Raw genomic sequence first — 288358 nt, 5'->3', positions numbered from 1 at the left:
CCGTTACTAAAGCATGGCCCCTCTGAGGTCTCTGTTGAATGTGCAGGTGCTTCAGTGATCTCCCCACTTTGGCTCATTGGAACTTGGATGTCTCCCAGTTCTGTGTGAGTATGGAAAATTATATAGCTTACACCTTTCAGTTTATCTGACTCAAGAGGATGCTGTAGCAGGTTTCTTGAGTTCTTCCTTGGTGTAGAACCTTTCTCTCAAGTGTTCTGCCCTGCAAATTTCAGGGGTTTCCATGACTCTGATCTTTGTCTTTTCTAGTTAGCAAGACCACTGTGGTTTGTCGAGGGTCCCTATTTCTGTGCTACTATCTGGAAAGTGACTCTGGGCAGAAAAAGAGGGAAACATACTGTTCATCTTATTTGTTTACCTTCCCTTAGGGTCCACTGTCTGGGCTTCCTGTTTTTCCGTGTCTATAAGTACTTATTTGTGTTGCTTAGTTTCCTGATTGAGCTGAAAGGACGGGCGACAAGTCAGGTGCTGTTTGAAGGAGTCTTTTAGGCCTAGAAAAGAAAACAACAGTTTCAAAGGCCCTTGCTGAATCATCTAACTGCAGAGAAAACAAAACAGAACTTTAGGTCCCGCCCTGATGCTCCAGGCCGGTTGCATCTATCTGAGACTTATCACCCCCTGTCCAGAAACCTTCCACCCCCTACACCTGCCCAGAAGACTTATCACCCCCTGCCCAACTACAAATGACATCTCAACTAAAGAAAACCCAAAACGTCCTGCCTGATTAACGTTTCCCTTATCGCTTACACAAACCTCCCTATAAATATGGAGCCTCCCTGATCCCTCTCTGAACTCAGCCTGGTCCTTAGGCTGACTGTCACCCCTCCTTGCCTGAATAAAGGTAACCTACTTCTGTTGAGGTTGTCTTTCCTGTTTCTGCCTCAGCCTGAACTATACCTTACACTGTTTAATCCATCATTGCTGAAAGCAAAGGTCAAACCCACTAATCTAATTAAGAAAAAATTTAGTATGTTAGATTCCTACAAGAACATAGATTTTTAAAAATTTTTATTGTTTACTGATTTGGGCCAAGTGCTAAAAATGCCTGTTATTATGTAGTTGCTCAATAAGTATTTCTTAAATACATAAATAAATCAACAAAATCTATTTTTTAAACTAACATGATCTTTTCTATTAACCAGAAAGCAAGATTGATGATATGATATATATGCTTATCTGTGGAATGTGGGCTTTTGATTAGTACTTTTAAATACAAGTTATTATTAATAGTAATAGTTACCATTAGTAATTATTTAAGTATGTATTCTTGATTAAGATACTTCAAATATTAACTAACCTCCCAGGGTATAGGAATAAGTGTAAAATATTGAATGTGCACATACATACCACACTATCTATGTTAAAATCTTTTAGAGAAAACTACAGACAAACTACAGACAACTCAGAAAAGGGAAAAATTCTTTCTGCCTCTAATTCCTCCTGTCTCTCAATCCTTTTCTGCATGATTATTATTTTTTAATATCAACTTATACAAGTTATATCTACATATCTAGTCCTCATTTGTCCCACTAAACTGCACCTTTCTAATTTCATATAACTAGATCTGTTAAGAAGAATTTCATAAATCACTGCATTATTTTAATACTTGTCTAGATTTCATTAAGCAGATATGTCATAATTTATTTAAAATATTTCCTGTTGACAGATATTTAATTTTTCCCCAATTAGGTACAGTTCCAAACAGTGCTGTAATCAAAAGCCTTGCATATATGTCGCTGTGCTTTCATGTGCCACAGATTCCATCATACGATTATACAAAGCAGCAATAAAAACATACCGCGAAGTAATGAACAAGTAAGCATTCAATATAATAGTCCTTTACTGCTGCATAACAATTGTATCTCCATAGTTCAAATTATTATAGTAGGAAACTTCAGACATATAAATTTCCACAAAATATAAACTCTACCTTGTAACACCACCCTAACTCTTCTCAATGGATTCTGTGTCATAATATGAGGTATTATTGGATTTCCCTGGTGGTTCAGATGGTAAAGCATCTGTTTACACTGTGGGAGACCTGGGTTTGATCCCTGGGTTGCGAAGATCCCCTGGAGAAGGAAATGGCAATCCACTCCAGCACTCTTGCCTGGAAAATCCCATGGACGGAGGGGCCTGATAGGCTACAGTCCATGAGGTCGAAAGAGTCGGACATGACTTCACTTTCACTTTCATGAGGTATTATTACGGTAAAATTTCCTTTTACTAAGAAAAGAAACTACATCCTTACCCTTGTTTGGTCTTTGGATTAGAAAAAAAAAAAAAACTTGAAATGTGAGACTTTTGCGTGTAATGTGCAAAAGAGAGAGAAATGGCTTCACATACATTAAGAGTCAGAATCTTATTTGGATTTGCATTTTTTGTCCACTGTGTAATTTATTAAATTAGCTATTTGCAGTCACAAGAGAACTGTGTTTTTCTTGCTTTATTTTCATATCATGTTGTCTTGGGATGCTACCTGTGATAAAGGAAGTTCTTTTTTGCAATTCCAAAACACATGATACTCTTGTGCAGATAGAATTATGGCTACAGCAAGTTATCCCCGAGAAGATGAGGCACAACTATTCTTTCATATGTTAAAAAAATCCAATTCTCCCCCAAAATAATTGTAGGGCATGAAGTCCTTCAAATACTTTTCTTGTTCGCCAATTAACATCTTTGTGTATTGAAGAAATTCCCACTGGAAGACTAAAGACGTTATTAAGATAAAGCAGAAGGCTGGATTTTGTAATGTAAAGATTCTAGATACACACACGAGAGCCTGGACGTGGAATAATTCTTAACTATTCACAATTAAAGGTTATTTGGTATGACATTGGAAATGTAATTTTCTTAAGGCTTTGATCCTTAATTGTTTTTTTCCTTATCAACATCTGGAGGGCTCCCTAGACCTTGCATACTTGAGTGTTCCTTCTATAACAGCTGTCCCAAATGTTCAGAGCAGGTGATCCTAGAGATGTTAGGAGGGAGAAGAGCCAGAGGCCATTTCTCTGGGAGACAGTTTGCTGGGTTAGGGGTTCAGTTAACAGCACATGTTAGCTATGGGGAGGGATAGAGGGTGGCTGCAAGATGAGAGAGACCCAGATTTTCTGGAAAGCTAATGGAGCCATGCAGCTGTGGGAAAAATCAGGTGAAGCTGCAGGAACTACTTCCGTTGACTTTCCACTTGTACCTTCACTACCCTGGGGTCCATGGTAAACTCTGATTTGACTAGTGCTGTGATGTCCAAATGATTGGAACTTGCTGAACAAAGCCTCTCCCCTAATACCCAGCTCTATAGTAATAGCTATTAAAATAACCTGACAGCAAGCCATTGTTATTATTTAGCATTTATAGGACGTCAACAGCTGGTGCTCTGAAAAATGAGGACTACACTACTGAGATAGCTTGATGAGTTTATGTTGTCAAGTGAATAGCGGCAACTAGAGCACTTAGCTTATCCCCGTGAAAGGGACAGGACAAATTTGCTGAATTCAGTGACTTGTTTTCCTTTACCTCTTTGCACCTTCTTTGCTGGATGTCTTGTATCTCACAGCTGAGAGTTTCTGACTTGGCTACTTATAGGTATCATTCAGAGAGCTTTTAAAAATATATTGGTTCTTGCTTCTCATGCTTAAAGACACTGAGTTAATAGATTAAGGTATGTTCTGGGCAACAGAATTTTTAAAAGCCCTCTACCTAATTCCAATCTGCAGCTAAGGATGTGTGCCACTTTTGTGGTTTTGTTATTGTTATGGTAGCTTGCTCATTTTTAAATCAACTGTCCCCAATAACACTTCAATTAAAATCATCCCTTGGTCCTTATTATCCTTTCTGTCTCTTTTCTTTGTGCCTTTAGCAAAAGAAAGAAAGAAAGAAAATTAACCTCAGTAACTCCCCAATTTGTTCTATAATCTTAATGGAAGAGATTTTTGCTCCTCTTCCACGTGGCATGTGCATTTTAACTGGGGTCTTTGGAGACAATGTCTTATCTCTATGCAAAGCTGTAGGTCTAAGGTTATACATTTTAAATGAATTATTTGTTAATATCTCTCCTTAACTTGTGAATTGTATTCCAGCCCTTAGACTGCTTGGAACAAATATGTAAGTAAGATATCTGTTGGAATCTCTGTGTCTCACCAGCTTTAGGTACTTGTTCTGAATCAGAAGGATGTCTCTCCTTTGCTAAGATCCTTTACACAGACCCAACGAGTTGAAATCAAGTTACATCTGTGCCTTTGCACACCCCACATCCTTCCTTTAATTCTATCATCCAAGGAGCATATTGGATCATTTGTAGGCTCTGGGATGCCATCCTAGAAGTAGCTCTTATGTTGGGGTGTGGATATCCTAAGACCCCGTACATAGGAAATATTGTTCAGTCACTAAATTGTGTCCAACTCTGGGACCCCATGGACTGCAGCGTGCCAGGTTGCCCTGTTCTTCACTATCTCCTGGAGTTTGCTCAAATTCATGTTCATTGAGTCAGTGATGCTATCTAACCATCTCATCTTCTGCCACACCCTACCCCTTTTGTACTCAATCTTTCCCAGCATCAAGGTCTTTCCAAAGAGTCAGCTTTTCACATCAGGTGGTCAAAGTATTGAAGCTTCAGCTTTTAATATGCTCTCTAGGTTTCTCATAGCTTTTCTTCCAAGGAGCAAGAATCTTTTAATTTTGTGGCTGCAGTCGCCGTGCACAGTGATTTTGGAGGCCAACAAAATAAAGTCTGCCCATATTTTCCTCACCTATTTGCCATGAAGTGATAGGACCAGATGCCATGATCTTAGTTTTTTGAATGTGTAAGCCAGGTTTTTCCCTTTCCCCTTTCACCTTCATCAAAATATTCTTTAGTTCCTTCTCGCTTTCTGCCATTAGAGTGGTATCATCTGCATATCTGAGGTCATTGATATTTCTCCCAGAAATCTTGATTTCATATTGAAATTCATCTAGCCCAGTATTTCACAGAATGTACTATGCATAGAAGTTAAATATGCAGGGTGACAATATATAGCCTTGTAGTATTCCTTTCCCAATTTCAAACCTGTCAGTTTTTCCATGTCCAGTTCTAACTGTTGCTTCTTGACCTGCATACAGGTTTCTTAGGAGTCAGATAAGGTGTCTGATATTCCCTTCTCTTTAATAATTTTCCACTGTTTGTTGTGATCCACATAGTCTAAGGCTTTAGCATAGTCAAAGAAGTAGACGTAAATTCTTTTTAGGAACTGCTGTCCTTTCTCCATGATCTAACTCATGTTGGCAATTTGCTCTCTGGTTCCTCTGCCTCTTCAAAACTCTGCTTTTACACCCAGAAGTTCTCCATTCATGTACCGCTGAAGCCTAGCTTGAAGGATTTTGAGCATAACCTTACTAGTGTATGAAATGAACACAATTGTATGATAGTCTGAACATTCTTTGGCATTGCCCTTCTTTGGGATTAGAATGAAAACTGACCTCTTCCAGTCCTGTGGCCACTTCTGAGTTTTCCAAATTTGCTGACATACTGAGTACAGCACTTTCACAGCATCATCTTTTAGGGTTTGAAATAGCTCAACTGGAATTCCATCACCTTCACTAGCTTTGTTCTTCCTAAAGCCCACTTGACTTCACACTCTAGGATGTCTGGCTCTAGATGAGTGACTACACCATCATGGCTATCCAAGTCATTAAATCCTTTCTTGTAAAGTTCTGTGTATTCTTGCCAACTCTTCTTAATATCTCCTACATCTGTTAAGTCTTTATCACTTCTGTCTTTTCATGCCCATTCTTGCATGAAATGTTACCTTGATATCTCCAATTTTCTTGAAGAGATCTCCAGTCTTTCCCATTCTATTATTTTCCTCTATTTCTTTGCATTGTTCATCTAAGATGTCTTTCTTATCTTTGCTATTCTCTGGAACTCTGCATTCAGTTGAGCATATCTTTCCTCTTTCATTTGCTTTATGCTTCTGTTCTTTCCTCAGCTGTTTGTAAAGCCTCCTTATACAACCATTTTGCCTTTTTGCAATTCTTTTTCTTTGGGATTGTTTTGCTCACTGCCTCCTGTACAATGTTATGAACCTCTGTCCATAGTTCTTCTGGTACTCTGTCTACAAGATCTAGTCCCTTGAATCTACTCATCACCTTCACTGTATAATCATGAGGGATTTGATTTAGGTCATATCTGAATAGCCTAGTGGTTTTCTCTACTTTCTTCAATTTAAGCCTGAATTTTGCAATAAGGAGCTCATGATCTGAGTCTTTTTCTTTTTCTTTTTTCTCCAGGTCCTTTTCTTTTTTCTGACTATATAGAGCTTCTCCATTTTTGGCTGCAAAGAACATAGTCAGCCTGATTTTGGTATTGATCATCTGGTGATGTCCATGTGTACAGTTTTTTCTTGGGTTGCTAGAAAACTGTTTGCTATCACCAGAGTGTTTTCTTGACAAAACTCTGTTAGCCTTTGTTCTTCTTCATTTTGTACCTTAAAGCCAAACTTGTCTGTTATTTCAGATATCTCTTGACTCCCTACTTTTGCATTCCAGTCTCCTGTGATGAAAAGAAATCTTTTTTTGGTGTTAGTTCTAGAAAGTCTTGTAGGTCTTTATAGAACCATTCAACTTCAGCTTCTTTGGCATCAGTGGTTGGGACATAGTCTTGGTTACTTTGATGTTGACTGATTTGCCTTGGAAACGAACTGAGATCATAATGTCATTCTTGAGATTGCACCCAAGCACTGAATTTTGGACTCTTGTTGACTATGAGAGTTATTCCTTTCTTCTAAGGGATTCTTGCCCACAGTAGTAGATAAAATGGTCATCTGAATTAAATCCGCCCATTCCCCTTCATTTTATTTCACTGATTCCTAAGATGTCGATGTTCCATCTTGCCATCTCCTGCCTGACCATGTCCAATTTATCTTGATTCATGGATCTAACATTCCAGGTTCCTAGCCAATATTGTTCTTTATAGCATCAGACTTTATCACCAGACATATCCACTGCTGAGCATAGTTCCCAGTTTGGCTCAGTCATTTCATTCTTACTGGAGGTATTAGTAATTCCCCTTTGTTCTTCCCCAATAGCATATTGGATACCTTATGACCTAAGGGCCTCACTTTCTAGTGTCACGTCTTTTTGCCTTTTCATACTGTCCATTGGGTTCTCCAGGCAAGAGTACTGGAGGGTGGTTGCTATTTCCTTTACCAGTGGATCAGATTTTGTCAGTACTATTCACTATGACCTATTTATCTTGGATGGTCCTGCATGGCATTTCTCTTGTTAAGTTATACAAGCCCCTTCCCCACAACAAGGCTGTGATCCATGAAGGGGATAAGAAACATAGGCAATATCTAGCTCCCAATATTTCAGGAGTAGGTTGGTATACTAGATACCTATTGCTATGTAACAAATTATCCCATAACTTAGCAGCCTAAAGCAACATACATTAATTATCATCTCACTCAATTTCTGAGGGTCAAAAATTCAGAACTGACTTAGCTGAGTGATTGTTGTTCAAGATCTTTTATGAGGTTGCAGATAAGCTGTCCCCTTATTTCAAAATTCAGACTTATCTTGAAGAAAGTAGGGAAAACCACTAGACCATTCAGGTATGACCTGAATCAAATCTCTTACAATTATAGAGTGAAAGTGACAAACAGATTCAAGGGATTAGATCTGATAGACAGAGTGCCTGAAGAACTATGAACAGAGGTTTGTGACCTTGTACAGGAGGCAATGAACAAGAGCATCCCCAAGAAAAAAGAAATGCAAAAAGGCAAATGGTTGTCTGAGGAGGCCTTACAAATAGGTGAGAAAAGAGAAACTAAAGGCAGAGAAGAAAAGGAAAGATATAGCCATCTGAATGCAGAGTTCCAAAGAATAGCAAAGAGAGATAAGAAAGCCTTCCTCAGTGAATGCAAAGAAATAGAAGAAAACAATAGAATGGGAAAGAGTAGAGATCTCTTCAAGAAAATTAGAGATACCAAGGGAACATTTCATGCAAAGATGGAGACAATAAAGGACAGAAATAGTATAGACCTAACAGAAGCAGAAGATATTAAGAGGTGGCAAGAATGCATAGAACTATACAAAAAAGAACTTAATGACCCAGATAACCTCTGTGGTGTGATCACTCACCTAGAGCCAGACATATATGATATCTGGGTTGGTCATAGCTTTTCTTCCAAGGAGCAAGTGTCTTTTATTTTCATGGCTGCAGTCACCATCTACAGTGATTTCAGAACACAAGAAAATAAAGTCTATCACTGTTTCCATTGTTTCCCCATCTGTTTGGCATGAAGTGAAGGGACCAGATGCCATGATCTTAGTTTTTTGAATGTTGCATTTCAAGCCAGCTTTTTCATTCTCCTCTTTCACTTTCATCAAGAGGCTCTTTAGTTCCTCTTCATTTTCTGCCTTAAGGGTGGTATCATCTGCACATCTGAGGTTATTGATATTTCTCTCAGCAGTCTTGATTCCAGCTTGCGCTTCATCCAGCCTGGTATTTCGCATGATGTACTCTACATAGATGTTAAATAATCAGGGTGACAATATACAGCCTTGACGTACTCCTTTACCAAATTGGAACCAGTCTGTTCCATGTCTGGTTCTAACTATTGCTTCTTGACCTTCATACAGATTTCTCAGGAGACAGGTAAGATAGTCTGGTATTCCCACATCTTGAAGAATTTTCCACAGTTTGTTGTGATATACACACTCAAAGGCTTTGGTGTCAATAAAGTGGAAGTAGATATTTTTCTGGAACTCTCTTGCTTTTTTGATGATCCAACCAATGTTGGCAATTTGATCTCTGTCTCCTCTGCCTTTTCCAAATACAGCTTGAACATCCAAAAGTTCATATCTCAACTGATATTCCATCACCTCCGCCTGCTTTGTTCGTAGTGATACTTCAAGCTGATCTATGTCAAATGCTAAAAGAGGATGCTGTTAAAGTGTTGCACTCAATATGCCAGCAAATTTGGAAAAATTAGCAGTGGCCACAGGACTGGAAAAGTCAGTTGTCATTCCAGTCCCAATGAAAGACAATGCCAAAGAATGTTCAAACTACCACACAGTTGCACACACTAGCAAAGCAATGCTCAAAATTCTCCAAGCCAGGCTTCAACAGTACATGAACCAAGAACTTCCAGATGTTCAAGCTGAATTTAGAAAAAGAAGAGGAACCAGAGATCAAATTACCAACATCCATTAAATCATAGAAAAAGTAAGAGAGTTCCAAAAAAACATGTATTTCTGTGTTATTGACTATACCAAAGCCTTTGACTCTGTGGATCACAAAAAAATATGGAAAATTCTGAAAGAGATGGGACTACCAGTCCACCTTACCTGCCTCCTGAGAAATCTGTATGCAGGTCAGGAAGCAACATTAGAACTGGACATGGAACAAACTGGTTCCTAATAGAGAAAAGAGTGTATCAAGGCTGTATATTGTCACCCTGCTTATTTAATTTATATGCAGAGTACATCATGCAAAATGTTTGGCTGGATGAAGCACAACCTGGAATCCAGATTGCTGGGAGAAATATGAATAAGCTCAGATATGCAGATGACTCTCACCTAATGGTAGAAAGCAAAGAGGAACTGAAAAGCCTCTTGATAAAAGTGCAAGAGGAGAGTGAGAAACTTGGCTTAAAATGCAACATTCACAAAACTAAGATTATGGCATCCAGTCCAATCACATCATGCCAAATAGATGGGCAAACAATGGAAACCATGAGATATTTTATTTTCCTAGGCTCCAAAATCATTTTAGATGGTGACTGCAGCCATGAAATTAAAAGACACTTGCTCCTTGGAAGAAAAAGCTATGACCAACCTAGACATCATATTAAAAAGCAGAGACATTACTTTGCCAACAAAGGTCTGTTTAGTCAAAGCTATAGTTTTTCCAGCAGTCATATATGGATGTGAGATTTGGACTCTAATGAAAGCTGAGCACTGAAGAATTTACTCTTTTGAACTGTGGTGTTTGAGAGAGTCCCTTGGACTGCAAGGAGATCAAACCGGTCCATCCTAAAGGAAATCAGTCCTCAGTATTCATTGGAAGGACTGATGTTGAAGCTGAATTACTTTGGCCACCTGATGTAAAGAGCTAACTCTTTTTAAAAGACCCTGATGCTGGCAAATATTGAAGGCAGGAGGAGAAGGGGATGACAGAAGATGAGATGGCTAGATGGCATCACCGATTTGATGGGCATGAGTCTGAGCAAGCTTTTGGAGTTGGTGATGGACAAGGAAGCCTGGTGTGCTGTAGTCCATGGGTAAACAAAGTGTCAGACATGACTGAGCAACTGAACTAAACCAAAGTCTTGACAGGCTGGAGGGGTCCCACTCACATGGCTGTTGGCAGGTCTCAGTTTCTTGCTGGTTGTTATCAGATGTCTCATTTTCTTACCACATTCGCTTCTCCATAGGCTGGTCGTAATGTAGCAGCAGGCTTATTCTGGAGTGCCTGTCAGAGAGAGAGGGAAGGAAACCAAGTTGTAAATGGAAGTGCCGTGTATAGTCAATGTTGGAAATCGCATCTGTAATTCCTGCTGTACAACACTGATTAAATATGTGAGAAGACTGTATAAGGAGAAGATTGTATGAGAAGACTATCAATACAAAGGTTTGAGGGGTTATTGGGGTCTGACTACCACATATCAGCTGGACCAAATACAAGAGAATTGCATGAAGTTTGGTGAGGTTTACCATCTTACTTATGCATTCTACCCAGCTGTCTAACTGTTCCGGTCCTGGCCAATTAAAGGGTGCAGATGAAATTCAGTACTCTCACATATGGACATTTCTTGGAAGTAGCTCTCTAGGACCCAGAAAACCCATTCACACTGATTGATAGGCACTTACAAGGTCCTTCTAAGTTTGAACAGTAGGCTTTTCTTCCAATGACAGATGGGCAAAACTTATTTTCCTCATCTCTGTACTGCTTTGGTTTGTTTGATATATAAAGAAACACCTTGTGCCTTATATCAAACCCGCAGAACTTGGGCTCTGAATCTTCCATCTAATTCTACTAGATTATTTTCCACCTAAAATGGTGGTCAATACATGCCTGGGATTATGCTTGGAAAGGAAATGTTGATTATCAGAGAGATCATGATGATATCTGAAAGCTATATTATAGTCCCTCTCGTGAATATGATATTTTTGAGTAAGAGAGGATTGTGAAGACCTTTGTCTCATATCATAGGGACCTTTTTTCATTGTCATTTGTCATCATCATTCTATGTGTACTGTTTCATTTAATCACAATGTCTTCTGGGCTTTTTGGGAACAAACTAACTTTTGTGTCATAGTACACAGAACACTCTCTAGATGCAAGGATTCTATAAAAAAATATAAGTTACATGACATGCTTTGGATTGTTTGATAAACATGTACTGTGTATTGTCATAGACTGTGCAAAATGAATGCAAATACTAGTACTTTAATGTTTTATAGACTCGACCTTGATGATAATCTTCCAAAGTGAACTAGATAAATATTTTCATGTCAGTGAGGGAACAGCCAGTGAATGAAAATGCTAAATTTAGAAAAGGCTTTTGACCCATGCATTGTATAATATTCTATATACTATCTACTTTGACAATAAGACATTCATTCTCAGAAAATCTTCTGATTAGATATACTGATAAAAAAGATCCCTGTGGGATAAATCTCAAAATAATTATGCTGAGGGAAAGAAGCTAAGCAATAAAGAGTATGTATTTACATACCATATGATTTTATTTATATACCATTCTAAGATAGTGGTTCTCAATCAGAGCCAGTTTAGCCCCTAGGGGACATTAGGCAATATTTGGTTACATTGCCTGGTGGTTGTAACTGGGGCAGGGGACTATATACACATCTGATGGGTAGAGACCAGGGATGGTGATTAACTCCCTGCGATGCAGATAACAGCCCTCTACTACAAAGAATTATCTGGCCCAAAATGTCTATAGTGCTGAGGATGAGAAACTCTGCTATAGAAAAATGCAATTGAATCTATAGTGACAGAAAGGAAATTAACGGTTGCTTAGGGTTGGGGATGCCAAGGAGAGATGGGAAGAAGGAATTACAAAAGACCACCAGGAAACTCTGGGCTTCCCTGATAGCTCAGTTGGTAAAGAATCCACCTACAATGCTGGAGACCTGGGTTTGATCCCTGGGTTGGGAAGATCGCCTGGAGAAGGGAAAGACTACCCACTCCAGTATTCTGGCCTGGAGAATTCCATGGACTGTATAGCCCATGGGGTCACAAAGAGTTCACATGACTAAGTGACTGTCACTTTCACCAGGAAACTCTAAAGGGTGATGGAGCATTCACAGTCTTGATTTTAGTCATCAGTTCATGGGCATAAACATATGTCAAGGATTATCAACTTATAAATTTAAATATGTGCAATTCATTATTTGTCTGTTATGTCTCAATAAAGCAGTTCCTTTAAGTAGTTGAAAAATTAAATGATTATATTTGGAGACTATAAATAGTTTAGAATTGATGTAGCATGAAACAAGAGATTGAATCCACATGGTAGGATGTGAGCAAAAAGAGTCAACTAGGAAGGAAATATTTTATCTTACTAATGAGCTTGTACTTTGTTTTATACATCATGGGAAGTTAGTAAAGTATTTTAAGCAAGAAACTCAAGCTGGTTAGTATTTTGGAAAGATTGCTTTGGTGCTAGTGTGGAGAATTGATTTAATGCCTGTTCTCATTACTGAAGTCTAGGGATTTTTATTTCGTCAAAAGTTTATCGTTTCATTGTCATAAATTAACATTGATTTGTCTAATTATGTTTCATTACTAAGTGGCAAAAAATGACTCCTTAAAAAAGAAAAGTAATTCCTTAACATAGTTTCAATGTAAAGAGCCAGAAAGGGAAAACTTTCTTTTTTTTATTGAGGTTTTAGTTCAGTAATAACAGTGTGGGACTACTCTTTGCCCATATGATGACATTAAAAGTCCCCTGTGGCTGAAGAGCGAGTGGGATGGGGAATCAGGATGAGCAAAACAGCTCCTGACCTAGGGAGCAGCAGGAAGCCTCCTTTCAGGAGAGAGAAAGGGACAAGCTGCCCTTTAGAAAAATTGAGACTTTCAGCCTATTCTGTACTGAAGAGGAAAGCGGGATTCACAAGCCACAAAACTGTCAGTTTCAGGAAGAAAAATTCTCAACTAACAGAGACCATTAATATTTTGTCCTCCTGCACGGATATTGAAGCCGCTTTATATATCTGCATTGTCCTCTACTCCTGGACAAACATGGTGACACTTTATAGATCCTAAGTGTCCTCTCCTACAATTCTGTGACCTCCCTTTGATGTATATTATTGGTACCCCTTTCATAAAGTCTTTGTGCTCTGTGCTAACTTGTAAGTACACACTGCATCCTTTCCTGTTGAATGCCATGGCTTCGCATCTTTTTTTTTTTTTTTTTTAAAGATGAATGTCATGTCACCCCTGGCCCTTCTAACCACAAAGCAAACCTTGAGAGTCTTAGTCTGTGGCCATGTACCAACCAAAGCCTGTCATATAGCTGCGTTAGGAAACTGGTTATGTTCGTTCATTCTTTCAGAGCTCTTTTCTTCCTGTGAAACAGTTCTTATAAATAGCAAAGTGCTGTTTTTATATTCTGAGCCTGAATTAATTTTTTTCTACAACAGTATTGATTTAGCATATCGTGTGGGGGCCATTCTTTATCCTGAAATGGAAAACTGCGTACTGGAAAACTTAAGACCAGAGGAAGGAAATTAGAATGTGAGAAAAAAAAATTGGGGGATATAGGAATGAAATTTAGTTAAGCTTGAATCTTAGGCTTGCTGGGGCATGTTCCTGGAAACTTGAGTTTTTAAAAGTGTCTCGCAGTAAGCGCTTAGTAAACACAGTAAACAGGTTCATGATGCATTATTTGTTTGCACTTGTTGAGTATATAAACAAAGATTCCATCATAGGCAGGTTGAGAAGAGGCTGTGAGAATAGAAAATTTCCCAAGAAGATGCAGAAGTGAGCTCAATATGTCTGGCAGAATCCTCACTCTGAGAAGAAAGGTGAGTGGTATTCACATCTATTACTCTCACGGGAAACTTTGGAGACCTGGAAAGCTCTATCTCCTTTCAGAAGCATATAATTTTGTCTCTATAAATATTAAAATATGTGATGTTAAGGGACTTCTTAAGCCTCTAACTACAATTGTCATGTCACAGTTCTGTTGAAACATATATGCTAATGCAATATGAAATCTATAGAAAAAAGTGGTACTCTAGGAAAATAGAAAAGATAGGTGAACAAAAACATGATTAATATCATCAAATATTTTATGTGTATCATGAGCTAGAAGGATTAGACTGTTCTATGTGGTTTCCAGTATAGAACTAGGACCAAAAAGTAGATACTGGGTCAAGATAGGAAATATTTTTGTATGTTTAGCAATTTAAGCTGGTCATACGCAGTTATTTACGATTGGAGGTGTTCAAATGGAAGTCTCCTGACATCCGGTTAGGTCACCAGAAAGTGAAAGTTGCTCAGTCACTGTTTGAGACCCCATGGACTATATAGTCCATGGAATTCTCCAGGCTAGAATACTGGAGTGGGTAGTCTTTCCCTTCTTCACGGGGTCTTCCCAACCCAGAGATCAAACCTAGGTTTCCCACATTGCAGGAGGATTCTTTACCAGCTGAGCCACAAGGGAAGCCCAAGAATCCTGGAATGGGTACCCTATCCCTTCTCTAGGAGGTCTTCCCAACCTAGGAATTGAACCAGGGTCTCTTGCATTGCAGGTGGATTCTTTACCAACTGAGCTATCAGGGAAGCCCTAGATCACCAGCAGGGCTTTCAAAATTGAGTCACACTAGATATCTTCTATGTGTCCTGAAAGTGGAATATTCTAGAACTCAAACAATATGATATGCTCAATGTCAAGATCATGAACTATGATCATATAATTTTGCATCATTGGACAGAATAATTTTTCTTTGCATCATGAGATGTCCTCCTTTCTCTTCTATGACTTATTTTTATGTTCAATAGCTACTTTAGTTATTTCATTTGTTTATTTGTTCATTCAATCACTTATTCAACAAACACTGTTGAGTTCCTCACCTATAGTATTAGATGTGCTAAGGACCAAAAGATGAAAGAAACAGTGTACCTGCTTTGTCCCTATGAGGTTGAGTCTATGCTCAGCTGCTATCAATGTTGGAGCTTTACCCTTAAATGTATGTGGTGCTTTTAATTTTTTTTTTTTTTTACTGGTTGTTTAGACTCTCAAAATATGGTGTTATCCATTCAGTCTGATGGATCCAAGAAAACAAATGTTCCAGGAGTTAAGTGAGAAGACATTTGAGAGACATGATTCGATGTCATATTTTAATACTTCCTCCTTGATTATGATTGGGTGATTGAGCTTGTTGATGGTCAGGTCAGTTCAGTTCAGTTGCTCAGCTGTGTCAGCTCTTTGCAACCCCATGGACCACAGCATGCAGACCTCCCTGTCCATCACCAACTCCTGGAGTCTACTCAAACTCATCTCCATTGAGTCGGTGATACCATCCAACCATCTCTTCCTCTGTCATCCCCTTCTTCTCCTGCCTTCAATCTTTCTCAGGGTCTTTTCAAATGAGTCAGATCTTTGCCTCAGGGGGACAAAGTATTGGAGTTTCACCTTCAACATCAGTCCTTGCAATGAACATCCAGGATTGATTTCCTTTAGGATGGACTTGTTGGATCTCCATGCTGTCCAAGGGACTCTCAAGAGTCTTCTCCAACACCGCAGTTTAACACCATCAATTCTTCGGTGCTCAGCTTTCTTCACAGTCCAACTCTCACATCCATGCATGACCACTGGAAAAACCATTGCCTTGACCAGATGGACCTTCGTTGGCAAAGTAATGTATCTTCCTTTTAATATGCTGTCTAGGTTGGTCATAACTTTCCTTCGAAGGAGTAAGTGTCCTATAATTTCATGGCTGCAATCACCATCTGCAGTGATTTTGGAGCCACAAAAATAAATTCAGCCTTTGTTTCCACTGTTTCCCCATCTATTTTTCATGATGTGATGGGATCAGATGCCATGATCTTAGTTTTTTGAATGTTGAGCTTTAAGCCAACTTTTTCACTCTCTTCTTTCACTTTCTTCAAGAGGCTTTTAGTTCTTCTTCACTTTCTGCCATAAGGGTGGTGTCATCTGCATATCTGAGGTTATTGAAATTTCTTTCAGCAATCTTGATTCCAGCTTGTGCTTCATCTAGCCCGGCATTTCTCTTGATGTACTCTGCATATGAATTAAATAAGCAGGGTGACAATATACAGCCTTGACATACTCCTTTTCCTATTTGGAACCAGTCTGTTGTTCCATGTCCAGTTCTAACTGTTGCTCCCTGACTTGCATACAGATTTCTCAAGAGGCAGGTCAAGTGGTCTGGTCTTCAGTCTTTCAGAATTTTCCACAGTTTATTGTGATCCACACAGTCAAAGGCTTTGGCATAGTCAATAAAGCAGAAGTAGATGTTTTTCTGGAACTCTCTTGCTTTTTCGATGATCCAGCGGATGTTGGCAATTTGATCTCTGGTTCCTCTGCTTTTTCTAAAACCAGCTTCAACATCTGGAAATTCACGGTTCATGCATTGCTGAAGCCTGACTTGGAGAATTTTGAGCATTACTTTACTAGCCTGTGAGATGAGTGCAATTGTGCAGTAGTTTGAGCATTCTTTTGCATTGCCTTTCTTTGGGATTGGAAGGAAAACTGACCTTTTCCAGTCCTGTGTCCACTGCTGAGTTTTCCAAATTTGCTGGCATATTGAGTGCAACACTTTCATAGCATCATCTTTCAGGACTTGAAATAGCTCAACTGAAATTCCATTACCTCCACTATTTTTGTTTGTAGTGATGCTCCTAAGGCCCACTTGACTTCACATTCCAGGATGTCTGGCTCTAGGTGAGTGATCACACCATCGTGATTATCCAGGTCATGAAGATCTTTTTTGTACAGTTCTTCCATGAATTCTTGCCACCTCTTCTTAAAATCTTCTGCTTCTGTTAGGTTCATACCATTTCTGTCCTTTATCAAGCCCATCTTTGCATGAAATGTTCCCTTGGTATCTCTAATTTTCTTGAAGAGATCTCTAGTCTTTCCCATCCTATTGTTTTCCTTTGTTTGCACTGATCACTGAGGAAGGCTATCTTATCTCTCTGTGCTGTTCTTTTTTTTTTGTTTTTTTTTTTCTTGCTCATTAACTTTATTTTTTTTAATTTATTTTTATTTTTTTTTAAATTTTAAAATCTTTAATTCTTACATGCATTCCCAAACATGAACTCCCCTCCCACCTCCCTCCCCATAACATCTTTCTGGGTCATCCCCATGCACCAGCCCCAAGCATGCTGCATCCTGCGTCAGACATAGACTGGCGATTCAATTCACATGATAGTATACATGTTAGAATGTCATTCTCTGTGCTGTTCTTTGGAACTCTGCATTCAAATGGGTATATCTTTCCTGTTCTTTGGTTTTAGATTCTCTTCTTTTCACAGCTATTTGTAAGGCCTCCTCAGACAGCCATTTTACTTTTTTGCATTTCTTTTTCTTGGGGATAATCTTGATCCCTGTCTCCTGTACAATGTCATGAACCTCCATCCATAGTTCATCAGGTATTCTATCAGATCTAGTCCCTTAAATCTATTTCTCACTTCCACTGTATAATCATAAGGGATTTGATTTAGGTCATACCTGAATGGTCTAGTGGTTTTCCCTACTTTCTTCAAATTAAGTCTGAATTTCACAATAAAGAGTCAAGGTCTGAGCCACAGTCAGTCCCAGTGTTGTTTTTCCTGACTGCATAGAGCTTCTCCATCTTTGACTGCAAAGAACATAATCAATCTGATTTCAGTGTTGGCCATCTCGTGATGTCCATGTGTAGTCTTCTCTTGTGTTGCTGGAAGAAGGTGTTTGCTATGACCAGTGCATTCTCCTGGCAAAACTCTATATTTGCCTGTTACTCCAGGTGTTTCTTGACTTGCTACTTTTGCATTCCAGTCCCCTATAATGAAAAGGACATCTTTTTTGGGTGTTAGTTCTAAAAGGTCTTGTAGGTCTTCATAGAACTGTTCAACTTCAGCTTCTTCAGCATTACTGGTTGGGGCATAGACTTGGATAACTGTGATATTGAATGGTTTGTCTTGGAAATGAACAGAGATTATTCTGTCATTTTTGAGATTGCATCCAAGTCCTGCATTTCAGACTCTTTTGTTGACTATGATGGTTATTCCATTTCTTCTAAGGGATTCTTTCTCACAGTAGTAGATATAATGGTCATCTGAGTTAAATTCACCCATTCCAGTCCATTTTAGTTCACTGATTCCTAAAATGTCGATGTTCACTCTTGCCATCTCCTGTCTGACCACTTCCAATTTGCCTTGATTCATGGACCTGACATTCCAGGTTCCTATGCAATATTGCTCTTTACAGCATCAGACCTTGCTTCTATCACCAGACACATCCACAACTGGGTACTGTCTTTTCTTTGACTCCATCTCTTCATTCTGTCTGGAGTTGTTTCTCCTCTGATCTCCAATAGCATATTGAGCACCTACTGACCTGGGGAGTTCATCTTTCAGTGTCCTATCTATTTGCCTTTTCATACTGTTCATGGGGTTCTCAAGGCAAGAATACTGAAGTGGTTTGCCATTCCCTTCTCCAGTGGACCACATTCTGTCAGACCTCTCCACCAAGACCCGTCCATCTTGGGTGGCCCTACATGGCATGGCTTAGTTTCACTGAGTTAGACAAGGCTGCAGTCCATGTGATTAGATTGGTTAGAGTCTGTGATTGTGGTTTCAGTCTGTCTGCCCTCTGATGCCCTCTCTCAGTGCCTACCGTCTTACTAGTGTTTCTCTTACCTTGGATGTGGGTTGTCTCTTCATGGCTGCCGCTACTGACCTTGGACACAGGGTGTCTCCTCTCGGCCACTCACCGCTCCCTGTTGATGGTCAGCTGAGGGCAAAGGCAGGATTCAAATAGCAGAGTTCAAATTCTGCTGCTTCCTCTGTTGATTAGCTGTGAAACTCAGCTACCTAAACCTTCTGTGTCTTGATCTTTTCATCTGGCAAAGGGAATTATAATCGACCTGACCAACAAGGATTCTTATGCATTGTAGAAATAATTGTAAACCACATACCACAAGACTTTACAGGTAGCAAATAATTAATGACAATAAGCTATGATTATGTCCATGGGATTGCAAAAAGTCAGACATGACTGAGTGACTAATACTCAGGTATATAAATTATATCTCAAAAAAGTTGTTAGAAACAAAAATGTTCACATATATAGTATGGTACACACACTGGCATCTTGTTTTTTGTTTGTTTTTTTTTCCTCATGTAACACAGTATGATTTTTTTCATATAAAATCATATAAAGATGCCTATGTTTTTAAATGATTATATAATATTCCAAATTATGGGACATTTTATTGTTTTCTATAATTTACATCAGAGAGTTTTCTGAAGTTAAAAGTCTTGTTCTTGGCCTAGAAATGACCACAATGAGGGGATAAGAAGCATTTAGGACCAGGACAGCAGAATATTAGGGTCAAGAAGTGATGAGGTCTTGTTGCTATTGATGAGGTCAGGAGTCCTGGAGAAGAGGCAGAATAGCTGCAGGACACTCATTTCTTTCTGAGAATTCTTCCTTGTCTGACCCCATAGTTTTCCAGATATTGAAAATGGACCACCATTACCGCCCCTAATATACGGAACTTCATCAGAGTAAACTCAGTGCACCTGTGTGGTTGATGATTTTGCTTTTTGATTATACCTGCTTTGCGGAGAAGGCAATGGCACCCCACTCCAGTACTCTTGCCTGGAAAATCCCATGGACAGAGGAGCCTGGTAGGCTGCAGTCCATGGGGTCGCTAAGAGTCGGACACGACTGAGCAACTTCACTTTCATTTTTCATTCTTATGCATTGGAGAAGGAAATGGCAACCCACTCCAGTGTTCTTGCCTGGAGAATCCCAGGGACGGGGGAGCCTGGTGGGCTGCCGTCTAGGGGGTCGCACAGAGTCGGACACGACTGAAGCGACTTAGCAGCAGCAGCAGCAGCAGCAGCAGCAGCAGCAGCAGCAGCAGCAGCAGCAGCAGCAGCAGCAGCAGCAGCTTTGCATTTCTTTGTGGTAGTCTATAGATTTTAAATATTTTATTGATTATGTTAATATTTTTGCCTTCTTTCTCAGCTCAGTCCACAAGTTAATTTTTATTCATAATTGAGTCCTTGGAGTTAGTAATTTCTTTTCTAAATATTTAGAAACATATTTTGCTGTTAGTTTCTGATAAGTCCTTTTATCAGGTTAATGATGTTTTCTTCTACTTCTTGATGAATAATTTTTCTTCAAAGTCAGGGATGGATTTGGAGTTTTACCCAATTTGGGGGGATATCTATCATAATGATTGTATATGTATTTATTTTTTTCTCCTTTAATCCGTTTATGTGATGAATTACATTAGTGCATTTCATAATCTATTTTCAATCATCCATTTGGCATTCATTTCACACATATTTATTTAGTGCCTTCTGCATGGCAGATGCTGTGCTTAGCACCAGTGATACAGTAATAAGCAAAACAGACATTTTTCTTTAAACACATTGCTAAATGCAATCTGCTAGCATTTCACTTTTCTTGCATTTAGATTTTAGAATATATCTCAAGAAATATTCAAATGTACACACAAAGATATATTATAAAAGATGGTTATGATGACATTGTTTTTAAATGTTAGCATGACCATTTATAGGAGAATATTGAAATATATTTTAGCTTCTTCATGGTATAGAATAATATATGGTAATTCTAAAGAACTAGGTAGCTTAGTACACACAAATATGGAAAGATTTTTTAAAAATCAAGTCTTAAGGTTTATGTATATATGATGTCATATCATTTTTGTAAAAATGAAAAAAAAAAAACCCTGTGTGTTCATAGTTTCTACAGACATGAAAAACAAGTGGAAGAATGTGAAACAGCAAACTATCAGACATGGATTCCTTTAGGATCTAGGTTGAGAAGGTAGGGGGCATAGACTTAAAATTTTCAATGAGCAACTTCTGTATTGCTCTATTTTTATTTATTTATTTTTTACAACAAGCAAGTATTATTGTTGTAAGTACTAAAGGAGAAAAATTAATAGTGGAGCTTAAGGAATGGAAGGAGGGCAAATGGAAACACTTTGAACAGGACTCCATGGTAGGGCCCAACTGTAAGCAACAGAATCATCGGAGCTAGTTTTAAGCAGAATGTATAAGATGGCTTACAATATTATTGGAAAAGTTGAAAGAAGGTGGTAGATGAAATTTCCAGGAACACCTCTAGAATCATCCTGTCTCCCTAGCAAGCTGGGCAAGTTACCATCCCTGTGGCAAGAAGCTAGAGAGTCAGGAAGCTAGGAAGTGGGGATCAGAGCCATGGAATTCCTGCTGTGATCTGCTTTAGTGTGTACCCTACAGCCTGCCTCCTTTCCCAATCAACTGACTTTCAACTTCTAGTCTCATCTGATCATGTCTGACTGGCAGAACCTAAGTCTCATCTGGAGCCCTCGCTGCAAATGAAGCTAAGAATTATAATTTTCAGCTTTCCAATGCAGTGTAGGAAGGTGTACTAGAAAGAGGCTGGAATGGATATTAAACAGGCAAGCCACACAGTATCTGCCAGAATGAGCAAATAGCACACTGCTTTTCGAATTTAATAAATGGCTATTTCCCTACAAAGGCTGGGAAGATCATTGATTCACTGGCAGAATCTTTTAATTTTTTTGTATTATATAAAATATAATTGCATGTTGACATATATACATAAATAAATAAATAAATAAATAAATATATATAGTAAAAAAATGAGAAAATAAGTAAGCACAGATCAGAAAAAGGTAAATACAACACCTGAAATCTCACCATTGTTTTTCAGTTGCTAAGTTGTGTCCGACTCTTTGCAACTCCATGAACTGCAGCACACCAGGCTTCCCTGTCCTTCATTATATCCCAGAGATTGCTCAAACTCATGTCCATTTAGTCAGTGATGCCATCCAACCATTTCATCCTTTGTGGTCCCCTTCTCCTCTTGCCCTCAGTCTTTCCAAGCATCGGGTCTTTTCTAGTGAGTCAGCTCTTCGCATGGGTGGTCAAAGTATTGGAGCATTAGCTTCAGCATTAGTCCTTCCAATGAATGTTCAGTATTGATTTCCTTTAGGATTGACTGGTTTGATTTCCTTGCTGTCCAAGGGGCTCTCGAGAGTCTTCTCCAGCACCACAGTTTGAAAGCATCAATTCTTTGGCACTCAGCTTTCCTTACTGTCCAACTCTCAAATCCATACATGACTACTGGAAAAACCATAGCTTTGACTAGATGGACCTTTGTTGGCAAACTGATGTCTCTGCTTTTCAACACACTGCCTAGGTTTGTCATAGCTTTTCTTCCAAGGGGCAAGTGTCTTAATTTCATAGTTGCAGTCACTGTCCACAATGATTTTGGGACCCAAGAAAGTGAAATCTGACACCATTTCTACTTTTTCCCCATCTATTTGCCATGAAGTGATGGGACTGGATGCCGTGATCTTTGTTTTTCTGAATGTTGAATTTTAAGCCAGCTTTTTCACTCTCCTCTTTCATCTTCATCAAGAAGCTCTTAGTTCCTCTTCACTTTCTGCCACTAGAGTGTTATCATCTGCATATCTGAGATAGAATGTTAATATTTTAATGTATGACCTTTCAAACACCTACATCCATTACCCTCTCCAACATATACACTTAAAAAAATAGCATATCACACATGGATAGAATCTGTTTTAAATGTGTAGCAGAGCTTAATGCAATGTTTAAAAAGTAAAGTTAATTAAAAATCATAAAGCATGCCTAATAACTTAATTAGAAAACTCATTCAAGTAATAGTCACTGAGCTTTCTTTATAGACACTGAGTATTTTAAAACATGAAATTCACTTTTAACTCACTTTTATCAAGTCAAAAATTGGCTACCTTCATTTTAATGACCTCTAATTTTCAACTTAATCAGGGTTTGTTTTTAATTAACTTTTTTTTTTAACTTGAAAAACAGCTCCCTTAATTCCTTGTCTGCCCCAGGACTGAGGGAAATTCTATACTCTACCTAATTTTAAAACAATGGGAAAAATACCTAGATCAGTTGTTAACCATCCACATGACCCACATAAGCCATAAAACCTCTCTGCATCTTGGTTTCAATGTTTGTAAAGTGAAGAGGTTGAACTGTACTCTCAGGTTCAGATCTAAGAGACTGAACATTCTATAAAGAAATTTCCATCCTTGGGTAGAGGTTTCAGTCTGCAGAATCTTGACTTTGATTTCCAGGCCTGCTTTCTATGGACCAGGTGACCTTGAGCTCATTATGAACTGCTCAATGCCTGAGTTTATGTATCTGAGCCCTAAGATTAAAAGCAGTTCCTATTTACTTCCTGGAGTTTGACAAGAGTTGCCAGCTCACTTGTAGAGACTGTCCTATTTACATATTATAACCAATTAAAGTAAGGACAGTAATGTGGTCCAAGAGATAACTAAACAGAGTTCTTTAATTTTGGTGTAGATTTTAATTTTGAGGTGGCTCTGTGAGATGTAAAAGCAACAATGTCAAGACTTTAAGAAAGCAAAAGAAATTTATTTCAGATAATGAATGGATTAAATCATCACCCCAAAGGAAGAGTTTACCTCCAATGTATATTACTCTACCTGCATCTACCAATCTACTGACTTACGTTCCATAAATCTACGTTAAGACTTTTACTAATTAAATGTGTTTATTTCTGGGATGAAATTGAAAGTGATTTTCTGAATTTTCCAACTAAATTATTTACATTTAGTGAGCAGATGTCATTTTTGTATAGCTAGAAAAAATATAATCAAGTATATTTTTGAATGTATGTTTTAATGAAAAAAGTTGTGCTTTGTTGCATGTATTCTGAGATTGCAGCAAGTGGTAATAAGGAAGGAAAGAGTGTATACCTGTTGAGCTGTTCTTCCTGTTATGAGAAGAGAGTGAAAGAGAGCTGTTGGGTAGAGTTCCAAGGTCCTTTCAGTCATTTGTGACCCTAACTTCTCATCTGTCAGATGAGCTTAACCTTTCACTTAGTTTTAGATTTATCTGTTAGAATCAATGTTATCCTCTCAAAACTCATTTGTCTTCCCCAAGTTATATTTTTCAGTCTTTTACCACAACTGAACTCATTCACTGTCTCTCTCTCTCTCTCTCTCTCTCGTTTCTTCATTCAGCGATCATTTAATCCCATCCTTTTTGCCCTTGAAGAGGTAAGTTCTGGGATTCCTAAGGAGCAGGATGACATGGGCCCAGAGGAGACTTTCTGCGGTCAACCAGGACTATTTCAATAGACCCCTGATTCTTACTCTAGTCCCTCCTCTAACCATTTGACAGTCTCTCTTCATTGTTTTCTGAAGCACAAGTTCTCATGGTTGTGCTCTATTGCTCAATAATCACAAGTGCATCCCTAGAGTAGGCAAAAAAAACCAAAAACAAAACAAAACAAAACCATGAAACAACAACAACAAAAACCCAAGTACACTCATACAAGACACACATAAAAATTCCAAAACAACAAACAAACAACCAACCAAATAAAAAAGCACAAAAAAAATCCTCCAAAATCTTTAGGTGGACTTTCAAGGCCTTCTTATCTGGGCTGTGACCTATCTTTCCAAGTTATTATTTCTTCCCTCTATGCTCCCTCCCTTTCCTGCTGTTTGCCTCTGCTCTGGCCAGCTCTTTGGACTGCCCTTCTCCATCAGCTCCACACATCCACCTCTCTGTTATTTAGAATGCAGCTCAACCCCCTAGGAAGCGGTCCTCAGTTCCCTTCCTTGAAATTCTCTGAACTTGCCTCTCTCCTCTCCTGTAGCCGTCCACCTTTTCTTCTGAGCACTTGCAACCTTCCACCACTTATTGTGGTTGTTTGGGCTTTCTGGGAGCCTAGCCATAAACACTCTGTCTCTGATCTGAGTTGGTATTTTCTCTTGAAGGCTTGTAATAAATCTATTCTATTAAAGAATTAGATCCAACATTGTTTCTGGGTTAGATCCCACCAGGGTAGCTATTAAGTGAATGCCTATAGGGCTTTGAGGGGAGAAATGAACTTCCCCAGGCCACAGAAGCACCATTTAGTACACAGGGGCTGCACTTTATTAAATGACTTAAACTTAATTATTTTCTTGACAGTGAATTGCCCAGAGTTCACACTACACTGTCTTTGGGGCAGGGGTGGGGCGGCGTTGTGAGCTCTTTCTTGGTACTAACCCCTAAATCTGCATGAGTTCTCTGAAACTAGAAAATGAAAAAAATCATTTATTGTGGCTTTTCTAAATCACAGGCAATGGAATAAATTTTAAACTTTTTATCACATTTTGTCCACTTTTCCTGCTTTGCTTCTTGCCCTTCTGATTTATTTGTTTGTGCTTTTCTTTCACATGCAGGTTGGCTCTAGGCTGTTTTTTATAGTGATTCCATTGGGGTAGGTGCCAACCTCTATTAATGACAACCTGTGAGTGCTTGAGGAGGTGGATGGTAATTTGGTGAGACAGAGGCAAAGAAGGCTTTTTTTTTTTTTTTTCCTGGGAAAAGGGGTATTTCGTCAAGGATAGTGGAAGATCAGACCACACCCACCTCAGGTTATGTAAGCCATCCTCCCATGTTGTGCGGATACTCACAATCCATGAAGGTGATCCAAAATCAAGAGATGATCATGAAATGACCAGGATTAAGTTTCTTCACTCAGCAGCATGGTGTTTCAGAATAGAAAATAATCTGGATGAGAACATAAAGTAAAGTTTCTTGGACAGCTAGGTTTATGATCTGAAATTTGATCACTACATATAAGTCATGCATGCCACTTTCAGATGATTTTGTTTGGTTATCCTGGAGTCTGATAAATTCTGGAGTCCCTGATCAAATTGATTTTCTAGAATGTGAAGAGCTGTGATTAAGTCCTAGATAATAGTCATTTCGCCATAGATGTTCTGTTCTTAAAGTCTTCCCTTTGTAAGCCTTTGAGCTTAACACTGTGACTCTTTAAATTACTGCAGGAAATATTAATAGGGAGAGCAAAGGAGTGACATTGATGTGGGCATGGAGACATGTTGTAGAGGTTATTTTTTCTGGTTATATATATGGCAGAATTCTAAAAGAAACTCGCAAATATTTTTATAACATAAAGGAATTGATTCTATCTTTCAGTTAAAAATAATATTTAAAATATGTGTTGAACAAATATATGTAACTTCTGCCAAACTGTTTTGACAAAATTTGTCCTGTATACTCTTTAAAAAATACTCATTTTTCCTCTGATAGTTGACTGATTCATATGAATGTAAGAAAATTAAAAGAGAAAAACATACAGAAGAAGATAATGAAGCAATGTGGTTACAATATGGGGCTACCCAGGTGGCACTAGTGGTTAAGTGACCCGCCTGCCAATGCAGAGATGCAAGTTTGATCCCTGGGTCAGGAAGATACCCTGGAGGAGGCATGGCAACCCATTCCAGTATTATTCTTTTTTTAACATTTATTTATTTTTAATTGATTAATGATTGGTTTACAATATTGGGCTGATTTCTTCGTATATCAACATGAATTAATTATACATTATACATATGTCTCCTTCCTCTTGAATCTCCCTCCCACCTGCTGCCTATTCGCACCACTCTAGCTTATTACAGAGCCCTAGTTTGAGTTCTCTGAGTCATACAGAAAATTCTCATTGACTGTCTAGTTATATATGTAGTCATGAACAGAGGAGCCTGGCAGGCTATGGTCCATAGGGTTGCAAAGAGTCAGACACAACTGAAGTAGCTTAGCACAGCACATGGTTAAAATGGTCCTTTAAAAAATAATCATGGAGTTTCAGCAGAAGTAATACAATAATACAATAGGTTTCAGATACCCCACATTAAAAAGTGAGAAGTGAACCACCTGTGCTGAATGCATGACATGATACAGAAACGGGTCAGTGTGATCACACCTGGTGAGCACTGGAGAGATGAGAACATTGAAAAGGTGAGTTGCTTCTCACCTACTAAAGTGAGACAAGGAATTTCAGAAGATCTACTTGGAGGACTTGATATTCATCCCCTGGAGTCTGCTGAACTCAGAGTGGAGGCCTGTTTCTTTCCAGGAGAAATCCTGAGGTAAGGACTGACTGTGGGTGCTGGGAATAAGCGGTTCTTCCTTTGAAGGTGGGACAAAGGATTTTTTCTTTCTTTCTTTCTTTTTTACTCCATTGGAAGGAGCAGACTGGGATTATATTAAAATAGACTCTGTCCCAAATACTACATGGAAAGATAATAGGACCCTAGCTTGGATGTGGAGTGGTGGAATTCCAAGGGCCCAGGGGTGTCAGAAGTGAGTTAAAGGCAAGGCATTGAGGGGGTGAGAGCCAACCATAATCAGAGGAATCCAGGGATGAATGGATGAATGGATGAATGAATGGAGAGTCTACAAATGATCTCTATGAAAGAAGCAGTCAGCTCTGGGCTACCATTTCCCAGGCACCAACACCAGACTATGAGTGAGCCATTTTGGAAAGCCCTTTCCTGCACCTCTGCCTCTTCTCATCCTTTACCCTCAACCAACCCCCAAGAGGCACACAGTTCAGATAGCAAGCTTTGGAGGATGCAAAGAGAGAAGAACCCTAGCTGTCATCCCTTTCCCCCTGTGCCATCTTTGTCCAAAAAGGGGCCAAACATGACTGCTCATTATATGTAAAGAGCCACATTGGGTACAAATTTGGAGTTTCAGTGTACCCGATTGGAATTGTGTGATTCTTAGATGAGACTAGACTTTGTATTACCCAGAAAAAGATGATTCCTTTATTATTTGAGTCACCATAAACAATATGGAAACTCTGTGAAATTTTATCCAAGGGCAGGTCTTAGCAAATTTGTAGAGTGGCTTTGTAGAAGCAGCACTGAGAAAATGTGTTTGGTTTCTGCTTGCTCTTTGAGTACCTATCTCCTGAGATAACAACCATCCACAGCTAACCAGTACATCTTCCCAGCTTATTTGCCTATAATACATTTTGTAAAAAACAATATTGGGATCATATTCTATATCATAAAAGTTACAGTTTTTTTTCCTTCTATTTTGCATAGTCTTTTACTAAAATCTTAAAGTTAGACAACAATAATAAAATCTTTTAAAAAATGAATTGGGGTGAATCTGGAAGAGGTAAGGCACTTTAATGTTATCAATTTTCTGTAAAAGTCAAGGCAGTATTGTGTAATTATAATGACTATCATTAAGGACTATTATACTGCTTTGCAAATAAGTTAGCTTTACTGGCTGAATTTTGTTGGCAGAAGTGAGGCATCAGTGCATCTGACAGATTTACACTCCATTTCTGTCCTGTATCAAATCCAAAGCGTGTGTGTACCTGGTGTGCCCCCTTCATAAGTCATCAGTCTCTATTGAAGTATTGGAAACACCTGGTAATTGCAGAGAGACAATAATCTTGGCACTATTTCATTAATTACGTCTTCTTCCCAGCTGGTGTTTTTATGCCCAGAATGTTTTTTTTCTTGCTTGTATAGACTTCATGCCCCCAGGCAGGTACCACATTTTCCATTTTGTCTTGTCTTCTGCTGTTGCCTAACAAACACTGGAATATAATTTTTAAAATGGCTTTGATTCACTTAATTAGGATTCATCTACAGAGATTGGCAATGCCACAGGTGCTTTTCAGCCTTGTGTCTTGCGAAGATAATATGCTCCAAAGTTTTAGCTTGCCCAGCATCTCTTCTTGTTAGAGGCATGTGGACAAAGGATTCATGACTTTTTTTTGTAAATGAGGATGCCAGATATGAAGGCAGAAGGAGAAGAGGGTGACAGAGGATGGGATGGTTGGATGGCATCACTAATTCAATGGACACAAACTTGAACAAACTCCAGGAGAGGATGAAGGGCAGGAAGCCTGATGTACTACAGTCCTTTGGGTCACAAGGAGTCGGACATAGTGACTGAATAATTTCAACATGCCAGATATCAGGGATAGTCATAATCGGAAAGGACTGCCCCTTTCAGATAGGGTTTCTCAGGTGGCACTAGTGGTAAAGAACCAGATGTGAGTTCCATCCCTAGGTTGGGAAAATACTTTCAACACCTAAGTTGTGACAAATGTTGGTGAAGTTGCTTGTTTTTTCTCTCTCATAGTTGCAAATTGACAGCCTAGGATAGGTTTGTTTCATTTGGTATATACGTTTATAAGTTGAATTAACTGATTACATATACAAATCAAGGGGCTCACATAAATTGTTTAAGATAAAACAAAAACTGTTGGCAACTCAAGGCTCGTATTCCTGCATGACAACAATCAACTGAGTAGCTATTTTGCTTTTGGATAGGGTGTGCACACTCCATAATGCTACAGTCTCTGTTACTCCATAGTCTGTTATCAACTCTGTGGAAATATGATATTTATCACTTAACATTGTTTGCATTTTTTTCCCTAGGCTCAGCCTGCTTCAATCATTCAGATAGCTTGCTTTGTCCCTGTAAACATTCTACCTCCTTTTTTTTTTTTTTTTTTTGGCTGTGCCTCGGGGCATGCAGGATCTTAATTTCTCCAAGTGGGCATCACTCCCTGCAGTGGAAGCACAAAGTCTTAATCACTGAATCTCCAGGGAAGTCCCTTTGTATGCATTTTAACTTTCTAAGTCCTGCTGTCCAAACTATCATCCTTTCTAGAAACCTCTCCTAACTTGTCCCCTAGAAGGTCTCTTGCCCTTCTCCAATTTCCACAAGACAATCTTCCCATTATCTTCAGAACAAAAATCCACTAACATCCGTTATCATCTCTCCAAGACCCTCCACCTTCCATTCCAGCTGGCATCTCCATCGTCTTTCCAGAATCCTTGTCTTTACTTCGCACCTCCAGACTTCCTCTCTGAGGACATCATGCATGCTCCTTGCTCATCCTGGAATACCCTTACCACCATTACACCCCTCACTTTACTCCATGTTTACTTTTCATGTTAAACTTTCTTTCTCAGCCAGTTCTTCATACTTGTGGGTGCTCTCCTGATATCTCATGGTTTCCATTCTGAAGCAACTATAACCTTTTAACTTATTTGTTCAATGTCTTGAGTTCCACTGGGCTGTAAGGTTATAAATCTATTTTTTAATTCACAATTATAACTCTAGTGCTTAACTTATGTTCTAAACCCTGTTTTTAGTGCTCAAATGCATAAAAGGAATCAAACAGGTCATAAATTCTGTCAACATAAGAAATATGCATGAAAGGTGAAAAACCTGAGTGAATTGGTTATTTAGCATTAGAAAATTGTGCAGTTTTGTTTCAGAAGTCAAATATAAAAATCATGAAATGCAGAAAAGTGAAGAAAATAAAAATCACTTCAAATCCTCCCTTCAAGATAAGTGAAAACTGTAAATATTTATGTATGAATCAACCCTGTTTATTCTGTGCACGTATAGGAATAGGTTGGTAATTTTTTTCTTGAAAATATGATGAAACCACCCCCATGCCATTTAAATATTCTTTCAAATGCCATTTCATGCCCATGGTATGTATATTTCACAATTGATACCCATGCTCTTACCTATTACAGACATTTTCGATTGCTCATATTTTGATTTTTACTTTTGTTTATGCCTTAAGTGGGCTTCCTGGATGGCTCAGCAGGTAAAGAATTCACCTGCAATGCAGGAGACACAGGAGGTTTGGGTTCAATCCCTGGGTTGGGAAGATTCTCTGGAGGAGGAAAATGGCAACCCACTCCAGGATTCTCGCCTGAAAAATCCCATGGACAGAGGAGTCTGGTGGGTTACAATCCAAAGGGTTGCAAAGAGTCAGATAAGACCAAGCGACTAAGCACATTCATACGCACATTTCTTAAGTATTTGTTTATTGAATGTCATGTCATGGCTATACTTTTTGCTTTAGGATTACTGGCAAGGACAATATATTTTTGAAAAGTCTTAATATTGAGAATTCCTATAGCAGAATAGTTAAGAGACTAGACTCTGGAACTAGACTTTCCAGACTTGAATCATGGCTCCGTTGCTAACCAGTTCTGTGACTTTGACTATGTTACTCAACTTCTGGGTGCTTTAGTTTCCTTACCGATAAAATGTGACATGATGCCAAATCAGGCTTTCTGTAAACCTCACTAGGGCTTCCCTTGTGGCTCAGCTGGTAAAGAATCTGCCTGTAATGCGGGAGACCTGGGTTTGATCCCTGGGTTGGGCAGATCCTCTGGAGAAGGAAAAGGCTACCCACTCCAGTATTTTGGCCTGGAGAATTCCATGGATAGTCTATGGGATCACAAAGAGTCAGACACAACTGAGTGACTCACTTCAAACATCACTTGGACACTTTCCATCAACTTTTTCCTACCTTCCTTCAATCTTCCCTTCCCTTCCATTGCAATTTGTAATCTGTTCCCTATGGACCCTGGAAGCACTGCTCTGATATTTTTATTCTATTGTTCACAAATCACCAATACTTTTTATGTGGAAAAAATCTGTAGTCCCCTTAGCTGGCATTCAAGTTTCTCCAAGTCTATGCTCCCACTCTCCCTCTTCAGTCTTATTTTTTGTTTCTTGCTTTTCACCTTTTCATCGGTGCCTTGGCTTGGCATGCTATTCCTTGACTCTACTCATCCCTATGCTTATAATTAAGGACTCAGCTAAAACTTCTAGGAAGCTCAAAGTTCTTATTTCCTGCATTTGAAGTGCTGTCTTTCCTCCTCCACATGCTTATTACACTTTATCTTTCCTTCTCTTTGGTCCCTTAACTTTATTATTATTTTTTCTTCAGTTGAATTTTGGTTATTTGTAATTTGGGGAGCTAAGCATGTAGTGACATGTGTACCATCTGTCTCTGATCTAGCTTGATTTTTGCTACACGACTATGCCTTAGCAATAAATATGTGCTAAATTAACAAATGGATTCCAACGGGCTTGGGGACTAGATCCCACTATGCTTTAGGAAAAAAATAACTTTTCCAGCCTAAAGTCTTTAAATCATGTGGTTAAAACAAGAATGAAAGCAATTATACACACAAAGCACTTTCATCTCATTTAGTTCTGCTTGATGCAGCTTTTTCTACACCTCCTACATTTTTCTCACATTCTATACCAATGGATTAAAAAAAGCATTTTTCATCAAGGATTTATAGCAGCTTTTGTCCTTTTTTATTACCTCCAGGTATAGCATTTATCTTGTAAATAAGTGTGATGGCTATTTCCATGGCTCTCTTCTTTACACCTTTACCATCACATTTGCTGTGGCCTGGATGCATTCTGGAATATACTATTTGTCAACTCATGGTAAAATATGAGGGTGAGGACAGAGTCATGAGTATAGTGTTTTGTTTGTCTTGGAAAGCAGTGCTCTCATGCAGTGGATAGGTGGTTGCCCAGGGTTTTGGTTGGCACCAACTATAGACCTTTAGACTCAGGGAATAGATATTAGAGGAAATCAACATGTCTTCTTACTTTAATTCATGCTGCCTGTGTTTCATGAAGCATAGCCTGGGTCAATTTTCTGAAGTTCAGCATCATCAGCAGCATCTCAGTCCACCTGCCTTGGAGTTAGGGCAGAGACCACCCAGATTCTGGCATTGGGCTATCTAAAAGCCTTAATTGTAAGTGTTGCTTGTAGACACTGAGTTTAAGGGAGAAGTGGGAAAGGTGTGCTTCAGGTGTTTCTTGGCAGATATCTTTGTCAATAGGAAATCATGCAAGATAATTTTTTTAAGTGTAAAATTTTTATAATTGAAGGTATATGTATGTAGCTGGTGTAGTCCATCATATATTTGTTCTACACATTGTTTAAATTAAATGCCAAAGTCACAGCAACAGTCTGTGAAACTCCCTGTACAGATGGCATCCCACTTACCCGATGGTATTTGGATAAATATCCAAATAATTTCCACATGGCATAGCTTTGATCAGGATGACAATGAGCCTTGTTGGTTGCATTTGGGAGGGAGAGTTCCTCTTCAGTTTGATGTCAGTTATGAAAAGCCAGAGGAAACGGGAGGAAAGAGAAAGGTTTGGGCCCAGTAGCTTAGGACAAATTCACCAAGTTTTCAGTGGCTCTGCTGGTGGAAGTCAAAGGATTGATGCAGAAACTAGGATTTTTCTTAGAAGTCAAACACAGAACTCCAAGTATCTATGCCTTTATTTTTATCAAGACCCCATTTGTCTACACAAAGGGAATGAAAGGAGTACATACATTGGTTTTTGAATTCAGAAGTCTGGATTTATTTTCTGTTAATGATTATAAGCCCTGAAACTTGCTTCTTGCTACATTGTAGTATCATAAATATGCAGAGACATCACTTTGCTGACAAAGGTCTCTATAGCCAAAGCTATGGTTTTTCCAGTAGTCATGTACGGATGTGAGAGTTGGGCCATAAAAAAAGCTGAGCACTGAAGAATTGATGCTGTTGAACTGTGGTGCTAGAGAAGATTCTTGAGAGTCCATTGGACAGTGAGATCAAATTAGTCAATCCTAAAGGAAATCACTGACTCAATGGACATGAGTTTGAGAAAACTCTGGGAGATGGTGAAGAACAGGGAAGCCTGGCATGCTGCAGTCCATGGGGTGGCAAACAGTTGAACACAATGGACTGACTGAACAAGAGCAACAAAACACACCTAAATTTATCCTTGCATAAATATTTCTTAAATATTAGCATATGGACTACATGATGGTACTGAGCTAAAATTTTTAAAATCAAGCAATCAAGAAAAATAAGGTAATTGACATTATCACTTTATAATGAAGATTTGAAACTAGTAATTTAGTCATTAGCTGGTTCATGATTGCCGAGCAGTCAGAAAGAGGAAAGTTCCATGAAAATTTCCATGTGAGGTCAGACAGTGTGTTTTAAGTATATTATAAAGCAAATGCAAAATGTGGTTTGGAATTTTTCTTTTAATAAAGTAATAATTTTGGAAACTCTTAAAATATTGCCCATTCAGTCAAGAGCTTTATCTTTTGTGTCCCCTGGCCTCCCCATCCAGGCATGTTCTTGAAACTAGTGAACAGTGATGAGTGGCAGCCCAGCAGTCACAGTGCCAGTCCACTTGAGGTGTGAGAGGCGTCTACATGGTGCTATGTCACAAGGATTCGGAAGCCTTTCCTTCCACACTCACCCAGGGCTAAAACAACCAGCTACTCCTGATGCTGGGGCATGTTCTCCAACAAGCAAGCCCCAGCATCAGGCTGTGATCTGCAAATCCTGTTTGGCTACCATTTAGGATTCTTTGCCAGTGCCTCCAGTTTGTGTCTGAGTTTCCCTGGATTTGTTGGCATTCACCTAAGTTTGCTGTGGTGCCATATGCCCCCTTGTCCTCTGTGGAGCTACTGAAAACAAAGCTTCCTAGTCTCCACTCCAGACCCAGAGAATCAGGATCACTGGCAGGGAGGCCCAGAAGTCAGCATAAGCAATTCCTTTGAAAAGATTTTAAAAACCCAACAGTAATATCAACGTTTATCAGATATACATATATCCCCCCCCACTGCCAGAACTAACAGACTTAGTGTTTTGATTTTGGTTTTGAATTTCTCAAAGTGAGAATGCATTTCAGATACAATTTAAGCTCCTTTTATTTCTTTCTCACTACTTAACCCCTTGCCCCTTTCAGCTGTAATCACAGTCATGAATATGGTGACTCTTGAGTCTAGGCTTTATATACATATTATGGTTTCCACATGGGAATTCCTGTTCAGCATTACCTTCACTACACTTCATTGTTCTTTCTTTCTTTATGTAGATATGAGTTACTGACAATTCTAGATTAGAAGTGGGGTGTTTGTCTCAACACAAAATGTTTATTTCTACTCTTATCTTTGGTCTTCCATAGGTAAGGAATTTTTTCCTTCTGGCTTCTTGCAAGTTTTTCTTTATTCTCCTGTGTAGTTTGAAAATGATATGGCCAGCTATGGGTTTGTTTGGCATCTATCTTGTTCTCTGAACTTCCTGGATCTCTGGTTTGGCATCTAACACATTTTGGGGGAAATTCTCAGTCATTATTGTGTCAAATATTTGCACTGTCCCTTTCTTTCTTCTTCTGGTATTCTCATTACATGTATGTTACACCTTTTCTAGCTGTCCCACTGTCTTTGGATAGTCTATGTAATTTTTTGTAATCTTTGTTGCCTTTGCTTTTCAGTTTTCAAGGATTCTATTGATACATCCTCTAGCTCAGAGATTCTTTTCTCAGCTGTGTCCAGTCTGCTGCTGAGTCCATCAAAGGGATTCTTTCGTTTTATTAGTGTTGTTGTTGTTTTTTTAAATCTCATTCCTTTTTGGTTCTTTCTTAGGATTTCCCTCTGCTTACATTGTTCATTTGTTTTTGCATCGCTGTCCATTTGAGTTGTCTAATGCTGTACATTAGAGTTCTTCGCATATTAGTGATAGTTGTTTTAAATTCCTTGTCTGGTAATTCCAACATCCCTGCCGGGCCTAGTTTTTGGTGCTTGCTTGACTTCTTTACATTGTGGTTTTTGCTTTTGGTATGCCTTTTTACATTTCTTCCTGATGGCTAGACACGATGTACTGGGTAAATCATCCTTGAGGAATATGGTGGTGAGCTGTCGAGGGAGGAAGCATTCTATAGTTTTATGATCAGGTCTCAGTGTTTTAGTTAAGCTTGTGCCTCTGGAGTGTGTGTTTCATAAGTGTTTCTATTTTTTTCTATCTGCTTAGGTGGGAATGGAGGGCTAGGGCCAGCTGCAGTTGGGTATTTCTCTTCCCCCAGGTTAGTTAGGCTGTAATATCATCTCAACAGATTCAGCTCAGTTCAGTCGCTCAGTCATATCTGACTCTTTGCAACCCATGAACCACAGCACGCCAGGGCTCACTGTCCATCACCAACTCCTAGAGTCCACCCAAACCCATGTTCATTGAGTCAGTGATGCCATCCAACCATCTCATCCTCTGTTGTCCCCTTCTCCTCCTGCCCTCAATCTTTCCCAGCATCGGGGTCTTTTCAAATGAGTCAGTTCTTTGCATCAGGTGGCCAAAGTATTGGAGTTTCAGCTTCAACATCAGTCCTTGGAAAAAGCATAGCCTTGATCAGATGGACCTTTGTTGGCAAAGTTATGTCTCTGCTTTTGAATATGCTATCTAGGTTGGTCATAACTTTCCTTCCAAGGAGTAAGCGTCTTTTAATTTCATGGCTGCAGTCACCATCTGCAGTGATTTTGGAGCCCAGAAAATAAAGTCTGACACTGTTTCCACTGTTTCCCCATCTGCTTGCCATGAAGTGACAGGACCGGATGCCATGATCTTCATTTTCTGAATGTTGAGTTTCAAGCCAACTTTTTCACTCTCCTCTTTCAGTTTCATCAAGAGGCTCTTTAGTATTTCTTCTCTTTCTGCCATAAGGGTGGTGTCATCTGCATACCTGAGGTTATTGATATTTCTCCCAGCAATCTTGATTCTAGCTTGTGCTTCCTCCAGCCCAGCGTTTCTCATGATGTACTCTGCGTAGAAGTTAAATAAGCAGGGTGACAATATACAGCCTTGACGTACTCCTTTTCCTATTTGGAACCAGTCTGTTGTGCAGCTTAAATTATGTCAATTAGTTTCTCCTGAAGGCAGGGCTTATTAAGAGGAACAGAGGACACTGATGAATTTCAAAATGGTTCCCTTCTTTTCCCCGGCTGAATGCTCAAGGGGATTTTTCTCCAGTATTTACTGGATCTACTTGAGTTTCTGGAGGTAACTCTCATAGTGTTGTGGGAGCCCCCTGTGACTGAGCTCCCCTACAACTTGTCTGTGCTGAACCTCCATCAATTTGTCAAGTGCAGTTCAGAGTCTCCTTTCTGGAGCTGGTTCTCAGTGGACTTCCTCTCCTTGAGTGTCTACTCTGGTAAGGCACAACTCCCTGTGTTTGCCTGTTTGTCTCTTCATTCTTGAGGGCTTGGATTTGCTCTGTGTACTCCCCTCCCACATTTATTTATGAATGTAAAAAGGGTTGTTTATTTTTTCAACGTGTTCAGCTTTTTGCTTGTTGTTTGTATGGAATGGGGACCTTCCAAGCTCCTTAAACTGGCAACTGGAAATCCACCATTGCCTTCCCTCTGTTGATGGGCATCTTTTTCCAGTTTTCCACTTTAAGAAATAAGCTACCAAGAGAAAGAGAAGTCACTCAGTTGTATCTGACTCTTTGGACCCCATGGACTGTGGCCTGCCTGGCTCCTTCATCTATGGGATTTTCCAAGCAAGAATACTGGAGTGGGTTGCCATGTCCTTTTCCAGAGGATCTCCCTGACCCAGGGATCAAATCTGGGTCTCCCACACTGCAGGCAGACTCTACCATCTGAGCCACTAGGGAATCCTAAGCTTCCGAGCACATACTCTCCTGTCAGTGGTCCCCAAACTTTTTAGCACCAGGGATCGGTTTTGTGAAGACAGTTTTTCCATGGACAGTCGTGAGGGGTGGAGATAGGTTCAGGATGACTTCAAGCACATTACATTTACTGTGTACTTCATTTCTAATCTAATGGCACCCCTAATCGGATTGGGGATACAGGTTCATGGCCGGGCTGGGAACCTCTGTTCTACTTAGGTTCACATAACTAGAAGTAGTATCTCTGGTTTATATACAAGGTGCTATACTGTCAAATCTACTATGCTTTCCCAAACTGTTTTCCAAGGTTAAACCAAATTACCCTCCCATGAGCAGTATTTGAGTGTTCTTACTCTTTATTTTCTAAAAAATACCTGAAATCAGACCAAGAATTTCATCCTTGATCTGATAGATGTGGAATAATATCTTATTGTTGTTTTAATATGCTGCTGCTACTACTGCTGCTGCTGCTAAGTCACTTCAGTCATGTCCGACTCTGTGCGACCCCATAAATAGCAGCCCACCAGGCTCCCCTGTCCCTGGGATTCTCCAGGCAAGAACACTGGAGTGGGTTGCCATTTCCTTTAATATGCTGATATCACATTATTCTTATTTTAAAAATGGATGTTAATACATAAAAAATTTAGTAACTTAAATTCATAGATGTAAAAAAGATTCCTGGACCATAGAAAAGGAAAGTTTGAACACTGAAATAAAGTCTTTCCCTGTTGATAATTCTTTCCAAGCCTGACTTGACTCATATTCAACAAGTTATGAGAAGAAAGTTCACCGAAAGCAATCTGATTTTTGGTAACTTTCAATCCAAAGTGGCCTCTTGATAATTTTTCTTTTTTTTTTTTTTTTTAAGACAAAAGCTGCTGGGCCCTGTAAAATGTTTGGATAGGATGGTAAAGAATCCACCTCCAATGAAAGAGACCCAAGGTCAATCCCTGGGTCAGGAAGATGCTTTGGAGAAGGGAATGCTACCCCCTCCAGTATTCTTGTCTGGAGAAAACCATGGACAGAGGATCCTGGTGGGCTACAGACCATGGAGTTGCAAAGAGTTGGACACAACTCAGTGACGAACAGTCACTTTTCAGCTGCAGAGTTGGGTGAACACTTAATCCATCTGTACTTAGTTTTCTCACCTATAAACTGGAAGAGTAGGACCAAAGAATTTTCTCATTTCAAAAATGAAATTTTAGGTGCCTCCCCCCCCCCCCCATTTATACAACATTTAAAAGCTGAGTGAGTGAGTGAAGTTGCTCAGTCGCATCCAACTCTTTGCAACCCTGTGGACTATAGCCTACCATGCTTCTCCATCCATGGGGTCCTCCAGGCAAGAGTACTGGAGTGGGTTGCCATTTCCTTCTCCAGAGGATTTCCCAACCCAGGGATCAAACCCAGGTCTCCTCCATTGTAGGCAGCCGCTTTACCATCTGAGCCACTGGGTTTGGTTAAAAGGGTCAGGGAGGCCTGCTTAGCCTTCCCCTCTTTCTCTATGTCATTCATGCCAACTCTCTGGAAGTTTACCAGGATGCTGGGAAATACAGGTTAAAAACTACCAGTCGAAACGGTCTCTTGAGTCCTATTCCCAGCACTAATACCCAGCAAAAGTGCATATAGGTATTCTCAAAAGTGGCTCAGTTGTCAAACACAAATGTTTCTTCAACTTGTGACCACTTTTATCTATGGTCTATGCCGTGACTCAATTCGCATCCTTTAAATATATGCCTGTGTGCTTAGTCTCTCAGTCAAGCCTGACTTATTGGGACTTCATGGACTATAGCCCGCCGAGCTCCTCTGTCTGTGGGAATTTTCAGAATACTGGAATGGTTTGCCATTTTCTCCTCCAGGGGATCCAGGATTGAACTTGCGCCTCTAGCACTGCAGGCAAAATCTTTACCCCTGAGCAATGGGGTGTTTCCTGTTACATCCAACCCCAAAATATAGTAGATGGAATCGCAGAAGCAGTTTTAGTACCAAGCATGATGGTTGGTTCTACTCTTTCTGTACTAACTATTTGAAATTGTTCTTTCTTTAACTCTTTAGGAAGGGGAGAAAAAAACTGATTTAAGGAAGACAATTAGAATATATTTTGCCTTCTTTTGCAGATTTTCTTTCAGCTTTCATACTGTCTTTTCTTGTGGGAATAAATCAGTTTACATTATGCATAGAGAAAGATCTTTGGCATTTTTAAATATTTAATTCCCAGCAAAATACTCTTCGATGTGGTAGAAAGCTTATAATAATTGGTCTCTTGGATCTGAAAAACATTCATGCAATTAAACCTAGCGATCGACACACAGGCACACATATTTATTAACTGGTATTTGAAGTATTATGGAACAGGAAAAAGTATATGTGAAACTGATAGAAAAAATTACCCAGGGTTTTAAGACTAAGCAACATGCTGAATAATTTATTGCCTTTGGATAATTTTATTTTATTTTTTTTAAAATTCAATTCATGAAAGCATGAAAAATTAAGCCACTGAACTATTTCTGCTAAGGGAAAGAAAACCACCAAAGCTATTAATATCACATCACTGTAAAAGAATTGAATCAGCTGAAAGTGCTTGGATTTTTAAGCCGTACCTTGAAATTTTATTGAGTGATGGTGGACTCTCAGACTAGGCAACTGAATGCAGAATAGTGCTGTGTAAGTCTGGTTGTGTTAATTGGAAAACAAGAGATGGTAAAACAATGAGGAAGAAGTGAGTTGCCTTTCTGAGAAAATTGAGACCCTCACACAGGAAAAATAAATATACGTAAAAAACAATATATTGAAAAAGGAGATTTAAAGAAGAAAATGAAGTATTTACTTTGTACAAGGATAAAAAGTAAAGAGATACTATTTAGGCATAAAGGCATATTTTGGAGATAATTTGGGGATTCAGAGAACTTCATCATTAAGTTTTCATCCTTTTCTTGCCTTGAATAATTGAAAAAGTTGAAGTATTTTACTTTTGCTCTAGGACCTGCCTAAGGTTTATTAAAAATATTGTTTTCTATTATGAAAAAGTTAGCATAAACATTAGGCAGTTGGGGAATAATTAAAATATTTTATAGCTCAACCATATGCGAGAATGTGCTCATTAAAATTACATCCAAAGAGCTACTAGGAATTTTTTTTTAAATAATATTTAAGGACATGGGAAATGCTCATCTACAATGTTATGTAATAAAGAAACAAACTTACAGAATGGAGTAAGAAGTATATTCCCAGTTCAGTACATATTTACATATTGCATATGTAGAAAAAGGACAGGCAAGAAATAAACAAAAATTCATTTTCCAAAAGCAAATACAAATATTACAGAAGTAGACAAGCGGTTTTCTTTTGGTCGTGACTTTACTCTTTTATGATACAATCTTAGACAAACTTTTTTTTTCTTGTTTCTCCTTAATTCTTTGCCCCATAACACAGTGCCTTATATCTGGTAGATTCTTAATAATTATTTACTGAATATGGAAGTATATTGTCATGAGTTTAAGACCTTAGAGATTTAAATGAAAATCCCAGGTGGTACTGTAAAGAACCCTCCTGCCAAGACTCAAGAGACACAAGTTCGATTCCTGGGTTGGGAAGATCCCCTGGAGTAGGAAGTGGCAACCCACTCCAGTTTTCTTGCCTAGAAAATTCCATGGACAAAGGAGCCTGGTGGTCTACAGTCCATGGAACTGCAAAGAGTTAGACACAACTGAGCCCACAGAAAGTGACTAATTGATTGGTCTTGGTACTGACTTATCTTAATCAGAGATTTATTAATTTTGTATGGATTAGTGCTTAGGACTGCAAGCTCTGGAATACAAATATCTGGGTTCAGATCCAGTGCAGTACTTAGCTGTGTGAATTGGGACAAGTGGCTTAACCTCTCTATTCAGACTCATTTTTTAATGGGTGTATTGGAAGTACTGAATGAGATGGCCTTTGTAAAGTGCTTAGCATCAGCTCACATACTGTGAATGTTTACTATATATTACCATTGTTTTATTATAAAAGACATTATAAACTCGGGAGTGATTTAATTTAAAATGAAACTGGAAAAAGGCTAGGTCACAGGAAAAAGCACAGGAAAAGGGGCTAGAAGATTACTGTTACAAATATTTTAAGAATCTGACATATAATCATTACTCTTTAAGAAACATTTGTAGTATGTACATGTAATTCCATTTATATGAATTTTAAAAGTTATCTTTCCTATCACCCTTCACCTAAACATCCAGTCATCCATTCACCCATCCACTTATCCATCTATACTGAGAGGTATCTAGAGTGATGTTTATACTGGTTATTTCTGAGTGGTTTCATTAAAGTGATTAATTTTCTTATTCTTTATGCTTTCCTGTAATTGAACATTTTATGAATATGTATAATTTTTTGTAAAACTGTAAAAAAAATCATAGAATAAAAATCAACACCAACCTCTCCTCTGTAACAATAATTGTAGGTCAAACTTGGTGGAACAAAATTAACAATTTTTACTGTGTCTGTACCCTATAGGAGAAGAAGTGATGGAATTGAATATATACTGTTCTTTGCATGGTACAGAGTAGAAGCAGAATAAATTTAGCAGAATTTGTAATTAGAAAAGATGGAACTTTCACACATTTTTAAGGCTTCATTTTGCATCAGAAGAGGAACATGCTCTGGAGGGTTTGAGTAAATATGTCCTACTTACACATGAATGTAGAGAGAGCCTATTACAAGAAGATATTCATGTTGGCAAGAATTATTTGAAGTTATTTCTATGCCATTTGCAACACTAATAATATTTTTATTACAAATGAGAAAGAACCACCTCATAATTACTGAGTATCCTAGGAAATAACTATACAACAAAGCCCCAATGATTGAGTCCCATAATATGTAAATAACAAAGCCCTTAGAAACTGCATATATGCATATATGCACTAGGAACGTGTGGCTTCTGAAATGGCTTAGCAGTAAAGAGTCTGCCTGCCAATGCAGGAGACCCGGGTTTGATCCCTGGGTCTGGAAGATTCCCTGGAGAAGGAAATAGTAGCCCACTCCAGTATTCTTGCCTGGAGAATCCTGTGGATAGAGAAGCCTGGTGGTCTACAGCCCGTGGGGTCGCAAAGAGTCCAACACGACTGAGCATGTAGTAATGCATATGAGCTCTGAGGTATTAAGGACAACCACAGCTGCTCACTGTAGTGGATACTGTGGTGTAGCCCACATACACCCACTCCAGGAGTGAAGTTCTCAGTCCCCAGCTACTGAATAAGGATTTGTCGATCCAAAAGGGCCCTACCCGTTCTTGGGAGGGTGGTGGGCGGCAATAGGGTGGATGTTTCTTAGCCTCCCATCCCATTCCTACCTCCAAAAATTGATTACCTCAGTAACGCTATATGGCATACATCTAAACATATTTTTGATTTAACGACTTGAAGTAACCTCTGTATAACCAGCACGAGAAAAACTGAGGAATTTAGTATCTGTGTTAGCAACTAATCACTTATGGGTTTTGAACTATGTTATTTCTTTCAGCTCTTCTAATTATTACTCTAGAACTATAAATTATGTACCTAAACCTCTGGCTTTTGAGTCATTAATTTTAAGCAGTATCTAATTTTGCAAAATTAGAGAATTAACAAAATACATTGTCTGCTACTTTTTCACTCCTCTGGTCTGCTATTCTATTTTCTTGTTTGTTTTATAGAGGATATGTTTTTCTTATAAAATGTGTTTTCTAAGAATACACAGATACATACATGTATGAGTTTGTGTCATTTGTGCAGACATAGACATATATGGAAAATGTGTGTATATCTATACATGTATATATATGTAATTTAAGAGAGATTTATTCTAGACTTTTATAATTACCTATAGGTTAATGATAAAAATTAAAACAATGAACATTACATACTACATTATAATTATGTAAGATGTATTTATTGCAAAGCTAAACCAAGAAGTTTGTGATTAGATCCCAAGAGAAGGAAATATAATATCAGATTTCCCACTCCTGGACAATTTTAGAGCTTTCTCTCTAATTTCAGACCTTCAAAATTTCACCCCAAACCACTAAGTGTGAGCCTTTTGTCACTCAATCTTCTTGACATGAGGTGACTTTTCCATCTGAAAATGCTGTTTGTCTTTTCTTTTTAGTAACTTTTTCATGTTTTCCTTTAGATTCTCTGTATTTTCCTTATGGAATGCCTAGTAGACAGATGTTGTGCCTTCTGGATTGAGCTTCTGTATGCTTTAATTTTTCTCTGCTTCATCATTTTGCCTTTTAGCTTTAAATTCCAAGTGATTTATTTTCTGTTCACTTTCAAATGTCTAACTTGGTCTTCAGTCATATCCGTTTTAAGATTCAGTCTCTCTAGTGAATTTCATGTTTTAGTAATTACATATATATAATTTCTAGGGATCAGTTCTTACTCTCAGATTCCTTAAAAATATGCTTATTTTATAGATATAATATCCTTATTATCTTTGGGGTAAATACAAAATAATCGGGCTTCCCTCATAGCTCAGATGGCAAAGAATCTGCCTGCAATACCGGAGACTCAGGTTTGATCCCTGGGTTGGGAAGGTCCCCTGGAGAAGGAAATGGCTACTCACTGTAGTATTCTCACCTGGAGGATTCCATGGACAGAGGAGCCTAGTGGGCTGTAGTCCATGGGGTTTCAAAGATTTGGACATGACTGAGGGACTAATTTTCACTTTCCCTCTAGAGGTGAAGGTCCATGTTCTTTCTCTCTTTGATTCTGAGTAAATTCTGTTACTGCTTCACTAATAGGAAGCAGCAGAAGTGATGTGCCAGTTTCTGAGACCAGGCCTTAAAAGATCAACTACTTCTACTTTCTGTCTCTTAAAGGAGAAAAAAGAAAACAGAAACTAGTTCTTGGAATCCAGCCACCATGCTGAGAGGAAGCCTGAGCAGCCGTGTGGAGAGGAACTAAGGTCCCTGACTGAGAGCCCCGGGCAAGCTCTCAGCTGGAAGCCAGCATTAGTTGACCTGCTATGTTAGTGAGTCATCTGGGAAGTGAATACCACCAGTCCACTGATGCCATGTGGAGCATAGATAAGCTGTTCCCATCAAGTTTGGTCATTTGACTGACTCTTAAGAATAATAGGTGCTTATTGCCATTCAGAATTAAGTAAGTTTTGGGGTGGTTTGTTACACAGCAATAGGTAACTGTAACAGAGACTGTGAAGGGGCGCAAATTCTGTTGATGGAGGAGTTTCCTTTCAAGGTACATGGCAAGGAGCAGCAAGGCAAAATCAAGCTCAAGAAATTGAGTCAATTGAGCTAGAAGCAAAAGGATAAATACTGTAGAACTCCATTTACATAAATTTGCAGAACAGACAAGATGTATCTATAGTGACAGAAATCAATAGTTGCCTGGGTAGGCAGTGGAGGAACTAACTGGGAAAAGTCCAGTTATGAGGGAACTTTTGAGGTGATGGAAATATTCTGTTTCTTGATGAGGATGGTGGTTTCACAGTGTATACATATGTCAGAATTCATCACGCTCTTAAAAAAAACAGGTACATGGAATCCATGCTGTATAACTATAGTAAATATATCCGGATTGCTTTCTTTGGGATTCCAGGCTTCCATAATCTGGCAAATGCATTCTCCATGGCCCTTCTGATTCATCCTATGCCCGTTCTTTGTAATCTTCTCACCATTCCTGAGTATGAATGTTCTTTCCTAGCACATATGCTTTCAGTTCTGTTCAGGTGCTTAGTTGTGTCAGACTCCTTTTGACCCCGTGGACTGCAGCACGCCAGGCTTCCCTGTCCATCACCAACTCTCAGAGCTTGCTCAGACTCATGTCCATTGATTTGGTGACACATGCTTTAGCTCTCCATAGTCTCTCCTCACAAAGGGCTTTCTCACTATCATTTCTTAATTTTCAAATCCTAAGGATAAAGGCTAATAACGTCTTTCTGCATTCTATTAAAATCTGAATTGTCTTTCTCTTTTTGGGCTACCACAAGTTACTAGGGGCTTCCCAGGCGGCTCAGTGGTAAAGAATCTGCTTGCCAATGCAGGAAACCCAGGTTTAATCTCTGGTTTGGGAAGATTCCCTGGAGAAGGAAATGGCAACTTACTCAGTATTCTTTCTGGAAAATTCCATGGACAGAGAAGCCTGGTGAAGCTACAGTCCATGGAACTGCAAAAAGAGTCACACACGACTTAGTGACTAAACAACAAATTACTTGCCTCATTCCCTTAGAATGCATGTGAGGATACCTTAAATTATAATCAGATCTTCTATATGTTTGACATGCTGGTCATCTCGCCCATCAGACTTAAACTCCTGGAGAACAAGAATGTCTTCTTGTTCAGCTTCTAACTTCAAGAATTCTTTGTCCACAGTAAATGCTCAATAGATCTTGTTAAGTTGAAGTATCTCACCAATTCTAAAATATCTGGTTTTAGGATAGGTCTGACTGCTAATTAAGATTATATTCTTACTTTGTACAGCAGTTGTTTGTCCTGACATTTCAAGTTAGCTTTGTTTTCATCTTGGCATATGACTCTCTTGTCATATACATCCCTATCCACCCTGTAGGCTGCCTCATTTCTAATTTTCTTTGCTGTTATGGATTTATATTTAAAAATACTGATACTTTAATGGTATAAAAAGGAGATAAACATGAGTGTTCAATCTACTATTTTAAACAAAATTCTGTTATAATACTCTAGCTATCTCAATTCTGTACAATTATATACTGTGTTCTCTTACTATGTTACCTGTGCAAACCATCTCTCTCTATGGGGCTTTGCTTTCTCATCTGTAGAATGATTGGAGCAGACATCATAAACTTTTAAACATTTCAGGCTTAAAATTTTTGTGCATCGGGGTTCTAGGCAGATATTTTTCCAATACTGAAAGTTATTTGTGTACACCTGCCATAAGATGCAGTTACTGGGGAGAAGGAAAGAATGATGTAGATTTAAGTGAATTTACAATGATTGTTGTTCTAGCAATGATCCTTGTTAGCAGCTTTTGAATGAGATAGGAGAACATCCTGTATTTTTACACAGAAAATCTTTGTGTCTATTTTGCACAGAGATCTGGTCATCTTTCAAGAACCCAAAACAGATGCTAAGAAACTGATTCAGTCTCTTGTAATCCCCAAATGACCCTACGTATGCTGTGGCAATGCTCATGTGTAGGAGTAGCTTTTTAGAATGATTTATTTACAGTGTATGAAATGGGGTCATCTTAACTGTGGTTCATTGAAATGCTTTACAAAGAAACAGAAGTTGTAACACATAAGGTCTACCATTCTGAACAAGCTGTCTCATATTCAGTTCAATTCAGTTCAGTTCAGTCACTCAGTAGTGTCCGACTCTTTGTGACCCCATGAATCACAGCACGCCAGGCCTCCCTATTCATCACCAACTCCCGGAGTTCACTCAGATTCATGTTCATCAAGTCAGTGATGCCATCCAGCCATCTCATCCTCTATCATCCCCTTCTCCTCCTGCCCCCAATCCCTCCCAGCATCAAAGTCTTTTCCAATGAGTCAGCTCTTCGCATGAGGTGGTCAAAGTACTGGAGTTTCAGCTTTAGCATCATTCCTTCCAAAGAAATCCCAGGGTTGATCTCCTTCAGAATGGACTGGTTGGATCTCCTTGCAGTCCAAGTGACCCTCAAGAGTCTTCTCCAACACCACAGTTCAAAAGCATCAATTCTTTGGTGCTCAGCCTTCTTCACAGTCCAACTCTCACATCCATACATGACCACTGGGAAAACCATAGCCTTGACTAGATGGACCTTTGTTGGCAAAGTAATGTCTCTGCTTTTGAATATGCTGTCTAGGTTGATCATAACTCTTCTTCCAAGGAGTAAGTGTCTTTTAATTTCATGGCTGCAGTCACCATCTGCAGTGATTTTGGAGCCCTCAAAAATAAAGTCTGACACTGTTTCCATTGTTTCCCCATGTATTTTCCATGAATTGATGGGACCGGATGCCATGATTTTCGTTTTCTGAATGTTGAGCTTTAAGCCAACTTTTTCACTCTCTTCTTTTACTCTCATCAAAAGTCTTTATTTATCGTAATTATAATATTTGCTCACATATTTTTTCCAAATTTTAAAAGATGTGTACTACTAAAACAGAAGTGGGAGGTATGAAACTGTGCTCATGAAAGAGAAAATAGATCATGGCAAGTAGAATACAGGTGTTTTTTCTGGTGGATTGCATTTTTCTGGGAACTTCGTGTGTGCACTTAAAATACTATGTTTTAGTTAACATTTAATTAAACCTAGCTCCCATAATTCAAGGATCTAGGATTGTTACTATTGGAAATTATATAATTCAGCATAATACAAGGATGGGAGAAATAGAAGGAAAAGAACCTTTTATAGAAGGAGGATGGAGGAAGGCAAATTGTTGTGTAACCATGAAATAATGTATTTCAATATAGGCTGAGTCTGGGCTCCTTCTGACCTATGAGAAAAAGAGGAATCTGCAAGAAAATGCTAACAGATTTCAAAGTCAGGAAACAGAAGCAGAACCAGGGGGTACTGTCAGTGCCGCGAGAACACTCTGGGGAGAAGGGTTGCTTGCTAAGCAAGTACACTGAACTCACTATTAACATTAATACTTTGGCTATACAGAAACAAGATCACGTTTCTGCACCTTGGAATCCCCTCGAGGTGTGTGGTAGCTTGCCTTTTATTTTCCATACAGACTCATGTTATTCATTTAGTATGTAAACTATTCTGGTTGACTTGTGGCTCAGCTGGTAAAGAATCTGCATGCAATGTGGGACACCTGAGTTCAATCCCTGAACTGGGAAGATCCCTTGGAGAAGGGAAAGGCTGCCTACTCTAGTGTTCTGCCCTGGAGAATTTCACGTACTGTATAGTTCATGGGGTCACAAAGAGTCTGACACGACTAAGTGACTTTCACTTTCACTCTGGTTGAGGACCTCCTCATGCAAGAGGTAAAATGTTAGCAATTTCCCCATTTAGAATGGGAAACTTGAAAGCTACTGTTTGATTTTAATTTTCTTTAAAATGACACAATAAACAACAAAGTCAAAATGAATCCATCAAACACATTCACGTCTGTAATTTACTGTGTGTACAGTAGTGGCGTGAGGCACATGCATTCTGAAAACTCGCTCTGACTACTGGAGCTGCAGTGGAAAAAAAAAAAATCATCGCAGGCACCTGACATCTATAACAGATGTTTTGAGCGTGGTGAAGTAAAACCAGCATCTTCTTCAGTATCATTTCAACCTGAATCCTTTACTTTTCTCAGATGCTACTCAAGTATTACATGACACATACAGCAAATTATCAATGTACTCCCTAAATAGAGCAAACCCTTCCTTTTCTTCTCAGGTCTAATGGGAACCTTGTAGCAGTGGCTACCTCCTTTGTTCTTCCAGATTTCTAAATATGAATTTTTGAGTACAGTACCATTCAGTTTTCAGAGTGCAAAACCTACTTTCAAAGTTTGTTTCAAACCTCAACAGTAAGGTCATTGTGTGGGTGACTAAGACATGTGTGTTCCCAGGACACACAGGTTTTATTTCTGAATGTCCTCATGAGTTTCATGCTTTCAGAAGCAGAGGTGCTTTTTTAGTGATTATAAAGTCAGGCAACCCTACTCTTCCACAATGAGACTTATGATACTTCTGCTTATCAGAGTTTCCAAGGTTGACTATAATCAACCTTCAGTTTCCCTACATAAAACAAGAGAACTCAGGACCCATTTACACAGGTGAACAGAAAGGAGCAGCATGGTGAGGATAACTTAATAGCAAAGGGCAAGCTGAAAGCTCTTCTCAGTGCTTAGAGATCAATTGCCTTTCCACATAAAATCAAGTGGTCATATTTCTAAGCATCTCCTCAACAGCTTCACTGCACTTTTATTTCCACCTTGACTGCAACATGCCCTATTGGGTTTCATGGGATGATGGCATAATTTCCAAAAGAGCCTTACAAGTCAAGATGTAGGTGACTCAAGGTTTTAGAGGAAATCTGCTTTCAAGAGGGATGAAGTGATTATGAGGGCCCATTTCCTTCCCAAATTTATCACTGCCTGGATAGCTTACTATATTAATTTTATGCATGAGTGCCTTATTTGTTTCATATGAGATACAGCATGAGGCTGCTGGAGCGAAATATCATTAGGTCTGGAAAAGGATTGGGTCATGAATGCTTTGTCATCAAGGATCACTGGACAAAGATTTTGTGTAACCTTTCATGTATTAAGTCGTAAATATAAAATGAAGCATATTGGTATGTATGTACAAAGGAAAGACACTTGAAATCTGTTAGTGAAGTGATGGTCTACTTAAAAGCAAGACATGAGTGCAGCCATGTTTGTTACTAGTCTACTCCAGGGAACCTGTAGCAGAGGGTTTCCCTCTTCTAGTTTTGACTCTGGAATTGGTAGAAAAGGTCCAAGTTCACTGGGACATTTTATCATGGGTCCTTATGGCCTAATTACTGCTTTGAAGAAAAAGGAAGGGACAGGGACTTCTTTGATGGTCCAGTGGTTAAGACTTCGTGCTTTCCCAGCAGGGGGCACAGGTTTGATCCCTAGTCAGGGAACTAAGATCCTGCATGCTGTGTAGCACAACAACAACAGAAAAGACAAGGTGTGAGGGATAGTTATAGGTGGTTCTGGATGTCTCTGCCTATCATAGAGATAAGTATTTTCATATATAATATGTGTATTATAAATTTGTGTGTAAAGTTGCTTTAGTTGTGTTTGACTCTGTGTGACCCTATGGACTGCAGCCTGCCAGGCTCCTCTGTCCATGGGATTCTCCAGGCAAGAATACAGGAGTGGGTTGCCTGTTCACTCTTGCAGGGGATCTTCCCAACCCAGGGACTGAACCCGCATCTCTTAGGTTTACCTGAATTGGCAGGAGGGTTCTTTACCCCCAGCCTTACATAGTGGTTAATAGCAGATTCAGGTTGCCTGGGTTTGGTTTCTAGCCCTGCAGGTTTAAAAGATTGGATAGGTATTCAATATCTGTTTGTCAGTGACCTACTCACCATGCAACTGTACCTTATCTCCATTTGATTAATGGAGAAACTCAGGTACAGAGAACTTACTAGTTTTCCTGACCTCACACTTTTAATAAATGGTAAACCTAAAAGTTAGGGCCATGAATCAAGGCAAATTGGAAGTGGTCAAACAAAAGATGGCAAGAATGAACGTTGACATTCTAGGAATCAGCGAACTAAAATGGACTGGAATGGGTGAATTTAACTCATATCACCATTATATCTACTACTGCGGGCAGGAATCCCTCAGAAGAAATGGAGTAGCCATCACGGTCAACAAAAGAGTCCGAAATGCAGTACTTGGATGCAATCTCAAAAATGACAGAATGATCTCTGTTCATTTCCAAGGCAAACCATTCAATATCACAGTAATCCAAGTCTATGCCCAACCAGTAATGCTGAAGAAGCTGAAGTTGAACAGTTCTATGAAGACCTACAAGACCTTTTAGAACTAACACCCCCAAAGATGTCCTTTTTATTATAGGAGACTGGAATGCAAAAGTAGGAAGTCAAGAAACACCTGGAGTAACAGGCAAATTTGGCCTTGGAATGCGGAATGAAGCAGGGCAAAGACTAATAGAGTTTTGCCAAGAAAATGCACTAGTCATAGAAAACACCCTCTTCCAACAACAGAAGAGAAGACTCTACACATGGACATCACCAGATGGTCACCACTGAAATCAGATTGATTATATACTTTGCAGCCAAAGATGGAGAAGCTCTATATAGTCAACAAAAACAAGACCAGGAGCTGACTGTGGCTCAGATCATGAACTCCTTATTGCCAAATTCAGACTGAAATTGAAGAAAGTAGGGAAAACCACTAGACCATTCAGGTATGACCTAAATCAAATCCCTTATGATTATACAGTGCAAGTGAGAAATAGATTTAAGGGCCTAGATCTGATAGATAGACTGCCTGATGAACTATGGACTGAGGTTCGTGACATTGTACAGCAGACAGGGATCAAGAACGTCTCCACGGAAAAGAAATGCAAAAAAGCAAAATGGCTGTCTGAGGAGTCCTTACAAATAGCTGTGAAAAGAAGAGAAGTGAAAAGCAAAGGAGGAAAGGAAAGATATAAGCATCTGAATGCAGAGTTCTAAAGAATAGCAAGAAGAGATAAGAAAGCCTTCCTCAGCGATCAGTGCAAAGAAATAAAGGAAAACAAGAGAATGGGAAAGACTAGAGATCTCTTCAAGAAAATTAGAGATACTAAGGGAACATTTCATGCAAAGATGGGCTCGATAAAGGACAGAAATGGTCTGGACCTAACAGAAGCAGAAGATATTAAGGAGAGGAGGCAAGACAGAACTGTACAAAAAAGATCTTCACGACCCAGATAATCACGATGGTGTGATCACTCACCTAGAGCAATCCTGGAATGTGAAGTAAAGTGGGCCTTAGAAAGCATCACTACAAACTAAGATAGTGGTGGTGATGGAATTTCAGTTGAGCTATTTCAAATCCTGAAAGATGATGCTGTGAAAGTGCTGCACTCAATATGCCAGCAAATTTGGAAAACTCAGCAGTGGCCACAGGACTGGAAAAGGTCCGTTTTCATTCCAATCCCAAAGAAAGGGCAATGCCAAAGAATGCTCAAACTATTGCACAATTGCACTCATCTCACACGCTAGTAAAGTAATGCTCAAAGTTCTCCAAGCCAGGCTTCAGCAATACGTGAACTGCGAACTCCCTGATGTTCAAGCTGGTTTTAGAGAAGGCAGAGGAACCAGAGATCAAATTGCCAACATCTTCTGGATCATCGGAAAAGCAAGAGAGTTCCAGGAGAACATCTATTTCTGCTTTATTGACTATGCCAAAGCCTTTGACTCTGTGGATCACAATAAACTGTGGATAATTCTTCAAGAGATGGGAATACCAGACCACCTGACCTGCCTCTTGAGAAACCTGTATGCAGGTCAGGAAGCAACCATTAGAACTGGACATGGAACAACAGACTGGTTCCAAATAGGAAAAGGAGTATGTTAAGGCTGTATATTATCACCCTGCTTATTTAACTTAGATGCAGAGTACATCATGAGAAATGCTGGGCTGGAAGAAGCACAAGCTGGAATCAAGATTGCCGGGAGAAATATCAATAACCTCAGATATGCAGATGATACCACCCTTATGGCAGAAAGTAGAGAGGAACTAAAAAGCCTCTTGATGAAAGTGAAAGCAGTGAGTGAAAAAGTTAGCTTAAAGCTTAACATTTAGAAAACGAAGATCATGGTTATCTGGTCACATCACTTCATGGGAAATACATGGGGGAACAGTGGAAACCATGTCAGATTTTATTGTGTTGGGCTCCAAAATCACTGCAGATGGTGACTCTAGCCATGAAATTAAAAGATGTTTACCCCTTGGTAGAAAAGTTATGACCAAACTACATAGCATATTGAAAGGCAGAGACATTACTTTGCCAACAAAGGTCCATCTAGTCAAGGCTATGGTTTTTCCAGTGGTCATGTATGGATGTGAGAGTTGGACTGTGAAGAAAGCTGAGTGCCGAAGTATTGATGCTTTGAACTGTGGTGTTGGAGAAGACTCTTGAGAGTCCCTTGGACTGCAAGGAGATCCAACCAGTCCATTCTGAAGGAGATCAGCCCTGGGATTTCTTTGGAGGGAATGATGCTAAAGCTGAAACTCCAGTACTTTGGCCACCTCATGCAAAGAGTTGACTCTTTGGAAAAGACTCTGATGCTGGGAGGGACTGGGGGCAGGAGGAGAAGGGGACAACCGAGGATGAGATGGCTGGATGGCATCACTGACTTGATGGACGTTAGTCTGAGTGAACTCCGGGAGTTGGTGATGGACAGGGAGGCCTGGCATGCTGCAATCCATGGGGTCACAAGGAGTCGGACACGACTGAGTGACTGTACTGAACTGAACTGAACTGAAAGCTGAGGTTTGAACCCAGGTTGCCAGTTTCCAAATCCATGTGTTTTACACTACATTGTATTGCCTTCGGCCCATGCAAGTGTTTAAACAATATCTGGGACTTAGAAAATGTATATTATATGTGTGAGAAAGTTAGGAGCTGCTGCTATTTAAAAAATTTTTGCATAGCATTGCTATAGGCCAGTCACTCAGCTAGATGTTGGGAGTATAAAAGTGAACCAAAGCTGACACTATCCACATGGAGATGATGGTTAATTTGCAAAGAAGGATAATTAAAATGAAACAAAATTCTAATTATAAACTATAATAAAGGCTACAAAGTGAAGATACTGGAAACTCTAATAGTTATAACAGGAGAATCTAATACAAACTATGGAGAAGCGAAAACCTTCCCCAAAGAAATGATGTTTGAACTGAGATAGAAGAAGGAACATACATTGACTAGAAAGAGCCAGTAGGTGGGGCAACAAAGTGGAGGTTGAAGCCCTTTCAATCACAAAGAGAAATAAGGAAAACTATTCAGTTAGAGGAAACTGAAAATGGCTGGTGGGTTAGGCAGGTCAGTGGTTGGAGGAGATGGAGACATAACATGGGACAGGAGAGGTATTGGCAGTGAAAGATACTGCTGGACCATGTAGGCAATGTTAAGGGGTTTGGATTTTTCCTAGGTATAACAGGAAGTCATTTTAAACTGTTTAACAGGGACCGTTTTAAACTGTGGAACAACAGGTTTGACTTATTAAAAAAAAAATGACTCTAATGTCAAGATTTTCATACATCCCACTTTCCCAGAAGACTTAATCTTCCGTATCCTTTTCTAAATAATAACTTTAGAAGTTGGTGCTTTTTTTTTTTTAAGTTGCTTTTTTTTTCTTGCTCCTGGGACCACAAATATCCTACGAACAAATTCTTTCTTATTTTCCAGCAACCTGTAAGCTTATGTGTTATAACCTGCTTATGCTAAGTGTTAGACATTTTTCTATATCCTACATAGTAGTAATGCCACTGGTTTTAGATGGTTTTCTTCCTCTTGCAAAGTATAATTTGCGTTATTTAAGATTCTGAGGCTATGGTTTTTCCAGTAGTCATGTATGGAAGTGAGAGTTGGACTATAACGAAAGCTGAGCACTGAAGAATTGATGCTTTTGAACTGTGGTGTTGGAGAAGACTCTTGAGAGTCCCTTGGACTGCAAGGAGATCCAACCAGTCCATCCAAAAGGAGATCAGTCCTGGGTGTTCATTGGCGGACTGATGCTGAAGCTGAAACTCCAATACTTTGGCCACCTGATCCGAAGAGCTGACTCATTGGAAAGACTCTGATCCTGGGAAAGATTGAGGGCAGGAGGAGGATTGAGGATGACAGAGGATGAGATGATTGGATGGCATCGCTGACTCAATGGACATGAGTTTGGGTAAACTCCAGGAGTTGGTGATGGACAGGGAAGCCTGGAGTGCTGCGGTTCATGAGGTCGCAAAGAGTTGGACATGATTGAGCAACTGAACTGAACTGAAGATTCTGTATTTGATCCCTAATTTTGACATCATTATACTTTGCTATCCTAACCTTTCCTTTGGTTCAGCTATAATCTTCATTCTTTTATCCAACAAAAATTTTCCCTATTATGGTCAAATTTTACATCATTTACCCTCACATGCTTTGTTAGTTCAAAAACTAAAAGAAGGGGAGTTTAAGTATAATTCTCCCCATCAGATTTTACAACATGCTCTCTTTGTAATACAAAATGCAAAGCTGTTGGTAAAATGGAAGGACCTCCTCTCCGGACAATGGAAAGGTCCTGAGCCATTGTTAACTAGCGGTCGAGGATGTGCTCCTATTTTTCCACAGGACGCAGATTCACCAGTTTGGATCCCAGACAGACTGATTCGCCATTGCTTAGAAGGGCACTCCTCTGCCCCTTCCGCCTCCGATGCACAGAACAGCCAGCCGCGCGCCGGAGCCATGGGCAGGGCCAGCCTGGTTGCCAGGGGCCCAGTGCGCCACGCTTGCAGCCGGTAGCCCCGCCAGTGTCTGTGCTTGCTTGGCCGCAGGCAGGAGAGGCAAGATAAACATCGAGGTTCCGGCAGGACTGACAGCTGCTGCAGCGTGAACTCTGACCAGAAAATGATTTTACTTATTCTATTTTGGCTTGTCTACTCTCTCCTTATGCTTTTCTCTTTGTTAACGATTCTGGGAAACTTAATGTTCATATGAATTACACAGGTGGACTTAATGCCCTATGCTGATTAAGATTTTCAAAATACTCCAAACTCTCTGTGCTGTTTATGGTTGAGAGGTAGTCACACAAGCTAGTCTGCCATCAGAGAGGTTTGACCTGAGACACCCTTGTCATGCCCAGGAATTTTGATTGACTGGAGCTGCAAGTTTACTCCTTCTCTGAGAGAACTGGTGGGGAACAACCCCCCATAAAGTCAGAGGTGTAGGTGAGAGCATAAAACAGTAAAGTAGGTAGACTCTGGTTTTGGGGGTAGATGCTCGGGAACAGGGGGTTTCCTGAGGTTCGATCCTGCCTTTGCGTATGCGGAAGCCTCCTTCCTCATGACCTTTGCCATGGGCAGAGTTCCTCACGCTGGCTCCTGGCATTTCCCCAGATTTATTAAGATGTAATTGACTTATGACATTGTGTAAGTTTGAGGTGTACAATGTGTTAATCTGATACAGTTGCATATGCAAGATGATAGCCACTTAACACCTGAATCACATGACATTACCATTTCTTTTTTGTGTGTGGTGAGAAAATTTAAGGCCTAGTCTCATAATAATTTTCAAGTATGTAATATAGTATTGTTATCACAGTCACTATACTGTACATTAGAGCCCTAGAACTCATTCTTCCTGCAGTTGGAAGTTTGTATTCTCTGGCCGACATCTCCGCTTTCCCCACCCAAATATTTCTTCAGTCAATATTCTTAATAGTTACCAGGTTTTATATTAAGTATTCAGCAGTGAGGAAAACAGACACAGCTTGTCTTCATAGAACACAGGCTTAGGTTTGTAGGTGACTTCAAAGTCCAGACCTGTTCATCCAGTGGTCTATTGGGCCAGTCTCCAGGATCAACACTTGGAAATTATGTAGTATATTTTCAATAAGTTTCACTACAATGATTCCAAATTTCAAACTTCACAGCTTTCTTGGGCAACTCTTCCCCATCCCTACTCTCCCGTTGTCCCCTGATCACAGATTCTCTCCCTTGAGACTTTTGGCAAAAGCTTCCTCTACCTTGTTCTTCAAATTCATTCCCTCTTTATTTCCAGAGCTGCTGTCCTAATGAAGGTTTGTTCCTTTGCACTTGGATCATTGCTTTAATAAACTACCAGACCTCATGGATCTGTGGTCACTCTTTCCTACATCATGATACTCCTTTGGCAGATTCATTTTCTAGATGTTCAGTTCTGATATAGCACTCTCCTCCTCACACCTTTCTGTGGGGCCACATTCCTACTAAAAGAAACCCCAATTCTCCAGATGGACCCTCCAGATCCAAAGTTTAAGCACATTTCCTCCCCACCCCAGGCTTCCTACACTGCAGTTAAACTGTACTACTGCTCTTCTCCAAACACACCTCATGCTTTCCTATTTCTGTGTCTTCTGCTAATGAGGCTCCCTCCATCTGAAATATCCTCCTGAAATATGTCATCTGTCAAATTCGTTCAAGACCCATCCAGAATGCCATCCACTTCATTAAGCTGTTCTTGACTTCCCCAACCAGATATGTTCACTTTTCTTTTTAGCCTGTCAGCAGATGAATACTTATAAGAGACAGCTTGTAAACAGGTGTTCATTTTGGCAGCTACTTATTAAATATCAGCTTAAAAGAAAACTCTGTACCAAGTACATACTTTCTTGTTTCTCATGTATGTACTTATCACATACTATCTTATCCTGTAAAATAGTAGCTAAGCCATCCATCCATTCATCCTACAAATATTTGTCAGGCATCTGCTGTGTGTTCTGTTTTCTGCTCCTGACTGGATTGAGATGGAAAACCCCCAAGTGCATAGAACAAATACGTGTAAGGAGAGATGTCTCAGCGCTGGCCCAGCAGGAGTTTTAAGAACTGGAACTGGACATATGTTCCTTTAAGTGGCAGACTTGTTTTTTTATATAGCAAATAGGTGTGTTTGGGTGCTAAAATGGGAGAGGGTGTAAGAGACTGCAAGCCCACACACAGTTTGAGCTCCTTTGAAGCGGTAGTTAGTTGACTGTGTCTCAGCTGGTAGCACCCTGGGGGAGGGGGAAGTGGTGACAAAGGAAGCCATGCTATTCCTTTGTATCAGTGTTTGTATCTTTGTCCCCTGTCCATCCCATGTCCTGTTCATCTGAGAGTAAGTTCAGTTCAGTAGCTCAGTTGTGTCCAACTCTTTGTGACCCTGTGAACTGGAGCACGCCAGGCCTCCCTGTCCATCACCAACTCCCAGAGTTCACTCAAACCCATGTCCATTGAGTCGGTGATGCCATCCAAGCATCTCATTCTCTGTCGTCCCTTTCTCCTCCTGCCCCCAATCCCTCCCAGCATCAGGGTCTTTTCAAATGAGTCAGTTCTTCACATCAGGTGGCCAAAGTATTGGAGTTTCAGCTTCAGCATCAGTCCACCAATGAACACCCAGGACTGATCTCCTTTAGGATGGACCAGTTGGATCCCATTGCAGTCCAAGGGACTCTCCAACACCATAGTTCAAAAGCATCAATTCTTTGGCACTCAGCTTTCTTTAGAGTCCAACTCTCACTTCCATACATGACCACTGGAAAAACCATGTGGTCTTTAACTAGACAGAACTTTGTTGGCAAAGTAATGTCTCTGCTTTAGAATATACTGTCTAGATTGGTAATAACTTTTCTTCCAAGGAGCAAGCATCTTTTAATTTCATGGCTGCAGTCACCATCTGCAGTGATATTAGAGCCAAAAAACAAAAAAAAATCTGTCACTATTTCCACTGTTTCTCCATCTATTTGCCATGAAGTGATGGGACCAGATGCCATGATCTTAGTTTTCTGAATGTTGAGCTTTAAGTCAACTTTTTCACTCTCCTCTTTCACTTCCATCAAGAGGCTTTTAGTTCCTCTTCACTTTCTGCCATAAGGGTGGTGTCATCTGCCTATCTGAGATTATTGATATTTCTCCCAGCAATCTTGATTCCAGCTTGTGCTTCCTCCAGCCCAGCATTTCTCATGATATATTCTGCATCTAAGTTAAATAAGCAGGTTGACAATATACAGCCTTGATGTACTCTCTTTCCTATTTGGAACCAGTCTGTTGTTCCATGTCCAGTTCTAACTGTTGCTTCCTGACCTGCATACAGGTTTCTCAAGAGGCAGGTCAGGTGGTCTGGTATTCCCATCTCTTTACTCTCATCTGGGAGTAAGCCAGAATCAAAACCCATTTTGAACTGTGATAGCTCTCCCCGTGATAGTTCTCACACGGGAGATTTCTGTTGAGGGTCTTGAGTACTCTAGTTTTGAACAGTCAACCCTCACAAAGTAGGAAGCAGGCTTTGGTGCTCAACATAGGAGACATCTTGGCCTCAATTCATTATTTACAAAATTACACTAGACCCCGCAGGGCCTTGTCAGTTTCAGATGATGAAGCATCACACTTTTTAGAGGAATAGAGGGATGGGAGTCTGGTCATGTGATCTGAGTAGACTGCATGCATTTCTCAATACATGGGTAACCACAAAGGCTACTCTTCTCTTCTCTTTCAGGGGAACAAGGATTTCCCCTAAACTTTCCAGCCCTCTGTACCAGTACCTTCACCCCACAGAAGTAGAATGAGTTGCCTAGGTGGTGGGCTAACTGGAAAAGTCTGTACAAAGTAGATTTAGCATGAAGTAATGAAAGCATTAGATTGCTCCTTTGCACAGACTACTTCCAAGGCCCTGATTAGAGACTCTTCAAAGAGTATTTAAGGTTAGTTGCTGCAATAAAATACTTAAAATGTCCTAAAATCCTACATCTCAAATGTGGATGAAACTTGACAGAGATTTTCCCAAATTCAAGCCTGAAGACACCTATCTAAACTCTCAGTTTTTTTTTTTTTAATGTCATTCTAGGAAAAGAATGAATTATCATTTTTATCTCTATAGAAAATATTACAATTATTCAATTATTATCCTACAAAAAGACAACCAAAGAGTATTCAATGAAAAATTGGAGAAAAGAGGATTAAGAGTCCTATGAAATAAATTAATAAAAGTATTATGTTGTCCTGTAGTTTGATACTTGTTAGCACTACATTTTTGTTAATTTTGTTATTTTTTTGACTGTAAAGGAATATTTACTTCATATCTCTCTATTTTTTTTTTTTCCTCAAAAGAGATCTTGAAATTGTGTTGATCTCAAGCTCCTCAAAGCCTGGATCTACCCCTGGTTTTCTGCGCTTTCCATTACTGGCTGGTGAGAGGTGACAGTTTCAGGTAAGTGTGTCAGCTGTGCAGAGCCAGACTTTCTCTGTTTCAAGCTTCAAATTGGTGATTCTCAAACTTCATCAGAATCACCTGGATTGTCTGTCCCACTGCCCATCTCCCCAGGGGTTCTCATTTAGGAGGTCTGACCTAGATTTGCATTTCCAACAGGATCCTAGGTGATGCTGAGGCTGCTGCTCCAGGGACCCTACTTTGAGAAACACTGCTTTAAACCAATGATTCTCAATGTTGGGGGCATGCGGAAAGCACCTGGAGGGGGTTTAAAACAACTAATTCCTGGTGCAAGTCCTTCATGAGTCTTCTGATTTAATCATCCTGGGCAGAGGGTATTTTACAAGGTTTCCAGGTAATTCTAAAGCATAGTCAAATTGAGAACCAGTGGTCTAGACGGTGGGTTGGGAGTAGCAAATCTTAACTATGTTCTTCAATATGGTGTTATCAGTAACAAGGGTTTTCATACATTTTATACATCATTTATTGTGCCTATGATATTCCAATGCTGATAGTGTATGAGATCTATTAACTAAGAAGCCTTTGGTATATGAAACAATTGCACATACCGTTTTACCACCTACAGATTTTTATATTTTTAAAAAATGTCAATATATATATGGAAAACCAGTGATTAATATTTTGAGGTAAAATTTTGGCAGAGATCATGATAGATTTCTTTATATAAAAGACATTCTATAAGAATTCAGCAAACTAACAACCTTCATTTCAGATGAGGTGTTGGACATTGTAGACTTTGGTGTACATATTACCTGTCTGTATTACCATGCTCTGGAAATTTGAACTAGGTTGAAATTTCCTAATAGTATTTTTTGAATTATAATTTTATCTTCTTAACTAATTTCATGCCATTTCCCTAGTTGATCTGGTTTAGCAGCTCTAAGAAAATGTATTATAATAGTTTATTTAACACTCAATTTATAATTTTTTCTCACTGGAAACTAAATCTCCTATGATGATTTCTCTAAAATGTAGCTGTTAGCCTCATTCACTAAGAACCAAAAGGACTGTGGCATCTCTAGATTTCTTTTTAGCAAGGCCCTTAAACAGCTGGTCATTGATCCTCTGGTGAATAGTGGCTTGAGAATGAAAGTAATTTCTTCCTTTGAATATCCGGGTGCCTCATGGAGATGGAATGGCTTTAACTACATATTACATCTCTATACTTATTATCATTCCATTTGGAAAAACATGTCACATGGGGCCAAAGAGATCCAGTTAGGCTGTGGATTCTGCTTAAATGAATACCTGATGAAGTGATAAACCAGTTTTAAAATGAATTTGCTGCTCCCATCAATTCTTTGCGACTCTGTTGCAAGCCTGAAAAATGTATCAAATAATGAAACTTGATAATCTGACCTTGCTAAATGCTGCAAGCTATGTCTCAGGTTGTGCATATGGTGAACCCTTTATTTATTTAATTCCTAAAAAAAAATGCTCTCTAAAGGAATGTCTTTTGCATATTCCAGATAATGCATTCAGTCTAGCTACATGTGAAACTTAAATTATTTTGGGTTATTTGGACCAACAGAATTAATTTGCAATAAGTACAGAGTGACACTGTCTTTAATTATGATTAAGTATAGTGTTACAATCTGGAGAAGGCAATGGCACCCCACTTCAGGCCTCTTGCCTGGAAAATCCCCATGGACAGAGGAGCCTGGTGGGCTGCAGTCCATGAGGTCGCTAAGAGTCGGTCATGACTGAGCGACTTCACTTTCACTTTTCACTTCCATGCATTGGAGAAGGAAATGGCAGCCCACTCCAGTGTTCTTGCCTGGAGAATCTCAGGGACGGCGGAGCCTGGTAGGCTGCCGTCTATGGGGTCACACAGAGTCGGACACGACTGAAGTGACTTAGCAGCAGCAACGGAGTGTTACAATGGGAGCAAAAAAATGCTTTATTCTTTTTTAAAAAATTAATTAATTTGTTTTAATTGGAGGCTAATTACTTTACAGTATTGTTGTGGTTTTTGCCATACGTTGACATGAATCAGCCGTGGGTATAATGTGTTCCCCACCTGAACCCCCCTCCCCCCTCCCTCCCCATCCCATCCCTCAGGGTCATCCCAGTGCACCAGCCCTGAGCACCCTGTCTCACACATCAAACCTGGACTGGTGATCTGTTTCACATATGATAATATACATGTTTCAATGCTATTCTCTCACATTATCTCACCCTTGCCTTCTCCCACAGAGTCCAAAAGTCTGTTCTTTACATCTGTGTCTCTTTTGTTGTCTCACATATAGGGTCATCATTACCATCTTTCTAAGTTCCATATATTTGCGTTAATATACTGTATTGGTGTTTTTCCTTCTGACTTATTTCACTCTGTATAATAGAAAATGCTTTATTCTTATGGCCAACTTTTCAGCTGGACACATCATGCAAGGAGGCCAAGTTTCCAACAGGAGAGCTACCCGAATTGGCAGTCGAAAAAGCACACCTAGTGAGGTTATCTTCTGTTTCATAGGCTTTTGAACTCTATGTAAGTAGTCTTTGGGGTGAGGGAATTTATCTTGATCCAAAAGTCATTACTGAGGCTGGATATTCATGCCTCCCAGAAGCACAGCTCTTATGCAAGTGCCCCATTTTACCCCCGTGAGAGATTAGCAGGTCTCACAGGAGCATTGAAACTAATTGTTACAACAAATTAATTAATGACATGTACAGAAGGAGTTATTCCCTTGGATGGAGAGGCCTAGAAAGGCAGCATATATCATTTTTCTTAATAATTTAATTATAATGGAATGGATGGTGATAGCACCTTGTTTCTGCCGGTCTTCAAAAATTGAAGGCTTTGGTGTGATTTTTATTGCTGGCTGGGGATGTGTTAAGGAAACTTTCAGTGTCACTCTTCATTTGCTGTTTTCCCATGCCTAGAGTGGCTTGCAGATGATAGCTACTACTTACCATAATTACTTGTCCATATGACAGTGTAGTGTGGACCCTCCTGAAGTAGAAAATGGGTTTTTATCTTTTTCCACTTATGATGATGAGTTTATACTGAGCTTGCTATGCTTTCTGACTTTACCCTCTTTGTGACTAGTGGTGTTTTTTCTCTGAGATAACAACTTAAGCCTTTGATGGCTATGTAATAGTTTTGCCTGCCATTTCCCCTTCTGATGATAATACTCCAACTTTGGGGGTAGAACAGCCATCATGCATTTAAATCCATTTGGTTGGGGTGGTTGATTCCTCTCCTAGACTGGCACATGGATCAGACATCAGAGATGAGAACCCAGCATATGCTTAGATACACTGAATGGTTGAGGGAAAGGCATATGATCATGAAAAATGGGACACTTGATGGAAGTTTTAGAAAAGAGGTTTCATGTATTTCTTCTGGTTTTGCTAAACTAGTAGGATGTGATTTGAGAGCTCCTGCTGAACCTTTGTGTTGTTCTTTGAGGGGAGCATATCTGAAGAAAGTAGGTAGGAGCTGGGGAGAGTACAGATGCCTGAACTTTGAGCACCTGAATCCAGCTGTGCCTGAAGCTGACTGCTGAACTCTTGAATTGTGAGAGGTCAAAAATCCCTCATTTGGTTGGATTGAGTTGCCTTTCTATTACGTGCACCCAAAAGAGTCCTCTCATATACATGTTCTGTGGTCATTATTCTGAGGATATTAACAAAGAGAAAAGTGTAAAAAGAGTCCTCTTAAGCTATATCTGTATAATGAGTCCAGGGCATGGCATTTCTAGTTGATTTTTCTGCTGTATAATCCAAATCCATGTGTAGACTGTTTTATTCTGTAAAGTTGTTTTTTTTTTTTTTTTTGAGGGGGGATCAAGGTGTTAATCATATGGTCATGGAGATCTGAAATAGCATGAGAGGGGTTACTTGAACTGGGATAAAGGTAGCCTCCATTTGCCTTTTTTCTGCTATTAGTTTATAGATTCTGGAACTCAGAAGTCAAGGCTTTGTAAACAGCCAGTGCCTTCTTTTTTATCAGCCTTAGTTGTTCAGTGGGTCAGTTGGCAATGGCTAGTGGCTAATGACATGGAAGGATGAGGGAAGCTAATTAGCCCTGATGCAAATCAAACTTAGGAGCTTGGCATTTCTGACCTTATCCTCCAACCCCTGAGCACACTGGATGTAGAGCAGACGAATGAGAAGCCGGCAGCTCCAGCCTTTTGTTTGGCCCCAGGGTTCACCAACACTGGTGTCATAGTGCATCTGAAAGGGAAGCAGCTGAACTTAGAGACCTCATTCTGCCATTCCTCAGCCCCTCTCCTAACACTTGATCAATGAACTAATATCAATAAAACAGTGACTTACTAATAGTTGGGGATGAGCTTAAACTTCTTAAAGAAAACATTTTTAATGTTTTTATTTTTTTTTCCTTAATGTACTTTAAGTATTGACTATATGCAGTAGGCACCATGGGTTGAACTGTGTACTCCTGAAATTCTTTTGCTGAAGTCTTAATGCCGGGGCTCTCCAGCAGTGACTGTATTTGGAGGATATGGTCTTGACAGAGATAACCATGTTAAAATGAGGTAATTAGGGTAGGCCTTGCTCCAGTATGACTGGCATGCTTACAAAAGGGGAAGTTTTGATACAGACATGCAGAGGGAAGATGACGGGAAGAGATAACAGGGAGAAGGGAGAAGGCAGCTATTTATAAACCAAGAAGAGAGGTCTGGACCAGCTCTGTCTCTCATAGCCCTCAGATGTGACCAGTCCTGCTAACACCTTGATTTTAGACTTGTCGTCCCCAGAACTGTGAGGCAATAAAAATTTGTTGTTGAAGCCATGCAATCTGTGGCTCACTGTTAAGGCAACTGATCCAGTTGGCTGGTATCCAAGGCCCTGTAATTCAGGCTATCTCATTGAATCATCCCCTGTGAGCTAGTCATTATACTTCCAAGTAAAACTCAGGAGATTTGCCATGGCAACACAGCTATCTAGTAGAAGAGCTTGGGATATAAATCAGGCATTTAATTCCAAGTCCAGTGAGTTTTTTTCTCCCAAGGAACAATTTCAGGAAGCTAAGGGAAATATATATATATATATATATATATATATATATATATATATATATATATATAAACTTTTCTTATAAATGGGGGGAAAAGACAAAAAAAAAAAATAAAAGTACACAAAAAATACTGTCTCTGAAAGCCATTTAGGTACCATCCAAATTTAACAAATGATAACATACCATTGTGTTTTCTTCAGATTTTTTTCTTTCAAGACATTATTGTTGTTTAGTCACTGAGTCATGTCCAACTTTTTGTGACACCACGGACTGTAGCCCACCAGGCTCCTCTGTCCATGAATTTTTTCCAGGCAAGAATACTGAAGTGGGTTGCCTCAAGACATAAATCATTACAAATAGTTTTCTTATGTTTTTATTTATAGATCATTTTCCTTTCTTCTCTAAAGTCAAACAGAGGCATTAATTTAGTGTATATTTATCCCATATTTTGATATCTCACCATATTTTCTAGTGAAAATAATTCTGCACAAAGTAATGCTTCAGTGAAAATCATTGAGCATGTTCCCTGTGTATATTTACAGGTTTTCTTGAGATTAATATAGCAGGAAAACAAATGGATGGGTTATAGGTAGGCACTTCTCCATTTTTCCTAAATATTGTCAAGTTGATCTCAAGTGGGTCATACTAAATCATATTCCAACATATAGTATATGAGAATTAGTTTCCCACAACTTTGGTATTATTAGACTACAAGTTCTAAGCAATCTGATATAATTTTAAAATGTCATATATAGATGTAAATAGCATACAGTATTCTTTCCATGTTTTAAAATTTATGCTAAACGTATAATACTTTATGTATTCAACTGCAACTTAGTTGATGGTCTTTTTTTTGTCTATTTTTTATTTTAAAATACTTAATAGTTAAGTAACTAATCAAGTGCTTCTACCTGAAAAGCTTTTTCTCTACAAACACTGTGTTATAAATAAAAGTAAGCTATACTTGCTCAGCTTTCCACCCCTCAAAAATGTGCTATTTTCTTCCTGTGTCACTGATAACACTTTCTTTTTTTTTCCTTTTAAACTTTTTATTTATTTATTTTTAACCATTTATCATGTATTTATTATTATTATTATTACTTTACAATATTGTATTGGTTTTGCCACACATCAACATGAATCCACCATGGGTATACACGTGTTCCCCATCCTGAATCCCTCTCCCACCTCCCTCCCCATACCATCCCTCTGGGTCATCCCTGTGCACCAGCCCCAAGCATCCTGTATCCTGCATCGAACCTAGACTGGCGATTCATTTCTTATATGCTATTATACATGTTTCAATGCAATTCTCCCAAATCATCCCACCCTCTCCCTCTCCCACAGAGTTCAAAAGACTGTTCTATACATCTGTGTCTCTTTTGCTGTCTCGCATACAGGGTTATCATTACCATCTTTCTAAATTCCATATATACGTGTTAGTATACTGTACTGGTGTTTTTCTTTCTGGCTTACTTCACTCTGTATAATCGGCTCCATTTTCATCCACCTCATTAGAACTGATTCAAATGTATTCTTCTTAATGGCCGAGTAATACTCCATTGTGTATATGTACCACAGCTTTCTTATCCATTCATCTGCTGATGGTCATCTAGGTTGCTTGCATGTCCTGGCTATTATAAACAGTGCTGCGATGAACATTGGGGTACATGTGTCTCTTTCAGTTCTGGTTTCCTCGGTGTGTATGCACAGCAGTGGGATTGCTAGGTCATAAGGCAGTTCTATTTCCAGTTTTTAAGGAATCTCCACACTGTTCTCCATAGTGGCTGTACTAGTTTGCATTCCCACCAACAGTGTAAGAGGGTTCTCTTTTCTCCACCCCCTCTCCAGCATTTATTGCTTGTAGACTCTTGGATCACAGCCATTCTGACTGGCATGAAATGGCACCTCATTGTGGTTTTGATTTGCATTTCTCTGATAATGAGTGATGTTGAGCATCTTTTCACGTGTTTGTTAGCCATCTCTATGTCTTCTTTGGAGAAATGTCTATTTAGTTTGGCCGATTTTTTGATTGGGTCGTTTATTTTTCTGGAACTGAGCTGCTTGTATATTTTTGAGATTAGTTGTTTGTCAGTTGCTTCATTTGCTATTATTTTGTCCCATTCTGAAAGCTTTCTTTTCACCTTGCTTACAGCTTCCTTTGTTTTTTTTTTTTTTTAGATTTTATTTTATTTTATTTTATTTTTAATTTATTTTTTTTTTATTTTTTAAATTTTAAAATCTTTAATTCTTACATGCATTCCCAAACATGAACCCCCCTCCCACCTCCCTCCCCATAACATCTTTCTGGGTCATCCCCATGCACCAGCCCCAAGCATGCTGCATCCTGCGTCAGACATAGACTGGCGATTCAATTCACATGATAGTATACATGTTAGAATGTCATTCTCCCAAATCATCCCACCCTCTCCCTCTCCCTCTGAGTCCAAAAGTCCGTTATACACATCTGTGTCTCTTTAAGTTTAATTAGGTCCCATTTGTTTATTTTTGCTTTTATTTCCAGTATTCTGGGAGGTGGGTCATAGAGGATCCTGCTGTGATTTATGTCAGAGAGTGTTTTGCCTATGTTCTCCTCTAGGAGTTTTATAGTTTCTGGTCTTACGTTTAGATCTTTAATCCATTTTGAGTTTATTTTTGTGTATGGTGTTAGAAAGTGTTCTAGTTTCATTCTTATATAAGTGGTTGACCAGTTTTCCCAGCACCACTTGTTAAAGAGATTGTCTTTTCTCCATTGTATATTCTTGCCTCCTTTGTTAAAGATATACAGTGCCTCTTGTACCATTCTGATTCGTTCATTTTCACTGCTGTGTAACATGAGGGAGTGAGTGCTCAGTCACTAAGTAGTGTCTGACTCTTTGCAAACCCATGGACTGTAGCCCTCCAGGCTCCTCTGTCTACGGGATTTTCCAGGCATGAATTATGGAGTGGGTTGCCATTTCCTTCTCCAGGAGATTTTCCTGATCCAGGGATGGAACCAGGGGTCTCTTGTGTCATCTGCATTGGCAAGCAGATTCTTTACCACTAGCGCCACCTGGGAAGCCCCTGTGTGTATATATATCCCAGTGTATTTATGTAGTTTCCTCTTGATGGGTATTGAGAATGCTTCTGATAGGAACATTCACAGTCAATATTGCTGTGAATATATTTACACATACATGTCTTCTCATATATACATATGAGGGTTTCTCTCTACGCCCTAGGAAAGAAATTGCTGAGTCATAGGATAAATGTTAAACAATTTAATATCACCATCCTTATTATGCCTTGCCTTTTCTTTTCTATTTTATTTCTTCATGTCTCAGTGTTTCATCCTGGATGAATACTTTCATATCTGCCTTCTAATTAATTATTTCTCATTTTAGGTGCAGTGTGTCATCTATAACCTATATTGAACTTTTTATTAGTTTTAGTTTCTAGGAATTCCAATTGGTTCTTTTTTCCTAATCTGCTTATTCTTGATTCCTATCTGACTGCTTTGGTCTCACAATTTTTGTTCTTATTTTACAAAACTTTTTTATTTCTTTGAAACATATCTATTTTAAAGTCATTTTTGACATTTTCTATTTGAATTTTCTTCCCTTAGCCTTGTTATTTATCATATACTGGTAATATTAGTTTTGAAGCTCATGTTGAGTGACAATTTCTTTTCACATTGTCTGTGTTCATTCCTTCCTGTCTGTTTTGTAGAGACATCTACATTGACTCTGGTTTTTCCTGTCTTGAGCCAGTCTCCACAGTGATGTCTTTCTACTGTTGTCCCATGGTGATGCAGAGAAAGTTCAGGCCTAATTATGAACTTTTGGGAAGCCTGGCTGAGGTCTGACCCACACGATCCCACCCACCCTCTGCTTCCTTTAGGCCCTCCTCCCCGACCAAAGTGTAAATTATATATTGCTTCATATAAACTGATGTTCTGGGAATTTGCATAGCATTCCTAACTTCTTTTTAGTGCTTTAATGCCTTATTTCAGGTCCCTGGTTTAATGGAATTAGTCTGGTTCAGGTATTTCCCCACATCCTACAAGAATTTAAAAAAAAACTCAGCTGTTCTTTCTATACACACACACACACACACACACACACACACACACACACACACAAACTTTTATGTGCTGAACATTTGCCACCCCCATTCATAGACTGCTCAATGTAATGATGTTTGGAAAGCGGGGTTCTTTGAGAGATAATTAGATTCTGATAAAGTCATGAGCATAGGGCCCTTTTGATGGGATTAGTGCCTTCATAAGAAGAGTATGAGGCATGAGTGATTTCTTTCTCCAAGAGTATGCACTGAAAAAAGGCCACGTGAAATGCAGCAAGAAGGTGCCACATGTGAATCAGAAAGTGGGTTCTCTTCAGTAACTGAATCTATTGGCGTCTTGATCTTAGACTCCTAAGACTCCAGAACTGTGAGAAATAAATTCTGTTGTTAAAGCTGCCACTGTACAGGATTTTGCAATAGAAGCTTGAGGTAAGACATGTGCTGTATATAATTCCGGAATCTGGTTGATCTGGTTGGCTGTAGCCCCTACTTATCTCTGTTTCTGTTCTATTTCCAACTCTGGTGCATATTTACATACTTCCAACTCTTGTTCATATTTTAAATGACTGTTATTTTAATACTTTTAAAACTAATCAAAAAGTGTACTATGAATTCACAGTATTCACAGTATACTGTGAATGCGTCAAACAGAAAGTTGAAGCGTTAATCCAAGGTGCCATTTTGACTGGAAGCCTTGAGGCTATTTCTCTAGGATGTTCTGTTAAATAAAAATGTAAGCTCAAATGGTGCAACAGAGATAGAGGTACTGGATTAATTAGTAGAATGTTTAGGACAGAGACAACTATGTGCATTAGATTCTCTGCAGCCCTCACCACAATGTATTGCATGTAATAGATACTCATTAACCATTGAACCTCTGACATTTGCAGATTTAACATTTGTGGGTTTGAATTTTCCCAAGTAACCTCCAGAGGGCCCTGGAATTTTACATGTGCATCTCAGCATGATTGGTGGCCCTTAGCTCTTTATCAAGTGATCATTATTGCATATCATCAAGTGCTCACAAGTGAATTTTTTAAAATGTGTGTAAAATAGAGGTGAAAATTTAAAAATAGAAAAATTGATTACTTGGATAGGGAGAGAAAACAGGTTACTTTTTCAATAGAATATAGTTCTGGAGCAAACCAAAATCCTTGCCAAAATATTTTGAAATCATGAATTCAAGGTTATGTAGAGAAGCCTGGAAGAACTCATGAATGCCAAATGTCTGTGGTAAATATTTGTCCATTGAAATAAGTTGAATTGATCTTTGAAGGTACACATGTGAGAAACAATAGGAACACTCCACTGTCTTGAATTCCCCCCATACTGTAATAGTCAACCTATCAGTCATACTGATACGTCATCCTGTGAAATTGATTACTTTGTGCTAAGTATTGACCCTTCTCTAAAGACCTCTCTTAACATTAATATCCATGATTGTGAAGGGAGCAAGTACATTGTCACCAACACTTTAGGCTAAAGTTTTTCAGATCCACAGACCCAATACCTCTTGAATATTTATCATATGCCAGACCCTTCTAGGTACTGCAAATGCACAAAGATGAAACATAGGTACTTGTTCTTGGGAACTCCTGGTCCAGTGGAAAAATGGATTGAATGAAATATTAAAATATGAAATAATAGATGACATTAAAATGTATGAATAAAGCTATCCTCTGATAGTTTAGAGGAGGGAACAATGAATAATTCCAGGAGAAATAAGGGCAACTTTTAGAGAGGAAGCAAAATTTGTGTTTTATGAAAGTCTAGGGGAATTTTCTTACTAGGAAGAGCTGGAAATGATTCATCCTAAGATTGAGAACCTTAAGCCCAGATCTGGAGGGCAAAATGGGGCTCTTGGGGAAGGAATAGGAATGTCACAAAGTTCATTCCTCAAATTTGTCATCTGTTCCAGCTAGTTAAGAATCCTAAGAAAAACGCTTTGTTCCATAACACTAGGTGCTATTCATAGCCTGTGTAAGACCTCAGTGATTTTATTTTATGCATGTATGAAAGTGAAATTTGCTCAGTCACACATGACCCCATGGACTATACAGTGCATAGAGTTCTCCAGGCCAGAATACTGGAGTGGGTGTCCATTCCCTTCTCCAGGGATTTTGCCAATCCAGGGATCGAACTCAAGTCTCCTGCATTGCAGGCAGATTCTTTACTGCCTGTATGTGTATACATATATACATATATGCATGTATATGTGTGTGTGTGTGAAAAAGCTGTCTTAAAATTCAACATTCAAAAAACCAAGATCATCATATCTTGTCCCCTCACTTCATGGTGAATAGAAGGGGAAAAAGTGGAAACAGTGACAGATTTTATTTTGTTGGGCTCCAAAACCACTGTGGATAGTGACTGCAGCCATGAAATTAAAAGATGCTTAGTCATGTATGGATGTGAGAGTTGGACTGTGAAGAAGGCTGAGCACCGAAGAATTGATGCTTTTGAACTGTGGTGTTGGAGAAGACTCCTGAGAGTCCCTTGGACTGCAAGGAGATCCAAGCAGTCCATTCTGAAGGAGATCAGCCCTGGGATTTCTTTGGAAGGAATGATGCTAAAGCTGTAACTCCAGTACTTTGACCACCTCATGAGAAGAGTTGACTCATTGGAAAAGACTTTGATGCTGGGAGGGATTGGGGGCAGGAGGAGAAGGGGACGACAGAGGATGAGATGGCTGGATGGCATCACTGACTTGATGAACATGAATCTGAGTGAATTCCAGGAGTTGGTGATGAACAGGGGGGCCTGGCGTGCTGTGATTCATGGGGTTGCAAAGAGTCAGATACGACTGAGTGACTGAACTGAACTGAACTGGCTTTTTGAAAGAAAAGCTATGACAAACATAGGCAGCATATTAAAAAGCAGAGACATCACTTTGCCAACAAAAGTTTGTATAGTCAAAGCTATGGTTTTTCCAGTAGTCATGTATGGCTGTGAGTGTTGGACCATAAAGAAGGTTGAAGAAGACTCTTGAGAGTCCCTTGGACTGCAAAGAGATCAAACCAGCTAATCCTAAAGGAAATCAACCCTGAGTACTTTGGAAGGACTGTAGATGAAGCTCCAGTACTTTGGCCACCTGATTCAAAGATTTGCTGGAAAAGACCCTGATGCTAGGAAAGATTGAGGGCAGGAGGAGAAAGAGACAAAAGAGATTGAGATGGTAGGATACAATACCATCACCGTCTCAATGGATGTGAGTTTGAAGAAACTCTGGGAGATAGTGAAGGACAGGGAAACCTGTTCATGCTGTAGTCCGTGGAGTCACAAAGAGTTGGACACAAGTTAGTGACTAAACAACAACATATATCTTTAGTACGAGCTTGGGGTAGAGTGGAGATAAAGTTCACCTAGAAGTCTGAAGACTTAGCTTCTAGACCAGTTCCATCATTAGTTAATCATGTAATTCTGTGCAAACCATTATATCCTTTGGAGCTTCAGTTTTCCCAACATAACAATGTAACAAATATAGTTGCCCTGTCACTTACAGTGAAGTCTTGGGATAGAAAGCTAAATAGCATATATAAAAATACATCGAAAATTGCAAAGTAGTACACAAATATAAATTTAGGCTTGACGTATCATTCAGCAAGTTAAGGGGTCAGACTAATGCACCAGGGGTGACATGTCAGCCAAGAATGAGTTTGAGGCACATAAGCTAGTCAAATGGTATGGAAGATTTTCTTTTGCCCTGCAGATACTTTCTGAATTGTGTTTGAGCTGTTGCCAGGATGAGTGTTCTTGTACTCTATACTTAGTTATCCCAGCCGTAGTCCTATTCTTTTTAAAAAATTTGTATTTGTTGGAGTATAATTACAAAGTTGTATTAGTTTCTGCTGTACAACAAAGCAAATTTGCTATATATATATATATATATATATATATATATATATATATACATATATCCCCTCCCTCTTGAATTTCTTTCTCACCCTCAGTCTCATCTAGGTCATCACAGAGCATTGAGCTCAGCTCCCTGTGCTATACAGCAGCTTCCCACTGACTATTAATACCTATTTGACACATGATAGGGTATATATGTCAGTGCTACTCTCCCAGTTAGTCCCACGCTTGCCTTCACACCCTGGCCCTGTGTCCACACGTCCATTTTCTATTCCTGCCCTGCAAAGAGGTTCATCAGTACCATCTTTCTAGTTTCCAAACATATATGTGTTTTAAATTAATTTATTTATTTTAATTGGAGGCTAATTATTTTACAATATTGTGGTGGTTTTTGCCATACACTGACGTGAATCAGCCACAGGTGTACATGTGTCCCCCATCCCAAACCCCCATCCCACCTTCCTCCATGTCCCATCTCTCTGGGTTGTCCTAGTGCACCGGCTTTGAGTGCCCTGTTTCATGCATTGAGCTTGGACTGGTGATCTATTTCACAAATGGTAATATACATATTTCAATGCTCTTCTCTCAAATCATCCCACCCTCGCCTACTCCCACAGAGTCCAAAAGTCTGTTTTGGTATCTGTGTCTTTTGCTGTCTCACGTATAGGGTTGTTGTTACCATCTTTATAAATTCCATATTTATGCATTAATGACATGAGTTTGAGTGAACTCCGGGAGTTGGTGATGGACAGGGAGGCCTGGTGTGCTGCGACTCATGGGGTCGCAGAATCAGACATAACTGAGTGACGTGACTGAACTGAACTGATACTGTGTTGGTGCTTTTCCTTCTGGCTTACTTCACTCTGTATAATAGGCTCCAGTTTCATCCAACTGATTAGACCTGACTCAAATGCATAATTTTTAATACCCTAGTAATATTCCACTGTGTATATGAACCACAATTTTCTTATTCATTCATCTACCGATGGACATCTAGGTTGCTTCCATGTCCTAGCTATTGTAAACAGTGCTGCAATGAAATTGGGGTACACATGTCTCTTTCATTTCTGGTTTCCTCAGTGTGTATGCCCAGAGTGGGATTGCTGGGTCCTTTGGCAGTTCTATTTCCAACTTTTTAAGGTATCTCCACACTGTTCTCCATAGTGGCTGTACCAGTTTGCATTCCCACCAACAATGTGGGAGGGTTGCCTTTTCTCCATACTCCCTCCAGGATTTATTGTTTGTAGACTTTTGATAGCAGCCATTCTGATCCACATGAGATGGTACCTCATTGTGGTTTTGATTTGCATTTTTCTGATAATGAGTGATGTTGAATATTTTTTCAAGTGTTCTTATCCATCTGTATGTCTTCTTTGGAGCAATGTCTATTTAGTTCTTTGGCCCATTTTTTGATTGGTTCATTTATTTTTCTGGTATTAAACTATGAATGGTTTGGATATGTTTGAGATTAATTCTTTGCCAGTTGCTTCATTTGCTATTATTTTCTCCCACTCTGAAGGCTGTCTTTTCACCTTGCTTATAGTTTCCTTCATTGGGTAAAAGCTTTTAAGTTTAGTTAAGTCTCATTTGCTTGTTTTTGCTTTTATTTCCATTACTCTGGGAGGTGGCTCATAGAGGACCTTGCTGTGATTTATGTCAGAGAGTGTTCTACCTATGTTTTCCTCTAGGAGTTTTATAGTTTCTAGTCTTACATTTAGATCTTTAATCCATTTTGAGTTTATTTTTGTGTATGGTGTTAGAAAGCGTTCTAGTTTCATTCTTTTACAGGTGTTTGACCAGCTTTCCCAGCACCACTTGTTAAAGAAATTGTCTTTTCTCCATTGTATATTTTTGCCTCCTTTATCAAAGATAAGGTGTCCATAGGTGCATGGATTTATCTCTGGGCTTTCTGTTTTGTTCCATTGATCTATATTTCTGTCCAGTACCATACTGTCTTGACGACTGTAGCTTTCTAGTATAGTCTGAAGTCAGGCAGGTTGATTCCTCCAGTTTCATTCTTCTTTCTCAAGATTTCTTTGGCTAGTCAAGGTTTTTTCTGTTTCCATACAAATTGTGAAATTATTTGTTATAGTTCTGTGAAAAATACCATTGGTAGCTTGATAGGGATTGCATTGAATCTATAGATTGCTTTGGGTAGTATACACATTTTCACTATATTGATTCTTCTGATCAATGAACATGGTATATTTCTCCATCTATTTGTGGCCTCTTTGATTTCCTTCATCAGTGTTTTACAGTTTCTATATATAGGTCTTTTGTTTCTTTAGGTAGATTTATTTGTAAGTATTTTGTTCTTTTCATTGCAATGGTGAATGGGACTGTTTCCTTAATTTCTCTTTCTGTTTTCTCATTGTTAGTGTATAGGAATACAAGGGATTTATGGTTACTAATTTTATATCCTGCAACTTTACTATATTCATTGATTAGCTCTAGTAATTTTCTGGTGGTGTCTTTAGGGTTTTCTATGTAGAGGATCCTGTGATATGCAAACAGTGAGAGTTTTACTTCTTCTTTTCCAATTTGGATTCCTTTAATTTCTTTTTCTTCTCTGACTGCTGCGGCTAAAACTTCCAAAACTATGTTGAATAGTAGTGGTGAGAGTGGGCACCCTTGTCTTGTTCCTGACTTTAGGGGGAATGGTTTCAGCTTTTCACTGTTGTGGATGATGTTTGCTGTGGGTTTATGATATATGATTTCTATTATGTTGAGATATGTTCCTTCTATGCCTGCTTTCTGGAGGGTTTTTTTTTTTTTATCATAAATAGGTGTTGAATTTTGTCAAATGCTTTCTTGAGCAGTTATTTCTTTAGCATGTACTTGTTAATTCAGCAAAACTGGAACCCACAACTTCCATTACACCATTATCTTTTGTATTTTGAGGAAAATAGCATTTCTCCTTTTTTTTTAACATGAAAAAAATTAGCAAAAGACTAATAAGCTAAAGCAGTAACCTTGAATTTTGTGAAAGTTAAGGGAAATTGAATGCTGAGAATTACAAATCTGCAACTGAAATTAGTCCCAGGGCACCCCTTCTGCTCTCAGATTCTGGGCACACCAGTAAAATATCAGAAGACATGCAATACCATGAAAATGGGTTCTTTGGGTATTGTAGCATCTTGAAGTAGATGAGCTTTAACCTTGGCCTCATGCTTCTTGTGGGGCCTGTTGCTGATGCTTCATAGGTGCTGGAATTATCAAGCAGCACTCAGAATTTTTCATCTGAGCAAAATTAAAAATGAAACCTTCAAAGTCCTATTGATTCCAAACATGTTCTTTATGCATTAAATAGAACCTCATGGGCTAAGAAATATGGCTGAGCATTTTAGCCACATATAAGTAAGAATTATTTGTATGAGAGTCAATTACTCACATGCCCTTTATCCAGCAATGTATGTACATGCGTAGGTAATGACAGAGCATCCTGTTGAATCTCTCTGAGATAGCTGAGAATCACTTTTCATTCAGGATGCTTAAGTTTGGCTCAGTGTTAGTCCACCATTAGCTCTTGGCTTTCCTTGTATAAAATATATGTGAAAACATTTAGTGAATATTTTGACCATTGGAAACACTGAGTAAGGACTTTAGCAGTGTTATAATTGATATTTTTCTAGTCTTGTAGTCTTTTTACTTGTTCACACTTATCTGGTCCATGTCTTTTATGTTCTTAGGACTCTTTATCCTGTATTTCTATCTTAAGTTTGGCTTTGAACTTTACGTGAGCTTGAGCTCATATATCCAATGATCCTGTTGGAGGAAGTGAAAATTGTAGTCACTCAGTTTTGTCTGACTCTTAGCAACCCCATAGACTGTAGCATGCCAGGCTCCTCTGTCCATGGAATCCTCCAGGCAATACTGGAATACTGGAGTGGGTAGTCTTTTGCTTCTCCAGGGGATCTTCCTGACCCAGGGGTTGAACCCTGGTCTCTTGCATTGCAGGCAGATTCTTTACTGTCTGAGCCACCCAGTTACTTAGAAATCTCACAGCGACCTGCTATTCAACATGCTTAAAGTTGAAAGTCCTGCTCTTACAAACCCAACCTGTTCTTCTTCTTGTATTTCAGCTGTCACCCAGACTACACTGCTTCCTCCTTTCAACACTCATCTTTAGTTTTCAAGTCCTCATTTTATTGCTTGAAGCGAGCTCAGATGGATTCACTTCTCTTTATCCCTGTAATAAGGCTTGAGTGTAGACAAGCTCTTGTTTTGAGTACAGTTGTCCTCTAATTCTGCTTCAGTAGAGTGTCACTGACCCAGATGCATTCTTTTTTATTTTTACTCATTTAAAATTTTTTTGATATGGATAATTTAAAAATCTTTATTAATTTTTTACAATATTGTTTGTTTTATGTTTTGGTATTTTTGACCAAGAGACATGTGGGATCTTAGCTCCCTGACCAGGGATCAAATTCACACCTGCTGCTTTGGAGGGTGAAGTCTTAACCACTGGACTACCAGGGAAGTCCCTGTTTTTACTTAGTTATTAAATTTATTTTTAATCAGATGTATTTTCATGGTGTAGCCAGAACCAGAATCTTCTCTCCAACTTGCACATTTAACTATGTTGCTTCCCCACTCCAGAAACTCCCAGTGGTTTCCGAAACATCTATTAATACAAGCTGAAGTTTAACTTCTTAACAGGGCTCATAAGATCCTTTGGGACTTGGCCAACACCCACCTTATTAGCTTTCCCTTGCAGTCAGAGGGTACCATGGATTTGCTTGTAACTCTCCACACTTGTAGTGCTGCCTCACATTGCATGTCCTGATTTCAGGTGACCCCTTGGCTGCAACCGCCTGCTCACCTCTCCACATCCTGTTAGCCCTTCCAAGACTCAACTGTGACATCTTTTCTCCAGAAAGCATACTAGAAAATCCAATGTGAAGTAATCCTCTTTTATGCTCCATCACATCCTGTGCAAACCTCTGTATATTGAAAATTTATTGACAGTTTTGTGTCTCTATTTCACTAGGCTATAAAGTTTTTTGAGAAAAAGACTATTTTGTATTCATCTTAGTACCCTCAACATGAAGCCGAGTGCCTTCCATTTGGTAAATGATTTAAAATGCTCATTAAATTGTCTTTGAGTTAAACTGATACACTTAACAGTTTTATGTGAGATTTCCTTTGGCTGAAAATTTTAGGTAATTGGCCAGGTTATGGAAAAAACTGTGGAAGGATTCTTAATTTAGATACTCTCTGTGTAACTTATAGGTTGGAAGCAGGTTTTAGGAGCAAATGGTGTGTGTTAAGGTCCCAAGGGATATATACACCAGCAGTTCAGCTTAGTTTTTAGGATACTGGCTAGAAGTTTCTGGGAACTGCTAGCATTGCCAGTTTTATAGGATTGTTGTTATCATGTAGTAACATGTACTATGAATGCATTTTGATAATTAGAAATATAGATACCTTTATGTGTAAATTATCAGTAATAATTAATGCTCATCAGATTAAGAAATTCACGGCCTATGAGGCCCTTCCAATTCTAGAACTCACCCCTATAAACAAATCAGAATAAAAATTGTTTTAACTTTCCCATACCTGACAAATTAGACTGTCACTTGGTCATGTTGGTTGTCTGTAACTGCAAAAACTGAACCCATCACCTGACCATCTGAATCACTTTTGAAGAAAGCCCAAGCACTTTGTATTAACGTGCTTTCTTGGTCATTTTAGTCAATTTCCTCAGAGTCTAAGAGTCCAAAGAAGGAGACGAAAGTCTTATTTCTCTGAAGAAACACGAGGTTAACATGAAATGCACAATACTTCAATTGTCTCTGCTCTCTGGTAAATACATCCTCCTGAATGGACCCACTGGCTGTCAGGAGGTGTATGCAAATTACACATCTTTTTTTTTTTTTAAATGTAATTTAATACTCTCCATGGATCCATTTTTCTGAAATGGGGTAATATGCTTCTTTTTAGGCAAATGTGTTTGCTTTTCTGATTTTCCATTCATTTGGTGGGTTTTGGCACCAAAATTCTGAGCAGCTGGACCTCTAATTTAAGGAATCTATAATGCACACATTCCTGGAAATGAGGGAACATTTTGTGTTTAGAAAGAAGTGGATTTATTTGACACTCAAGAGTTTCTAGTTTGTTTAGACAGACTGACATACCTCTCCTGACATAAGGACACCAAGAAGGAACAAATCAGAAAGTTTAGGGATAAAAAGGATTTTATATCTTAAGGATACCTGCAATATATTATCTGTCCCCTTTTTAATTCACTCATTCAAGAAATACTAGATGAATACCTGCTATTTGCCAGGCACGCTACTAGATGACTCATCAACTTAAAGTCTGGTGGAAGGGACAGTGGAAACATAATTTATATATGGGGTCATAAATTTTGCAAAAAAGTCTAGGGTGCTAGGGAAGAACTCCTGAGGGACCTGACCCAATCAGGATAGGAGGCTAGTGCTCCCTAAGAAGTATCCTTTAAGCTGAGAACTGAGGGCTGGAAAGAGGAGTCAGAGTGAGGGTTAGTCCATGGATTTCAGGCCAGATTACAGAGCCCATGGTTCCTGCTAGGATGAGTTGTCCCCTTTGGGAAATGTTTGACACTTTCTCTAGTCTCCAATGACCCCACCTCCGATGTCACAATGCTTTTTTCTTCTCTATTTGAGAGCTGACCTTTCTGAGCTAACTTGTCAGGGAGTCTTGTCTCTCTTTCTAGGCCAGTGTAAGACTTTACTGATGAGGGAAGGAAAATGGTGATAAATGACAAATTCGGCTAGAGGTGATGAAATCTACAATGAAGGACAATCTCTCTCCTTCAAAAATAGAAACTGAACTTCCCTGCTGGTGCTTTTTAACATTCAACTCTGCTGTGAAGTGGCTCCCTATGTAGGCATCCAGTACCTTCCTAAATTAATGTATATTATTAAATACCTCAAAGCAGAAGAAAAAGTAAGCTTATAGAGTTTTTCCCCCATTTCTGATCTCTGGGTGAGATTTTAGATTTTTTAATATTAATAATTACATTCCTCCTAGTAAATCAAGGCCTGTAGCTCTGGCAATGAAATTAAATCTCCTTTTCATAAAGGAAATAAAGGGATGCAATAATATGGATGAATTTCATAAGCGAGATATGGAATGAAGGAAGCCAGGTTCATAAAATACAAACTGTATAATTTGATTGAATTTCGAAACAGGCCAAAGTGAGCTGTGCTATTTGGAAGTTCACCATTCTTGACGGGAGCTACCCTTGGTGGTGGTGAGGGAATTAATTGGAAGAGATCATAGGGTGAATTTGGGGTGTTAATAATATACCCTATTTATCCCGTATCATAAGTATTGTATGTGCTTGTATGTACATATGGTATAAGTCAAGAAGAAGCTGAAAAGAGGTTCACTTACAATGAATACTTTATACAAAGGGAGAAAACATTTGGCCTTGCAAACATGGCTCTGTAGATAATGCTAGAATCATTACAAAGTGACCCTTTACAGTGATTCAGTTTCTTTGATTCAGCTCAACAGACAAAAATCATCTCTCACAAAAAATTTTTTTGGATGAGATTATTTAGTTTAACCTTAAGTCTGATGATGCTAAAGATGTAATTGCTCAAACTAAGCAAACAATATTAGAAATCTGTTCTCATTGTGTCGGAGCCAAGGCCAAGATAATATGTTTCTATGCTGTATTTCATCACATGCATGATGCATTTCCCAATACTCTTTTATTTCTCCAGGAAATAGCTAAAGAAAACTGTACAATGCTATGTATGCAGTCTGTATACACTGGGTTTATATGTCCTGAAATACTATTTGATGGTAAACAATACTTTTTTCTGAGTTGACATTATTTCAATAGGCATATGAATTTGATGATTGACCTTCTGTTTTCTGTGAGAGCAACTCCATGGGATGGAATATCTGATTAGAGATATATGTTCTGGTTTTGCTTCCATAAGTGCAAAGAAGGAGTGTATCATTGCATGCTACACTGCTGTTATGAAATATCACAATTTTGTTCACTCCCCTATTTTTTAAGTTACTTTATGCTTTCCAGATGTATCATTTCAAAAGTTTGCTACTATGACCCTAGCCATCCCCTCTCACTGTAAGATGGCTAAAGGTTTAAAAGAAAAAGACCCAGTCATAATCACTAAATGAAGCCATGTAGACTCCTCACTCTGGAGTCTAGGTAGCCGGCGGGCTGTCTGCTGATAAAAAGCATGGTCCTGAGGAAAGGGAGTCAGGGGGATAGAACACTGTTCTCCTGCTCTCCCTCATGAGTGGTGCTGGGGCCTCTCCCACTACTATTTTTGCCCAGAGATGCTGTGTAGAGCTGTTCAATCACTCATGATCTGGAGATACGAGTGGGTTTCTAAAGCATACTCAGGCGATTAAAGTCAACATTCCTGAGGACAATGGAGTGGTGAGAACCTCCTGAAACACTGCTGGGTTCTCTGGAGAACCTAATGTGTCATCCAGCCAACAGGAGAGGAGTGTGCTTTATGGAAACACATGAAGTGTCTTGCTGAACATTCTCCTCTGACTGCATGTGGGTAAGCTCTGCGTACCTGGATCTCCAGGGGGGTCCTTCCCTGTTTGTCTTCTAGCAGTGCTGCCCTGCAGGGCCTCATCAAATAGTAAACAGAGCAGATAAATGGAAGATAAATCTTCTTGAGCAGAAAAAAATGACTCTCTAGTTGCTAAAGAAAAAAAAGCAATCAAACAAACCCCCCAACTGCATGCTTATGTGAATACCTTACACATTAAATAAGAAATTGTTTTCCACTGTATACGTGTGTCACATGTCACTGTAGTGAGTTTTAGTTTCTGCACAGCTTGATTTTCATTCCCCTCTCCAACTCTCCTTTGCTCGTGTTCAGCCTCCCTCTGAAATCAGTGTACCACACGAACCACAAATGATTAGGGATGGGAAATTAAATCTGTGAACAAGCAGAACTAACGAAATGCTTCCCTGCAAGGCAAAGGTGGGATAAGAATGACTGCAGGCTAAAGAAGCCTGCAATTGTTAGGCACAAAAGTGGGAGATACAGCAAGTATGTGATCTTAATGACATAGCTGTCAGTCAGTCCACTGTAATATCCAGGGCTTTTTACGTTTCTATTGATATGTAGTCCTGTACTATTAACACATGGATACAAATACACATGCATATGCATCTTAGACATTTTCTCCTTGCAGTTTAGAGGTTCAATGCCTTATATCACATTTAATTCACAGAACAGCTCAATGAGATGGTAGTGCTGTGATTCCCTTTTTGGAAATGAGAAAGCTGAAGCACTCATAATGACAAAGGTCCATCTAATCAAAGCTATGGTTTTTCCAGGGGTCATTTATGGATGTGAGAGTTGGACTAAAAAGAAAGCTGAGCACCGAGGAATTGATGCTTTTGAACTGTGGTGTTGAAGACCCTTGAGAGTCCCCTGGACTGCAAAGAAAGCAAACCAGTCAATCCTAAAGGAAATCAGTCCTGAATATTCACTGGAAGGACTGATGCTGAAGCTGAAGCTCCAATACTTTGGCCAGCTGATTGAAGAGCTGACTCATTTCAAAAGACTATGATGCTGGGAAAGATTGAAGGCAGGAGGAGAAGGGGACAACAGAGGATGAGGTGGTTGGATGGCACTGCTGGCTCGATAGACATGAGTTTGAACAAGCTACAGGAGTTGGTGATGGACAGGGAAGCATTGGCATGCTGCATGGGGTTGCACAGAGTCAGACATGACTGAGCGACTGAACTGAACTGATGCCTTATATTTATGTATCCAATAACCACAAATCTTCTCTGTAAGACTTTGTCTAGCATCTTCTTTATTATCTCTCTGTAAAATTGTAACCAAGGAAACTTCTTGACAGTTGGTTTCAGGCTAGTCTTGTGAGTTTATAGAGCAGGTGGTCATCCCCTCAGGTTGTCATTTCTGAACATTTGGAAAGTGCTCCTTGCTCAGCAGTCCGTCTTTCACTTGCTTTCTGATGCTTTAACAGGGACCACAGTTGAGTCTGGTACCAGGTTAGGGCGAGTCAATAGATGAAGTTAGAAAACACAAACACCATGGAAGGATGGCATTACCCAAATTCCTACAGAAAATTCAAGGACAAGCTTTCATAAAATGCAGTACACTGAGTATCCCCAATTGGGTAAAGGAGAGAGAATTCCATATGTCAGTAAGCTGACTACAGAGAAATGGGCAGATGGTACTAAGCAAGTGATTCCTTCACAATAGGAAGGTGACCTATATTGACTTTATTTGCTCAAAGTCCTTGGTTTGGTGTCAGGCACATATTTACTTATTGGGTTGATTTCATTGTTAGCAAAATGGGAGCAATTATATGGTCTGAGCTGAATCAGTAGAAGGTTCACCTTATATATACTGTGTGAGCGTAATTGGTTATTTCCTTCACTCTTTTGTTTAGTCTTTTGTTCTTTTAAAACTCATATTGCTGTTCCATTTCTCAGGAAGTCTTCCCACAGATCCAGGATGTTGGAAATATTCCAAGAGTACCTGTTCCTATCTAGAGCCTAGCACTTCCCACTCTGATAATTGCGGACTTGGCTTGTTCTTTGCCCCACCACACTGTAAACTCCTTGAGAGCAGGAAAAGATACTCATTTAGTCCTAGCCCTAGTGCCCAGTTTCCTAACTGGAACATCATTTATTGAATAATTGAATAAACTCTTTAATGAATCTGACAGATCAAAAGAAAAGTCTGGATGCAGTGATGGGTTTAGCCACAAGACAACGTGCAGAAGCAGGGAATTTGAACATTTACTTTATCAACATAATGTACTTGAAAAGGTAGAACCTATTTTTCTAAATTAAAAAAGGCTTTATGGTATTTTTCTCAGAGTTCATTTGCCTAATAAACTTGCAGTGGAGAAATCAGATTAAGAGATTCCAGATAAACTCTCTTGTGATAATTGAAAAGGCCCTAGAGAATGGTGACTTCTGAAATGGCCACTAAGTCAGGAGAATAGTAGGTGGGTGAGGGCAGCTACTGCCTGAAAGCTAAATAACCCATGTGTGTGGCTACCTCTCCCTTGAGATGGTAGCTACTGGGAGTCAGAAACAGACCTTTCAGCAAGATTAAAGAGATGCTATTAATTGCTATCGATCATAGTCAACAAATTAAATTGTATCTGCAACCACATCTCTGAAAGGTCTAAATGAGAAATGCAGTTAATGGGTCTGGTTGACCCAATGTTGTGATTAATTAAACAGAAAGTGGAGTCAAAAAACAAACAAAAACCAAGAAAAATGTAATGGGAAAAGGGTGGGCATTCTTGCAAATCTCAAATCAAAATGCTCTCCTAGGACCTATTTTGCCACCTAATCCTGTATGTTCTGAAAGAAAAAAAGAAAAAGAAGAAGACCACAGCAGATGGTTAAAATTTTTCTTTTCTTTTTAATCTCCAAAACCCTGGTGAACAAAAATACAAAAATAAAACTGACACTTACATTCTGAAGGGGCATCAGCAGAGAGAGGTGTTGGAAATTTATAAGCAGTTTGTATCTTAATATGCAAAAGAAATTATTTCACCATGGTGTGAGATTAATATTTACCACAAATTAGTAAAGAATTCTTTTCTTGCCATGCCAACCTTTGACTTCCATTTCAAGAATACTATGAAAACATGTAAAGAAGACTGAGTGCCGAAGAATTGATGCTTTTGAATTGTGGTGCTGGACAAGACTCTTGAGAGTGCCCTGGACTGCAAGGAGATCAAACCAGTCAATCCTAAAGGAAACCTGAATGTTTATAGGAAGGACTGATGCTGAAGCTGAAGCTCCAATACTTTGGCCGCCTTGTTAGAAAGACCCTGATGCTGGGAAAGATTGAAGGCAAAAGCAGAAGGGGAAGACAGAGGATGAGATGGTTGGATGGCATCATTGACTCAACAGACATGAGTTTGAGCAAACTCTGGGGACAGTGAAGCATAGGGAAGCCTTCCCATGGGGAAGCAAAGAGTTGGATATGACTTAGCAACTGAACAACAACAACAGCAACAGTGAATATATGTATGACCAGTGGAGGACTATGGCTATTCAAACCAAAATGAAAAGAGGATTGGCAAGTAGAAACAGAGGAGCTGCCCTGGAGACAAGCATATCTGAGGTTGATTCTAAAAACCTGGTCATTGCCAGCACCTTCAGTGTGAAGTCTAAAGTTGGCTATGTGCCACTCCCAAAGAAAGCATAGCTCCATGTTTTTGGTGGCTGTTATTAGTATCCATATCCTTCTAGTCACCGGAACTAGAAATGTGGACTGTTTTAATTCTTGATCTATTTGATCCTGCATGAAGTCCTGTTGCCCCAGCCAGTCTGTTTCAGGGTCATCATTATCAGATCAGATCCTCATTATTCCTTCCTGGACTCTGGTAATTGCTTCTCATTAGTGTCCACACCTTTGTGTCCCCAGACCCTAACCCATCATTCACTCAGTTGTCAGAATTTTTATTCCAAGACTTGCATGTGGTCATATCATTCTCTTTTTAATGTTAATGAATCCACAGTATCAATAAAAACCAAGTCCAATTTTCTAAACGTGACTTTCTGATCCCTGACAACTAGATTTCCTTCCCAGATACAACTCTCACCATGTCCCACCTATCTCCAACCTCACACCCAAATCACAGTTGATTGCTTGTCACACACTCCAAAGATACTATTTATCTTTTTAATATCAAACCAGAAACTCCTGCACATCTTGTACGCAAGCTATATGATCCAAACCCAGGGTTACTTTATCTATGAGATTTATCATACCATAACCAGACCTCATAATGATAGCTAACACAAAAGAGACTCTTCTTATGTGCCAGGCTATAGTCTAAGCTATTTTATGGGTAGCATTCTGTTCGATACTTACAATTCTGATATAAAATTGTGTGAGTCTGAGAAAATGACAGAACCTCTCTGAATCTCACTGTTCTAGTCTTCAAAAATGGGTTTGCCAGTTCATGATTCCATAATATTAATAGTTATGAGAATGGTTGAATTGATGAATGCAGGTCATTATCTCCTATAAAGTAATGAATATAGTGTCTCGATGCCCAGACGGGGCTCAAGGTGTGATAGCTGAATAGCTGAACTTTATATCCAAATTTCTCCCCACCTCACCTACTCATTTGAAAGGTTTTAAAACTTAAACTTAATTCTAAAAGGGTAACTTTGTTTTTGAAAGGATCCTTATTTAAGGCTAAGTGGTAAAGTAAGCACTGGTATTGGTTAAACTGGGAGTTTGGACTTCAAAGAACTATGAGTTAAAATTTTTCAAATTTAAAGAGAAAACCATCAAGTCATCACCACAAGCAAAATTTTTTGGCATATAAAACAAATTTAGAGTCCTTAAAATTAAATAAAAGAAATCCTTTTAACTCAGTGTATTTAACTCTTACTCTGTGAGAGGCACTAAGGAACTAGCTCCTCAAAAGAAAAATACACCTTCTGGGTGTATAAGGTTGATCAGGAGAATGAGATATCCACATCAGATAGTTCAGCTGGAGCCTCACTAATAATGTTGCCCTCTACATTTGAGGTATAAATTGGGGTATAAACCATAGGTAAGGTTTCCAATTTAGAGATAGCATTTGTTTTTCAAAATCATGAAGTTATTAAAAGCAGAGATATCACTTTGCTGACAAAGGTCCATATAGTCAACTTTATGGTTTTTCCAGTAGTCAGATACAGATGTGAGAGTTGGACCATAAAGAAGGCTGAGAACAGGAGAATTGATCCTTTTGAAATGTAGTGCTAGAGTAGAGTCTTGAGAGTCCCTTGGGCAGCAAAGAGATCGAACCAGTCAATCCTAAAGGAGATCAACCCCGAATATTGATTGGCAGGATTGATGGTGACGCTCCAGCAATACTTTGACCTCCTGATGTGGACACATTGGAAAAGACCCTGATCCTGGGGAGGATTGAAGGACAGAAGAAAAAGGGGTGACAATGGATGAGATGGTTGAACAGCATCATTGACTCAATGGACATGAGTTTGAGCAAACTCCAGGAGATAGTGAAGGACAGGGAAACCTGGCATGGTGTGGTCCATGGGGTCACGAAGAATCGGACAACTGAGCGACTGAACAACAGCAACCTTTCTTCTTCTTCTTTTTTTTTTTTTTAAAGTAACATGCCCAACATAAACCCTGAAATAACAAACCCAGGACTCTGTCACAGTTCATAGCTTTCCCTTTTATGCTTTGAAGTGCCCTTCCATGAATCCTGGATCAGAAATGAACTGTAAGCAATTCTTTGCAAGGGACATAGGGAGCAGCGAGTTGAACAGATGGGAAACTGAAAACTGTGATAGTCTCATCATGTTTTAAGAAAATGTTGGTGGTGCTCAGGGGTGTATCCATGTATAGGGGGACACCATGCTGATGTTTTCTTAGTGGTTTGGCTGTTTTCTTTCTTCCTCCAACAATGCAGTAGATGATGGCAATTTATGGAGTATTGTTGTGCTTTACTTTGTGTTAGTCACTATGTTTGAATCAACGAGAAGGAAAATAACAGTTTGCTGTTACTCCTCAAGGAAAGCTTACACATATATAAAAGGCAATGTCCTCTGCACGCTGATCATTGGCAGTAATTCTTGATGTGGGGCTCTTTGTTGCCCCTTGGAGATCAATTGGTAGAAAGCCTCTTGCTTGCCCTGCTCAGCCTGTAGGAGGGAGTTTAACGTGGACATTAAAAAAGCAATTTGCCCCAAAGCAAACCCTCTAATAACAAAAATAGACCCAGGAGTTTGTCAGTTGGCAGGGTTCACATCCCTTTTGTAGATTTAGGAGAGAAAAAAACCAAATGCAGTGTTACAGATGACTTGGTTTTGATCATGCAAACACCCCATTCCCCTGTATTTTAGAAAAAAATCTAAGAAATTTCAATGTAAATTAGATAATGATGATTATTAATTGATGATTAATTATTGATGATGATTAATATTATTAATTTTGTTGTGTTTGGTTAAAAAAATTTATCCCTTTTTCAAAGAGATTACTTTCTTTGAGGAAGGGATGTAGGGATGAAATGATATGCCTGATACCTGCTTTAAGATACTCCTGGGGAAAAATATAGATGAAGTATGATGCAAAATCTTGAGAAATGTGGCATCTGGGCAATGGGTAAATGGAGGTTCTTTATACAATTTTCTCTCTCTCTCTCTCTCTCTCTCTCTTTTTTTTTTTTTTTTGCATATGATTGAAAACTTCCACAGTAAAAAATTTTCTGCTTTGTCACTTAAGGTCCTGTGACCTTGGGTAGAACATTTAATCTCCTTGTATTCTGGTTTCCTCAACAGCAAAGCAGGGAAAATAAGAGTGCCTCCCTTATAGCTGTGCTATGTGGATTGAATGGAAAAGGGTCAGTGCACAGTGCAGGGCCTGCCACAGAGCAAGCATTCAATAATTATAGATTATCATTAGTAACGTGCATGGATATGAACAGGGGAAATATTTTCCAATCACTTACCCTCTCACTGCTGGTTTGAGTTCCTCTCTGATCCCTAAGTCAGACTTATGTTATGAAAAATGAAAATGTATACAGACAAATGCTAAAGCTGATGCTTAATCTTAATTGAATATAGCTCTAATGACACATATAATCTCAAATGACAGACATAACTGAGAATCAGTCATTAAATGATGAGAGTAGGGAGAAGGGAGAAACTTAGGAAGGAAAATATACCACGAACGATGTTTGCTGGTTAACACACTTTATATTTAACAAAATAGTTTTTTAATAATATATTATTTTACACATCAAATATTGTTGCTAGAATCCCCTTTTTACAGTTGAGTGTTTAGTTTAGTTTTTTTTTTTTTCTCACTAGTTTTCAGGCACGCCATTTTTCAAAGATTTTAGAAACTGAATCGTATTTTAACAGGCATCAGCTGACAAACAGGATGTTGATCCCTTATTTAAACAGAGCTGTAGTTAAAGCCGAGAACCAAAGGCAGAGGAGATGTAGGAGAATTGAGGTGACAGGGTGGCTGCAAACAAAGCTTTCAAAAGGAAAAAAAAAAATTAGGAAGCAACAGATGAAGCCAGAAAGCTGCTGTTCAGAGTTTGGAGAGAATTTCTCAATGACCTGGATAGAAGGAAGTTGTAAAGTGTTTAACAGTTGATGAGAATTTCTGTCACAGTGTAGGTTCATCTCTCCCTACAGGGGCAGTGGGAGGGTGTGGGTGTGGGTGGGAATGTCAGTGCTACAAAGTCTTAAAGGAAACATCTTGTAGTGAGATACTATGAGAAAAGAAAAATCCAAGAACAGCAAAATAATCCCTCTCTCTTGCTGGTAACAGGCCGCTGAGCAGCCTTCATTCTGCAAGCTCTCTGAAGAGAGTTTCTTTATGGGTATTATACTCCATTCTTGAAAATTCTTGCAGTGACTATCACTGAGCCAAGACTTTGATGCAAAACGCCTGTACCCTGGCTTCCCTGTTGCTCTTTCCTTCTGTTTCCTAAAAAGGACAGAGTAACTCCTTAATAATAGATGGGGTACTATGCTACATGGCTCTATTAATGATGTTTCTGGGTTTCAAACCTTATTCCTGTCATTTATTATTATTATTTCTTTCTGAGAGTGTAGATTTTTGAAGCTGGCAATAGGCAACCTCAGGGCAAAGAAAGCTCTGTAACACATCTCTGTCTAGACATACACTGAAGTGTGGAGTAGTGCCTTTACTTTGGAGTGTGCGAATAAATCATGCAGAATTGTTCATGAATGATTCATGGCTGTCTATATGATGTTTCTGGGGTGGTAACGGAAAAGCACCAACCTTGGTGCAAATTGGTGTTCTAAGGAAAGGCGGCTTGATGCGCTCCCTCCTATGATGCTGGCCTGGCTATTTGTATCATAACACAAGTGCAGTGTATGTGAGAAGTGTCAGGTCCAACTTGTCAACACATTAATTTTGGAAATGACAGTTCTTTCTTGATGATGGGAGGTGCTTCCAGGGAGGAGAGGCTTGGCAATTTTAAAGGGAAACCCAGTGAGTGAGACTAGAGAGATGTATGCCCAGAGGGCAGACCTGTGACCATGTGGCGGTGGGGCCTTACTCCATTTGAATCTCAGGTCTTCTGATCCTGCCTGTCCCCAAGGGCTCGGAGGCTCCTTGAGCCACAGCCGCAGCCAGCTCTTGCCTGGCAGAAAACCACTCTCTACTGATTATTCTAGACCACTGGTTCTCAACCAGGTGAAATTCTGCCCCCTCCCAAACACCTTGGGTACATTTGGCAATGTTCAGAGACATTCTTTTATCACAATTAGGGGTGCTGCTCTTGGCACTGAGTGAATAGAAGACAAGAATGCTGCTCAACATCGTAAAAAAAGCACAGGACAGCTCCCAGTGACAATTGTCTGGCCCCAAATGTCAATAGTGCTGAGGCTGAGAAACCTTGCCCAGGAAGGCATCACTCTGCTGGAGTTATGGCCAAGGCCAGGTAGGAGTGGGAGCAGAAAAGGACAGAACATTGATAATGAAGATAACCTTCAAGGTTCCTCAAGGACCCTACCAGATCTGTGTCAGGGTTTTCAAGACAGGAGAGTGAAATAAGCGACTAGCTATGCTGTGTGGTTTCAGAACTGCTCAGTGTGCACTTGAATCGAGGTGGCATTAGATACCCTGTGTGTGTGTGTGTGTGTTTTGTTTTTTTTTCCTGTTACTATACTAGCAGCATTGCCAGGGCAACCTTGAGACTCTTCAAAGGTTCACTTTAATTGCTTAATATCTAATATATACATTTAAAAAAATGTTCAACAAATGGAATTGTATTGTGCAAGACCCACTCTACCCTAATCTTTAATTTAAATCAGCACTTAAGGTGGAAAGAGTGTCCTGAATCTGTGTTTTAGTCAGAGGGCTGAGTGGTCATTAGTATAACATGGCAAACACAGTCTCATACCAGAAAAACTGCCTGTGTACAAGTACTGGCTTTCAGCCAGAACTGAACTCAAGAGCCAAAAGTGTTCAGAAGGCTTCAGATTCACAGTGGGGCTGTTCACCCTGGTTCTGGTATTTATTGTGCCAGGTGACAGAGTGGGTTTAGAGTGTGTTTTGTTATAAGCTGAAATTAAATTCAACATCATGAGAAAGCCTAGTGTTTAATGTTGCAGTTTTGGATACCTGTCTCCCTTTGGATTCTTTAGTCAAGCTCATGGTATTCTTCACATATTAGTTTTTGATTGGCAGTTTCAAGGTTTTGTGAATGAAATGTGTGGTTTGTAAGAATCGAATTGTGAGCCCTCGCATAATGCACGGAGCATCAGTTCCCCACCTAGCCCAGCAGTGGACCCTCTCAGTGCACCTCTCTCTTCTCCCCTGCACGGCAAGATTCACTCAAGGGGAGTGATTGGCTGCATGTTTTTGCATCTTCCTAATCAGGAAGGGTCCTTACCCTGGCACCGCTTACTGGAAGCTAGTTTGACACAACTCAAAACCTTCCTGTGCAATTAAATTTGGCCCCTTAGACTCTAAAGAGCAAAAAAGGAAGTACTGCAAGAGAAAAATGCCATGTTTACAGAAGAGTAAAAGTGGAGTAAGTCGGTAGATGGTGAGCTGGCAGGCCAGAGGTGTCACCAGAGAAGAAGCCTGTTCAAGGCTATTTCTTTCTTTTTGCTCCAGAAATCCAGTGGTCAAGTCACCATCAAGCAAGGATAATTACAAAAGCGGTTTCAATAGCTGTATACTATGTATATTTTGTATAGCAAGAAAGAAAGAGAGAAATGTCCTCTTAGTAAAATATTCACTTTTGTCAACCCTAAAAGGTTTTGCTGGTGACCCTGTTGTAGCTGGCAGGAGTTTGTTTGTTCTGTCTTGTTTTGAAGATGTGCTGTGTGGAAGCCATGGCCTCGTCTCCTAAGAGCTCGTCGTCGGGTGGGAATCGCCTCTACACAGTCTGCTTGCCTTGGCATTCGCGTTTTGAACACTGAGCAGGCTTCCACCAGTCCCCATTGTGACAGTGACAGATGTTACATTCATCCACTTTCACTTCAATGCCAGCCGGAATGATCGTCGTTCCTGCAAAGCAGTTTGGACCTGAAACACATATATAAGCTGATTAGTTGATTAGGTCTGAGAGACTCCCTTTTTTGTTTCCCTCTCCCACCTCAGTTAAAAAAAAAAAATCCAATCCCCAAAGCCATGAATGAGTAGGTCAGACTACTCTTACCAGCATATCTTTAAGGAATTTTCTAGTCATCTCCCTTAAATGCAAGCTTTTAACTTCTGCTATCTTTTGCACAGAGCTCTTATTCTACATATGTGTCATGCATTAAAAAAAAAAAAAAGTACCAATGCTCAAAAGAGAAAAAAGTCTTAATATCTGTTACTGAGTACAAGCATTTTTTCTAAAGTAAGATATGGATTAAAGTCTATTTGCTTTATTCTCTGAGTGTTAAGACTGCCAGAGTGTCCCCTGAAACCTGAATGAGGGTCTAGCATGGTCAGCATCACTGTCTGTGCCTGTGGCCTGGCCTTTCCCTTCCCAGAGTAGGTATGAGACAGTGAACTTGCTCACTCCCTGGTTTCAGCACCTCCCCAAGTCCAGGGATTCCTGGAATCCCCAGCCTGTTTCTTGATAATAATGAATAATTCATGACCAGATGATTTATTCATGTCCCAAACAAACTTTGTTAGAGGTTCATTTGATTTTTATAAAAAGAGTTCTTTTAATCTGCTGGCTATCTAATATATATATATTTTAAAGAATGACTCAAAGGGCTGGCTTTTGAAAGTCAGCAGGAATTTTACTTTTTCAGATTCAGAAAAACTTTGCTCAAAATGTCACTTGCTTGTTATAGATAAATGTGTTTAAAATTCACCAATCTTTTTTTCTTAACTTCTTGTCTTTTCCCCCTTTCCCTTACTTTCCTTTTATTTTCACTCTCTAATTTTTGTTTTCTTTTAACCCTCCCAATGTAAAAATCCCAGTGTTCGGTATGGGTGATACTATATCTCACATTCAAATGAGATAAAGATTGCTTCCCAAGGTGCAATGAATTATAGTGGGGTAGTACAAATTGCTCTTTCCTAGAAATGATTTGGTGTAAATCTCTGATGTACATACTTAAATAAAGAGAGAGAGCACTGAGTTGCGTCTACTAATGATTTATTCACCCGACATTACTGGCCACTTGCCATAACCACTAGAGGGTAACACTGCAACACACATCAACATCAGCGCCCCGCTTTCACTTTCCCGTCGCTTGATAAGAGTTTATGAGACGATCTTTACGATGAAGTAAATGAAATCAGGGCTGATTTGTAGTTCACTTCATAATTGGAAACTTGCCTTTCTAAAGTAGTAATTATTACATTATTTCTCACCCAGAAGTATTTAATATGCTACAGGTTTAATTGCCCTGGTTTCAGAGCTCCTGGAGCTCAGTTGCGTGTGTGCTTGTACACCTATGCCTTTCCTTCACTCAGGTGGACAGAATCTCAGGGTGCGTGCCTGGATGTGAAGAGCCAGTGAGAGCAGGAGGGATATAATGGATCCACACTGGTAATTAAATGGCTTAGCAAACTGTGCCCTCACCCAGGAGTGTGCTCCTTGTTAAGATGCTATGGTTAAAAGCTCTTGGCCATCTTAATTCCTGATTACTTAAGGGTCACTGTATCAATTTTAAGTCTTAGGATTTAGGTCATAGTTTGATAGATTGAACTGCCTTTGGGACTACACCTCTCTGGAAAAATTCCACACCAAATCATGAATTTGTTCTGTTATTAGAGAACTTGGGAAGGAGATATTTTCAGTATGTAGCTGGTTTTCCCATAGCTGCTATTGACAGCAACTGGTTCTTGGCTGGATAGGGTCTCAACATAGCCACACAAGCTTCAGAATATAAACTAGATGAACACTAATTCCTGGTTTCCCAGAACCAGCCCAGAGGAACCAGTAGTTTCTCTCTTCCCACTTCCTGATATCTGACCAACTGTTTTCACCCTAATTGAATACTTTTAACTTTTCCAGATAGGAAAATAATTTTTTTCTAAACAGTGGTTCCAAAACAAAGAAGTCCATGAAATAGAACAGGGAGAAAGGTAGAATATTATCCAGAAAGTTTTCCCAACTTCATGAAAGTATTTGGAAATCTGTCAGTAGAATCTTAACTCTGTGTGTGTGTGTGTGTGTGTGTGTGTGTGTGGAGTCACACTACTGGCTCACAGGGGGCAGGTACATCTCAAGAGAAAAAGGCAGGGAAGGATCCTGGTAAAAAGATTTCTGGTTAGTCATCTTGCTTAGAACTCTGATTTTCATGTCTTCCCCCTTTCAGCATATATTGGTACCATACAATGATCAGATATTTGATCAGACCATATACATCATTTCTTAAAGGTCATGTAGAATTCCTGCATTCTCAGCTCAGGAAGTATATTTTTTATTTATTTTTAATTGAGGGATAACTGCTTACAGTATTGTGTTGGTTTCTGCCAAACATCAACATGAATCAACCATAGGTATACATATGTCCCCTCCCTCTTGAGCTTCCCTCCTCCTCTCCCTCCCCATCTCACCCCTCTAGGTTGTTACAGAGCCCCAGTTTGAATTCCCTGAGTCATACAGCAAATTCCCATTGGCTATCTATTTTACATATGGTAATATATGTTTCCATGTTACTCTCTCCATACATCCCACCCTCTCCTTCCTAGCCCCCACCATGTCCATAAGTCTGTTCTCTATGTCTGTGACTCAGCTCAGGAAATACTAATTGCTATTGATTGACAGAATACAAAGATGAATCTTTTGCAGTTTGCCAGGATTCACCAAAGTTGCTGCCTATAGATAACATAGTAATCTCTGGACAGTCTGCTCGGCAGCCAGGGGTATTATACTGAATCAAAAACCCCTGTTTGATCTCATTAACAGTGATTTTAGTAGCACCTATCTGAGAACTTTAGCTGTAACTAGAGCAAACTTCAAGTTTGCTGTTAATAGCCTTATCTGCTTAAAAGTAATTTAGCTAATTGTCAGGCACAATGGTTGGCACTATTTAGAAATTCTTCTGGTCTTGGCCCTTTCTCCTTAATGTTGGTGACAGTAAATACTAATTTGCTTTCAGCATGTGAGTATCTTCCATGAATACCTCAAAGAAGAAACCTATATTTCTATATATTCTCTTACTTTGACTGGGGTGGGGTGAGGTGCTGCTCTTCTTTTGTCTTGGTTTAGGTGAAAGAATAAGTCTTAGAGTGACCTTAATGGCAAAAAGTAACAAATTTTAATGCAGAAAACTTGGAGAGACTCCAGAGGGGAATAGTGAAAATGATTAAACTGAAGGCTGGCAAATAGGACCTCTGAGCAAAGGTTAAAGGGATTGGAATTATTTAATCTAGAAAGAGAAAACAGAGGTATGACTCAATAACTCTCAGGGAGTGAAGGCTTATTATGTAAAGAATGGTGACTGAATGTTCTTTCTCTCTTCTGACACCTGGAATAAGAGGAAATGGAGATGCATTGATTCCCAAGGCATTGGAAGCACACACACACACAAATAGCTCAGAGAACTGAGAATTAAGTGCGGCAGTTGCCAATAGTGTGGTGAGGTCTTTCCTTTCAGAGATCTCAAAGAACATATGAGGTCTCATCTGTCAGGTAGATTGAAATCATCAGCTTCTTGAAAATAGGAACTGAGTATCTATTAGTTTCTGATGGTCCAGGACTAATACTGTGTCTTACAAAGATTAAAAAATAAAATAAAATAAAACAACCCAGTATGTGCTTGGTTGGGCTTCCCTGGTGGCTCAGTGGTAAGGAACCTGCCTGCTGATACATATTTGATCCCTGTGTTGGGAAGATCCTCTAGAGAAGGAAATGGCAATCCACTCCAGTATTCTTGCCTGGAGAATCCCATGGATAACGGAGCCTGGTGGGCTGCAGTCCATGGGGTCATAAAGGAGTCAGACATGACTGAGTGACTAAACAACAAATATGCTTGCTTAGCTGAATGAAATCGTATGAAGTAGCTAGTTATCTACTGGAAGCAAATTACTTCCTGAAATTTCAGATCAGGCCTAAGGTATATAGTTATCAAGCCTCACCCTAGCAATATGGAAATATTTATTAATTAATGGAAACAGTGAACATCTGCTTAATTGACTATGCCAAAGCCTTTGACTGTGTGGATCACAACAAACTGTGGAAAATTCTTAAAGAGATGGGATTATCAGACCACCTGACCTACCTCTTGAGAAATCTGTATGCAGGTCAAGAATCTACAGTTAGAACTGGACATGGAACAATAGATTGGCTCCAAATTGGGAAAGGAGTACATCAAGGCTGTATATTGTCACCCTGCTTATTTAACTTATATACAGAGTACATCAGGAGAGACTCTGGGCTGGATGAAGCACAAGCTGGAATCAAGATTTCTGGGAGAAATATCAACAACCTCACATAGGCAGATGACACCACCCTTATGGCAGAAAGTGAAGAGGAAATAAAGAGCCTCTTGTTGAAAGTGAAAGAAAAGAGTGAAAAATCTGGCTTAAAACTCAACATTCAGAAGATGAAGATCATGGCATCTGGTCCCATCACTTCATGGCAAATAGATGGGGAAACAGTGATAGATTTTATTATTTTGGGCTCCCAAATCACTACAGATGGTGACTGTAGCCATGAAATTAAAAGACACTTGCTCCTTGGAAGAAAAGTTATGACCAACATAGACAGCATATTAAAAAGCAGACACTTTGCCAACAAAGGTCCATCTAGCCAAAGCAATGGTTTTTCCAGGAGTCATGTATGGATGTGAAAGTTGGACTATAAAGAAAGCTGAGCACCGAAGAATTGATGCTTTGGTGTTGGAGAAGACTCTTGAGAGTCCCTTGGACTGCAAGGAGATCCAACCAATCCATCCTAAAGGAAATCAGTCCTGAATATACATTGGAAGGACTGATGCTGAAATTGAAATTCCAATCCTTTGGCCACTGGATCTGAAGAAGTGACTCATTTGAAAAGACCCTGATGCTGGGAAAGATTGATGGCAGGAAGTGAAGGGGACAACAGAGGATGAGATGGCTGGATGGTATCACCGACTCAATGGACATGAGTTGGAGTAAACTCTGGGAGCTGGTGATGGGCAGGGAGGCCTGGCATGCTACAGTCCATGGGGTTGCCAATGGTCACAACTGAGCAACTGAACTGAACTGGGAACAGTTATAATTTCCTAATCACTTACTTCATGCCAGAAATTTGTCTCATTTAGTCTTTCCAATAGACCATATAAGATGTACCTACTTATTCTGAGGACACTGAGCCTCAGAAATAGAAACTAACTTGCCTGAGCTCCCATATCTAAGAAGAGGCATCAATGGGACATGGACTCAGACCTGACATGTAGGAAAGGAGGCGGAGTCTCGGAGTGCACTGCTATTCTGAGCTTCTGATGAGAATTTGGGAACTTTGTGGGCTTTAGTATTGAGAATGCAGATTAGATTAGAAACTTGATGGCTAAAAAGAAGTAAGGCTATTTTCCTATAGATCTTTGTCAGATCTCTCAAAAATTTACTAGTTTTATATTGGGTATCCATATTAGGTTAGTGTATCTATATAGTTGCCAGAAAGCTTAATTCATGTAAAAAGAAATTCCTCCTGGAGCAGATGCCTGGACACGGAGGCTTTGGCTTTCTTTTGATCTGCAGTGAAGTTCCCATTGGTACTGCAGGTAAACCAGCTAGGAAGCAGAATGAGTAGACTTTGACTCAGGAGACCTGGTTCAAGGTGTAGTTCCATGATTGAGCCTCTATATCACTTTAGGCAAGCACTCTATGATGCAAATATGGATGGAAGTCTATATGGTCAAGTCTCAGAAAGAATTCATACTTTTGAAAATGCAGTAAGATGAGAAATGCAATTTATATATTTACTGGAAGTTGGAGCAGGATGGGAAGAAGGAAAAGCAGGCTAAGGATTCTGTTCTATGAGAAAAATTTTCCATGAAACACATTTTTTTCTATTATCCTATACTTCTCTAAGCACCTATTTTGCATACCTAAAAATAAAAATTGTTTTGCAAACATTATTTCATATTATTCATAAGAAATCTCATAAGGAAGACTAATATATTGGGTAACAGCAGAGCTTCTCTGGTGAGGTGGCCGTGGGGATTCTGGAGTTCTATCATTTCAGCAGGATTTTTTCCCAACTTGCCACCAAAATCTTGCAGAGGTAGCCCATGAGGCATCTGCATAGAATATCTAGTGATCAGAGAAAAAAGCATCTGGAATGATTTCTTCCAGCATCAGTAATCTAAGAAACCAGAGAGTTAGAAGGGATTCTGTCATATTTGAGGTTGTAAGAACTGAGCAGATTTGCTCTGCCGCTGAAGTTCTCTTTCTTGATAAGCCCTGAAATGTTCCTCATAACAGGTGTGTAGAAACTATATGGAAAAGAAAGTCTGTAGCTACTCAGATCACATCTCCTACAGATCTGTGTTTGCTTATGATGTTAAATATCACTTCTGTTGTATGAGAGAACAAATATGTAACCTGAAACCAATGTTCTCAAAGAGATACTCTCAGAGCTGTGGAAGATGGTAACAGAGAGTTTGACCAATGGGTTTATGGAAAGACTGTGTGTTGGGACAGGGGAAGAGGGGGGAGGGTATGACCCATTGAGGAAATTAAAAAGCCAGTGGGGTTACAATGATAAGTGCAGTGAGAAGTGGCTGGGAAAACAGTGATACTTTGGAGCTGGGGGCACCTATTGGCTTGCAAGAACCAGTGTTAAATAGGAATTTTAAAACCTGCTGATATTATCTTGGTAACTTGAGATTAACATATGAGAACTATTTATGCCAGTAAAAGCAGCAAATGCTAAAAATCAGGATTTTAACTGCTTCTCCCCCCACCTGAAAGCCAAATCATATAATCATCTATTAATATATCACCAGGTTAGGGCTCAGGATTTATGGCCTTGTTGGACATGTTAAAAAGTTTGGTCCTTATTCTAAAAGCAATTGGTAATGACTAGTATTTAGGGATTTGTGTGCGTGTGTGTGTCTGTATGCGGGTCAATATCTGTGCATATGCATGCGTGCGTATAATCATGAAGTGAAGACTAATTCCATAGACTGCACCGGTATCACCACATGACTGGTCCACAGTGCACCCATCTTTGGACTATATGTGATATGTCTTGATGAATGTAGGGAACTTTGCAATTGCAGACAAACAGTAGAAACTTCACATGCCCTGGCACTAGTGAGATGGTAAAAGCACATCATTTTCTCTGAGGCTTTAAAAGTACTGCTAAAATGCTGGGGTTGTATTAAATTAGGATTCGAAATTAACACATTGGCTTGAATTAACTGATCAGATTATCCCTGATAGAAAGTAAGATCCTAAGGCACAATGAAGTATGCAAATTGATCTGGAAGAAGGAAAATGTTGGAAAGAGGGAACAGGTAATTTCTAGGATAGTTTAGTCAGAGTTCCTTAGGGGATGAGGGTCATGTTCAAGCTGATGGAGATACTGGGCTACTTGGGGAAATGGAAGATCCTATCAGTCAAGCAATAAATCAGTCCTGGAAAATTCAAGCATAAAAAGCACTAATTAAGCTTGTATCTAGAGAATATCCAATATAGTCAAGCTTGGAGGTAATACAATCGGTTGTTGTTCCGTCACTAAGTTGTATCCGACTCTTTGTGACCTCATGGACTGCAGCATGCCAGGCTTCCCTATCCTTCTCCCAGAGTTTGCTCAAACTCATGTCCATTGAGTTGGTGATAACATCCAACCATCTCTCTGTCACCCCTTTCTCCTCCTGCCCTCAGTCTTTTCCAGCATCAGGGTCTTTTCCAGTGAGTCAGCCCTTTGCATCAGGTGGTGAAAGCTTCACTGGCGCTTCAGTGTCAGTCCTTCCAATGAATATTCAGGGTTGGTTTCCTTTAGAATCGACTGGTTTGATGTCCTTGCTGTCCAAGGGACCCTCAAGAGTCTTCTCCAGCACCGCAATTTGAAAGCATCAGTTCTTCAGTGCTCAGCCTTCTTTATGGTCCAACTTTCATATCTGTACATGACTACTGGAAAAACCATAGCTTTGACTAGATGACCTTTATTGGCAAAGTGATGTCTGCCTTTTAATACACTGTCTAGGTTTGTCATAGCTTTTCTTCCAAGGAGCAAATGTCTTTCAATTTCATGGCTGCAATCACTGTATATAGTGATTTTGGAGCCCAAGAAAATAAAATATGCCTCTATTTCCATTTTTCCCCATCTGTTTGCCATAAAGCAGATATAAACAGTAGCAAGGGCCAAAATCATGCCGACGATTTGACCCAGTGAAGACACACTCCTTGGGTGCAGACATAGCAGCCTGCTCCATCAATATTCCCAACCCAGGATCCTGGATGTTTCTGTGAGATTCATTGGCAGAGCTGGCTCTCTGACAAGTCTTTCCAGGATGGAGATTATGTAGTTCTTCTTGAAATCACTAGCTCTCAATGGAAAGTAAGCAGTGGGTGAGCCTGGAGACAGAGCCTAGTCAAGTCCCTGCACCCTAGCTCTAAGAGAGCCTGGGGCATGGATACCTGCATTCTGGCACTTGTAGCTTCTCAAGGGAGAGAGAGGCTTGCTTATTGAGGACTCCCCAATCACAGGAAGGAGGCAGTTCATTTCTGATGCTAAAATGGACTAGGAAACGAGTCAATGAGGGCAGACTTCATGTGCTTCAATTTTTTGGGGGGGCTGACTGCCAGTATGTTGGTCTAGTGACCAGGTCAACAGAGTAAATATTAAGAACAAGACTGCTCTAACCATGAATGATACAGCTGTTAAGACAGAGTTTCTGCTCTCACAGAGTTGACATTCTAGTGGGGGATGAATCAGACAAACAGTAGAAAAACACACAGGACATTTCAAGTCATTTTGTGCTATAAAGAAAATAAGCAAGGCAGAGGACCTAAACTCAGGAAAGGAACATTCTTCTGAGTTTACAGAACATGTTTTATGTGTCTTTGTAGAGCTGTGAGATGTCATCATGAATCCCACTGCATACGTGAGGAAAATGAAGCTCAGAGAGATCAAGCCACTTGCTGAAGGGCAGAGAGCTAAACGTTGGGAGAGCTTAAATGCCCGTCATCCTGTTCTGACTGCTCTCCTTGAGCAGAGTGTCAGCCAGAATGATACCCTCTCCTGTTCCTGACTTCCTAACTTGCTTTTTTTTTTCCTTTAAACTTTTTATTTGATATTGGAGTGGTGGCTCAGACAGTAAAGAATTTGCCTGCAATGCTGGAGACCTGGGTTAGATCCCTAAGTCTGCAGATCCCCTGGAGAAGGGAATGGCAATCTACTCCAGTATTCTTGCCTGGAGAATCCCGTGGACAGAGGAGCCTGGCAGGCTACAGTTCATAAGCTGGCAAAGAGTCGGACATGACTGAGTGAGTAACACTTGTACTTATAGTTGATTAACAATGTTATGATAGTTTCAGTGAACAGCAAAGGAATTCAGCCATACGTATACATGTATCCATTCTCCCCCAGACTCCCCTCCCATCAGGCTGCCACCTAACATTGACCAGAGTTCTCTGTGCTATATAGTAGGACTGTGTTATCCATTTTAAATAGAGCAGTGTGTACATGTCCATCCCAAACTCTCTAACCCCAGCTTGCTCCTGTAGGAAGCTCAGATGAGATACAGATCCAATTGGCAACACTGAATTCATTGCACACTTGAGGGGTTCTTTTTAAGAATTTTCATGCACTACCTTACTTTCTCCTCCCATGATCTACTATTTTCTGTGTTTCATAGATGAGACAACAAAAGACAGACGTGTCGAATGACTTTCTCTAGGTCACTCAGCTAGTGAGTGAGTGAGCTGGGACCCAGAGCCATTTTTTCAGGCTCTGTCCCAGAAGTCAGTCTTCCTGGGTGTAGGAGCTACACTTCACTTCCTCCAAGTTTTAATAGCACCCACCTGCCACCTTGGGATAGTGTGGGATGGATTAGACAGAAAAGGCTGGGATATTTAAATTCCTGTGTTAGACTGTGTGTGTCAGGGAACTCAGCTTGGTGCTCTGTGATGACCTAAAGGGGTAGAATGAGGGGTGGTGGGCGGGAGGCTCAAAAGGGAGGGGATATATGTATATTTATAGTTGGTTCTTATTGTGGTACAGCAGAAGCCAAGGTAACATGTGTACTTTTTGCTTAGTTGCTCAGTCATGTCTGTCTCTGCGATTCCATGAACTGTAGCCCACCAGGCATTTCTGTCCGTGGAGATTCTCTAAGCAAGAATAGTGGGGTGGGCTGCCATGCCCTCCTCCAGGGGATCTTCCCAACCCAGGGGTTAAACCCAGGTCTCCTGCATTGCAAGCGGATTCTTTACTGTCTGAGAGCAATTATCCTTCAGTTTAAAAAAGTAGTGTGAGTGAGGGTGGGGAGGGACGCACACATGTGTAGGTAAAGGGGGTAATTGGAAAGAGGAAGGCCATTCTACACAGTCCCTGTGGGGCAGAGAGTGGAGCCCTGCCAGCAGCATTGTTCAGCCTCTTCTCTGTGAGCGCAAAACAGGAATTGCTCCCAAGAAGCGGATATGGCTGAGAAAGAGTGTGGCTCTGATGGTCTCCAAAGGCTGCCAGCCTGGCACTGAGATTCCTCAGCAGGAGGTGCCCTGTTCTTGTTGCTTGTTGCCCTAAATCCTCTTTACAGTCAAGCCTCCTCCTTCCCAGAGATTTGGAAAGCCAGGCTGGTCATGACCATTTTATAGACACTTCTGGATTATAAATTGGTATATGGTGTCCCTGAAAATCCACCTTCTGACAATAACTTAATATTGCTTGCCAGCCCCCCCCCCCCCTTTTTTTTGAGTATTGCAATTTCTGGCCTTGATTTGAAAATTTATTATTGATGCTTGGTGTCTTTTGGAAATTGGCTATAAACGATCTTCCTGCTGCATAAATGAGGCAGATTCCTATTGTGTAAGGCCATAAACATCCTGTATTTATTTGGCAGGGCATCTAAATCATTGTTATAGCAAATACTAGGCTTGTAGGCATCTGTCTGGGATTGAATTGGATTGGATTATGTTCCTCCTCTTAACCAATTCTAATTCTCTGCTTCCTGAAGTCTGAGAGATGTTATTGGGCTACTAAAAGCAAATGGGCTTCTGATCAGGTGAACCCATTTCTGACTATTAAAATCTCAGAGAAAATGTTTCTAGAAACCAGTAATTAGAGCTGATAGCAGTGAAAATGGAGGTAAATGACTGAAACCTCCCCAGTAACATGTTTCAGTGGCCCTTTTAGGCCTAGACAGGGAGCAGTGATGAGATTCTAGTCGCTAAAGGGTTTCCAGCCTAGAGGATGGAGTGCCTGTCCCTACCTGCTTCTAGACCCTCATCTCCACCTGACTTTCCAGCCATTTTCTTAAGCCTCAGAACAAAAAGCTGCCTCAGATTAAGGTGACAAGTCAGGAAGGATTGTTTTCCAGAGGCTGCCCAAGAGGTGCCTGTTAATCATTTTATTTGAAAATTCAATATTGCTGAACTCCCACACAAATTTCAGCATGAGGCCTCCGGAGAGTTTTTTGGCCCTTAAGTATGTAAGATTTATAGCATGGGGCTCCAATTAAGCAAAATACAAAGACTGAAGGAGAGAGAGGAGAGATGCAGTTGGGCTAGACAATGGAGGTAAAGGTTGGCTGCTTTTTTCCTAATTTCAAGCAGCTTAGCCGCTGTGAGAATCTGGCACTGTTCACAGTCTGTATTAGCTGGCTCTGCATGTACTGTCTCACCTTCAGAAGCTGGTGTGCGGTCAGAAAATGACTTGGTTTGCTGTTGTATAAAACACTATCTGCTCAGACTGCCCAGTGGTCCAGTGGTTAAGAATCTGCCTGCCAAGTGTAGGGGGCACAGGTTCAATCCCTGGACCCAGAAGATTTCACATGCTGCTGGGCAATTAAGCTCCTGTGCCACAACAACTGAGTTCATGCCCGAGAGCCCATGCTCCACTCTAAAAGAAGCCACTGTAGTCAGGAGCCTGCACAGCAATGAAGACCAAAAGCAGCCAGTAGAAGGAAAACAACCCCACCTCGAACACTGTCCACTTAATTTTTGCTTCAAATGATGAAATCGACTCACCCCAATTTTTCAGCCTTAAACCAGATGACCCGCTTTTGTTAGACCTTTCTGTGGATTTCAAATCCCTTTCACCTTTCTCCTCAGCAATCCTAAGAGGGGGAAGAACTGGCAGTACTCTGCCCACCTTACAGCTCAGGTCACTGTGGTTTGAAGAGAGGACATGAGGTGGGTTACTATGTGATTTCCCAGGTGGGGTGATTTATTTCAAAGTGAGTGGACAGAACTCTGGAGTCAGGCTGCCCACATCTCAGTCTGCCTCCTGCCACTTATTGCCATTTCCATGTCCTCAGCCATAAAGTGGGAATGATATTGAAATAAAAAGAGCGTTTACCTAGTGGAGGTTTTGAAGAAGCAAATGAGTTTAAGTATGTAACGTACTTAGAACAGTGCCTGTCATGAACTAACAATGTCAGTTGCTGCTTTTTTTTTATCATTCTGATTATTATTATTATGACTTGAGTTACAGTCTGTGCTACTTTGGGTTGGTTATGGATTCCAGGACCTTTGATTCTTACTGCTCTTTTTTTTTTTAATTTTAAAATATCAGTGAAAAAAGCAATGTGGTTAGTGTCAACTAATACCTTTTGCAAAGTGAGTGTATGTACAACAATAAGACTCATTCCTATGTGGATTTTCCCCAGCCTTCTTTACTGTTTACCTAGAAGCCAGATGGACAAAGAGAACACCTGAATAGAGAGAGACAGCATGACTGGGAGAGGAAGGGGAGATACATTAGTCTGAACCAGTTGTTGACTGTGGGATAATTGATTAGAAAATGAAATTAAAGTGATTTGCTTGAACAATACTGACAACTGCTTTCATTTGTTAAAAAAAAAAAAAAGAGTTCGGATATGGTAGGAAAATGTCTAAGGTAAAGGCTAACAAAGAGATGGCAAGCTAATTTAAAGAGAGAATAGGCCATGATAGACGTCTATTGATTGATCAACTTATCTAGCTAAAATTTTCTTCTTTCTTATAGCATTTTTCTTAGTGCTTAAAAAAAGAGTATACACCCACCAATAACAGAAATAATGATGAATTATGGCGCCCCAGTTCACAGACTCTTCTGGAGCCATGAAAAGTAATGAATTATAACCTCTAGCTGACTTGCAAAGATTTTCATGAGTTATTATGGAATAAGAAAGGAATTAAATGCAGAGAAATGGGTATAATATCCTAATTTAATAAAACAAATATAGACAAACAGACTTCTGTGTGTGTGTTTGTATAGGATTACATGAGACTGGAAGAAAAATAAAGAAGCACAAATACTAAGTGGGTAACATGGATTATCTTGCCAGAGGAAGGGATTGCTGATGGAGGAGCAGATGAGGATAGGACAAAACAAGTGCATCGGACAAAACAAGTGCATCATGAGATATTTGGTTCTGTGTCTAAAAATAGAGAATTCTTAGACTAGCATGCATTTTAAAATCAATGTATACATGGTATGCTGTAGTTATTCCTCTCTTCCCTTAAAATCTGTTCTTAAAATGATTAATGCATCATAAAACTGAGGAAATGTAGTGAAAGTCATGAAAGAGCCCTCTGTGCCCTAGTTCCCCTGAATCTAAAGTTCTAGGGCCGTGCTGTCCATGATAGCAACCACTAGCCATGTGTGCCTATGGAGCACTTGAGATGAAAGTGAAAGTGATAGTCGCTCAGTCATGTCTGACTCTTTGCAACCCCATGGACTGTAGCCTGTCCATGGAATTCTCCAGGCAGGAATACTGGAGTGGGTTGCCATTTCCTCCTCCAGGGATCTTCTTGACCCAGGGATTGAACACGGGTCTTCTGCACTGCGGGCAGATTCTTTACCTCTGAACCACTTGAGATGAAGCCTGTCCAAAATGAGATGCTCAGTAAATATCAAAACCAGATGTCAGACTTTGAAGATGTAGTATGTCTTTGAACAGAAGAGAAAAACAGAAAAATTACTTATTAATATTCTTTGTATCCAGCATGTGTTGGGCAACAATATTTTGGATATATGGGGCTGAATAAAGTGTATTGTTAAAGTTAATTTCATCTCTTTTTACTTTCTAATGTGGCTAGTTTAGAAAATTTACTTAAATTTGCAACTAAATTTAGAGAATTAAAAATTCAGCATATGACTCATATAAGAGATGGTACTGGCCTCAAGGAATTACATAAGGATGAAGAGGTGTTAGGAGTGGCTATGAGAAACTAATTTTTACATAATTTGGTAGGAAGAAATGCTAGATGTTGTGGAAAAGGGCATAACTTTTCTGCAGGGGTTCTCAAAACACAGGCCCTTGGTCAACAGTATACTGTGAATATCTTTGAAATGCAAATTCTCCAGCCCCACCAGACACTTACTGATCAGAAACTCTGGAGATGGTGTCCAAAATCTGTGTTTCTATGTTTTAATAAACATTCTAGCTGATTTTGATGCAAGCTAAAATTTTAGACAGAATTTGGATACAAACTGTAGAAGATAACATAGTTTGAGTTTTAGAAGATGCTGCAAAATAGAATAAGTTTATCCCAAAGGCAATATAGACTTTTAGCAATGAATCATTCCCGAGAAGAAATTCTGAGCAAGAAAATGGTGGTCAAATGGTTCAATTACTTTCAAGTTTCAGCATTGGCCTGAGCTGTCTTTAATGTGTGTTTTTGATAAGTGTGAATTTACCCACATGATAGCTTTGAGAATCAAAGAGTCATGTGTGAAACTTGGCATTCGAAACTATTTTGGATGCTGTAATGACCTCACTTTCCCAAAACAAGTTGGTTATCGTCGGAAAGAAAATAATACATATTTATTTTGGGGACAGAAACAGGTTGGAAAAGATTGTCCTACTCAGTTTTATCTAACTTCCATAGAAAAGACAGAATTTCTTTAAGCAATCAACTTTCTATGTCTGACAGTGAATTTAGTATCATCTTTAAAATTGCCTTCTTTATTGATGAAAAAATTGCAAACCCATTTTCATTTCCTTAAGATGCTTGAATGAACTCACTAGAATGGAAGTTATGTGCTCACTGGAGGGGGTGGGGAGACACATAGGGTATGCGTTCCTCAAAGTGGGTACACAGCCACACGCACACACACAACACACTGTCCACACAATGTTCTTTATAATGGAGATGAAACAGAGAACTTTCCAGTTTCACTTTCCATGTTCAAAGGCACAAAATGTCTTGCAACTAAAAAAAAGAAAAGTGCGGGCAGGTTATTTCATTAGTGGATCATATGACCAAAGATGCCCTATTGACATTTTCATGATTTTCGTGGTCATGAATTATTAGACGGGTAAATGACACAAAGTGACATTTTCTTTAATGTTCATCTAACAGTGCCTGTAGATAGCTAATAACTCTATGACACAAAAATGAGGACAAGAGCAGTACAAATAAATAGTCCACCAACTGTATACTGAACCCAGTCTAGAAATACAATGTTGACTGCTGCTGCTGCTGCTGCTAAGTCACTTCAGTTGTGTCCACTCTGTGCGACCCCATAGACGGCAGCCCGCCAGGCTCCCCTGTCCCTGGGATTCTCCAGGCAAGAACACCGGAGTGGGTTGCCATTTCCTTCTCCAATGCATGAAAGTGAAAAGTGAAAGTGAAGTCGCTCAGTCATGTCCGACTCTTAGCGACCCCATGGACTGTAGCCTACCAGGCTCCTCCGTCCATGGAACTTTCCAGGCAAGAGTACTGGAGTGGGGTGCCATTGCCTTCTCCGACAATGTTGACTAGGCAGGCATATTTCCTTCCAGTATGGATGTGGTGAAAGTGGATATTGAATATAAATAACAATGGGATAATGTTTGTAAAAAATAGCACACATACTAAGGGAATTTAGTTTGGTTTAGAAGACAGAGAAAGGTATCTTGAAGAAGAGATAGATAATAACAAGAGGGAGGTGTCAGAGGATGTTCACAAACATGTGAACATCTCCAAGTGCAGTAAAAGCTTGACTCTTAGGGAGACACTTGAGGTACTGCAGAGTAGAGAGCTAGGCAGACCAGAGATAAAAGCAAAGACATAAGTAACAGCTAGTTCTTAGTGTTTTTAAAAAAACTATTTGGAGTTTGAGATTGCTTTCAGAGGGCCACTGACATAGGATGTCACCAGATTTACTTTTTAACTAGATTCTGCTGGCTTCAATGCAGATTTGGAGCAGAGGGGAGGGCCCTGTTGCAGAAAGTAGGCCAGTTGAATCAATTCTTGCATTAGTCCAGGCAAAGGTAAGTATGGGCTAACCTCCTGTGGTGGCCATGGGAATGGAGAGGAGTAAATGGATGTGAGCAGTATTTAGGAGATTGAATCCACGTGATTTGGTGGGGTGGTGGAGGTAGAAGATGCTCCTCAAGTTCCTAATGTGGGATATGGGACACTGATGAAGGAGCAGGGTTTGAGGGGAAGAGAATGTAGTTAGTGTTAGTGATATTGGGTTTACGCACATGTGAGTTACCTAAATGGAGATGAATAGTGGAACGGAATTGACTGAGCTGGGTGAAGAGAGTTGTGTGTCCCTGGCACACGAGCAGTAATTAAAGCCAGGGGAGTGGATGATGGGTGCCTGGAGCTTTTTGGGTCAGTTCAGTTGAGTTACTCAGTTGTGTCCAACTCTTTGTGACCCCATGGACTGCAGCACATCAGACTTCCCTGTCCATCACCAACTCCTGGAGCTTGGTCAAATTTGTGTCCATCGAGTCAGTGATGCTATCCAACCATCTCATCCTTTGTTATCCCCTTATCTTCCTTCCTTCAATCTTGCCCAGCATTGAGGTCTTTTCCAATGAGTCCATTCTTCATGTCAGGTGGCCAAAGTATTGGAGTTTCAACTTCAGCATCAGTTTTTCCAATGAATATTCAGGACTGATATCCTTTAGGATTGACTAGTTTGATCTCCTTGCTGTCTCAAGAGTCTTGTCCAACACCACAGTTCAAAAGCATTAGTTCTTCAGCACTCAGCTTTATTTATGGTCCAACTCTAACATCCATACTTGACTACTGGAAAAACCATAGCTTTGACTAGACGGACCTTTGTTGGCAAAGTAATGTCTGTGCTTTTTAATATGCTATCAAGGTTGGTCATAGTTTTTTCTTCCAAGGAGCAAACGTTTTTTAATTTCATGGCTGCAGTCACCATCTGCAGTTATTTTGGAGCCCCAAAGTATAAAGTCTCCCACTGTTTCCATTGTTTCCCCATCTATTTGCCATGAAGTGATGGGACCAGATGCCATAATCTTTGTTTTCTGAATGTTGAGTTTTAAGGTAGCTTTTTTACTCTTCTCTTTCACTTTCATCAAAAGGTTCTTTAGTTCTTCACTTTCTGCCATAAAGGTGGTGTCATCTGCATATCTGAGGTAATTGATATTTCTCCTGGAAATCTTGATTCCAGTTTGTGCTTCATCCAGCCTGGCATTTCACATGATGTACTCTGCATGTAAGTTAAATAAGCAGGGTGACAGTATACAGCCTTGACATACTCCTTTCCCAATTTGGAACCAGTCTGTTGTTCCATGTCCAGTTCTAACTGTTGCTTCTTGACCTGCGTACAGATTTCTCAAGAGGCAGGTAAGCTGGTCTTGTATTCCCATCTCTTGAAGAATTTTCCGCAGTTTATTGTGATCCACACAGTCAAAGGCTTTGGCATAGTCAGTAAAGGAGAAGTAGATGTTTTGCTGGAACTCTCTTTTGTGATGATCCAACAGACATTGGCAATTTGATCTCTGGTTCCTCTGCCTTTTCTAAATCCAGCTCAAACATCTGGAAGTTCATGGTTCATGTACTGTTGAAGCCTGGCTTGGAGAATTTTGAGCATTACTTTGCTAGTGTGTGAGATGAGTGCAATTTTGCAGTAGTTTGAACAATTTTTGGCATTGCCTTTCTTTGGGATTGGAATGAAGACTAACCTTTTCCAGTCCTGTGGCCACTGCTGAGTTTTCCAAATTTGCTGGCATATTGAGTGCAACACTTTAACAGCATCATCTTTTAGGATTTGAAATAGCTCAACTATCCAAAAAAGATCTTCATGACCCAGGTAACCATGATGGTGTGATCACTCACCTAGAGCCAGACATCCTGGAATGTGAAGTCAAGTGGACCTTAGGAATTATCATTACAAGCAGAGCTAGTGGAGGTGATGAAATTCCAGTTGAGCTTTTGATGTAGGGCAAGAAGAAAGAGAGACTAGGACAGCAGATAGGAGAGTTGAAGCCAACTACGGTGACTGAAATGAAGTCTCCAAAGGGGAAGAAGGGAAATTTGCAATGCACGGTGTCAGGAGAGTAAAACGGAAGGGAAGTGTTTCTGGTAAGGGCAATGACAGCAGTGTTGAATGCAGCTGAGACAACAAATGAGATGTGGGCTGAGAGAAGTTCATTGGTGTCTCATAAGAGTAGTCTGTGGAGTAATGCAGCAAAAGCCAGAAGGTGAGGGACAGGTGGGCATAAAGGAAGCCCTGTCAGTAGCTGAATGAAGCCAGAGTGGAGGGAGGATGTGTAAGATGAGAGAGAGAGAGATGTTTAAATGCTGGTGAGAGAGTCTGAGTGGGGGAGAGAAGAGTTGAATGTAAAAAGGGAGGATGTGACAGGGAGATAATTGACAGGACAGAGTCCTGGAGAAAGCAAAAGAGGATTCTGTTCTCAGGTGGGAGATGGGGAACCTCTTTCATTGTAACAGGCAGTGGAAAGCTACAGGAGTTTCTGTTTCTGATGATTTCAATTTTCTCTGGGAAGTAGGAGGGGCACTAAGTGGCTGAGAGTGGAGGAGAAGGTGAGGAAAAGAGAGGGTTGATGCAGTCATTCCAGGGAATGAAACAGATAGCAGCCTGGGGCAGCATAATGAAATTGTGGAAGAGGGTGAGGGTACAGGTGGTGATGCTGCCTGCAGTTTGCAGTGGTGCCCATTTGACCGCTCCAGTGGTCTTCCCGCTGGAGCTCAGCAGTAGTGTGAAAGACGGCCGCAGGCAAGGAACCATGACTGAACGGCCACGTGACATCGGGCAAGCCACTTACTCTCCATTTCCTCGTCTGTGAACCAGGCACAAAAAAAGCACACATCCGACAGGATTGTTGGGATTATTAATTTGTTTATCTACATAAAGTACTGAAAACAGTAGATAGTGTGGGAGGGGCATAGTGCATGGCATGTGGACCTTCCTCAAAGAGGAATTGAACCCCCCTCGCTCCCTGCAGTGGAAATGAGAGTCTTAACTGCTGGACCATCAGGGAAATCCAATAGCATACACTTTATGTTAACTATTAATTATGCTCCAGCTTTGGGGTTTTGTCAGGCATGAGATGATAGGAGTGAAGGAATGGGAAATAACAAGAAAGTGGTTGAAACTGTAGATGGAGAAATTAAACTGGACAAGAAGGGAAGTGAAGCCATAGGTTTTGGAAATCACTAGATTGTTTTGAATTTACTGGCAGTCTTCCTGTTATGGATTCCTAGCCTAAGAATACAGTATGCTAGTTTGGCCCACAGAATTAGTGTTAATGGAAAATGTGTAATCATGTCTGAACTCTGTTATTCCACCTCCCATTCTATAGTTTAGTTTTTGTATCTAATTACATAAGGAATTTACATCAAAAAGATATTGTTTTGAGAAGTTTAGCTCAAAGGAGATCCTGTGTGTTATACTTTATGTTCTGAATTACTGGAAAATGGAAAAGTTTTTTCAAAAAGAAAAAAAAAATTTAGAAGCAATATTAAGGGAATCCCCTCAAGTTAAGGCAATTTTGTTTAAAGGCTGTAAGCTTGTGAACTGTTCATGTTCTTTTCCTTGTTGTCCACAATGCATTTTAAGCCAGAAAAACAATCTGTTTGGTCTAGGCTTGAATTGCTGTGGAATAAACAACCTCCAAAAGTGAACTTTAAAAGGAACTCTCTGCATCCCTGATGGGCCAAGGCACTCACATGTGTTATTTTGTCTCCAAGAATAGATTCTGTATGGTCATTTAGATCATGCATCGGGACCCTGGACTTCAATCATAAATGTAAATGGACTTTGGGGACCAATGTTTGTTTCCAGGTTGGAAAAAAAAAATTGGGGGGGGGGATTTTTTTTATGGTAAAAATATTACTGACAAGCTTAGTGAGCTCTTTGAAAATATGAAAATAGTTTCGTGCACTAACAAGCAAATAAATAGAGTACAATTATAGACTAGGGCCTGCCCCCATAGGAGTCTAGAAATTTTGATTATTTTTGCCTGGGCAAATGACTTTTTCTAAATTTAGAGGAGACTTTTAGAGGTGGGGAAGGTGGAAAGAAGAGAGATCAGGGTGGTCCAAATCAGGTGTAAATACAGCCATTCTTATGTCAAAGATCCCCCTGAATCTGCTGTCTTCCCAGGAATTGCCAAGGGACAGATGTCAAGGGTTAAGGATACTTTATCCATTTATTCAAAAGCATTAATTGAAACCTTTCTCTGTGCCAGAAACTGCAAATCCCTGGAGATACAATGATAACAAGATTTATTCCCAAGAATCAGGAATGAGGCAAGTACAAAGTTAGAAGCAGGCTTTTATAGGAGAAAGGAGGAGGGGACTTAATCAAAACTGAGGAAGAAGGCTTCTAGAGATGAAGACTAAGTGGATCATGTGAGATGACCAAAGAACAATTTTGGTAAAGAATTAGGACAGTGTGGTAGTGAGTGGGGAATTTGGTGGCATAGGCAAAGAAGGGGTTATGGCTCATTGGAAAAGCATAAGGAATTCTGTATAGCTGGAGCTTAGGGTCCCAGAAGCAGAAAAGGGAGCTGAAACTGGAAGAGAAGAAAGGTCAGTGGCCAGGTTCTGGAAGACCTTGTAAGCTGTACTGAGTAGAATGGACTTTACTATTACAGCAGGAGGTGCTAGCGGTAAAGAACCCATCTGCCAATGCAGGAGACATTTGAGAGGTGGGTTCAATCCCTGGGTCAGGAAGATCTACTGGAGGAAGACATGGCAATCCATTCCAGTAATTTTTAAAAATTAATTAATTTTCTAATTGAAGGATAATTGCTATACAGAATTTTGTTGTTTTCTGTCAAACCTCAGTATGAATCAGCCATAGGTATTTTTGCTTGGAGAATTCAAGGAGAGAGGAGCCTGTTAGGCTACAGTCCATGGGATCGCAAAGAGTTGGACATGTCTGAAATGACAGCATGCACGTATGCATGCTTTAGCCAGATTGCCCCCACTGCTGTGTATGGTGAGGTCGGGCAGCATGCAGTCTGGTGGAAGTGAGAGCAATAACTGTTCCAGGAAAGAAATGGGAAAGGTCCACATTGAACCAGTGGAGGTAAGAATAGAGAAGAGCAGGTAAACCGGGGTGATCTTAAAGGAAGTAGAAGGAATAGAATGTGGTTGTAAGTGACAGGAAATAAAATGATGCCCATATTTTTGGCTTATGTACTGGCTATCGGGGGGTATCTTCTATGGAAAGAAGAAATATAGGGATGAAGGCAAGTTTAGGTGGAAAGTCCAGAGTTCAGTTCTAGATATACTGAGATTCAAATGACTTTAACTTATAAGTGGAAAGTTTAGGGTAAGTAGTGGGATCTAAGAGTTGGGATCTCAATGGAGATATTTGAACTGGGAGCATCAATTAATCTAAAAGTCTACAGGATAAGTTGGTGATTGAACACATGAAAGTGTCTTCCTAGGGAAAAAGAGAACAGATAATGGGAAGATGAGCATTGACAGAACTGCAAGAACTAACATTTACATCCTGAGTAGAGGAGTGGAACTCTGAGAATGGTATATGAATGAATGATTAGAGAGATGGGAGTAAGATGATATAACAGAAATCAATGGGGAAGCTGTCACTAAGGAGTCAAATGCTCCTTGAAGTGAAATGAGAGTTGAAGACCTCCACTGAACTTAGTATCCAACAGGCCTTGGATGGCCTTGGTAGAAGCATTTTGATGTCTGTGGGGATGGAGCTAGACATCAGTGGTTTAAGAGTGATGTATGAGCAAAAAACATGTAAACTACACATTCAAGAAAGTTTGTTTTGAAAAGGTGAAATGTAGGGCTAAATGATGAGAGAGATAACTTGCTAGGCTGGAATCTATAAATTCAGTCAACTTCTGAGTTTTTTAAACTTTTATTCTATATTGGACTATAAAGAAAGCTGAGTGCCAAAGAATTGATGCTTTTGAACTCTGGTGTTAGAGAAGACTCTTGAGAGTCCCTTGGACTGCAAGGAGATCCAACCAGTTGATCCTAAAGGAAATCAGTTCTGAATATTTATTGGAAAGACTGATGTTGAAGATGAAACTACAATACTTTGGTCATCTGATGCGAAGAACTGACTCATTTGAAAAGACCCTGATGCTGGGAAAGATTGAAAGTGGGAGGAGAAGGGGAGGACAGAGGATGAGATGGTTGGATGGCATCACTGACTCAAATTGCATGGTTTGAATAAACTCCAGGAGTTGGTGATAGCCAGAGAGACCTGGCGTGCTGTAGACCATGGGGTAGCAAAGACTCAGACACAAGTGACCGACTGAACTAAACTGAACTGATTCTATATTGGAGTATAGACTATTAACAATGTTGTGATTGTTTTAGGTGGACAGCAAAGGGACTCAGCTATACATATAGTGCTTTTTTTTCTTTTTAACATCAGGAGATGTGCCTATCGCTATGCTTATAGGAAAGAGCCCCTAGTGAAGGGAAAATTGCAGGTTTGGAGAAGAGCAAGTCCTGGTTGTCCTACCGGGGGTTGAGTTTGAGGAGTTGTTAATCAAAGTGCCATGATCTCAGGGCCAGCAGCAAAGGCATCAACAAAGATAGAAATGAGTAATGTCAGGCCTAACCTCAGATTTATGCATCCAGAATCCACCTTTTAACAAGAAAGAAAGTTATTCCTGAGATATGAAGGTAAGACAGGAAGATAAGGACACAGGTAAATTTCTTCATGTTGGCCAGGAAGGGAGTTGGAATGATGTAATCTCATTTTGCTGTGAAATAGTGAAGTAATTTATGAGAATAAGTATGCGGCAGTGTATATAGTAGGAGAGACAACTCTTGGGGTTTAAATGGGTAGCACTGAAAGCTTGATGGAGAAGGAAACCCTGAGCTTACAATGCTCGTCACATGACTGATAGTATGGATGACTCCTGCAGCCTAGGGCTGGCATAGGAGGGGCAGATGCTTAGGTTGATGAAGATTTGGAGTTTTAGCAAAAGTGGGAGTCAGCAAGAAAGAGAGTAGATGAATGAACCCCAGGGTCTATGTTGGAAAGAGAAGTCAATAAAAATCAATGGGAACTGATAGATTGGAAGGGAATGGGGGTCAATTATAGTTATTAATAGAAATGAGAAATATTACACTGCCAGAAACAGTGGCCACTCATCTGAGAAAAACAGCTCTTCCTTCTCACTGCAGTTTTTTTTGTTTGTGTATTTTACAAACAACACATTTAAAATATCCACTTTTCTCCCTCTCCTGGTCTTTTGTCAAACTAAGGTCTGAAGCTGTTCCATGTCTGGAAACTGCCCACTGAAACAGCACCTTCATTATGACACTGACTGCAGCTTCTCAGTTTTTTAAAGAGGAATAAGAAGACTTGTAAGATCTGGCTGAGGACTTTAAAAGATCAGAATGATATTCTTTGCTGTCTTGAATGCCATTTATTTTTTTATAACCATTTGCAAAATTTATACTTGAAGTATGAGTATTACATTGATTCTTTGCCCAAATATTTTTTCTTTAATTGTTGAACCTCAAAGCACTTTGTTCTTCCCTTATGACATTATTTAACTTTATAGTTATCCTTTGAACAACACAGGTTTGGACTGCATGGGTCCACTTATATATAGTTGTTTTTTTTTTTTTTCAATAATAAACTCTATTGTATGATCTGTGCACGCTCTGTGGTGGGTTGAATCCACAGACGTGGAACAATGGATACATAGGAGCTTCCTAGATACAGGGCTGACTATAAAAGTTATAGGCAAATTTTCCACTGCACAGAGAATTGATGCCCCTAACTCCATGTTGTTCAAGGATCAACTCTGTCTATATATAGGTGCGTGTCTATATTTTTAACATAGTAGTTTCATCCCTTCTAAGAGATTGTAAAATTTTGAATATCAGGAGCTGTCTTGCTAATTTTTGTTGCATTGCTGAGCAAAGAGAAGATTTTACAAGTGAATCACAGGGTTCAGGAATAGGGTAGAGTATACTAGAGAGAGGCCTAGTAGATGATTATGAAACAAGCTTTTGTACCAAAATGTAATGTTTACATTTTAAGCTCTATGATAAGCAGCCACTGAAAAATAAAGTAGGGAGGTAACATGATAGTCGTCTTCTGGAAGCTTACGCTGTCCAGAGAGTGAAGGACTGAACAAAGGTATGCAAGACAAGAGGCACGGATGTGAGTTACAAAGGCACTCTGATCACACAGATGAGAGGTAAGGATCTGACACGAGACATAACTTTAAATAGGAACAGGAAAGTTTTCATTTACTGCATCTTAGGATTTAATGACCTTGGAGGGAGGATGAGACAGGGGAAGAAGCCTGTGTAGCTTATCCCAGGTTTCTGGATTGGGTTTCACGGGTAATGTCACTCTCTGAGATGGGCAGAGAAAGAAATAGCTTCAGGGAAGAAGAGGATGGTGATGGTATGTGGAAGGTGGGGAGTGATCAATTTTAGAAATTCTAAACTACATTTGGGGGGCTTTTCTAGTGACTCACATGGTAAAGAATCTGCCCTCAATGCTGGAGACACAGGTTTGATTCCTGGGTGGGGAAGATCCCTTGAAGAATGAATGGCAACCCACTCCAGTATTCTTACTTGGAGAACCCCGTGGACAGAGGAGCCTGGTGCACTACAGTCCATTGGGGTCGCAAAGAGTCAGACACGACTGAATTTCTTACACTCACTTTCACTATGCTAATAAACATTGGTTGACTGTGCTAGAAGAAAACGAGTATGAGGCTGCTCTGAACTTTAAGGAAGAGCCAAGGTTGAAATGGAAACGTGTTATTAAAAATGTTTACATTTATTTCCCCAAAGTGGAATTTATAAAGTGCTCCTACTGCCAAGTCTGTGGTAGGGAAGCAAAACATCTGGTTGAAATTCCACTGACCTTTAGAGACACCCGAGTTTTCCTGTGATGCTCATTTTCATTCCAAATGGTACAGCACAGCCCTCGGGACTGTACTTCCTGGAGCATTCCAGCAATAAAGAGCATTTGTGCAGCACTTGCATCTCACATGCACATTTTCGAGCCCACTGGGTTCAAAACCCTGAACCGGGCACTTTGAAAACATTTGCATATCTGAGTTTGTTTCTTTTTCACATCAAAAAGTTTGCAGATTGTGAAAGAAGGTTAGGAAGTAAAGTCTTTGAACCAGTCAGTGTTTTTCTCTGAGCCTTAGCAGAGGCATGTAGATAAGAGGATAGAAGGGCGATCAAAGATGTCATGTTTAGGGATCAAGAAGGAGGATTCAAGAAATATGCCTATATTTCTACTCAGTTCCCAATTTTTCATAACATAAATATGTGGCTAGGCTGACTTCTTAATACATCTTGTTGCAGTAGCAGAATGTTATGTTTTTCTAATTATTTCTTTTCATCTGTGATTCTCTGATAATTTCAAGAGGGAAATAATGTCCTAGATACTCAGAGCTGCACTTTTTGTGTCATCTTTGCTACACCACCTGTGGTAAGCTATATAAATGCCTCCTCGAAATGGTCTCATCCTGATCCCTGTGGCTGTGATTATGTGACCTTATGTGGTCAGAAGGAGTTTACTGATGTGATTAAATTGAGTATTTCGAGACAGGGAGATTATTGTGGATTATCCATGTGAAAGAAAATGAAAGTGAAGTCGCTCAGTTGTTTCAGACTCCTTGTGACCCCGTGACTGTAGCCCGCCAGGCTCCTCTGTCCATGGGATTCTCCAGGCAAGAATACTGGAGTGGGTTGCTGTTTCCTTCTCCAGGAGATCTTCCTGACCCAGGGATTGAACCCGGGTCTCCCACATTGCAGGCAGATGCTCTACCATCTGAGCCACCAGTGTAACCCCAAGCGTTCTCGTAGGAGGGGAACAGGAGGTTAAGAGTCAGTTGTAGGATGTGTAATTAGGGGAGCAAGAGGCTGGAGTGGTGAGAGGAAGGGATCATGATCCAAATAATGCTAGTGACCTCTAGAGCAGGGATCCCCAACCTCTGGTATCTAATGCCTGATGACCTGAGGTGGAACTGCTGTAGTAATGATAGAAATAAAGTGCACAATAAATATAATGTGCTCAAAACATCCCCAAACCATCCCCTACCCTGGTCCATGGGAAAATTGTCTTCCATCAAAACAGTGTCTAGTGCTGAAAGGTTGGGGACCATTGTTCTAGGAGCTAGGAAATGCAAGCAAACAGAGTCTCCCCTGATGCCTCCAGAAGAAATGCAGCAGTCTAGCCTACCCCTAGATTTTAGACTTCTGAGCACCACCCCTTGACTCAATTTTTAGATGATACTAGGGCCAATGTGTTCTTGCCTGGAGAATCCCAGGGACGGGGGAGCCTGGTGGGCTGCTGTCTATGGGGTTGCACAGAGTCGGACACGACTGAAGTGACTTAGCAGCAGCAGCAGCAGGGCCGAAAGGGTAAATCTAGACATTAAGTAGAATTTCCCAGAGAATTTTAAAAGCATTTCAAGCTGTATATTAGGGCTTCTCTGATGGCTCAGCTGGTAAAGAAACTGCCTGCAATGCAGGAGACCTGGGTTTGATGCCTGGGGTGGGAAGTTCCCCTGGAGAAGGGAATGGCTACTCACTCCAGTATTCTGACTGGGAGAATTCCATGGACTGTGAAGTCCATGGGGTCACAGAGAGTCAGACACAACTGAGTGACTTTCACAAGCTGTATGTTGATTACTAATGCTATTAAAGAGCTCTGTAAAAGAATCTCTGGAGGGATAAAAGTATGGTCCACCTGATACACAGAAGGTTAAAAGAGCTGCCCTTCTTAAGCAGGTTATTGTGATGGCCACTTTACAAATTGTCTATGTGAACAACTTTGTTGGATTTGACTGAAGCATTTGTGGTCTGCCTTGAACTGCTTTCTGTGTACTTAAAAAATCAAGCATTTGTCAGTGCTCTCAGAATGGACTTTGATCCACTGGATTTGGTTGAAGTCCCTGCTCAGATTTGAATTTCCAGGCAGCATTTTAGAGTATTTATACCCTGTAGTGAAAACATGGAAATTTATTTATGAATTTAAGTCCTGGATTGCCCTATTCATTTTCAGAGATCGAAAGTACATCATCTCTGCCAAGTGCAGTTTGAAAAAAAATATTGCCCACGCAGATCCTAGAGAATATGGGCATACAATTTTTTTTTAAATGTGTGTAAATGTTTCAAGCTTGCAAATTGTAAGCTTTGTATTGTCAAGTAGTAATGAAACACCCATAATACAAGGATAGATGGTGAGTCACCTGGCCTAACAGAACTAACGAGAGTTCTGAATGGTGTGAGTGACTAACTGCTTTGCTAGTGTACTCCTGGTGACAAGCCCAAGAGAGGAAAATACTCATGAGTCATAGGAGTTGCATAAATTTAATGACAACCCTGAAATTACATTGGGATTGCCTCCAAATTGAGGAGACATTGAAGGATGCAGAATTCACATGAACTGGTGTGACTCAGTGTGAAACCTAAATCAATGAAAGACGCTGAAAGAAGAGATAAAAACTCTCATGCATCAATGCCATTCTCCCAAATCATCCCACCCTCTCCCGTGGCTGATTCATGTCAATGTATGGCAAAACCAATACAGTATTGTAAAGCAAAATAAAGTAAAAACAAAAACACAAATCTCTCATGCACATAGAAGAGAAAAATCTTCATGTATTTATGGATATTTATGGATTCACTCAACCGGTTCTACTTAGGGCCAACTGTATACCATCCACTGTGCTTTTTCAGGACAAAATAATTTGCTTCCAATTATGAATATGGGAGAATGGTCATACTAAGCAGAGAATGAATGAGGTCTTGGTAAGACTGTTTCCCACTAAAATCAAGGTATTCAGAGAATGTGCTGTTACTTACTTGCATCCCATGGAACTTCTGTACTTTTGGGTATCTGTGACATGAATGCATCTGGAACAGTTAATGACTGAGTTCTGTTACTAGGGGAGAAAGCTAAGTCAAATTTTGTTGAGTTCTGTTCTCTATGGTTTTCAACAAGGGCTGCTCAGTTTGTCTCTTACTCCCAGTAACTTTCATACTGAGGCTGTTATTCATCATTAAAAAATTATTTGTAGCATTTATTTTTAAAGTGACCCAAGGACACAGACACTAACAGTCACAGACCACTTGGTGAATATTTTTGAACATCTTTTATGCTGTCTGCCCTAGTAAATGTTATCTTGCCCCAGACTGAATATGTACAAATGTTCTCCCCCCTACTGTAGGTTGGATCTACTCTGGCTTTTAATTATACATGCTTGACTTCCAGGGTGATTCAGATATTTTAGGAGCTGGCGTCATAACCCCAAGATTTCTGTTTTCCAAGAATTTACCCAAGCTCTCTAATCATTGTTGGATATTTATAGTAGCATTCAAGGGAGTCTTCAGATCCTGATTAACAAAATGTCACCAGTTTGAATTAATCTTCCTCCCTATAGGTCTTCTCTGCCTTAGGTTTAGTTCTCTCTTGTTAAATCTGTCACAGAAGGGTATTTATTTACTGTTTCATGTCTTTGCTGGACTTTGAGCCCAACAAAGGCCCTCTGCACAGTGTGGAGGAGGAGTTCAGTAAATGATTGTAACATTTATCTAAATGTACTTCTGAAAGGAGATTTTACCTTTAGTATTAAAAAAAAAATAGAGAATCATCCTCTTTGGAATTCCCTCTGAGACTTGGTTTTGGCAGAGAATCACTTGAACATGTCAGCTCTACCAATGAAAATCTTTCTCACTTAGCCACTTCTTGGGTTTGTGATATCCAGTGCTCTCAGTGTTTTCGAGAAATGATCACACAAACTAGAACTTTGGAGACAGAAGACTGACATTTCAAATATGCCAACATGATCCTGTGTCATATGACGAGGTTTCTGAACATGGCATGCATTTTTCTCTTGTTAAAAATCTGATATTTACAATAATTACTTGGCTTTCTTGTGAACGCTAAGCTTCATTTTTATGAAACTAACAACCCCTGTAAGACAGAAGTGCAATATTTCTCCTACTATGGCCATTTCTAGAATAACACAGAGCTTTTGCATGTTCCCCACCAGAGCATTATTGAGAAAGGAAGAAAAACATTAGAATTCAGGAGAATCTAGGAGATGCTAAAAGATTCAGGAAACAAAATCTAGGGAGCATTTGGTTGAAAGAAAATTAACACAATGAGCATATGGTAATCAAGCTGAAGTTTTATACGTCTTAGCAGCTTTGTGCCAAATGCCGCAGCGGTTCCTTCTCACTGCTCAGTAAATGCGCCCAACCCTAAGAGGGAATGAAGGATTCAGTAGCACGAGGAAGCAAAAATAATTAAGGCTTTGCTTTTCTAGATGGTTTTAGGGGCAGTTAATTTCCTAAAGCTATGCCACGGTGCTTTCTCTCTTGTTTATATAAATTACCTCTCCCATTCAACCCCAAGCGTGCTGATATTTATGCATTGGCATAAGATAGCAAATCAAATGCAGAGGTTAGTGAGTAGGGTTTGAGATGGAGGTGAGGGGAGAGTGCCTCTAGAAATGCCTTGCCAGGAAGAGGTTTGTTTTTGGTGAGCAGCCCTCAGTTACTTTTGTTGGATCCAGTGTAAAAAATTTGAATCAGTTGATGCTGAATGATGAAATGATTTCACAGATTATTTTCCCTTTAGGGTGTGGGAGTAAGAAAAAGCAGACTTTCCTCAAATTGTATAGTGAGGACCAGTGGGATATCACAGTTGCCTCTGTGGTGAGTTTCTTGGAACATAGTTGTAAATGATGTTTATGTAATTTCTTGATTTCTCCCCCAAAAAAGTTTTTTTTTAAATTTATTAGTGTACAGTTGCTTTGCAATGTTGTGTTAGTTTGTACTGTATAGCAAAATGATTCAGCTTTATGTATACGTATATCTTCTTTTTTTTTGGATTTTTTTCCCATTTAGAGGGATGAATTGGGAGATTGAAAAAAATTTTTAACCAATATTTTCAGTTTGACTGACATTTTAAAATTGCTACAAAGAGAAATTTCTTTCAGGGGAGGTATCAATGCTTTTAGGTATCTGCTAGCTCTGAAACATAAGAAATAGCACATTATTAAATAAAATTTTGTGTCACATGAGATGCAGTGTTTGTTTAGACTTAAGGCTGGGGCTCTCCTGCTGGCTCAGACAGTAAAGAATCTGCCTGCAATGTAGGAGGCCCAGGCTCAATCCCTGGGCAAGAAAGATTCCCCTGAAAAAGGGAATGGCTACCTACTGGAGTATTCTTGGCTGGGAAATCCCATGGAGCCTCAGTTCAGTTCAGTCGCTCAGTCGTGTCCAACTCTTTGCGACCCCATGAATTGCAGCACACCAGGCCTCCCTGTCCATCACCATCTCCCGGAGTTCACTCAGATTCACGTCCATCAAGTCAATAACGCCATCCAGCCACCTCATCCTCAGTTGTCCCCTTCTCTTCCTGCCCCCGATCCCTCCCAGCATCAGAGTCTTTTCCAATGAGTCAACTCTTCTCATGAGGTGGCCAAAGTACTGGAGTTTCAGCTTTAGCATCATTCCTTCCAAAGAAATCCCAGGGTTGATCTCCTTCAGAATGGACTGGTTGGATCTCCTTGCAGAGGAGCCTGGAAGGCTACAATCTATGGGGTCACAAAGAGTCAGACTCGACTAAGCAACTGACACTTTCACTTTCATTACTGTCATAAACGCTGTTTGTGTTTTGAACAGACCAGTGTCTTGTTCAATACAACTCACCCTTTACAATGATCATATGCTACTATGGTACTTGGTTAAATATAATTTATGTCATTAACCCACAAGGCAACAGCCATGGATCATTCTATATTTTCTACAACAGCTTGGATAGCACTGTGATTCAGTGTATTGGTAGAGATATTACTTAAGGATAAGCAATTAATAACAGTTTTCAAAGTGAAAGTGTACACAGATACAGCATATGCCAATTTGTCTAAAGTACCTGGTATTTTTTTTTTCTTATTTAACTAATCTTCACAAAATACTTGTACTATAACCAATTCAAACTTCCAGAATGACTTTGTTTTACTCCTTTGAGTTCATCATCTACATGCATTCCATTCTTTTCATAGCAGTCACTCTATCATTTCTAGAAGATGCATTTAGCAATGAATTCCTGGAGACTTGGCATTTTACTTCCTGCTATCCAAAGTAACATTATTTTGCAATTTAAGTTACATAGAGTATGTGAAAAATCAGGATAATTGGAAAGCAGCCTAGCATAGTGAATTTGGGGATCTGGGTTCAAATCTCATTTTTGTTACCTATTAGTTGCATACTCTTAATCAAGTTACTTCCTCTATGCTCTAATTTTCTCATCTGCAAAAATGGAAAAGTACTAGTACTTACCTCATAGGGTTTCTGTAGAGCATAAAATGATGCCTTATCTATGGCACAATCTGAGATTAATCCTTTAAGGTTTGTAATCTTCTCAGCAAATTTGCAGAGAATGTAATAATCTCTCCCATTGTAGACAAGCATATTGGAATTCAGAGAGGTTAAAAGACATCCCCAACATCAATGTCAGATCCCTGCACCATTCACCATTATTCAGCCACCTGTTTGTTACCCAGTCTCGACTTGAGAGTCTTTACCCAACTATGAGGATTCAGTTCAGTTCAGTTGCTCAGTTGTGTCCGACTCTTTGCGACCCCATGAATCATAGCATGCCAGGCCTCCCTGTCCATCATCAACTCCTGGGGTTTACCCAAACTCATGTCCATCGAGTCGGTGATGCCATCCAGCCATCGTATCCTCGGTCATCTCCTTCTCCTCCTGCCCCCAATCCCTCCCAACATCAGGGTCTTTTCCAATGAGTCAACTCTTCGCATGAGGTGGCCAAAGTATTGGAGTTTCAGCTTTAGCATCATTCCTTCCAAAGAAATCCCAGGGTTGATCTCCTTCAGAATGGACTGGTTGGATCTCCTTGCAGTCCAAGGGACTCTCAAGAATCTTCTCCAGTACCACAGTTCAAAAGCATTAATTCTTTGGCACTCAGCTTTGTTCACAATACAACTCTCACATCCATACATGACCACTGGAAAAACCATAGCCTTGACTAGACTGACCTTTGTTGGCAAAGTAATGTGTCTGCTTTTGAATATACTATCTAGGTTGGTCATAACTTTCCTTCCAAGGAGTAAGCATCTTTTAATTTCATCGCTGCAGTCACCATCTTCAGTGATTTTGGAGCCCTCAAAAACAACATCTGACACTGTTTCCACTGTTTCCCCATCTATTTCCCATGAAGTGATGGGACCAGATGCCATGATCTTCGTTTTCTGAATGTTGAGCTTTAAGCCAACTTTTCACTCTCCTCTTTCACTTTCATCAAGAGACTTTTTAGTTCCTCTTCACTTTTTGCCATAAGGTTGGTGTCATCGGCATATCTGAAGTTACTGATATTTATCCTGGCAATCTTGATTCCAGCTTGTTCTTCTTCCAGTCCAGCGTTTCTCATGATGTACTCTGCATATAAGTTAAATAAGTAGGGTGACAATACAGCCTTGATGTACTGCTTTTCCTATTTGGAACCAGTCTGTTGTTCCATGTCCAGTTCTAACTGTTGCTTCCTGACCTGCATATAGTTTTCTCAAGAGGCAGGTCAAGTGGTCTGCTATTCCCATTTCTTTCAGAATTTTCCACAGTTTATTGTGATCCACATAGTCAAAAAGGATATGAACTACACCTGAATGTCCTCAAAAAGAGGACAGATGTATTGGGGAGGAGGGCTGCTGTCCTGGATGGTTATTAGACTTCAGGAACTAAGTCATAGAGGGGGCTGTAGGGAGGGGCTATGCTATCCAGTTTGGTTCCAATTGGCTGCTTGCTGGTAGCAGTTACTACCTTCTTAAAAGCTTTCCAAACCAGATTTTCTCATAGTGCTGGGTTCTAAGTACAAAGGGGCTTCCCTGATGGCCTAGACAGTAAAGAATTTGCCTGTAATGCAGGAGACCCAGGTTCGATCTGTGGGTCAGGAAGACCCTCTGGAGAAGGGAATGGTAACCCACTCTAGTGTTCTTACCTGCAGAATTTCATGGACAGAGGAGCCTGGCGGGCTACAGTCCACTGGGTCACAAAGAGTTGGATATGACTGAGCAACTATCACTCTCTAGCTACAAAGCAGATCCGCACCTCTGAGGATACGTCTTTATGCCTGTACAGACACATGGCCCAGAGTATTCTGAATGTTAGGCCTTGGTTGTTCATGCCTGGAATCCCTACCCTGTCCCCTTTGACAAGCACAAAGCAACACACTTGGAATGAGAGGCCAGGAGCTCTAGTGTCGGTTCTGTGTCTTTTCAGCTGTATGATATTTCTGAATCTCAAATCCTCATTTTAGACATGGATAGGAATATCACTCTTGGATTTTTAGCTTCATAGGCTGCAGGTTTGTCAAATAAAATAGGAAAACATTCCCATAATTTGCAGAGTGCTATGGTTTTCTTATTTCCATAGTCCCAATATTGGCAAATCATCAAATTTTCTGGGTGCACCATAAAGACTCCAGGTGTTCCACTGACCCAGAAACACAATGAAAGTGAAGTCATTTGGCAGATCTGGCTGAAAACCACAATTTCTTAATGCCCTGTAGGAACCACTTAGCACTTTTGAGTCAGTCAGGCTGGTTTGGCTTTGAGAGGGCATATAGGACACTATTTGGAATACCCTTGCTTATCCAATTAAGCTGAGACCTTGCCAATCATTTCATCTTCCTTCCTATCTTTTTATTTCTCTTGCTTTCTTTGGTCAGTGTGTTTTGCTAGAATCTCAGAAGTTTTATCAGTTTTCAGGGAGCAAGAACAACATAGTTTGTATTTGTGGAAAGTGCTCTGGGTAAGACAAATACTTACTGTTGATTATTACGTTCAATTACTATCTTGAAAAGCCCCTGTAGAGGAAATGAAAAGGGAAGAACCTGATGATATTGATTCGGTTCGCTTGATTAACTTTTTAAGTTGTGAAATTGAATTAGCTTTTCCCTATAATTTCTAATAAATTGGAACCACACCCATGTGAAATTACTGCCATGATCAGTCCATTTCTGGTAGTTAAGCCAACTATATTTCAAGGAAAACACTCCCTGGAGAATTGAGAGGCCTCCAAAAGGAATCTGAGTTTGGCTCGGTTAGAAAGCATGTTTGAACACATCTGAATGAGATGATTCCTGTTCAATCTTTTTAAGAATTCTGGGGGGACATGGGGAAGGGTCTTCTTGTAGTTTAACTTGGAAGTCAACATTTCACGTAAACCTAAAAGGACTGCTCTCACAAGGTTGCTGTTGCCACTGAACACATGTCAAAGAAACACACAGTGAATCCTGCATGCTCTCAGGAGTCATTATTTGAGCAGGATTTAGAGTTTTCAGTGAAAGCTATCAAAAACTTGCAAAGAAAATGTCTTGATGTGATACAGTGACAACGTAACACAGGGTAGGTGTACATTGTTGAATGAGGGAGCCTTAAGTTGGCACATGGTCTCTAAACTGTGCACACATTTCAGTAATGGGAAGGTTTATGGAAATCTGTCTTGGATGAAAGTGTGCAAAAATTGTACAGCCATTATCTATAATCACCCCTGGGATAAAGCCATTCCTGGGAAAGGCAGAGAGAGGATGAAGGTTGAAAAATTGGAAAGGGCATAGGAGAAACACACGAGGGGAATAATCAGATGCAGGGAGCCTGTTTAGATGGACACCTGCAGCAATTTTTGATTGCCTGGGGCACCCAGTCACCCCATAGTGGACCCTCGCTAAAAGAGAAATGGCCTTGGCAGCTCTAATGCCGGTATCTTGCGTTAACTGCACATTTCTGAATGATGTCAGGGTCAATCGGTATCAGGCAGCAGCAGGAGAAGTTTTCAGTCACTTCAACTTTGCTCCCACCTCTGTGTTAGGACCATCAGAGTCTTGTCAGCAGCAGCAATTGCTCACTGATGCGCCAAGCGTGGAAGACAGAAAGGCACTTGGCAATGCTGGTCCCCAGACAGGCACACAGCTGCTGGGTCAGCCACCTGAGAGGCACTGTGCTTTAGGTTGGTTTTGAAGGTGTTGATGTAATTTTCTGAATTGTCTGGAAGTTTGGTGGCTTGTGTACAAATGATCAGATGCAAATCATCCCCAGTGATCACAGCTTGTTTTCCCCCAATGTTACCATGTTGCACTCAAGGACAAGCTGAAGGGACTCTGTTAATAACGACAGCCAGAACCCCCTAAGATGCAAGGAAGCCATTAAAATCAGACAGATTGTCATCAGCATTACATTTGCCCAGGGAGCCAACATTGTCCCGTAATGAATGCCCTCTTCCACCTGAGCAAAATAGAACAACCGCACAGTTCCTCTGCAGCTGAACTTCCCTTCTGGTGGCTGTTTATTAATATTCCAAATTAGGTAGAAAACATTTACCTTAGGAAAAAGAAGGAATTAACAGTGCTTACTCTTCCCCAGAACACTAATGCTATTCTAAAACTCACCTAGAGTATAGGAGAGTCAATGACTCATATTCAGATTTCCATATTATGAATATAAATGCATTAACTGCTTACCACCAAAAAATAATAAGTGCTAGTACTGTATATTTGCTTGGTGTCAGGCACAGAGCTGAGCCTGGAACAAGCCAATTGTCCCAGTTTCAGAGATGGGGAAGCCAAAGTTTGATGGGGTTGAGTGACTTGCTCAAGGCCCCAACTAATGTGTGGAAGGGCAAGGATACAAAATGAAGACTGCCCTCTCCCATAAGCTTGAGTTCTTCACCATGATGCCTGTTGTTAGTTTTAACCATGCACTACTCAGAAAATTCTTCCATTATAAATTGCAAGTTTCTTCAATCATTTGTTTGACAAATGTAGTTTGAGTTCCTATTCTACACCAGAGAGCATGCTCATAAATGAATCACGATGACATGAATCCCTGAGGCAGCTCTACTGGGGATGAGATAAGGACCCCCCCCCCCCCCCCGCAAGGACATGCACCTGGAGGGGCTCAGCCTGAGATGGAAACAGCCTAATATCACTCAGAGACACGAACAGGCAGGACACACAGAAGGAAGAGTTTTGGTTTTGATTTGCCTGTTAGGGAGGTGCCAAATGTGGAAACCAAAAGAGGGAATTAAAAGGCATGAAGAATAAGTTATATATAGAGCTAAATGGCCTTGACAAGTGATGGCATAATTAAGGGCATATGCTAAGTCCAGGTGGTTATTGTACACAGCATCCCACCACTTTGTGCCAAAATGTTTCTGTACTCGCTCAGAACAAAACACCCTGAATTTTACCAGCTGAAGGACCAATTTTATGTGATCTTATCCCAAGTATTATCATCTAACGAGTGTCTTAAAGAATAAATACAAACAGAAAAACACAACAACAACACAGTGTCACGTGAGGTGGGAGAGGAAACACTAAATTTTGAGACATGTGGTAAAAGAAAGTGAAATACGTGTCAGGGCAGTGATTATTTGTTTCTTTCCTGTGTTGTATAAAGAAAGGCTTTGGTCCCATCTGCTCACTATTTGGTGAAGGAGAGGACATCTTTTTAAAACTAAAGCATAATTACTTCACAATATTGTGAGGGGTTTTGCTGTGCATCATCATGAATTGGTCATAAGTATTCATATGTCCCCTCTCTCTTGAAACCCGCTTCTATCTCGCTCATTATCCCACTCCCTCTAGGTTGTCAAAGAAGACTGAATTTGGCTGCCCTGGGCATTATGTCAAACTCCTACTATTTGTTTTACATGTGGTAATGTATATGTTTCCATGCTGTTCTCTCAAATCATCCCACCCTCTCCTTCCCCACTATGTCCAAAATTCTGTTCTTTATGTCATTTTGACACTGCTGAGGGCATGTATTACATCATCATAAAATCTACCCCGGTCTCTTTCATTTTGCCTTTCAATGTGTTGTTTACAGATGCTAGGCATTTTAGAAGAAAAACTGTCTGCTATTTACATTTCTCAAGGAGCAAATTAATTTTCCTGGGATTCCTCTAATTCAGATGAGCTCTGGGTTCTTCTCATGCAAAAATTAGTGAGAGTTTAATGCTCGTTAATATTGAAAAACATGGAACTCTGAAAATAAATGTCTTCTATCCAGGTACAGAAGATGTTGGTTATATGCAAGGATGAAAGACTCCAACTTTCCAATATGTGTCCACCATGTGAAAAGCTAATGTTTCATTTTTAGACTGTGATGCGCATTGGTTTCCAGTGGGAATCATGGTACCATATTGCTTGGGTTTAGATCTTGCTCTAGAATTTGCTACCTGTGGGACCTTACCCAAGTTACCTCACTTCTCTGAGTTCAGTATCCTTAGTTGTAAAATGGGATGTCCTGTTCATTGGTTATTGTGAAGATTCAAGAGGTAATGCACATAAAGATTATAATAAGAGCCCATTAAATATTGTTTTTGATGTAATAATCTATTTTCTTTTTTTCTGATTTGTTCAACCAAATTTCCTAATGCAACTGGCTTTTCTGGTATCCTTAGGATGTATAGATTCTATTCAATAAGCATTAGCAATTATCTGCTATTTCATGTGAATCTCTAGCCAAACAGATGTCAACACTTTCAGGGGTACTCAATTCTAAGTATATTTTCTTAGGAAGGAAGAATCAGAAGTAGTAGATCCTAAATTTTGTACCTCATTTGCTAATTTATCTGATGTTTTTGAGTTTTCTGTGAATTTTGCCAGTGAAAACACATGCAAAAAACCCTATGCAGCATTAAAAAATATATACCCCAAATCAAAATTAATCTTAATTTTTTATTCTAAAAGCTATTTTAGAGGTGAAATTTAAACTGTTTTAATTAAAATGTGTTATACATTTAATTAAATGTGTTAATGGGAAAACATCCCATTAAGACATTACTTTAACTTAAAGTATACTGTTACACTAAAGTGTATATACTAAATATATATATATATACACACACACATATATACCAGACCACCTGACCTGCCTCTTGAGAAATCTGTGTGCAGGTCAGGAAGCAACAGTTAGAACTGGACATGGAACAACAGACTGGTTCCAAATAGGAAAAGGAGTACGTCAATATGTGTGTTTTCTAATACAAATTTATAAATAAATAAAATTTTTTTAAATTTAAAACATTAAAAAAATTTTCTAGCTGCACCGTGCAGCACATGAGATCTTTGTTTCAAGACAGTTAGTTCTTTGTTAAGATATTAGCAGAAAAATGTTTAAGCAACTTAATTACAAATTACTTATCAAAAAGAAAGAGTACATCAAGAAAATACAGACTACAAAGCCAAACTCTCAGCTTATATTAACTACTTTTAATCAAGGTCAGGATAACTTCGTTATTCACTAACAAAGTGTGTGGATAAATATGGAAATTGGAGGTTCTTGATTTAATGGTTCAGAATAATAAGTAGTCAGACAGTAATGGAACTACAAAGTCTCTTTTATTCTTATTGATCTTTCTTTTCCTAATTGGTACAATGTATACACAAAGATATCAGTGGGCAGTGACAACTTTACTAACAGTGAACTAATCACAGTACTTACTTTGCATTTGCATTTCAACTGTGGCTAATTTTGGAAAAAAGAATGAGATGACAACCAAAATAATTTTATAAACTTTTCTGCAGTTTGAATTGAACTTTAGAGAATAAACAGGTTTTCTTGATGCCAACTGGGCTAGGTTATTCCTCTGAATTGATATACATCTTCTTTGCAAAATTGTCAGGTGTTTTTGATCATTCTTAGTCAAGCACAGTAGTCCCCAAACTAATCAGAGGCGGTGTGGCATCCAAGGAGAGCATCATCACACTGCCTTTAAAAAAATTTAATTGATTACATAGTTGCTTAATTTCATGAGAAGCTATTACAGCAAGCATCGCTAGATGTGGAGCCAGAGATCCATTCATGCAAGGAAGATAAATAGATGCAATTTAAAAGTGCTCAGTTTAGAAATTACTAGGGTTTGTTCCCAATGGAAATTTTAACGTGAGTTGTGCAAATAGGCTAGACAGCTAATTCTCAAATAACTGAGAACTGAGGATTTTGATAGTTGTGATCCTGCATTCATCCACTTAATGACATCTTCTCTTAAGTAACTTAAAGTTAACAAACAAAGAAAGAAAGCAAGTGAAGTCGCTCAGTCGTGCCCGACTCTTTGCGACCCCATGGATAGTAGCCTGCACCAAACTCCTCTGTCCATGGGACATTCAAGGCAAGAGTATTGGAGTGGGTTGCCACTTCCTTCTCCAGCGAATCTTCCCAACCCAGGGATTGAACCCAGGTCTCTCACATTGTAGACAGACACTTTACCATCTGAGCCACCAGGGAAGTCCAAACAGAGGATTAAATTAAGGTGTTGTTGCTGTTTGCTTAGTCAGGCTCCTCGGTCCATGGGATTTCCCAGGCAAGGATACTTGTGTGGGTTGCCATTTCCTTCTACAGTGGATCTTCTGGGAAGCCCAAAATTAAAGTGGCAGGAAGTAAAATATTTTATGAATATACTTGGGAGAAGGTAGAGAAAACATCCCATTAAGACATTACTTTAACTTTAAGTATACTGTTACACTAAAGTATATATACTAAATATACACACACACACACACACACACACACACACACACACACACACACATATACCAGACCACCTGAACTGCCTCTTGAGAAATCTGTATGCAGGCCAGGAAGCAACAGTTAGAACTGGACATGGAACAACAGACTGGTTCCAAATAGGAAAAGCAGTATGTCAAGGCTATATATTGTCGCCCTGCTTATTTAACTTATATGCAGAGTACATCATGAAAAATGCTGGGCTGGAAGAAGCACAAGCTGGAATCAAGATTGCCAGGAGAAATATCAATAATCTCAGATATGCAGATGACACCACCCTTATGGCGGAACGTGAAGAGGAACTAAAAAGCCTCTTGATGAAAGTGAAAGAGGAGAGTGAAAAGGTTGGCTTAAAGCTCAACATTCAGAAAACGAAGATCATGGCATCCGGTCCCATCACTTCATAGGAAATAGATGGGGAAACAGTGGAAACAGTGTCAGACTTTCTTTGGGGGGGCTCCAAAATCACTGCAGATGGTGACTGGTGCCATGAAATTAACAGACGCTTGCTCCTTGGAAGAAAAGTTATGACCAATGTAGATAGCATATTCAAAAGCAGACACATTACTTTGCCGACTAAGGTCCGTCTGGTCAAGGCTATGGTTTTTCCAGAAGTCATGTATGGATGTGAGAGTTGGACTGTAAAGGCTGAGTGCCGAAGAATTGATGCTTTTGAACTGTGGAGTTGGAGAAGCCTCATAAGAGTCCCTTGGACTGCAAAGAGATCCAACCAGTCCATTCTGAAGGAGATCAACCCTGGGATTTCTTTGGAAGGAATGATGCTAAAGCTGAAACTCCAGTACTTTGGCCACCTCATGCAAAGAGTTAACTCAATGGAAAAGACTCTGATGCTGGGCAGGATTGGGGGCAGGAGGAGAAGGGGACGACAGAGAATGAGATGCCTGGATGGCATCACTGACTCAATGGATGTGAGTCTGAGTGAACTCCGGGAGATGGTGATGGACAGGGAGGCCTGGCGTGCTGCGATTCATGGGGTCGCAAAGAGTCGGACAAGACTGAGCGACTGAACTGAACTGATACATATATATATGTATATACGTTAATTAGAAGGTGAACTTCCAGATATTCAAGCTGGTTTTAGGAAAGGTAGAGGACCAGAGATCAAATTGCCAACATCCATGGATTATCAAAAAAGCAAGAGAGTTCCAGAAAAACATCTATTTCTGTTTTATTGACTATGCCAAAGCCTTTGACTGTGTGGATCACAATAAACTGTGGAAAATTCTGAAAGAGATCCGAATACCAGACATCCTGACTGGCCTCTTGAGAAACCTGTATGCAGGTCAGGAAGCAACAGTTAGGACTGGACATGGAACAACAGACTGGTTCCAAATAGGAAAAGGAGTACATCAAGGCTGTATATTGTCACTCTGCTTATTTAACTTATATGCAGAGTACATCATGAGAAATGCTGGGCTGGAAGAAGCACAAGGTGGAATCAAGATTGCTGGGAGAAATGTCAATAACCTCAGATATGCAAATGACACCACCCTTATGGCAGAAAGTGAGGATTAACTAAAAAGCCTCTTGATGGAAGTGAAAGAGGAGAGTGAAAAAGCTGGCTTAAAGCTCAACATGAAGAAAACTAAGATCATGGCATCCGGTCCCATCACTTCATGGGAAATACATGGGGAAACGTGGAAACAGTGTAAGACTTTATTTTTGGGGGCTCCAAAATCACTGCAGATGGTGACTGCAGCCATGAAATTAAAAGATGCTTACTCCTTGGAAGGAAAGTTATGACCCATGTAAATAGCATATTCAAAAGCAGAGACATTACTTTGCCAACAAAGGTCTGTCTAGTCAAAGCTATGGTTTTTCTGGTAGTCATGTATGGATGTGAGAGTTGGACTGTGAAGAAAGCTGAGCACTGAGCAATTGATCCTTTCGAACTGCGAGGTTGGAAAAGACTTTTGCGAGTCCTTTGGACTGTGAAGAGATCCAACCAGTCCATCCTAAAGGAGACCAGTCCTGGGTGTTCATTGGAAGGACTGAAGCTGAGGCTGAAGCTCCAATACTTTGGCCACCTGATGAGAAGAGTTGACTCATTGGAAAAGACCCTGATGCTGGGAGGGATTGGGGGCAGGAGGAGAAGAGGACGACAGAGGATGAGATGGCTGGATGGCATCACCTACTTGATGGATGTGAGTTTGGGTGAACTCTGGGAGTTGATGATGGACAGGGAGGCCTGGCCTGCTGTGATCCATGGGATCGCAAAGAGTTGGACATGGCTGAGTGACTGAACTGAAATGAACTGATACTAAATTATACTGCCAATGAACTCTAAGGATCTATTTGAGTTTTTGAGTCTGCATTGCAATAATCCTAATAAAAATATTTACTTTAGTCAAAATATTTTTATTTAGAGTATGTCCTTATTTCCAGCATTTGAAGCTACAAGATTTTTTGCTCAACACACCTTCATTAAACTGATTAAATCAGAGATATGTGCAACATGATTGTTGTTGTTTAGTTGCTAAGCTGCGTCTGACTCTTTTGTGACCCCATGGACTGTAGCATGCCAGGTTCCTCTATCTATGGTCTTTCCCAGGCAAGAATACCATTTCCTTCTCTAAGGGATCTTCCTAACCCAGGGATTGAACCCACATCTCCTGCATTGCCAGGCAGATTTTTTACCACTGAGCCATCAGGGAAGACATGATAGTATTTGTTTAAATTGTATAATATAGGCTAAGCATCTCACTCTTTCTGCTCATAAAAACTGTACTCATCTCCAGAGTAGGATGCTGTCTATGGGTCTAATCAAAATGATGATTTTCTGGAGAGATAACAGCTCCCAAGTATGTGAACAAATTAGTAGTTTACAAGGAGCCATTCAGCAGTAGTCAGTGAAAGAGTTAATTGCTTAGTCGTGTCTGACTTTTTTGCAACCAGATGGACTGTATCCTGCCAGACTCCTCTGTCCATGGAATTCTCCAGGCAAGAATACTGGAGTGGGTTGCCGTTCCCTTCTCTAGGGAATCTTCCCCACCCAGCGATCAAAACTGGGTCTTCTGCATTTCAGGCAGATGCTTTACCATCTGAGCCACCAGGGAAGCCAATGAATAGTACTCAGCCTCTCTAAGTCTTTCATTTTATCTCTCATGCTCATGCAGATATTGGGATCTACCATTGTCACACTGCTTCATCTTCTTACAATCCAGTTCCAAGCAAAATCATCCCATTTCCTACTGTACCCTCATAAAAAATGACAATAAGAATACATATTCCCACCCCCACCCTCATTCAGAGGAGAACTCTGGGGAGAAGAGATGGGAATACATGATGACATACAAATTTACTCTGTGTCTAGTTCAAGAACTATCAATAGCAAGCCCACCAGAAAGTACACCACCAATCCATTTGGAAGTAATTTGCTTGTCCTTGGTTATTTGTTTGTGTTTATTCACTGAGCTAACAGGTTCAATAAGAAATCCACTCAGAATCTTTTGGAGGTAGTATAAACAAAAAAGGCATGAATATATTTGTTCCTTTATTCCATGAAGTATTATTGAGTTTTGATTTTAATAATAGGCATGTTAGATGCTAGAGACCCAAAGATATTAAGCCTCAAACCCTGCATTCCGAGAGCTTAGAGCCTACGAGGGGAGGGGTGAACTGACAAATGAATTATGACAGTGCAAGGTTTCCTTATCACCCAACCCAGCTTATGGAAGGATGTGCTGGTTGAAGACTTGCATGTGTTTTTGAAAGTATGATCCCTGAGCTAATTAAAAAGATGAATAGTAGTTAGCCTAGTATGTCTTGGATATGAGTTTGTGGGTTTAGGAGAGAGAGAGGCATTATCATACAGAGAGGACAAGAAGGAGAGAATAGAAATGTATATTTAGGAACATCAAGCATTACATATTTATGTGGAGGTTGGTGGTGGTTATTGTTGGGAAGAGTAGAGGGCATGAGCCTGCAGAATAAATGGGCTAGATCATCAAGCTTTCGGTAAGCCGTGCCGTGATTCGGATGTTACGCTGAAGGCATTGTGGGAGTTTAAAGCACGTTGTGAAAAGACGTATGTTTTTAGAAAACTCTCTCTAGAGGCAGTGAGGGCAAAAGGCTTTTTAGGGTCATAAGAACAGTGACAATAATTTTTCTTCCATAAGAAGAGGTATATATGTATTTCCATAAAAGAGAGAAATGATACATCTTCACTTCTCTTTTTCTATCTTTGCCCACAAATGTTAAGTCTTTGCACCTCGGTTGAATGTCACCGAAGTTTGAAATTTCTCATCAGGAATTAAGTGGATACTGGTCAGGAGGAGGCATTCTCTTACTGGCTGAAGAGTATACAAATAGTACAGGAATTACTCAAGGCTATGAAGCTCACTCCTACTCGTGGTGATCATGGGGATTTACGGAAGGCACTGCTGGTGTCTAAGAACTGGACCCAAGTCCATCTAAGGTATCTTCTCATCTTAACATTTGACTTTGACTTGGATGTGTGCTATAATTTAGATATACGTTTATGGAGTGCTGCTATATGCCAAGAAGTCCCTGTCCAGAACAATAAATGTATTTTTCATTAAAGAAAAAAAGAAAACTCTTTATTCAGTAGTTCAAAAAATATTTACTGAGCCTTTGTTGTTGTTCAGTCACTCAGTCATGTCTGACTTTTTGCGACCCTATGGACTGCAGCACGCCAGGCTTCCCTGTCCTTCACTATCCCCCAGAGTTTGCTCAAACTCATGTCCATTGAGTCAATGATGCCATCCGACCATCTCATTCTCGGTCATCTCCTTCTCCTCCTGCCTTCAATCTTTCCCAGCATCAGGGTCTTTTCCAGTGAGTCAGTTCTCCACATCAGATGGCCAAAGTATTGGAGCTTCATCATCGGTCTTTCCAATGAATATTCAGGACTGATTTCCTTTAGGATTAACTGGTTTGATCTCCTTGCTGTCCAAGAGACTCTCAAGATCTTCTCCAGCCTGACAGTTCTAAAGCATCAATTCTTTAGTGCTCAGCCTTCTTTATGGTTCAGCTCTCACATCCATAGCTGACTACTGGGAAAACCATAGCTTTGACTATACAGACCTTTGTGGCAAAATGATGTCTCCTCTTTTTAATAAGCTGTCTAGGTTTTCATAGCTTTCCTTCCAAGGAGCAAGCATCTTTTAATATCATGGCTACAGTCACTGTCCACAGTGATTTTTGAGCCCAAGAAAATAAAAATAAAATCAGTCACTATTTCCAATTTTTCCCCATCTATTTGCCATGAAGTAATGGGACTGGATGTCATGATCTTAGTTTTTAATTTTAAGTTAGCTTTTTCACTCTCCTCTTTCACCCTCATCAAAAGGCTCTTTAGTTCCTCTTCACTTTCTGCCATTAGGGTGGTATCATCAGCATATCTGAGGTGGTTGATATTTCTCCCAGAAATCTTGATTCCAACTTGTGATTCATCCAGCCTGGCACTTCACATGATGTATTCTGCATATAAGTTAAATAAGCAATGTGACAATATACAGCCTAGATGTATTCCTTTCCCAGTTTTGAACCAACTCATTGTTCCATGTCTGGTTTTAACTGTTGCTTCTTGACCTTCATACAGATTTCTCAGGAAGTGGGTAAGGTGGTCTGGTATTCCCATCTGTTTAAGAATTTTCCAGTTTGTTTTGATCCACACAGTCAAAAGCTTTAGCGTAGTCAATGAAGCAGATTTTTTTTTAATTCCCTTGCTTCTTCTATGAGACAACAAAATTTGACAATTTGATCTCTGGTTCCTCTACCTTTTCTAAATCCAACTTTTACATCTAGAAGTTCTTAGTTCATGTACTGTTGAAACCCAACTTGAAGGATTTTGAGCATTACCTTGCTAGCATGTGAAATAAGCAAAATTGTATGATAGTTTGAACATTCTTTGGCATTGCCTTTCTTTGGGATTAGAATGAAAAATGACCTTTTCCATTCCTGTAGCCACTGCTGAGTTTTCTAAATTTGCTGGCATATTGAGTGCAGCACTTTCACAGCATCGGCTTTAAGGATTTGAAATAGCTCAGCTGGAATTCGGAGAAGGCAATGGCACCCCACTCCAGTACTCTTGCTTGGAACGTCCCATGGACGGAGGAGCTTGGTAAGCTACAGTCCATGGGGTCACTAAGAGTTGGACATGACTGAGCGACTTCAGTTTCACTTTTCGCTTTCATGCATTGGAGAAGGAAATGGCAACCCACTCCAGTATTCTTGCCTGGAGAATCTCAGGGACAGGGGAGCCTGGCGGGCTGCCATCTATGGGGTCGCACAGAGTCGGACATGACTGAAGCGACTTAGCAGCAGCAGCAGCAGCAGCAGCAGCAGCAGCAGCAGCAGCTGGAATTCCATCACCTCCACTAGCTATCACATCCACTAGCTTTGTTCATGGAAATGCTTCCTAAGGCCCACTTGGCTTCACACTCTAGGATGTCTGGCTCTAGGTTAGTGACCACACCATCATGGCTATCCAGGTCATTACAACCTTTTTTGTATAGTTATGTGTATTCTTGCCACCTTTTCTTAATCTTTTCTGCTTTTGTTAGGTCCTTGTTATTTCTGTCCTTTATTGTGACCATATTTGCATGAAATATTCCCTTGATATCTCCAGTTTTCTTGAAGCTATCTCTAGGATTTCCCATTCTACTGTTTTCCTCTATTCCTTTGCATTGCTTACTTAAGAAATCTTTCTTAACTTTGCTATTCTCTGGACCTTACATTCAGTTGGGTGTATCTTTCCCTTTCACTTCTCTTCTTTTCTCAGCTATTTGCAAGGCCTCCTCAAACAACCATTTTGCCTTGTTTCATTTCTTTTTCTTGGGGATGGTTTTGGTCACCACTTCCTGTAAAATGTTATGAACCTCTGTCCATAGTTCCTCAGGTACTCTGTGTACCAAATCTAATCCCTTGAATCTATTCATCACCTCCACTGTATAATCATAAGACACTTGATTTAGGTCATACCTGAATGGCCTATTGGTTTGCCCTACTTTCTTTGATTTAAACCTGAATTTTGCAATAAGAGGCTCATCATCTGAGTCACAGTCAGCTCCAGGTCTTATTTTTGCTGATTGTATAGAGCTTCTCCATCTTTGGCTACAAAGCATATAATCCATCTCAATTCGGTATTGACCACCTGGTGATGTCCATATGCAGACTTATTTCTTATGTTGTTGGAAGACAGTGTGTGTTATGACTAGCGCATTCTCTTGGCAAAACTCTGTTACCCCTTGTCCTGCTTCATTTTGTATTCCAAGGCCTAACTTGCCTGTGAGCCTTTACTATGTGTCATACGATGTACTGGCTAGTGGAACTCCAAGGTCAACAAAAATAGGTCCTCATGTGAGTCAGGGTGTAGTGTAATCATGGATGAATGAGAAATCAGGAGAAACATGTCTCCTTCCTTTTACCAGTAACGCATATTGGAAAATATTTAAATGAGTGTGCCAAGAGGACTGTCCAGGACAAAGCTTAGCCCTGAATGGAGAGCCTGAAAGACAAAGACCATGAATGAACATTCTCTTTTAAGAAAAGGGCAGTTGTTACTCACTTTGTAAGGTTAGAGCCACGTCTTCGCTCTTGGATGCTCCCTGGTACAAAATATCCTGTGTGCATGTGCGTGTACTTTCATTTTTGTAACTTGTGCTTGAATTTCTATTATGAGTGTTAACTCCTGTTTCTAAATTCCATTTACCAAATTGAGTTTAGTGTAGCCTGTATAACTGCATCCAGCCTGAGTTAGGCTGATAACCCACTACCTAATGTTCAAAATGGGGACGACTTGCACAGTTGTAAGAATCACCCTTCTGTTTATATTTCCAAAATAAAACTCATGGCTTACAAGCAATCCTATTGCTACTTGGGTTGTAGTCTTTAAAAGTGGATCCTAAGTCTGTTTGAATTCAAGAAACCTAGTGTTTTCCATCAGGAAACTGACCTTGGCTCACATTTCAATAGGTCAATATGGATGCATGGGGACTCTTGCCTGGGAGGTGTGGCCCTGCATAGTGCGAGAATCTTGGACAAGGGGAGTAGAAAGGGACATGGGTAATTTTAAAAAAAAGATATCTTCAGTCTATTTTATGAATCAAATGGCAAACTATAAAGCTCAGTAAAGAATTTGACTGGTGGTGTGCAAAAGTTAGTTTGGGAAAACATGGGAAAGAAAAGCTTTATGTATGTGTATGTATATATATGTATGTGTGTATATATAGGTGTGTGTGTGTGTGAATGCATGTGTATATATGTATGTGTGTATATATAGGTATGTGTGTGAATGTGTATATATACACACATACATATTTCATTATCCCAAAACAAGGGTGTTGCTTTGTTTGTGTTTGATTTAAAGCCGACTACATTATTTAGCTCAAACAATGTATTTCAAGCTTGGGGAAATAAACCTCCTAAAATCATTTTTGTAATGCTGCCTACATTTTTATTTATGATTTCACTTTTGTCTTTAATTTTTATGCAATATTTTCATTAGTTGTGAGAGAAACTAAAACTGGTCAGCTGTCCAGGGATTTAACTCTTATCAAAAAATGCTTCAAAACAAACAGGATGGTGGCGAATTCCTTCCTGTTTTCACTACTATGACATGGTTACAAGAGCACTGCTTGAACAGGGAGACATCTCCACCAGTGCTATTCAGTTCAGTTCAGTTCAGTCACTCAGTCATGTCTGACTCCTTGTGACCCCATGGAGTGCAGCACGCCAGGCCTCCCTGTCCATCACCAACTCCCAGAGTTTACTCAAACTCATGTCCATTGAGTTGGTGATCCCATCCAACCATCTCATCCTCTGTCGTCCCTTTCTCCTCAGTCCTATTACTTGACATTTATGAATTGACCTTGATTCAGAATTATAGTCTGAGAGCTGGAGTAAATATTGGGGATGACCTCACGTAAACTTCTTGCTGAAAATGAGGAAAGTTAAGATACAGAGAGCAGAAAAACTGGAACCTATGTCTCCTAAATGGACATCTCTGATTTATTTGAGTCAGTTTTTCTTTAGGAAGATTTCTCTATGGCTATCTGTGATCTTGCAGGATTTCTCCACTGCACAGCTCCAGGAGGCATTGTTAACACTGGGATCAGAGTGAATGGTGCCCCCCTGGAGTGTGCATCAACTGGAAGTTGTACACACTCTGCAGCCCCTACTACTGCTTTCTCATTGGTGGTGATGTATCTGTTTTGATGGAAGTTGCTCAAAGACAGTCCGTAAGGCTCCGCCCATATCACAACTTCAGTTTTGAAATGTTTCTGTGAAAGAATGAAGAGAAACCAGGCAATGACTGGAAACAAATGAGTATGCAATTTTTTTAAACCTAAATTTTAATTGCAGTGTGTGCAATTAAAATGCATAGCACCCAGAACAGAGGTGACTTGATCAGGATGCAGTGTAGCATGATGGACAGCAGGATGCAACATGGCTTCTCAATACAGCTCAGTGTTTGCTCTATTTTGCCATTTTGGCTGCAGCATTATTGGTACCTCAGACACTTACCACTCATCTCAGAGACACAGGGTGTGAATCGAAGGGTCCGATTTGGCCCTATGTATGTCCTTCTGTGAACCTTTTCTGGGGTTTGGCTCTTGATTTCAGCCACCAATATCTGCACCTGAATGGAGTCAAGTAGCACTAGGGTTCTGAAGCTATGACCAAGAAAGAGAGAGAACTGAAAGTGTTCCATCCCATTTTATTGACAATAGTCAAGGAAAATAGTTTTGAAATATTTGTTCGAAGAGGGACTTAAGAAGTCATGTTTATTTGGGAGGTTTATGGCTAAACTCCACCTGCTATTATCCATAGATAACCCCAACAATTTAAATTATAGAAGCTTCATACAGATAATTCAGGGCAAACTTATAGGCAGTCCCTAAAACCTCCTGTTCTGCACTTGGTTGACATAACCAGAAAAATACCCATGATATACTAGGCAGATGCCTTAAATCATAGAGTTCCATGTGATTTTACTCTTGGGCTGAATTTGCATTTATATGAATAGAAATAACAAGTGTGCATCTGAGGAATGGATCCTCTCTCTTATTTGTTTTTTTCAGTTCCCCTATTAAATCCCTTGGCTTTTCCTCTTTTTCCCCTCCTCAGCCTTGCAGGGGAGTTTGTGACTCTAGATTGTTTTAAGGATGCATGTTTAACCAGGGAGAATCTGAATTGGTGGCAGAGCCCACGTGTAGAGATCTGGCAAGAACAGCTCTAACTCAACAGCTCAGTACTAGCAGTCTTGGGTAGAGAGAAGATTATGACAGCTTCAGTTCAGTTCAGTCGCTCAGTCATGTCCAACTCTTTGCGACCCCATGAATTACAGCACTCCAGGCCTCCCTGTCCATCACCAACTCCCGGAGTTCAACCAAACTCATGTCCTTCGAGTTGGTGATGCCATCCAGCCATCTCAATCCTCTGTCATCCCCTTCTCCTCTTGCTCCCAATCCCTCCCAGCATCAGAGTCTTTTCCAATGAGTCAACTGTTCGCATCAGGTGGCCAGACTATTGGAGTTTCAGCCTCAGCATCAGTCCTTCCAATGAACACCCAGGACTGATCTCCTTTAGGATGGACTGGGTGGATCTCCTTGCAGTCCAAGGGACTCGCAAGAGTCTTGTCCAACACCACAGTTCAAAAGCATCAATTCTTCAGCACTCAGCTTTCTTTACAGACTACTGCAAAACCATAGCCTTGACTAGACGGACGGACCTTTGTTGGCAAAGTAATATCTCTGGTTTTGAATATGCTATCTACATAGGTCATAACTTTTCTTCCAAGGAGTAAGTGTCTTTTAATTTCATGGCTGCAGTCACCATCTGCAGTGATTTTGGAGCCCCCCCAAAGAAAGTCTGACACTGTTTCCACTGTTTCCCCATCTATTTGCCATGAAGGGATGGGACCAGATGCCATGATCTTTATTTCCTGAATGCTGAGCTTTAAGCCAGCTTTTTCACTCTCCTCTTTCACTTTCATCAAGAGGTTTCTCAGTTCCTCTTCACTTTCTGCCATAAGGGTGGTGTCATCTGCATATCTGAAATTATTGATATTTTTCCTGGTAATCTTGATTTCAGCTTATGCTTCATCCAGCCAAGGGTTTCTCATGATGCACTCTGCATATAAGTTAAATAAGCAGGTTGACAATATACAGCCTTGATGTACTCCTTTTCCTATTTGGAACCAGTCTGTTGTTCCATGTCCAGTTCTAACTGTTGCTTCCTGACCTGAATATAGGTTCCTCAAGAGGCAAGTCAGGTGGTCTGGTATTCCCATATCTTTCAGAATTTTCCATAGTTTATTGTGATCCACACAGTCAAAGGCTTTGGCATAGTCAATAAAACAGAAATAGATGTTTTTCTGGGACTCTCTTGCTTTTTCAATGATCCAGCAGATGTTGGCAATTTGATCTCTGGTTCCTCTGCCTTTCCTAAAACCAGCTTGAACATCTGGAAGTTCATGGTTCAAGTATTGCTGAAGCCTGGCTTGCAGAATTTTGAGCATTACTTTATTAGCGTGTGAGATGAGTGCAATGGTGCGGTAGTTTGAGCATTCTTTGGCATTGCCTTTCTTTGGGGCTGGAAAGAAAACTGACCTTTTCCAGACAGCTTCAGGCTTATTCAATTATTCTGACTTTATCTTTAAATATGGCTAGGGCATCTTACATAGCTAGTGCTTTAAATATAGATGTATGCCACATATACATGTGTATTTATAATGACTGCTCAGAATAATCCCATGAAATAGATTTGTACATTTCTGTGTTTCTGGGTTACAAAAGAACCTGGAGCTTGGTGAAGTTAAGTGGTTTATCAGGTAATTGTGAGTAGAGTGGTAAATCAGATACAGCGATGCAGGCAGAATTTTAGTCTGCTCAATTTAGAGGTTGTGGGTTTTGTTCTATAAAAAGAGCCATGACTTTGGAAGTTGGAATATGTACCAGAAACTGTTTGGATTGAGGGAAGGGGGGATCATGAGGTTGAATGTGGAAGTCAGTCCCCAGTCTTATGCCAGAGACTCTTCCCTCCAGCACAAGGTCACTGGCTCTGGCATCTGGATCCCAGCCCAGTCTCATGGGTGTAAATGGGTTTACTTCTGGTTCCTCCCATCCAACCCCAGGAAGCAGAAACTGAAGTGGGAGAAAGTCTGAGGTTTGTGCACTGACAAATGAAGTGAACCCCGTCCATTGCTCCCCCACCCCATGTTCTAGTCCCACTTAGTTGAAACCACCAAATAGATAAAGTTGCTATTGTTAGTGTCCTATGTTCAGAAAACCATGACTTAAAGACAAAACATACAGCAACACATGGAAAGAATCTGATTGTTCCATAAAAGTTTGCAACATTACAGTGGAGCTGGAGGTAAAACTAAGAGCTATTAGCCTTTCTCCTTCTCTGATTTTGGGACCACCAGAATAGAAATGGATTTAAAAGATATTTTGACATACTCATAAAAATTTTATTAGACCACTGAAAGAAAAAGTGGAAATTTTTGTTGATCCTACATGTCAGTAGAAAGGCTACTCATATCATATACGTGGGCTCTGTTTCTTGGTGTGGACCCAGTGAAGTAAGTTATATTTTTCCTAGTACATTTATTGAAAAAGCACATTTTTACCTCAGTAATATCCATGTGAGCAAAGCAAAAAATCAGATTTTATTGCCAGTTTTACTAGAATCTGAAGTAATGGTGATACTGCTAATATTATTACTACCCTTACTGTGATTTCTGGCTATTTATTGTTTCTCTGCTACGTACCAAGCATTTCACTGTGATTAGAAGTGGATTACATCAAATCTTAGGGCAGGTTTTTGTTAGTCTCTGGTCTGTTTCCTATCTCCTTGGATATCATTGCATTCTGTGATCTCAAGGTTTATAACCATACTTTTGTGGAAATTCCCAGAAAGGTAGACTTCTTTTTCTTCCCCTAATCTTACTGGGCCTACAGAGAAATAACAAGTATTATGGGATAGCTCCTTTTGGAGGAAAGACTGTGGATTGCAGAATTTTTAAAAAAAGTGCATGAGTGAAAATACAATAACACTGCAACTGGATATGCCAGTATGATTTTCATTTCTGCTCATTCCTTAAGTCTGAACCCTGATATACGAACAGGCTGTTTCAATAAGAGAGTAAGATGGAGGGCGCTTCCACTGACAGTCATGTTCTTGTGCGGGCTCTACCCCAGACAGTCAGTAATGTGAGAAATTGCTTTGGTTTTAGAGTCCCGTGGGCCACTTGTAACTCTGAAACTGCCTTAACATGAAGCAAACCACTTCTGCCAAGAGCCCACTTAAGAAATGGCTTTGCTCGACATCTGCCTACTGAAGAGTTCACCCTCCCTGAAAAACAGAACACTTCACTCCCAGGAAAGTTGATTACCTGAGAAATAGACCTAATACTCCAATACAGAGAAAATGCAAAATTGCTTCTTTTATGTCCACATTTTTCTACTGTGCCAGAACAAATTACCCGTTCCTCTGTACATTTGGAAAAAGGAATGGCAGACTAAGGAAAAATAACTTGATCTTAAAGGCATTTGTTACTTCCAAGTAATAATTATTTGGCACTGTTTCTTCACCTCTTCAGCAGAAAAATGAGTCTTGACTAACACTGCGCACATAATCAGAATGTGTTAACACGTGGAAAGTCATATATGTATATATATATGCTGGAGAGATAGGGTCTGCTAGTTGTTTTGCTGGCTTTACTGAATTGCTTGCATTTTTTTTATGTTTTCTGTGATTCCAATATTATCCAAGATTTGTAGAGGTGTCAGTCGGAAGGCCCTTGGGGAGTAACCACTTGGCTTTTCAATCTCATTGAGTATATGGAGAAGTAGCAAGGTCAATGCCAAAGTACAGCAAAGTTCACTGAAGAAGGAGAACAGAAATATTCCAGATTTGGGAACACTAAAGTTACTGTGTAGGTGGCAATATTAAAGCACCATTCTTGTAGATACTATTGTAGTTTTCATACTAATTCATCCTAACGTGATTACTGATGCCTCTAACTAAAATGAACAAAGTTAGTATGGCTGTTTAAGCTATGGTTTAGAGATTTGGAGGTTTCCTTTTTATAGGGGTGCCATGTTAATGTTTTTGTAACAAGCTTTACTCATGAGTATGCGTATATTTCATGTATCACTACATCATTAACTTGCTACCGTATGGAGACAGATGTAATAGCTTCTTGTACCACCAGTTTATTTTCAGAACTTGGATGAGTTATGCATAATTTGTTGAAATTGACTTCAATCCCTAATCTCCTTTTTATCCTCTCACTACCTGAAAGCTCCAGATCTGATTCCCAAGTGGTTCCTCTTCTGGTGTTTTTCTCCTTACTCTCGCAGGTGGTCATGAGCCCATGTGTCAGGAATGGGTGGGCAGGTCTATCTATCTTTGCAGCTTCATCAGTGCTAAGGATGTGTTTATATTACAGGACCAGCTGCTGTGGCATTGGAGCGGAGATAAATGTTATCCCATGTGTATTATAAACAAATGGCTAAGTGGGGATCAATATTAATATGAGAAAATGAGGAGTCATTGAACTCAGCAACAATCTCCACCCCCTCCCCTGGCGTTTGGCATCAACTTGCCCTCCTCATGGAATAATTTCTGGTTGTCTGTGTTACCTACACATCACGAGCCAAGGAAATGATGATGCGGTCATGACTTCCACATTTTAACTAAGAATGGTGAGCCGTGAAGGAGAGAAGGTTTGGCTTGAGCCCCACTTGGCAGGAATTTCATTTTCAAAGTACTTCACAAAGAAAACAGAGACCCTAAGTATGGATTAATTTTATTTTTGCCCCGACATGGTAAGTTAGTTTCTGAGCTACTGTAATTCTCATGACTGACACGGTTATTGCTATTTCAGCTGCTGGTGCTGTGAGATCTTAACTACCAGTTAGGAGGAATCTTGTGCTTTTAAACTTAGGATGCATTGAATTTACTGCATTGTATGACTGTATGGTGGAGGCTTCTGGAACTGCCAGTCCCTCACCTGATAGAAGATGAGGGATAAACCTATCAAATATCTAAGTGTAAGCATGAATCACTTTAATAGATGCCCAGACATGATTTGATAATTCCATTGATCAAGATACAAATTAAACCTTAGTGACTGATTTCCCCACACTTTATGAGGATGATTCCTTGCATAGGATCAAGGCAATAATGGAAATGACTCAGAACTTGCCCCTCTGAACCTAGTTTGCAGAAAAGCTTCATAATTTAGATGCAAAACTGTGATGGAACAAAACCTGAACCTGGCAATGTCTTTGGTACAAGTGCTTTTTGCCTTACTAGCTTTTCCAAATTTTCTCCATAGGTTCCACTGCCTAAAGTTTAATATAAAACAAATAAGCTGTTTTGTGTACTTCGAGGTAGAAATGACTTATAAAAAATATATTAAAATGAGAAAACAGATTTTGGTCATTTTGCTTCTACTGACTTTTTCCAGTTAAAAAGAGAAAACCCCTCACAACCAGGAGCTATTAACGGTAAAGGCAAATGGTAGCAGAGAATTAATGAAAGTGTCACACTGGCTAAGGGTGCTTTGGCCTGGAGTCAGAGCCTTCAGTGTTCCAATTGCCAAGTCCCTGATTAGTCATTCTGGCTAACTTATAAACTTTTCTGAGATTCAGTTTCTACATTTTTTAATAAATTTTATTTATCCATCTAATTGTGTATTTGGCTGTGGCGCGTCTTAGTTGCTGCGCGGGCTTTCCTCTAGTTGCGGCAAGCAAGGGCTAGTCTTCCTTGAGGTACACGGGTTTCTCATTGCAGTGGCTTCTCTCGCCGCGGAACACAGGCTTTAGAGTGTTTTGGTTTCTGTAGGTTCCCAGGCTCTAGAGCACAGGCTCAGTAGTTGTGGTGCACAGGCTTTATTGTCCTGGGTCATGCGGGATGTTCCCAGACAAGGGATCGAACCTGTGTCTCCTGCATCGGCAGGAGGATTCTTTCCCACGGAGGAAAAAGGGAAGCCCATTTTCTGTGGCTTTTAACGTGGAAAAGATGATGGCATCTGTCTGGCAGGACAACACGCTCACTTCCTCTCCAGGGATCTGAAAGGCTGTCCGCAGGAGAAACCGTGTGACCTGACAAGAGCCTTGGAGCAGCAGTCTGGCTCCTGATCCTGCCCTTGTCACTATCTGGTGTGTGATGCGAGGTGAGATGCTTACTCTCTGTGAACTAGTATCTTCACTTGAACAATGTTGATAGTGTATTTTGTTCTTATATACATGCTATATTGGGCTGAGTTCTAAGAAATCACTATATTTTATAAGCTTTATTGAGATATAATCAATATAAAACACCATGCAAGCTTAAGGTATATAACATACTAATCTGGTATGCTACTGCTGCTGCTGCTGCTAAGTTGATTCAGTCATGTCCAACTCTGTGCGACTCCATAGATGGCAGCCCTCCAGGCTCCTCTGTCCCTGGGATTCTCCAGGCAAGAACACTGGAGTGGGTTGCCATTTCCTTCTCCAATGCGTGAAAGTGAAAAGTGAAAGTGACATCATTCATCGTGTCTGACTCTTAGCGACCCCATGGACTGCAGCCCACCAGACTCCTCTGTCCATGGGATTTTCCCGGTAAGAGTACTGGAGTGGGGTGCCATTGCCTTCTCTGAATCCGGTACACTAACATATTACAAAATATTCACCCACATACGTTAGCTAACAACTCCATCACTTCACATAACAACCATTTCTTTTATGTGCTGTGAGCAATTATGATCTACCCTCTCAGCCACTTTCAAGAATAGAATTCAGTGTTGTTAACTTGTCACTATACCCTGCATTAGATACACCAAACTTATTCATTTTGTAACCTAAACGTTTGTTCTCTCTGACAAACATCCCCCCACTCCACATACATTCCCCCTCCTGCTCATCCTCTGTCCCTGGTAAACAGTCCAGTTTCAGGTTCTAAGTTTGGCATTTTGTAGATTCCGCGTGTAATGACATCATACGGTACTTGTCTCTGACTGTCTGACTAATTTCACTTAGCATAATGACCTCAAGTTCCATCTGTGTTGCCACAGATGGCAGGATTTTCTTTTTCATGGGTGAATGATATTTTTCTCTGCGTATATATACATATACACATACATCACATCTTTCACTGCTCATCTATTGTCAGACACTTAGGATCTCTTGCTATTGTGAAAGATGCTGCAATGAACACGGAGTGCAGACATCTCTTCAAGGTCCTGGTTTCATTTCCTTCGAATACATACCCAGGAGTGGAATTGTTGGATATCGGGTAGTTCCAGTTTTAATTTTTTGAGGAACCTCTGTACTGTCTTCTGTAGCAGCTGTACCAATTTACATTCCTACCAACAGTCCTCCTAAAAAATTACCTTTTCTCCACATCTTTGCTGACACTTATCTCTTATCTAGTTGATAATAGTCTTTTGAACAGGCATAAGGTGCTCATTGTGAATTTGACTTAAAATTGCTATTTTTATAAGTTAAAATAACTACATGTTGGCAATTTCATGTAATTTGAGCTAAGTAGGATTTTTTTTTAATCTCTACAAACTTAAGAGAAACTATCATAGTGACCTCAAATTTAATTGTGAAAAAAATGAAGAGATAAGAAATGATTAGAGAATGATGGAGATTTGGAGGGTGGTGAAAGAGAGGCAAGTATTTTTCAGATTCTTTCCTTTTTTTGTTTCCCTTCTTTCTGTGTTAAACTCCTAGATGGTTTTATATGCTTTGTTGTTGTGTTGACATCATGAACACAGGTTTTGACAAGATTGCTTTATTCTGCAGTGATCTGGTTACCTGTGGCACAGGGTTCATTTCAGGGCTCCATCTGCTAAGAAGGCTCTAGAAATAGTGGTGTAGGGAGAGGATGAGTAGGAGGGCTATCTTAGATGGAGTGTTTTGGGAATGCCTATTAAAGAGATGTCATTTATCATCTACCAGCTCAAATGGGAGATGAAGTCAGATCAGGCTTGATCTAGGGGATAATTATTCCAGGCAGAGGCAATGGGAAGTGTAAAACCTCTCAAGCAGGAAGGAGCTTAGTTCAAGGAACAGAAGAAAAGCAGGCCAATGTGGTGAGTGATAGGAGACGAAGGGTCAGAGGCACAGCAGGCTGTATCATGCGGGGCCTCATAGACTGTGTTACGGAATCCCTTGAGAAGTCATTGGAGAGTAACAAGATGGGAGTAACAAAAGGAGCATCCTTTTTGTCATGTGGTAAATTTTATTGAAGAGACAAAGCAGTGGGTAAAGGCAGACCTGTAGGAGGAAGCAGAGACTTTCCACAATCCCTTCAAGTTGGGGTTCAGTTCAGTTCAGTTGCTCAGTCATGTCTGACTCTTTGCATGCCAGGCTTCCCTGTCCATCACCAGCTCCCGGAGTTTACCCAAACTCATGTCCATTGAGTTGGTGATGCCATCCAACCATCTCATTCTCTGTCGTCCCCTTCTCCTCCTACCTTCAATCTTTCTCAGCATCAGGGTCTTTTCTAGTGAGTCAGTTCTTCACATCACATGGCCAAAGGATTGGAGTTTCAGCCTCAGCATCAGTCCTTCCAATGAATATTCAGGACTTATTTCCTTTAGGGTGGACTGGTTGGATCTCCTTGCTGTCTCAGGGACTCTCAAGAGTCTTATCCAACACCGGAGTTCAAAAGCATCAATTCTTTGGTGCTCAGCTTTATTTATAGTCCAACTCTCACACCCATACATGATTACTAGAAAAAACATAGCTTTGACTAGACAGACCTTTGTTGGCAAAGTCATGTCTCTGCTTTTTAGTATGCTGTCTAGGTTGATCATAACTTTTCTTCCAAGGGAAAAAAAAAGTTGGGTTTATGATAAAGAATCAGGTCAAAGTAGGATTAAGCCTAAGTTTAGTCATCTATAAGTCTTATGTGTTTTGTCCATATATCAATAACGATGACAGTTTTTTCTAAGTGGGCTGTGGTTTAGTCATTAAATGCCTCAGGCCCCAATTGTGCCATTCATTTTAACCCTACAAAGTTAAATAATGCAAAGAAAACTATTCTATGAAGATGGGGAGATTTGGGCAGGAAGATTGATCAGTCTTTATTTACTTTTTAACCAAGTTTCTAAACATTGGTGTAGCTCTGTGTATCTGTACAAAACAAAATGCAATTGTATTGAAGTATCTGGATAGAAAATGACTGTTTCCCCAAATATCTGACTGTTTTCCCCACCTCAAAGATTTCAATTTATATTCTGATTAAGAGTAGCCACCGTATGATTTAGAAAATACTAATACTTATCACTTTGCTCTGATTATGTAACATATTCTAAGCTAATGAAGCATACTTAAGCAGCAAAATATATTCATGTAACTACAGAAATAAAAATTATAGCTAATATTCATGGGCACTTATATGCTGAACACTAACTGAAGTGCTTTACATATATTAACTCACTTAATTCTCACAATAATGGCCTGTGATAGGTATTATTTTTTAATCTATAATTTAACATGTGACAAAAGTGGAAAAGAAAAAGATTTGCCTAGAAACTTGCTCTAACCACACCTATATGACAATTAAAATAAATAAATACAAATTTATTAAATAAAAAATTAAAAGTCCCGTCAAAATAAGGTGACACTTTCGGCTATTCATACCCACAACTCAACATTCACTATTAGTGTTACAAACTTACTTTCTCATAGAAGATGGTCTCCTTTAGCCAGATTCAGCTGATGGATTTAGGAGTATGGTAGGGACATGGGGAATGAATTATTGCTAAAAATGTTTTTTAGACCACCAGTTAGAAAGGGCAGTTGAAAGGCTGATGTTGAAAGGGGGTTCCATGCTCAGAGATCCAGTTACAGCATCTTTTCAGGGAGGTGGAGGTGGAGTGAATGTTAATTTACTACAGAATTTTAAAAAATTATTTTGAAAACTTAAGACCAGAATTTTCCAGACTCATTCACTATGGAGATATGTTCTCTTCCAAGTAATAGTAATACCAGTTTTTGTAGAACACACATATCAAAGCACAATTTTTTTGTAGAATATAGCAATCAACTTGATACTCTGATAGGAGTTTCTTAACTTGGGATCAATGAGTTTCCTAAGACTACCTGCAAAACTGTGTGTATATGTGCTTAGTGCAATATGTACAGCCACTCTCCCCAGGCCCCACCACCTCCTAGGCCTCAGGCTCATCACCTTCCTCTGATTCTCAACGGGACCTCTGAGCCCTTAAGAATACTTAAGGGCTGCTTAAGAATGGATGCTTAAGAATCCCAGACAGGGATTTTCCCTGTGGAAACATACTTGATAAGATAAAATCCTTTTTAGCTAGTGTAAAAAAGAATTTATGGAGGGACTAAAGAGCTCATTGTTCATTTAAAGTTTAAAAAAAAAAGAGAGAGACTGCTGCTCTCCGTTACCCTCCTTTAATTACAGGCTTTTTAAAATAAGTATGTGGCCCTGTTTCGTACTTGGTAATTCTAAACAGCATAAAGTCAGCTGAAGTACCTTTCCCTCTGAAGCCATCAATGAAGAAATGAAAATGAATTCTTTGTGTTCCTCTAACCTTTGTTTGGGCTTCCCTGGTGGCTCAAGTGGTAAAGAATCTACATGCAATGTGGGAGACCTGGTTTCGATCCCTGGATTGGGAAGATCCTCTGGAGGAGGGCATGGCAGCTCACTCCAGTATTCATGCCTGGAGAATCCCATGACAGAGGAGCCTCGCAGGCTACAGTCCATGGGGTCACAAAAAGTCAGACACGACTGAATGACTAAGCACAACACAACATTTGTTTGGGGCTTCGCTGGTGGTTAGACTTAAAGACTCTCAGGAGACCCAAGTTTGATCTCTGAGTTGGAAAGATACCCTGGAGAAGGAAATGGCAACCCACTCCAGGATTCTTGCCTGGAGAATCCATGGACAAAGGAGCCTGGTGGCCTACAGTCCATGGGGTCACAAAAAGTTGGACACAGCTGAGCAACTAACACAACAACAACAACTTTTGTTTGAGCTAAGATTAAATGATAACTGTCTATGATGTATTTAATTTGGTCAAGAGGTCTCGTTCTTTTAGATCAGCTGTGAAAAGTGGAGTCTTGCACTTGGGGAGACCAGGCCATGAGTGAGAGAACAGCAATAGTGAAGATAGCAGGGCAACATCACATTCCCCCTATAAGGAGGTAAGTTAGGTGTGGGCACACACCCTGTGTTGTGCTAACCATCGTGATCTGGTACTTAATACCGAGCCTGGCACATGGCAGTGTTGACCAAATATTTGTGGAATGAATATAATGGAGCTTAGAATCAGAACAATTTTCATTTTATTGCCAAGAATGTTCAGGGAATGCTCCCGGCTTAATCCTTTCATTTATAATATATGAGAAAACCTAGGCTCCAACTCAGACTTAAGGGAGAATATGTCTCAGAACTTGGCTGAGATCTAAGAATTTTACAAAAGGTAGAAGTTTTTGGAAAAAGAATTTCCAGAACCAGGGCTGGTTACCTTCAGAAAACTGAGATAAGTTGTTCTTTCTGGTGTTAGGTGACATTATGTGATTGAACTTCAGCATTTAGCAACTGAGAATAACTTGGAATGCTAGAACCAGGAAAAGAAGGCTAATATAACATGAATTTAACCCTGTTAGATGATAAAGCATATATTATAATTTGCTTTTTTAAAATTGCTCTGTATAACAGGATGTGGTATGGTTCAATCTCTTTGAGATTTTCTTTTTATTTGTGTTCTCTTGTAATGAATAGACAATGAGTTTCTTCATTTTCCTGCCCAAATTAACCTTAAATCATTCCATCCACCATGCTTTCCTTCATATATGTTAGTTGCTCAGTCATGTTTGCGACCCCATGGACTGTAGCCTACCAGGCTCCTCTGTCCATGGAACTCTCCAAGCAAGAATACTGGAGTGGGTAGCCAGTCATTCCCTTTTCTGGGGAATCTTCATAACCCAGCGACTGAATCCAGGCCTGTTGCATTGCAGGTAGAGTCCTTAGCATCTGAGCCACCAGGGAAGCCTGCTTTCCTTCACAGGCATAGCTAACCCCAGGAAGTGGCTATTACCAGTTATGGCAGGCAATCTGGCAAAACTTGAGTCTTTTTAAGACTTTAACAATAATTTCATATTTATTTCTCTTTGGTGTCTCAAATTATTTCTTTTTCTGTCTTTGAAAAAAATGATCCATTTCTCAATTAAAATAAGTAGGCATTAGAATTTCTAAAATACTTTTCTAATGAGGAATCCTCACATTTACAATACAAAAGACACAGGCAAATTAGAAGCTTTATTAAACTATTATAAATGTGTTGGACATCTTAAGGAAATAGGAAAGCAAAAATAAATCAGATTCCCAGCTTTTTACTGGTTCTTTGGAAAACAAGAAATAGGGAACTCAGAACAATTTAAAAAAAAAGAAAAGGAAATAGGTAACTTAGTAGCACTTGTCTGAAAAATGTGACTGTCCCAAAGGCTTCTGTGTTTTGATTCCTGTTGTTATAGAGGTCAAACAGTTGGGACATGACTGGACTTGAGATGATGCTGTGGGGTCAGAGGAACAAGGCTTGTACACTATAGTCTTAGAAGTCACTACTAAATGATAGAATTATTATGAAGTTACTTTTTTTTCTGATAAAAGTCAACAGAAGGATGTTCACCTGGGTCCTTTCACCTGAATATTTGCCAACAAAGTCTGATTTCTTCATCCTTATTTTTAAATGAATATAATGTCTGACAGTGTGTCTGGTGTATATTACATTTATAAGCAATGTATTTCTTGAATATTAAAATATTAGTTTTAGGACTTTACCTTGCATACAAATATTCTTTATTTCTTTTTATTGTCCCATGTGTTGTGTTGTTAATATAAATATTTAACATATCAAGATTTAATAAAAACAGAGATAACATTTGGAAGAGTAGCTTCCTTTTCTATGAAATAGCCATGTATTCATTTATGTGTAAGCTTGTATTTTCATAGCTCATAACTATCATTAAGTAGTATGTTTTTAAAAATGTACTCAAGTGTATCTTTAAAAGACAAGTTAGATTGACTCCGTTGTAATTATAATAGGGTTTTTTGCTTTTGTTTGTTTGTTCTTTTAGGTAGGTAATATACATTTTAAAAATTGTATGCATTGTATGCATGTTTAGGAGAAGGAAATGGCAACCCACTCCAGTATTCTTGCCTGGAGAATCCTGTGTATGGCGGAGCCTGGTGGGCTGCTGTCCAAAGGGTTGCACAGAGTCGGACATGACTGAAGTGACTTAGCATGCATGCATGCATTGGAGAAGGAAATGGCAACCCACTCCAGTACTGTTGCGTGGAGAATCCCAGGGACAGAGGAGCCTGGTGGGCTGCCGTCTATGGGGTCGCACAGAGTTGAACATGACTGAAGCACTTTAGCAGCAGCAGCATGCATGGCTGAGGACTACACTAAAGGTTGTCTAGCTATTATCTGGATTTTAATAGAAATAGAAGCAAACTTGTCATTTATACACGTTTGTTGTTTGGTTGCTAAGTCATGTCCGATTTTTTGTGATCCCATGGACTGCAGCACACCAGGCTTCCCTGCCTTTTACTGTTTTCTGGAGTTTGCTCAAACTCATGTCCATTTAGTCCATGAGGTCATCCAACCATCCTCTGTTGCCCCCTTCTTCTCTGCCCTCAGTCTTCCCCAGCATCAAGTTCTTTTCCAGTGAATCAGCTCTTGGCATCATGTGGCCAAACTATTGAGAACATATCATATTTATATTATAACTTATTTATCTTCTTAAAAATTATTAAAATCAATACAATATAGAGAAAGCACAGTTATCCTATTAATGCAGGAAGGTCAACATTTTGGATGCTGACTTGTCTTCTCTCCAGAAGTGGCATTTTTCATGGACAGAGCACAACGTTACAAGCCAAGGCCCAGTTAATGTTTACTGGGATAAGCAACTTCCTGTGCAGTATAGTTTTGGTATGCTAGGAAGTGATACTTCAAGCAATAATAGTGTGATCCCTTGCACTTGAGCAACCCATGGTCACTGTGGGTCATCAAAAGTTATATTCATATCTTCTTGAGCTCAACAATAAAATTTTTTTTCCAGGGAAATTGATCAAATTTTATTGACAACAGTTTTAGTAAGAAACCCTTTTATTTGAGAATGACTGTTAAAAATAAGTTCACTGCTTTTTATGATTTTTAAGAGTATTTTTAAAATTAAATTTTACTGGAGTGTAGTTGATTTACATGTTGTGTTTCTACTGTATAGCAGAGAATCATTATACATATATATGTATCCACTTTTTAAGATTCTTTTCCCAAAGACCTTATTACAGAGTATCCAGTAGAGTTCCCTGTGCTATACAATAGGTACTTATTAGTTATCTATTTTATATATAGTAATATGCATGTCAACCCCAATCTCCCATTAAATCCCTCCTCCCTCTTCCTGCCTTGATAACTACAAGTTTGTTTTCTATATATGTGACTTTATTTCTGTTTTGTAAATAAGTTTATTTGTAGAATATTTTTAGATTCCAGACATAGCAATATCATATTTGTCTTTCTCTGTCTTACTTCATTCAGTATGACAATTTCTGCTGCTGCTGCTGCTAAGTCACTTCAGTCGTGTCCGACTCTGTGTGACCCCATAGACGGCAGCCCACCAGGCTCCCCCATCCCTGGGATTCTCCAGGCAAGAACACTGGAGTGGGTTGCCATTTCCTTCTCCAATGCATGAAAGTAAAACGTGAAAGGGAAGTCGCTCAGTCATGTCCGACTCTTCACGACCCCATGGACCGCAGCCTACCAATGACAATCTCTAGGTCCATCCATATCACTGCCAATACTCATTCAACAAATACTCATTAACAAACATCCAAAAATATGGTAAAGTAGGAGGAAGAAGAGGAAAAACAGGATCTGTGGAATTAGTTCAGCTTGGGTTTAAATCCTAGTCTGGCATCTATCTAGTTTTCTGGTCATGCTCTTCTGTAAATGGCATATTAAAAGTCTGTACAATTCTGGGGATTAAATGGCATCCTGCATATCAATTACCTGGCATGCTTCCTGAAACAAGGAAGCTTTTGAATAAATAGTACATATAAAGAGCCAACTCACTGGAAAAGACTTTGATGCTGGGAAAGATTGAGTGCAGGAAGTGAAGGGGATGACAAGGACAAGATGGTTGGATGACTCAGCGACTCAATGGACATGAGTTTAAGCAAGCTCCAGGAAATGGTGAAGGGCAGGGAATCCCCGTGTGCTGCAGTCCATGAGGTTGCAAAGAGTCAGACACAACTTAGAGACTGAACAACAACAATATTGTTACATGAAAATAGCTGTCATTTAATATTCTACCACCAAGCGCCAAACATTCTAACATTTTCATGTATTTCCTTCCATTCAATTTTTTTAGGCATACATTCACATTGTTGAGATCATATTGTATATATACTTTTTTATACTTTATTTTAATACAGTATAGCATTAAAAACAGATAAATTTTCATGTATCAAATTGGCAATGCCGATAAAAAGATAACACATGAGATTGAGAGTTACAAGTACTGTTGTGTATTACTGGTGAGAGTATAAATCTATCTAGAAAGCAATTTAGGAACTATATTTCAAGAGCATTAAAAACCATTTACCTTATGACCTGGTAATTTTATTTCCATATAGCCAGTCTGAGGAAATAAGTGAGTATATGAACAGAGACTTATGGTCAAAGAAGTTCATTGAAGAGTCATTTAACACAGGAGGACAAAACTCATTACTGCCTACTATAAGGAAACTATACGTAAATTATGCTATATTCAAAATATAAAAATAAAATAGACAAAGAGTAATTAAGAATATGGAAAGAGGTTTCTGATATGATGGTGCATGGAATGTGCATAATGCATGTTGCAAACCTCCAGTAGTTCAATTTAGTTTTTAAAAAAGCAAGAATGTGTGGAGAATGGCCTGGAAAAATATGAGCCTAAATAGCAGTACTCATTATCTCTGCCTGTTGGGATTATGTATGATATTTATTGAAGTATTTAGTGGTTTATTAGTATCTCTCAAATTTTCTGCTTGGAATATGGGCTTATGTAAACATAAATGGTGAATAGATATGTATCATATATACATACACGTACATATACACATGCATACATACACATACACCTTTTATGTTTACAGGTGTTCAATGCAGAAAATTTTGGAAATAAAAAATACACACACACACACACATATACTTATATATTTAAATGCACACACACAAACGTATGAGAGTTGGACCATAAAGAAGGCTGAGTGCTGAAGAATTGATGCTTTCAACTTGTGTTGTTGGAGAAGACTTTTGAGAGTCCCTTGGACTGGAAAGAGATCAAACTACTTAATTCTAAAGGAAATCAACCCTGAGTATTCATTGAAAGGACTGATGCTGAAGCTGAAGCTCCAATACTTTAGCCACCTGATGCGAAGAATCAACTCATTGGAAAAGACCCAGATGCTGGAAATGATTGAAGGTAAGGAAAAGCAGGTAGCAGAGGATGAGATAGTTAGATGGAATCATTGACTCAACGGACATGAGTTTGAGCAAATGCTGGGAGACAGTGGAGCCTGGGGTGCTGTAGTTCATGGGGTTGTAGAGTTGGACACGACTTAGCAACTGAATGACAAGGAACAACACATAGGAAACAGAAGCAAACATTACATCCTGAGAATTTACCCGTGCCATTAATAGTCTTAAAATTTCAAAACTGTCTATTTTTAATAGCTTTACAGTGTTTCATTTTGAGGCTATACCACAATGTCTTTAACCTTTTTTTTTTTTGTATTGTTTAAAATGTATGGATAATTGCAGTGTACATCTTTGCACATAAATATTTTTGCATTTCTGACCATTTCCTTTCTGGTGCAAAGGCATGGTTGGGTCATGTAAGCAAACCTGGGTAGGTATGTCTGGGTGTGTGAATACACTCACCTGGCTGTGCACCTCCAGGAGCAGGAGGGAGAAAATGAGACCATCTCTTCAGAGAGTGGAGAGAAACGATGTGGCATTTCTGGGAAGGAAGGAAAAGGCTTTTCTAATTGGAAACCAGAATGTTCTGATGATGACTTACTGCTTGAGAGAGAATTTAATTGTTATGCTGCTGTGGCCACTTCACGTTGTTGTTGCTGGTTTTTGTTTGTTTGTTTGTTTATCTTGAACTCTCCTTGCAGATTCTTTGCCTGGCTAGGCTCTTCTTTCAAGACACACTTGTGTTCTAATGGTTTCCAACATGGGCTGAGAGCAATACTCTCACAGCATCCTGCATCTATTTCCGTCTTTGTAATTTCTCTTCTATGTCGAACTGATCTACACACTCAATTTTATGTCTCTGGTGCCATGAAAGGTGTTTGGCACATGGTGGTTGTTCCAAACATTTTTTTGTGGGGGAACCAGAAATACATTGGTTCTGACAGTTGTTGTTGCTGTTCAGTTGCCAAGTCACATCCAACTCTTTGGGGCCCCATGGATTGCAGCAGATCTGGCTTCTCTGTTCCTCACCATCTCCCAGAATTTGCCCAAGTTCATGTCCATTGAATCAGTGATGCCACCCAACCATCCCATCTTCCATTGCCCTCTTCTCCTTCTGCCTTCAATCTTTCCCAACATCAGGGTCTTTTCCAATGAGTTGACTGTTTGCATCAAGTGGCCAAAGTATTGGAGCTTCAGCTTCTGACAGTGCACAGGTTTGTAATTCTAAGGGCACATGCAGCCCTGTGTTTCCTCTCTTCCCTTTGCTCCCAAATCACACTGATTATGCATAAATCAACATGATTTTCTTGTTAAGCCTTTTTAAAAGAACAGAAACTTTCCCAAACTACCTGAAAACCCAGTTTACAACAATGCTCACTGCATTTCATTACAGTCAATTCTTATTTTTTTTTTATAAGCTTGGATTAAGGTGCAGCTAGTAAGGAACAGTCGGAGAAGGCAATGGCACCCCACTCCAGTACTCTTGCCTGGAAAATCCCATGCACGGAGAGGCCTGGTAGGCTGCAGTCCATGGGGTAGCGAAGAGTCAGACACGACTGAGTGACTTCACTTTCACTTTTCACTTTCACACATTGGAGAAGGAAATGGCAACCCACTCCAGTATTCTTGCCTGGAGAATCTCAGGGACGGGGGAGCCTGGCGGGCTGCCATCTATGGGGTCGCACAGAGTTGGACATGACTGAAGCGACTTAGTAGCAGCAGCAAGGAACAGCGGCCTTCCAGAAAGATCTAGTATTCTCTTTGCTGGGCTTGTGGCAAATAACATAGGATATTCCCCTGAGGCACTCAAGGGTATTGTAGAAGTAAGTTATCCAAAGTGGAGGTTAATATTTGCATTACAATTTATAAATTAAAGTGATTTCATCTACATTGTCTCACTTAATTTGCTGATTGCTAACATTCCTATGAGAATGAAGCTGTTCATTCCACAGTTTCAGATAAAGCTTTAAGATAGAGTCCTACTGAGAAAAGTAATCCCCATAATGGTATAGTTATCAGATCATTTTCTTCTGGAAGGTATTTGCAAGGGGAAAAATCCTGATCTTGAAGGACAGGAAGAGGGGGAAATGACATGAAGGAGAATAAATACACCAACTAGTGAAAAGTTTTTCATGATTCACAATGTTCCTTTTGCTAGTTCAGGTTGGAGGAAAGAAATTCAATGTAGCTTCTATCATGTGTGCTAAATTGCTTTAGTCATGTCCATCTCTTTTCAATACCCATGGACGGTAGCCCGCCAGGCTCTTTGTCCATGGGATTCTCCAGGCAAGAGCATTGGAGTGGGTTGCCATGCCCTTCTTCATGGTATCTTCCTGACCCAAGGACCGAACCAGTGTCTCTTACTTCTCCTGCATTGGCAGGCAGGTTCTTACCACTAGCACCACCTGGGAAGCCCCAGCATCTATCATGGTTCTCTTAAAACTGAAAACCTAGGAGTGTCCCTGGTGGTCCAGTGGTTATGACTTTGCCTTCCAATGCAAGGAGTGTGGGTTCAATCCCTGGTGGAGGAGCTAGGATCCCACATGCCTCGTGGCCAAAAAACAAAAAACCAAAACAGAAGCAGTCTTGTAACAAACTCAGTGAAGTCTTTAAAAATGGTTAAAAAAAAAAAAAACCACTAAAAAAAGTTGAAAACCTAATCATAGGCCAACTTATTAATTCCCCTAATTTTTTTTGAAGGCTTATATCATCATCATCATGATGTAATGAGTGTTTGCTGCTCTAAGAGTCATATATGAATTATCTAAATTGATCTTCCAAGAAATTTATTTTTATTGTTATGTACATATTAGACAAGAGCAAACTAAGGTACCTTGCCCAAAGTCAAAGAAAGTGTTGAAACAGGAATTTAAATTTAGCCAATCTGACTCCAATTGCCTTATCAATGGACACACAGCACTACTACTAATTTTTATCTTTATGTTTATCTTTAGCCCAAATCATCTCTATTTGCTCTGAATCTTTTAAGGACTAGTACTTTTATAAGTACATATTTATGATATCTTTCAAATAATATTCTATCTTATAGCCATTGGGGTACTAATATTACTGTCTCCTTTCTTTGCTCTAACATCGTTAACCTTTCCCATCTTTGGCATTTACTTACCTGCTACCTTCCCCATGGAGTCTTTCCATACACTTCTTCCTCCTCTTGGGATCTGCTTTTACTTCTCCTTCATCTAAATCAGTGTTTCTCCCTGTTGGTTGTACATGTAATCACTCAGGGGTCCTTAAATAATACCAATGCCTTGGTCTCACCCCAGAGATTCTAGTTTACTTGGTGTGGCCAAGATATCAAGATTCCCCAAAGCTCCCCAAGTTATTTAAATCTGCAGCCATATTTGGAAAACACTGGTCTGAACATTTCCTACTTATTTTTCACATTTCTTCTGCTGCATTTTCACTTCCTTCACTAGAGTTCAATGTCCCTATTTCCTATTACAATCTGTCATAACATGATGTAGTTATAGCTTATAAACTCTTGGAATTGGTAGTGGCCATGGAGAGGAGGAGAGCCCAGGAGAGCCTCTGAGGTGCTGAAAGCCCAGTGAAGAAAATATTTGAGGAAGAGTTGATAAGCTGTGTCATATGCTGTCATGTAAAATGGATTTATTAATAGTAATATGGACAACAGTGGTAGCCTTGAGATCAACAGAAGCCATTGGAATGGTGGAAAATAAAACCCTGAGTAGAAAACCAAAAATTGATGACACAGGAGAGAGGCCAAGACAATCACCAGGGCAAAATTCTTGGGTACATAAAAGGGATGGGTTTTAGTGAACTTCAGCTCATTTAATCCTTGCCACAATCCTAAGAGGCAGATATTATTTTTATTTCCATTTTATATATTAAGAAAGTGAAGCTTGGAGAGGTTGCTAACTTGTCCAAGGTCACAGAGCTCACAGTTGTCAGAGCTGAGGTCAAATGTAAGCCTACCTGCCCTTAGCAACTATATTCCTTTTTTCTCTTTTCCCTTAGCAACTATATTCCTTTGTCACTTATTGGTAAGAAATATCATTTCATTTGTAGCTAAATCAGCCATATATGCATTTTTTTCCTGAGCTTATTTTCATATTTTTAAGAACCTGTCTCTTCTACAGCAAAATTGGGTATAATGATAAACTATATAATCTACATAAACCAGGTACCAATACAGTCCAGATTAAAAGAAATCTTTGGGATCTGAAGCTCTGATGAAACTATTGAGCATACTAGCTTTCTCTAAGTCAATGACAAGACTGTCTGTTCTGGCATCTCCTGGCTTCAGGAGTCCTGGTAGAGCTCTAATGCTCTCACACAAGTAATTCTCAAGATCTCTTACACTCTTAAAGGAGCTTTGTAGCAGCTCCCCACAAGCTGGGCTATAAACAGCTAAGAGTTGATAGCTGGAGACTTGTGGTAGAAGGTGAATCTTGGTAGGTGAGAACAACATTATACCTGATTCCTGGTGAGCTAACTGCCTAGGTGACGCAGTAAGAGCAGTGACATTTTATAATATTTAAAAACCAGCAAAGGAAAAAGAAGAACCCTGATTTGTAGTATTTGCCCACTTCTGTGATGTGAATACTCTCACCATGGCTGATTTCAAGCCATCAGCTTGAAGTCACTAAATGAGAGTCAGAAAGGTATGAGAACAGTAAATCCTCTAGTCTATGCAAAACTGGCTCCAGCACACCATCACATAGGAAAAATATCCCCTCCCTTCTCAATGGACATTCTCACTTCCTGAAGTGACATAAAGTGAAGCAGCATGAAGGGGTAGCAAGCACACTGTATTCAAATTCCAGAGAATGACAGTCTGTCTCTGATTATTCAGTGACTAGCCATGTGGCTTTTGCCAACTCACTTAGCTTCTTTGCACTCTGAGAAATGAAGCAGCTGGCCCTTTAAGGCTCTTGAGAGTCTGAAGATGCTGTCTTGCAGTAGCACATAGAATGCTAGAAGTCAGTCCTCTCCTCCATAGGGGTGGAGAAAATTACCTGTAAAACTCTGTGCAATGTTGTGCTTTTGAGTTTCAGATGAACACATTGTCTTTCCTCAGTGCTTACCCATGCTGTTCTCTATCACTGTGGCCTTTGAGATTTCTCAAAGAAACCAGCAGGGATGTTTGAGGCTGTTCACGTATAATGTTCCCAAAGAGGCTGTCTAAATAATGAAAAGGAGTATGCAATCACACCAGATAACTTCTCATTCTGGGGATAGATAGAACGGCAGTCTTAACCTTTAATTTTACAGCTTTGCCATCTTTTGCTAACCCTTAACATTATATTAACAAAAGATGGACTGGGCAGGAGCAGGGAGGGGCTTGATCCTCTTTATGATCTATTTGAACATTTTTATCTCTCTTAAAAAAATAAATTTGCTGTAAAAATTAAAACTGTATTTTATCCTTTTAAATGCAGCCCTAGATGATGTATGTAACTGTGCTGGCAGCCAGTCAAGTCTACACAAAGCCCAAATTGAATCTTCCTTCTGACTACAGCTGTGCATTATATTTTACACAATTTTTTATGCTGGTCATAAATGAGGTGGAAACTGTGATTATGCCAATTTTGGGATAACACATCTTCACCAAAAAAGCAACTGCCATTTTTCAGACATGTGTATGTATTTACAGGATTCAACCCTCCTATTCTCATCACTAGATTACATGTTGTTGACCTGATAAAACATTGCTAGGTGAAATGCTGTAGACACTTAATATTCTATTGCTATAGAACCTAGGATTGAAAAAAGCATCATGATTTCCTCTTACAACACTATCTGCTTGGAAAAATGTAGCCCCTCAGCGACTGAGTATTCTGAAGTAGGGGGTGAGGTTTTGTTGTAAAAACAATATATCCATTATATGTGTAAATAAATCAATCTCTCTAACTAGACAAAGATCAGTAATGAATGGGAAAAGAGATTTAAAAGTACAGAAAATTTCCCTGATATTCAAATATAATATTTCATTGTGTTACATGAAAAGGTATTGAGAAAAAAAATATTATCTAAAGATCAGAAATTGATGCTTTTCTGATTTTCTTGCCTCTGCTGGACACATACAGATGCTTTCTGTCTACATCTAGTATTAACATAGAGATTATCTTTTGACAATTTAAATTGAAAAGCTTGAGAGGGAAAAATTAAAATGTTAAGTAAATGAATACAGAAAAATTAAACCTTTGATATGAACCTTAACAACCGTTTATCCAAATTAACATGATATGACATTTAGGGCTGTAAAGATGATGCTGTCAGCATGAGTGTGTGTATATGGGCTGAACCATCAATCAGTTCCTGTGGATAAATAAAACCCAGAGCCAAAGATATTTGCTCTACCAGCACCCTGCTGTCATTCGGAAGAGCATCTCTGGCAGAACGATAGCCCTTCAAGCTGCTGACTGAACTGAGCCTGCCATGTGACCAGCATAGAGCATTGTAGCTGCAGCCAATCATATTAGGGGACAGATTTCCTACATCTGAGAATTTGTCTTGGAAGCTTTCTGGAAGGTTTTAGCCAGAGACCGGATGACCACTTGCTAGGGGTACTGAAGATGATGACACTGCATTAGATACAGGTTTCTGTTGTGCAACTTATATGTATTTCCCTCCAACTTGGTACTTTATTCTGCGAACGGATGGCTAACAAACACATGAAAAGATGCTCAACATCACTCATTATTAGAGAAATGCAAATCAAAACCACAGTGAGGTACCACTTCACACCAGTCAGAATGTCTGCGATCCAAAAATCTGCAAGCAATAAATGCTGGAGAGGGTGTGGAGAAATGGGAACCCTCCTACACTGTTGGTGGGAATGCAAACTAGTACAGCCACTTTGGAGAACAGTGTGGAGATTCCTTAAAAAATTGCAAATAGAACTACCTTATGACCCAGCAATCCCACTGCTGGGCATACACACTGAGGAAACCAGAATTGAAAGAGACACATGTACCCCAATGTTCATCGCAGCACTGTTTATAATAGCCAGGACATGGAAACAACCTAGATGTCCATCAGCAGATGAATGGATAAGAAAGCTGTGGTACATATACACAATGGAGTATTACTCAGCCGTTAAAAAGAACACATTTGAATCAGTTCTGATGAGATGGATGAAACTGGAGCCGATTATACAGAGTGAAGTAAGCCAGAAAGAAAAACACCAATACAGTATACTAACACATATATATGGAATTTAGAAAGATGGCAATGACGACCCTGTATGCAAGACAGCAAAAAAGACACAGATGTGTATAACGGACTTTTGGACTCAGAGGGAGAGGGAGAGGGTAGGATGATTTGGGAGAATGGCATTGTAACATGTATACTATCATGTAAGAATTGAATCGCCAGTCTATGTCTGATGCAGGATACAGCATGCTTGGGGCTGGTGCACGGTGATGACCCAGAGAGATGTTATGGGGAAGGAGGTGGGAGGGGTGTTCATGTTTGGGAACGCATGTACACCCGTGGTGGAGTCATGTCAATGTATGGCAAAACCAATACAGTATTGTAAAGTAAAATAAAGTAAAAATAAAAATTAAAAAAAAAAAAGAGAGAGAGAATGTGTCTCATTGAGACCGTCTGTAGCAACTTTTGTTTGGCACTGAGCAGCTGTCCAAAGTTATATGTTGAGTATTTGAATAAAGGAATGAATGAATGAATAAATGAATGGCAGGTTTAGCCAGATATCATGTTGAATTCCATGCTGCTATGTCGTACTTCTGAGGAACATAAATAGTGAGGAGCTTCTCTACCACATTGTAGTGTTCATATGTAATTCTCGCACACAGATGATATCAAGTGATAAGGACTCTCTTCCCTCTCGTATTGGTCTAATGGATAAAAAAAAATGAATTGAATTTTGCACATCTTCAGAAACATTACTCAGGGTTGTAATTTTGGCATCTTAGGCATCATTTAATAATCAATCCACAAACACATTATCTTGGCTTGCATAATGTCAGATGTTCCTGACTGGGAAGGCTGATTGATTAAATTTCAAGATAAGGGTATTAAAGCCTGATGATCAGGTTAAAGTTCTAGTGTATTTAATTACTGGGGAGACATTGCTGGCTTTCCTTGACCTTCAGACAATCACTTGTCTGACCAAAACGACAATCATTTTTAAGATCAGTTCTAGCACAGTTCATTTCTAAGATTTCCCTTGTTTGTAGTTGTAAAATAATCTTTTATTTAACTGAGCTTAATGACCAAGATGCAGGCTTCTTTCTTCAAAAGAGTTTAGCTTCTTTTGTCCACACATTATAGTGGAATTACCACTACCATGAATTCTAGAAGCATTCAACCTTAAAAATCACATATCAGTAGATTCTGTAAGAAGTCAGCCTTGAAAATCACTGATGTTTCAGTGTCAGGAAGCATTTAACAGGAGGCTTCCTGTGTGCTGTTTTGAGTCTGTCAGGAATCCTCTGTTCCTTATTAATTCCTGAATTTTCAGGAATTAAGAGGAGAGGCAAGCCTCTCCTGGGGCTGAGGGATCCAGGCATTTCCTTCGTTAGTTTTCCAATATGGTGATAAGTACCCTCTTCCTTCTTGTGAACCATAGGGTAAAAGTGATTGTTTACAACTCTCTTTCTCTTTAATATGGATTGCCTATGTTTTGTAAGTCTGGAATTTTAATCTTTATCTTTGCTGAGAATAACTACAGTATATATGCCCACTTTATGTTGATTAAAACACCTTTGCTCCATCAGAGCTTTGGTCCCTGTGTCTTTCTTTCTCTCTCTCTCTCTCTCAGGCTACTTCTTTGGAGTGCAGAGGCCCTCTGGGTTCACTTTCCTGCCCGGGCTTCTAAGACCCTCTTGAGAAGGCGCTCTGCGCCTTCACTCTATTGAGAGGGCGCCTGAGGCCTTCGTGAACAGAGAAAGCCCCATGTCAGGGACTTTATTGGTTTTCTGTGTAAATCAAGGAATATCAACCTCTTTCTCTCTCCTTTACTTTCTTATCGTCAACTCTGGACCACCAGGTTCCGGTCCACTAAAGGACCTCAAGTTTCAGGAAGAACTTTCTAGCACATATTTTACTTAGATACTGTAGTTTATGTGATCATCTTGCTTTCATCTATAATTCATCTTGCCAACTTCGATACATAAAGTCACAAACAGTTCAGTTTCCAGTTGCATTCACATTATACATTCTTCTTGTGGTCTATCACTGTTGTATGGGGAAATTACCTCTCTTGACAGCCCTTAGATTTGAAATTCTTGGGTGTTGGATTTAATGCATCTCCTTTTGAATTTTACATTTTGACCTGATGGCACTGGGTTTTGACTTGTAGCATAAACCCTGTTATTCACCAGCAGGTACCTGTCACATTGATGTAAGAATTCTTAGAAAGGGATAGTGATTGATTTTGAAGTGCATATGATTCTTATGACATTACAATAGTAGGGGTGCCATAGAGATGGAATAAACATGGCAAACAAAAGACCTGCTGACCTATTTTTGCTTGAACAGGTAGCAGATGGTTTCTTCCCAGGTAATTTGTTATAAAAAAGAAAAACTTATTTCAGTAACTCTTATTTGTATTGAGTGAAACCATAATTAAATGAGATCAAGGCTATAATCAAATGAGATGAAGACTATAATCAAATGAGAACAGGTGAAATGGATGGTCCATTTGTGAGAGAGGGATAGTTTGTAAATTTGTTGTTTTTGTTTAGTTGCTAATTTGTGTTTGACTCTTTGCTACCTAGTGGACTGCAGCATGCCAGACTCCTTGGTCCGTCACTGTCTCCCAGAATTTGCTCAAATTCATGCCCATTGAGTCAGTGATGCCATCCAACCAAGTCATCTTCTGCCACCCCCTTCTCCTTTTGCTTCAATCTTCCCCAGTATCAGGGTCTTTTCCAATGAGTCAGCTCCTTGCATGAAGTAGCCAAAGTATTGGAGTTTCAGCATCAATCCTTCTAATGAATATTTAGGATTGATTTCTTTTAGGATTGACTGGTTGGATCTCCTTGCAGTCCAAGGGACTCTCAAGAGTCTTCTCCAACACCACAGTTCAAAAGCATCAATTCTTCGATGCTCAGCCTCCTTTACGGTCCACCTATCACATCCATACATGACTATTGGAAAAACCATAGCTTTAACTAGGAGGACCTTTGTTGGCAAAGTGATGTCTCTGCTTTTTAATACACTGTCTAGGTTTGTCATAGCTTTCCTTCTAAGGAACAAGCATCTTTTAATTTCATGGCTGCAGTTTGTAAATAATATATCTCAAAAAGAGAAGTACAAATGAAAAGGATGAATATTAAGTTCATCACCCCTTGGGAGCAAAAGCAAAGGCAGTATATGTATATCTTCTGTTTTATCCAATTTAACATCCTTACATCTTTAATTTATGCAAGATTTCTTGCGATTATTATATACATCTTGTAGAGAAATGCAGTGTGATTTCTTTTCTAGGTGTGCTATCTTTTTTGGAACTGCCATGACGAAATACCACTGATGGGGTTACTTGAACAACAGAAATTTATTTCTCACAGTTCTAGAGCCAAAAAGTTTGAGATCAAAGTGCCGGCAGAGGTTTCTGGTGAGAGTTCTCTTCCTGACTTCTAGGAGTGTCCTCCTGTGGCAGAGAGTGATCTCTTCTATTTATAAAGCCACAGTCCTATCAGATTGACAGCCCACCCTTATGACCTCAGGCTTCCCTGATGGCTCAGCTGGTCAAGAATCTGCCTGCAATGAATGAAACCCCAGTTTGATTTCTTGGTCTGGAAGATTCACTGGAAAAGGGATAGGCTACCCACTCCAGTATTCTTGGGCTTCCCTTGTGGCTCAGCTGGTAAATAATCCACCTATAATGCAGGAAACCTGGGTTTGATCCCTGGGTTGGAAAGATGCCTTGGAGAAGGGAAAGGCTACTCACTCCAGTATTCTGGCCTAGAGAATTCCATAGACTGTATAGTCCATGGAGTCGCAAAGAGTCAGGCACGACTGAGTGACTTTCACTTTCACTTATGACCTCAGTTAGCCTAAACTATCTCCTAAGGACCATTATCTCCAGTCCTACTGAAGGTCAAGGCTTTAATGTAAAAGAATTCAGTCCACAGCAACATAGTTATGGGTTTCCATTTCCTGGCCACTTTAACAAATATTAAACATACAGGCTCAAGATGTTATGTTGGTGGGTAATGATATAAGTAAGACAAGATTCTTAACCTCTAGGATCTTAAAGTGAAGCTTATTGGCTTCTTACTTTGAGGGACTCAAAATGCAAAAACAGGTAAGAGACACAAAAGAAACATCAAAATGGGTAATAGAAGTTTATAAAAAGGAAAGAGGAGGAGAAATGAAAGGGTTTCATGTGGAAGTAACATTTATGATGGGTACTAGAGGATTTATAGACTTTTTTGACAAGCAGAAGTAAAAGTGAAGATATTTCAGGCATAGAGGCCAATGACATGTTCTTTTCTATTCCTGCTGAAACAAATGACCATAAACGTAGTGACAACAGCATTAGCTGTTAGCATTAGCTCACAGTTTTGTAGGTCAGAAGTCTATCACGCTAGGCTAAAATCAAGGTGTCAGCAGGCCTACATTTCTCTCTGGAAGCTTTAGGGGGAGACTCTATTTCTTGTCTTTTCTGCCTTCTAGAGGTCACCAAGGGCTTCCCTGAAAGCTCAGTTGGTAAAGAATCTGCCTGTAATGCAGAGGTCACCAGAATCACTTGGCTTATGGCCCCATCTTCCATCTTTAAAATTCGGCAGCCTTAGTTGGGAAAAGCTTTCTTGGCTTTTAAGGACTGATACAAATATATTGCATCAAAAGCCAGGGTAGTCTCCCTATCTCAAGGTCAATGCCCTTAATTACATCGGTAAAACTCCATTTGCTTTGTAAGTAACATATTCATAGGTTCTGGGGATTAGGATGTGGCTATCTTTGGGGGAGCTATTATTCTGCCTACCATATGGGCCAAGAGTGGAGCTATCCTAGGATTAATTATTTTATTCAGTAATTATCTGTTAGGGAGTGAGAGTGTCTGCCAGGCAGTACACTCAGTGGGTGCATGGTTAAATGGCTGAGGATGCAATTCCAACTGAGTAGAGGAACCATTACAATGTGTCTACAAGGGTCAGTAAAAGTCTCAGGTAAGATTAACCTTTCTTTCAGTGTTTTACATTACATTAAGCAGCCCTGCGCATAATTATACCAGGGGAACTAGAAGTTAATTTACTATATAATATCTCCTTTTATATAGAGGGGGAAAAATATCAGAATCATGAATACTTTGTCTGCTTTAAGACAGAAGGATGAATTGAAGCATGAGATGTGGAGGAGAAACCGGAAATAATGTAGTTTTCTCAGAAGATTTTCTAGAACTAACAAAAAGCAGCTGCAAAAAGAGGAGCTGGATAAATGTAAGTGAATTAAATACTTAATGCAGAGGAGGAATAAATGATCATTTCTAAACGTTTCAGCAGAGCCATAAAGAGAACCCACACGTATAAACATAATTGATCATTATAATCTCTGGTAGTCAATTCAGTTTACATCTGGATCCCATTAATGAGTTATTAGGAGTCTAACATTTCCAGAATGAGTGTCAAATGGTTTCCCAGTTCTGAAGAAAGAGAGACAAAATTATAAAGTTTGGAATATAATACAGATTTAATTAAAAAGTAAGGTCCATCAAAATTGAGCCAGGTGCTTTCTGCACCAAAATTGTATGTATGTTATGATCCTCTAGTCACGAATGGGATCTTATTTTAATAGTTCATAGTTACAGAAGGTATAATGTATATTTTGCTGGTAAGTTTATTAATAAAAAGAAAAGAGCTAGCATCTATCTTAATAGGGCACTCCAATCACATGCATCCATTTCCTTCCCTTTAAGAGGCCATCCTTAAATTGATCTTAAAGTGATTGATAGAAAAATGTGTAAGTCTACAATCATGAGAACAGAAAATGAGCCATCATCTGTAGGAAATTTAAGCAATGATCTGGAAGAAGGAGAATAAATGAGCTTTAAAGTGGAGCAGGGAAAGCTATTGCTGAAATTCTGCACTAATGAGTTATAGCCAAGAAGAGGATCACTACGTCCTGCAGAACCCCGAAGCAATTCAGCTCTCAGATACACCAAGCAGAGCAGAGGAGATGTGAGAAAATGGACAACAAGGTTGTCTTCAAATCGATTGTATCCTCCTTACCACCCCTGACCCCCACCAGCCCCACTATCCAAATATGCAATATCCAGGAGTGAAAACATTTACCTCCCTTGCAAATTCAACATCAATAGTAAACAATTTTTTCTTTTAAACTTTTTATTTTCTTTGGGGTATAACTGATTAATTTTTTGTGATAGTTTCTGGTGAGCAGCAAAGGGACACAGCCATACATATGCATGTATCCATTCTCCTGAAAACCCCCAGAAACAAAAAATTTTTAAGTGGTAAATATTTCCTTTAAAAAAAAGAAAACTCAACTGGCTTGGGGGTATATGGGCAGTGCCTTAGGAACTAGAGGCTATGACAGGTAGTAAAAGTATTTACGCTAAAGAGCAAAAAAGTCTACACTGCTTAAGTAGGAATCTTCTGATAAAATGAACGCCTTATGACTATTTAATCAGTTACTTCACACTTGATATGAATGAACAGTCAAAGACCTAACACACTTTAGAAGTTACAGTCTTTGTTTCAGTGAAATACAGTCAGGCCTTGATAACCACGGATTCTGCATCCACTTTGGGTGAATCCAAGGATGTGGGACTCGCAGATACTGAAGGCTGACTGTACTATGCCATTCTATGTAACGAACTTGAGCACATGCTAATTTTGGTATCCGTGCTGGGCCTGGATCCAACCCCCTGCACATATTGAGGGAAGACTGTTTATTTGACAGGTTATCTCTAGAAACTCTAGTGGGAGATTAAGGGAGTGAGACTAGGAAGGGAAGAGGCGACAAACGCCTGTGTACAATTGGGGTTCAGGCTCACTGAGGACCTCTGGGACACTGTAAACTTGCTACAGAGTGATTCAAAGAGAAGCAGGGATCCTGTGAGCCGTTATACCCAGAAAATGAAAAAGAAAGACCAGAGAGGGAAGTGGGGAGGAAGGAAGGAAAGGAAAGGGTCACAACTTCATGAAGGTTCATGATTTCATGTCTTTAAGGCTGTTCAAGACAAAAGAGTTAGAACTCCCAAAATAAAGTTCTGGTTAAGTTTTTAAGTAGTTCTGAGAAAAAAGAAACTTCATTAGTAAAAGAAAAAGAGTATATTATATAAAAAGTAAAATCAGGATGATCTCTTGGAAGTTAAGAATGATTATGATTGGAAAAAATAATCCACAAAAGTATTAGAAGAAAAGTCGAAAATTTTTATGAGAATAAGGAAAAACAGAAGAAAAAGGAGAAGGGAAACTCCTGGTCAAAATGAACATATACTAGCTTTATAGGTAAGGAAGAGTGATTACAGTAAACTATTTGGTTATTAGTGAAAAAATGTTATCAGTTATATTGTTATCCATCATTTAAAATCATCCTATAGACAAAGCTTGACAGATTGTGTTACAAATTGTGATCATGTAAGAGGAGAGATGGCAGTTATATGAAGATGAAGAAAGAGAGAGGAGGGGTGAAGGAAATGGGGAGAGGCAATGATGATCTTAATCTTACCAAATGAATAACCCACAGGTCAGAAGTTTGGAAAAATAAATAAAAGTAAATATGTCACTTAAAAGTTCAAAAAATAGTGATAATTTAAGCCCTTACCTGAATCAGCTTTTTTAACAATGTGAATGCAAATATTTGTTAAGATTTTGATGACATTTAGAAATGCGGCAAATTGCTGCAAATTCTTTGAAACCATTCATCAGACGAGAGCAGGCTGTGCGCCATCTAGTGGGAATTTGCACCCACTTCAAGCTCATGACTGTCTCCAAGACCATTCAATACAAATGTATTCATCAGACTCACCCGTTACAGATGATGATATAATTAACTTTAAGAGCAAATATTTTTGATAGAGTCACATGAATGGATGAGAGAATTATTATTTTTGAGTGTCAATATGGAACATCGGCACAAACTCTGGACTTTGGCCCAGGATTAGAAATCAGGGGTACAAAGTTAAAGCTTAGTTCTATCACTGATTTCCCAAAAGACTTTGGGCAACTTCCTTAACTTTGCTCTAACAAATTTCTTCGTGTCTCTAAGCAGGAAGTCACTATTCCTGTTTGTAAATATAAGTGTAAAATATAGTAATATAGATGAACATGGTTGTTAGTGGCTACTAACCTTTCTATGATTATTTTATACCTGCCATTATTCTATCTGATTCACTAATTAGTGGACTTCCAAATTATTTAGCACAGAATTAAGAGCTGAAAATAGAGTTCAAGCTGAAACTAAACTTTATCTGATTATGTTGGTTAGATAATGACATTTGCTGTTTTAAACTTATGAGAAAATTTGTTAAAAATGTTAAAATAGCCATAATTTGAATATTGAATCTTTTAAGGTCCTTAGATACACAAATTAAATATTATAAATATTTTCAGTTACATTTAATTGTGGGAGGCTTAATTTTAAAAATATGTTTCTGCTTTAGTACTTTTTGCTTCAAACAAACATTAATCCTGACCTTTTTAATAAAATAAATTTTTTACTTTGTAATCATAAAATAGGACATTTTCCTTGCAGAGAATTTTACAAAAATTAGAGAAGAAAATTTCTAGTAGTTTCAACTACCTAGATATAACTTTTGTAAATATTTTAATTTAATTCTATTCTTCTGTCTACATATGCTGGGCTTAGTGCTGAGTTGTGTCCAACTCTTTTGCAACACCATGGACTGTAGCCTGCCAGGCTTCTTATCCATGGGGATTCTCCAGGAAGGAATACTGGAATGAGTTTCCATGTTCTCTTCCAGGGAATCGTCCCAACCCAGGAATCAAACCCATGTCTCCTGCATTGCAGGCAGATTCTTTACCGTCTGAGTCATCAGGGAAGCCCTCTCTATAGATACTTGGACATAAATTAAAAAAAAAATTTTGGACAATAAAGTTTTATATTTTATTTTCCACAAAACATCATAAATCTTTTTCCATGCTATATAGTATTCATAAATATTATATTGGCATCTGTTGCTACTCAGCTGCTCATTTGGGTCCAGCTCTTTGTGAATCCATGGACTGCAGCATGCCAGGCTTCCCTGTTCTTCACTGTCTCCTGGAGTTTGCTCAAACCATTGAGTCGATGATGCCATCCAACCATTTCATCCTCTGTTGCCCCCTTCCCCTCCTGCCCTCAATCTTCCCCAGCATCAGGGTCTTTTCTAATGAGTTGGCTCTGGGACCAAAGTTTTGGAGCTTCAATTTCAGCATCAGTCCTTCCAATGAATATTCAGAGTTGATTTCCTTTAGGGTTGACTGGTTTGAGCTCCTTGCTGTTCAGGGGACTCTCAGGAGTCTTCTCCAGGACCACAGTTCAAAAATATCAATTCTTTGGTGCTCAGCCCCCTTTTATGGTCCAACTCTCATATCCATACATGACTACTGGAAAAACCACAGTTTTGACTATATAGATCTTTGTCAGAAAAGTGATGTCTCTGCTTTTTAATAAGCTGTCTAGGTTTGTCATAGCTTTTTTTCCAAGGAGCAAGTATCTTTTAATTTCATGGCTGCAGTTGCTGTCTGCAGTGATTTTGGAGCCCAAGAAAATAAAATCCATCACTGTTTCCATTTTTTCCCTATCTATTTGCCATGAAGTGATGGGACTGGATGTGTTTATTGGCATACTATTCTAATAAATAAGAAATCAATATACTTAAATTTTTACTGTGGACATTAGATTTTTCTATTTGTTTGATTTTAAAAGCTTACTATATTTGTTATGATGAATAAGTTATTATATATCTTTCACTTCATCATTGAAAATATTTTTAGAAAAATTCTTAGAAGTAAAATTTCTAAATCAAAGCATATTCTCATTTCTAAATATCAATTTACCCTCATTTCTCCAAACATTGGGTGTTGTGATTTTTAAGGTATTCTTAATAATGACATGGAAGTGAAGGGTTATTTCATTTTTTGATTGAAGTATAGTTGTTATGCAATTCTATATAAGTTACAGGCATACGATGTAGGGATTCACAGTTTTTAAAGGGTATACTGTGTTTATAGTTACTATAAAAAGCTTGCTATAAAATATTGACTATATCCCTGACTTTGTACAGTATATTTTTGTAGCTTATTTTATACCTAATAGTTTGTACCTATTAATTTCCTTCTCCTATATTGCCACTACCCCCTTTCCTCACTGTTTGGTAACCACTAGTTTCTTCTCTACTTCTGTAAGTCTACTTCTTATTTTGTTATTTTCACTAGTGTGTTGTATTTTTAGATGCCATGTGAGTAATGTCATACAGAATTTATCTTTCTCTGTCTGACTTATTTCACTTAGCGTAATGCCCTCCAAGTCCACCCATGTTGCTCCAAATGGCATTATTTCATTCTTTTTTATGGCTGAGTGATATTCCAGTGTGTGTGTGTGTGTGTGTGTGTGTGTGTGTGTGTGTGTATCTGCATGTATATACACATATATCCCATTTTCTTTTTCATTCATCTGTTGGTGGACCCTTAGGTTTCTTTCATATCTTGACAATTGTAAATAATGCTGCTATGAACACTGAGGTGCATTTATCTATCAAATTAGTATTTTTGTTTTCTCTGGATATATACCCAGGAGTGGAATTTCTGTAGTCATGTAATAGTCCTAGTTTTAGATTTTTTGAGAAACTAAATTGTTTTCCTCTGTGACTTTGCCAACACTGTGACATTCTTGCCAACAGTGTACAAAGGTTCCCTTTTCTCCACAACCTCGCCAATATTTGTTATGTGTGTTCTTTTGGGTGATGGCCTTTATGACAGGGATGAGGTGCTATCCCATTGTGGCTGATTTTCACTTCCCTGAGGCTTAGCAATGTTGAGCATCTTTTCATGTGCCTGTTGGCTATCTGCATGTTCTTTTTGGAAAAATGTCTCTTGAGGTTTCTCAATTTTTAATCAGGTTGTTTGCTTTGATGTTGAGCTGTATGAACTGTTTATCTATTTTGCATATTAACTCCTGTTGATCATATCATTTGCAAATATTTTCTCCCATTTAGTAGGTTGTATTTTTGACTTGTTGATGACTTCCTTTCCTGGGCAAAAGCTTTTCAGTTTAATTAGGTCCCATTTGCTTCTTTTTGCTTTTATTTCATTTGTTTTAGGAGATGGATCCAAAGAAATATTGCTATGATTTAGGTCAAGTAGTATTTTGCCTATTTTTTCCCCTAGAAGCTTTATGGTATCTGGTCTTACATTTAGGCCTTTAATCCATTTTTGTTTATTTTTGTATATGGTGTAGAGGATGGTTTAATTTCATTCTCTTACACGTAGCTGTCTAGTTTTCCCAAAACCACTTATTGAAGAGACTGTCTTTTCTCTGTTATATATTCTTGCCAAGGGTTATTTCATTTTGATTTGTATTTATTTGATTACTAGCAAAATTGATCTATCTTATGTATATTGGTTATCAATATTATTTGTATATAACTCTGTTCTTGACTGCTGTGTTGGTATTTTTATCTTACAAATCTGTATAAACTTTCCACACACTAAACATTTATCTTTGACATATGATACTTGTTATAACTCATTTTTATTTATTTGTCAAATATAAGCTATTATATGTCAATACAAATGGAAAGATAAAGTTTAGCACATCCATATAATTTAGTCTTGTGAAAGACTAAAGATGGACGCATAAGCTAATTTTTTCCAAATTCTGATTAAACTGCCCTTCATGGGAACTTGTTATTGTTGTTAGAATTAATTATATGTATAATATTTCCATATATATTATCAACCAATAGAGTCAGATTGCTCGGTATGAAAATAAGTCATCTTCTTTCCAAAACTTCTTGCTATTGTCTACCACCCCCTTTACTATCCTTTAGAGCTTTGGAGATTGAAATAATCTCAAAAATCTAATGTAGCTCAGAGATCTGATCTAATCTAATAGCTCAGAGATTTGATCACTGTAAGCAATATTACTAGAATATAGGTTTCTGCCTCCTTCTGCCTTCCCTCTTCCACTGTTCTTATACTTTTTTAAAAATTTACTGAGAATGTCACGGAATTTAATACAGTGACAGAACATGATCTCAAAAGAAGATAGTTTTATAAGACAGTTAGGATTTTCTCATTGACATTTCCTATGGTAACTCATATTGCCAATTAATTTTTTATTTCATTAGCAATGTAACAGAGAAAAGACTTTGAAAACACTGTGCTTTGTGTAGATGTCTTTTAATTAAGGCTAATTAAATACTGTGGAAGGACCTGATTATACCTTTGAGTATTTCTTAATCTGAAAAAAGGAAAAGAAACACACACACACACACAAGATGTGTAGTCATGAATATATTGAACAAAAGCTGAATTCAGCAACTCATTATATAGAACAAAAACTTCAAAAAAAAAAAAAAAGGAAAAAATTAGAGAGTAGCATGGGGGAGTATTCTCTGAATAGGCGTGCAGATTCTATGAGGAGGCTTATGTACCACTGTTTGTTTTGGTTATTAGGCAGAATCTCAAGTAAACCCAAGTAGAAATCACACTGATTCTGAAAACAAAGAGCAGTGCCAGTGGGTAAACAGTTTCAGGGCAAACTGAAGCAGTACTCCTTGGAGTTAGGAACGGGTTTTTCCAGACGGCCACTGTGCATATGGCTGGGGTACGGTGGTAGCCAAAATAGGAAATGAGAACATGATTCTTTCCAATTAAATCAACACTGTCCTTGAGAAAAGAAATTTCACAGACCAAGTCCAGGGAGATGGGGGCAGATGAGAAATAGCATTCAAGACCATCAAGACATCTTTAAGTAATTATAATATCTTTTTAAATGTTCAGGCCAGTCAAATCTATTTTGGGATTTTAGGCAAGCAAGGCAATGAGCTAAATGATGCGCTAGAAATTCACAGCTCAAATTGGACTTGTCTATTCTCTTTCATTCTGGAACATTGGGTGAGTTTACTTAATCTCTCTCTGATTGTTTCCTCCTGTGTAAAATGGGAATCATATCCCCAGGCTGCCTAACAGGCTTGTTGTAAAGATAAAATAATAAATGTTATGAGGCACTATGCAATCATGAAACAGTGGATTGTATTTTCCAGGACCTAGAGGGAATAACCAATAATTTCAACTCATGCTGTGGCTCACATCATGCTCTCTCTTAGGAAGATGCTACTATTTATGAAAGGGTAAGATTTCTAGCTTGGTTTAGGCCCTGACCCTTGACAAATTCTATGGCGGTTATTCAACTCATCTTAATTAAAGGCTAATTTACTGGCCTCTGTATAATCAACTTGGCTGGAAACTTACCTTTGCTGGGCAATCTGGTTGAACATCTTAATAAATTTCAGGTCCCTAAAACGTCAGCCACATAGGTGCTGTTATACACCCTATCACAAGTGAGTATTCAGAGGGAGACCCTAAACACTTATATATGGAGTCCCGTCCATTCTTGTGGGATCTTTGATGCAGCCAATGAGTGCAGGGGTAACAAGTAGCTAGTTTCCATACCAGTCAATCCATCCTAACTATCTTATTTTCTCTTTGCCTCATATATCTTGATTTCATCCTTCTTATAGGGAGTCATCTAAAGCAATAATATTTAAAATTGATAACAAAGACCCTTTCTACATTTTTGTTTTGAAATGCCCTTCCCCCTCCTTTTTTTTTTTTTTTTTTGCTATTTCAATTTTCTACTCAACTGGTTCCATGTGTACACAGTGTTTGTGTGTGTGCACACACTTGTGCATGAACTTAGTTAACTCAGTCGTGTCTGACCCTTTGCAACCCCAAACTATAGCCCACCAGGCTGCTTTGTTTATGGAATTTTCCAGACAAGAATACTGGATTGGGTTGCCATTTCCTACTCCAGGGGATCTTCCTGATCCAGAGACTAAACCTGTGTCTCTTGCATTTCTTGCTTGGCAGGCAGATTCATTAACATTGCACCACACAGCCCAGCTACAATTTGTATAATGCGCTGGGATCTCAGCTATTTGCAAGGCTAATCTGATATATATTGTTTGCCAGTGTATAAGAGAAATAGTTTTCCTGTAAATAATAAATTGTGCTCATCTTCTATAGCATAATCTACAGACAGATAGAATTTCAAAGGACTGATCATGGCATCAGCAGTTTAATACTTGGCCATATGTAGGTGGTGAGAATAAGCCAATTAGCACAGAAAAAAATAATAAGTCGTTCAGTCATGTCTGACTCTTTGTGACCCAGACTCAGGCCAGAATACTGGAGTGGGTAGCTGTTCCCTTCTCCAGGGGATCTTCCCAACCCAGGGGTTGAAGCCAGGTCTTCTGCATTGCAGGCAGATGCTTTACCAGCTGAGCCACAAAGGAAGCCCAAGAATACTGGAGTGGGTAGTATATCCCTTCTCCAGCAGATCTTTCTGACCCAGGAATTGAACTGGGGTCTCTTGCATTGCAGGTGGATTCTTTACCAGCTGAGCTACCAGGGAATCCCTAGGACAGAAAAGTTATAGCAAAAGCAACACATATCTTATTTATCCCATTCCTCAACTCTGTTCCATAGAGACAAAAATTTTCATCATTTCTGGCTTTTCTCTTTAGTTTTCCTCTAATTCAGTGTGTAGTAGAATTACCTAAATAGCCCATTATGAATGCAGATTCCTGAGATTCATCCTGGACTTGCTTAATGGAATTGCTGATACTGTGTCTGAAAATCCATAAGAGAAAGATCATAGGAATTCTAATGTCTTCTAAATTTTGAGAACAATTAACTTAATAAATGTTGAGCAACATTATGACTTTCATGGACTCAAGGCACTTTTGCCTTCATGGGTCCCTTCCTCCATAAAAGTATTTAAAATTATCTTTTTACTACTGTGTTAGTACATGGATGAATATATAATATTATATATTAAAATTTCCTTCAACCTAACTTCATTTTTTCTTCTGATAGGAAAAAAAGAAGCATTTTCATTGACTCCTGAAAGTATGGTGGGCATGAGGCATTGTGCTTCCTATTTCTCCTACAGCCCAGAATGAATCCAGGACTAGTCAATTTAGGGATGGTATGGGGAGGGAGGAGGGAGGCGGGTTCAGGATGGGGAACACGTGTATACCTGTGGCAGATTCATGTTGATGTATGGCCAAACCAGTACAATTTTGTACAGTAATTAACCTCCAATTAAAATAAATAAATTTATATATATATATAAAAGAAAACTGGCAATCATATATTCTGAATTTTTAGGTCCTAACATATTTTTGTCATAGTACAATCAGATCCAAATCAAAACTTTCTGGAGTTCAGAGGGTACAGCTCTGCATGAGGAAAATTTGAAGGTTGTCCTTGTGCTCAGAACTGGATGCCTAATTGTGAGTGGGGGCAGATATCAAATTGCCAACTCTCACTGGATCATCAAAAAACCGAGAGAGTTCTAGAAAAACATCTACTTCTGCTTTATTGTGGAGAAGGAAATGGCAACCCACTCCAGTAGTCTTGCTTGGAGAATTCCATGGACAGAGGAGCCTGGTGGGCTGCTGTCTACGGGTCGCACAGAGTTGGACATGACTGAAGCGATTTAGCATGCATGCATGCATTAGAGAAGAAAATGGCAACTCACTCCAGTATTTTTCTCTGGAGAATCCCAGGGACAGAGGAGCTTAGTGGGCTGGCGTCTACGGGGTCACACAGAGTCAGACACGACTGAAGCAACTTAGCAGCAGCAGCAGCAGCTGCTTTATTGACTATGCCAAAGCCTTTGACTGTGTGGATCACAAGTTGTGGAGAATTCTTAGAGAGATGGGAATACCAGACCACCTGACCTGCCTCTTGAGAAATCTGTATGCAGGTCAAGAAGCAACAGTTAGAATTGGACATGGAACAACAGACTGGTTCCAAATTGGGAAAGGAGTACATCAAGGCTGTATGTTGTCACCCTGCTTATTTAATGTGTATGTAGTATACATCACGAGAAATCCTGGACTGGATGAAACACAAGCTAGAATCCAGATTGCTGGGAGAAATATCAATGACCTCAGCTATGCAGATGACACCACTCTTATGGCAGAAAGTGAAGAAGAACTAGATGGGGAAACAATGGAAAGAATGAGAGGTTTTATTTTGGGGGCTCCAAAATATCTGCAATCACTGCAGATGGTGACTGCAGCCATGAAATGAAAAGACACTTACTCGTTCAAAGAAAAGTTATGACCAACGTAGAGAGCATATCAAACAGCAGAGACATTGCTTTGCCAACAAAGGTCCATCTAGTCAAAGCTATGGTTTTTCCAGTAGTCCTGTGACAGTTGGCACATAAAGCTGAGCACCAAAGAATTGATGCTTTTGAACTGTGGTGTTGGAGAAGACTCTTGAAAGTCCCTTGAACTGCAAGGAGATCTAACCAGTTCATTCTAAAGGAAATCAGTCCTGAATTCATTGGAAGGACGATGCTGAAGCTGAAGCTCCAATACTTTGGCCACCTGATGTGAAGAACTGACTTCTTGGAAAAGACCCTTGTACTGGGAAAGACTGAAGGCAAAAGGAGGAGGAGGCAGCAGAGGATGAGATGGTTAGATAGCATCACTGACTCAATGAACATGAATTTGAGCAAACTGTGGAAGACAACGGTGGACTGAGGAACCTAGCATACTGCAGACCATAGGGATGCAAAGAGTCGGACATGACTTATCTACTGAACAACAACGACAGTTGCTTTGGTTATTGATTGTTCTGTAACAAATCACCCTCAAAGTTAGCAACCTAAGCCAATCAATACTTTATTTATTTGTTCCATTCTTGCTTTCTGGGCTGAGTTAGTTGGGCAGCCCTGCTCACCTTGCTGGTGGTCACTCATGTGGCTACAGCTGAGCAGGTGAATCAGTAGGGATCTGGCTTAGCTGGAATGCTGGGACAGCTGGACTTCTCTTTCTTCCTCTCCAGTCTCAAATCTCCTCCCTAAGTGGCCTTTCTGGAAGGGTAGCTTGACTTTTACAAATTGGCTCACAGGTCTCAAGAAAGCCACTGAAGCAGCAAGTGACCATTTTAAGGCTTAGGCTTAAGGTTGATGCGTTCTTTTGGTTCATGCACATTGAAGGGGAGGGTACACATAGGGGTCTGAACTCTGAGAGGAATGATGCCATGGGGCTACCAGCTGACCAGACACCATAGGCATTGGAAAGAACTTGCCACCCGCACCTCATGTTTCTTTCCAGGTGGTGGTGACATCTAGTGAAATACTCCACTACTGGGCCTGTGGGGTAGCTTATTTGGCTCCTACGTTTGTGAAATATAATAGCGTATATGCTTCTTGAAAGTGAGATTTTTTTCTGCAGGAGTTCAACATTTCCAGTAGGAAAGTCAGTATTATTTGCAGATTCATTAGTAGCTACTGGCTAATAAACCTGAAACCACATCTTCTAACTTGGTCTCTGTGAGTAACCAAAATGATATCTGGCTTCCGTCTGCTACTGCTTTATTTTATTTCCTCAATTCAGGGAAGAGAGATGTTATTTATAGAGCTCCCTGGGGATTATAACAACCTGAGGAAATTACAAATGATGAGGTATGTGTGGAGACTCTAAGAAAACGAATGAAGAGTAAGTGATGAAAATCCTGAGAAAGGTATCCAATAACCTAGGAAGGATAAATAATGGACAGAGTTATAGAACTTCTCATATTTTGGAGAAGGAAATGGAAACCCACTCTGGCATTCATGCCTGGGAAATCCCATGGACAGAAGAGCCTGGCGGGCTACAGTCAATGGGGTTGCAAAGGAGGTCAACATGACTTAGCGACTGAACAACAACAAGACTCATATTTGGTTATCAAATGGAGACTGATCATTTGTCCATACTTCTTGTAACTGAAGCTGTGGTTATTTGGTTTCAGCAGTCTACTGATACTGATTTTCCCCTTCATCCTTATATTATCCTTATCTTGTTGAGGATAGCAATGTATCCAGGTAAAAATATGTTTGCTAACATTTCTTGCAGATAAATGGGTCATATAGCACCCATTGACTTGTGACAGGTGGGTAGAAACTTTTAGGTGAGAGTATGGGAAGTTGTTTAAAAGTTGGCAGGGGTAGAGACTGGGAAAGCAGATTGAGATAAGAGATGCTATGTGCCCTTGTTTTCCTATCTGGAATTTAGATACAAAACCTAAAGTGGTCATATTTTGACCTTGAAGTAAAGCTGAAGGTGAAAACCATGCACTAAGAATGGAAAGCAAAAAGATAGGAGGCTGGAACCTTGATGATATGGTGGAGCCCCTATACCAGCCCTCCATCATCTACTCCACAACTTCAACTGACATAAAGGAAAGAAAATACCCTAGATTGTTTGTGCTCCTGTTTTTAGGTTGGTTTGTTTCTATTACTTTGCAGTGGAACACAGTCCCTGAGTGACCATTTTATTAGAGCAGATAGATAAAAAATATGTAGTTGATGCTTTTTCTAAGAAAAATGATGCCATTTAGGTGACTTATTTATTTAAAACTATGTAAGAAAATTTTCTTAAATGGGTATATGTTAGCAATTTCTCATATAAGATAGACTCTCTCATCAGAGCGTTAGCACTTTTTCTTGCCGTGCCTAATACTCTTCTTATGAATATTCACATGGCACACATCCTTTCTTCACTTGGGCTTCCATTCAAACATCCACAGCTCAGAAAGGACTATCCTAATCAATCTATATACAGCAATAGCCTCATTACTCTCTACAGCTTTATTCTATTAACTGGCTACTCTTGACATTTTTTTTTTTTACTTTATGATTGTTCATTATTGTCCCCTCAGTGCTTAGAAGAGTGTCTTACACTTAGCAGATCCTCAGTGACTATCTATTAAATAATTGACTTGGGAAAAGGAAAAGGCAAAACTAATGCATGGTTGATTCTGAGAGTTTCCTGAGAAAACTACCAAGAAAACAATGTAGAAAAATTAGGACTTATAGCCTATTTCAGTTTGAGAACTCCAATATACTGTTAAACTTTAGGATAGCTCAGTGCCTATTAAAATAATATTTCTGTTAAAATTGTTCAGTGTATCTGGTAGTGTTTAAATAAGATGGCAATTTTTCAAACTGTTCTGATTTCTTCACTTCAGTTTTATCTGAAAGAAATAGAACAGTGAGATATATGCCTCAAAAGACACATGAAGATATTTGTAAATCACCTTTATGGAGACTTGGCCACGTAGTCCCTAATTTTTCTTGGGCAGATGTAGTCTATGTCTCCTTAGTAATAAAATGAACACAAAGCAATGGTTTATGTTCATGGAAAGTATACCTGCCACTGGATTTTGTTATATGCATACACAATAAAATTCAGCTGTAGGTTTGTGTGTAATATACATATATGATATGTATATATGTATATATATATAGAGAGAATGTATATGTGAATAAGAAAAATAAGAAAATTGTACACATATACACAATTTTATTGTTTTTTAATGTTAGGAACATATTGATTTACCTACCAATTTCTATGTATTAAAGTATTTACATAGTTCACCTCCAAATTTAATAAAATGTGCCTGCGTTTCTAGATAATCAAGGAAAAATGCTGAGGAAAAAAAATATGGAGAATTCAGAAAGTTTAAGAGATAGTTTTGAGGGGATCCTGGTTTTCCCCTTCAAGTAGAAAGTTCTGGAAATGGGGATCTCTGAAAAACAGAGCTCTGAAATGCCACAACATATTGTAGAACCATGCACTTTGTTCCTTTACCCTCTGGTGGCATTAGTGGCAGAGATGCCAGGGTCCAATAGAGTGTTGCTCAGTGGTGGGCAGTGCAGTGCACAGTGGTTTCTGCATATCAGCTGCCCAGGGCCTGCTTTCCTAGCACTTGCCAAGCAGCAAGGTGGAATGTCAAGTTCATGCCATGAGGATAGGGGCAAAAGTGATGGAGGCCACTTCAGGGCCAGGCTCATAAACATCTCCTGGGGGTCTTCTCCTCTCCCTGCCCCAGTTGGCTGGCTGGATGCTGATGTGCAGGGTGATCTGGGAAGCATGAACTGAAGGAAGAGAAGCCTCTGTAAGGCTCTGTCCCACAGTGACTGTCTAGAACATCTCTCCCTGCAGGTCTGTTGGGCTAAGCCACAGAGATTTGGTGTTTTACTCTGTTATAGCCCTGGGCACTATCTCAACTGCACATATGCTACAGCTTTAACAGAGGTTATGAAGTTGCCATTGTTAGAGAAAGCCCAGAGAGCAGTAGTTCTGACACTTCAGAAACTTCTGGGTAGAGTTCATTATGAATACAAATCCCCAGACCTCACTCCCGGAATTTTGATTCATTAGATTTGGGCTAGGGCCCAGAAATAGGCATTTTAATTACCACTCCAAGGTGATTTTGATGCACATTTGCAGAAATGGCAGCTGGGCATCTGGGTTTGGACATGGACAGCAGGTTATATCCTGAGCCAAATTGTGAGCTATATGAATTAGAAATCAGTGAGTAAGTGGAGAAATTGTCAAAGAAATATTTCTTACTACACCAATGAGTACTAATTCTTGAGTACTTATGACTGCCATCTTTCAAGTAGGAGGAAGGCTTAATGACAGGGTTGCAAAAATGCAGTGAAGCCAAAAAGAAAGCACTTGACATGTAGGGAAGCAGGAGAGGATAGTTTCAGTATAAACATTTTTAAACAGAAGCCCCTTTAAACAGGCACAACACAATTGAAATAGATCATTTATAGGGAGCAATGGTTTTGAGGCCAATGCCACTATCAACACCAATTCGCCTCTCGCAGAAGAACAATATGTTGGAAAATCAAGAGCTTAAAATGAATGGTTTTTTTTTTTCCCCCTCTTTCCAATACACTATCAAATAAAAATGTTATAGGCCCAAAGCCAGAGCCTATTCTTGGATTGGATCTTTTCCAATACTCTAAATTTAACCAGCTGGGGTTTTGTAAGTATCAGTCTATTCTACCTTTTGAAATGCAGAATTTGCCTTTTAGCAGGAAATCTGCATTTCACCTTAAGAAAAGACCATCTGTTTAACTCAAAGAAGTGTAGCCTTTTGGTACTGTACAATTACCACAAATAAAAGAAGGATTGTAGGAAGAGGTGAAAGGATGAAAATATACTAATCAACACATCTAATAATCAGGACCATGAAAAATGTACTTTATTCCTGATTACCAACAGGCCAAATCATGAATACTATTAGGTATGTTCACCACCAGGTTTTTACTGATAAACTCTTGATGAAAGTGAAAGAGGAGAGTGAAAAAGTTGACTTAAAGCTCAACATTCAGAAAACTAAGATCATGGCATCTGGTCTCATCACTTCATGGGAAATAGACGGAGAAACAGTGTCAGATTTTAGTTTTTGGGCTCCAAAATCACTGCAGATGGTGACTGCAGCCATGAAATTAAAAGACGCTTACTCCTTGGAAGGAAAGTTATGACCAATGTAGATAACATATTCAAAAGCAGAGACATTACTTTGCCAACTAAGGTCTGTCTAGTCAAGGCTATGGTTTTTCCAGTATGGATGTGAGAGTTGGACTGTGAAGAAAGCTGAGAGCCGAAGAATTGATGCTTTTGAATTGTGGTGTTGGAGAAGACTCTTGAGAGTTCCTTGGACTGCAAGGAGATCCAACTGGTCCATTCTGAAGGAGATCAGCCCTGGGATTTCTTTGGAAGGAATGATGCTAAAGCTGAAACTCCAGTACTTTGGCCACTGCATGCGAAGAGTTAACTCATTGGAAAAGACTCTGATACTGGGAAGGATTGGGGGCAGGAGGAGAAGGGGACAACAGAGGATGAGATGGCTGGATGGCATCACGGACTTGATGGATGCGAGTCTGAATGAACTCTGGAAGTTGGTGATGGACAGGGAGGCCTGGTGTGCTGCGATTCATGGGGTCACAAAGAGTTGGACACGACTGAACGACTGAACTGAACTGAACTGATGTATCTAGTGACAAGAGAATTTGAAAGAAGTGTACTTTTAGAATAAATGGTTGATGAAATTACATTTTAAGATAAATCATCACTCAATTACTGCAGATTGAATTGGTCATTAGCAACTTCAGGCAATAGTATACAATTGCATAGGATTTCTCTTCAGTCATGCTTCTTTGTGGAACTCAGGTACTCCAGTTAAAAAACATCTTTGTACTTGTGAAATCCAACCCCAGCATGGACAAAGCAGAGTACTAAACATGTTCTTAGAAACAGCAAATTAAGGAGTCCATCAATACTCTGAAAGCCGATGCTCTTACAGATGTCAGGTCTGGAGACCTAAGCATAGTTGATATTGTAAAATAATACAGGACTGCAGTCAGGTGTCATGGTCTGTGGGAAAATGCCTGATACCTTGACTGTGTTTAAAGCCAAGTCATGGAAAGGATGATGCTTCCTACATTTGCAGCTCTTCTATTTCATCTTTCTTTTCAAACATGGAGGATATTCAATTCATGAACTATTTGAACAGACTTGTTTTTCTTGAAATCTTTCTTGTAATTGATGCATTTTGAAGCTGGTTATGAAATTTCAGAGAGAGGTTAAGTTTATATCCCATGCGTTTGCAAATTAAGAGTTTGATTGTGAACATTTTGGGTGTTTAGTACTTTAGAAAAAATGGTCCTAGTGTTTTCAAGGTTTTATCATTCATTTGACACTACAGCCTTATGCAGCAGATGGTGGAAATATATTGGTGGCAGTGTATTGATTCTTATTTCATAGATGACAAAACTGAAATGAGAAGAGATTAAGTAATCCCACTAAACTAGTGGGGCAGTGAGGCAGTCTGGTGGTGGTTCCCAAATACTGGTCAGTCAGCTGAGCAAAACTGATGTTTGAAAGAGCTCCTTGATTCAGTGTCATAGAAAGAAACAAAGAAATGAAATCACTTGAATTAATGAAATGTTTGCTGAGAAGCTACTCTGGCATTTCCAGTGAAACAATGATTAGAAAGTATAATCCTTGCCATCAAGAAGCTCACAGCTTTCTAAGGAGAATAAAGCAAACACTTTTTCAAAACAGGCACTTGATCTCAAGGCTGTCTCATCAGTGGAAAATGGTGAATGTGGGGTAGAAACCCAGCAGTGACAGGCCAGTGAATGATGGGGAGCAGGGATTGGCTCAGCACCTCACGTAGGGCTTCCCTTGTGGCTCAGATGGTAAAGAATCCACCTGCAGTGCAGGACAGAGAAGGCAATGGCACCCCACTCCAGTACTCTTGCCTGGGAAATCCCATGGACGGAGGAGCCTGGTAGGCCACAGTACATGAGGTCACCAAGAGTCAGACACGACTGAGCGACTTCACTTTCACTTTTCACTTTCATGCATTTGAGAAGGAAATGGCAATCCACTCCAGTGTTCTTGCCTGGAGAATCCCAGGGACAGAGCAGCCTTGTGGGCTGCCATCTATGGGGTCGCACAGAGTCAGACACGACTGACGTGACTTAGCAGCAGCAGCAGCAGCAGTGCAGGAGACCTGGGTTCGATCCCTGTGTTGGGAAGATTCCCTGCAGAAGGGAAAGGCTAACCACTCCAGGATTCTGGCCTGGAGGATTCCAAGGACTGTGTAGTCCATGGGGTTGCAAAGAGTTGGACATGACTGAACGCCTTTCACTTTCACTTATTTCTCCTGTACTTTAACTTCTGTGACTCTTGGTGACTTGTTGGTGGGGGTAGGGAGCTGTCAAAGACTTCCTCCTTAACTAAACTTTAGTAAGGCTCTTAGGAGCCCTTTTCACAAGTAGGCCTTGATCTTTGGACTTACGTGTCCATCTTCGCATTGCCCAGTTTTGTCAAGAATCTTGCTCAACCAGTTGGGCAGAATCCTGACCCTGGATGTGTGATTACCATCCATGTATGATCCAGTTCCTCATTTCCTAACATCTCCCAGGTGATATTTGATCACCTTGGTCAGCCTTCAACAAGACTCCTGTCAAGCCTGTTTAGTCACAAACCCCCCTTTACTCTTGACATAACTGTTAGTAACTTTCCATTCACTGACCACCACCACCCTCACCCCAAGCTCTTCCTTGTCTGGAAACCCCCGCTTGTCGATATTGCATCTAGAGTTGAGGCCAGTTCTGCACTGAGGTCTCTTTCCTCCTATTTATACCAATAGTCCTGGAATATACTACTGTACTTACTGTCAGGCTTGGTTTTGTGTGTGTGTGTGCTGCTGTTTACAAAGTATTAGCAGAATATTTTTCTAATGCAGGTAAGTATAAATTTAGATTAATATAAAAAAGTAAAACACATCAAAGGCCATCAAGTTAGTCATCACCATGAAGGGATGAAATGCTTAGTTGTTTATGAAAATTCTAGATAAACCAGACCAATTTGAAAGCACCATAAAGACTATGCTGTATTTGAAGGTAAGTCAGAAGCAAAGACCTTAAAAACCTGAGTTGTTCTAGATGGAAACTTTAATGGCAAATGAGAGCAGCAGTGTGTTTGTCACTTTTCTGGAAGATTTTTTCCTACTTGAAGTATGTCCTTGAAAGGAAAAACAAGAAGGAAACACCCAAGATACTAAATTAGAAACTAAAAAAAGGTACCTGGTGCTATAAAAAAACATAGTTGTGTAACATTTCAAGGATGAATTTTAAGTACATTCGAGTCTAGAGGCAGGCAACACTTGCCTAGTTCTGATGAACTTTAATTTCTAATTTGACTTTAAGCACCTCTGAGAGGAAAGGGTAAGCAAAGCTGATTTGACATTTAGACTCAAAAGAGACATTTAGACTCAAAGATGCACTGAGAGATTTCCCTCCTAAATGGAGGTGACTGTCACAAATATGAGGTCAAGAAGACTGACTCTAAAGAGTGTAGGCATGCTCAGTCACATCTGACTCTGTGATCCACCAAGCTCTTCTGTCCATGGAATTTCCCAGGCAAGAATACTGGAGTGGATTGCTATTTCCACCTCCAGGGTATCTTCCTGACCCAGGAATTGAACCAGTGTCTCCTGTGTCTCCTGCATTGTCAGACATATTCTTTACCACTGAATCACCTGGGAAGCTTAGCTCTAAAGAGAATGAAGGGTGAAGTCATTCCTAATCCTCAGCTGGGAAACACTTCAGCAACATGCAGAAGTAGAGTTTCACCATTTGGTTTGCTGCTAAAATGCTTCTGGGACTGTGGTTGGCAAAATTTATCTGTCTTCAGTTGTTCTAATAGCTCTGTGCTCACTCTGCATGGGAAAGCTGTTTTCTATGCTGAAACAAATCAGAATAATTTAGAACTACTTTATTTCATGTCTCTGAGAATAAATTGTAATAACTTATTACACCTAGGACTGAATAAATAATTGAAGGTATTTTAGTAAGAGATAAAACCTGAGATAAGCAATTTACAGCATCCCCTGTTCATCTGGGAATAAGATTATGCTAAATAAGATGATTGTAGTCTCATTGTGCACTGATAAAGATGTGGTGGGTGCAAGATAACAGCCTTAGCAAAGCAGAGTGGACCTTTCCACTGATGTCCCTTTGAACTTTAGAAAACTGGAGTAAGATTATTCAATTTGTCTGTATAGCTGTTCTTTAGCCTACTGGGAGCTGGTGGTACTAGACAAGTACATTGTGGAGATAGAATGAGAGAAAAAAGTGGTTGAAAAGGATAAGAATAATCTCACCCCAGAATGTTTACAAGTTGAGAATTTGATATACTTTGCTTGTTTGCTTTCTGTGCAGCACATCCTTAGTCAACAACCTCTTTGTCATCTCTATAATAATTCTATTCAGTTCATGAGATCTAGGTAATCCCCCCAACCCCTGTCCCCATGTCCTCCCTCCAGTAACTTAGATGGAAGGTGACCAGAGTCTGAGCTCAGAATACTCTCCTTTTTGGTTTCAGAATTGGACACAAGACTCAAGCTCAATCAGACAGAATTCTCTTTAGAAGTTTTGTCCCAACTATTAGAAAGGCATTTCCTTTCATACTGTGGTTGCTAGGCTGGTAGGTTATAAAACTCATCAAGACTGTCTTTGCCACAAAAATTGGTGGGGTGCCTAAGAATGGAGGGAATAGAGAGAGAGGTATCAAAGTTCAGAATGACAAAGAGATAAATTCCTTAAGAGAGTTCTTAACCTCCAGGTCTAGCCATGCATGAAATTATACCTGTCCTTAGATTTTTTCCAGTTTTTTGAACGAATAGTTTTCCTTTGGATCTTGTTAACATGGGGTTAGGTTTTGTCATGTGCACGAAGTTGGCTTGCTAATTGAACACCATATGGATTAATAGGAATAATATTATTGAACTAATCGTTTAGATCCTGCCTCTTAGAAGCCATAAATTTCTTCCCTGAGCTATTCCTGTGTGGTGGTAAGATGTTGTTATACTTTGCCTAGTTTTCTCAGAGAGGATAATCTAATCTAACCTGAACTAATGAATATTTTTTTTTAGTGGGCTGAGCACTTTATGTTTTTGATTGGAGTATAGTTGATTTACAATGTTGTGTTAATTTCATACAGCAATATGTTTCAGCTATACATATACATACATATACATGCATGTTCTTTTGTAATATTCTTTTCCATTTTGGTTTATCTTAGGATATGTAATTCCACCTGATATACAGTAGGATCTCGCTGTTTATCCATTCTATATGTAATAATTTGCATCTGATAAGCCCAACCACCTAATCCATCCCTACCTAACCCCTCCTCTACCTTGGCAACCAGGTCTGCTCTCTATTTCTGAGAGTCTGTTTCTGTTCTGTAGATAGGTTCATTTGTGTCATATTCTAGATTCTCTCTGTAAGTGATATGTGGTATCTGTCTTTCTCTTACTGACTTCATTTAGTATAATCTCAGTTCCATCCATGTTGCTGCAAATGGTCTTATTTCTGAAGCAGTTAAATTTTAAAAGTAACAGATACATATATGCAGATATACTCTACATCAGGAATAAAAGGTATAAAAGACTTTAACACTATTCTCAATTATTTGTCCCCCTTTCCCTGTAAAACAACTTTATTTCCCTGCTCCATCAGCATAGACTCAGCCAGGTGATTTGCTCTTACCCAGTGGAATGTGAATGGAAGCCATAAGCCCCATGTGTGAGCAGAACCTGTAAGAGCCCTGATTCTTTGTGCTTGGCTTCTCCCCTCCTCTGTATGGCCCCAGATAAGGACTGTTCCTTCAGCACAAGCTAAAATGAAGAGACTCTGAGAGTCAGAGTCATGCCAACTCACATCTAACATGTAAACATCAACAAGAAACAATAGCTTGTTGCAAGCTCCTAAAATTGGGGGTTTGTTTGTTATAACAGCAAAATCTAACAAACACTGACTGGTGTGTTAGGCATTGAAAAACCCCAAATGAAAAAAAAATTAAAATTAATTATTCATAGGACCAATGGATATCCTCTCTAAATTACAAATTCCTCCAGTATTCTTGCCTGGAGAATCCCAGGGATGGAGGAGCCTGGTAGGTTGCCTTCTATGGGGTCGCACAGAGTCGGACACAACTGAAGCAACTTAGCAGCAGCAACAGCTGGTGCACTGTAATATTCAATTTATAAAAATAAACATCTCAGATAAATGAACACATTGCAAAGTCCTCCCCAGTTCTGAATGTATTATTATAACTCCATTTTTTCCCCTTGGTTGTCTTTTCTGGGCTCTAGTTATTCCTGTGTGTCTCACAGATAGAGTACTCCATGGAACTGAACTTTTGATCTACCAAGCTGTTGATCTGGTAGATGTCTTTGATGCATAAGCTGACAGCTCCTCAGCAGCTCTGCCAACAAATGTCACAAGAGAAGGCACTTGTCATGTAGCGCCTCCTTTGTAATAGCCTTTTGTGATCATGGCTGATGGCCAGTGGAGTTCTTTGAACATCTGTCCCCCATTGTCACACTTCACACCTTCACTGCTGTGCACCCCTGATAGCAATCACTGCCTGTAGGGATAGTATCATGCCCTCTTGCTTCCAAGAGGCTTTACGTTGCTTAGTGGGTCACCCTGTGTCCAGAGATATGCAGAAAATCACTCTCCTTCTCACTCTTTGATTTGTTCATCTTGTTTAATTTTCTAAGATCAACTGTCATCATGCTTACTTTTATCCCTCTGATATTATGTTCCCAAAACCCTAAGGTATTTTGAGTTGTTTTATAATACTTTCCCTTTCATATTTTTGGCATATATATATGTGTATATATATATATATAATATAAAATAAAAACGCAATATTCCTTTTAGTTACTATGTTTCTACAAATTTCGGTATTTCATAATTGGGAGGAAACCAGAAAGTGGGGTTGGAATGTAGGAGGAAAAAGGGGAGAAGAAAACTTAATATGTATCTATTACTGGGGCTAGGAATTATAGTGACTGAAAAGTAGACATTATTTTCCCCATTTTATACATGTGGGAATAAAACTCAGAAGGTTAAGTAACATGACCCAAGTGCCCTAAATAATGGTGCTGGGATTCAAACTCATTTCCATCTTACAACAAAATTCTTCTCTTTCTTCCATGATGTTGTTTCTTAGCATCAAGGTGAAAAAGTTCTCAGGGCATGAGGGAAAATTCATAATTTGGGGAAAGCTATTTAAGCTTTCTGATTAATGATGGAGTTGAGAAGATTTTACCTTATGGTATCATAACACTCTATGAATCTCAAATGGTTGATCAAAAGCCTTTATAAGCCAGGTCTGTTCCCTTCTCTTGAGATCCAACTAATCCATTCCCAAATATATTATCAGCTCACAGCTTGTATGTCCATTTGCCTCTGAAAATTTCACTCAACTATATGTGGCAGAGACTGGCTAGATCATGGCTGTTTCTTCTTCTCAGGCACATACGTGAACTATTCTCAAGTTCTTTGCATTCAGGGACTAATTCTTGCCAAAAGAATGTGACTGGAGGTGATGCATTACTTCTGGGCTTAGATGCGTAAGGGCAGGTGTGCTCTCTCTACTTTCTCTCTTCCCCATCTAGTGTAGGACATTGTAAGATGGCCCTGAAGTCACATACTGAAGATGGCAGGCCCAGGTGACTGCATGGAATAGGTCACTCTACACCAGGACCAACTGAACAAGAAATAAACTTCTATGGTGTTAAACATCTGAGATTTAGGAGATTTAGCTATAATAATTGCAACATTACTTACCCTGACTAATGTTTTGTCTCTCAGCCACTTCAAATTCAACACACTTAAAACCCCATTTATAATCTTCCCTTTCTCTCCAATGCCTGTTACCTTCGTGACCAGTTCTGTGTTGGGAAAAAACCAGTTTTCCCAGCTGTGTTTCTCTTTGTTGTTGTTTAGTCACTGGCTCTTTGTGACCCCATCTACTGCAGCATGCCACGCTTCTCTATCCTCCACTATCTCCTGGAATTTGTTCAAGTTCATGTACGTTGAATCAGTGAAGCTATCTAACTCTCTCATCCTCTGCCACCCTCTTCTCCTTTCGCCTTCGACCTTTCCCAACATCAGGTTCTTTTCCCATGAGTCAGCTCTTTACTGACACACTACTACCACACTTCTGACACCAGATGTATGGGGAATTTTCCCCCACCAAATGATTCTCTGTGACACCAGCTGAGTGTCCTACAATTTAACTCAATTTTGAAACTGTTTACCTGGAGATAGTATTAGGTTCCATAAGTTAAGGGCTCAGCCCCACAAGACTGCTCCCATCCCATTTCAGATGCCAATCTCAAGTCCAGGTTATCACCTGTGCTTCTGACCAATTGACTACAAATCTTAGGTTCAATTACTTTGCTATAGTGGCTCACAGAACTCAGGAAGCACTTATTTATGTTAACCAGTTTATTATAAGACATGCTAAAGGATACAGATGGACCGATACGCAGGGAGGATCTCTGGGAGGGTCGCAAATGCAGAAGCTTCAGTTCCCTTAGAGCTGGGCTGCCTCACTCTCCCACACTTCCGTTATGTGGCTGTGTCCACTGATCTGGAAGTCCATGCTACTGGGACTTTATGGAGGCTTCTTCACATGGGCATAATCAATTTGTAACTTTTTTTCTATCCCCTTTCACCTCTCTAGAGAAGTGTGTGGGTTTGTTGGGGATGCTGAAAATTTCAAGATTATAAGTATAGATTGGTTTTTTAGTAACCAGCCCTCATTCGCTAGTCCACCCAGAGTCACCCCCATAGAATAAAGGATGCTTCCTAGTTCTCTTATCACTTAGGAATTCACAAGGGTTTTACAAGCTCTGTGCTAGGAATTGAGGGCTGGGACTAATACACATATTTTTTTTTTTAATCATTTCACAAATTCTAATGTCCATTAAGCCAGAAATATCAGCATCATGCTTGACTGCTCCATTTTCTGTAATTTACAATTATGGCTGCTTAACAACTACTATTAATTTGATATGTTTAAAATCTCTCCATTCTTCCCCATTCTTGACATCACTTCTGTCAATGCTTTAAGTCTAGCCCTTGCCATCTCTTGCCAGGTTGCCACAGAAGCATTACAATAATCTCTTCAATTTATCTCACTTCAAGCCATTCTTCCCTTTGGCTATAGTAAGCTTTTAAAGCAAAAATTTATATTTTATTTCTCTTAAAATCTTTTAATGACTCCTTAACATCTGGATAGAATGTATGAATTCCATTTGCTCTGCACTGCCATGGTCTACTTCTGTGCTAATTGGTTGGAATTATTTCTTTGAGTACTAGTTGATGTGATTATGGCCCAAGGTCATTAGATGAGAGGTACGAGACTGAACCAACAGTAGCCTTCTGGTTAGCACCCAGCAGCTAATGAAGCAGCTTAGTACTATAACTCTGCCCAACAGGGGTTCTCTACATTGGCTTGTGACTTATCAATGCAATCATATTCTCAATCCAGAGGGTTTAAATGTCAGGCATGAGAAGCATAAATAGGAAGAGCGTCACAGAAAACAGACTCAGAGTGAAGTGCATCTATCAAAGGCATCTGTGAGCAAAAGCTATGAAGTCAAAGAAGCTGCAGTACACAAGGTTCATTGGATGCAGAGGACAGGAAAGAACTGGTGGGGAGAAGATGTAGGTTTAGGCACAGTAGAATCCAAAGGCAAGAGGAGTAAAATCTAAAGCAAAGTGAATCCCCAGAGGAACTGTAACAGGCACGCATTTTGGAGGAGATGAGTTTTGCTGAAGTGGCCAGAATATCAATAAGCCTAGAGCTGTTGTTTTAAGCTAATCAACATTCCACTTTGCCAGTGAGACCTGACAGTTTGGATTATGAGATGTTTTCTGTGTTTCTTCACTCCTCCACCTAATCTAGTGAAGTGCTGTCACTTGATTTAAACTGAGTATTGCAGCTGGCTTGCAAATAACCAGGGATTTCATGGTCTACAAGGCATTAGAACTTGCCCTCTGCTTGCTTCTCCAGCTTTCTATCTGGATGCTTCCCCTCTCATCAGATGCTTTAAGCATGCTGGCTGTGCAGCTTTCCTCAGTGCACTGTGCTTAGGGTCTCTTGCATTCTCAAGTGTGGCTCCTGGTTTCATGGGAGGCCCCTTCGTCATCGACTGATTTCTACTCATTCTTTAAAACATAGCAGCTGCAAACATCTCGTGGGTGCCTTGCCTGGCACCTCACTCTCTCCAGCATGTTTTGAATTGTATGTCTCTCCTCTATGTCCCCACAACACCTTGGACATAACGGTTTTCATTGCTAGTTTATCATACTCAGTGATTATCATCTCTTCCTCTGTCTACTTCCTCTGGAAGGCTTGCAACCCTCTTAAGGGCAGCAGTTTTGTCTCATTTACCATTGTGTGCCTTGGAGAAGGCAATGGCAACCCACTCCAGCGCTCTTGCCTGGAAAATCCCATGGACGGAGGAGCCTGGTTGGCTGCAGTCCATGGGGTCGTGAAGAATCGTGAGCGACTTCACTTTCACTTTTCACGTTCATGCACTGGAGAAGGAAATGGCAACCCACTCCAGTGTTCTTGCCTGGAGAATCCCAGGGACGGGGGAGCCTGGTGGGCTGCCGTCTCTGGGGTCGCACAGAGTCGGACACGACTGAAGCGACTTAGTAGCCTAGCAACTAGACAGAACTTAGCACATAGTACAAGCTCAGTAATGACTATGGAAGATACTTAATAAGCGATGGACTGAATACCTCAGTTTTTCAACCCAATGCTTGCCAGTTAGTAGTGAATGTAAAACAAAGATGATTAAATGCACTAGTTTGCTAGAACAAGCACAACCAAGTACCACAGACCAAATAGCTTGAACGAGATTTACTTTCTCACAGTTCTGGAACTGGAGATCAAGATGTCAGCAGGGTTGGTTTCCATGGTTGTCTTTTCCCATCTTCAGGATGTCCTTACAGGGATTTCCCTGTGTCTGTGTGTGTGTATTCTAATCTCGCCTCTTAAAAGGAGAGCAATCATATTGAATTAGGGCTACCTTAATAACCTCACTTAATTCCCTCTTTAAAGATCTTCTCTCCAAACACAGCTATATTCTGAGGCATTAGGGGTTAGGTCTTCAGCAAATGGGGACACGATGCAATGCATAACACTAACTTACCAAATTTGGTGAGTTGTTTCCTTAGAACTCTGAGTTCTGCTTTAAGTTCAAGTGCCAAATAGGTTAAAAGCAAACTAAAAACAGCTTAAAGCAAACCCAGGGATTACACAGAGAAGTTGCAGCTGACAAGGAAGGAAAAAATAAAAAACATAAAAATTCATGGTAGCTACACTTATTGTAGAGATAATTTTGAAACCTATAGAAATACTGAATAACTATGTTATACACTAGGAACTAAGAAAGTCTTAAAGTCAATTATACTTCAAAAAATCACTCACAGAAGAAAAAGAGATCAGATTTGTAGTTGCCAGAGGTGAGGAATATGGGGAGGGAAATGGGATGAAGGCAGTCAAAAGGTACAAACTTCCAGTTATAAGGTAAATAGTAGGGATGTGATGTAACGTAAATGTATGTAACATTGCTGTTTGTTATGTATGAATGTTATTAAGAGAGTAAATCCTGAGAGTTCTCATCACAAGGAAAATAGTTTCTATTGCTTTAATTCTGTATCTGTGTGAGATGATGGATGTTGACTCAACTTAATTGTGGTCATCATTTCATGATGTATACACATCAAACCATCATACTGTACACCTTAAATTTATACAGTGCTGTATGCCAATATAATTGGAATAAAAATATGGCAATGCATTATAGAAACAAAATAGACATAGTATTTTACGAACTTTTAAAAAAGAAAAAAACCTCAAAATGAACATTGGCATGCAAGAAAAATGAATCTCAACAGAGACTTTATACCCTTTACAAACATTAACTCAAAATGGATCATAAACCTGAATTTGAAATGCAAAACTATAAAACTCCTAGGAGGAAACACAGGAGAAAACCTAGATGGCCTTGTGTGTGGCATTTTTAGATAAGACACCAAAGACATGATAATGAAAGAAATAACTAGTAAGCTAGGTCTTCCCAGTAGCTCAAAGTGTTAAGAGTTCTTCTGCAATGCAGGAGACCATGGTTCGATTCCTGGGTCAGGAAGATCCTCTGGAGAAGGGAATGGTAATCCACTCCAGTATTCTTGCCTGGAAAATCCCATGGACAGAGGAGACTGGCAGGCTACAGTCCATGGGGTTGCAAAGAGCTGGACAAGACTGAGCAACTAACACTACTACTACTACACTAGACTTCATTAACATTAAGATGATCTGCTCTGTAAAAGACAATATCAGGAGAATTTCAAGACATGCCGCAGACTAGGAGAAAAGGTTTGCAGGACAGATATCTGATAAAGAACTGTTATCCATAATTTACAAAGAAGTCTTAAAACTCAATAATAAGAGAGAGAGATGAAAAAAGGCCAACCCAATTGAAAAATGACCCAAGGCTTTGACAGACACCAAAGAAGACCTACAGATGGCAAATAAACATATGAAAAGATGCTCCAATTCTATGTTGTCAGGGAAATACAAATTAAAACAATAGTGACATACCACCACATTTGTATTAGAATGCCCAAAGTTTGAACAGAGGTAACACCACATGATGGTAAGGATGCGAAGCAACAGGAATTCTCATTCCTTACTGGTGGGAATACAAAATACTACAGCCACTTTGGAAGACAGGTTGGTTTCTTATAAAGCTAAACATACTCTTTTCCTATGATCCAGCAATCATACTCCTTGGAGTTTCACTAAAGGAGTTGAAAATATATGTCCATATAAAAATCTGCATGCAGGTGTTTATAAATAGCTTTAGTCATAATTGCTAAAAGTTGGAAATAGCAAAGGTATTCTTCAGTAGGTGAATTGATAAACTGTGGTAATCCAGACAATGGAACACTATTCAGTGTTTAAAGCAATGAGTTATCAAGTCATGAAAGACATAGAAGAACCTTAAATGCATATTACTATGTGAAAGAAACCAATCTGTGAAGGCTATACACTGTATGCTTCGAACTATATGACATTCTGGAAAAGGTGTGGAGACAATATAAACATCTGCCAGGCATTGGAAGGAGAGGAGGGATGAGCAGACAGATCACAGAGGACTTTTAGGGCAGCGAAAATACTCTTCATGGTATTATAATGATGGATTTATGTTGTTATACATTTGTCCAAACCCACAGTATGTACAATACCAAGTGAATTCTAAGGAAAACTGTGGACTTTGGGTGATGATGCTCTATCAATGTAGCTTCATCCTTGGTGAAAACTGTATCATTCTAGTTAGAGATATTGGCAATGGGGACAGTATACACATATGGGTGGACTTCCCTGGTGGCTCAGTGGTAGGTAATCTGCCTACCAGTGCAGGAGGCATGAGTTCCATCTCTGGGTTGGGCAGATCCTCTGGAGAAGGAAATGGTGACCCACTCCAGTATTCTTGCCTGAAAAATCTCATGGAGAGAGGAGCCTCGCAGGGTACAGTCTATGGGGTTGCAAAGAGCCGGACATGACTTAGCGACTAAACAGCAACATGCACACATGGAGGAAGGAGGTATATGAGAAATCTCTGTTCTTTCCTCAATTTCATTATAAACATAAAGCTGCTCTGAAAAAAGTAAGTCTTTGTAAGGAACAAAGTACAAACAAACAGAAAACCCCCAAGGCCCGGCCAGCGAAGTTCCTGGCCAACCAATATCAAGACCTCTCCCAGACTTCCTGAATGTATAGGGGCAGTAGGGTTCTCTGCCCTGCTTTCCTCATCAATAGTTAATTTCTGCTCAGTGATGCAGAGGTATGCACATAATTACCAGAGTAGTATGAGTGCTGTTCTGAGCAGCTCTATGAAGTTGCCAGATGAACAAGATAGCCTGTTTGGGGCATGGGGAAGAATTAAGAAGAGGTGGCAGCTTGTCTCAGATCCATTTTCAACCCCAGTCTCATAAGATTTCTTGAAGGAAGTTACTCCTACAAATAACAATAACTTGTGCAGTGATGCTAAGCGGTAAAAAGAGGATCCTAGCTGTGAGCTCTAACATCTGCTTTGACATTGATTCACTGTGTGTGCCTCACTAAGCCATTCCAGCTTTCTATGGTTCAGGGTCTTTTCTGTAAAAATGATGGTCTCAGGGTCACTTGTCATCAGGTTGTGATAAGAAAGCAATTAAAAGGACTCTGAGTATATAAATATATCTTAGAATAGCAATGGCTATTTCCTGTCTACACACACACACAGGCTCTACGCTCATACATTATATGATGTATACATGCATACATGGGAAAGAAAAAGACAGGATTATTCTGAGATGAGATGAACAAATACATTATTTAGGGGTCAGGGCCTATGTTAACTGTACCTTTAGTAACTTATTTTTGTGAATAAACTCAGCTTTTATTATATCTTTTAATAACTACCCATGTAATAATTTTTCTAGTACTTATTTCTTTTAAGTCACTTATTTATTTATTTAGAGAGTGTTGACTCTGCTGGGCACTGGAGAGAAAAAGATAAAAGAGACATGCTTGTTATTTGTCTTCAAGGAGAAGAAACATGAGAACAGTTACAATCCTAAATTCTGAATGTGGGTAGAGAAATATGTAAGGTTGTGCTGGTACAGAGGAAGAAGAAAGTGTGAGTGCTTGGGGGATAAGGCAAGGGTATAAATTTCAGCTTCCGACCATGTTTTTTCACTTGGATTCTCCTTTTTCTTCTCTGTGCCTGGCACTGAGCTATTTGAGTTTTGTTTTTCATCTCTTATGGGGTCCTTATGAAAAAAAAAATATTTTTCAGCCTTATTTTTCAAATGAGGAAAGAGATTCAGAGAGGTTAACTAACTTGCCTAAAATCACACAGTTAATGAATGGCAGAGCTAGAAATCAAATCCTGCCTTGACTCTTTACGGCTGACTGCACCCTATTTCTCCTCCAACAAGTTGTGTTTAAGATACAGAGTTCTAAAGGTAGAAAATGTTGTTTTTTTCATGTCTCAGCTTTAGACAGCCCCTTAATAATATTCATGAGGATATATTTTTATGCTTATAAAAATATAGGTGACCCAGAAAAAGGCATTACTTTAAAGTTCATTGTATGGAATGATCTCTATCAACATTACTCTGGTGCCAAGAAGTTGTGAGAACATGTAGCTTGCAAAAAACAAATTCAGTTATGAGAAAACAAAACAGATGTTATTATGTTGTTTCACTTTCTACCATGCCTTAGAAAAGCTTTTCCAAAGACTTTAAAATAAACATGTTAGGGATAAATCATAGTTTTTGAGCTGTAAAAACTCCATCGATTTCTATCTCATGCTGTATCTTAAGATCGAATTTGCGTGAAGGCCAAATTGAAACTTACGCTCTCTCTGACTGAGCTCCCTAATAGGAGACCATTTACCATTGCTCTGTTGCATGAGCCCTGCTCCCTGGCTGGGTGGCTGGCTGCTAAGTTTATGCCATTGTTCATAAGGGGAAATTGGGACAGTGTCGACACTGAGTATCTGAAAGAGTCACAAACAGCTAGAGTTTTAAAGAGCTCTCAGAGAGCATCTAGTTTAAAGCCCTTCATTGTAAGGCAAGGCTGTGAGACCTGGAGTGGTAAAATGAAGTGTCCAGTGTTGCACAATTAGCTTTTGATAAATCTCGGAAGAATTCACACCACCTGAATCCCTCTTTAGCATCCCTGTGTTGAGTTGAATAGTGTCTCCCCCGGATTCATGTCCACCCAGTATTTCAGAATGTGACCTTAGTTGGAAACCATGTCTTTGTAGATGTGATTTATTACAATGAGGTCACACTGGATTAGGGTGGACCCTGATCCGATGATGGCAGGCTCTTTATAAGAAGAGAAAACCAGACACAAAGACACATAGAGGAGAAGGCAATGGAAGCAGAGATTGAAGGGATAAATTACAAGCCAAGGACCACTGAGGATTACCAGTAACTACCAGAAGCTGATGCAAAGGGCCAACTCCTTGGAAAAGATCCTGATGCTGGGAAAGATTGAGGGCAGGAGCAGAAGGGGGTGACAGAGGATGAGGTGGTTGGATGGAATCACCAACTCAAGGGACATGAGTCTGAGCAAACTCCGGGAGATAGTTTAGGACAGGGAAGCCTGGGGTCCATGGGGTTGCAGAGAGTAGGGCATGACTTAGCGACTGAACAGCAACCAAATGCTAGAAGCAGCAAGGAAGAATTCTATTCTAGAGCCTCTGGAGGGAGGTTAGCCTTGCTACCGCCTTGATTTCAAACTTTAGTCTTCAGACCTGTGAGAGAATAAATTTCTGTTATTATAAGTCACCCAGTTTGTGGTCTGTTATTTTAAGCCAGCTGGGTTTTTATGGCAGTCCTAGGAAATGACTATACTCTCTTCTGCTTAACCATGGCTCATCTCAGGCATCCTTGAGATGAAAAGCCCACAATGTACTGCCACTGCCAGCAAGAGTCCTATCTGCAAATGAAAAGGACAGCATTTTAATCTGTAAATTGAATGGCTCTTGCACTCACACCTGACAAACACACTTACTGTTGTTTCTGTTCCCATTAGCTGTAAGTCACCTTAAATCTCATCACATGAAGCAGTGATCTATCTAAATTGAATGTAAATATATTGCTGCTTCCTTTTATACCAAACAAGAATAGAACATGGAGAAATTACTAGGTGGTGGGCATCTTGAAATCTAGAATTGATAAGGAAGAATTGATTATTGGAGGTCAGGGTAAGAGAAATATTGGTATTCTGGGCACCAAATCACCATGAAATTGACTGCATTGCAATTTTCAAAATCCTCTTTTTCTTAAAAAAAAAAAAAAAAAAAAGCCAGGTAGGTTGTTTGAATTTTTTGCATGGTCATCGAAGGTGAAAGTAACAGAAAACTAAACAGTCAAGCCAATAACTCAGATGACTGTATTATGGTTTATCAGAGTCTAAACACATCTCCAGCATGTCATCTGTTTGCCTTCTTGGATATCGTAGCAATAGCTGGTTATTCTTACTTTGCTTTCAATCTGCAGCCACACGGGAATAAGGCAGGGTTGAAAGCTCAGGCTCTGTGACCAGAAATGTCATTTTGGACTGAAACACTTAGGTTTTGCTTACACGACACATAAACATCTAGTAAATTAGAACTTCACATTTCAACCCCCCTCATTCTTATAGTGGGGATGCTATGAGAGAGAATATATTGATTCAAGCCCACTGCTTGTGTACTACTGCTTGTGATCAAAGGAGAAAGAGCAGGAGGGATGGATGCTTTGCTTTTAGGAGTGGACTGATAGGGTGACTACAAGTGCTTTTAGTACAAATGGTCTTTTGACACTGCTGTGCATACTCAGAATCCAGGACAAGATGTCTCAGAGAAAAATAGGAGGGAGGCATCTAGCCATCAAGTAGACCAAAATCAATGTTGAATGAACATTTAAATTTTATCTTATGTTTTCCACGAGTTTGGATCAACACACAGACATAGTTACTATCCTTGGGTAAGAGAGGAGATAGATGTAGAGAAATTTTCTCCAAGCTGGTGGAGGGTCAGTGAAGGAGGGGACAGTTCACATCCTCAGAAAGGAGGAAAGAGGAAGGATGAATTAAGATGTTTCAGGAGGAGGCTGGTCTGCCTTACATCTCCTCTGGGCTCTTAAAAAATCTTTATTAGAATTAAAACAAAAATCTTTTCATATACTATGGAGTATCAAATGCTACAGTTGAGCATCAAGAAGGATGAAAACATAAGATTTCAAGGACTTCTCTTTGCAAAAAAAATTTATTGGAGTACAGTTGACTTACAATGTTATGTTAGTTTAGCTGTACTTACATATACATATATAAACTCTTTTTAAAAAGATTCTTCCCTATATAGGTCATTACAGAACATTGAGTAGAGTTCCTTGTGCTATAGAGTAGGTCCTTAATAGTTAATTTTTTTAATATATAGTAGTGTATATATGTCAGGGCTTCTTTGGTGGCTCAGCGGTGAAGAATCTGCCTGCAATGCCAGAGAATTGCAGGATATGGGGGCTTGATCCCTGGGTTGCGGAGACCTCTTGGAGTAGGGCATGGCAACCCACTCCGGTATTCTTGCCTGGAGAATGCCATGGACAGAGGACCCTGGTGGGATACAGTCCAAAGGGTCACAGAGAGTTGCACATGACTGAAGTGACTTAGCACAGCACTGTGTGTATATGTCAGTTCCAGTTTCATAATTTCTCCCCAAAGGGGTACAAATTAACTTATCTACAAAACAGAAATACAGTTATAGATATTGAAGACTTTTCATAAGGTTATGACTGTGTGACTGTACAAACAGCTATGAAAAGAAGAGGGAAAAGGACAGGAGAAAAGGAAAGATACACCCATCTGAATGCAGAGTTCCAAAGAATAGCAAGGACAGATAAGAAAGCCTTCCTCAGTGATCAGTGCAAATAAATAGAGGGAAACGATAGAATGGGAAAGACTAGAGATCTCTTCAAGAAAATTAGAGATACCAAGGGAACATTTCATGCAAAGATGGGCTCGATAAAGGACAGAAATGGTATGGACCTAACAGAAGCAGAAGATATTAAGGAGAGATGGCAAGAATACACGGAAGAACTATACAAAAAGATCTTCATGACCCAGATAATCATGATGGTCTGACCACTCACCTAGATCCAGATATCCTGGAATGTGAAGTCAAGTGGGCCTTAGGAAGCATCACTATAAACAAAGCTAGTGGAGGTGCTGGAATTCCAGTTGAGCTATTTCAAATCCTAAAAGATGATGCTTTGAAAGTGCTCCACTCAATATGCCAGCAAATTTGGAAAACTCAGCAGTGGCCACAGGACTGGAAAAGGTCAGTTTTCATTCCAATCCCAAAGAAAGGCAATGACAAAGAATGCTCAAACTACCCACAATTGAACTCATTTCACATGCTAGTAAAGTAACGCTCAAAAGTCTCCAAGCCAGGCTTCAGCAATACATGAGCCGTGAACTTCCAGATGTTCAAGCTGGTTTTAGGAAAGGCAGAGGAACCAGAGATCAAATTGCCAACATCAGCTGGATCATTGAAAAAGCAAGAGAGTTCCAGAAAAACATCTATTTCTGTTTTATTGACTATGCCAAAGCGTTTGACTGTGTGGATCACAATAAACTGTGGAAAATACTGAAAGAGATGGGAATATCAGACCACCTGACTGCCTCTTGAGAAACCTATATGCAGGTCAGGAAGCAGCAGTTAGATCTGGACATGGAACGACAGACTGGTTCCAAATAGGAAAAGGAGTACGTCAAGGCTGTATATTGTCACCCTGTTTATTTAACTTATATGCAGAGTACATCATGAGAAATGCTGGGCTGGAAGAAGCACAAACTGGAATCCAGGTTGCTGGGAGAAATATCAATAAGCTCAGATATGCAGATGACACCACCCTTATGGCAGAAAGTGAAGAGGAACTAAAAAGCCTCTTGATGAAAGTGAAAGAAGAGAGTGAAAAAGTTGCCTTAAAGCTCAACATTCAGAAAACAAAGACCATGGCATCTGGTCCCATCACTTCATGGCAAATAGATGGGAAAACAGTGGAAACAGTGAGAGACTTTATTTCTGGTGTCTCCAAAATCACTGCAGATGGTGATTGCAGCCATGAAATTAAAATACGTTTGCTCCTTGGAAGAAAAGCTATGACCAAACTAGATAGCATTTTAAAAAGCAGAGACATTACTTTGCCAGTAAAGGTCTGTCTAGTCAAGGCTATGGTTTTTCCAGTGGTCATGTATGGATGTGAGAGTTGGACTATAAAGAAAGCTGAGCGCCGAAGAATTGATGATTTTGAACTGCGATGTTGGAGAAGACTCTTGAGAGTCCCTTGGACTGCAAGGAGATCCACCCAATCCATCCTAAATGAAATCAGTCCTGAGTATTCATCGGAGAGAGTGATGTTGAAGCTGAAGCTCCAATACTTTGGCCACCTGATGAAAGAACTGACTCATTTGAAAAGACTGATGCTGGTTCAAAATGAAGGTGGGAGAAGGGGATGACAGAGGATGAGATGGTTGGATGGCATCACCGACTCAATGGATATGAGTTTGAATAAACTCTGGGAGTTGGTGATGGACAGGGAGGCCTGGTGTGCTGCAGTCCATGGGGTCACAAAGAGTTGGACACATCTGAATGACTGAACTGAATTGAACTGGTGACTGTACAGCTGCTCTTCTGGTTATTGACCCTTTTTGCCTATTTACAATAGTTATTCTGCCACATTTTGTTATATATTTTTCCAAGGTTTCAATATTTTACTTTTTCCAATAAACACTGGATAAATACATTTTTTCCAGTGTTTCAGGGTCCCAGACCCTGGTGTTATTTATTCCTCTTGAATATGTGCTGTAAACTAAGAAGCTGGTTTGCTTTTAGTCATGTTCTCCCACCTCAACCCCACCACCATTTATGGCATTATCTTTTTTATACTGAACATTTCTTCACCTTATTAATCAAGAACATTTTTTAAATAGATACACTAGGCACCAGTATCTGGGAAGTGGTATCTTGCACCAATATGAAAATGAGGCTTTATGTTATTTTTATTTTCAAGAAGCAAGTAGAGTATTTGTGATGCCTGGATAGTACCAATACTATTGTTTTCCAAAATTAGAATTAAGTTAGTATTTTCAATATTTTTCATAGTTTATTATTGTTTGTCATGTTCAGTGTGTTAACTGGGCCATGAGCCTTGTCTGGGCTCACTCACAAGGTTTTAGTCAACTGTCAGCTCAGATAGTGCTGGAAGGTCTAAAAATAACCTTATTCACAAGTCTGAGATTCTGATGCTGGCTATCAGCTAGGTCTTTTTTCTCTAAGGTCTCCATAATTCATTAGTCTGGCTGGGCTTCCTCACATGATGGTGGAGGTGGTGGTTTAGTTGCTAAGTCATGTCTGACTCTTGCAACCCCACAGACTCCAGCCCACCAGGCTCCTCTGTCCATGGGATTCTCCAGCAAGAATACTGGTGTGGGTTGCTATTTCCTTCTCCAGGGGATCTTCCCAACCCAGGAATTGAACCTGCATTGCAGGCAGATTCAGGAGTGTTGCAAAATGATGAAAACAGAGGCTGCAAGATCTCTTAAGGCTTAGCCTCAGAAGTCTCACAACATCATTTCTGCTTCATCCTATTGGTCTAAGCAATTCATGGGCTTCCCAGGTGGCACAGAGGTAAAGTATACACTTACCAATGCAGGTGACATAAGAGATGTGGGTTTGATCTCTGGCTCAGGAAGATCCCCTGGAGAAGGAAATGGCAACCCACTCCAGCATTCTTGCCTAGAAAATCCCATGGGCAGAGGTGCCTGATGGGCTACAGTCTATGGGGTCACAAAGAGTTGGACACAACTGAGTGAGCATGCACACAAGCAGTTCATAATGTCAAATCAGATTCAAGGGCTAGAGATATAGATTTTACCCCTGTTTAAGAGAGAGGATGAATGAGTCACACTGAACAGGGATGTGCACAGAGTTCAACATTGGAGCTATTATTGTGCATCTTTATCATCATTTGCTAAGCCAGTTCCTTTGGAAGTTTGTATCTCTCTCTGTTCTATAGTCTTCCTAATTGGTTGAGTACTCTGGATTTGGTTTTAGGTTATAAGAGTAAATAGTTTGCTTTATACTTCTGTAGCAGAGACTTCTGGTTGTTCTTCAAAATCCACAATTTCCTTCCTTATTAGAAATAAATACCCACTTTTTTAGCTGGGTATATGGGACCTCTGAGTCTCTGACACCAAAAAATGCTACATAAGCTCTGGACCAATTTCTTCTTGGTTTCTTGAATGTAAAAGAAAATTACATTTCTAAATTATAGGAGCACTATTCTTTGAACATATCTGCAGAAGAACCTGGATGAACACAACAACTCCCTTAATTTTTAAATTAGAGAGCCATTCAGAATGTACTGAACTCATCAAGTCATTGTCTACTGTTTGAATATCATACAGGAATGGGAAGCTAATTATCTTCTTCCTTGCACTTATTCATTTATAATGAACTTTAATTCGATACTAAAATCAGTGACTTCTGGATCTGATTTTGTTAATTCAAGCCATCTTTTTTTCATTAACAGAAAATGAGGAGCTATTTATTATTTTTAAAAATAATAAAATAGGAAAAACTAATACAATTTTATTGGGTATAATGTTCTTACTATCTATTCCACTCAAAAGTTTAAGAACACTCAATTCTTTGAGAAAGTAGACCCTTTAATAGGTTTACAACTCTTTTTTTTTTTTTTTTTGGATTACTAACTGCTTCTTTTTGGTAGATGCAAATAGAGGTGAACATTCCAAGTTTTATAATCCAAAAGACCAACAGTAGGGAATAAAGAGGTAACCATGGAATATAAATAGAGGAATATTATACAGTCATGAAAATGAATACATGATAACCATAAGAAAGGAAATTTTATAGCTCATGATAAGTAAAATAGTAAGATATATGTGTGTATATATATATTATATATATATAGTATTCTATGAATATATATGTAAAAAGATATCAGATTGGGAAGTTTGTTCCATCAGTTTCTAATGCTATTTCATGATAACAAAGATAAGCTTGTGATGACCTTACCTATGTGCAGAATTTACAAAGGGAGCAAACTTCTCCATGGGTTTTGGGCTCCTTTACAAGATCAGGGATATTATAGAGTGTCAGAAAGTGGATCAGAGTGGAGAATGGTCGTTTGTGGATGTGGCTGTTCTACCTAAGTCCTCACACTGAACTTTGGAAGAGGCATATGTGGTGGTACTAGTTTCTGACTCCAAACCTAATGAAGGGGTCTAACTGAGAGCTTTGAAATATGTTTCCTACATTTGGGGAGTTATATAAGACTGATGACCGACCTATACCTGGGAAAGCTATCACTTTGGGATTAGGGACTGGGAAATAATGAGGGCAAGTGAAGGGCTAACTAGCTTTCTTTGGTGGCAGAACCAGGAAAGATCTGCTGCTTAGAAATATTTGTCAATGAAAGAGAGGCTTGAGTATTTCCCATTGCACTCTTGTGGGCTATATGAGAACGTGAATCCATGTAGGGTTGTCTTGGGTTCTGCTTAATAGTGTTACCTGAAGCTAAGGAGAATCGGTTTCAATTGAAACCGTTTGGAGTTTGGGAGTAGGTGGAGAAGGTGAGCAGTGAGAAAAAGCACATTGTAGGACCACACCTTCTTCCCCATTCCTGGCTTCTAGACTGAAGTTAGAGAAGTGGAGAATTGACATTAAATAAGGTTTAGAGTTTTAATTAATATCTTGGACTAGACATTCTGGTTAATGAGGTGAGGCTATGTTTGTGACTTTAACTGCCTCAAGCCCTGGCTGAGTTTTCATCTAAGAGCTAGGAAAGGTAACTTAAACCAAAGAATTCTAAAGAGAAGGTAAGTGTCACTTCATGGCAAATAGCTGGGGGAAACAATAGAAACAGTGACAGACTTTATTTTCTTGGGCTCCAAAACCACTACTGATGGTGACTGCAGCCATGAAACTAAAAGATGCTTTCTCCTTGGAAGAAAAGTTATGACAAACTTAGACAGCATATTAAAAAGCAGAGACATTATTCACTGACAAAGGTCCGTAGGGTCAAAGCTATGGGTTTTCTAGTAGTCATGTATGGATGTGAGAGTTGGACTATAACGAAAGCTGAGCACAGAAGAATTGATGTTTTTGAACTGTGGTGTTGGAGAAGACTCTTGAGAGTCCCTTGGACTGCAAGGAGATCAAGCCAGTCAATCCTAAAGGACAGCAGTCCTGAATATTCATTGGAAGGACTGATGTTGAAGCTGAAGTCCCAATACTTTGGCCACTTGATGCAAAGAACTGACTCACTAGAAAAGACCCTGAGGCTGGGAAAGACTCAAGACAGGAGTAGAAGGGATGAAAGAGAACAAGATGGTTAGATGGCATCATCCACTCTATGGACATCAGTTTGAGCAAGCTCCGGGAGTTGGTGGTGGACAGGGAAACCTGGTGTGCTCCCACCCACAGAGTTGCAGAGAGTCAGACATGACTGAGCAACTGAACTGAAGTGTCAAAAATAAAGTTATATTTGTTCATAATCAATGTTAGGCCTGATCAACAAACCATAGGCAGAATATGATCTGAAAATAGTTACATTTTTAAAAATATAAATTTATTTATTTTAATTGGAGGCTAATTACTTTACAATATTGTGTTGGTTTTGCTATACATCAACATGAATCTGCTATGGGTGTACACGTGTTCCCCATCATGAACCCCCCTCCCAGTTCCCTCCCCATACCATCGCTCTGGGTCATCCCAGTGCACCAGCCTCGAGCATTCTATATCTTGCATTGAACCTGGACTGGTGTTTCGTTTCACATATGATATTATACATGTTTCAATGCCATTCTCCCAAATCATCCCACCCTCGCCCTCTCCCACAGAGTCCACAAGACTGTTCTATACATCTGTGTCTCTTTTGCTGTCTCGCATACAGGGTTATCATTGCCATCTTTCTAAATTCCATATATATGCATTACTGTATTTCAGCAGATGAATGGATAAAAAAGCTGTGGTACATATACACAATGGAGTACTACTCAGCCATTAAAAAGAATACATTTGAATCAGTTCTAATGAAGTGGATGAAACTGGAACCTATTATACAGAGTGAAGTAAGCCAGAAAGAAAAAACACCAATAGTTACATTTTAAAACAGTGATTTCAAAAACTTCCCAACAAAGGAAATCCCAGGACTAAATGGCTTCATTGAATTTTACAAAGCATATAAAGAATTAATACCAATCCTTCTCATATTATTCCAAAGAACTGAAGAGGAGGGAACAGTTCCAAACCTATTTTGTAAGGCTATCACCATCTTGATGCCAAAGTCCAACAAGGAGAACGCAAGGAATGAAAGCCATAGGCCAATATTCCTGATGACTGTAGATGCAAAAATCCTCAACAAGATCCTAGCAAACTGAATCTAATAGCACCTTAAAGTGATCAAACACCAGGGCCAAGTCAGATTTATTTCTGGAATGCAAGGATGGCTCAATATATAAAAATCAATTATGACAGATCATATTAACAGAATAAAGAAAAAAATTACATGATCATTTCAATAGATGAATAAAAAGCGTTTGACAAAATTCAACACCTTTTCATGATTAAAAGCTCTCAACAAACTTGGGAAGAGAAGGAAATTATCTCAATGTAATAAAGACTACAATAAAAAGCCCACAGATAACATCATACTCAACAGTAACAACAAAAAAGCTTTTCTCTAATATCAGGAACAAGGTAAGGATGCCCACTCTTACCATGTCTTATTCAACATAGTACTGGAAGTTCTTCCCAGAGCACATAAGTAGGAAAGGAAAAAAAAAAAAAACATCCAAATCAAAGGAAGAAGTAAAACTGTTATTGCTTGAAGAGGTCATAAACATGTATATGGAAAGTCCTAAGGACTCCCCCGCCCTCTACAAAATTGTCAGAACCAATAAATTAATTCAGTAAAGTTCCAGATACAAAATCAACATTAAAATGTCTTTCATTTCTACACACTAATGTTGAACTGTCAGAAAAGGAAATTAGGAAAATAATCCCATGTACAATAGCATGAAAAAAATATTTAGGAATAAACTTCACTATGGAGATAAAAGACTTGCATACTGAAGACTATAAAACACTGTGAAAGAAATTAGACACAAACAAATGGAAAGGTGTCATGGATTGGAAGAATACATGCTGTTCAGATGTCCATGCTAATCAAAGTGATTTACAGATTCAATGGAATCCCTATCAAAATCCAAAGGGCATTTTTTTTTTCACAGAAATAGACATAAAGACCATGAATAGCCAAATCAATCTCAAGAAAGAACAAAACCAGAGGTATCACACTTTCTTATTTGAAACTCTATTACAAAGCTATAGTAGTCAAAACAGCATGGTATTGACATAAAGGCAGACATATGGACCAAAATGGAACAGAACATACAGCCCAGAAACAAACCCATGAAAGCATGACAGACTAATCTTCAATAAGGGTGACAAGAATGCATGATGGGAAGAGGATCATCCTTGAACAAATGGTACTGGGAAAACTTAACACCTATATGCCATGGAATTGGATCCTTACCTTACATAGCACACAAGAATCAACTCAAACTCGATTGAAGTCTTAAACATAAGACCCAACTGTAACACTTCAAGAAGAAAACATAGGGGAAAAGGCTTCATGACATTAGTCTTGTTCTTCATGGGTATGACACTGAAAGCACAGGCAGTAAAAAACAGAATAAGTGAAACTACATTAATCTAAGAAGTTGTGGACAGAAAGGAAACAATAAACAGAGTGAAAATGTAACTTATGGAATAGGAGAAAATATTTGTTAGCTATGTATCTAAAAGGGGGTTAATCTCAAAAATATATAAGGAACTTCCACAACTCAGTATTTAAAAAAAATACTGGGTTTAAAAATTCCTTAACTTGAATAGAAATTTTTCCAAAGAAGACATACAAATATTCAACAGGTATATTAAAAATTGTTCAATGTAACAATCATGGAAATAAAAAGCAAACCATAAGGAGATGTTACTTCATAACTCTCAGGATGGCTATTGTCAAAAACACACAAAAGATAGCAAGCGCTGGCAAAAATGTGGAAAAATTAGAATCCTTGCACATTGATGATAGGAATGCAAAATGGTGCAGCTGCTTTGGGAAAGTGTGTGAAGGTTCCTCAAAATTAAAAGTAGAACAACCATGTGATTCAGCAATTCCACTTCTGGATAATTATCCAAAAGAGCTGGAATCAGAATTTCAATGAGATTAGCAATCCTATGTTCATTACATCTCTCTTCACAAAAGCTAGATGTGGAAGCAACCTAAATGCCCATAAACAGAAAAATAAATAAAGAAAATGTGGCTTAGACATACAATGGAATCCTATTCAGCCATTAAAAAAGGAAATTCTGCAATATGCTATAACATGAATGTCCTTGAGGAAATTATGCTAACTGAAATAAGCCAGGCATAGATAGACAGATACTGCATGATTCCACTTAGATGTTGTTGCTGTTGTTGTTCAGTTGTTTAGTTATGTCTAACTCTGCCACGCCATGGATAGCAGCACGCCAGGCTTACCTATCCTTCCCAATCTCCTGGAGCTTGCTCAAACTCATGTCCATTGAGCTGGTGATGCCATTGAACCATCTCATCCTCTGTCATCCCCTTCTTCTCCTGCCTTCAATCTTTCCCAGTATCAGGATCTTTTCAAATGAGTCAGTTCTTCGCGTCAGGTAGCCAAAGTACTGGAGCTTCAGCTTCAGCATTAGTCCTTCTAATGAATATTTGTATTGATTTCCTTTAGGAGTGACTGGTTTGATATTGCAGTCCAAGGGACTCTCAAGAGTCTTCTTCAACACCACAGCTCAGAAGCATCAATTCTTCAGTGCTCAGCCTTCTTTATGACCCAACTTTCATATCCATACATGACTGCTAGAAAAATCATAACTATGACTATACGGAGGACCTTTGTCGGCAATGTCCCTATTTTTTAGTATGAAGTCTAAGTTTGTCATAGCTTTCCTTCCAAGGATCAAGTGTTAGCTATTGCTTTTGTTATGGTTCCAGGGACAGGGATGAAATGAAGCAGGACAGTCCCCTTTCCAGAGGTTGTGGTCAGAGAAGCAAAGAACATGTTCTTATAAATCAAGAGGTTGTTGCAAATCTCCTACCAAAGATTTGTGCCACAGAAATGGGTTCCCATCAGAGTTGAATCAAAGAAGACCTCTCTCAAGGCTTTCCAGCAATTTGAAAGCACAACTATGGCTTCTAGGAATGTGATGGGTTGAAGCAGAGAATATGCTGGCCACATCCATCCTCTAGGGAATTTTCCAACATCAAGGTAGGACAGTAAGAACTCAGTTCACAGCCTCATTAGGAAGTAGAATGCTCTCACAAGTGACATTTTCTAATTCTTTGAGATCTATCCCTTTTCTCCTTACATAGGTACTCCTGATGCTTCAGTTGTGAAGTGATGGTATTAGCTGCAGGCCTCATGTAACTTTAGCAGCTGGAAGATACATTAACACTGGCAGCCTTTTTCTTATTTACCTGTCTTCTGAACTTTCGATTTTAGCACAGTGTAAAATTCAGTCTGAGTTTGGGTTCTAAAAGAGGTTTGGACCTTAAGGGAAGTTAATCTAAATGCCCTTGGATGTGGGAAGAACACCTTGGTTTTGGCTACATAACCAATTGACAAAATAAATGTTTGAAGTTCACCTCTTCTTAGAGTTTCTACACTGTTAATAAGTAGACGAAATGTAAAAATACTTCACTAGCTCAAAAGGAAAAAGAAACAGAGAGAGCATGAAAAAGGCAGGAGAAAATGTGGTTTTGCTTCCAAATGTACTGAATAAATATAATTGTGGATGTAACAAGGCCAGCTTTAGGTTTTAATCACTGTTTTTCCACTACCTAATAATTTGCTATTCAGCACCTGCGGTCATATAGCTTTTGGGTTGGGTGGCATTAGCTCACCAGGTAACCACAAATAATCCCTTTAGTTTAAGCCTGTGGTGCATCGGAGCATGAGAGGCTAGATAAATTACATGTACTATGTAAAAAAATTTTTATTAAAAATTTTTAAAATTAATTTTTGGCATTTGATGCCCTGCTCTGTAATCAAATGAGTATTTTTACAAGTGCTATGCTGTATGGAAACTATCATTTTGACCAGAATGTCAATATGTGGTTTGTAAATTTCATACTGTGTATTAAAAGCTACGCAAGCTAGCAGTTAGAATGTGTATGGTTTTATTCTGAATATATATTATTGAATATATTGATTTAAATAATACAATATGTACTTCCTGTACCCAGTCTCTCTGCATATTGGCTGTAATATATTTCCTTAAATCTGCAAAGATATCAGCTGTCAATAAACCAAAGATTTCTTTCTGTGAGTGCAAGAATTATTATCACACTAAGAAAGTATAAAGGGGGTCTTATCATGTCCTAGATAATAGTATGAGAAAATGCGGAAATCTCTTTAGGAAAAATAAAGAGGAGGAAATAATAAGAACATGTATTTTTAGCTGCTCTGTTCTATTTTCACTAATTCTGCTGTCAATAACACTGACTGGTTTAGATGTGGAAAGAGACTGATTTTCCTGGGCTGGGTGTGGTCAGGAGATTCAGGTTCAACTTCTGGCTTTGCCAATAGCAATGTGACCTTGACTACGTCACTTAGCCTCCTTTGCAATCTGTTACTTCTCTGTAACAGAGGCTCTTGGCAATTTGTCAACAATCACAAAGCCACATTTAGCTTACAGATATTTTTTGTTGACCTGCATTGTTTGTATATTTCTCCAACCCAAGTCAATGCTCAAAAGTTGGCAGATTTTGCTTAAAAATCAGGTTTCTGGCTTCCATTCAACAATTGGAAGACTTAATACCAGTATCACATTCTAACAGGCAGAATAAATCAGAGTATAATGGTACCTCCAGTTCAAATGTCATGTGCTTCCTCTGTCTCAGTCTTCACCACTCCCTATTCTCACCATAAGGCAGGGACTAAATGCTAGTTTGATTAGCATTGTTGATTTTCTTCTGGTATGGGTATATATTTCAGTTCTCCACCAGCATCTCTTGTCTAATACAGAAAGAATAAAAATCAAAGCATCCACAGGTTTCAAATACATATGGGAAGAGTACATTTCCTTTTCAAATGCAGACTATCTCTTTGGTTTTAATATGCTAACAAAGAGAATTCCTGTTGAAAGAATATGAGCCCATATTACTTTATATCACTTGCCTGGCCCCTCGAGGCATTTAAATTTGTCATCCCTGGTCCAGTTAGGCATAAATTGCTGCAATTCTAAAACCTCATAAAGAAACTTCTCAGCAGATGCCTTCTTTTGAATGTCCCATTGATGTGCAACAAAGAGAGTTTCTTTGGGAAGATGTCTGGGTCTAATAGCCAGAAGAAGGGCTGACACACGCAATGTAAAACTTTCAAAAGAAGGGCTCTGGGGGCCAGACAGTACCTTGCTGAACAGTTATAAGCAATTTGCATTAGTTCAGGGGCCTCAGTGAGACTGCTATGTACTAGACAGAATGGCTTTCTCATACCAGATGCTGTTTCTCCCTGTGTATTCCTTCATTTCCACAATGAACCAAAGATTTTTATTCTTCTTGGCACTGCATTGAGCTTTTTCGGCAATGTGAGAGATCTGAGCAGGGTAGGAAGCTGGTGGTAGTGAGTTGAGAGGGATAGCATCTCAGACACTTCCTGATAATAGACACAATAATTCACTGGCATTTATGATGTACCAGGTGCTATGCAGAGTATTTTACATACATTATCTCATAGAATCCTCATAATTATTTTATTAGGAATATATTATTTTCCTCAACACACAGGGAGAGTCTAAAGTGCTGAGAGGTTAATGAGCTGGTTCAAGTTCATGCAAGCAGTGTTGGGGCACTGGTTTCTCTTTTGCCACAGGCTCTGCTAGAAACCACTTCACTGTGTTATATGATGGTTTTAAAAAAGAAAGATCAGGGAATAAAATGAATGGCTTACTTATGCAACAATAGAAAGTATTTTCCTCCCTCAAATGTAGTTCATAGTTGCTCAGTTCAGTTCAGTCGCTCAGTCGTGTCCAACTCTTTGCGACCCCATGAATCGCAGCACGCCAGGCCTCCCTGTCCATCACCAACTCCCGGAGTTCACTCAGACTTGCGTCCATCGAGTCAGTGATGCCATCCAGCAATCTCATCCTCTGTTGTCCCCTTCTCCTCCTGCCCCCAATCCCTCCCAGCATCAGAGTCTTTTCCAATGAGTCAACTCTTTGCATCAGGTGGCCAAAGTACTGGAGTTTCAGCTTTAGCATCATTCCTTCCAAAGAAATCCCAGGGCTGATCTCCTTCAGAATGGACTAGTTGGATCTCCTTGTTCAGTTGTGTCCAAATCTTTTGTGACCCCATGGTCTGTAGCCCACCAGGCTCCTCTGGCCATGGAATTTCTCAGGCAAGAATACTGGAGTGGGTTGCTATTTCCTTCTGAGGATCTTCCTGACCCAGGGATTGAACCTGTATCTCCTGTGTTTCCTGGCAGGGGGATTCTTTACCACTAAGCCAGCTGGGAAGCCCCCAAAAGCTGTCATATTTTCCTACAAATATGCATTTTTGTCTTCTAATTCATATTTGACAAAGTACTTTCACATACATTTAACTCTCACAACAGACTCAAGAGGTAGGCAAGTCGGCTGTTACTGACTGCTAGTCCCTTAGAGGTGAAGTGGCTTGCTCAAGGTTGCACTGCTAATTGAATTGAACTGCAGCTGTCTTGTGCCCTATCCTCCTCACTCCCTAGGATGCCATGGTATTTCCCTTGTAGGTAGCAGGCTGCTAAGCTTTTATGTGTGAAACAGCCTCTTCTCTTACAAAATGGGGGGGGGGGAAATGACCTGTTTTCTATGTAAATTATACAATATCTTTTTCTTTCTCAATTTTTCTTTCAATATTGCAGGTACATGGCAATAAAACAAATTATTGGAAATGGGGTTTCACTGATATAGCAATCTTTTCATTTTGAACTCTCAGATTCTTCTGTCTGCCCTGGGTAGAATTTTCAGACCAGCATGACATCTTTGAGAGGTATCTGTGATGATTAAATTCTTTCCTCATAGTATCACAAACCTCATTTGTTACTGATTAGCTCACTTAGACTTATGCTAATAAGACCAAGATGATGTAGCTTTGTTCACATCCATAGATACAGACTGCCCCTTGAATTTGACCATGTTTCCCAAAGGATAAGAAAAGTGAACTATTTTTTAGGGGCTCACATTTCATTTATTTTTATTGGGGTGTAGTTGCTTTACGATGTTGTGTTTCTGCTTTACAGCAAAGTGAATCAGTTATATACACACACACACACACACACACACACACACACACACACAAAACCATTCAACTTCAGCTTTTGGATTACTGTGATTTTGAATGGTTTGCCTTGGGAACGAACAGAGATCATTCTGTCATTTTTGAGACTGCATCCAAGTATTGCATCTCGGACTCTTTTGTTGACCATGATGGCTACTCCATTTCTTCTAAGGGATTCCTGCCCACAGTAGTAGATATAATGGTCATCTGAGTTAAATTCACCCATTCCAGTCCATTTTAAGTTTGCTGATTCCCAGAATGTTGATGTTCACTCTTGCCATCTCTTGTTTGACCACTTCCAATTTGCCTTGATTCATGGACCTAACGTTCCAGGTGCTTATGCAATATTGCTCTTTACAGCATTGGACCTTGTTTCTATCACCAATAACACCCACAACAGGGTACTGTTTTTGCTTTGGCTCCATCCGTTCATTCTTTCTGGAGTTATTTCTCCACTGATCTCCAGTAGCATATTGGGTACTTAACGAACTGGGGAGTTCCTCTTTCAGTATCCTATCATTTTGCCTTTTCATGCTGTTCATGGGGTTCTCAAGGTAAGAATACTGAAATGGTTTGCCATTCCCTTCTCCAGTGGACCACAGTCTGTCAGATCTCTCCACCATGACCCGACGGTCTTGGGTGGCCCCAAAACAAGAGAGTTCCAAAAAACATCTATTTCTGCTTCATTGACTATGCCAAAGCTTTTGACTGTGTGGATCATAATAAACTGTGGAAAATTCTGAAAGAGATGGGAATACCAGACCACCTGACTTGCCTCTTGAGAAACCTATATGCAGGTCAGGAAGCAACAGTTAGAACTGGACATGGAACAACAGACTGGTTTCAAATAGGAAAAGGAGTACATCAAGGCTGTCTATTGTCACCCTGCTTATTTAACTTATATGCAGAGTACATCATGAGAAACACTGGGCTGGAGGAAGCACAAGCTGGAATCCAGATTGCTGGGAGAAATATCAATAAACTCAGATATGCAGATGACACCACCCTTAGGGCAGAAAGTGAAGAGGAACTAAAAGCCTGTTGATGAAAGTGAAAGAGGAGAGTGAAAAAGTTGCCTTAAAGTTCAACATTCAGAAAACTCCATGGCATCCGGTCCCATCCCTTCATGGCAAATAGATAGGGAAGCAGTGGAAACAGTGTCAGACTTTATTTTTTTGGGCTCCAAAATCACTGCAGATGGTGACTGCAGCCATGAAATTAAAAGACGCTTACTCCTTGGAAGGAAAGTTATGACCAACCTAGATAGCATATTAAAAGGCAGAGACATTACTTTACCAATAAAGGCCTGTCTAGTCAAGGCTATGGTTTTTCCAGTGGTTATGTATGGATGAGAGAGTTGGACTGTGAAGAAAGCTGAGTGCCGAAGAATAATGCTATTGAACTGTGATGTTGGAGAAGACTCTTGAGAGTCCCTTGGACTACAGGGAGATCCAACCAGTCCATTATAAAGGAAATCAGAACTGAATATTCATTGGAAGGACTGACGCTGAAGCTGAAACTCCAATACTTTGGCCACTTCATGCGAAGAGTTGACTCATTGGAACAGACCCTGATGTTGGGAGGGATTGGGGGCAGGAGGAGAAGGGGACGACAGAGGATGAGATGGCTGATGGCATCACCGACTCGATGGACACAAGTTTGGGTAAACTCCGGGAGTTGGTGATGGACAGGGAGGCCTGGCGTGCTGTGATTCATAGGGTCGCAAAGTGTCTGACATGACTGTGCGATTGAACTGAACTGAACTGATATATATACATAGTTATCTATTTTATATGAAGTATCAATAGTGTATATATGTCAATCACACTCTCCTAATTCATTGCACCCCTCTTCCACCTGTGGTGTCCATACATTTGTTCTTTGTATCTCGGTCTTTCTGTCTTGCAAACAGGTTCATCTGAACCATTTTTCTAGATTCCACATACATGTGTTAATATGTGGTATTTGTTTTTCTCTTTCAATACCACCAAAATTGTAAACTCTGCTTTCTTTCCCAGACTCAGTCTATCAAATATCTGTGTATAAACTAGGTGTATTTTTCTATATATTCCTACATGAATAATTACTGAGAGGAAGGAACAAAAAGGCAATATTTCTCAAACTCTGTTCCATGAAGTGATAAGAGATATTCTGACAAATGAGGAGATTTCTGCCACCATGGTTGCATGAAATGCCAATCTTTTGAATATGGGACTTGTGTTCTAGGTCTTGTCAATCTGTTGCCTGTCTTTGGGTGATGTTTTACATCAGGATTCCCTGTATATGAGGTGGCACTCGCTCATCAGGTATAAGCTGAACATGCAGAAGCATGACCATGATATATTTTCTATCAGTGTTTGCTTGGTCTTAAATTATCCATGATGTGTTTGTCACTGTTATTGGCAAACACTTCTAGCTTTGGTGAATGTGCGCTAGATATTTTTTTGTAATAGAAAATATTTCTGTTTCCTTCTAATTCTGTAGTGGAAATGTCATGTTTTCTGAGTACAGCATTTTTATTGTTCTTGGGGAAATACCCGCTGTCACTGCCATGTGACTAGTGGTTTTGTCTTCATCCCCATCTTAGAGAATGGGATGTGGCTCCAGCCTGGCCAACTCTGCATCACATTCTTCCATCGAGGGGGATTGGTTCAGGAATCTGTTCATTCTCCCCAATATGAGTCACACTACATACTAATGTTAGACAAAATATCTCTCCATTCCTTTATCCTCCACTAGATAGAGACATATAAGGAAGTAAGCCTGAAGCTGCTGGTAGCCACTGTGTCTCCATGAAGGGCCTCAAAAATGCAACCAACAAGAGAAACACAGAACAGAGAACTGAAAAAAAATCAAGTCCTCATATTGCCCAAGACCCTTGATTCATCTAGGCCTAGAGCCAGTGAACTTGAGTTTTTCAGTTAGGCGAATCTTTTTGTCTTGTCAGGTAGAGCTAGGTTTTTTTGTTCTTTGTAACTGAGCTGGTCCTCACCAATGCTAGGTGAGGAAAATAAAGGGAAAGGCAGGAAACTAGGGAAAATAAAGAAGCAAAAGGCAGAGAGCAGGACACATACATAGTATTAAAGCCTGTAGACCCATGAGTTTGCTCTAGAGCCCCAATTTGTCATTCAGTTTGCCTTTTGTTGATGTAAGAATGACATCTTTACACCCAGGCAGTCTGCTCGTGGAGCACACGGTGGCTGTGTGGTTTAGTGGAGAGAGCATGGGCTTTAGTGAAAATAAGTGCTATAATTTTCCAACTATGTGATCCAATGATAAGTAAGTTTCTAAGCCTCAGTTTCATCTGTAGAAGGACCGTTAGGAAACTTAAATGAGAGTACATGTGCTAGTAATTGACCTAGATGCCCAATAAATGTCTATTTCACAGACAAATCTACCTTTATAGCTTTACTTTCATCTAACCTACTCATCTTACAGTGCATAAGATAATGCCTTCACTTTATCCATTCCTGCCTTAAGTTGTTCATTAATTCATCAATTTTAGTCTCCAGTGAGTTTCTATGAATAATCTTAGTTTTCCATTTAAATTTCAGATACTCATGCACCCATGAGATGCAAAGTAAAGACTCTACAAGTGCTTGGCAGGAAGGATGTAAGCTTTGAAATTTTCTTCTCCCAAGAGACTTCCAGGAATGTAATATAGCTTAGAGCCTCGCCAGTCTAGACAGTGTCATCTTCCTCATGGGAAGATTACTGAGACATTTGTACAAACAATAAAAATTACTGAGCAATCATTGAGATTACCTTTAAAAATTCTTGTAGGGAAAAAGATGTAATCAAGAAGATACATTTCATAAATGACCTTGGACATAATTAAAAAAAAATTAAAGGATAGTTGACTTGCAATATTATATTAATTTTAGGTATATAACATAGTGATTCAATATTATAAAATAATGTCCATATTTCCCTGTGATGTACAGTACATACTTGTAGCTTATTTATTTTCTATATAATAGCTGGTGTCTAGTCTGAATCTGCCCATGACATGCTCACTTATCTGTCATAATTGAGGTTCTGTTATTTCTGTTTGCTTATTCTTTGAAAAGCAAATATTTTTATTTTCCTGTAGGGAGTCTTTCAAACAACTCTAGGCATTTTCTGTTGAAGTCTCTGAAACAATAGTGAAAGTCAATATTTTTCATTTCTAAGAACAAGACACAGATGATATAGTTCTCTACCTGTTGGTTTCTAAAGTGTAGCTATAGATGACTGAAGTATCTAGGACTGTCAGAGGCATAGAGGGATGATGACTGAGAAATACCAAGTGGTATGAAGCAAAGAGAAAAAAATAAAGAAACTCACAGAAATTTTCAAATAGACTTTCCAATATGTAATTCTTATTTTTATTATGTTCCTAAGTGCATTCTATCAGGTTTTTGTTGCTTATTGTGTGAGTAGAGAGGAGGAAGTAGGACAGACCAGCCAATTTGACAGCTAATTCCTAACACTCTATCAGTTCTTTGTATAAATATACACCAATAAAAAAAGATGTTAAACACATTAAATGGAAATCAGTTTTTACAGCTGTGCTCAAACTAGTGGACATAATGGTTCAAAGATTCCCATAAGGACCAGTAGATTTTCCAATATTAAGCTTGCATGCATGCTCAGTCATGTCTAACTCTTTGCAACTCCATACACTGTAGCCCACCAGTCTCCTCTGTCCCTGGGTTTCTCCAGCCAAGAACACTGGAGTGGATTGCCATTTCCTCCTCCAGGGGATATTCCTGACCCAGGGATTGAACCCCCATCTCCTGCAATGGAAGGCAGATTCTTTACCACTGAGCTACCTAGGAAGCCCTTCTCCATATTGGTTATTTATAATTAATTCTCTCTAATAGCCAAAGTGACAAAGTTCTGTTTACTTTTTTCTCTCTAGACACTCTGTAGCAGATTTCCCCATATTTTTCTTTGAGCAAATAGCAGTAAGATCTCAGTTACCTCTTTCTTGTTTGCTTGCCTTGGTTTCCCTTCAAGTTGGAAATTTCTTGAAGGTAAGGACTAATCTTGGTCACCACTGTACTTTTAGCAATGCACCTGGTATTTTGTGGATACTCAATAATAAATAGGTGTTGATTGAAGGAGGGCAATAAATATTGCCAAACTGAACTAAGCACAAAAGAGTTGATATTTTACTTTATTGTGCTGCTGCTACTGCTGCTGCTAAGTGACTTCAGTCGTGTCTGACTCTGTGTGACCCCACAGATGGCAGCCCACCAGGCTCCCCCGTCCCTGGGATTCTCCAGGCAAGAACACTGGAGTAGGTTGCCATTTCCTTCTCCAATGCATGAAAGTGAAAAGTGAAAGTGAAGTTGCTCAGTCGTGTCTGACTCCTAGCGACCCCATGTATTGCAGCCTACCAGGCTCCTCCATCCATGGGATTTTCCAGGCAAGAGTACTGGAGTGGGGTGCCATTGCCTTCTCCTGCTACAGTATATATTTCTTATGATAATAACAATATGTGCTACTAGAAAGATACAGCTGCTAAAAGGGAACTCTCATCAGCCATTTTTCAACATTTCATTAAAAATGTTGGGCATTTTTTCCTCCCAAGACTTACTTAGAAATGGGTTTAATTTTTTTCCCCCCAAAGTTGGCCTTGGGGCAGGGTGTTTCCCAAACCTATTAAAGTGACAGATCCCCTAATCTTCTTCAGTAAATATTGTCATTAGCACTCTAACCACATACTTTTACTTGTAGGTGTACTAGTACTTACAAAATAAAAAAGTAACCTTAAGAATCATTTGATTGGCACTCAACACCCAACAGCATTTAAAGACAAATTCTATAAAATACTCGTCATAAAAATGTACAAGCATTCCTATTAAGTAAAAACAAACCAACAAATGCCTGTCAGATATCACACAGAATATATATTTCTTTAGTGTAAAATATGGGTCCTGTGAGAGCAGCAAAGTTGGGTGATAGTCCTAGCTCTTTCTGCTATTGTCTTCTGAGCAATTCACCTTCACTTGCTATTCCTGGATTCTTCTTCAAGTGCAAAATAAAAGTTTTTTTTTTTAAGATTTTTTTCTTTTTGAATGAGGACCATTTTTAAAGTCTTTATTGAACTTGTTACAATATTGCTTCTCTTATGTATATATATATATATATTTGGCTGCAAGGCATGTGTTCCTCAACCAGGGATTGAATCTTCACTCCCTGCGTTGGAATGCAAAGTCTTAACCACTGGATTGCAAGGGAACTACCCAAAATAAAAGATTAACATCAAAATAATTCCCAAGATCTGTGTCAATTTTAAAATTCTGTTTTTCTTTTATTTTCCATTTTCTCTAGAAAATAATTGGGAAAAATGGTTTTACAGAGTCTGCTGTCAAGCTCTCTTCTTAAAACTGTATATGCGCTGTAATGAGTCTTTCCCTGTATCCACAGTATCACTGTATTGTGTTACCTATATTAATAGTTTTTCTAAGACCTGAGCTTCCTTGGTAGCTCAGATGGTAAAGAATCTGCCTGCAATGCAGGAGACCCAGATTAGATGCCTGAGTCAGGAAGATGCCCTGGAGAAGGGAATGGCTACCCATTCCAGTATTCTTGCCTTGAGAGGGAATTATGTGGACAGAGGAGCCTGGTGGGCTACAGTCCATGGGGTTGCAAAGAGTTGGACATGACTGAGTGACTAACACACACTGACAACTCAGATGCAACATCACTTTGACCCTTGCCTTTTTTAAGTCAAACCCTGTTTTAAGGGATCAGAGTCTCTTTTCCCTCTAGAAGATTTAACTCTAAGATCCTTGGATGCTTGAAGAATGCTGAGACATGAGGAAAATCAGCCCCATTTCTGTTCTTTACAACCATGCTACAGAAAAAAAGATCATTGCATGAGCATTCATTTGTACAGCCAGGATTCTTTTTTAGGCCTTTCTTTAATGAGAATGAAATAGTCTTAAAGTTTACATTTTACTTCAACATATGAAGTTTTAAAAAGCTGAAATGAATAAAGAGCCATTTTAGAAAATTTATTGCTTTGTCCTAATATGTTTCAAGGTGATATTTTACTTCCAGTTATCCCTGAGGAAATAGATCTTGTATTATGTAAATTTTCTTTTTATAGTCTCATATACACTGTACCCATGATACTGTAAAGAGCTTTTAGTGAGGAAGTATGACTCTGAAGCACATCCACTTCTCATGTAAGGTTGTGCTTGGGTACACAGGTTACACTAGTGCTAACTGATAGCATCATTAGCACAGTATGCATGGGATTTATGTAGTTTCAGTGTACTTTTTTGCACTCATCTCACACTTTAGCAAAGTAATGCTCAAAATTCTTCAAGTCAGGCTTCAGCAATACATGAACCATGAAATTCCAGATGTTCAAGCTGGTTTTAGAAAAGGCAGAGGAACCAGAGATCAAATTGCCAACATCACTGGATCATGGGAAAAGCAAGAGAGTTCCAGAAAAACATCTATTTCTGCTTTATTGACTATGCCAAAGCCTTTGACTCTGTGGATCACAATAAACTGTGGAAAATTCTGAAAGAGATGGGAATACCAGACCACCTGACCTGCCTCTTGAGAAACCTGTATACAGGTTAGGAAGCAACAGTTAGATCTGGACATGGAACAACAGACTGGTTCCAAATAGGAAAAGGAGTATGTCAGGGCTGTATATTGTCATCCTGCTTGTTTAACTTATATGCAGAGTACATCATGAGAAATGCTGGGCTGGAAGAAACACAAGCTGGAATCCAGATTGCCGGGAGAAATATCAATAAGCTCAGATATGCAGATGACACCACCCTTATGGCAGAAAGTGAAGAAGAACTAAAAAGCCTCTTGATGAAATAGAAAGATGAGAGTGAAAATGTTGGCTTAAAGCTCAACATTCAGAAAACTAAGATCAAGGCAACCAGTCCCATCATTTCATGGCAAATAGATAAGGAAACAGTGGGAACAGTGGCTGCCTTTATTTTTTGGGGCTCCAAAATCACTGCAGATGGTGATTGCAGCCATGAAATTAAAAGACGCTCATTCCTTGGAAGGATAGTTATGACCAACCTAGACAGCTTATTAAAAAGCAGAGACATTACTTGGTCAGCAAAGGTACCTCTAGTCAAGGCTATGGTTTTTCCAGTGGTCATGTATGGATATGAGAGTTGGACTGTGAAGAAAGCTGAGTGCCAAAGAATTGATGCTTTTGAACTGTGGTGTTGGAGAAGACTCTTGAGAGTCCCTTGGACTGCAAGGAGATCCATCCAGTCCATTCTGAAGGAGATCAGTCCTGGGTGTTCTTTGGAAGGACTGATGCTAAAGCTGAAACTCCAATACTTTGGCCACCTCATGCGAAGAGTTGACTAACTGGAAAAGACTCTGATGCTGGGAGGAATTGGGAGCAGGAGGAGAAGGGGATAACAATAGATGAGATGGCTGGATGGCATCACCAACTCGATGGACATGGGTTTGAGTGAACTCCAGGAGTTGGTGATGGACAGGGAGGCCTGGCGTGCTGCGATTCATGGGGTCGCAAAGAGTCGGATGCGACTGAGCAGCTGAAGTGAACTGAACTGAACTTAAAATATAATAATAAAGATGTTTTTTAAATGGTTATATTTTATACTTAAAATATTTATTTATTAAAATTTTATTTATTTAAAATATTTATACCATGATCTGAGAGTATCAATAAAAATAACATGTGTTTTTGGTAATATTATTAAATAAAAAAATATTGTATACATTTAACAAAGTTTAAATTGGTAATATTAAGTTTTAAAAAAACTCATTTCTCCAATATCTAAGATGGGGTTTGTAAGCCACCAAAATAATACAACTGCTAAAAACTCCTGAAGTTTTGTTCCTATGACTGCAACCATGCCCTATATTTGGTGGTTTGTCAAGTGAACCAGTGTCCTCCTCTATGTATTCCTGTGGATTTCTGAATCTCTGGGCCTCCTTTTCTTCTTCAAACTCTTGTTCTCAGTATTCATCATTAATCTGAGTTGTAAAATTACCCACTTTATATTCCTTTCATTTTATCACTTTCATTCTTGCAATATAAATTTTCTTTCCCTCCTGATCTATAGAAAATCTCTTTTAAAATTCTATTAGTCAGCAAAATCTTTTAAGGTGATTAAGTAAGAAATGTTCTAATGCCCTCAGCTGGAATGTACAATTAGATAATCCATTATTAAATGTTCTATTTGTATTTTATGATAAATAATAACCAAAGTACTATAGAAAGTGAAGTCTTTGGAATCAGAATCATCTGAATTTGAAAGCTAAATACATCACTTACTGGATATTTGGAACATTTTTTCACATTCCTAAACCTAATTTCTTGAGAGTCCCTTAAAGAGCAAGCAGATTAAACCAGTCAATCCTAAAGGAAATCAGCACTGAATATTCAGTGGAAGGACTGATGCTAAAGCTCCAATACTTTTGCTGCCTGATGGGAACAGCCATCTTATTGGAAAAGACCCTGAATTTGGGAAAGACTGAGGGCAAGAGGGGAAGGAGGTGACAGAGGATGAGATGGTTGAATAGCATCATCAAGTCAATGGGCATGAGTCTGAGCAAACTCTGAGATAGTGAAGGACAGGGAACTCTGGTGTGCCACAGTCCATGGGGTCTCAGAGTCAGACATGACTTAGAGACTAAACAACCACAAGAACAAACCTAATTTCCCTCACTTACATAAGCAGTAAAATAAAAAACAGGCAAAAACCTCATAATGTGTAACTAAGAATGAGAAATAAGTAAACTATCTAGCAAAATGGCTAAGACATAGTAGGTTAAGCAGTATGTACACAGTACTCATTATTGAGTGATAACCGTTTGGCAGCTATTGAGAGGGCAATGAATAATCCTGTTTTATTTTTGTTTGGCTATGAATTTCTCAGCACTGTTGTGATAGGTATAGATTGTACCAGCCTGGGTCTCTGTTGAAAAATACAAGTTATGAAATTAAACTATGCACTTCCAGTTATGTCCAAGGTAGAGTACCTGAGAAGGTTTACATCCCCACTGCTGCTGCTGCTGCTGCTAAGTCGCTTCAGTCGTGTCCGACTCTTTGCGACCCCATGGACAGCAGCCCAACCCACTCCAGTGTTCTTGCCTGGAGAATCCCAGGGATGGCGGAGCCTGGTGGGCTGCCGTCTATGGGGTCGCACAGAGTCGGACACGACTGAAGCAACTTAGCAGCAGCAGCAGCAGCAGACAGCAGCCCACTAGGCTCCTCCGTTCCTGGGATTCTCCAGTCAAGAACACTGGAGTGGGTTGCCATTTCCTTCTCCAATGCATGAAAGTGAAAAGTGAAAGTGAAGTCGCTCAGTCGTGTCCGATTCCTAGCGACCCCATGGACTGCAGCCCACAAGGCTCCCCCGTCCATGGGATTTTCCAGGCAAGAGTACTGGAGTGGGGTGCCATTGCCTTCTCTAACATCCCCACTAGAAATCATAATACAAATACGTTCTGTGAAACAGTTTTTAACACACTGGTTATATGGCAAGGAAGGACATTCCTAAAAGAAGGGAAACAAATAAGGGGAATTCTGTGATTGTCCTGTTTCTGCCTTGAGAGTTTCTAACTCATAGAGCTAGGCAGTGAAACCCAGGTGACTCCCAGTATTGAGGAAACAGAGCTAAGGTTTTGTGAAGATCAAGGCACTTAGAGTTTGCAGGACAGAGTACTGCTGAGGAGAGAGGTGCCAGAGACAGAACTCCAGGACCTGCACTTTGTGTCCCTTTAGTATTTAGCTGAGCATTGACAGCATACGCATGTGAGAAAACTACCCAAGGCCAGGAGAGAACTAACAGTGGGTAGGGCTGGGAAAGCACCATGCCCACCAACCAGACTGAAAAATCATATGACTGACAGGGTATTGAGTACAGTACTCAATTTTTACCTAGTAGAGAAAGAATTAGCCCTGGACTAAGCCCTTTTCTAGTCCTGCTGAACAGTTCTTAAAAATCAGATGTAAAAGGAACAAAATATTTCCAAGTAACTTAACTTTGTACTACAGCAAATTTCAAAAAATTTATAGAAATGCAAAATATCCAGCACCCAGTGAGGTAAAATTTACCATGCCTGACATTCAAGATCTAGAGCTAACACGTATTAAAATAAGCAGAAAACATGAAAACAGAACTTTTTTCCATATTAAAAAAACTTAAGTAGAATCTAGGAATACAAAGAGTCGGACATGACCACAGGGTTTGCAAAGAGTCAGACTGAGAGACTGAACAAGGAATACAAAACCAAAACCAACAGCAAAAAAATCTACCCTCTAGAGATGAAAACTACAGAGTATGAATATATAAGATATGCTTATTGTTAGATTAGATAATACAGAAGAGAAAATTAGTAAGTTTTAAGAATAACAGGAGCTAGCTATACAAAATGAAAATCAAAAGAATGAAGCATCAGAAAAGATGCATAGAGCATGATATGTGGAATATTTTTTGGCAGCCCAATACATGTATAATTGGGATTCCCAAAGCTAGGGAAGAGAAAAATAAATATTTGAAGAAATAAAGGCTGAATTTTTTTTAAATTTGGAAGAAACTATAAACCCACAGGTGTTAATGAAGCATAAGCATAAGGAACACTAAGAAAACCACGTCAAGATACATAAAAATCACATTGCACAAAAACAAAGATAAAGGGAAAATCTTAAAAGTGGCTAGAGGATGGTGTGGAGGGAAACAGCTTATATTCACAGGAATAAATATAAGAGCTGATAGCTTGTAAGGAAAAAAAATTCAAGGAAAAATACTGTGGAGCAACATCTTCAAAGTATTGAAAGAAAAAAAAACCCATCAACCAAGAATTCTACACTATTAATGAAGATCTGACTAAAAAGCAACACCCAGTCTTATGCTGCTTATTAGAAGAAGACTTCAAATATACAAACACAAAAGATAAAAATAGAATGATAGGACAAGTTACAGCATCTTACACTAATCAAAAGAAGTTGCACTGGCTATATTAATGTCAGCACAAAGCAGATTATTGAGCAAAGAATATAAAGAAATGAAGAATGTCATTTAATAATTAGAAAGAGGTCAATTTATGAAGAGTCATAATGAATTCTAAATATTGATACACATAATAAAGACTTTAAAGTTTATGTAACAAAGCTGATAAAACTGCTAGAAAACTAGACAAATCTATAGTCAGAGGTTTCAATATCCCTCTCGCAGATATTACTTTGCCAACAAAGGTCCATATAGTCAAAGCTATGGGTTTTTCCAATAGTCATGTATGGCTGTGAGAACTGGACCATAAAGAAGGCTGAACACCAAAGAATTGATGCTTTTGAGCTGTGGTGCTAGAGAAAACTCTTGAGAGTCCCTTGCACTGCAAGGAGATCAAACCGGTCAATCCTAAAGGAAATCAGTCCTGAATATTCACTGGAAGACTGATGCTGAAGCTGAAGCTCCAATACTTTGGCCACCTGATGTGACGAGCTGACTCATAAGAAAAGACCCTGATGCTGGGAAAGATTGAAGGCAGGAGGGGAAGGGGACGACAGAGGATGAGATGGTTGGATGGCATCACTGACTCAATGGACATGAGTTTGAGCAAGCTCCAGGAGATGGTGAAGAAGAGGGAAGCCTGGCATGCTGCTGTCCATGGGGTCACAAAGAGTTGGACATGGCTGAGTGACCAAACAACAAAAATAATTAATAGAACAAACTAGACAGAATAGCAAAAAGAATATGAAAGACTTGAACAACACTATCAATCAACTTAGCTTAATTAATAACTATAGAATCCATACTCAAAAACAGCAGAATATACATTTTTCACAGGCACACAAGGAATATTTCCAAGGTAGAACATCAGTTCAATCTTTCCCAGCATCAGGGTCTTTTCCAATGAGCCAGTTTTGTATAGTTCCTCTGTGTATTCTTACTACCTCTTCATAATATCTTCTGTTTCTGTTAGGTCCTTACTGCTTCTGTCCTTTATTGTGCCCATCTTTACATGAAATGTTCCCTTGTTATCTCTAATGTTCTTGTAAAGAACAATATTGCATAGGTACCTGGAATGTTAGGTCCATGAATCAAGGTAAATTGGAAGCAGTCAAACAGGAGATGGCAAGAGTGAACATCAATGTTTTAGGAATCAGTGAACTAAAATGGACCAGAATGGGCTAATTTAATTCAGATGACTTGTAATCTACTACTGTAGCCAAGAATTCCTTAGAAGAAACAGAGTATCCATCATAGTCAACAAAAGAGTCTGAAATGAAGTGTTTGGTTGCAATCTCAAAAATGACAGAATGATCTCTGTTCATTTCCAAGGCGAGCCATTCAACATCACAATAATCCAAGTCTATGTCCCAACCACTAATGCCAAAGAAGCTGAAGTTGAATGGTTCTGTGATGACCTACAAGATCTTCTAGAACTAACATGAAAAAAAGATGTCCTTTTCATCCCAGAGGGATGCAATGCAAAAGTAGGAAGTCAAGAGATACCTGAAGTAACAGGCAAGTTCGGCCTTGGAGTACAAAATGAAGCAGGGCAAAGGCTAACAGATTTTTGCCAAGAGAACTCATAGTTCTAGTCATAGCAAACACTCTCTTCCAACAACATAAGGGAAGAGTCTACACATGGACATCACCAGATGGTCAATACCAAAATCAGATTGATTATATTCTTTGCAGCTGAAGATGGAGTAGCTCTATATAGTCAGCAAAAACAATACTGGGAACTGACTATGGCTAAGATCATGAATTCCTTATTGCCAAATTCAGACTTAAATTGAAGAAAGTAGGGAAAACCACTAGCCTATTCAGGTATGACTTAAATTGAATCCCTTATGATTATACAGTGGAAGTGAGAAATAGATTCAAGGAATTAGATCTGATAGACAGAGTGCCTGCAGAACTATGGATGGAGGTTTGTGACATTGTACAGGAGGCAGGGATCAAGACCATTCCTAAGAAAAAGAAATGCAAAAAGGCAAAATGGTTGTCTGAGGAGGCCTTACAAATAGCTGAGAAGAGACACGAAAAGCAAAGATATACTCATCTGAATGCAGAGTTCCAAAGAATAGCAAGGAGAGTTAAGAAAACCTTGCTCAGTGATCATTGCAAAGAAATAAAGAAAACAATAGAATGGGAAAGACTAGAGATATCTTTAAGGTAGAATATATTCTTGGCCATAAAAAAGTCCTATTAAAATTTTTAAAAACTGAGTAATAAATACATGCTCTTCCATTTACAAAATTAAATTTGAAGTAAATAACATAGATACCTGGGAATAAATCCAGTGTTTGGCAACAAATTAACAAATGGTAAATAACCTATGGTTCAAAGAAGAAATCAAAAAGAACATCAGAAAGTATTTTAAATTTAATAAGTGTGAGAACATAACATATGAAAATTGGCAGATGATGCTAAAGTAGAACTTAGAGTGTTTATAAAAACATCTATATTAGGAAAGGAGAAAGGTACCAAATTTATTATAAAAGATCCTACCTTAAAAAATTAGAAAAACAGCAAATTAAACCCAAAGTAAGAAGAAGAAAGGAAGCAATGAGTAGAGTAGACATCAATGAAATAGAAAAGAGAAAATATTAGGGAAGATCAGTGAACCCCAAAGTGGTTTTTTTAAAATAAAATTGATAAACATTTATCTGGACTAATCAGAAGCAATATTGCAACAAATTCAATAAAGACTTTAAAAATGGTCCACATCCAAAAGAAAAAAAAAAAAGAAAAAAGAAGGATAATATTTCATGACTAAATTTAGTTTATCTTAGGGATGCAAGATTGGCTTAACATTTAAAAATCAATCAATGTAATTCACTAAACTTACAACTATAAAAAAAAAAGATCACACAGTCATCTCTATAGATACTGAAAAAATCTTAAATCTCAGTCTCCGTCCCTGATAAAAGTCTCTTGGCAAAGTAGGAATAGAAAGGTACTTTCTTGGTCTGATACAAGCATCTATGAAAAACTTACAGGTAAAATCATATTTAATTGGGAAAAATTGAATGACTTTTATTCCATATCTGAATGGCACAAGGATGTATGGTTTTAGCACTTCTATTAACTATTTAACCCACTCCAGTACTCTTGCCTGGAAAATTCCATGGACTGACAGGCTCCTCAGAGCCTGGTAGGCAAAAATCCATGGGGTCGCAAAGAGTCGGACATGACTGAGCAACTTCACTTCACTTTAAGATATTATAGTGGAGAAGGCAATGGCAACCCATTCCTGTACTCTTGCCTGGAAAATCCCATGGGAGGAGCCTGGTAGTCTTCAGTCCATGGGGGTAGTGAAGAGTCAGACACGACTGAGCAACTTCACTTTCACTTTTCACTTTCATGCATTGGAGAAGGAAATGGCAACCCACTCCAGTGTTCTTGCCTGGAGAATCCCAGAGACCAGGGGAGCCTGGTGGGCTGCCATCTATGGGGTCACACAGAATCAGACACGACTGAAGCAACTTAGCAGCAGCAGCAGCAAGATATTATAAAATATACAATAAGATTAAAAAAGAAAACAAAAAGATATCAAAATTGGCAAGAAAGTAATATAACTGTCTTTGCAGGTAACATGGCTGTCTATGTAGCAATTGCAATGGAATTAACAACAACAAAAAAATCACCTGGGTTTAATAATTGGGTTTAACAATATTTCAGGATCCAAAATCAATATATAACTATAAGTTTATTTCTATATATTAGCAGCGAATAATCAGAATTTTTAAAATAATATATACTAACTATAATAGCATTAAAAAAATAAAATACTCTAGAATAAAACTGACCAAAACCTAGAGTGCTGAGAGAAACTGAAGAATTAATGAATTGACATATAATGTTCATAAATTGGGAGACTCAGTATTGATAAAAAGTCAGTTCTCAAATTGATGTATACACTCAACATAATGTCAATCAAAATGTACTTTTTCTTTTGTAGAAACTGATAACTAAAATTCATATGGAAATGCAAAGTACCTAGAGCTGCCAAAATAACTTTAGTGGAACAGAAGGGAGAGTTCAGAAATAGATGAAAATGTATATACGCATAAATAGACAACTGATTTTTAGCAAAGGTACAAATACAATCAGTGGAGGAAAAAATAGTCTTTTTAATAAATATTTTTTAAAACAACTGGATATCCAAATTAAAAAAAGCCTTCAGTCAATTCCTCGCATCATATTCATAGTATAACTCAAAATGAATCTTTGTCCTGAATGTAGACTCTAAAACATTTCTAGAAAAAAAAACAGGAAAAATACTTTTGATTCTGGGTTAGGCCATGATTATTTAATTACAACACTAAAAGCATGGTTCATAAAAGAAAACATTGATAAATTGGATTTCATCATAATTAAAACATTTGCTCTTCAAATGACACTGTTAAGGGGATATAAAGACATACCCACAGACTGGAAGAAAACATTTGCAAAGCATATGTCTAATAAAGAACTTGTTTCTAGAACATATGAAGAAATCTGAAAACTCAATAATACAAAGACAAAAACCCAGTTTTTAAAAATTGGAAAATGACTTGAACAGACATGTCTCTAAAGAAGATATGCAGATGGAAAGTTAGCATATGAAAAGATGCTCAACTTCAATAGCCATTAGAGAATGCAGCTTAAAACCACAATAAAATAATAATACACTTCTATTAGACTAGCTAAAGTTAAACAGGACTATGAGCCCAAGAGTTGGTAAGGATGTAGAGGAACTGGCACTCTCATACATTTTTGATGGAAACTTCAAATAATACAATCCCTTTGAAATATCAATAGTTTGGCATTAAAGAAAAAAAATAGTGAAATAAACACCTACCATATGATCTAGCATTCCACTTCTAGACATTCCCACAATAGAAAATAAAACATATACCCATACAAAGACTTGTGTGAGAATGTTTGAGACAGTTTTATTTGTAATAATCAAAAACTGGAAACAGTCCAATGTCCAACAACAAGTGAATGGACAAATTATACAGTGGTATATCTATATAATGGAGTATCATTCGGAATGAGCTAGGATACATGCTGCATGGATGAGTTTCAAAATAATCATGCTGAATGAAATAATTCAGACAAAAGAGAATACATGTTGAACAATTACATTTATACCTAGTCCTAAGAAATGCAAATTTAAATATAATGACAGAAAGCACAACAGAGATTTGCCTGGGTGAGGCTGGGGCAGAAAAGGCTAAAGGAAAGAAATTCAAAGGAGCATGAGGAAAGTTTTGGAGAGGTTGGTATGGGCACTTTCCCAACTATAACAATAGCATCACAGGTATACATATGTTAAAACATCAGATTGTACACTTAAAAAATGTAGAGTTGATTTTATGTCAATTACACCTTGATACAGTTGTTCAAAGGGATTAAAATATTCTTAAATATGACTTGGAAAATGTTAATAGTTATCATAACTTAAATCCAGAAAATAATTTACTTGAAGCAATCACTTCTTCATAGTAGATCAGCGTGACAAATGATGATGACAAAAGGGCATCTCACATTGCCCTTTCCCTCATTACTGTGCCTTCTCTAGTGACTTTTGCTGCCTTTAAAAACCAGGTGAATGACCATGGCTTTATTATTAAGAAATATCTTTAGCTCTGACCATGCTTGACCCTTAACCTGAATGGCATCTGCCTAGTATCTCCCATCTGTATCACTTCTAGGCCCTGGTAGAGCCACCTTTGCTCCCATTGGGGTTCACCACTGCTAGATCCTCTCCAACCTACGTGGCCTTGCTTTGACTCCGGGGAACTTAGTGTCTAACTCTTTCTTTCCAGCCTTGTCTTCCTTCTAGTCCGAGTGTAACAGTATCTCACATACCATTGGCTGACAATCTTTCAGCTTTTGCTCCTCGAGTACCCCCAACACATATATCCTTTGTTAGAAAAAAAACAAAACAAAACTGTGAGCATCAGAATTGCCTGCATGGCTTGCTAAGGCATAGAATGCTGGGTCTCACTCCCAGAATTCCTGATTCTGTAGATTTAGGAGGGGCTCAGAAATGTGCCTTTCTGACTGGTTCCCAGATATTGGTGGTGTCCTGGCCCAGGGCTACTTTGAGAACAAGTGGTCAGACACCACTGGCTTTGAAGTTTGATAGAGCGGGGTTCAAATCCCAGCTATGTATCTGAGGGTAGTTTAGATGGTGACTGCAGCCATGAAATTAAAAGATGCTTACTCCTTGGAAGAAAAGTTATGACTAACCTAGGTAGTATATTCAAAAGCAGAGACATTACTTTGCCAACTGTGAAGAAGGCTGAGCGCTGAAGAATTGATGCTTTTGAACTGTGGTGTTGGAGAAGACTCTTGAGAGTCCCTTGGACTGCAAGGAGATCCAACCAGTCCATTCTGAAGGAGATCAACCCTGGGGTTTCTTTGGAAGAAATGATGCTGAAGCTGAAGCTCCCGTACTTTGGCCACCTCATGCGAAGAGTTGACTCATTGGAAAAGACTCTGATGCTGGGAGGGATTGGGAGCAGGAGGAGAAGGGGACGACCGAGGATGAGATGGCTGGATGGCATCACGAACTCAATGGACGTGAGTCTGAGTGAACTCTGGGAGATGGTGATGGACCTGGAGGCCTGGAGTGCTGCGGTTCATGGGGTCACAAAGAGGCGGACACAACTGAGCGACTGAACTGAACTGAACTGATATACTTTAGTCTCAGTTGTCTCCCCTGCAACAAGGGAAAGCTGGTGGCACTCTCAGTAGTTAGGTTAATTATTATCATTAGGCCCGTCATTGAGGAAACATGAAAAAGGGAACTATATCCCTCAACACATGCCATCAGCAGACATGGCAGTTCATTTCAGCCTCCCAGCGTTCCTTGCTCCCTTCCTCATCCTACAGGCACCTGACCTAGGTGTTTTCTCCTTGGTCCAGTATCTTTCTATGGTCTCCTTGTTATCCTGGGCTTACTCTTTCCCACATTTAAACTAACTGGGCCTATGTCTGATGATCTAGTCATCTGATAAAGCCAAGAAAATATATGTTAGTTAATTGGTGTCATTAATACTTGATGTACCAGCCATTCTTTCCTCAAGTTTTTAGTGACATTAATTATGAAAATTTTAAAAAATAAAATTATCAGCAAGAAAATATGTATGGATGTTTTCAGGGACATGTACATTGACAGGCTAGAAGAGGCACTAACTTTGATGGGTTGAACAAGCTCTTGAGCTTATCTCAGATATCTGCATGGGGGCTGACTGTTTCACTCAGTTTAGCTATTGTACTTACTAGGACTATTGAAAACAATCGAATTAAGTTTTCAGCCATCAACCTTCAGGAATTGTGGCCTGAGAGGATTTCATGTCATCCTCTACACTGCAGCTTTCCTCCTCTGCTGCTTCTCATTGTCATCTCCCTCCATTCGCAAAGAAATCATCAAATCAATGCAGGAAGGACAAAACAGACATGGAAAATCCCACATCTTAAACACAGGACATCATTTCCTTTTAGATTCTTCATATAAGGGATGTCATACGATATTTCTCCTTCTGTCAAAGAAATGATACAAATGAACTTATTTACAAAATAGAAACAGACGCTCAGACTTAGAGAACCAACTTATGGTTGCCAGAGGAAAGGATGGGGGGAACAGATAGTTAGGGAGGTTGGGATGGACATACTGCAGTGTTTAAAATCGATAACCAGTGTTTGCTTTGGCAGCACATATACTAAAAATTGGAACGATACAGAGAAGATTAGCATGGCCCCTGTGCAAGGATGACACGCAAATTCATGAAGCATTCCATAAAAAAAATAAATACATAAAATAAAATGGATAACCAACAAGATCCTATTGTATAGTACAGGAAACTCTGCTCAATATTATGTGGCAGCCTGGTTGGGAGGAGAGTTTGAGGGAGAATGGATACATGTATATGTATGGCTGAGCCACTCTGCTGTGTACCTAAAACTATTACAATATTATTAATCAGCTATACTCCAATACAAAATAAAAAGTTAAAAAAATTAAATTAAAAAAAATAAACATAGGACATCAGCCCCTAGTACCTGCCATCTTACCCCTATTTTAAATTCCCACGCAGTAAGTTGGAATGAGGCAGGTTTTTAAGATTTGGATACAACACTGCCAAGTATTTTGTTATTTAATGACATTGGAGACTAACTGAGCTTAGCCATCCAGAAGGCAGGTGTGTTGCTTTATGGACCTTTCTGCAGAATGCATAAAAGTGATGGGTGAAAGAAGAGAGGACTCAGGTGTGGCTGGTTATCTACCCTGACAAGCAGCCACGTTTATGGCTGCTCTGTACCATCACCTTGTACAAATGAAGCTCGTGTAAGCAAAATGAGTATGCATGCAGGAACTTCCCATTTCCCTTTTCCCAACTGAGGGGCAACCAACCATGAATATGTTTCCAAAGAGGTTTAACATTTCTGATAGACTGATTTGAAGCAGCTCAGAGCTACATTTAAATATCAGAGGTCTTCCTGCAAGGGCTTTCTACCTCAGCCACAGCCATCCTTGGAGAGATTCCCCATCACTGTATGCCAGAAAAGGTATTGGTTAGCAAGTTTCCTTTGCCCCAGTTTTATGCCATATTTCTAATAATCATCTTCTTTGGTTGCAGTTTGGTTTTTTAATGTTATTTAATGTGAAGAGTTGACTCATTGGAAAAGACTCTGATGTTGGGAGGGATTGGGGACAGGAGGAGAAGGGGATGACAGAGGATGAGATGGCTGGATGGCATCACTGACTTGATGCATGTGAGTTTGAGTGAACTCCAACTGGTGATAGACAGGGAGGCCTGGCGTGCTGCAATTCATGGGGTGGCAAAGAGTCGGACACAACTGAGCGACTGAACTGAATCAACAATTATTAATTGTTTTAAATTACTATAAATTAATATAATTATTTAATATATACTAAAAATCAATATAATAATTATTGAAATTATTTTAAATCAATAATTACATATTATTCCCTGCAATCAGTGCTCCCTCTGTCCTAATATCAAGCCCCATTTTCTGAGTCTGTTTGCCAAATGTTGACAAATCACAAATTCAGTCAATGCTAGTGGCTTCCTTAACTGGTAAGCAGTCCAATCCCTACTGTTAGATAAAATATATAATTATAGGTAATACTGGCTAAAGCATTACATTATTGCTTTAGTATTATCATATGAACATATGAAAAATATGAACATGCAGTCATTTGTTACATGCAGTCATTTGTTAAGAAAACAGAAGCTCTAGATATCCACAGCAAGGTTATAAAGCAGTAAAATATCAAGCTTGACTCAGTTTCCCCTGGCAACCAGCCTGTCTCTACCAGATCACCTTGAAATGCCTTCCATCAGTATATTTACCACGAATTCCAGTGGACAATGAAAGCAAACTTGATTAGGAAAAACACCCTCCTTCCCATTGCACAATGCCTGCTAAACTCTCCATTTGAGAGCTCTTCTCTATGAAGTAGAAGACTGATACTTTTCAAAAGAGAAGTTAAAAGAACTCAAAGACTTTTCTTAATTTTGGCTCTTCCAAAAGCACAATATGGGTGTACATTCATTCATTGATTCACAAACATATATTTGCACCTATAATGTGTTGTAGGTAGTAGGAACACAACAGTGAACAAAACAGACAAAAATCTTTGCATGATCTTTGTACTTCTGTGAGCAGGGGTGATAAACAATGGAATAAGTAAAACATATACCATTCAGGGGGGCAGTTGGTGTGATGGAGGAGAAAGCAGTGGCCAAGACTGCAAAGTGGTGATCTGGGGTGTTACCTCAGAGCTCATAGCACATATGGAGATCAGAGCCTCGGGCATGAGGGGTGTCCTGATGGTCCTGGGCTCCTGGCGAGGTCTGAGCTAAGCAGGAAGAAATCAGTCCTAAGTGTCTCCAGCTGACAAAGGAGGGTGAGGCTGTGACTGCAGGCCAGGAAAGTGTCAGGATGTTTTCAAGAGGACCCAGAGTTTTGGATCCCTTCTTTACCAGTGATATGGAATGTGGAAGCCCAAGAAGTTTGGTCTTATCTGTAAGAAAGGGAAGCTGTGCCTCAGAGATGAGTCTGTTACATGCTCTTGCTTCAGATCTCTGAAACGTCTGTGGGAGTTAAAGTAACTTATACCTTCCTGGAAGCCCTCTAGGCTCATCTTGCCAGGTGCTTTTGAAGACATTCAAATTCAAAGCAGGTCAAGGAATGCTATTTGCATGGCAACTTTGTTTTATTTTTGTCTGACTGCACAAGGTTTACATTAATTAGTGAAGGGAAACGGGGTATGGGGCCAAATATAGCTTGCTCTGTGTCTGAAAAGCCTGAGCTTCTATATGGCAAAGACTTGAGGTAAAGGAGGGACTTCCTAATGAGTTGACCTCGGAAAGGAGGTTTGGATGAAGGGGAACTCTCTCTTACTCTGCGCCTTCATCATCAGCAGTGATCCATTGGTCTCTGGGGGCTTCTGAGAGCTACATGGACATCTGGGCTGTGTGAGGGAGAGCGTGGGAGTCATCACGGACCGGTGGCTCCACACCCCTGACACAATCCCTTGTGTAGTTCCCGCCATGGTCAGTGACTCAAGTTTCCCTTAGAAAAGACTTGGCAGGACTGAATGTCTTGGCTTCCTCGTCAGACCTCATTCACTTAATTACTTCTAGAAATCAAATCCAACTCCCAAGGAACCTGTTAGTGATCCCACTGCCCCTTTGCCATCATCTACAGTTGAGAGGTGTTTTGTTAGAGATTACTGTCTGCAATCCTAGAAGTCAGCACTGTTCTACAAAAACATGGTTGAAGAGAGTCTCATGAACAAGAGGGAAGATGGGGTTAAGAGTAGAATGCATGGGTAGTTCTGGGAGCTATGTTCAGCACTCCGCCAAGCTCCTGTTCTTGAACTAGATTACCTTTGAGGTTATCTGAATGTGTAAGGACAAGATATTCAGTACAAGCATGCGCATCACCCTTCCTCTAGTCCCTCAGATGCCCTGGGGAGTGATACCCTGGACATCAAAGTACTACATGGCGCTCCAAGGAGTGAGCTCTACTTCTTAATGTATGCTTAAGTGTGTGTTTGGTGGGAGGAACAGACCCAAATGTTTACATGGGGAAAAAATAGTCCCTATGCATTTTCTGTATTTTGGGGAGAAAACACAGAGAAAAATTCTCATTTTTGCATATGTTGTCTTTCTTCCTTTCATTTTCTGAAAGACTGGGTAGCCCTGATAATTAAAGAAGAGATGTTATTAGCAGGAAATGAATGTAGCATTAATTTTCATTGTATCAACATTGTAAAATAATCTTTTTGAAATCTAAGTTGCTGATGAATTAAGAGGGAGTCCTGTTGGCTTTAGACAACATAAATATAAATATTTCCTTTCATATTTTGGAGTAAGTTTTATGAAAGCAATGGGAAATTATTGTTTGTAGCTCATTAAAATGTCTGTTTATAGTTACTCTGTTTTGACATCTACTCTATACGAATATGATAATTCTGACCTTCAGTTATGGAGTCAATGAAATGCAGACTTTGAAACTGCCCTTCATAGGATGTGCTTTCATCATGAAATATTTCAGAGACTCTATAGCCAATGGATATGTGCAAGTGCTAGAAAATTTTTCTTCTTCAGTGTGTTTGTTTAATGTCTCTGTTTCACTTGTTACTGTCTACCTAAGAGGAAGTGAGAAACTATCAAATTAAGGTAAAAGACTAATTTTCACTCTTAAAAGGCTGATTTGCAAAATAGCTTCATGAAGATGTAAATGGATAGACTTAAGTGAATATTTTAATCCTAACAAGTACATAAAATGGGCAATGAAGTTTTCCAAATTCTTTACAAAGACTCTCATAGTTAAAGGAGTTGAAAGTCAAGTGGTGGAATTATTAGTTGGTTCGTTAATTATAGAGTAGAAGTTACTTCAAAGAAGAACAGAGTAATTTCTAATAAGAGGTATGTTATTAATTATACAACTAAATATTTTTTGTTACCTTTTGAAGAATTTTTCTAGTTTCTCTTTTAAATAGTAATTTCAAACCATAGAGATCATAAATGTTTGTTACAGGAAATTTAGGAACTATGGACTAGCAAAGGAAAGAAAGTAAAAACATTTATTAGCCTACTGTTCAGAGATATATACTATTTTAATTTTTCCTTTTATAAATTCCTTATTTGCATTTATGTTTAGGAAGACCATTCTTGTCCTAAGAGTAAATTGATGTTTAGATTAAAAAAATCTCTTTATGATCACAGTTTTTAGACTGAGGTCTTTAATCCAGCTGATAGTTATTTTGTATAATGGGTAGTAATGGGATGTAATTTCACTTTTGTAAAAAAAATTATTAACTTTTATTTTTTAGAATAATATATTCTTTTATCAGATGCTTGGATGTCACATGAAGAATATGTTAAATTGTAATGCAAATGTGAATTACTTTCTGATTTTCTGTTATATTTATCTATTTTTTTCTACTATCACACTGTTTAAAATTATTATACCTTTACATATTGTTTTAATATATATGGTAGATTGAATTTCCCAAGCTTCCCAAATACATTCATGTACTTAGAATTTTCCAACTTTTGCCAACTTACAAAAGAAAATTACATCACATGGAAAATTTGATAGATTTACACTTATCTTTAGAGAAATAGCATTCTAACAAATTTCAGTTTTCACATTTAGAAATTAGTCATAATTTTTAAATTATATTTAAATTGTCTCTTATATTTAAAAATAGTTCTTTGCAAGATTTTGTGACTTTTTAAAACTTTGATATTATATATATATATATCTTCCCCATAGATTAATATTTATTTTAATATTTTTAAGCCACCTAGTATCTGTTGATTCTAAGTAGATATCAATGTTATGCATTACTTTCACAATTTTGAGCCACTTGAAATTAAAGCTTAAAAATGTATTATATGAGATTAAAAAACATAATGGTGAATGGAAGCTAAATATATTATACATCATTAAGAATGTTTTGTTATTGTTGTTGTGTACTTGCTAAGTTGTGTCCGACTCTTACATGATCCCCTGGACTGTAGCCCACCAGGCTCCTCTGTCCATGGGATTTCCCAGGCAAGAATACTGGAGTGGGTTGCCATTTCCTCCTCCAGGGGATCTCCCTGACCCAGGAATTGAACCTGCATCTCCTGCAATGTGGGCAGATTCTTTACCATTGTGTCAACTGGGAAGCCCAGAGAGATCTGCACTGTTAAATTTTTTTCTCTACTATCTTACTAAATTTTCTTTATAGCAGTTTTTAGTCTATTTTCTTGGATTTTTCAAGTATATTCTCATATGTAAATGATAGACGTTCTGTCTCCTGACTTTTTTCCTCTGACTTCTTTCTTTTCTGATTATATTAGCTAGTTCATGCCTACTATCTATTTGAATTTTCAGTAATAATGTAGAGCTTTGTCTTGTTCCTGAGCTTATTAAGAATGCCTCTAATGTTTATGTATTAAGCATGATTCTGTCTTTTAGGGCTGAGGTAAATGTATTTTAATATATACCCTTAGTCTTATTTTATTAAATGTTTTAGTCATGTTTATATATAAATGGGCTTCTCCTGTGGCTCAGTGGTAAAGAATCTGCCTGCAATGCAGGAGATGCAGGAGAAATGGGTTTGATCCCTATCCTTTAATTACTCTTCTGATCACTGTATCACTGTTAAAAATTTGGTGTATATTGTTACAGAGCTTTTCCTATGCTATATACAAAGATAACAAAGGGTTTAAAAAGTAAAAATCTAATTTGTTAGTGAGCTTGAATAGTTTTTATATTTTTTGAACATTTATATTTTGCTTGTGAACTGCCTGTTTGTGTACTTTTCTGCTGGTTTTATTCTCAATTTGTAAAGATTTAATATTTTAAAGAGGTTAACTCTCGTCTCTCCCACATTTACCTTCACACTTTTACTCCCTAAAAGCAGTCATTGAATCACCGCTAATATTCTATCGTGTATCCACACTTGGCTCTTTATGTACATACAAATTTAATATCTATTTAAAATTGTATATCAGTTAAAAATTAAGATGTTTAAATATATCACCTAAAATGTATATATTATATATATATACTACAATACTATATTATATATAAAAAAAATGGATAGTCTACTCTTACACTCCTTGTTTATTTTACACAGCAGTGAAAAACATCAGGCTGCAACATACTTTTATTACTCCCCTGAAGTACTATTACATATCTCCCACCTTTAAGCTCTTAAAATGCAGTGGAAATTTAGTTCATAGATATGGGATGAAGCACAAAAAGTAGAACTATTAACTTCAAATTACATGAATATTTTTGATAGTGCCTTCTTAAAAGTTGTTCCAGCATTTTCTCAGCTCTTGGTATCTTTGCTGATTTGAGGTATCATCAGTCTCAAATTATCATCAATACAATACTGGTATTTCATTGTTTTAATTGCTATCACTCTGACCCCCTGTGAGGTTTCTGTGTTTTCACATATTTACTAGACAGTTGGTTTTCTTCTGTATAATTTTCTTTGTATACCCTTTGCCTATTTTCTTCCATGTGGAATTGTTTTTTCTCTTATTTATCTCAAGGAGCTCTTTGTTTATTAGGAATATTAACATCATATGTGTTGATACATAGCACCATTTTAACGAAGCACCTTTAGAAGGCATTGGATGGCTCCAAAGTCTTTTCTCTTATTTGTGCACTGCCCATCCTTTGTGCCTTCTTTCCATTTACCTTTCAGCCAGTCTATTTCCTTCTTTATTTGTACCACTACTAAACTGGGAGACAGTAAGGGATATGAAATTAAATATTTGAACAGGGGCTTGTAACAAATTCAGTTTAGTTGAAAAGGATATGAAAACTCCTAATTTAATGTTTATGGACGGTATTTCCTGTCTATTTCAGTTTTTCATGAAGTGGCTTTTTCTTCCAAATCATGAATATGACTGACTATTTATCTCAGTGAAAAATACAGAAAACTCACTGACATATTGGCAGATGAAATATAAAAAAAATGCAGTTAGTCATTTGGATGATCTAATGACTAGTGATCTAATGACTAATGAATGGTCAGTTACCAAATATTTGAAATATTTATACGATACACCAAAATGGAAATATTTTCTTTATGTGGATGCTGTGCTAATCTTTTTTTCATATTATAAAAATAAAAAACATTAAGAATATTAATTCCCATGGAAATGACTGGAGCTGAAAAATAGGCCAAAGTCAGAGTCTTTTGGTGGAAGAAAAACAGTCTAGAAATGTTATATCTTTCAGGGAAGCATTTGGATTGTAAGTTCATGAAGATGTATAGAGGAGGGAGAAGCAAATGCTTAATAAAATTTTTTAAAACAATAAATTCCTACAGCAATTACTGTAATCCTCCCCCTCTAAAATTTTCTCTTTCTCCTCCTATTTTGTATATGCCCAGCTATGCACATATTTCCTTAATGTTTCTATTTTACTCAGACTAAATTGATAACGTTTTCTTGGTGCTAACCTAACTTTAATAAGAATCGGGTATATTTTGTGGATTGGCTATACTCATTGTTAGCCACTGGAAAATCTTGCTTGAGGTAAACACTGAGTGTTAGTCTCTCAGTCATGTCTGATTTTTTACAACCCCATGGGCTATAGCCTGCCAGATTCCTCTCTCTATAGGATTTTCCAGGCAAGAATACTGGAGTGGGTTGGCGTTCCCTTTTCCAGGGGATCTTCTGACCCAGGGATCAAACCCAGTTCTTCTGCATTGCAGGCAGATTCTTTACTGTCTGAGCCACCACGGAAGACTCATTGAGCACTAGGAAATGAGACAAGGAAACATGGAGGCCAAGAAATCAAAAATTATATTTTTTACCTCATTAGAGAAAAGTTTTAGAAGTATATTACTTTATATTTATTCTTACAAACTACATATTATAAAGGCTAAAGAGACCATTATTATTTACCTAGGGATCAGATTACCTTGCACATACAATATTAAAAATATTTATTTTTAAAGGCAATTGCTACATTTTGCTCTTTTCTGGGAAAACTTCATTTACCTACATATATATCACTGTACTTCCTTTTTTTCTCGGTCTTAATCTGAGAATGATGATTTTTATATTAACTGAATATTGTTTATAGTAGATTCTATTGCTTTAAACTTTCATTTATATCTTTAATGTATCTTGCTCTTGGCAAGTTATAATTCAGGAAGGCAGAAAAATAAATCTTAGCATGTAGAAAGAAAGTATTTAGCAGCCAAGATAGTTGGCATTTATGCAAGTTAAATTTTTTCAGCATTTTTGAAGAATTAAGATAATGTAGAAAATGTTATAGGGATGTTTACAAATTAGGATGTACAGCCTATACCTTCAATACAGAGGGTAGATTTTTATCTTCTTCTTGTTGCTTTTCAATATAAGAAAATAGTACCTTACCTTAAAAGTAGTTTACATGATGCTGGGCAAATGAATCTTGCCATTTGGAATAAGACAGTCTTATCATGTGTTGGAAATTTAAGAAATTGTTCTAGTTATACTCTCTTTCAGTACACACTTATTGCCCCTTTGGCTCTTCTACACCTGGGTCATCTGTTTGCATCTATTGGACTAAGAATGAGAGCAAGCAAACCTTGGGGCTCAGTCTATTTGCTCGAAAATACTGGTACCACTGGACCACTGGTATACTAGAAATCAGTTTGATTATATTTTTTGCAGCCAAAGATGGAGAAGCTCTAAACAGTCAGCAAAAACAAGACCAGGAGCTGACTGTGGCTCAGATCATGAATTCCTTATTGCCAAATTCAGACTTACAGTGAAGAAAGTAGGGAAAACCACTAGCCTATACAGGTATGACCTAAATCAAATCCCTTATGATTATACAGTAGAAGTGAGAAATAGATTCAAGGGATTAGATCTGATAGACAGAGTATATACAGACATAGCCTCAAGAACTATGGATGGAGGTTTGTGACATTGTACAGGAGGCAGGGATCAAGACCATCCCCAAGAAAAACAAATGCAAAAAGGCAAAATGGTTGCCTGAGGAGGCCTTACAAATAGCTGTGAAAAGAAGAAAAGCAAAAGGCAAAGGAGAAAAGGAGAGATATACCCATTTGAATGCAGAGTTCCGAAGAATAGCAAGGAGAGATAAGAAAGCCTTCCTCAGTGATCAATGCAAAGAAACAGAGGAAAACGATAGAATGGGAAAGATTAGAGATCTCTTCAAGAAAATTAGAGATACCAAGGGAACATTGCATGCAGAGATTGGCTCAATAAAGGACAGAAATGGTATGGAGCTAACAGAAGCAGAAGATATTAAGAAGAGGTGGCAAGAATACACAGAAGAACTGTACAAAAAAGATCTTCATGACCCAGATACTCACTATGGTGTGATCACTCAGCCAGAGCCAGACATCCTGGAATGCGAAGTCAAATGGGCCTTAGAAGGATCACTATGAACAAAGCTAGTAGAGGTGATGGAATTTCAGGTGAGCTATTTCAAATCCTGAAAGATGATGCTGTGAAAGTGCTACACTCAATAGGCCAGCAAATCTGGAAAATTCAGCAGTGGCCACAGGACTGGAAAAGGTCAGTTTTCATTCCAATCCCAAAGAAAGGCAATGCCAAAGAATGCTCAAACTACCGCACGGTTGTATTCATCTCACATGCTAGTAAAGTAATGCTCAAAATTCTCCTAGCCAGGCTTCAGCAATACATGAACCGTGAACTTCCAGATGTTCAAGCTGGTTTTAGGAAAGGCAGAGGAATCAGAGATCAAATTACCAACATCTGTTGGATCATTGAAAAAGCAAGAGAGTTCCAGAAAAAAACATCTATTTCTGTTTTACTGACTATGCCAAAGTCCTTGACTGTGTGGATCACAACAAAGTGTGGATAATTCTTCAAGAGATTTGAATGCCAGACCACCTGACTTGCCTCTTGAGAAATCTGTATGCAGGACAGGAAGCAACAGTTAGAACTGGACATGGAACAACAGACTGGTTCCAAATAGGAAAAGGAGTACATCAAGGCTGTATATTGTCACCCTGCTTATTTAACTTATACGCAGAGTACATCCTGAGAAATGCTGGGCTGGATGAAGCACAAGCTGGAATCCAGATGGCCGGGAGAAATATCAATAACCTCAGATATGCAGATGACACAACCCTTAAGGCAGAAAGTGAAGAAGAGCTAAAGAGCCTCTTGATGAAAGTTGAAAGAGGAAAGTGAAAAAGTTGGCTTAAAAAGCAGAGATATTACTTTGCCAACAAAGGTCTGTCTAGTCAAAGCTATATTTTCTTCCAGTAGTCATGTATGGATGTGAGAGTTGGCCTTTGAAGAAAGCTGAGCGCCGAAGAATTGATGCTTTTGAACTATGGTGCTGGAGAAAATTATTGATGTTCCTTTGGACTGCAAGGAGATCCAACCAGTCCATCTTAAAGGAAATCAGTCCTGAATATTCATTAGAAGGACTGATGTTGAAGCTGAAACTCCAATATTTTGGCCACCTGATGCAAAGAACTTTTCATTAGAAAAGACCCTGATGCTGGGAAAGATTGAAGGTGGGAGGAGAAGGGGATGACAGAAGATGAGAAGTTTGGATAGCATCACCGACTCAATGGACATGAGTTTGTGTAAACTCCAGGAGTTGGTGATGAACAGGGAGGCCTGGCATGCTGTGGTCCATGGGGTCACAAAGAGTCAGACATGACTGAGCAACTGAACTGAGACCGAGACTGGTACCACTGGTGGTCATAAGTACTCTCCAGCAATCGTTAAGATGCTTTTCACAGACAATGATTACACTTTGCTTTGGGGGCATAAGTGACTAATTAGTGGTGTTTAATAATAAAAGTTAACATGTCATAATGGTATATCACATTCAGAGTTAGTCTTTGGACTAGTTCTTATTCAGGTTCATTTTCCTTAGTTAGAAAAAAAAATTGTTAGGGAATGGAAAAGTGGTTGTTTTGCAGTTCTTCATGAAAAACCTAATGAATATATTTCTTTCTCTCCACATAGACTTTTCAGTAATACTGAAGTGTTACTTATTGATTACCTAATGAACTGAACAGTTGAAGTTCATTCATTATTCATTTTTATATTCAAAATGTACAAAGAGCCTTTCATTTGAGGACAAATTTCTACACTCACATGTGGCAGAGAGATATAGGATAATGTTGGGTGATATAAAATATAGTGTAACCTGTAAGTTTGTACAGGCTAATTTAACATTTGACATAAACAGGAACTCTGGATATATTATAGGTTTGGGTGCAGAATACCTAGGACTCCAAGTAGACCTCTTTTCCTCAAGCCAACCAGGGCCATCCAAAGAAGAGAAGATCCTCAAGGACCTGTTTAGACAGTTGCTTCTGGGGAAAAAAAAATGGTCTTTAGTCAAAGAATTGTCAATCCTATTTTTAAAGATTGATTAGGAAGCTGATTTTTTCTTCCTTCTGTCCTTGGAGAAAATGAAAAATAACAGGTGCTCTTCTACTTTAGACTAACCATTCATATACTTTATGACAGTTAGGTCTCCCTGGAGCCTTCTCTTCTCCAGGACAAATTATGCAAACTCCTTCAGTCTGTCCTCATAGGTCCTATGTTTCAAGCCTGAAACCATCTTATTGTTCTTCCCTGTATCTTTTCCAATTTCTCCAATATCCTTTTAAAAGTATAAAGTCTTAAAGTTGATACCTTTGCATATGTTAGATCAGGTTGAACTTCAGGAGGATATTTATCTCTATCTTCTAGGTCAGAGTGATGGTCACTATGACATGGGTCAGTTGGATGGGGTGGATAAGAAGAAAAAGAGAACCCAGGTGTGCTGTTTAACATTTGACTCAACAGATTTATATGATGAGAAATAATAAAAACTGTGCCTGAAAAATGTCATAAGGGTTCTTTATAAGTCATATGAGAAGATGCCAAAACACTATGAATAGTATAAAAACAACCAGAACTGCTTTTTTTTTTTTTTGCTAAATAACCTGTTTTTTGTTTATTTGTTTGTTTTACTAATTATAACTCTGAAAGGGAAAAGATTAGTAGGTGAGCTTACATAATACCAGATTCTGGACAAAAATGTATAACAGAGGAAGATGAGAACTGCTAATCCAAGGAAGAAGGTAAGGCTTCAACATTGGAGTGAATTAAGAACTTAATTAAGAGCTAGACCTACCTTTTCAAGCAGATATTAGTGCACTGACAGAATGTCACATAGTGAAGATTTATGTTTTGTTTGATATATGATTGTATATTTTGATCATATACGATCAAAATCATAGCAAGACAGTGATTTTGAGTTTATTGGTAAGTTGTCCTGGGTTTTAGCATTGCCTTGTTTTCTCTGCAGCATCGCCTTGACTGTGGGTGATTGGCATGCCACAATCATTTCAATCTCTCCATCATATAAGGGCCAGAAGGAACCTATAAACTTGTAAACCAAGTTCCCCTCCGTGGTAGTTACTATGAGCGTATTTTTCCATTGCAATAAAGATCTAGAATAAAAGCTCCAAACTTTACAGTCTTCCTTATTTCTACTTAATTGCATGAGTAATTGATTTTTGTAATTGATTGATAACTTTAAGTCTTATCTATGCACAAAGCAAAATACCTGGCATTTATGCTACTCTCTATCCGGGGTATGTACTAGGAACTGCTTCATAGCCTCCACAAAAGAGAAATCCAATCACTACAAGAAGATGATACTGCATTCGTTCCAAAATTTTATAAATCAACAATAAATAATAGGGAGCACAACAAAGTCAGCTTGTAAGAGCTCTAATTCCCCAGATGGAAAACTTCATGATTCACCCATTGCTGGCTTATTTTCACTTTAAGGTGGGATAAAAATATTAATTGACCATGCCCACATTGAAAAATCACACAGGTATATCTCAGAGGGCTTCTGCATTGAATGGTGTGCAGTGGTGGAGTATCTGTATTTTGCACTAACCCCTCTTTGAAAGCTAATGCAGTATGGTCTTACCATTTTTGCAGACAGGACAACACTGTTCTGGTTCATAGACTGGGTTGACACACTCAGGAACTGCGCAGTCTGCTACAACACAGTGAACTTCATTGCTGGGCTCACAGCGACACCATTCACATGGAGAGGGCTAGGAACAAATCTAAAATTAGCCCCTTTTCTCCTATAACTTAATGCTTGCACATTCATATGCTGTCAGAGGATAAAACATCAGTGTTTATATTGGCTTTACTGTATTAACTCCATTTACCATGTGTATGATCATTCTTTCCCCATGGAAGGCCACCTGGACACCCGAGCCAAGGGTGTGTGGGTTGGGGGGTTGCCAAGTGCAGCTCAGGTTGCCATGAGCAACCAAAGCACTCATGTATGATGTTTCCTATGTCTTATGTTCCTACTTTCCAAAGATAGGTTTGGACAGCTAATGTGTCACCTCCTGGTTTGGTTTCCAGATGCACTGATTGCTCTGCCTCCCTCTGGTAAACAGGAAGGTCACTGGCACATGCGCAAAAGTTTTTTTTCCATTTGTCATTTTTTCCCGCAAAGAAAGGATTACTGAGAAATGAGAAAATGGTAAATGGACAGCTTTACCCTTGGTAGAAACTCCTTTTCAAGCTAACCTAGATTCTAAAGGGCATTTTTTCTCCAATATGAATTTTAGAGGAGATTGCATTTGGGATCCAAATGTCCAGATACTGCCTCTTGGAAGATTTAGTCAATACCTTTCATCTTGCCTGCTTGCTTTTTTGAATGAACTAAAATTGACAGACTTTAAAAAGCCACTATTTAAGAGTCAGAGGCTCTAAAAGTAGAATTGAACAGTGATTCATTTAGAGAAAAAAAATTAAGCAGTAGACACCATTTTTTGTCTTCACAGTACTTACCAGACAAGAATGAGTTTGGCGTTTTCTCATTCCTTTCTAGAAACTTCCTATACCACAAATAATCTAAAGCAGTGGCCACTCTATGACTTTCTCATCTTTTATACTTTCTAGTTTTTCTTTCTCATAAAATAGAGTTTGAAAATTCTGGAATGAAAACTTGGAGTTCCCAGAAGTTATACAGATCTAACAAGCCATTTGTCCCTGGAAAGTTCTGCCTCCAATTTCTTTGCCACAGTGACTCACTTGAAAATTGTGTTCATTCAAGTCCACCGCCTTTGTCTCAGTGACGACTGTCCACAAGGCCTGTCTCTTTATAAACTTGACACTTTGTGAAATATCAATGCATCTTGACTCAGGTAGTCTGTGAGAGTAGAAATTTTTCAACTAATTACTTAAAGTTAATTTTATCTGTGCTTTCTATTTGAAGAATGATAGTCCAGCTTTCTTATTTTAATGTTCTTTTTATTGGTGATGGTTTAGTTGCTAAGTCATGTCTGACTGTTGCAAGCACATGGACTGTATCCTGCCAGGCTCCTCTGTCAGTGGGATTCTCTAGGCGCGAATGCTGGAGTGGGTTGCCATTTCCTTCTCTACATCTTCTCGACTGAGGAATCAAACCTGGGTCTCCTGCCTTGCAGGCAGATTCTTGACCGACTGAGTTATGAGGGAAGCCCATGTTCTTTTTATAATTTTAATTTTAATTGGAGGATAATTGCTTTACAATACTGTGCTGGTTTCTGCTGTATAACAGTGAATCAGCCGTAAGTATATATATATTCCCTCCCTCTTGAGCCTTCATCCCACCTACCCCCATCCCACCCCACTGGGTCATCACAGAATACCGAGCCGAGCTTCCTGTGTTATATAGCAGCTTCCCACTAGCTACCTATTTCATACTTGGTAGTGTATATATTTAAATGCTACTCTCTCAATTTGTCCCACTCTCTCATTCTCCCACTGTGTCTGTAAGTCTGTTCTCTATGTCTGCATTTCTATTCTTGCCCTGTGAATAGGTTCATCAGTACCATTTTTCTAGATTCTATGCATATGCACTAATATGTGATATTTATTTTTCTCTTTCTGACTTCACTCTGTATAATAAGCTCTACGTTCATCTACCTGACTAGAACTGACTCAAATTCATTCCTTTTTATGGCTGAGTAATATTCCACTGTATTTATGTACCACGACTTCTTAATCTATTCATATGAGCTTAGCTTTCAGTGAATTATTTTTCTTTCAAATTTAGTAAATACAATAGGATTAGCCATAGAATCCATGGAAGAAATATTGCTGTCTCTTAGCATGGTAAACTAGTTTACTGGTGAGTACAGTTAAGCTCTTTACCATGTGGTTAAGTATTCCAGAAAAATCTACTGTATCATCCCAAGGGCTGGAACATTCCAGGGGCTCCTCTACCAAATAATCTCAGTAAATTAGGGAAAAGTTTGTTACTACGACACATTATTTGATGAAGGAAATTCTGAGTGAGGAAACAGCGTGAGAGATGGATATTCAGTCTGCTATACTGCTTCCTCTTTTGCAGGTCCCATTGTGAGATCTTAAATTCCAAAGCAAACTTGTCAGAAAGTGTCTCCCTTTTCTTTATTAGTTTCAAAGGACTTTTGCATCGCCTTCTGATGTACAGCAAGGACTTAGCCTGAATTTATTGCTAACGTGAGAGAAAATGGGAGCTGCTAGGATCATTGTTTCTGCACCTTGCCCTTCCACAGCTCTGGTTTTTCTGCTGGTTCCCTTCCTGCTGAAGGAGAGCTGATCTGTGCAACTCTAGTGGACTGATTTGGGCATTAAAAGTCCCAAACAGCCCCTAGATTTTCCAATGCAAAACATTTATTTCAAAGTATCTGCAGTCATTGAGAAAGATTTGTTGGGTTATTAGATTCCTAGTGTAGACTGAGGAAAAACACCATTCTGATTCAAATGATAGTTTTGAAATTAACTGAGTATCACACTATATCAAGTTACTTATTTCATAACTTACTACGAAAGACATGTTGTTATTATCTCCATCTCACAGATAAGCAAATAGACTGAGAGAGGTTCGGTAGGTCCTGTAAGCAGTAGGGGAAGGGCAGGATTTGAATTTAGGCAGCCTAACTGCTATACAGTACTACCATGAGAGGTCTATTCTGCATAGCCCCAACTGAGTAGTTTTTTTTGTCCAGTGTGTTGTACACTTCTCTAGGCCAATCAGATCCATGAAAATAACCATTAGCAACCGAATGAATGATTTATAGAGGATAGATAGTTCCTGCTAAGAAAGAGAATTTCACTAACTAGGTTTGTTGGTAAATAGATTATTATGGAGCAGTAGAGCTTCTAAACTTCCTGCCAATGTGAGTTCATAGAAAATTGTAATAGGCTAGAGATAGTTTGCCATGAGGCTCATGTTCTTGGTGACTTTGGCATCTTCAAGTCTTATCTCATGATAGTTATCTGGGAGAGGCAATAACAGATAATGGTCTAGTAAAGACCTCAGGGCCTCTGCCTGAAATCGGTGATGGCTGGAAGTATATACAACAGATTCCTGAAAAATACTCTGAGGAAGAGCTAATACTACAAGGCTTAGTCATAAGAGGATGCTAGACTTTTGAAAGGGATTTTTGAATAATGAGAATCACAAATTAGAAAAATAAAAATATCACCCTAGCCATAAGCAGCTTCTAATAAGCAACAGTTAGAAATGGACATGGAACAACAGACTGGTTCCAAATAGGAAAAGGAGTACATCAAGGCTATATATTGTCACCCTGCTTATTTAACTTATATGCAGAGTACATCATGAGAAACGCTGGGCTGGAAGAAGCACAAGCTGGAATCCAGATTGCCGGGAGAAATATCAATAACCTCAGATATGCAGATGACACCACCCTTATGGCAGAAAGTGAAGAGGAACTAAAAAGCCTTTGATGAAAGTGAAAGAGGAGAGTGAAAAAGTTGGCTTAAAGCTCAACATTCAGAAAACTAAGATCATGGCATCTGGTCCCTCACTTCATGGCAAATAGATGAGCAAACAGTGGAAACAGCATCAGACTTTATTTTTTTGGGCTCCAAAATCACTGTGGATGGTCACTGCAGCCATGAAATTAAAAAATGCTTACTCCTTGGAAGAAAATTTATGACCAACCTAGATAGCATATTCAAAAGCAGAGACATTACTTTGCCAGCAAAGGTCCTTCTAGTCAAGGCTATGGTTTTTCCTGTGGTCATGTATGGATGTGAGAGTTGGACTGTGAAGAAAGCTGAGCACTGAAAAATTGATGCTTTTGAAGTGTGGTGTTGGAGAAGACTCCTGAGAGTCCCTTGGCCTGCATGGAGATCCAACCAGTCCATTCTGAAGATCAGTCCTGGATGTTCTTTGGAGGGAATGATGCTAAAGCTGAAGCTCAAGTACTTTGGCCACCTCGTGCGAAGAGATGACTCACTGGAAAAGACTCTGATGCTGGGAGGGATTGGGGGCAGGAGGAGAAGGGGACAACAGAGGATGAGATGGCTGGATGGCATCACCGACTCGACAGATGTGAGTTTGAGTGAACTCTGGGGGTTGGTGATGGACAGGGAGGCCTGGCATGCTGCAATTCATGGGGTTGCAAAGAGTTGGAGACGACTGAGCGACTGAACTGATCTGAACTGAATCAATCTTTCCCTGAACCTGGCTTTATTTACATACCAGTTTCTCTTCCTCGTCTAGAATCTCTTTTCAAGAAACCTGTTAGATCTTTTGTTTTTTTATTTGATAGTTTTTTCAAAGAATGCCTCTGTTACAGTCTACCTCTTCTCACTGGAAACCTCCATGTGCCTGTCCCCAGCCCCTCTAAATACTCTTCTCAAATTTAATCTACTGATCTTACACTAAAGACCTCGTTTGTTGTTTGCAGCCTCCTTCCCTAAGCCTCTTTCCTTTCTTGAGCTCTCCAGTCACCCATCATTTTCTTGCCTCATTTGACTTCCTGTACCACCCCTACTTTCAAAGTCATTGCTTGTACAGCAAGAAGTTCCTAGGAGTGGGCAGTGTGCTCCTTTAACATTAACATTACTGTAAAAATCCTTCACATTTATTTACATTGCTGTAAAAATCCTTCCCACCTTACAGCATAAAACTCTGACAGGTTTGATGCTTTGAATAAATCTTTATATCTTAAGCACTGAGCTGGTTACAAATTTCCTTTTATCATGCTCTTCAATGTGAAGACTATAGATTAAATCTGAAAGTGTCCCCCGTAAAACCAAAGATTAAACAATAAAGCTATTCTTCGAGGAACAGAGAGTACTAGAACAAGTACTTCAGAAAAAAAAAATATTCTTGCTAGCTTTTTTTCTTTCTTTTAGAAATTATGATCAGTACATGGCTCCTGTCAGTTAGAGATTTGGTCAGTAAGATGATTAAATGACACCATCCTAAAACTGTATACAAGGAAAATCTTTTTCTAAGAAATCTCACAGAGCATTTTATTTCAATGAAAGTTCTGAAAAATAAAGTAACATTCACTGTATATGCCTTTACATAAATTTTAATTGAAACTAGGTTTAGAGGTCAAATTTATTTCTTAATGTTGTACTAGGTGATCTGAATATTGTATGTGTTATGAATGTGCATGCCTTCATGGTTTTTTTGAACATGTTACCTGTTTAAGCAGAAACCATACATTTTATCTACAATTTCTGCTGTAATTAAATTATTCATGTGGCAAACCCAAATGCTATCCAGGCCATTCCTAGAGTTCAAGGGGTGTCCTCCTAGAGATGTACTTATTTTGAAATTAATAGAATGAAAAGGGGCTCTTTCTTAACTCTTGGTTTAGGTGGATAGAGCTCAAATCTTCCTCCTAGGTTTTAGGATGGAAACATGGCAATACCGCAATATGCACCCTTTAAACTATAGTTTATCTCTGAAGACCTTGAAGCGGAGATCCTAACGCCATTGTCTGTGACTTTTGAGAATTCTTGCAGAATTATAATTCCAGAATCCTGGAAACAGTAGAATGCTTTGTGATTTAAAAAATACAAAAAGGAGCCTGAGAACTGGTCAGTTAGATTAGTGGAGAGACTGAGTAACTCCAGAAAAACAAATATGTTCTTTGTGAGAATCTGAAGCTAATGTGATTATTACTAAGCCTCATTATAAGAGTATTAGAACATGTTATTAGAGACTTGCAAAGAAGTCTCCAGATATTTAGAGAAGCTTGTTGCTGTTGCTATTTTGTCACTTAGTCATTCAACTCTTTTGCAACTCCATGGACTGTAGCCCACGAGGCTCCTCTGTCCATGGGATTTCCCAGGTGAGCAGACTGGAGTGGGTCACCATTTCCTTCTTCAGGGGATCTTCCCGACCCGGGGATTGAACCCACATCTTCTGCATTGTCAGTTGGATTCTTTACCACTGAGCTATTAGGAAAGCCTTTCTTCCTTATTTTGTAATCTGAATACAATGAGACTTACTTTTCCTTTCTGGAGGAAAGGCTGGATATTTGGTCCAGGCACCAATACCTCACAGCATTATTCTTTATGTGGTGACTGTTATTGGCATTGTATCTAGAGTACCTGGGAGGAAATAGTCCCAGTCTGTAAAGTTTGTTATACAAATTCAAAGTGACAAGGAAACTGGCAGGATTCTGCTTACTATTTTAACTTGGTAAGGCTGAAGTAACATTCTTAAAAATTGAAAAATTGAAAAAAAAGTTTCATTTTGTTGATTTTATTTGGGTGGCTGTGGTATTGTGGTTAAAAGTAAATTCTCTGGGCTTTCTATTTTGTTCCATTGATCTATATTTCTGTCTTTGTGCCAGTACCATACTATCTTGATGGCTGTGGCTTTGTAGTAGAGCCTGAAGTCAGGCAGGTTGATTCCTCCAGTTCCATTTTTCTTTCTCATGATTGCTTTGGCTATTTTTTGTATTTCCATACAAATTGTGAAATTATTTGTTCTAGCTCTGTGAAAAATACCGTTGGTAGCTTGATAGGGATTGCATTGAATCTATAGATTTCTTTGGGTATTATACTCATTTTCACTCTATCAATTCTGGGCATACACACCGAGGAAACCAGAATTGAAAGCGACACGTGTACCCCCATGTTCATTGCAACACTGTTTATAATAGCCAGGACATGGAAGCAACCTAGATGTCCATCAGCAGATGAATAGATAAGAAAGCTGTGGTACATATACACAATGGAGTATTACTCAGCCATTAAAATGAATACATTTGAATCAGTTCTATTAGAGGTGGATGAAACTGGAGCCTATTATACAGAGTGAAGTAAGCCAGAAAGAAAAACACCAATACAGTATACTAACACATATATATGGAATTTAGAAAGATGGTAACGATAACCCTGTATGTGAGACAGCAGAAGAGACACAGATGTATAGAACAGTCTTATGGACTCTGTGGGAGAGGGAGAGGGTGGGATGATTTGGGAGAATGGCATTGAAACATGTATAATATCATATGTGAAACGAATTGCCAGTCCAGGGTTTGATGCATGATACAGGATGCTCGGGGCTGGTGCACTGGGGTGACCCAGAGGGATGGGTTGGGGAGGGAGGTGGGAGGGGGGTCCAGGATGGGAAACATGAGTAGACCCATGGCAGATTCATGTATGGCAAAACCAATACAATATTGTAAAGTAATTAGCCTCCAATTAAAATAAATAAATTTATATTAAAAAAAGTAAATTCGCCATAGCCTTAGTATTTGAGCCCTTTTCTAAAATGCTTTACTTACTAGTTTTGAATCTTGGGAAAATTATACAGCCTTTCTGTGCTTTAGATTCTTTATTTATAAAACAAAAGAATAACAATATTACCAACCTCACAGAGTTACTGGGAAGCACATATGTAAGAAATATTATAACATTATTATTATTTACTTGCATACTTAGCTAGTGATGGCTCTCTTAAAAATAAGGTAAGAAGTGTAAAACTGGAAGCACATGACTATATTTAAAAGAATATTTAGGTTATTTGTCTTATTCAAAGTAGGATATGGTTGCAATAAAATTTTATAGGACTTGGTTTGGTGGTTTGTGAACTAATAGAATTAATCATGTCAGAAACACATTGAAGAAAAGTTCTGATTAGAAGCCTCTAGATAAAGAGTAATTGTGAATGGTTAAAATGACCATTATAAATCACTCAGAAAAAGGCAACAAATCTATTGTCTTTTTTTGAAGGCTCATCATTTATATGTCAATTCAAATGCCCTCTCTCAGAGGAGTTCTTACCTGATTCTCTCTCCAACATCTTTTTCCAACACACGGCCCATTCAGTTCTCTCATCAGATTATGAAATATTTTATTGATTTGTTTACAATTATTTATTCTTATCTGCCTTATAGTTTATAAGCTTCTTATAGTATATTGTTCATTGCTATATTCTTGGCACCAAGAAGACATCTTAGTACATAACAGATACTCAGGAAATCTCTGTTAATGTATACACAATTATTTATGTATACTCTATGCTTCCTCATTTGTTAAACCGTACACCTGGGCAGTTTCATCTGTTTATCATGCATGGATAGGATTCTGATTCAATAATGTTTGTATTTTATTTAAATATTATATGGAAACTATGAGGGAAGAAGTTTTCTGATTATGATTCATGAAGTAAATATTTGGGCTTCAGCATTATGGCAATGAACGTAAACTTACCCTCTAAAGGTAATTTGAAATTCATCATATCCATCATGTGGCTCACCAGTTAAGTCAATCTCCGAGCACTCCACTGACTAGACTGTGTAGAAGTTGACAATTACAGACTTTTATTGCACTAGAAAATACCACGATAACTGAGATGAGAATACATGTAGGGGAATTGTTAAAGGGCCTAAGAAAAAGTTAGCCTCACTTTATAATACGTCAAGTTTAATGGTTACTTATTAAACAAAATGATTTTAGTATATTACAAAATATTTTTTCAGCAAAGACCTTCATTTTAAACATGTCTTTTTTCTTTTTAAAAAATAATTATATTTATATTTTTATTTTTGGCCATACTGGGTCTTTATTGTTGTGCGGGCTTTTCTCTAGTTGTGGAGAGTAGGGGCTACTCTCTGGTTTCAGTGCAAGGGCTTCTCATGGAAGTGACTTCTCTTGTTACAGAACATGGGCTCTAGAGTGCATGGGCTTAGTAGTTTCAGCTCCCGGTGCACAGGCTCACTAATTGTGGCGCCTGGGCTTAGTTGATCTGCAGCATGTGGGATCTTTCCAAGTCAGGGATCCAACCTATGTCTCTTGCGTTGGCTGGTGGATTCTTTACCACTGAGCCACCAAGGAAGCTCATGTTCTTTTTCTTATTTATTTATTTATTTTTTGCATGTTCTTTTTCTTAAAGGATGATTTAGAGTAAAGACTCAGAGAAGGCAATGGCACCCCACTTCAGTACTCTTGCCTGAAAAACCCCATGGACTGAGGAGCCTGGTGGGCTGCAGTCCATGGGGTCAATAGGAGTCGGACACGACTTAGCGACTTCACTTTCACTTTTCACTTTCATGCATTAGAGAAGGAAATGGCAACCCACTCCAGTGTTCTTGCCTGAAGAATCTCAGGGATGGGGGAGCCTGGTGGGCTGCCATCTATGGGGTCGCACAGAGTCGGACACGACTGAAGTGACTTAGCAGCAGAGTAAAGACTCCAACAAAACACTCGCTGAATACTCTGAGAAAGAAAATTTGATTCCTGGAAAGTCTTCAGTGAATATTGTTGAAGAGTAAAGGGATATATACTTAAAGAAGGGATGGGGTCTAAGCGCCAAGTTTTAGCACACTAACTATGTCAGTGGCTTTCCTTCTAAGTATAGCAGCCTTCAGATACCATGTCGTACTCCATTTCCTTGATAATGGGCAAAAATTATCTGAGAGAACATAGTTCAGACTGCTTGCCCCCAAATTTCTTATTAAACAACTATTTAAAATCTGATCTCTACCAAGGAAATGATTCTGCTTTAAGAAGCACTCTTCTTTTAGAGATAATTTATGGCATAAATTTCATCACTTTATGGAACAAATCTCATTACTTTCAGACTATGAGAAATTTGGAAGACTCTATTTCAAAGTTGCTGATGCCTGTCAGAAGTCTGACTGTTCACTTCATTAAAATATGCATTAAATTACAGAGTACAAGAGTATTTAACATCCGCTGCCACTCCTTTAGCCAGGAATTTGCATTAGGCCGATGTCACCTAAAAAGTCAATGGATCCAGTGGATTGTAACCAAACTTCACAATCATCTGAGATAAGACCAATGTGTCACTGATTAAAAATGCTTCCCACTGTTCTAATGGGATTGTAGTAGTCTCTTCAGTGATCTGTCCCACAGATTGAAGCATATTTGAAACACTGAGGTTGTAAGTCTTATCAATCTATGAACATAGAACTGAAACTTCTTAATGAATTTTAATACTTTTGAAGTACATAAACCAAAGATTTTTAATAACTCCTTTGGTCAGAAAATGTATACGACTGTATCGTTTGAGTAATGACTGAAATAGCTATTCTTTCTGCGGTGTTGGTATTTTGATAATATATTCTGGAATATTGTTTCTAGGGTGTCTATCAAAAACTACTTTATCCTTGTTGAAAAAACAAACAATTTTTGCCAAGCAATTGTAATGAGTGCACATAGCTTTGCTTTGCCTATGTAGCTATAGTAAATCAGGTAGGTAATAAACTAAAATTCAGAAATGATATAAATTTTTGAAATTATTTCAGCATATTCATTAAATGTGTATTATACATAAGATAACTTCCCTGGTGGCTCAGATGGTAAAGCGTCTGCCTATAATGCAGCAGACCTGGGTTGGATCCCTGAGTTGGGAAGATCCCCTGGAAAAGGAAATGGCAACCCACTCCAGTATTGTTGCCTGGAAAATCCCATGGATGGAGAAGCCTGATAGGCTACGGTCCATGGGGTCGCAAAGAGTCGGACATGACTGAGCGACTTCACTTTCACACATAAGATAATGTATGTAAGGTATACTAAGATGAACTCCATAGCTAGCCTTCGCTCAATAAATGGCAAAATTGACCATCTAGGTATCTATAAAAATAAGTTTTGAGTTTTAAAATCAATTGATTATAACTGATGGTACTACTATAATGGAATACAGAATTATTAATCTTTCTACAGAGTAAATTTGCATTTATTCTGAGATAATGTAAAACACAAGAATACTGCAAAAGCAGTTATGAAGTATACCCCATCTAAAATTATTAATTGTCAAGTACAAAAAAGTTTACTCATTCTTGAAAACTCATCATTATAGTTGCTACACAACAATGAATCATATTAATGATTTTTTCCTCTAAAATATTTGCTTCCAAAACAATTCTAAAAAATGTAAATGTATTTTGGCATTTGTTTCAAGGACAGGCAATTCTATAATTATATACTGCCCATACTGATAAACTGTTGGTGTATAGAGCCATTTGTAAAATATGGATATTTTCAAGAGTCTTATGACAATAAAATATAGCCTTTTTGAAAACCTAAGGGATAGCATAGATAAAAATAAAATATAGATAAGGAGAATGTAAGCAAAACTCTCTCTTTAGTTGTAATAACAGAGTATTTTTTAAGTAGGCAAATGTACACTTAACAAGGAAATATCAGTGTGGGATATTTAAGAAGGAAAAGGATGTTTTAGTTGCCTCTAAGATTTGGGATTTCTTTGGAAGGAATGATGCTAAAGCTGAAAGTCCAGTACTTTGGCCACCTCATGCTAAGAGTTGACTCATTAGAAAAGACTCTGATGCTGGGAGGGATTGGGGGCAGGAGGAGAAGGGGATAACAGAGGATGAGATGGCTGGAGGGCATCACTGACTCAATGGACCTGAGTCTGAGTGATCTCCAGGAGTTGGTGATGGACAGGGAGGCCTGGCGTGCTGTGATTCATGGGGTCGCAAAGAATCGGACATGACTGAGTGACTGAACTGAAGTGAAGATCTTTGAAGAACTCAAAGGTATAGACAAAGGCTAGTAGATTGAAGATAAAGATTTTGATAAAGTATTATACTTGTAAAATGGCCTAGAAAAGCAGCAGCTTCCAGTCCTCCCCTGATAAGCTGGATTGAGAGTGGTTTTAGTACAAGGAAAGTCCCTATCAAGGAACTGAATATTTTGAGTAGAGCCTGTATGTCTCCATGCTAAGGCTGTTCCATTTATTACCTATTTATGCAACAAGGGAAAAGTGAACAACTGCATAACTTCAAAACTTTCCTGTTGATATTGAAAAGGACAGACTGTTTATCAGTTAAAAGCCCCTAATCTATAACAGCATTAAAACAAGGTATGCACAGGTGGGGGTGAATACATCACTGTTAGAATTCTCCCGTATGAAAGAATCATGTAAGAGACAAATGCAATCAGCTTTGTTCCACAGGAAACACTGAGTGGAGGTGATGACAGGAAGGAGAGAGGGCGATAACTCTCGCTTTCTCGCCTTGTGTGGGTGATACTGAATTCAGGGCTTTTCAGGGTCTGCAGGATGGGTGTGATAGACACAAAAGTCCATTTGTATTGGGAGTGCTAGTCAGATGACTAAGAAATTTAAAAGTTGAAATCTTTTCATTTTCCATTTGCTAGTAACATGCATTTCACTTGTTTTAAAAAGACAGAAATTTAGAATCAGTAAAATAAATGGCTTTATGATTACTAATATTATCATAAAACATTCATTTCCAATTTTAAGTACAAACAGCAATTTCCTACTCAACTTTATGCTTCAGTTTTTGATGCTTAATTCCTACCTTAACTTATTCCACAAAAATATATCAGATGGTTTATGGGCAATAATATGAGAGGCTATTTTAATTGAAAAAATATTGACTGGTTAATTCACTGATAGAAGTTCTGACTTTAGTGTTTATCCTCTGTGCAAGTATAGAAGAAGCAGTCACAACTTTGTAATCATGTGTGAACACTGTTAGTATCCCAGTGGAATTCAGCTGTAGGATAGCAGAGTAGGCACATTTGGAGCTTAAGACCTGTCATCCAACAATGTTGTATTAGCTTGGATAGGTTATTTAAACTGTTTAAAACTAAGGTTTCTTATTTGTAGGATGAAATCAATAATAACATAATATTAAGAGACCTCTAGTTTTCCTCACTTTATTTTTATGAGACAAAATGGAAATAACAGTATTTGAAGAAGCTTGTAAATTATGCATTTTGTAAATGACTGTCATTGTTATCCTAGTTTTCTAGTGGACCAGCGGTTTATTTGTTTACTTTCCCTTCGTCTATTTTCAATGGCTGTGTATTTCTCAAATTATATTGATCATCAGTTATTTTTATTAAATTATGGCATAATCTGGAGAAGGAAATGGCAACCAACTCCAGGATTCTTGCCTGGAGAATTCCATGGACAGAAGAATCTGGCAGACTACAGTCCATGTGGTTGCTAAGAGTCAGACATAACTGAGCTACTAACACACACAAGGCATATTCATTTCTACTATAAATTATTTGAAATATTAAATTTGTAAAGATTATTTAATTTTGAGAGCAATCTGTTGCATCTTTAAAATGCAGCACTGTTTGCACTCATTATCATTAGAATGATATTAGAAATATTTTTTGATAATTAAGATTCTCATTTACAGACATGAAACTTCACTCTTTAATCTGAGTCTTGCCAAAAACAGATTTGCAGTGGGGTAACTTGGGCTCACTTTTTTTTTTTTGAGTCCTATCTTCTAGTTTCAATATGAAAGTCCTAGAGTCTCATTATGAAAAGGAAAATTCTCTGTGACTGTCCCTTTTCTCCCTAATGAAGTTTTCTAAATCTTAGCTGTCAAAAGTTTGCTATTTTAGCAGGATTTTATTTTTAAAGTTTGGGGAGTATTAGACTGAACAATTTTAATTTTTTTCCCTGTCCTATTTAGGAACGTAAAATTAAATTAGCAGACAGTGAAAATAGGTGGAGTTTCAGGGAGCTGGGCTGTGTTCTCCTCATATAGAAATAGGACTTAATTTGGTAACCACTGGGAGTTTCTACAATGACTGTGGTATTTCTAAAGCTTCAAAAAGCCCTTTCTGGGTCCACATTATCTTTGCTGTTGCTTTTAATTTTCATTTTCCTGATGTGGAAATTTAAAATGAAAACAACTAAATTTGAAAAAGTATTCCTGGTCAATACTTTGGCCACCTGATGAAAAGAGCTGACTCATTGGAAATGACCCTGATGCTGGGAAAGACTGAGGGCAGGAGAAGAGGATGAGATGGTTGGATGGCATCACCAACACAATGGATATGAGTTTGGGCAAACTGGGAAACAGTGAAGGGCAGGGAAGCCTGGTGCGCTGCAGTCCACAGGGTCACAAAGAGTTGGACATGGCTGAGTGACTAAACAACAACAAAATTCCTGGTCAATCCTGACTATTTTCAGGATGTAGGGTTTTTTTTTTGGTGGTTGTTGTTGTTGTCATTTAATGAACAGAAATGTGCCTTAGATTCACCCTTCCTTATGGCCAGTGGAGTTTTTTAAGTGAAGCAAATTGAGTGATGTAAAACATGGAGTAGGCAAAGAATTTTCCTTATGTTAGCAGTGTACAACATTTCCATCAGGAAGAAATGAGACTTAACATGAACTATTTCAGTTATAATTGAACAGGTATCCCAGAATACAAGATGTGTACACACTTAAATAAGCCATCTCGATCACATTTCTTGCATAATGTTTATAGTATGCTCTTGGAATTTGGGCAGGTTTAATGGCAAGAACACTGCAGTTAGTCAGAAGCCTCCCTTATCAATTATAACATGAGAATAAAAATCATCTTAGAACTAAATCATTCCATGAAGGAACAGAGATTAAAAAAAAAAACAACTCATAAAATTGTCAACAAGTATTTATATTTCCCTCAGACAGAAATCTGGTTATGTCACTAACTCCAGGCCTTTGGTGATTTTACACTTGTTCCAGGCTTTGGTTCAAGTTCCCAAGCCTGGTCTTCACTCTGTGAGCTGGTTCCATGTCCCTTATCTCTCTCATCTCTCACTTTTTGTCTCCTCTGTCCCCTCTGATCTGGCCACTTGGGTTAACTCAATTTTCTATGAATGTGCTTTCCAGTGATTTTTGCTAATTCTCCAATTTTGTCTAAAATATTTTCAGTGCACTGAAATCCTCACTCTTAGGCTCTTCCTAAGCTCTTTTGATTAAGTTGTTCCTTTCCTGATATGAGCTCTGGAGCAATCTTCCCAAACCATCTGCTATTTGCGGTTATCTGCAGTGTTCATTTTGATAGACTAGGAGCACCTTGAGGGTCAGATTCATGTCTTATACAATTTGGTACATGCCTCACACCTATCACCTCTCAACATGTCAGAGACATTAAAGGCATTTAATGGAATCAAACCATGTATTATGCAAGTTGACCTGAAAACGTGTTAGTGAACTTAACATCTAATTAAGCAGATAAGATACATATTTTCATTTATTAATAGGAAATATATCTATTATATTAAATGAAAAATACCTACCTGATTTATCATACTCTCAAAGGAGAGCATGTGGGATCTCAAAATTAAGCACATTTTTACCCTCTTTGCTTATCTATTTCATCTGAGAATTCTAAGCAGAAAGTTATTAAGTTATTACACATCAGTGCAAAGAGCAAAGCCATACTCCTTCGAGACAAATGTGCAAAGAGTGATGACTTACATGTCTGTTGTTAAGTATGTATAATACATTTAAAACAGGCAAAGTTAAATGCCTTTGAAGAATTCCACATGTGGAAAGACATCCCCAAGACCACCTACAAGTGAAGTAAAACCTATACCTAACAGTACCCAAAGAATCTGTAACTTTGAAGAATGTGAGTTAGCATGATCTGATGACAGTAAGACTTGAGGGAAATAGAAAGGGGAGAAGGGCTTCCCAGGCAGCTCAGTGGGTAAAGAACCTGCTGGCAACTCCGGAAATGCCAGATATATGGGTTCAATTCCTGGGTTGGGAAAATCTCCTGGAGGAGGGCACAGCAACCCACTCCAGTATTCTTGCTGGAGAATCCAGTGGACAGAGGAGCCTGGCAGGCTAAGTTCGCAAAGAGTTGGACATGACTGAAGTGACTGAGCACACAGCACTGAAAGGGAGAAGAATGTGATCCTAGACAAGAAGTTGGTAAACTTTTTCTGTAGAGAGCCATGCGGTAAATATTTTTGACCTATGTGGGTCATATAATCTCCGGAGCAACTACTCAGTTCTGGATTGCAGCCTGAAGGCCATCACACACAATACGTAATGAATAAGCATTGCTATTTTTCAATAAAACTCTACTTACAAAAATGGGTGGTGATCTAGATTTGGCTAATAGATTGTAATATGTTGATCCCTTGTAACTGGCATCATTGCCATTATGTTGAATAAGTCATTGTCCATTTACATTGGTTCTATGGAACAAAAATTAATTAACACAAATAACAACATTAACTGCAATTTTGGAAACTTTAAAAAGGACCAGACAATAAAAGATAAGCTGAGATATATAGATTTTTATCATTAATTGCCCATCAGAGTCAGATAAAGGAATAAAGGATGATCTTGGTCATTAACAAAATACTTCTTAAATGGTTTCATTGAATGCTTATGAACTTTAAGATGTTAATAGATGTTCAGAGGGAACAAAAGTGTTCTGCTATCACATAAATTTGTGAAATACTGGACTGAATACGGGTTAGGAGCAATAGTAGTAAAAATGTCAGATAGCTTTTATGAATCCCTTATTGTGTGCCAAGTAGTTTTTACTAATATCTCTATTTTAGAGATGTGTGCACTAAGGCATACTGAAGTAATGTGTGCCTAGTTACTCGGCTGGCAAGTAGTAGAACCTCCTCTAAAATATAGTCTTCACCATACTGTTGAGCTCTTAGCTGTTGAACCGTGTTCATACTGACTCTCAAACAAACCTTTAAAACATTTTCAAGTGCCGTCAGTATACTAATGTATATGATCAGACACTGCATATTTCTAAGAGGTGTTAAAAGATGCATCATTTCTCAGAATTACTTGGCCACAAAAAAGAAAATAAAAAATCCTACTAAAAATCTAGCTGGCTGATCATTAGAACAATCTGAAACTTTAAAATAGAAATGTAGACCATTTTGGTTGGCCCTGAAGAGGGAGAGGTCAAGGAAAGTGAACTTTTGCAACATTCCTGCCTTAGATGATACTGATCATACGCCAGGTTAAGGATAGCCCTTTGTTCTAATGTCATACAGCTAGATAATTTTTGTACTCTTCATCCATTTTTCATACTCCATTCCTGTCATGTAGTGAGTGGTGACAGTTTGCAGAATGAAAAAAAAAAAATCAAGAACACAGACCTTTTCTGTTCCTAAAATCACCAAATATGGGGCAAGGGCAGCTAATTTAGTTCTTTTGTTTCTTCCTAGTATTTTCTGTGTGAAAATAGATGGTGTTTAATATAATTTTATTATGGCCTATACTATTTGCTTTAATTATAGAATTTTTCATTTTTAGACAAAGGATCCTCTTTTATTAGAGCCTTTGCAAACTTAGGCTTCTTTTGCAAATTGACCTCTATCTGTGTCAAAGACTGATTTTAGATATGCCAATATTTTATTGTTCTTGTCTGTTTGTAACTCTGGTTGTCATGGAGATAGGTCCTGATATCACATTTCTATAGACAATTGGCTGAAATAAATTTCTGCATCCAGTATATTTATTGGAAAGAAAGATGCAAATAAGCAATAAGTCTGCAGGTCTAAAATGTAGATAAAATACCACAGGAAGCATATATTTATATTGCCTTTGCAAATAGTAAGCTCTGTCAGCCATTGTGGTGTTTCCACTAAGTTTCTGTTGGTCTTTGTTTTATCATCTGTAAAAAAGTTGAAAGTTCTTTTCCAGATCTAAAATTCTGTTGTCAGTTCTTAAAAGTAGGAAAGACTTAGATTATGAATTAAAAAAAAAGCAAAGACCACAATGCTTGCCTTTTTTTAGATAGAAGAATTTATATATATTCAGATACTAGAAATCCAATCCCTTGCTAAGAAATAACAATGATAATCAAGGATCGATATTAAGACAAAGTTAGTTCAAAATCTCACCCAAGTAATGTTTAATTAAAAAAAAAGAACACACAAACTTTTGAGCATTCAGAATTGTTAATTAAACTTCATATGTAATACTTTAATTTTCAAATTCCCAATACTATTTATTCCTCATTAGATATATGGCAACATTATTGTATCCATCCTATAGATAGAAAGATTAAATTTATTTGAGGTTTGTTTATGGTCTCATGACATAATATGGAGAAAATTAAGAGTTGTGTTCAGTAGATTTGTATCCACTTTAACCAAATTTATATAGTCATAAAAAAATACCAGATAAAAACTTTTCAGGAGATAAATGAATTTTCTTGTTACTTTGGTACTTCATTCACTCTTTCCATGGTGTCATTAAATCCTTGCAAAAATGACTTTATTGTGATGGGCTAGATGGCAGGATGGAGGCAAGGAAATCAACAATGGTGGTGTATGAGATTGAAATTACTGATGCTAATCAGTGGTGATTAAAGGTCCAAACCTAAAATAAGCTGACTCTAAAATAAGCCAGTCCCAATTAATAATGACTAAGCTTGAGAAAGATCACTTGGGTAAGCAAACCCACTGAGCACTTGAAATCACCTTGAGTTATTTGTTTCAAGCTCTTCCTTGAAAGTTTGGTTAAATATAACTCAAACATAAATCAGTATTTTTTTCTTGTGCTATACTTTGTAAAACATACTGTTTGATACCTAAGTTAAAGGAAAACAAAACAAAAAAATATGATCAGGGTGAATAAGAATGGTTAGAAATAATTGTAAAGATTTTCTTAAAGTAAGAACATTTCCAGATTCCCTCAAATTTCACATACATATACGCACAGAATGCATGTATGAAACAATCTCAGTTTAGACTATATAGATTATAGACTAATCTACAAAAATTTGCATAAAATATGTAGATTATGTCATAAGGTATAGGACATAGTCATGCCATTGACTATGTATTTTGGTGAGTAAAAACACAATGACAGATTAGCAAATTTCTAACATATCCAAAATCTTGTACAATTAGAGTTAAAATTTGGAGGGGAAACTACCAGGTCACTCTCCAGGTTCATCTCCTCATAGTATTGGCGAGTCAGCAGGAATGGACAGCGAAGTTTATAAACAGTTGATGACTGACCTCAAGTCTGCTGTAGTCACTAGCAGTGACAAGCTCCACAAATCTCAGATGTGGCTGCAAATCAAACACCAATCTCCCCGTGTGCACAGGGGATAGAAGTCCAGACACAAATCTCTCTAGTCATGTTTATCACACTAAAGGCAGCATTAAAGGCAGCATCTTACCATATGAAGGACAGCAATAAAAATCAATGTGTGTATCTACGTTTAACTAATTAAAGGACCAGCTGACCATCAAGTCTGTTAAAATTTAAAGTAAGAGACTATTTCATCCCTTCAGGGGTTAACTTGGAAGCTATTTATAACTATAATTCATACTCCCATAATTTGAAAAGTGTTGAGGGCCATTTTCAGTTCTTACTGAGGCTTTTGAAAAAAACAAATTATTTCAAAACTCCAATCTATTTCCTAAATTTAATGTAGTTCTGTAGAATTAAAAAAAAACCAGATGAGCACAATGTAAAAAGAATGAGAAAGGGTTTGAAGAACTTTATAAATTTAAGTTCTAAAAAAATTGACTTCTAATCTTTGAAACTGGTCAGACATTATACAAATTCAGCAGATGCTCCCTAGTTATTTACAAAGATGGGTGTTCCCTCTAGGGAGAATGATCATTGAGAATGATCCACTTTGAGGCTGCTTGTGGTACCTGCTGGGGGCTGAGTTTCAGATGAGCAACAGTCATTACTGATTAAGATTACTTAATCTCTGTTATTTTGCAGCCACTTGAAAGGAAAAAAACCTATGCTTGAATTCACTCAGAGGCAATTTTAATACTAAAAACAACATGATCTGCAAAACAAAAGCTGCATATTGTAGAGTCAACAGCTGTGGACTTAGTCTTCTCAATCTCCCAACAAAGACCTCAGTTATCTTTGTTGTATGAAATTATAATGTTTTCTAGGACTGACTTTCAATGGAATCTTACAAATGCCCCAACTACTTGTTAAGAACTTGTCTATCCCCTCTTGGGAAAAATATGTTTAAAAACCCCACTCATAGTCTTAAGAGTCACCCATTTTCCATTATTAAAATCAATACAGGTGATCAAAAAAACAGAAATAAAAAAAAATAAAAGAAACCCCTCCCAGTTGTTAAGATGAGAGGTCTTTCCTGCCTTGTCTCCCATATTTCAGCAGGATGTTCATAGCAAGTTTGATTCCATTTAGTGGCAATGAAATACATATAATACATACTACAATCTTCATACATTTGGAAAGATGCATTCTGTATTTCTTTGTTTATACAAACATCTTAGTTTCTGCGCCTCTCATATTAATAGGAACTGGTGTGATGGCAGATGAGTGGGTGGGGTACAATAAATGGCATTTCTGCAAACAATTATCCCTTCATTGAAATTTCTTTACAGCTTTTCCCCCTGTTCTTTCACATATTTGGTAATCAGTTCCTAGAATATGCTGCTTTTCATCCTTTTTCTGTATTAAAACAGACACACACAAAAAAAGAAATCTCCTAACTTGAAAAATCCTTTCTACTCACTTTTATATGGACATTAATGATGGGACATAGATTAATGAGAAAATTGGGAAACCTGTCTTCCTGTGAATGTAGCCATTGAAGAGTGAGTCAGTTCTCAATCTTAGTTGGCATTGACAATTTTTATGGGTGTGGTGATTTGGCAGAATACTCTGAGTGATTAATTTTCTGTCCTCTTTGCTGCCTTCCTCAAGATTTAAATGCTAAGTCCAAAATTCAGGGCAAAAACTAAACAGCTTACCACAGCATGAAAACATTTTTTTTTTTAAGCTGTAACATATTTACAAAATGTGCAAAATGAGAAAATAATCACACTGAACCTATTAAAAATAAAACCCAGAAACTTGATCAACTGCCTTTGGCCCATAATGGGAAAAGTACAAAAGTCAGTGCCTGAAGAGAAAGGCAGGTTTTGGGCAAATCCAAATCCTCAAGTAGGGGTACTGGGTGTTGACTGCAGAAAATCACTTTAAGACAGGCTATGCAAAGCTGAAATTTAAAAAAAAAATCTCTTTCAGTTGCAAGTAGTATAATCTTCAGTGTCTGACCTAAAACTAAATCAGTACAAGTTATGAAGTATAAAAAATTCAAAAAAGGCTAATTCTAGCTGAGTGAGAGTTATAAAAATATTGAGAAAAATAAGAAACTATTTCTCCCTTTAAAAAACTCAGCATGAGATGGTTAAGCACAGAAGCACACCTGATACAACCTACATTTCCAATCAAGGTTTTCTGTAGGAAATGCTACTGTAATTTATTATTTATACTTATTTCTTAAAAAGTAGGTTCCAGTGTCATTTTGCCTGAGTACACATGAAAGAAGAGAAAACCTAGTACATGATGACCTTTATCTTAATACAATATTACCAGAACACTGGAAAATTCAGTTTTCAAAAAGGATAGTGTGAAAGCCATTTTAAAACCTTATATCAGTAAGTGTTAGAAAAAATCCAAATGTTTATAAATGACATTATTTTTTCCATCAGGTGACACGTGTATAGCAATTTACATTTAAATTTAGTGATCAGAAAACACTGATGTAGTGACATGTTTTTGTAACTGTATAGCGTCAGACCACACAATTAAAACACTGAGTGGTCATTACACTTGGGATGGAAAGGCAATCCAGGGTGAGCATTAGTTAGGAAGAGGTGGGGAGACGGAGTAGAAAGCAGAAGCAGGATGGAAATGCATGCTTTATGAACAATGTATGTAATCTATAGGGGCCCAGAGAGCACTCTACCTGAAGTTTGAATGCTTCTCTAATTAAAATGGAGAGATCAACACATAAACAGAAACAAAGGTATTTAAAGGGAACTTTAACCTTTTATATTCTGTCTGTTCAATTATAACCTGACTCACTTTATTCACCAAAATATATTAAATGCCTGTTATGTGGTTTACATGGTGCTGGGGTTGGGACCAAGGAGCAAAAAGAAAACATTGTCCCCAGCCTTAAATGTTTCACTGTCCAGTGGGGGAGAGAGAAGTCCTTTCAGTTTACATTATTGCAGTGTGATAGAGATGGTGGTAATGAGTTTATATGCTGAAGCCAAGAAGCCTGGATTTGAATCCTAGTTCTTCTATGTTAGGTATGGTGTTGGGCAAGCTATTTACACTTTGGTGCTTCAGTTTTCTTATCTGTAACACAGTGCTAATAACAGTGTAATTTCATAGTGTTATCATGAAATGTGCTATAATACACATAAAGCTCTTAATGGTGTCTGGCTCTGACTACTGTCCTTGTTATAATGGTATGAAATGCAGCCCAGGATACAGCAGTAGGCCAGTCAGAGGAGGCTTTGCAGTTGAGATGAGATTTAACCGGAGTTTGGAAGCAGTTTAGTTGGACTTCCACATGTGCGCATAAATGGTAAAAAGGTGTGGGCCAGCATGTGCAAGCACACAGGGAAGAGAAGTCACTGAAAGTTTAGTAAACTTGAAGAAGTTGGTGAGTAGAATCGACTGTACTAGGGAATTTCGGTTTTTATCTTCAAGACTGTCCCTGAATGTTTTTGTCTTTATACAAGCTGGTCTCATTCTTTGTTTTCTGCAACAGTTCCGCTTTCCCAGCCATTAATCTCTCTTCACTTCCATTCAATTAAATACTTGGCTATAAAGTAATTTAACTAGGTCAACTCTATGTATAACAACCTGCATTTTGTCCCTTGTTACTCTTTAGACTGAATCTATTCTGGCCTAGTACTCGAGTTCCTCTTTCCACGTTCTGAAAACACTATTCAAGTTTACCTCTTTCTTCTGATAATAGCATTTTAGTAAGATTCAGTTCCCTGTCATTCTCATCTTTCTTCTTTTCTTGCTGATTTTATTTATCCAAATATCTGACTTTGCTTAAGCAGTTTTCCTCTTTGGAATTTTAATCCTCCTAGATAAATTTTAATTTTTTTAAGAATATGTTCATCTTTGACCTTCCTGAAGAAAAAGACAGTTTAGTTTGTCTGACCAAACCTCATACCACGTTGATAAGTTTCTGGCACCATAATCCCCTTGGTGTTGACCTTCATGATCACATGCTTTATATTGCCTTTTCCCCACTTCTCTCTCCAACTTAGTTCATGCCTTCCTTGTGAGTGGAGATGTTCCCTTCTAGACATTTTACTCTCTAATGCATGTACAGTACAACTACAGTATCTTGTATACTAAAAAGTCCAACAAATGCTTATCAGATGAATATATAACATACAAGAATATCACTATACAGGCTCCTTAATAACATGCCAAGATTATTGTGTGAAAGTTGCATGTAGCTTTAAAAATCAGCTTACAAGAGACAAGAAACTAAATTAGAAGAGAAGCAAGATGGCTGATATTTACTTAGGCATAATAGTTTACATAGATAAGTATGAAATTTAAAAAACTGTTGGAATTTTTTCAGTTGAGTGACTTTTAATGTCAAGCTTCCATCATGAGACATAAGTGAAGACATGAAAGAATGCAGAACTCAGAGAAAACTCCTGGACGCTAGGATTCAGAAAGAGTGAAAGGACCATCTTTTTCAGTATCTGTTGTGTACAAGATTCCTAACTTCATATAAATTATTTCACTAATTCTTTCCAATATCTCCTCTCAACAGAAGAAATTATTATGATGGTCATTTTGTAGTGAATGTTACTGTGGCTCAAAAAGTTTAAGGACTCCTTCCAAAATCTTACATCTAAGTGATGAATCTGGATATAAATCCAGGTCTTTCTGACTCTAGAGCCAGTGTTTTTAGAAGTGATATAGGCTTTATCGTTAGAATGGATGTATTCAGAAAAAGGTTAAATAACTTGACAATTTTGGACAAGTATCAAACTTGGTTGGTCTCAGTTCTTCCAATCTTATTAATTTAGTCTAGATAATCTCTAGAGCTCTTAAAACTAAATCCTTGTGAAAAAGTGGTATCTGTTTTCTTTTTTAAAAATCACATTGATTTAAAATCAATGATATTATAAGTCAGGGAAAACATTGTGCATATCCACAGGTTAAATATTAATTTTAGCATGCACAGATAATTAGAATGAAGGAATTATTAACTTGATATATCTTTATTGTTTGATATGGCAAAATGGTTTTTATTTTTGGAATAAGAATCTAACAAAAACAGGGAAAACTATAGCATTTTTAGTGATGAGCTAAGTTCAAAAAAATCAGTATCTTTTATTCTTTTATTTAATTTGGTAGTCAATATTTAATAATCTCAAATTTTATCTGGCATACAACTTTGCTTGGGCTAGGCTATCTTAAAATGTCTTTTTATTCGACTCTAAATAAAAACGCATATTAGAGGAGAGTAACCTGATTCTAGAACCATGACTACAGTCAGTCATGTGTTAAGTACTTGCATTTACTTTTGTTACCCTATGTCAAAATGTGTCCAATGTATTAAAGACCAGAAAGGAACTGATAAATGTATGACACTCTTAACTATTATTTGATGTTAGTAATGGTAATTTTACTAGATTCTCAGGCCTCTTCTCAATGTTGTACAGCAAAATATCATAATACATGAAAAAGTCTAGAATAACACTTACATATAAGAAAGTTGAATGTGATAATTCTCACTGAAATTTCTCTCATGTTCTAAAGAAACTAGTCCAAATTACTGGGTTTCTTGGGTACATTAGATCTGGTTTGAACCCACAACTTTGAATAGACTAAATGCAATGAATTGCTAACACACAGAAAGTACTCTGATCATGATCTGTTAAAACCTTTTCCCATGTATTGACTTCTACCATTTGACTCTTGTAAAGAAGGAAATTGGGTCAATGCTAATAACTGAACATTCTTCTCTCACAAATAAACACATGGAAAACTAGCTATAACTTCTTTTGCCTACACATTTCTGAGCATGTTGTCACAGCACTTGGTTAGGTAGAATGAAAATCTTTATATCAAGCCACCAATATGACAGAAACCACAAGGCAAAGCTGTCATTGCATTTGAGGGCATGTTGCTATATTAATTTATACCTTAAGGGTTCAGATCTGGCTTGTATGAAACCCTAATTAAAACCAGTCATTAGAAAAAAGAGGCTCAAAGAAGAGGTAAAAATGAAGTCCACGATACTTGACAACATGACACAAGCATAAAAGAAAGACTGAAAATACCATTGAGGCTGGAAGCCTGTGGAATTAGCCTTTTTTAAAAACTACATTTTACAAGGGTCTATGATAAAATTCAATTTTCTCTGGGATCTTATATGTCCAAAAAAAAAAAAATCTAAAGATAAGAGAACAGAATGGGAATCATGTTCTACAACAAGTAAGTCCAACGCATATTCTTAATACAAAGACCACAGCTCAGAAGTGTGTCTCTGTAGTACTTGAATTTCCATACACTAAATAGATAATTCTAGACTACAATTAAATAGCTCCAAATACAGGCTAATAAGCCACACACACTCACACACGAAACTCACAAAATTTAAACATTAATAAACACATAGTTTTTAAACAAAATTGTTTCCATTAGAAAACATATTTTGTAATAACACAATGAAATGTTTAAGGGCAAAAATAAAAGATGGTAAGCATGCTCCAAATACTTCTGAAGGAAAAAAAATTCTTGTGAAATCCTACAGATATTGGTCGACAAACCAATTGCCTACTGTACCACCATAGTGGTACTTAGGCTAACTGGAGTCACATTTTTGTAAATCAAAGAGAAATTTAAAAATGTGCTTTTTCAACTGTAATTTTACTGTCTTGATCTAAGTATGTGGTGTAAAATGTTAGTGTTCAATGAATATAGAGGGCAACTCATACCTTAAATTCCTCCAAGATCTTGTAATTTTTCCCATGATATTCACAAAAGTTTTTGACTTCTTTGCACTCAGGACAGCATCCATTGTGTTCCACTTTAGTACACTTTGGGTGAATTTTAGGGCATTCTGGCTGGTCACAGACAGGTCCATCCAGAGCACAGACACATGGGCAGTTGGAATGCCCTGGGAAAAATCTTTCTCCCAACTTGTATACAAAGCCACTGTCATCCACACACCCCTTCCCTCGATAGTCATCAAAAATCAGGTTGTCGTTACTGGAGGTCTGGTCACCTTCATCAGCAGGATAGTCTTCATGACTGATGGCAGCAGAGGTGACCAATCCAGGGATGACCAACAGCAGTATGCAAGCTTCATGAATATGAAGAGCCATCCCCCTCCTCAACGGCTTCTGGATGTTCTCCTAATGTTAGATATACTCAGCTCCTTCCATGAGAACACAAGAGGGGCAAGCTGAAAACAAATATTTAAAAAGAATGATTTGACATATATAAATAGAATATAGGTTCATTTAAACCCATGCTTTTAACATGTTTGAGATCTGTTTATTTGAGATCTATTTGGAAGTTTTGTTGTTGTTGTTGACTTGCTAAGTCATGTCCGACTCTTTGCGGCCCCATGGACTGTAGCCTGTCAGTCTCCTCAGGGAAATGCATGGGATTTCCCAAGCAAGAATACTGGAGCAATTTGCCATTTCCTTCTCTAGGGGATCTTCCTGACCCAGGGATCAATCCTGAGTCTTCTGCATTGCAGGAGGAATCTTTATACCACTGAGCCACCTGGGAAACCCAATTGGAAAGCTACTAAAACCTCAAATAGACTAAGTTCATGCAACTATCTGCACTTTATTATGAAGTTTGGAGGATTGATCCTTGACAACATATGCATTAAAATTTGTCCTTTGTGAACTTCTTTTACCTTGGATATTTAAGCTTTAATTTACCTTCTGAATTTCAAAGGTCTAGCTTTGTCTATCTTGTAAGAAGTGGTTTTACGGAGACTCAATTTTGCTAGTATTAATAGTTACAATTAACTCAAGAATATCTGAATGCACACTCTTTGAGTTCACTGACAAAACTAAACTAGTGAGTGACAGAATGTATATATGTTACAGTCATCTGTGTGAAAACTCCAGAGATTAGGGAGAAAACATGCTGCTTCTAAAAGAAAGACAAAAAAACAACAGTTGAATGCAAATTATCACTGGATGAAGCTGGTACAAAGGCCTTCCTACTTCTTTATGCCCATAATTGGAGAACAACAGTGGTCTCAATATGGCTTACTTGTTTAGGTGGATATGAATTTGGATTTTGAAACATAGTTAAGAAGGAAAACAGCACAAGTATTCCATAGTGAGTAACAGAATGAAAACTTTACATAATAAATAAGAAAATGCCATGTACTGAAAAGGATTTGCTAAAAATAAATTTATTTGTATTATTGTCCACACCTTTATTTTATTCAGGAAGTAAGCTCCTAGTGGGCAGGAAAGATGTATCTGTAAATTATTTTTACAGTAACTTGAGTCTAATACTCATGTAAGAAATAATACTTGAATTACTTCAATGTAAAATAGCATTCACATATTCTCAAAAATATACCTCTCTTTTTGACATGCCAAAGATACTTGCATTTAGGCAATTTGCACAAAAATGCCAATGGACAACTGTTTGAAGTTTCCTAAAATAATAAGGTATTGTCAATTCATAGAAAATGTACCTTATATACTTTGGTGTTACTGACTCTTGTAAACTTCACTTAGTATTAGTACTTGATGGGAGTGTTGGTAGTGGGCTCTTATTTAAATGGTTAGAGTGACTATCTCATACAAAGCCTTGGAGAAATTGTGACTTTAGGGAGTAATAGATTGAAAAAAATGTTAAATAATTCATTTGTCTATTTACATGTTGCTGGCTTTATGCCAATATTGCTAAAATTGTATATAGGGCATTTCCAGATCATTTTACAAGGGTCATTCATTTATTTTCAGATTATAATAGCAGTGATAAACCATCTATTTTAGTCTAACATATGCACATAATAATTTTAAGCAAGATAACGATGGCATTAGAAAACTTCAATAACTGTTATATTTGCATTTTAAGTTAGATATGCAAATTCTGGTAATAGTAAAATGGAAGATAGTATATTCATGCCTTCCTTCAAGAGAAAAAACTCTCATATTAGAATTCCTTCTGCGAAGGTGATGATATAGGAGATGGATCTCTTTTAAAATATGTCAAAAATAATGAGTCATGACAGAACGAAAAAAATGCAAACCTATAATTCTACTTGAGAAGCTGGAAGCTCCCTTTGACAAAGCATTTTTTCTCTTAAATTACTATAGAGGCTACAGACATAATACAAGCTCCTGAAAAATCATAATTTTCTAATTAAGTCATGCATTTATACATTTCCTACACACTTAGAAAGTTTATCTTAGAAGAAAAAGGAGCTACTATGCTTTCTTACAGTTTTCTAGTAGTATCTTGTCAATACATGCAAGATAAGCCAAATAAAATACCCAGATCATTCTGTTTCAAAAGGACACAGACAGAAAATGATCTCTTTGCAAGCTACAGGTAGGCATTAATGTGTCAGGTTAGGGTAAATGCAAACTCAAAGGTACTATAGGGATGTCATACTCACTTTATATAAACATTAAACATGTTTTTTAAATATAAAATATATTTTTAAATTTGCATGGAAAAACAAGGTCTTATCTTCAATGTAAGAAACTTATTATTTTTAAAAAAGCATTCTTCCTAACTGTGCTACTCTTGTGCAATTTAATATTTATTTAAGAGAATAAATATTAGAGAAATCAAAATGTTTATCCGAAGATCTTTAATAAGTAAGTAAACACTGCTAAACTGAGGATCGCTTCCCAGCTAAACTTTCCCCCTCCCCACATTGCTACATATGATTTAAAATGACTGCATCTATTTCTTTGAGAAAACAAACATAACTCATGTCATAAGATACACTTACCTAATCACTCTGGAGGTTAAATGGTGGTGGTGGGGGTCACAAACCAATACGAACTAAAAGATCACGCTTGTGTTAGGAAAGCAGTTTCTCTTTAATTATCCAAAGAATACATTTTTCAGGCTTGAATTAAAGGCAATCCATTCTACCTCCCATTTCAGAACACAGTCAAGAAGCAGTCTCCCGCCCTTCCAGAGAGAAACACAGCAGACACACATAAGAAATATGCTTTGGACCTGTCTTCAGAATTCAAAGCAAGAAGCAATGCTGGTCCTGTAGCAATCCAGACCTCAGGAGAAGAATCATGTTGAACTTATTTTTAGCCTTTTCCCAGATACTTCTAAGAAATTTCCCAGCTGATTATGCCTCCTCCACACATGAGTTCACTTACACAGTGTTTGATACGGCAGTAGAGGTGATTTGGCTAGGCTCTGAGGATCAAAATCAGCAACAGCATGCTGTAGCTTAAAGCCCACTCCGCCGGCAATAACATCAGCATCATCCACAATATGTTGCTTGAATCCCCTCTTACACACCAGAAAATGCTAACTGTGGACGTGAAGGAAAGGAGCAACTTTAGCTGGGTTTCTGCATCACTGAGAGCAGTTTGCAGACTGCTGATTTGGAGCTCATTCTGCCGGCAGCCGGGAATTCCTCAGCACCACGGACAGCGCCAACAACTGGCTTCTGAGCCCAGCTAGGTCGAAATCCCGAGCTGCTCCTTGAGATCAGACTAGAGCATTCTCTAAGCAGTCGCATTTTATATTGTGGATGCGTGCGTTAGGAGGGGAAAAGGCATTTCACGTGCGTGCGATATACTTACTTGCATTGAAATTACAATAAAACACTAATCAAATAATTAAATAAAAAACATTGTAACTATACCCGATGCATTCTTGCATGGGCTGCAGAGATGAAAGTTCTGAAGAGCTTTGCATTTAGATTTAAGCCACCTGCAGTCTCTGATTATTATTAACAGATAAAGCACAATCATTGATAAAGAATTTGTGAAAACATATGCTCCCAAATTCTACTTGACCCTTTGCTTGTAGAAAGCCTTTCCCCGTGCTATACATAATTACACTTAAGGTCTTCTTTCAGTTTAGATTTGAATCTTTTTTTTTTTTTTTTAAAGTAGCCTGGTTCTCCTGCAGTTTGTTTTCTAACATTCAAAATCAATCTCCTGTAATTCATCTAGTCTGTCATTAGGCGTCATTGTAAAACTGTTTCTTCCAAACCACTAGCAAAGATGCTCTGTTTCGGAATTCTCCCAAAAGGAGAGAGAAAAAAAAAAAGACAAATAAATAGGCAGAAAGTTATTATTTTTTATTGGTAACAGTATGAGCACTAACATTTATGTCCAAAGCAAGTTTTAAAGAAAATTGTAAATGTTACCTGCTGACACATTTAACCAGCTATTTACTGGTTTGGGACAGTATGAGGCATTTTCAAGCCTTAAAGGGAATACCCTCCGCAGTGGTATACACGGACCATCAAGACCACGTTCGAACGGTGCCATCAGAGCCTCCAGAGAACAGAGTCTCTCCATCACGAGAAAACATGACTGTGTGAGCCTCACTCTCATGGCCCATCAGTTTGTGAATCTGCCCAGATTTAAGATCCAGCAAATGGATAACCCCATTGCCACTTGCCTGAGCTAAAACTCGACCTGACAGAGAGAGAGGGGGAGAGAGGAAGGGAGAGAGAAAGAAAATCAAAGTTTTATTTCAAGCAGTAACAGTTTACAAGCAACAAAATATACAGTTTTGTTTCAACTATAATTCAGACTCGTGTTAGATGTTAGTCAACAAATCTGAACTAACTCCTGGTTGTACAGGAAATAATCCCAGCCACAATTAAGATATGCCAATGAGTAGATTTAAAAATTTTTAAATGATCTGTTTTATATGTAGAGGTCATAAAATGCCCCAGTAGTCTCCTTGTATTTGGGATTAATAAATAATTTTGAGAAGATGAGATTGAAAGCAAGTAAACGATAAACCTTTCTTTTCAAGAGAATTACCTCTGGAAAAGTTTTAAAAATAGGATTCAAAACTATCTATCTATATTTATATATATACACACTAATACATACATAAATAAATATATACACAGTGGATAATTTATACTTACATTTGTTATACTTAAATTTGTTTATTATACTACATCACTGCTTAAAACTATAACAATATGCATTTATACTTTAAAAATTGTGATACTCATTAGTCCAGCAAACTTTTATTTGGAGTTGAAGTGAAAATAAACACCTCCATTTTAAACATGTCTCAGCATTTTAAATCTAATTTAAAATTCTGTTAAACTAAATTTTATTCCATAAAAGAGCTAAGTATAACACAGAGTATTCTCATAATTTTTATACTAATATTTGTGACTGAATAATTTCCTTAAAATGAAATCATATCCACATACAATTACAACTAAAACTTTTATTAAAGAAATCCTGCTGCAAACTATCAGGGAATTTGGAAGTAAGTAAAAGCAACAAAATATGTCTACATAAGCTCAGTGTGTGGGTTAAATAAGTGATATTAGTACTGTCCATGGGATTATTTAACCATACTTAGAAGGTATATATATATATATACTTAGAAGGTATATATATTATCATTCATATTATGATTTAATGAATCATAAAATTCATTAAACTCTTTCAACATGTTGTACACTAGATTCAGTAAATTTAATTACTATCTATAATTCCAGATACTCTTACAATATCTAATGATAAAGAAAATAATAACTCCTAGATAGGCGAAGAAAAACAGGCTTGGAAAGGCTAAATAAATTGCTTAAGATGACACCCTAGGTATTGGAGGGAGCTCACATTTAGTCACCAGCACTTTGAATACAGTCTGGATTTTTTAGTCATTAGCTTTGTCATATCTAGCACAGCACTGTTATCAGTGACACCTTCTTGACCAATGTTAAGTAGGTGATATACTGTAAAAGTAGAGCTTTCAGTTCAGTTCAGTCTCTCAGTTGTGTCCCACTCTTTGCAACCCCATGAATCGCAGCACGCCAGGCCTCCCTGTCCATCACCAATTCCCGGAGTTCACTCAGACTCACATCCATCAAGTCAGGGATTCCATCCAGCCATCTCATCCTCTGTCATCCCCTTCTTCTCCTGCCCCCAACCCCTCCCAGCATCAGAGTCTTTTCCAATGAGTCAACTCTTCGCATGAGGTGGCCAAAGTACTTGAGATTCAGCTTCAGCATCATTCCCTCCAAAGAAATCCCAGGGCTTACAATTCCATGTTAAAAATTCTATAATGATATTGCCATAAAGGTCACTGTGAAATATTTAATCACATATTATAACCCAAATTGCCATGAAGAGTTTCTAAAACATGGTAAAATTGACCATGATAAATATGGCCTATTTGCAAGATATGGCCTTTATATCTACTGGGCTTCTTCATCTAGAACAAAGCCTGACACAGCAAAGATCCTTAGGATGGATTTGAGTGTCCAAAGCAGCAGAAGTGAATATTTATTACAAAGCCCCTTCTACCAAGTCTTTGCTGACAGAGACATTACATATGGATTTCATTTTCAGCCTTACACTATAGACACATAGTTTGTGACTTTCCTAAGAATCAAATGACTTTCTTTGTCTCATCTTCATATAATAACAAGGTAGGTGGTAAATATCATTTTCTATTTTTTTGCAAAGAAAATCAAGCAGAATCAAAGCCCCTAGGAAAAGGAAAAGAATTTAGCCATTAAAACTTTTGTTGGAGTCTAATCTCTAAAAATTATAATTGAAAATATTTGTAAAAGTTATTAGTAATTTCTTAAAATTCAATCAATAAAATAGAGAAAATAATAATATTGGAATTTTATGACAGGAGTATATTATTTCATAAGCAGAAAGTGAAGAGGAGTTAAAAAGCCTCTTGAGGAAAATGAAAGAGGAGAGTGAAAAAGTTGGCCTAAAGCTCAACATTCAGAAAACGAAGATTATGGCATCTGGTCCCATCACTTCATGGGAAATAGATGGGGAAACAGTGGAAACAGTGTCAGACTTTATTTTTTGGGCTCCAAAATCACTGCAGATGGTGACTGCAGCCATAAAATTAAAAGACACTTACTCCTTGGAAGAAAAGTTATGATCAACCTAGAAAGCATATTCAAAAGCAGAGACATTACTTTGCCACCTAAGGTACGTCTAGTCAAGGCTATGGTTTTTCCTGTGGTCATGTATGGATGTGAGAGTTGGACTGTGAAGAAGGCTGAGTGCCAAAGAATTGATGCTTTTAAACTGTGGTGTTGGAGAAGACTCTTGAGACTGCAAGGAGATCCAACAAGTCTATTCTGAAGGAGATCAACCCCGGGATTTCTTTGGAGGGAATGATGCTAAAGCTGAAACTCCAGTACTTTGGCCACCTCATGCGAAGAGTTGACTCATTGGAAAAGACTCTGATGCTGGGAGGGATTGGGGTCAGGAGGAGAAGGGGATGACCCAGGATGAGATGGCTGGATGGCATCACGGACTGGATAGACGTGAGTCTGAGTGAACTCCGGGAGATGGTGATGGACAGGGAGGCCTGGAATGCTGCAATTCATGGGGTCACAAAGAGTCGGACACGACTGAGCGACTGAACTGAACTAATATAATTCAACAATATCATGGTGCAGGTATTTAAAAAAGGTGTGTTTGCTTGAACAGATTTGAGTCAGCAAGTTCATGGTGAGGTTTGCAAGTTTACTTGAAGTCATTTTCAAAAGACTGTAAGATTGTGTGTATCCATCTATCTATTTAACATCATGTTCACCTCTATGAAGTATATTGGATTATTACATGGCATAGAATGTCTGACATCAAATTAGTTTTACTGGGAATTGAGGTGCTTAACTGCTTCTGCTGCTGCTAAGTTGTTTCAATTGTGTCCAACTCTATGTGACCCCATGGACTGCAGCCGACCAGGCTCCTCCATCCATGGGATTTTCCAGGCAAGAGCACTGGAGTGGGTTGCCATCGCCTTCTCCGTTACTGCTTCTAGGTTAGAAGATCTTCAAAATTACTTACCAGGATGTGTCAATTACTAATCAGGATGTATCAATTACTACATTAGTATCTACTGGTGTGAGAGGGGGGTGGTGCTCTCAAAAGAAAAAAAATCACAGACTACTGGTAACATCCCTAGAAAGTATTTAGAAACATATGCACAGTTATCTTTCTAAACATCCTGATGACTGGCAATAAAAAATAATCTACAGGATGAATCATTTGTCATACCAATGTCACAGTCTTAATGAAAATTTAGGAAGGATAGAAGATTTAGCTACATCAAACTTGGTCAGTGGAATTAAAATACAATAGATATGAAACTTTAAATAGTACATGAGAATTTATGAAAACTTGTACTAACAATGTTCATGTTGAATATGTCTTTTTAAAAAAATGTGAAAGAAGTATTTCTATTTAAAAATTTTATAACATTTTAACAAAATACTTAACCATTATAAATTTCAATAAAACATTGACTCCTAATATGCAATTCCTGAGTAAATAGACTATTTAAAATCTCATTTAGCATAGTATTTAAGAATGATTATACTAAATTATAAATGCACACATTCCACAAATATCACATGGGTGTACAGTATAACAGTGTCAGACTTTATTTTGGGGGGCTCCAAAATCACTGCAGATGGTGACTGCAGCCATGAAATTAAAAGACGCTTACTCCTTGGAAGGAAAGTTATGACCAACCTAGATAGTATATTCAAAAGCAGAGACATTACTTTGCCGACTAAGGTCAGCCTAGTCAAGGCTATGGTTTTTCCAGTGGTCATGTACGGATGTGAGAGTTGTATTGTGAACAAAGCTGAGGGCCAAAGAATTGATGCTTTTGAACTGTGGTGTTGGAGAAGACTCTTGAGAGTCCCTTGGACAGCAATAAGATCCAACCAGTCCATTCTGAAGGAGATCAGTCCTGGGTGTTCATTGGAAGGAATGATGCTAAAGTTGAAACTCCAATACTTTGGCCACCTCATGCGAAGAGTTGACTCATTGGAAAAGACCCTGATTCTGGGAAGGATTGGGGGCATGAGGAGAAGGGGATGACAGAGGATGAGATGGCTGGATGGCATCACCGACTCGATGGACATGAGTTTGAGTAAACTCCGGGAGATGGTGATGGACAGGGAGGCCTGGCGTGCTGCAGTTCATGGGGTCACAAAGAGTTGGACATGACTCAGCGAATGAACTGGAACTGTACAGTATATGATTAAAATACTTAGTATTATAATTTATCGACAATGATCTAAAAATAAAGATATTTAAAAACATAAATATTTCAACATGTATTACATAAAAATGACTTGCTCCTCTTTTGGTTAACATTTATGTTATCAGGATGCCCAGACTTTTACAAAATAGGGAGGAAGTAGGCAGTCCAGGGAGGAGATTGATATAATTTTCTAAGTGTTATTTTTTATGTAAATCAGTAGATATCAATAATGAATGATTATGACTATCTTCTGATCCACACATCTCTGAAAAACTTACTACTTATTTTAATCTATCAATAATTCAGGATAACTTCTTGTCAGTTAAATCACTATCTTCTTCACCTACCAATGAGTTTGAAAGAGGATAACTTGTATTGCTACTCATTTTACTCCTTTGGATTAATTTGCCAACTTCTTCTGGCTAAAGAAGAAAGCACTAAATTTTGCCTTCATTCAAAGCCAATAAATGGGCCAATAAATCTTAAAAAAATTAGTATTTCTTTCAAATTTTAGTACTAAATATACTTAACATTATAGAGCTTCTTTATACTCTGTTATAGAAGTAAAATTTTCAAAAAAAAAACAGGTTTAGTAATATCTTGAGCAAAGCAGTCTCAATTGGATTTGGTATAAAAACTTGAATCTTTGAATCTCTTGATGTATATAAACTGAAATAGCCCATGGAAATCAAGTGGTAACACTGTATCTGGGTATATGGAATCACTGTGTGAACCAACAAAAATTGGAAACTCATTGCATATTAACAAAATGTGCAAATATTAGTAAAATGCTGGCATTTTTAAAAACTACTGGCAGACTCCTTACTGTCTGAGACACCAGCCCCAAAATATTCCATGGGGATTCTTCAGGCAAGAATACTGGAGTGGGTTGCCATGCTCTCCTCCAAGAGATCTTCCCAACCCAGATATGGAACCCAGGTCTCTTGCATTGCAAGCAGATTCCTTATGGTCTGAGCCACCAGGGAAGCCTTTTGATTTTAGATATAAACGTGTAAATTCAATTTGAGAGTAAATACCAAAAATACCCAAGAGTTATCTTAATGTTTTCACCACTCATCTCTTAACCTAGACAAATTCTACTTAAGCTTAGGAATTTTGCATATTACCTACTACAATATTTTTGACATTAATTATGAAATAGCATAATCAACCGTCAACACATGCTTGATGTAGGAGGAGTTGTGGTATGAAATAAATACATAATATTTTTTGAAAAGAAAGGAGATGAGTTTGTCTTTCAGGTCTGCTAGAATGAATTCACAGTAGCCATTATTTATTGAGCACTAAGAGCACCACTGGTCCCACCACTTCATGGGAAATAGATGGGGAAACAGTGGAAACAGTATCAGACTTTATTTCTTTGGGCTCCAGAATCACTGCAGATGGTGACTGCAGCCATGAAATTAAAAGACTCTTACTCCTTGGAAGAAAAGTTATGACCAACCTAGATAGCATATTCAAAAGCAGAGACATTACTTTGCTGACTAAGGTCTGTCTAGTCAAGGCTATGGTTTTTCCTGTGGTCATGTATGGATGTGAGAGTTGGACTGTGAAGAAGGCTGAGAGCCGAAGAATTGATGCTTTTGAACTGTGGTGTTGGAGAAGACTCTTGAGAGTCCCTTGGACTGCAAGGAGATCCAACTAGTCCATTCTGAAGATCAACCCTGGGATTTCTTTGGAGGGAATGATGCTAAAGCTGAAACTCCAGTACTTTGGCCACCTCATGCGAAGAGTTGACTCATTGGAAAAGACTCTGATGCTGGGAGGGATTGGGGTTAGGAGGAGAAGGGGACGACCGAGGATGGGATGGCTGGATGGCATCACGGACTGGATGGACGTGAGTC

At 38.9% G+C, this 288358-nt stretch overlaps 1 protein-coding gene and 1 non-coding gene across 2 annotated transcripts; one reads left to right on the top strand and one right to left on the bottom strand.

Moving 5' to 3' along the window:
• Positions 1-88388: 88388 nt before the first annotated feature.
• VWC2L (von Willebrand factor C domain containing 2 like) lies at positions 88389-280971 on the bottom strand. Its single transcript, XM_027965154.3, has 4 exons — positions 280240-280971; positions 277232-277701; positions 251367-251496; positions 88389-91730 (listed from the first exon to the last, which is right to left on the bottom strand). Exons 2-4 carry the CDS (start codon positions 277619-277621, stop codon positions 91582-91584), a joined length of 669 nt encoding a protein of 222 aa, XP_027820955.3. The 5' UTR covers positions 277622-277701; positions 280240-280971; the 3' UTR covers positions 88389-91581.
• On the top strand, positions 238070-238177 carry LOC114113297 (U6 spliceosomal RNA). Its single transcript, XR_003588360.2, has one exon. It is a non-coding gene; the product is annotated as a U6 spliceosomal RNA (small nuclear RNA).
• Positions 280972-288358: the final 7387 nt, after the last annotated feature.

This window comes from Ovis aries, chromosome 2 (assembly GCF_016772045.2).
Source record: "Ovis aries strain OAR_USU_Benz2616 breed Rambouillet chromosome 2, ARS-UI_Ramb_v3.0, whole genome shotgun sequence".
NCBI lineage: Eukaryota > Metazoa > Chordata > Mammalia > Artiodactyla > Bovidae > Ovis > Ovis aries.
This window is presented reverse-complemented; position numbering and strand designations above follow the sequence as displayed.

What these genes read in the sequence shown, in the direction of transcription:
- VWC2L (XM_027965154.3), bottom strand. Translation starts at nt 277,621, where the DNA reads ATGGCTCTTCATATTCATGAAGCTTGCATACTGCTGTTGGTCATCCCT. An exon ending in AGATCTTGGAGGAATTTAAG is followed by an intron (nt 251,497 to 277,231) that starts GTATGAGTTGCC and finishes ATTTGTTCCTAG; the next exon opens with CCCTCTCCATGTGAATGGTG. An exon ending in TTGTCCTGTCTGCAAAAATG is followed by an intron (nt 91,731 to 251,366) that starts GTAAGACCATAC and finishes TATGTGTTTCAG; the next exon opens with GTCCAAACTGCTTTGCAGGA.